This window comes from Aquarana catesbeiana, linkage group LG10, assembly GCF_042186555.1.
Source record: "Aquarana catesbeiana isolate 2022-GZ linkage group LG10, ASM4218655v1, whole genome shotgun sequence".
NCBI lineage: Eukaryota > Metazoa > Chordata > Amphibia > Anura > Ranidae > Aquarana > Aquarana catesbeiana.
In genome coordinates, this window is record NC_133333.1 from 217,933,720 (window position 1) to 218,222,077 (window position 288,358).

Below are 288,358 nucleotides of genomic sequence, written 5' to 3' on the forward strand. Positions count from 1 at the left end.
ATCTTTTGTTATCTCTATATAGTGTAATAAACACCTTCTCACGTCCAGGGAATGGAAAGACCTCTCCTTAGCACCGGACGGGTTAGGACAAAAAGTAGGGAGAACTATCTCTTGTGCCCTATGAAATGCTGTTGATACCTTTGGCAGAAAACCCGGGTCAGTTTTTAGCACTACCCGGTCTGGAAAAATATAACAAAAGGGTTCTCTTATGGAAAGAGCTTGTAACTCGCTTACTCTCCTAGCTGAAGTTACTGCTACTAACAGGACTAGTTTTAGCGACCATAGCCTGATTGATGCTTCCTCTGGAGGTTCAAAAGGCCCTTTGATTAGACCCTGCAGAACCACAGACAGGTCCCATCTAGGAAAAAACTTAAAAGGTATTGGCCTAGCTCTGGCCAATGCCCTGAAAAATCTAATAATGAGCGGCTCCTTAGATAATTGTCTCTCAAGGAAAACCGACAATGCAGCTACCTGCACCTTTAGAGTGCTAGCTGCCAACCCCATCTCCATTCCCTCATGGAGAAATTCTAATACTGGAACAATTTCTTGTGGCGAAAGCATCCTAGCCGTGCACCAGCTATTAAATTGCTTCCACGACTTGAAATAGATGGCCCTGGTAACCTCCTTACGACTATTCAGCAGGGTAGAGACCAGCTTATCTGAAAGGCCCTTATTTTTCAACATCTGGCCCTCAGTAACCACCCTGTCAACCTGAGATGCTGGGTATTTGGATGATGAAGGGGACCCTGCGTTAGGAGATCCTTCCGCAGTGGAAGCGCCCAATAAGGTTCCACCGCCATCCTCTGTATTGTTGCGAACCAAGCCCGTTTGGGCCAAAAAGGGGCCACCAAAATCATACTCGTGGTCTCTTTCTGTAGCTTTTTTAAGACCAAGGGAATCATCTGAAAGGGGGGAAAGGCGTAGCACAACTGGAAGTTCCACGGATGCGCTAATGCATCCAATCCCTTCGCCTGATCCTGCCTGTTTAGTGAGAAGGCCTCTACTTTTGTATTCTTTTGGGATGCAAAAAGATCTATTTGGGGTACTCCCCATCTTTCTGTTAGTTTTTGGAAAGTTCCTGTGTTCAGACTCCATTCTGCTTCTAGTATTCTTTCTCTGCTCAGAAAGTCTGCTAGAAGGTTCAAATCTCCCTTCAGATGTATTGCTGTTATGGACTTTAGGTTGTTTTCTGCCCAGGCTAGAATTTGGAGTGCCAAGGATAGCAGAGCCCTGCTCCTTGTTCCTCCCTGCCTTGATATATATGCCACCGCTGTGGCATTGTCCGATAAAACTTGAACATGATGGCCCCGGACTGTTTTCTCGAAGGCCCATAGACCTAGGAGAATAGCCCTTAGCTCTCTCCAATTGGAGGACCTTCTGGCTTCCCAGTCTGTTCAACTCCCCTGAGCCATCTGCTCGTCCAGGTGGGCGCCCCAACCCCAGGAACTTGCGTCTGTTGTTAGTCTTTTCTCCAAAGGAAAGCCCCAGAGTAGACCCTTGTCCAGGTTTGAGTGATTTCTCCACCACCAAAGCTTCCTCTGAACCTGCGGAGGCATTTTTATAAATTTTTTCAGGGACTCCCCATAGGACAAATTCATTAAAATTCTCTCCTGGATGGAATCTGTCGTATAGCCCAGGAATAGTATTGTCTGTGATGGAATCAAGTTTGATTTCTCCTTGTTTATTATCCATCCTAGACTTACCAAGTGTCTCATTGTCTTTTCCAGATCCCTCACTAATAGGTCCCTTGTTTTGGCAAAAATTAGTAGATCGTCCAAATAGGGTAGGACTGATACTCCCTCTACTTTGAGAGCCCTTGCACACTGGGGTGGTTTGCAGGCGCTATTGCGCTAATAATAGCGCCTGCAAACCGCCCCGAAAGTGCCGCTGCTTTCATTCCAGTGTGCAAGCCCCGAGGGCTTGCACACTGGAGCGATGCGCTGGCAGGACGGTAAAAAAAGTCCTGCTAGCAGCATCTTCGGAGCGGTGAAGGAGCGGTGTGTATACCGCTCCTTCCCATTGAAATCAATGGGACGGCGCGGCTATACCGCCGGCAAAGCGCCTCTGCAGAGGCGCTTTGCGGTGGTATTTAACCCTTTCTCGGCCGCTAGCGGGGGGTAAAACCGCCCCGCTAGCGGCCGCATACCGACGGGAAAACGCCGCTAATAATAGCAGCGTTTTACCGCCGACGCCGCCCCCCGCCCCAGTGTGCAAGGGCTCTGAGTGGGGCTAAGGCCTCTACCAGGATCTTTGTGAAAATCCTCGGAGAGGATGACAGCCCGAAAGGGAGAGCTCTGAACTGGAGATGAAGGGTTGATCCCCCCAACTTTATTGCAAACCTTAGGTGCTTCTGAGACGTTGATGCCACTGGCACATGTAAGTATGCATCTCTCAGGTCTATGGACGCCATAAAACAGCTTGGGGTCAGGAGACTCTTCACTGAGAATATTGTGTCCATTTTGAATTTTTTGTACCCGATAGTTTTGTTGAGAATCTTCAGGTTCAGGATGAGCCTGAATTTTCCCAAAGGCTTCTTCACCAGAAATATGTGCGAATAGCACCCCTGTTCTAATTCCCCGGGGGGCACGTTCGTGATCACCTTTTGTAGCATCAATTCTCTCAAGATAGCTGTCATTGCTACGGACTTTTCTGGGTCTCAGGGAGCCTGGGTTATGTAAAAACGCACAGGTGGAGGTTGAGAAAATTCCAGCCTGTAACCCTCCATAATGGTCTTGAGGATAAACTGGCTGTTCGTTATAGTCTTCCACTGTAAAAAGAATGTCTGTAGCCTTGCTCCCACATTTGGATGACAGTCACTGGGTTTTTGTGTTTGTGTTCGGGGGGCGAAATAGTACTCTTGACTTGCCCCTCCCTCTCTGAGATTTCCAAGGCCTTTTATAGCCTGCCTCTTTGGTATCTGGGGTTTTCCGAAAAGCACGAAAATTCTTGTTGCCTTGCGGAATCACCTTTTTCTTTATAGGGAAAGCCTTCTTCTTGTCAGCTGTTCTGTCAAGTATAGCTTCAAGCCCAGGGCCAAACACCAGATCACCCTCAAAGGGTAAATCACTCAATTTTGTTTTTGAGGCAGTATCCCCTGTCCATGTCTTGACCCATAAAGCCCTGCGAGCTGAGTTTATCAGAGCTGTGGATCTGGCTGACATTCTGATTGATTCCGCTGAGGCATCTGCTATATACCCTACCGCCTTTGATAACACCGGGAGCGTATCAAGCAGATCTTTACGAGGCGTCCCCGCCTCAATATGAGCTTTTAGCTGCTCCAGCCAGTGTTCCAGATTTCTGGCTACCACCGTTGAAGCCATGGCAGGTTTCAAATTTGCTAAAGATGAATCCCATGCCTTCCTTAATAGGGAGTCTGCCTTTTTATCCATGGTATCCTTAAGGATACCCATGTCCTCAAACGCCAGATCAGTATTCCTTGATACCTGGGAAAACGCTGCGTCAAGTCTTGGTTTTTTGTTCCAGATATGCGAGCTATCCTCGTCAAACGGAAATCTCCGCTTGAGGGATTTAGAAAAGAAAGGGGCTCTTTCTGGATCCTTCCACTCCCTTTTAATGGTTTCTGATAGAAACTTATGTACAGGAAAAACCCTGTGTTTTTCCTCCCCAAGGCCCTGAAACATCCTATCGTGTAAGGATAGCTGAGTTTTATCCTCTGTGATGTTAAGGGTAGTGTGTATTGTCTTTAGTAGATCATCCACCTCCTCAAGGGATAGTTTGTACCTAGAAGAAGCTTCATTCTATTCTTCCGCTTCCTCGTCAGAATTTAGTAAAGCGTTACATTCTTCCTCCTCTGAGTCACTGCCCCCTCTGGATGCTGAAACAGAGGATTGAGAACGCAGCACCATACTGCTATGCGCCGTTGGGCGCCTATCCAGGTAGGACCTGAAGGACTCAAAGGTGTCCGCCAGTTCCTTCCTGAAAGAGCTCAGCAATTCCCCTTGCTGAGTTGCAGGACTAGCAGGAGCTGTCTCCTCCTTAACTTTGTCTGCAATACATGATTGGCATAATATCTTGGTCCAGGAATCCCTCAGTAACCCTTTACATGACGGACATTTCCTTTTAACAATAGGGGAGACATGCTTGGTCTTTTCTTTAGCCTTCTGCAATATCCCAAGGGAAAAAAAAGAGACATTTGCTGAACCATATTCACCAAAAACAGTTTACATGCTGTATAAAAGGAACACAGAAACCCACAAGGGAAGTTAACTCTTTAACCCCTATGTCTTGTTCCACAGCCGGTGAATCACCCCACAGATCCACCTTCAACCAAATAGTCAATCACTTATCCTTCCGTTAGTACTCAGGAAAAATGATCTGCAGGCCCCCTATTTTTTTTTTTTAGGAAGGGAATGTATAATTATATATATATATATATATATATATATATATATATATATATATATATATATATATATATATATATATATATATATATATATATATATATATATATCTCAACTGCCCATAGAGTAATAACATAACAGCGACAAATGTCCCTGCTTACCTGGGCCTGGCTGATTGGTGTGGCTCCTGCCACCGCCGTCTGATCGTCCTCCATTGCTGACAGGACTACAGCGGCGTCTGTGTTCTTTTATTTAATATTCCCGGGCCGCTCACCGCTGTGAGGGCCGGAAATGACATCAGACACAGAGACCGCCCCTTCCTCCTGTGTTCCAGCGGCCGGAACTGGAAGCCGCGTCGCGCCGCTCGAGGCCCCACTCGGAATGATGCGCTTGCCATCTGAACCCGGAAGGCGTGCGGTACAGCAGAGTAGCCACCGTTCGCTACTCCACAGCCCTGCCGCCGGTCTGTAGGAGCGGGACCCACCGCAGCCTGGCTCTCGCCGAGCATGAAGAGGAGGGGGCGCCGGAGAATCCCCCACACGTCACGGAGGATGCTGGGCTGTCTTCTGAAGGGAAAAAAGCAAGTTCAACCGGTATGCCTCCTACTTTCACCACCTGGAGAAAGCGCAGCACACCCCTGGTTCCCTGCAGCACTTCCACCATGGCGGAGGAAACACTACAACTGAGGCCATGGTGGAAGTGTCCGGTCTTTAAAGAAACTGACTGCAGTGTTTCCTGGGAAAGTGGGTGGAGCTGCGCTCTCTCCAGGTGCTGTCCTGAAAGACGAAGGGAGAAAAAATGCTTTAGATGACAAAGATTTAACATATTATAACATTCATTATTACTGTAATCCATAAAGATCCAACAAATATTGTCTTGGTTTTAAATGAGCCAGCACATGAGGCTAAATGGGGCGCTCTCACACAAGAGCACAAAATATCTGCATCCTGACCTATGTTGAGAGGGAACTTACCATACAGGAATCCGAGGCACCTATAGCAAGCATATGTCTTCAATGTGAAACAAAAAGTCAGTGACCTGCAAATGCCATCCAGCAAACACTGCAATTGTGCTACATTCAAAAAGTTGCAGTAACACTTAAAGTGTAAATCAGATCCTGTTCCCTTAAAGCATGCATAATGGCACCGTGCTTGTGCTGTGTAATTTTTGCCGGTTTTATCACCCAAAAACCTGGCTGATCCTGCCTAGCTATACCCTCCCCCCCCGTAAACGGACCATGGTATATCATGGCTGCTGAGCCCTGACACTAGTCAGTTTACGTGCCTCTGTCATCCGCAGCCTGCTGTAAGCTCTCCGGTCTCTCCTCCTCTCCCTGCCTGTCAGCTAGTCTGTGCCACTATGCTCCCTGCCCCTTCCTGCTGCTATCATAACTGTACTACAAACAACCCATCCCCTCTGTTAGCCAACATCATCTATACCAGTGTATGTGCTGCAAAAAAAAAAAGTGCAGATAATACCTTATAGCAGAGGGTCAAGTGACTCCTGAGCTTTCTCCTCCCCAGCTGACATCAGCAGCAGTGCTCAGCCCCGCCCACTAAAGTTGTCAGCTGGGCAGAGGAGAGAGCCAAGGAGTCACTCTGATATAAGGTATAATCTGCATTTTTTTTTTGCCGCACAGACATTGGGATAGATAATGATAGCCAACAGGGGGATGGGCTGTTTGTAGTGCAGTGGTATAACAACCACTTTAATTTAAAAGCTGAACTCCCTTCAGTCTAGCACAGTTGTACAGGCTCATCCCAATTACTGGAATTGCTTACTCTGATCCCACCTAATTTCCTGGTTGGAGGACATCCAGCATTATGTAGCCCTTTCCTCCTCCCCCAGCCTGACTATCCCAGGCCCATCTCTCTCATTGATTGCATTTCATTGCTTTTTGAGTCATGTAGGCTCAGCATCATATGTTGGGCATTACTTAGATCAGTCTGCATGCAAACTGCCCAAGAACACCCAGACTGACACCACCCAACAAGGCATTTTAAAACTTTCCTAAAGCTGAGCCATCCTTGCCCTCCTCACCAGCACTGTGGTGACCTGGAGCTCCCCGACGTCTTCAGTTGGTCTGCTTCCGGGTCCAATCATCGTCCATTTTCATTGGCCGAGCTGAAATGTCAGACTTGTGCCTGCACCTCAATTTATCTTTGCTTTGCTGAAATTGTACATAGAGCTTTGCATGTATTCAGTATACAGGGTGGACAGGCGGGTGGGAAACACAGAAGAGACATAAGTTGTGTAGACATCAGAAAAGGCAAAATATAAAACAGACTGAACTTCAGATTCAACAGGCTTTTCAAAGCACCTCTTATGGTAGCACCATGGGGCTCTTTTCTCAAGAATCTGTGATGCCCGTTTTCTTCATGGAAAGGTTTTCATCGTATCAAATCAATTATATGTAAGCGTAATATTAGGTGTACATTAATTAATAAAATTGTCTGTGGGGTGAAAGTTACAGTCATTGCTGGATTGTGAAGTTATTCTCAGGGCTCTATAGGATGGATGGCCTTATATATAGTTTTAATATATACTAAATAAAATTATTACATAGAAAGAAGAGGCAACAATGTGGGTGCCAAGTTTAAGGGTGACGGCAGAGCACGAGAGGCCAGAGCAATTAGATATTAAAAGGCCAGAAGTGACACGATTCACTAAAATATTAAAAACAAGTTTATTATTTACATTGAAACAAACATTAAAAAACTGAATTCACAACTTAAAATAAAAAAAGGCACTCAATCTCTCAGAATTCAGTTCCATTGCATAAAATCCTGTTAAAAATGATCAGTACCAATCGGAACTTGCTTCGGTTCTGGAATGGAGTGTGAATGAATGGAGTGTCCACCAATGAGATAACAGCAGCAACAAAATTTCAGAGACAAAATTCTCCCCCCCCCCCCCCAAATCGATAAAAAAACATTCATCGCTGACAGCAGGGCACAAGATGCCACCGGTACATCCAACACGGTGAATCGATCAGACGTAGTGATAGTTGCTCTGGATTTCTCACTTCCCACTGCAGTTAGACTCATGGCACCATGGCTTTAAAATAGTCCATCCAGAATTACAGCGCGCTTGGAGTGTGAGACATTTATATGTATTTAAAATAAAAACAACCTTGCTAAAAACAATCCAAACCATAACTGTCTCTTCTTTTAAAAAAATAAGTTGATTGGTAAAAATGTTGCATTTTCAGTGTTACAATTTAGCATTCTGTGTAATCCAGTCCCTCATTGCGGTCACCTTGGTGTAGATGCCTGGTTTATTCCTCCGAGCACAGCCCTCTCCCCAGCTTACGATCCCAGCCAGATAAACCTTCCCGTTCGACTCCACGCTGGACAGTGGACCTCCAGAGTCACCCTGCAAAAAGCCAAACACCACCTTTTATTATACTTCCCCTAATATTGACATTGAGCGTAGATCGCTTTTCAGAGAAGTGGCAGTCCTTGCCGCATGTACAGTAATGTGCAAAAGTTTTAGGCATGTGTGAAAAAATGCTGTAAATAAAGAATGCTTTCAGAAATATAAGTGCTAAATGTTTTTTTTTATATCAATTAACAAAATGGAAAGTAAATTAACAGAAGAGAAATCCAAATCAAATCATTATTTGGTGTGACTACTCTTTGTACCCAGTGGGTGGTGGTTTTGTCTTTGGGGGGTGGGGCAAACAACCACCCCCCTGGCAAGTTTGGGGCTGCCTTTCTGCAAAACGGAGTTGGAGATTTGGTCAGGATCAATGGTTTCCTTAATGCTGAGACTTATCCATCATGCCATACCATCAGGGAGGCGTGCGATTGGCCCCAAAGTTATTCTGCAGCAGGGCAACAACCCCAAACATACAGCCAATGTCATTAGGAACTATCTTCAGTGTAAAGAAGAACAAGGAGTCCTGGACTGATGATTTGGCCCCCACAGAGTCCTGATCTCATCATCATGGAGTCTGTCTGGGATTACATGGAGACAGAAGGATTTGAGGCAGCTTACATCCACAGAAGTTCTGTGCTTAGTTCACCAAGATGTTTGTAAAAACCTACCTGCCGAGTACCTGTGTGCAAGTGTTCTTAGAAAAGTAGATGCGGTTTTGAAGGCAAAGGGTGGCCACACCAAATATTGGTTTGATTTGGAATTCTCTTGTTTATTTACTTTCCATTTTGTCAATTGATAAAAAATAAACTATTAAACACTTCTATTTCTGAAAGCATTATTCATGTACAGCATTTTTTTTTTTTTTTACACCTGCCTAAAACTTTTGCACAGTACTGTTTAAACAAGCTCTCAGGCTCGGTTCACACTAGGGGCGGCACGACTTGCAGGTCGCCTCACCGAGGCGACCTGCACACGACTGCCACGGCGACTTGCAAAACGACTTCTGTATAGAAGTCTATGCAAGTCGCCTCAAAAGAAGTACAGGAATCTTTTTCTAAGTCGGAGCGACTTGCGTCGCTCCTATTAGAACGGTTCCATTGTACAGAACGGGAGGCGACTTGGTCACCTGACAAGTCGCCCCTGTGTGTACCGGGGCTTAGTATGATAAGTCTGACAAATCACAGAATAGAAGAACCTTATAGCTATAAGAACACTAAGTGTTTTAATATTGGAAAAAAGTTTAACTCTCTTTTTATACGTGTGTGTGTATATATATATATATATATATATATATATATATATATATATATATATATATATATATATATATATATATATATATATATATATATATTTTTTTTTTTTAAGTGGTAGTAAATTTTTTTATTTTTATCTATACTAACGCTTTTATTTCTACTTATTAATTTTACTTACAGGTAAGCTTTATTATATCTACTAAACGTGCACCGTTTAGGAGATATTTTAGCGAGCAGCAGCCGGTGATGTCACTAGCGCATGCGCTCCAAAGGGACGGCATATACCCGTGCTGTTCCTTCAAAACTGTGCCATGGCCGAAAAACCTGGGCGCATGCGTGGGAGTGACATCGAGGCTCGGCCATTCAAGAGGTCGCAGTCTGCGAACCTGGAAGGAAGACCGGGTAAAGAAAGAAGCCTCTGCATCAGTGACAGCGCGCCGCTGGAGGGTTTCGTTTTAAAGGCAACTCTTTCATATTGTGCTAGTATGCGCTAGTGCTAGTATGCGGTGCATAAAAGCACATTATGATATTGCCTTGTGGGGGAAACTTTTTTTTTCAAATGAGTTTATGATTGATTTAATATAAAGCAAATTAAAGCAAAGCTTTGTTTGTCCAAGAAAATTATATATGTATTAATACCTAAAAATTATTTTTACACAGGATTTATATAGTGCAGCGCTTTATACAAAAAAGGGTACAGTACAGTTACAATAAACTCCAAGACAGGGAGGGTTGAAAGGACGCTGCTATAAAATTTTTTTGCTGAATGAACAGGCCCCATAGCTGAAATATGAACGTGGATCTAGCGCTTGACTAGTTAAACATGTTAAAGTGGTCCTAAAGGCTCAAGGGTTTTTAGAGTCCATTCACACTTAATAATTGTGCAATTTCCATTGTGTCTTTACCCTGCAACTTGATGCTTTGACCAATGTGATAAATTTTGTTTGTGCTCTTTAAACATGTGCAGAACGGAAAACTTTTTTTAGTTTAATTTGGTTTCTTTATTTTCTAATGACAAAGAAGAAAGAAGGAAGAAGGAATGCTGGCAATGAAAAATAAATGAGAAAAAAAATTACGTGGGGTCTCCCCCTCCGATGCATACCAAGGGCCTGGTATGGATTTTAAGGGGAACCCCATGCCAAAATTTAAATAAAAAAAAAAAAAAAAAAAAAAAAAAGAAGAACATTGGTATGGGGTCCCCCCAAAATCCATATCAGACCCTTAAGCGAGCACATCCCACCTCCTAAACCATATCAGACCACATGTCCTCAATGTGACATCATCGACCGAGGGAATTCTGGGTTGGTGGCGTCACCGGATGGCCCCGCCCCTTAGTTAGAGCTGGTACAAGGCGGATCTGGCAGACGCCTTTGTTGGAGCCAAAAGGTTGTGTTTTGTTTTTTTTTCCGGGTTGGTAGTGGTGTGATTGACTATGGATCTACACCAGGGATGTGTTTTTTTTTAAGAAATTGTCAAAAACACAATGCTTTTTAAATGAGATGGGGTACTATATACCCCATACTCATTCACATGGGCGGGTTGGCCGGGAACTGGGGGCTCTCTTTTTAAAAGGGGGCTTCCAGATTCAGATAAGTCCCCCGCCCGCAAATCACTACATCCGCTGGCCAGGGTTGTGGTGAAGAGGCCCTTGTCCCCCATCAACACTTGCTCGTCCCCTCCCCCCCCTTTCCTGACCTGCATGCTCGGATAAGGGTCTGGTATGGATTTTGGTAGAGAGACCCCACGCTATTTTTTGTTTAAATGTTGGCGTGGGGTTCCCCTAAAATCCATACTAGACCCAAAGGGCCTGGTATGCATTTGGGGGGGGGCCACGCTGTTTTTTTTTTTTTTCATTGCTGGCATGCTTTTCACAAGTCGCATCTATATCATGCAGGTGCGACTTTCATGGTGTGACTTGAGGGTTTACATTAAGGTCTACGGACCTAAAGTTGTATGAAAGTCGAACCAAAGTGGTGCAGGAACTACTTTGAAGTCGCACAGATATGAACGGTTATCGTAGGGACAGTCCAATGAAGGTAAAATACCCTTAGTGTGCAGCAGTCCCCATTACTTACCTGAGCCTGATCTTTCTCCAGCGCTGTGCATAGGAGCCTCAGCTCTACTGGGTCTCTCCCTCTTATTGGCTGAGAATCACAGCCAGTGAGCCAATGAGGGGAGGGGGCAGGGCCAAGCAGCAGCTCTGTATGTATGTGAATGGACACACAGAGCATTGGCTCAGGAGTGCATCAGCTTGGGTGCCCTCGTTGCTAACTGCTTGCTCTGGGGGCACTCGGCAAGAGGGAGGGGACAGGAGCACCAGGGGGCTGTACTGTGCAAAACCATTGCACAGAGCAGGTAAGTACATCAACATGTATGTTTTTTTTTTTTTGTTTGTTTTTTTTTAGTTATTGCTTTAATATCACTTAAGGGAATTGAAATGGGTTGACAGGTCAGGAACATTTTAAAACCTGACATCACCCCAAATCTCAATTTCATGCAAAAAACATGCCTAGTTCCTCTTTAGTATTGTTCCTGTATAAAACTGTCGATTGTACGGATACCCAACAGTGGCTGTAAGGTTAAACAAGAGCTCACCTGACACGCATCGATTCCACCACTGAGGTACCCAGCGCAGATCATACGAGGTGTTAGTTGGTCATCCAGCAGTTTATTACATTCTGTCTGATTGATGATTCGTATCTCAGCTTTCTGTAGTACAGTGGCTCCAGCACCTGTGCAGATAGAGAATGGGGTCAATCGTCTTTACTTATATTATTTCTTATCCCTGAAGACAAATACCAACAGAAAAAAAATATTTCAGTCCTCACAACTCCCATCTCCACTGCAACTCATTAAAACTCCATTCATATTTCTTACTGATGACGCTGAAAGAACCACTTAAAGTGGTATTAAACCCTAAAGAAATGTGTTATATTTCAGCTTAGCATTTCTTAGATGTGGCAACTGCATTGGTTTTCTTTTTTTCCCCCCTTTATTTCCACCTGGTGATCCGGCCAGCAAGTCTTATTTTTAACTTCAAGCTGTCCAGCAAATGTGGCAATTAAAAGGGTTGAGACAAACTATTTAAGGCTGTAAAACCTTCATCCAAAATGGAACAAAAAAAAAAAAAAAAAAAAAAAAACTCTTGCTGTTTAACTACTTGCTTACTGGGCACTTAAACCCCCCTCCTGCCCAGACCAATTTTCAGCTTTCAGTGCTCTCACACTTTGAATGACAATTACTCAGTCATGCAACACTGTACCCAAACAATTTTTTTGTCCTTTTTTTCATACAAATAGAGCTTTCATTTGGTGGTATTTGATCACCTCTGGGTTTTTTAATTTTTGCGCTATAAATGAAAAAAGACCGAAAATTTTGAAAAAAAATGCTTTTTTCTTCGTTTCTGTGATAAAATTTTGCAAATTAGCAATTTTTATTCATAAATGTTGGCCACAATTTATACTGCTACATATCTTTGGTAAAAATAACCCAAATTAGTGGATATTATGTGGTCTGTGTGAAATTTATAGAGTCTACAAGCTATGGTACAAATCATTAAAAAAATGATCACATCTGATCACACCTGATGTACTGAGGCCCATCTCCTTTCTTGAGACCATAACAAGCCAGGAAAGTACAAATGCCCCCCAAATGACCCCTTTTTGGAAAGTAGACATTCCAGGGTATTTAGTAAGAGGCATGGTGAGTTATTTGAAGTTGTCATTTTTTCCCACAATTCTTTGCAAATTAAGGTTTTTTTTTATTTTTTATATTTTTTTCAGAAAATTGTCATTGTAATAGCTTATTTCTCTCACATGGAATGTGCATACCACAAATGACACCACAAAATACATTCGGCTACTCCTCCTGAGTATTACAATACCACATGTGTGGGACTTTTTCACTAACTGGCCACATACAGAGGCCCAACATGCAGGGAGCATCATCAGGTGTTCAAGGAGCATAAATTACCCATCTAACTTGTTGACTACCTATTACATTTTGAAGGCCCTAGAGCACCAGGACAATGGAAACGCCCACAAAATGACCCCATTTTGGAAAGCTAACACCCCAACGTATAATCTATGAGGCATAATGAGTCTTTTGAACGGTTCATTTTTTTCCAGAAGTTTTTGGAAAATGTGGAAAAATATGAAAACGCATTTTTTTTTTTTACACAAAGTTGTCCGTTTATAAGATATTTCCAACACATAGCATTTACATAGCAAAAATAACACCCCGAAATACATTCTGCTACTCCTCCTGAGTAAAACGATACCACATGTGTGAGACTTTTACACAGCCTGACCACATACAGAGGCCTAACATTGAAGTAGCACCTTCAGGTGTTCTAGGAGCATAAATTACACATCTCGATTCTCACCTACCTATTATACTTTTGAAGGTCCTGGAGCACCAGGACAATGTAAACGCCCACAAAATGACCCCATTTTGGAAAGCTAACACCCCAACGTATAATCTATGAGGCATAATGAGTCTTTTGAACGGTTCATTTTTTTCCAGAAGTTTTTGGAAAATGTGGAAAAAAATGAAAACGCATTTTTTTTTTTTTACACAAAGTTGTCCGTTTATAAGATATTTCCAACACATAGCATTTACATAGCAAAAATAACACCCCGAAATACATTCTGCTACTCCTCCTGAGTAAAACGATACCACATGTGTGAGACTTTTACACAGCCTGACCACATACAGAGGCCTAACATTGAAGTAGCACCTTCAGGTGTTCTAGGAGCATAAATTACACATCTCATTTCTCACCCACCTATTACACTTTTGAAGGCCCTGGAGCACCAGGACAATGGAAACGCCCACAAAATGACCCCATTTTGGAAAGCTAACACCCCAACATATAATCTATGAGGCATAATGAATCTTTTGAATGGTTCATTTTTTTCCAGAAGTTTTTGGAATATGTGGAAAAAAAAATGAAAACCCATTTTTTTTTTTTTTTTTTTTACACAAAGTTGTCCGTTTATAGGATATTTCCAACACATAGCATTTACATAGCAAAAATGACACCCCAAAATACACTGTGGCACTCCTTCTGAGTATGGCAATACCACATGTGTGAGACCTTTACACAGCCTGGCCACATACAGAGATCCAACATGCAAGGAACACCATCAGGTGTTCCAGGGACACATAGCATGCATATACCAAGAATTACACCCCAAAATACATTATGCTGAGCAAAGAGAAACAAAAGATTACCTGTGGTTTTAGTAGTATAGTTGTCCCCAGGAGGATAGCACTGGTCCAGGCAGCAGGCAGGGACTTGGTCAGCAACAGCGAACACAATTTTTCAGGCAGCAGGCAGAAATACTGTCCATAGTCAGTACAGGCAGCAGGCAGGGATACTGTCCATAGGTCAGTGCAGTGCAGGGTCAGTGCAGGCAGAGATTGTCAGCAGTGCCAAAATATTGGTCTTGGTAGTAGGCAGAAACAAGATCCATGTGCTGTGGTCAGTGCGACAAACAGAGGCATGACAGCAGTAACTCCTACAGGCAGCAGGCAGAAGTAGGGCCTCGTTCAGGACAGAATGGGGACAGGGGTAGAGGCTTCTCCCACCCAAATCTCTTTGAAGCCTCCGAGTCTCCAGACCCTAATCTAGGAATGAGAAAACAAAGAAAATTGTTTTCTTCATCCAGAAAAACTATTCTGGAGCCCCTCACATATGTGAGACCCCTGTGTTGAATCCCACTAGTCCAGTTGCAGGGTACAAGATCAGTCCAAGAGGCAGGCAAGAGGCATGGTCAAACAGTCCAAGGTCAGTTCCAGATCAGGCAAAGGTATGTACAGAATCGTTAGGCAGAAGCATGGTCGAATAACAGTCCAGGGTCAGTTCCATATCAGGCAGAGGTATGTACAGAATCGTTAGGCAGAAGCATGGTCGAAAAAACAGTCCAGGGTCAGTTCCAGATGAGGCAGCGGTATGTACAAAATCGGCAGGCAGAAGCGTGGTCAAATAACAAGCCAGGGTCAGTTACAGAGCAGGCAGTGGCATAAGGGGTGTGAAGGCAGGAACTGAGGATTACGGTTACCATACTTCACTAATAATTTAGTGAAGTATGGTAACGGCGGAAGCATTCACCTATACAGAGGCCTGGTTCGGAAGGACATTCTGCACAATAATAAGATGTGTCTCTTCTGACTCCTGCTCTGGTACACACCTTACATCTTTTTTGGCGTCTTTGGCCTGTTGGTCTGGGATGGAGTTTATCTGGAAAGTGGCGCTCGGAGAGTCGACTAACATCATCTGATCGGATGTTTACTGGTGGGCCGTTCGGGGAATATAAGGGCAGTGTAAATTTCCTCCAGGTAGCCAAGGAAGCGTTGGGGGTTTTGGGTGGATTTGCAGTAAATGATATAGGAGTTGTATATGGCCAATTGAAAAAAATAAATCGCTACTTTTTTGTACCAGTGGTATGTCCTTCTTGAGGCAAGATATGGTTCCAACATTTGATCGTTAAAGTCGACTCCCCCCATAAACAAATTGTATTGATGGATGCATGTGGGTTTCTGGATGGGGCCATTCCTTCTGGGGATTTCCACATAGGTGTTGTTGTGGATGGAAGACAACATATACACATCCCTTCTGTCCCTCCACTTCACTGCCAGAATCTCTTTGTTACGCAGACATGCCGTTTCTCCTTTTCTCAACTTCTTATTAACAAGACTTTGAGGAAAGCCCTTCCGATTTTTTTTCACGGTGCCACATGCTGGCGTCTTCTTCCGATGAAGGTTGTGGAACAGGGGCACAGAAGTGTAGAAGTTATCTACATACAGGTGGTATCCTTTGTCGAGTAGGGGGTATATGAGGTCCCAAACAACTTTCCCGCTGGTTCCCAAGTAGTCCGGGCAATTAGGAGGCTGCAGCTGGGTGTCCTTCCCTTCGTACACCCTGAAGGAATATGTGTACCCTGTGGCTCGGTCACATAGTTTGTACACCTTCACCCCATAGCGGGCCCTTTTGCTGGGGATATATTGCTTAATTTTAAGCCTGCCGCTAAATTTCACAAGGGACTCATCTACACATATTTGTTGGTCCGGGGTGAACAGCTGGGGGAATACTTCGGAAAAATAATTTAATATTGGGCGAATTTTGTAAAGCCTGTCAAAATTTGGATCAGTTCGGGGAGGGCACTGGGTATTGTCGCTGAAATGTAGGAACCTCATTATCATCAGATACCTGGTTCTGGGCATTACCGCGGAGAAGAGCGGCATGTGGTGGAGGGGGTGGGTTGACCAATAGGAACGGAATTCGTTTTTTTGAGTGAGCCCCATATTCAATGTGAGGCCCAAAAAAACCTTGAACTCCTCCACTGTCAGGTCTCTCCACTCAAAGGGACGGGCATAATATGATGTGGGATTTTGCAAAATAAATTGCTGTGCATACAGGTTGGACTGGGCCACAATTGACGCCAACATGTCCTCCGTAAAAATTAAATTAAAAAAATTAATTGGGGTGAAATTCCCTGTATCCACCTGGACTCCTGGCTGGGCCGTGAAAGGGGGAACGCTAGCTTCTCCTGAATTGGGAGGAAGCCACAAGGGGTTCTGAAGTGCAAAGGGAAGGCTGGCATGGGACCTAACCCTTTGGGGCTGGGGTGACACCCCACTGGTACTTGGCCTTTCTTGCCGAGGCACTGCGGTGCTAGTGGATGGCACTGCAGTGCTAGTGGATGCCACTGCGATGCTGGCGGATGCCACTGCGATGCTGGTGGATGCCACTGCGATGCTGGCGGATGCCACTGCGGTGCTGGCGGATGCCACTGCGGTGCTGGCGGATGCCACTGCCTCCTCACTAGAACGCCTTCGTTTGGCGGGCCGAGTTTCTTCCTCCGAGTCTGTAAGTGTTTCACTACTGAGGACTGGCTCGTAATTTACGTCAGAATCCGAATTGGAGAGGGAATCTGAAAAAGAGAGCTCCGCGTTGCTCTCGTCGGCCGTAGAAAGAATTTGGTATGCCTCCTCGGCGGAAAAGCTTTTTTTGGACATGGCTGCTGGTGGTTTATGAGATTGCACAGCTGTGTGCTAAGCCTGCACTGATGAGGTGGCACTAATTGATGACACAGATGTGCACTGATGAGGCGGCACAGGTGGGCACTGATCGCACAGATAGGCACTGATAGGCACTGATGAGACGGCACAGATGGGCACTGATGGGCACTGATGAGGCGGCACAAATGGGCACTGAGGCAGCAGATGAGCACTGAGGAAGCAGCACAGATGTGCACAGATTTACACTAATGAGGCGGCACAGGTGGGCACAGATATGCACTGATGTGGCACAGGTGAGGTGGCACAGATGGGCACTGATGAAGCGGCACAGATGGGCACTGATGAAGCGGCACAGATGGGCACTGATAAGGCAGCACAGATGTGCACTGAAGCGACAGATGGGCACTGATTGGTACAGATGGGCACTGATGAGGTGGCACAGATGGGCACTGAGGAGATGGCACAGATGGGCACTGAGGAGATGGCACAGATGGGCACTGATGAGTTGGCACAGATGCGCACTGATGAGTTGGCACAGATGCGCACTGATGAGTTGGCACAGATGCGCACTGATTGCACAGATGCGCACTGCACAGACGGGCACTGATGGGCACAGACGGCACAAGTGGGCACTGATGTGCACAGGTGGGCACAGATGGCACTATATTGGTGTCACTGTGGGCACTGTTGGGCACACTTTGCTGTTTTACTACTCACAGAATCTCTCTCTCCTCACACGCTGTCTCTGTGTGAGGAGAGAGAGAGCCGGCAATGAGAGATGATCTCAATTGTTTACCTTTTAGATCATCTCTCATTGGAGGCGGCGATCGCGCTGTAAACGGCCGCTGTGATTGGCCGTTTACAGCGATCTGTGATTGGCTGTGTCCAAGGGACACGGCCAACACAGATTTTCCCCGAGGCGCGCTCACGAGAGCGCGCTGGGAATGAGGAAAGGGGAGGACGTCAATGGACGTCGTCCCGGTTTTTCAGATCCGCGCTGTTGCCGTCATTTGGCAATGGCCCGGATCTGAGCAGGTTAAAATGTGTTGCTGGAGCTTGGCTATAATTTGTTAGTTACATTTATCCAAATCTGCTAATGCAGTGGTCATCAACCCTGTCCTCAGGGCCCACTAACAGGCCAGGTTTGCAAGATAACTGAAATACATGACAGGTGATATGATTTGCTGCTCAGTGATTGCAGTATTCTAGTCTGCATTTCCCCAAGGTAATACATAAAACCTGGCCTGTTAGAGGGCCCTGAGGACAGTGTGCTAGTGCATCCAACACCACCCTTTCCTCAGATTGACAATGCTGCTGTCCAAAGAGCTCCTCCAATGGACCCAAAGACAGGAATTTAATTACTGGCCAGATTACCAGGAGAAAATATAGGGAAAAAGCTTTAAAAAGTAAAAACGTATACAACTACTACATTCAAGTACAGTTAAACCTCGGATTGCGAGTAACAGTTTACGAGTTTTTTTTTTTTTTTTTTTTTTTTTTTTAAAATACTGACTCGATTTGCGAGAGTTGTCTTGCAAGACGAGCAGGATTCAAGCCTCTGGGGTGTGCAGTACCGCATGTGGCCAGAGGTGCGGGGGCGCTGGTGAGGCTCAGAGACACTCCTTTCCCGAGCGTCTGAGTGTTTACGCCCCCACCCCCACACACACACACCTTTGGCCACATGCAGTACTGCATACACTAGCAATAACACTGGAACAAATTATCTGAGTTTCCATTGATTTCTATGGGGAAACTCGCTTTGATATACGAGTGCTTTGCATTACAAACATGCTTCTGGAACAAATTATGCTCGTAATCCAAGGTATACTACTGTATTGGTAAGCTGCAATATTTTTGAAGTTATTTTTGGGTTTAATACGGTTTCAAGGGTAATGAAGAATGTATAAAGTCAGATCAGAACTGTGTGAAAGTAATATTTCCAGAATTACCCCAGTATATAGAGAAGGTGGGATTAAGACTGGATCAATCAGAAGTCATATTGGGTGGCAGGACAATAGTATGAGGAACATTTTTTTGCCTTTTGATTCTCCCAAAAAGTGGAACATACTTGCCACACACTTCTTTATATTTTTCTCATTTACTTTATGCTTCTTATATATTTTCCTAATTCTTTTGACGGAGTCAGGGGAAAAAAGCCAGGAAGGGACACCCAGATCGCACCGAGGAGCTTTCCTGAGGCTTTAGACTAACAGCCTTGCCAGTCCTTCGCACATCCCACAATGCAGTACTGATGCCTCTCAAAACATCACTCAAGTATCTCCACACACACTGGGTGGTGGAATTGGGGCACACCTGAACCCCAACATGGAGGAGGGATAACTTGCACACACTTCTCAGAATCATGGGCTCCTGGCATAATAGAGACAATTTGTTACAAGTGGACGCTACGTGCCAACAACTTTCCACAATTGCCTAATAATACCATTTCATACAGTTCCTCCTACACTTTCTCTTTAGGACTATTTAGTACATTCTAACCTGACAAAGATGGAATTTCTCATACTTCTGATCAGAACATTTTATTATATACAACAAATACTCTCAATAACGACTGACCTCCTTCGGATAGAGCACCCCAGCCTGTCACCCATATAGATTTGCCCACTGGGAAAACATGCGTGCTCTCGGGGATACAAATTGGTTGTATGAAATCAGTGTAGGTGATGGGACTATCCAGTTCCAGCATGGCGATATCATTGTCATACGTGTAGTCACTGAACTGTTTGTGAGCCACAATCCGTTTTATCTTGCGTTTCACAACATCATTGCTGCTGGTCTTTGTGGACTGATCATGTAGACCCATATATGCTGTCCATACATTGGGGTCCGAATATCTGTAAAAAGAGATTTAATGTGAGGAATATGATCATGATGGACCACTATGTATATTGTAGGCTCCCTGGAAATTGTATTTTTTAAATATCTTAAATTTTAAAAGGAGAATATATTAGGCCACATTTACATAAAGACTCACAAGTATCACTACACTTAGAAATTAGATTTTTTTCAAACTGCATTTCATACCGTAGTGATGATGTGTCCTGAAAGCAGTGAGCAGCAGACAGCAAAATGGTTGGGGAGACCACAGAGGCTCCACACGCGTGTCCATCCTTAGTCGTCTGCAGGCTGACCTGCCACGGCCACTCGCCAATGTCAGCATTTACACCACCCACAATCCTAGTCTTCTTGCTGTAAGGGCGTTTCCCACACTCTTAAAAAGGGGAAAACAAAAAATAGTAATTAAATTACAGTAAAAATAGGTTTTAAATTAATGTAAACTGTCAAGATGCGCATCTGCCACTCTTGAGTTTCCTGAGTGAGGCCCAAACCAAGTTGTGCAAAAAAAAAAAAAAAAACCCCACAATACACACACAATGCCTCTAGTACGATGTTTCTCAAGTACCACCAACAGGTCATGTTTTCTGGCTTTCCATTAATTTGCTTAGGTGATTTGATCAGTTTCACTGCCTAAGTAAATACCTCAGCTGTTTTATCTGAGGGAAATCCTGAAAACATGACCAGTTGGGGGTATTTGAGGATTGGAGTTGAGAAACATTGCTCTAGTAGTATATTAAACATAACTAAGAAAGGCTACATTAGAAAAATCATTGCACTCACTTCAAAGCTGCTCTGGTTAAAAACATCAAAGATATAGCAAATCTTTGCTATTTATAGTGCATCTATACAAAGGATGCAATAGTAGTCATAATAGTCAACTAGAGACCATTTACAGGCACATTACTTTTCTACATGTGAGCGGAATCACCGATTTCATATTTATTGAAGTTTTGCTCATATAATGTGTTATTTTCAGAATTTGAGATTTTTAAACAGAGCAACTCTGAGAGCTACTTGCATGCTTAACTTCAAGGTGCTGTTACCTTTGGAAACTATGACAGGCCCACCCCATTTATTATTGAACTTTTGTGAATGCAATGGTTATATCAATTTACTCTTTTCCCCGTTGTTACACTGTTACCATATTTAAATGCCATTACAGCCCTTGGAAAAAAAACCTCTCTAAAATCGGTTTTTCCTCACTTTGATATTTCTAAACCAAACTTATTGCCAGAAGGCAATAATTTAAAAGCATGGCGACAAGGGTGGGACAAATCTATCAATACTTTCTCTGCTCTATATAGACAGCGGGACCCATAAATGTCATCTAGGGACAAAAGTTTACATCCTACAACTTAGAGCGCAGTGTGGATTTTTTTGTATGGAGAACAGTCTTATCTCTCACTAAACAATTTAGGTACCAGACTAAAAGATCTTCCTCCCTAGACCACTTTTCCTAAGTAACCTTAGGAAACCTAAGCGTTGCTGAGATTTTTCAATAAAAGTTTTCATTTGTTGACCAGGTTATGTTTAAAGAAGAAATCTGCCTCACACGTTCACCTTTAATAAAAAGTGGTTCTAGACCGGTAGTGTCACAGATGGCTGTGACACAACCGATCTGTGAAATGCTTTAGACCTTGGTACTTTAAATAGCCATACATGGGAATTAAATGCACCTAAAAGAGCTTTAAACCACAAAGATGAAGGAATTTTGTAATTTAGCTCTAGCGGCATTTGGCACAACCTTTTTAGCATGCTGTTTCTACAGGTCTTTTTGTGGATTTTAAACACACCGTTGAAAAGGATGCATGCCTCACCTGCACAGCAGGCATACAGTATGGTATTACCATGCAACATTAGGGGTATAATGTAGCCAGAACTACAGAAGGAAAAAGATCTGGATTACTTATTTCAGATGATTGCAAAATGAGTAAACAATGTAGCCTGGAAGTAGGAAAAGTGAATACAATTGTGGGGTGCATCATTAGAGAGATCCCCAGCAAGAGAAAAGAAGGTCCCAGTTCCCTTTTTATAGATCTTTATATAGAGGGATCCCCAGCAGGCGGGCCCGAATCCATTACATAGACGTTTAATCACTAAAGGGATCCCCAGAAGAAAGAGGTCCCGATTCCCCTATATAGATACAGACCTTATGAAGAATACTGGGAAGATATCACCTACAGAAAGACATTGATAATACAGAACGAGGGGTGAAGTAACTGAGAAATAAAAAATAAGGAGAGACCACAGGAACAGGATATGTACAGTCTGAAGGGAAGGGGAGGGGGAGACAGGGGAGGGGGAGACGGGGGGGGGGGGGGGGGGTGCGTGGACTGATTGAAACCTTTAAATACATGAGTATGAATAAGATTCAGGAAGGCCATATTTTTTGACCCAAAAAAAGTAGTTGATGCTTGCAACTTACTTGCAGCAAAAAGGTAGTGGGTCCATCTACAGTTAATAAATTTAAACATGCTTGGGACCAAGATAGACCCACTCAAAAAGGTATATATATATATATATTAAAAAGGGGCAGATTTAATGGACTATTTGGTCTTTTTCTGGCTTCATTCTTCTGTATTTCTACTAAGTCTAGGGGGACAGCAAGAGTGCAAAACCCTTAGTTTGATGCATGTCCATGAGACCCTCAGCATTTGGTGAATGCTCCAAGAAGCCTTGATAATGTCCTGGCTATTGGATTCTTCTGGAGCCAAACTACCCCCAATCCATAAACAAGACTGATGGTTCATCTCATATCATATACACCACCCTAAAATATCTGCCTTAAGCTGGCCATACACTGTTGGAAATACCTCTGGTTTAAGTAGGACCCGCTCGACAGAAGTCAATCCTCTGATCAACTTCCATAAAAGGGACAACCTGGAAAACTATCGACCGATGCATTCTGACAGCAGCAGGTCCCACTGTCATAGCAATGTCCCAGATCATTTGTGTGAAAGGCGGATCCCTTTTTTTCGTTTAGCCTGCTGGTTGAATTTTAAAAACTACCCATCTATGCCAGCTTTCGCTACATACAGCCTTCCTGTAAAATTTGGATTTATAGCTGGAACCAAAGAGACACAGGATTTCACCATGGTGTGGGGGTCATAAAAATAAGTGACCTAGTATAAAATTATATTTTTGTCAGTGGATGTTGGCATGACTCTCCTTAGAACATGACATGTACAAAGAAAATAAGTATTCTCTTACGGCATGAAGTCTCATCAGAGCCGTCAGTGCAGTCCGACACGCTATCACATTCTGGGTTCAGCTTGTTAATACATTGGCCGTCCTTACACTTATAGGTGTATGTTGTACAGCTGGTCGGCTGCGCTGGATATGGATGGAGATAAAATATGAACAAATTAGTTACAGTTAATGTAAATTACAGGAAAGAAAAGTCAAGGAAAAGAACTTGAAAACTCAACTCATGTCACATAAATTCCCCATATTCCTTACAGTGTATGCAAATGGAGAGGTGGGTGAGTTCTACTTTGCCACCACCCTTTTTTTGTGTAGCGCCACCTCCTCATTTCCATAGGATGGTTGCTAATTTTTTTTTCATTACGCAATGATGATAAAAAAAAAAAAAAAAAATGTAGTCAATTTTATGTTCCCACAAAAATATAAAAAATACTCAAAAAACCCAATTCTTACTTCTTACAAATTTCATAAAATAGCTCTCACCTAATCCACAATCTGACTCGTCTGAACCATCTCCGCAGTTGTCGGTGTTGTCGCACTTTTGTGCTTCTGGGATGCACTTTCCGTTTCTGCATTTCAAGTACTTGTCAGGACACTCTGAAAAACAGACATCACAATTCAGCTTTAGTAATAATGACTACAATAAGCAAGGTCCATAGGATGGCAGCCAGAAACATCACAAATACTCACTGCAGTCTTGCTCGTCTGAGCTATCGCCGCAGTCGTTCACGCCATCGCAGAGGAAGAAACGAGGTTTGCAGTACTGGCTGGATCTGCAGCGAAACTGCTTGTCAGTGCAGACTGATTCAAAGACAAAAACAAGTCAGTGCACAATAAAACAAAAAAACATACTGGCAATTTAACAAACAAAATCATGTAGATGGAAGTACCGGTAGATGCAAGGAAAATAGGTTTGTATTATTGTACAGGGTTTATATAGCACCAAAAGTTTGCACAGCGCTTTAAAATATAAAAGGGAGACAGAACAGTTACAATACAATTCAAGACAAGAGGGTTAGAAGGGTCCTGTTCTTGAGGGCGTTCAGTCTATAGGAAAGGGGCAAGTGATATAAAAAATATCTTGTGTGGGGATGAGTTAATGGAGAAAGTAAAAGTTCAGTAGCCAAGTAGAAGCGGGATGAGATTCCCTGAAGAGATGAGTTTTCAGGTAACGCTTCAAAAGTAGACAGTGTTGAAGATAGCTGGACAGATTGGAGTAGGAGGTTTCAGAGGATGGGAGAGGCTCTGGTGAAGTCCTGGAGATGCGTGTTGGAAAGAATGGATTGGGTGATATAGCTCAGGGCAGAGTTGTAAATTGCTATGGATGTTCTTGTTAGTATTCTGAATTTTATTTGTTCAACAATTAGAAGCCAGTGGAGGGATTAGCAAGAGGGGTGGCACTGAATTGGTAAACGTGTCTGGCAGCAGCGTTCATTACAGACTGAAGGGGTGATAGTCTGGAAAGAGATAAGCCAACAAGGAGGGAGTTGCAATCGCTGGGGCTAGAGATAACAATGCCCTGAATTAGTAGTGGTGAAGGTGATAATGGCAAGATTTGGACAATTCTTGCATGTGGGGTCAGCTTTCAGGAATAGACCTAACATCCTGGTATGAGGAAAAGGACTGATAGTTGTGCTATTGACCTCAATGGAACAGTCAGGGGAGGAAATGTCATGAGCTCAGTTTTGGTAAGACTAAGGAAATGGTGCGACATCCATATTGATAGGTCATGTTTGTAAATAAGTGATAGTGAAGACTGAAGGGGTGATCTGAGGAACAGAAAGATAGATTTATGCATTTTCAGCATAGGAATGGAAAATTGTATTTTAGCTGCGATATCACCCCACAGACACTTAGGGCAGAGTTTCCATATGTGAATAGCTCAGCTCTACTCACCACACGACGCCTCATCGCTGTTGTCCCCACAATCATTCCATCCATCGCACTGACGAGTCTTGTCTATACAGCGGCCGCTCTTACAGGTGAACTGATCAGGGCAAGCTGCAGCAATCACAAATCAATCATGGTTATAATCTGACTTCTGGAATACAATGCTAACATTAATACTGAAAGCTTTCTTCTTGGGAACAATGTGCTCACAATGTGGCCCAGACAATTGCAGACCTGAGCTTCTGTGTAAACTGGCTGCAATTTCATAAAGCACAGCATTTATACTAAAAGGAAGGAAGGAAGGAAGGCATGCATAGATCAGGCGGAGTGCTGAATGGCTTAAAGCTGTTGCATGGTACAGTTTTACCCTAAGACAATCCACCATGGAATGGGTGGGGTTTATTGACTTCTAGAAATTGGTGTTACTTATTTGCAGGGTAGAAGTATACAGCCAGATGTTTCAGCATAGAATAGTTGGCTGCTCAGAATGATTTTTGAATGATCAAATTAATGTTTTTTTTCACCCCTCTGAAGGTCCGGCGAATCGTACTGGAAGGTCAGAGCTTCTTGCAAGCCACTCACCGTGCCAGAGCCTGCGAACCTGGAAGAAAAGCTGGGGGAACATGTCAGCCGCCTCAGCGGTGACCGGGCGCTGCTGCAGGGGCTTCGTTCTAAGGTAAGCATTTCATAATGTGCATACTAGCACACTATGCTATGGTCTTGCAGGTTTTTTTTTTCAGCGGTTTACTACCGCTTTAAAGGATAAGTTTACTTTAAAAAAAAAAAAAAAAAAAAAAAAAATCTTTTTTTGCAGGTAAAAAAAATGCATTTATAATTTTTTGTTGCAAGAGCTTGTAAAGCACTGCACCAGCAATCAGCAGATCACTTATGCAATGCAGGTCTCCTGCAGACCTGTCAGTGTACCGGCTTGCTCGTACCACGTACGAGCAAGCCGATTGATTCTTCCTGTCAGAATGTATGAACTACCGCAGCTCACTGCGCTGTGGTAGTTCATCGAAAACTACAAGCCAACAGCTGCAAAGGATGACGGAAGTTGTAGTTCATTCATACACAGAGGTCTGTGTATGAATGACACGGCCGTGTGGACGAAGCCCTGCACAGCTATGCTGCTATCAAAAAGTGACAGCTAGCACAGGGAACTTCTCCCTTTACTGCTGCCACAGGGAGAAAGAGCAGCGGGCGGTGGCTGCCGCAGTGGGAAAATTTAACATGTTCCCAAAGGTGAGCTTATCCTTTAAATGACCAGCCGTCTCCCCAGAAGTCCTGATTTTGCACTCAAAATTACTACTTACAATACTAAAGGCTGCAAAGTCCACTAACTCCCCCATGCCACGTTCCTTAGACATCCAACTACAACTCTCCATCCCTTCCCCCAGGACACCCCGGACACATAACTGGCTTCACAAAATCTTAGCACTGCATATTGTAGTCCCCCATAATCCCCCCCCTTGCTTAGTCCCATGTCCCCCCTCCACCTTAGTCCTTATATGTGAAAACCTCGGTGTACTCACGGTTCTTCGGCTCATAGGACAGGTACTGCGCTGTGAATCCGGTGTCTGTGTTGGATGCGTCAGAGTGGAACTTAACCATGATTTTACTGCTGTTGCTTGAAACAACAAATGGTGACCGTTCTCCACAGTACCTGTGCAGGAGAGAGAAGGGTTGAGGTCAGGATGCAGGCCGTGATAGAACACATAATTGAGGGGCAAAGGGTCAGGTACAAGTCAGACTAATCAGGGTGCAGTTCAGCTGGCAGTACAATAATGCTGCATGACATTTTTGTCCTGGACTTCTGTTAACATGCAGCGGTAGCAAGAAAGTCACTTTAGCTCATGTTCTAACAGGGCAACAGTCTAACAGTCTATTGTAATGCAATCAGTCATTTGTAAAGTGGCAACTGTCTGTACCTCAGCAGTCTCTTAATGTGTCTGCTGTCTTGTAATACGAAAATGATAAAACTGGGTTCAGCAAATGTGTAACAATCCCAATTAGTGGAGACATTTATAATCTGCACAGTCATACCAATTTACTCTCCAGCTGCTGGAAACCAACAAATCTGAAAGGGCAGCTAGGTGCACTGACACTTAGGCCTCGTTCACACAGGTGTGCACTTAAGCATGCACCTGTGCGAGGGCTGTTTGCCCACATGGGGATGCACTGCTTCTAGTTTGACATCCATGTGGGTGCAGGTCCCTAAAATGCAGATAGTGCAGGTTTGGAGACCCACACTGATGTCAAATTAAGAGCAGTGCTAGATCTCGCTCTCTTGCGAGGACAAGATCACATTTACCTTTTGATATCTATGTTCCACCAATTGGTACATTTCTGTTTTGATGTTATGATCTTTGTACTTTTATGTACACACTATGTATACTCTAAAAAAAAATTCTCTTAATAAAAAATTTGTGGGGGGGGGGAGAATATTAGGAGCAGCGGTTGTGTGTGCAGCTGCTGTGTCCCATTGACATAAATTGGACTGCCTGCATGGGGATGCATGAACACCTGTTCATCCCTGTGGGGCAAACACGGCCTTTACATGGATGTATGTTTAATAACGCCAGTGTGAACAAGGCTTTATAGGCGAGCAGCCAGATCAGCTCTGCTACACACAGGCCTATGGAAGCCACATAGCCTCTCACCTCTGGTTATTGACCTCCACATAGTCTTTGGGGCAACTTGTGATGGACACACCAGGCTCATACAGGTAAAACAGCTCAAACCGAACTTTCACAAACTTGTTTTCTGGAACCTGCAAATAAAACATTTAAATGTTAAATCACATCCCAAATGACCTCTGACCAACAGAACACATAGACTTAGCTAGTGGCTTAATGGGATAATGACAGTATAATGCTGGCAGTGAACAGGGGGTATACAGGGGCCTAAAATTGGTTCTTATTGGCCTTTAAAACACACAAAATAATTATTAATTTTGAATTTAAAGCTGAAGTTTAATCTTCCTGTATGGAAAATTAAGACATGGGGGGTGCTCTGACATACTAGAGCAGTGGTTCCCAACTCCTGTCCTCAGGACCCACAAACAGGCCAGATTTGAAGAAATACCTTGAGGAGATGCAGACTAGAATGTCGCAATCACCGAGTGCCATAAGATATCACCTGTGATGTATTTCAAGTATCTTGCAAACCTGGCCTGTTAGTGGGTCCTGAGGACAGGAGTTGAGAACCACTGTGCTAGAGCTAATACACATAAGAAGCTCACAGTGTGCAATGAAATCAGAGTAAACAATATATCAATACAGGAGCGGAGCCTGTACAACTGGGTATGACTGAAGAGAAGTTTAACTTTAACTAGGCAAAAAATTAATGATTAGGGTGCATGTAACCCCAATCCCAGCTCACATTAGTAATGGCTTCTTTTAATCTCACTTCTCACCACAGACTGCAATGTCACTATAAACTCCTCTCACAATGCATTATGTCTACAGCTGAGATAAGCAGATGTGTACCTAGACAAAGGAGAGCAGAGCCATAGACACTAATGAGTAAAAAAAAAAAAAAAACAAACCACGACATCTGACCATCATGTGAATCCTCTATAAAAAAAAAAAAAAAAAGGTCCATTTATAATTTGTTAGATAATTTTGGCTGTTTTTCATGAGGAGTATTGATTTTGACGATTTTCTTATATACATTATCTCACAAAAGCGAGTACACCCCTCACATTTTTGTAAATATTTTATTATATCTTTTCATGTGACAACACTAAAGAAATGATACTTTGCTACAATGTAAAGTAGTGAGTTTACAACTTGTATAACAGTGTAAATTTGCTGTCACCTCAAAATAACTCAACACAGCCATTAACCACCTCAATACCGGGCACTTACATCCCCTTCCTGCCCAAGCCATTTTTCAGCGCTGTCACACTTTGAATGACAATTGCGCGGTCGTACAACACTGAACCCAGATGAAATTGTTTTTTCCCCACAAATAGAGCTTTCTTTTGGTGGTATTTGATCTCGGTTTTTATATTTTTTGGGCTATAAACAAAAGAAAAGGGACAAGTTTAAAAAAAAAAAAAAAAACAATATTTTTTACTTTTTGCTAGAATATCCAGCTTTTTTTTCTTTAAAACAAATGTTTTCCTCAGTTTAGGCCAATATGTATTCTTCTACATATTAAAAAAAAAAAAAAAAAAAAAAAAAAAAACACGCAATAAGCGTAGATTGATTGGTTTGCGCAAAAGTTATAGCGTCTACAAAATAGGGGATAGATTTATAGCATTTTTATTTTTATATTTTTTTACTAGTAATGGCGGCGATCTACGATTTTTATCGTGACTGCGATATTGCGGCGGACAGACACTTTTGACACATTTTTGGGACCACATTTATACAGCGATCCGTGCTATAAAAATGCATTGATTACTGTATAAATGTGACTTGCAGGGAAGGGGTTAACACTAGTTGGTGATCGAGGGGTTAACTGTGTTTGCTAGGGAGTGTTTCTAACTGTAGGGGGAGGGGACTCACAAGGGGAGGAGACCGATCAGTGTTCCTCTGTACTGGGAACACACCATCAGTCTCCTCTCCTCTGACAGGACGTGCATCTGTGCGTTTACACACACAGATCCACGTTCCTGCTGTGTCACCGGCAATCGCGGGTGCCCTGCGGACATCGCGGCCACCAGGCACGCGCACCGGGTGCCCAGTGAGGCGCCGAACACCAATCATGCGCGCCCCCTGGTGGGCCGGGAAAGCGAAGGCATCATATGACGCCCTCCCGCAACTAGAGCTGCGCCGCCTGGCCGTCAATTGACAGCCGGCAGTCGGCAAGCAGTTAATGTCTAAACTGGCAACAAAAGTGAGTACACCCCTAAGTGAAAATGTCCAAATTGGGCCCAATTAGCTAATTTTACCTCCCCGGTGCTATGTGACTCGTTAGGTGTTACAAGGTCTCAGGTGTGAATGGGGAAGCAGGTGTGTTAAATTTGGTGTTTTCGCTCTCACTTTCTCATACCTGTCACTGGACGTTCAACATGGCACCTCATGGCAAAGAACTCTGAGGATCTGAAAAGAATTGTTGCTCTACATAAAGATGGCCTAGGCTATAAGAAGATTGCCAAGACCCTGAAACTGAGCTGCAGCACGGTGGCCAAGACCATAAAGCCGTTTAACAGGACAGTTTCCACTCAGAACAGGCCTTGCCATGGTCATCCAAAGAAGTTGAGTGCACATGCTCAGCATCATATCCATAGGTTGTCTTTGGGAAACAGACGTATGAGTGCTGCCAGCATTGCTGCAGAGGTTGAAGGGGTGGGGGGTCAGCCTGTCAGTGCCCAGACCATACGCCGCACACTGCATCAAATTGGTCTCTATGGCTGTCGTCCCAGAAGGAAGCCTCTTCTAAAGATAGTGCACAAGAAGACCCGCAAACAGTTTGCTGAAGACAAGCAGACTAAGGACATAGATAACTGGAACCTTGTCCTGTGGTCTGATGAGACCAAGATAAACTTATTTGGTTCAGATGGTGTAAAGTGTGTGTGGGGCGGCAACCAGGTGAGGAGTACAAAGACAAGTGTGTCTTGCCTACACTCAAGCATGGTGGTGGGAGTGTCATGGTCTTGGGCTGCATGAGTGCTGCCGGCACTGGGGAGCTACAGTTCACTGAGGGAACCATGAATGCCAACATGTACTGTGACATACTGATCCCCTCCCTTCAAAGACTGGGCTGCAGGGCAGTATTCCAACATAATGACCCCAAACACCCCCCTCCAAGACAACCACTGCCTTTCTAAAGAAGCTGAAGGTAAAGATGATGGACTGGCCAAGCATGTCTCCAGACCTAAACCATATTGAGCATTTGTGAGGCATCCTCAAACTGAAGGTGGAGGAGCGCAAGGTCTCTAACATCCACCAGCTCCGTGATGTCGTCATCGATGAGTAAAAGAGGACTCCAGTGGCAACCTGTGAAGCTCTGGTGAACTCCATGCCCAAGAGGGTAAGGCAGTGCTGGAACATAATGGTGGCCACACAAAACATTGACACTTTGGGCCCAATTTGGACATTTTCACTTAGAATTGTACTCCATATTGTTGCCAGCGGTTTAGACATTAATGGCTGTGTGTTGAGATATTTTAAGTGGGCAACAAATTTACACCATTATACAAGCTGTACACTCACTACTTTACATTGTAGCAAAGTGTCATTTCTTCAGTGTTGTCACATGAAAAGAATAAAATATTTAGAAAAATGTGAGGGGTGTACTCACTTTTGTGAGATACTGTATAAAGCCACTGTGGACAATGTCTCTGCTTGCTGCCTTCCAAGGTGAAAAGGTGTGAAAAACTTATTTTAGGACAGATGTCACCAAATATAAAACATTTTTCCTTCAATAGCAGACATTTTCAGTGAGTTTTAATCTCTTCCTTTCTGCCCTTTCTTGCCAGACGCTACAGTTATTCACTGATAGCTGCACTTTTGATAATACACTGCAGTCTTCCAGTAGATCTTCCCAATAAGCATTAATGTTTTATGACTCTGGTCTCTGCATGTAGTGTATACTAGATGTATATGGGAGGTAGTCATATCTGCTGATTACACGGGCAGGATCTGCTTCCTGCCTGTAGTGTTGTGCAGTGATTTCGCTTTACGGTTCCCTTCTCAGGAAGTCTATGGAGTAGAACCAAAAGAAAAAAAAATGTGATCCAAATCTAGTTGGTCTTATTTCAATGGCGGCTAAAAAGAATACATGACAGAAATAAAGAAGCTGAATGAAGTCTGAAGGTGTGGGTTCTGTGGTCACCATTCTTCTCTTCACTTTGTTGACCATCGGACATCTAAATACTTCACTGGATGTTTGCTTGTTCCAGGTCAGCAACTCACAAAAGCATGAAGTCAAGACCTTCAAAGTCAGGGCCCTTTTCCTTTCTGTCCTGACCACTCTTTCTAAAGTGGGGTGCTAATTACATTCCCAGATATACTGGTTTCCAGAGGAAGCAATTACAGATCTGTGTGTGAAAGTGTGTTCAAAATAGGAACAGCAAGAACGTGTGAAAAATTACTTTAAAAAAAAAAAAAGGTCTTCATAAAAATAAGCGGTGTGCACTGACTGGAGAGACACATTTATCCTTACACAGTATTACTACATTGGTATACTCTGTGTGTATTAGCAGTGTGAATATTTTCCTGTTCACATCTATGTAGAAAGATGGCAGCTCACCTGGATGTCCCACACGCAATCTCTGTTGGGGGGGTAGTGCGCAGGATAGAACGGTGTGTTGAACACTCCACTGGCATCCCGAATCGTTCCTCCACAGACTGCAAGGAAATCAGATGCATAAAAGGCTTGCAGACAATTCAGATTATGTACATCTCCTGCAAACTTCAATTTGTAATTTAGTAGAACTGTCCTTTCCATTTCAACTTTCAGCTAGTCAGTATCTCCTGAAAATTATTTAAAAAAACAGTAACTTTCTTCTTTTCATTCACAGCAATCAGCTTGTAAGAGGAGGAGTTCTCATCCCTTTGATCCTTTAGTTATCTCAAGGTCTCTTTCCCAGGAACACGCACAGAGTTTAATTTCTAATTATAGACATCACCTTAGAATAGTTCCACCATTTTTGAATAGTTTGTGACAAAGCTTATTATTGCACTGCAGTTGGTATAGAAATAAGGCATACTAACTTAGCTCTATTTTTATGTGATATCACATGCAATATTGTTTGAGAGGCAACCTTAGCCTGCCTAAAGAGTAATTCGTCTTTTGAATCCAAAAGTGAAAATGTTACTTCTCAACACCCTCCCCACTGCTTCATTCCCTGCTGCAATTAATTGCTATTTAGCAATCTCTGCTTTTGACCAGCATGATCACGTGGCCATGATGACCAATGGGAATCACTTCATTCTTTCCAGGACAGATTCTCAGTGGTCCGCTTGTGCATGTGACTATGCTAAACACTTCTCACCATTGCTGGAATTATTCTCACAAACAGCTCCTGGGGCGGTGTATGAAGTGAGAAGTGTATGGAATGGTAAGCTGGCAGACATGGGAGCAGGGAGGGTGTTGAGAAGTAGCATTTTCCTTTTTGGATGCAAAAGTGCAATTATCCTTTAAGTTCTGTTCCAGTATGATGAATACTGGCAAGGAAGCCAGCTGTACTTCAATGAGATCAGCGACAATAAAGCTTTATTGTCCTGAACAACACACAAATCATCCACCCAGAGCCACCTCACTTTGACATGTTTCTCTCACCAAGGGTTTAATTGTAGAGGTTGTAGGACATAAAGCTCTTGCTGGGTGAAACGCGTTAACTCATAACATATAATGATCAAGCTTACGTGTTGTTTTCTGGATCTGGTAAAATTCTGCCTTGAATCCAGGATGTTTTTCTTTGTCGTCCGACACCAGTGTTACTAACATGACATTCTGCGAGGAGATGAAGGTGAGGTTGTAGGAGGGGGGATAACTGCCGCATAGCCTGCAACAAAAAGTTCAGTAAGCAGACCGAAAACTTTTCAAAATATTGACTAGCACAAAAAAAAAAAAAAAATTATATATATATATATATATATATATATATATATCTATATCTATATCTATATCTTGTAATCTACAAATATATGTAACAATTGTGAAAGAAAAACAAAAACACATTTGATCTATATGAATAACGAGTGTTACACTGGATACAGAGTATACATATTATTCTATGCTTTGTTCTCTTTATGACACAAAATTACATTTCTGGTTCAAAATATGGCAAGGTTATACATTTAAAGGCTTTTTTTTTTTTTTTTTTTTAAAGCATTGACTACGTCGGCACTGATACACATAGAAAGTGAATGGGCCCTTTGTTTATTGGGCTTGAGCTGCTAAGTGCCTTCATAAACGCACTGGAGACGACCAGAGCATGGAATCAGCCCCAAAACACATTGGCTGTTGTACCTGCTCTATGGAATAACACAGAGCAATCCTCATTTTTCTTGGTATACCCTTCTATTTTTCTTTGTATGGACAATTTCATTAATCTTTATACATTTTTCGCTACGCAATCCAACAGAAATACCTCTTATTTTGCCTAAGTGTGGAGTTTAAGATCATTCTTAATTTAACAATCCGTCACAGGGTTATTACCTTGCTTTTTCTTATTGTATTGCTTTAAATGGTTAATAAAAATGATTGAACAAGGAATAAAACCTCATTATGGACTCTAACCCTCAGTGGGGCGCCTCGATTCTCACACTGCCCACTTATCACCTAGACGCCGCATTGGGAAACAACAGTATGTTTTTTTTAATATTTTAAATTAGTACCCAAGTATATTTTATTTACTTAAGGTCCCAGCACCATCAGCCTAAAACTTCAGGTTACAAACAATTGACAAATGCCCCAATCTATAACTGGTAAGGGCGACAAATGTCAAAACAAAGAAAAATTCCCAGCTCAACTTACTAGCCAGCCTGCAACAAATCCAATTATCCTGTCTAACAGTTCACGTTAAAAACAGGGGTTTAGTTTGCAAGCATTTGCAAATACATGTGTAAGCTGCAGAGGCCACGTCACGGTACCCCAGTATTATCTGCAATCGTAACTCTATAAATTTTGAGAGCCTCCATATAATAATGGATAGAATGAGGACAGGTATGTCTGGAGGGAGCCCACCCTCGCCTTAAAAGGCACTGGGGTGCACTGAACACCCAGCAAATAGCACAATGGCAGCGAAGGTATCCAGGGCATCCCCTCACCAAATAACCAACAGTACAAACAAACGGCAACTGCCCCATTCTATAACTGGCCTTAAAGAGATTGTAAAGTCTCTATTTAAAAAGGAAAAAAAAAAAAATTTGGTTTTGCACAGAGCAGTCTGATTCCATCTCTTCTCAGGTCCCTCTTTGCTGCTCTTGGCCCCTCCCTCCTGTCGAGTGCCCCCTCAGCCAGCAGCTCTCTATGGGGGCACCCGAGCCGAGTCAGAGCTCTGTGTGTCCAGTCAGACACGGAGCCCTGCCCTGGCCCCACCCCCTCTCCCCTGACTGGCTAACTGACTTTGATTGACAGCTGTGGGAGCCAATAGAACTGCTGCTGTGTCTCAGCCAATCAGGAGGAGAGTCCCCAAGACACTCGTGGACATTGCTGGAGAGAGATGGGGCTCAGGTAAGTAATTGGGGGGTGCTGGGGAGGCTGCACAAAATGCATTAAGATAAAAAACACCTTCTGCCTTTACAACTCGTTTAAAAGCAAGGAGCACATGGAAGAGCGACAAATGTCAAACATCAAATTAAAATTCCCAGCTCAATCTACCAGTCAGCCTGCAACAAATCGAACTGTCCTGTCTAACAATTCATGTTAAAAACTGTTGGTTATTTGGTGAGGGGACGCACTGGACACCTTTGCTGCCATTATGCTATTTGCTGGGTGACCAGTGCGCCCCTGTGAATTTAAGGAGGGGTGGGTTCCTTCTAGGCATACCTGCTTCCTTCAATCCATCCATTACTATACATTTTCTCCAACTATGGAGGCTCTCAAAATTTATTGAGTTAAGACTGCAGATAATACTGGGGTGCGTTGTCGCAGCCTCTGCAGCATACACATGGATTAGCAAATGTGTGCAAGCGGTTTTTAACATGAATTTTAAGACAGGACAATTCAGTTTGTTGCAGGCTGGCAAGTTAAGCTGGGAATTTTTCTTTGTTGTTTGACTACTTCAGGTTAGTCAAAAAGCTTAATCAAAAGTTTAAAAAAAAAAAAAAAAAAAAAAAAAAAAACAGTACATGGCACAATACTTATACAATCAAAAAAAACAAAAAAAAAAAAAAAAAGTGTTCCTTGTGCTGCCATTTGTGGTTTTAGTTTAAATCCTTTGACTCATCCCCCACCTCTGCAGCCCTAATTTTCCAGTGCCGTTAATAAAAACGGAGGGACCCGTGACAGGCACTCATCAAGATTGTTGACTATGCCTGCACTTCCTGTCCCCCCTCCTCCATTCCTAGAAGTTTTACTATAGCTTCAATCAATGAAATGTGCTCTTTGAATGCAGGATGGGTGGATGAACTATAGGTCTGCCTCCTCCATTTATAGAATGCTTTTCATTCCATCTTGACTGCAAAGGTGGAAATACACTTTAAAGTGGCTGTAAATGCAGAAGGTTTTTTATCTTAATGCATTCGATGAAGCCGGTTCACACATCTCCACAGCGGCTCCGGTGTGAATTGCAGGAGTCTTCTGGTGTGTTTCAGGTCCGAATTGAACCCAAAATTCGTGCTGAAATAGGACCTGAAACGATGAATGGAGCCGCTACTTTCTCACGTGTGAACCCAGCCTTACTGTTTGAAAAAGAAATAAAGTGAAGATGATTCTAGAAGCGTGGAGAGTGTTTCCTGCACTCACTTTGTCATGATTCGTGGCTCCACAGCAGTCAGGGAATCATAAATGCTCACATAATCTCCTCCGGTCACTTTGCAGGTCTCCATCTTGAAGGTTTTGAAATGAAGGAGGATCATGTGACCGGCATCGGCCCGCAGCTCCCACTGGCAGCGGGAATTGGGTGGATATGAAGCATCTGGGAATCCAGGACTAGAGAATTTTGTCGCAGATCCAGTCGTGGCGTGCAGGAAAAACGTACATTTGTCTGTAGGAAACAAAAGAAAGTTTTTGCTTGGGAAAAAAAAAAAAAAGGGCAGAAGAAGATACAAAGTGACAGGTTTCTAGGAAAATATAAAAATGGTGTATTCACACTGCTATAATTTAAGAGGTTGCAATCAACTGAATACACAAATGTAACCTGTAAATAAATCTGGCTACATGCTCCTGCATATTTTACCTCAAGTGAATAGGAAGTATACACGAGGCCTGGCAAGTCATTGCTTTTTATTAACTTTACAGAAAACCATACTGTATTATTATATAAAAGTGTACTGAAAACAAGTGAACACTCCGGATTTCATCCCCCAGGGTGTTACATTCTGTCATATCAGGGTTAATAGGTCATTGCAGAACTGTTGAAAAAATGCAAAAAACTCTAGAACATTAATTCTTTGCAATGCAAGTTTTTCGCCTACAAAAACCATTTCATGGAAACCTCAAAAGACTTTCAGTTCACAATTGTTGGAAGTGTCCCCAGTAAAGCAAAATAAATATTACACTTACTGTTTCGGAAATTTCTGGCCATCAGAGGATCGGTAGCTGAGAAAGCAAGCAAAGAAAGGGTTAAAATATTATTATGTTGTGTGTTCACACTTCGTGGGATTTGCAGAGGCAAGAGGGAGACAGGAGAGATTATCTAAATGCAACATGATTTATAGGGGTAGAGGTTAGGATGAAGAACTATTGTAATACAATTAATGGCCAGTAGGGGGTGCAGGTTTACAGCTGAGAATTATGAGCGTGTGGGTAGCGGGTCTATATGGGAAGTCAGTGCTGTAAAGGCTGGCATAACGCGATACCAGGAATTACAGTACCATAGTATACATAAAATGCTATACTGACTGTTATAGATCAACATCCCCAGCAGCGGAGGCCGGTCCATAAGGGGCGCAGCCCCCTAATTTCCAGACGCATGGATTTATATGGGTTTTTTTTTCTTTTAAGCACAGGATTAGGGCTTGAAGCTCTAATTGGCTTCAAAAAGGTTGGGCTCACCCACTTGTGACATTAGCAAATGAACATTCGCTGTTGTCCTCCTGCTTCTCCTCCCAACCAATCAGGACAGGAAGTGTGTCCTAAGACCAGATTGGCCGGGGGGGAGAAGTGATCAGATTGGCCAGCAGGAGAGGCCGGGGAAGCCTCCCACGGCCTGAATTGGGTAATTGGGCAGATTTGTTTGCCGCCCCCCTCCCAAAAAAATAGCGCACCAGCTGCCACTGATCCCCAGCAATGCGGTAACAGTACTAAAATCATATCTCCTCTGTGTTTTGGGTGTACATCCAGGTATTTAATTTTATACAGTCTCTATCCTTCAGAATTTGTGTGACTGCGATGGGAGATTACAGCATAAACTCTTCTGGTGTAGGGACTGGTAATCAGCTCAGTATTCTCTGTACGGCACTGCAGAATATGTCAGAGCTATATACAGCAAATGAAAAATAATAAGAGTGCGATTCTGGGGGGACATTAGAATGTAAGCTGTTCTCAGTGTACACCACTGTGGAATATGTCAGCACTATATAAATATATAATAATAGTGCAACTGTGGTGGTAAATTGGAACGTAAACTGCTTTGGTGCAGAGACTTAAATGAATGGTTCAGCACTCTCTGTACAGCACTGTGGAATATGTCAGAGCTATAGAAATGTATCACAATATTAGTGTGTGAATGTGGTGGGATATTAAAGTGTAAGCTCCGCCAGTGCAGGTATGGAGTGACTGGTACGGTGGGCACTATGAAGAAGCTCTTTTGATGCTGGTAGCAGATGTCTGCTGAACAATGGCATTACTTACGGTAAGCTACAAAGGAATCCACATACAGGGATATTCTCTGACGAAGAGTGACAGTTTGCACTTTCAGCTCCGACATCGCCGCATCCAGATCAGCCTCCAGATATGCTGGCACAGAAAATTCAGACCAGTAGTAGCTGATGACACTGCCCTCACTGTATAAACAAGGGAATGCACAAGGTATTATTACTATGAATGGTATCACAATGCAGCAGATTACAAAATGGAGGTCTTTAAAGTAAAGTGAGAATTGTTCCTCCTCCACAGACCCAGAAACACAGCACCAGGAGCGCCCTCCATGGGTGCATGGAGGGAAAACATCCTCAGACGTGGAAACGAAGCCACGAGAGATCTGCAGTGCAATACATTAGAAGATGCTGCTTCCAATTTGTAGAGATCTCCAGGCTCGTCAGGCCTCTGTTTTTACAAGTTATAGTGGTGAGCCGGGAGGAGAGGGCCTGAGCCAGAGGTGGTGGAACCAAGTTCAAGCTGATAAAAAGCTCTGTGTAAGACCTTTCCCATGTTGAGAGTAAATTGAGTCGCAAAAATGGGGAAAATTCTGTGACATTTGTCTCCTCTGGTTCTAATTATTGATAGGTCTCTATTACTTTCATGGCTTCTCCAAATAGTTTCTCTTCCTGTAAACTGTAAAAACTGCCTGTAAAATCTACATATAAATGAACGAAGAAAGAAAAACAACAACAATTTACATTACCTAAACGCCGTCACATTGCATTGGACAAAGTGTGGACCAATCGCTCGATTGCTTTGGTACGTTTTCTGCAACTGTAGAGAGAACATGAGAATAACATCAGATCAGAAAAACACAAACTAGAGAAATTACCACCACTAGTGCCGATGTGCAGCTATATCTCATGTGAGGACATTGCCCTGCATCTGCTGCCATTGGCTGTAACTGACAGATCATTAGGCAATTACAAAACGTGCGCTACCCAACTCCTGGACATCACTGAAAGCCTGCCAGTGGCTGGGGACTTCAGCATGCTGTGCAAAAGAAGCCTGCCTGCCTGTATTCCTACAGTAATGCACTGCTTTCCAAAGAGTACAGAGTTTGTGGCTGATCTGAGATTGGAAGCGCCTGCATTTTGGGGCTGATCGGAGGTTTGAAGTGCATGCATTGGGTGCTAATCTGTGGTAAAACACAAAACTAGAGCAATTAACACCACTACTGCCAATGTGCAGATATCTCTCACGTGCTGACGTTTGCAACGGCATCTGAGGTCTGAAATGCATTCATTGGGGCTGAGCCGGGGGCCCGTGGTGCATGCACTGGGGCTGAGCCGGGGGCCCGTGGTGCATGCACTGGGGCTGAGCCGGGGGCCCGTGGTGCATGCACTGGGGCTAATCTGGGGGTCTGTAGAGCATGCATTGTAGGGGGACATGATTTGCGTGTGCTTTTCCACTCCTAGTTGTACATCTAATGACAAGTTAAACTTATTATTCAATAATAACTGAATTTAAATGGTCATTAGCTATACAAATGCAAACTTATACAATCTAAAGATAGCCATACACTTGTAGAATTTCAAATGAAAACATTTGGTTTCAAAACATTCATTTTATTTTCTAGAGGTTAGTCGGGTCAAATCAACAATTTTTGTTTATGAGAAAATTTTGACTGAGCAGGATGGATATTCGTCACCCAATTCATTCCAAATTCTACTAGTGTATGGCCAGCTAGGCACTACTGTTCACTGCCACACCCGCTGTCTATTGATTGTGAACCTGGGCTAAGTGCCATGTTCACAATGATGCGGGTTTGAAATAGATTTCAAACCGGCAATGCAGTCTGACTTTGGGGGCAATTTGACAGACTGCGGGTTCGTGCACAGACATCTATTCAAATTGCCCCCAAAGTCGCCAAAAGTAGTACAGGAACTACCCATGTCAAATTGCATGCCAAATCGTCCCAATGAGAATGTGGGCTTAAAGTAGAAAAGGTTGCCAACTTAGGCCATCCGCCCCCCCAATATCCCCTCATTGTTTTTGATACATAAGAGACCCCACGCCCTTGTGGCACTATTCCTTTCATTGAAACAAGGCATTACGCTGTACTGACACAAAAATTGCGCACCATTCTTCCCACTGACACCAACAGTGGGCCCTTTCCTTCCACTGACATCAACATTGGGGCACTATTCCTTCCACTGGCACCCATGATGGGGCACTATTCCTTCCACTGGCACCCATGATGGGGCACTATTCCTTCCACTGGCACCCATGATGGAGCCCTTTCCTTCCACTGACATCAACGTTGGGGCACTATTCTTCCACTGGCACCCATGATGGGGCACTATTCCTTCCACTGGCACCCATGATAGGGCACTATTCCTTCCACTGGCACCCATGATGGGGCACTAACTATTTCTTCCACTGGCACCAATGATGGGGTACCATTTCTTCCACTTGCAACAACAATGGGGCACCATTCCTCTGACACCAACTATGGGCACTATTCCTCCTCCACATTCACCATTTTTTGTTTACTTTCACTGACCACTAAGCACCAGGCATTTTCTGCTCCCACTGGCCACAGTCTGGCCCTCCTATAGTCTGAAGGACAATAAACTGGCCCTTTGTTTAGAAAGTTGTGAGACACCTGAACTAAAGGATTTTTTTAAAGATTGAGACATTGATGCAAAAAAAGGAATGCTTCTGGTTAGTCATAACCTCAACTAAGCTGAATGAAGACAACTAAATTGCCAGAAGAAAGTTCAGTACCATTTCAACTACTTTGGAGGAAAGATCAGCAAACTCTGGTGAGGATGGATTCTCATAGGCCTCAATGAACTCATAATTTGTCACCCTCAAGTAACCAGAATAGACCTTTAACACCGGGGCATTCCGATCTGCAAAACAGAACATACACAGTGCTGAGCACAGAGCATCAAAATATCACCAATTATTAAACAGAAGAGCCACCAAGACTTACATGCGAAGTGCCAGACCAGGAGCCCAACAGTGAGGGAGAGGAGGAAGGCGCCAACCACCAATCCCGCAATCAGCAGCTTTGTCTTTGGTGCCATCTTCTCCACCTTCTTGGTGTTGGTGGCGGGAAGAAATTCCACCATTTCCTCGAAGCCATTGAGACTCTAAAAAGGAGAAAAATGACACAATGAGCACATAAACATTACATGAGTAATACCTACAGTAATAAGAATATAAACGGCAGACAGCAAATTGCTTGCTGCTCCTACCTTATCCACACTTCACCCCGTGCATGCCATCAGCCTAAATACAGTAGGCGCAAAGTGCGGCACAGGCAGGCCTAACTCTGGTCTTAATGGCCCGTTCACACTACCTGCACTCAAACTCTCGCTGTCCATTTTAACGTGTCATGAGACAGCAGTGTGACGCCATGCTCGGCACATCAAACAATTTAAAAAAATTTTACTGGGAGTTTACAAATGTACACAGCAGCGGGGTATGATGTATTGTGGAAAAATGCAGCATGTCTGCTTTCTTCATCATTGTGGCCCATCATCGCAACATTGTATTGTGAACGGGGCACATAGAAAACAAATTCTCTGCACAGATCAATGCTGGTTTCTGTTAGAGAATATAGAAAATCATATACAGAGTAAACGATCCCCCTAAAAGGTAAAATTGTACCATCAATTTTTCTACCTCTTCCAGTGTCAATAACCAGAACTTTGAGTGCTTTCTATGTACCAAGTTCAGCAACCTCAACTCATTATATAATATCAACACTTATAATGCAAACCTTACACAACATCATGTACTACATTATATACCATCTGTATAGGAGGATAAAGCCAACATTATGTATTTTATCAGCATCTTCCTTATAAGTTATATGGCTTTCACTTTTGTTTGTCTTTTTATTTTTACTGAATTGATTACACGGCACTTGTATTCCACATTTCTTTACCATGTCCACTACATCCATCCTGGAGAGGTGGCACCTGTGCCACAAAATGTGTCAATGGTGTCCATTTTTCTAAGGCCCATTTCACACTGGATCACTTCAAAACTGCCAGTAAAAACGCTGAGCGGCACTTTTGAGGCATTTGCGTTTTTTTTTTGTTTTTTTTAAAGGACAGGTGAAAACTGCACCAAACACACCGTAGGGTGCTTTTGGAGGTGCTTTCTATTCATTTCAATGGGGAGGAGCGTTTTTGGTGCATTTTAACTCCAAAGATGCTGCAAGCAGCATGTTTCTTAAACTTTTCAGGCGCTTTTACTGCAAAATCACTTGAAAAACTCCTCAGTGTGAAAGGTGTCAGACCAGAAAATACCTACCCTCTGAAGATAGGCGATGCTTGAAAACTTTCTCATATGGGCACCTCTGCCAACTTCACGTTCTGTTCATTTTTGGGGCAAATAAACAGTCTACTAAAAATGTATGTAGTGCTACTCCCGAAGGAGCCGCTTGGTAATTCAGGTTTAGGTATTAGGTGTTTGGTCGAGGGAAGTATAACAACCACCAGTTTTTACAGCCCCTTGTGTGAAAAGGGGTCTTATTGATTCATCATTTTTGACCTGTCAGCCCCTTTGAAGTTTCTGGGATAGGACCTAAATTTCACTAAGACCCCTTTCACACTGAGGCAGTTTTCAGGTGTTTTAGCGCTACAAATAGCACCTGAAAACTGTCTCTCATGCCTCCCTGAGTGCTTTCAAGCTGGGGTGGTGCGCTTGCATGACAGGGAAAAAAAAAAAAAAAAAAAAAGTCCTGCAAGCAGCATCTTTGGGCGGTGCAGGAGGATTTTATTTTTATTCAGACTCCTGTGTCCTTAAATTGCAATGGGTTTCAGGCATTGAAAGGGCCCCCTTTCATCAAGGCTTGGCACAGTTGAATAAAGTGTGTACTAGAATGATGAAAAAAAAAAAAAAAAGGAAGAGGATCCTGAAGGGTAATAAAACAGTCTTACTGCAAGATGATCCGATACCTGAAACAGATACTTTCAGGTGTAGGTATATATTTATTTATATACACACTGTGATTCTGTACTTGTCAAATATGTTGCAGAAATCTCCCTCCTCTGAGTCTGGCTGCAACCATTTTAACTGTGGAAAGCTGAAGCTGCTGCCTGTTCACTTCCTGTATTTACACAGACACACACTTCCAGCTCTGCAGCTTTCACTGACCCTCTTATGACTCATACACACCCCGCCCCCCCCCCCAGTTAAAATGTTTTACTATCCAAAGTTAAAACAACAAAGGGCAGAGGATTTAACAGATGGAAAGTTGGAAAAAAAAAAAGAAAAAAAAAGGAAGATCGGTGCTTCTACTAGTTGTAAAAAATGGTATCGGCGCATCCCTAGTATAATGTAAAAAGATGGTGTTGCGTTAAGTAAACGATACCAAGCATGTCAATCTTTACAATTGTGTGCATACGCGAAACCGAAAAAAGTATGGTACCCAAATTTTTCCATAAGTGATGCTATAAAAGTCCCTACAGGTTCGTGGTGAACTGGGAATTATGGCCCTGGAATTAGTGCTCCGACTCTGATTTTTGTAACGAGACCTCACGTGTGGTGCAATTTAGATTTTCATACTTGTGCACAAGCTTCAGTACTCAGTAACATTTCGGTGTGTTCAGGGGCACTTTTACATTTTTTTTAAATGTATTATAAAATTTTAAACTCGTTTTTTTTTCATTTAACTTTATGGTCATCACAAGAGGGCTAACAAACCCCCTAGGTGATATCATGGGCAGGAGACAGGTCCTCTTTATGGAGACATCAAGATTCTATTAGACCCTCAATGTCTTCCCTGCAGCTAATCAAGCACAGATCATGCTCGATTAGCTGCTTTCCCAGCTACAGTAGATGGGGAATGATGGCTCTGCCCGCCCCCCCCCCCCCCAGTCTTGGTTCCGTCCTTCTTGTTGACCCGTAACCTGCATTTCTTTTCCCGACAATGCCCGTTACCACATTTCTCAGGGATCCCTTTACTAGTTTACTCCACACTTCATGGATAGAGGGAAAAGCTAGTCTCTGCAACAAATTGCCAGTTCTCAGTCTGGTTTACAACCTGCTTGTATAATTCTGTAACCCATTCATTGTGAACTATAAAATTTATGGCCAGTGAGAGATCACATGAACTGAGCCAGACACTTCTATTCCCAGGACACCTCCACCCATAACGATATCTACGGAGAGTGACAGAAATTACAGCTATTAAAGAGCAAAACCAACATCCAGCCTATCAGTTCACAAGGGGCAAGTGATAAGGTAAGTGACACGAGGCACAATCTCCACGTTAAACTGATATTTCAGTTATGGATAAACTTTGTTGGGCTAATTGAACTCCAGGCCTCAAGGAACTCTTAGGCCCCTTTCACACTGGGGCGGTTTGCAGGCGTTATTGCGCTAAAAATACCGCCTGCAAACCACCCCAAAACAGCCTCCGCTGTTTGTTCAGTGTGAAAGCCCGAGGGCTTTCACACTGAAGCGGTGCGCTGGCAGGAGAAGAAAAAAAATCTCCTGTCAGCCGCATCTTTGGAGCGGTGAAGGAGCGGTGTATTCACCGCTCCTAAACCGCTCCTGCCCATTGAAATCAATGGGACAGTGCGGCTATAGCCGCGCTATACGAGTGGTTTTAACCCTTTTTTTGGCCGCCAGCGGGGGGTTAAAACCGCACCGCTAGCGGCTGAATACCGCGGTAAAACAGCGCTAAAAATAGCACTGTTTTACCACCGACGCCCCCTACCGCCCCAGTGTGAAAGGGGCCTTAGGCTTCTGGTAGCAAGGTCTAAGGTCTACAATCTTGTCCCTGACATCCTTGGACAGCTCTTTGGTCTTGGCCATGGTGGAGAGATTGGAATCTGATCGATTGCTTCTGTGGACAGGTGTCTTTTACACAGGTAAAAAGCTGAGATTTGGATCCCTCCCTTTAAGAGAGTGCTCTTAATCTCAGCTCATTACCTGTAGAGAAGACACCCGAGAGCCAGAAATCTTGCTGATTGATAGGGGATCAAAAACCTCTTTCACCCATTAAAATGCAAATTTATATTTTTGAAATGCATTTTTCTGGATGTTTTTTTTACCATTAAAACTATAGACTGATCATTTCTTTATTGTACACCACGGGACACAGAGCAGCATAATAATGACAAATTGGGTTATACGCTACCTTTAGGTGACCAATATAACCCCTCCATATAAAAGGGAGTAACGCACCTAAGACCGCCGGTTAAGCCGCCTTTATGTCCGGGGACCTAAATTTGGTCCTGTCAGCTTTACAGTGTCAACCGTTAGAACCTATTGGACATATTCCATTTGTCCTATTAACCAGGAAATAGTTTTTTTTGGTGGCTATAACTTCGGCTAGAAGGGTGTCAGAATTGGCCACCCTTTCTTGCAAAGAACCTTTTTTGATTCTTCATCAGGACAGAGTGGTCATGCGCCCTCGTCCGGATTTTTTTTACCAAAGGTAGTTTCCAAATTTCATTTGAATCAGGACATCATTCTACCTTCCTTTTTTCCAAACCTTAAAACTTCACTCGCTTGATGTGGTGAGGGCGATCAAAGTTTATTTAAAGAGGTCAGCTTCTTGTCGGAAAACTGACTGCCTTTTTGTCCTGCCGGAAGGTCCTAAAAAAGAAGAAGAAGGACAGCCGGCAACAAGTTCAACTATATCCAGGTGGCTTCACCAGACTAATTATTCAGGTGTATGGATTAAGACACAAGGTTCCACCTTGGGATTTAAAAGCACACTCCACTAAAGGGGTCAGTGCATCATGGGCAGTATGCCAACAGGTGTCTATGGCTCAGGTTTGCAAAGCGGCCGCTTGGTTTTCAGTTCATACGTTTACCAGGTTTTACCAGGTGGATGTTAGATCCTAGAAAGACTGTTTTTGGCCACAGCGTGTTGCAGGCAGCTTTATAGTCTCTGGCCCTTAGGGCTTAGGGATATGGTGTTGTCCCCCGTCTCCCCCCCTCCCCCCTCAGGTGCATTGCTTTAGGACATCCCAATTAGTCATTATTATGCTGCTCTGTGTCCCGTGATGTACGATAAATAAAAATGGATTTTTAATACAGCTTACCTGTAAAATCCTTTTCTTGAAGTACATCATGGGACACAGAGGTCCCTCCCCTCTTTTCTGGGATCGTCATTGCTTGCTACAAAACTGAGGTATTTCCTGTATAGGAGGGGTTATATGGGAGGAACCGTCTTACTATTGGTTGCCAGTGTCCAATCACCTAAAAGGTAGCGTATAACCCAATTGGTCATTATTATGCTGCTCTGTGTCCCGTGATGTACTTCAAGAAAAGGATTTTACAGTTAAGCTGTATTAAAAATACATTTTTCTTTGTCAGTGGGCAAACAAAAAAAAAAAAAAAAAAATCAATCAGCAGGGAAGCAAATACTTTTAAATATTTTACTCTGTCATTTCTTCAGTGTTGTCACATGAAAACATACATTGCTACAATGTAAAGTAGTGAGAGTACAGCTTGTATAACAGTGTAAATTTGCTGTCCCCTCAAAATAACTCAACACACAGCCATTAAAGTCTAAACCGCTGGCAACAAAAGTGAGTACACCCCTAAGGGAAAATGTCCAAATTGGGCCCGATTAGCCATTTTCCCTCCCCGGTGTCATGTGACTCGTTAGTGTTACAAGGCCTCAGGTGTGATTGGGAAGCAGGTGTGCAACATGGCAAAGAACTCTGAGGATCTGAAAAAAAATAAAAAAAAAATTGTTGCTCTACATAAAGATGACCTAGGCTATACACATACATACACACTTAGGCACATTGGCCTAATTTCAGCCTTTTTATCACAGATCAGAGTTTGATAACTGAGGTTACGAGTCAGCTCAGGACAAGATCACATAGAAATGACTCAGGATAAAAAGGTGGAATTTTTCAGTTTCTTCTAGATGAGTTTCTTCCTGAGGAGTCCTTTGCTTCGGGGGATGAAAAATAAAAATAAAGAGAGAGACGAAAGCCAATGAGGTTTCAGGGGCAGATCATAGCACAGGAATGTCAGAGAATCAAAGAAAACTCTCCAACGTATGGCGGGCAGAGGAGGAAGAGAGAATGCATTCTCAATATGTACAGAAAGACATTGTGGGTGGGGAAAAAACAAAAAATGATGAGTGGTGTCAGCACAGCTATTTTTACAGGACATTCAGTAGCATTTCCACCTGAGCCTCATTGTTGTTACTATATATCTCTTTGGATGTCTAATCTGTTTATCATGTGTGGTTTCTTGATTATTGTAGCGTAATAAAAAATAAAAAGGGACAGATGCCTACATTGCCAGATTAGAATCTACTAAATCAGCAATAAAAAAAATAGCTCTCTGTGCTACAACCCCTCTATGTTTTGTTTATTTTGTTTATCAGGAACATACTTGGGTACTGATTGTGTCCTGCTAGAGTGAGTGTGTATATGTATATATTACTTTACATATAGTACTTTCCCATCAGTCCCTGTCCTCATGAAGCTTAAAAGCAGAGTTCCACCCGGTTCTGTGTTTATTAAAAGTCAGCAGCTACAAAAACTGTAGCTGCTGACTTTTCATAAAACATACACTCACCTGTCGCACGGTCCAGTGATGCGGCCGCCAAAGTCCCGGTTCTCTCCCCCCGCCTGCACGCGGCGCCGGCATTACTACTGCGGGCACCCGATTGACAGCTTGCGGCTCTTCCCCCCTACCACCCCCAAAAAAATGACATGCCAAATGTAGCATGTCAGGGGGTAAGAAGTACTTAAAGCGGAAGTTCCACTTTTGGGTGGAACTCAGCCTTAAGCACAGTACACACATACCAAAGATCGGCCGGTTCACCAGGTTCAGGGTGTACAGTTGTCTGTTCAACAGAAGCCGGTCTAAGGGTTCATGCACACAGGACGTTTCTACAGCTGCTGTTAGGGGCATGTGGTGTTTTTTTTTTTAACTGCCTCTAAACATCCCTCCATGTTAACCTATGTGTCCATGCACACCAACTTTCAGAGGAGTTTGGAGGCATAAGCGTTTCGGGGCAGTAGAAAAACGACAACCAGTGCGTCCAGGAGCAGAGGCTGTTGAGCTGAAAAAAGAGAAAAAAAAAAAAAAAAAAAATGGCACAAAACGCTGCTAACAAGCATCTAGCTGCATTTGGAGTTTTTACATTATAGGGAGTGTTTTTACTGAACAAATGCCGAAAAATGCAGAGAACGCATATAAAACACCAATGATACGCTATTCAAAAAAAAAAAAAACAGCGCGATTTTAACGCTGCTTTTTCCTGGCAGCAGCGCTGCCTTTTTTTAAATGTCCTGTGTGCATGAGGCCTTATGATTCTGATGGCAAACCAGCTTTCCATCAGTTATGAGTGGGCCTCTGCGCTACCCAAGTGAGGATAAAACAAATAATAATAATAATAATAATAATAATAATAATAATAATAATATCATCTATGCAGTGATGAAAAGCGATATGTTGGTGACTCGGTGTATACTCTTAAAATGATAATAACAATCTGCTGCATCCACCGGTTGTGTTCCCACAAACTGTAGGCAATGTAAAATGTGTAAGTTGGTGTCGCACAGATTATACCATGCGAATGTGTATCACAGATATTGTACTCACTATTATAAAAATAATTTTAAGTCAAAAACCTCCGATTGTATTTCAAAGAATAGGCATGGTGGTGCAGCTCTCTCATCTAGAAACTGTGTAGAGAAGGTGATTTGCCAGTCTCTTGCATCACTCCCGGTCCGGATAGCCCTACACATTACGTCACATGCAGCGACGTAACACGTAGGGCATTCCAGACTGGAAGTGATGCACGGGACTGGCAAGTCGCCCAATCTACACAGTACAGAGGGGTTTTTTTTCTTTTTTTTTTTTTTTTTTTTAATTGTGGGAGATGGAGTCTTAAAGGGACCAGTACCAAAAATTAATCGGCACACGCCTGGAATATCTGGAACGAATCCAAGATTGATGTACACCATCTTTATACTACAATCATAAGCCTTATGTATTGCCTTTTTAAAAAGGTGAGAGTTCTGGGAGCACAGAGGTGGCACGAGGAGGTGCAAGCACTCCAATCTGTTTTTCATTTACATGAAAGGAGCACTTTAGTGATTGTATTTGACACGTCACAGTTGGAAAATGAACGATTACCTACTATGACGTTTTTTATGCACTAGCTCAATTGACTGCACTGCATAGGTTTGTTTCTACATGTTTATTTCATGATTTTTATGTTATAATAGTGAGTACAATATCTGTGATACACACTCACACAACATAATCTGCACAACACCAGTTTTCCATTAGTGCTTTCAGCCAATGACTACAAGTGTATTCTCTCCAAGCAGGAGAAACTGCTACATCATCACCCATGTTGATGTGGGGATCCCAGTTTGAATTAAAAAAGTGTGTGTGTGTGTGTGTGTGTGTGTGTGTGTGTGTGTGTGTGTGTGTGTGTGTGTGTGTGTGTGTACCCAGCTTTGCGCTCGAAGGTCCCATCTCATATCCATACACCCATAACTAGGAGGAGGCAATTAATACAGTTTTTACTACAATGTTAACCACCTAGGGACCTCAACCATACACGGTACATCCAAATAAATCACTAGGCCTGAATGTCAGGGTGACGGAGGGGCCCTGGACCCAGACAGAAGTTCCTGTGTATATGATCTCAGTAAACAGTCCTTGAAGGTTATACAGATAAATAGATGTAATAATAATATTGTTACAAGCGCTTTAGACTAGTTTAAAGTGGTATTACACCCAAAAATAACTTTTTTTTTTGCCGTTTCTTGAGCCTTAGATGTGGCTGCATTCATTTATTCCCCCCCCCCCCCCTTTGTTTCACCTGGTGATCCTGCCAGTAACATTTGCTTGCCTAAAGCTGGCCACATGGTTTATTTATTTATTTTTCAGCCCGCTGAATGACCAGATTCCCCAATCTACACATTTGATATGGATACAGGAATCCTCCCCCCTATGGGGTCCTTGTATTCTGACAGCAAGAATCCCCCGTCCTAAGAACATACTGATCATCGCTGCAAAAGACTGACTGCAAGTGCTGATTGAATGGAAATTTTCTAGCAGGGCCAGTCATGAAAAGTTGATCAATAGCTCGACTTCTCATGAACAGGAATGGCCATAGATGGGTCCAAATTCAGCTGGTTCCTGCTGAACCAGCCAAATTTCGATCCGTGTATGGCCAGGTTTAGAGCGTCTCTACTCTGGAGAAGTAAAGTAGACATATTTGGGCAGCAGTATTGTCAGTCTGGGAAGAGAGTGGCATTATGCTGGGTACACATGGATAGAAATTCAACTGGTTCAGCAGGACTCAACCAAATTTCAAACTCGTGTAGCCCTCTCTTCCATATAAGCCGATTGTTAGACTGTCCTGCTGGGAAACCAAATTTCGATCAGCCTCTGCAGCACCGATCACTGTATTCTGATGGGGGTCCCTGCTGTCAGAAAACAATATCACAGAGGTGTAGAGGCCTGCATCCACATTGCTTGTCTAAATGCAGGTATCTGCAAGTTTTTTTAACCCTCTGGTGTGCCCAGCATTCTGGCACGTGCACACAAATCAGAAGATCTTACAAAAAAATACCGCTTTCAAATCGATCGTACGAAAACCTGACCGTTATTGCACAGCTTTCGAGAGCAAATTCACATGAAATAATCTAATGGGACAAACATGAAACTTTTTCTCATACGATAGGAGATCGTAAGATTTTTGTTTAAGCAGTACATTTGTCATTTGAAAATACAATAGGAACAAACTACAAAACACATTATATCACTTATTCTGACGTAGGAGAATTTTTGAATTTTTGTAATTTTCAATATGAGACTAGCATGCAAAAAGAAAAAAAAAAAAAAAAAAAAGGAAGAAGAAGAAGAAGAAGACGGACGATCATTCGTTTAAAAATCTCATCATGTGTACCAAGCTTTAGACAGCAGATATGGACTTGAAAGAAAAGGGATCCGCTGCTCCAGGTGTATGCAATACCTCTATTGGAACCAAGTAGGAGCTCTAACCCCCACCCCGCCTCCGTGGAAACAAGAGAAAAAGAAGAAATGGCTGCGCATCCAAAGGATCCAAAACAAAATGCCTTTTTTTTTTTTTTAAATGACCAGGATACACCATGGACATGTATGTGACTAAATACCTGGTGTCCTTGGTGTATCCTGGACAAAAAAAGAGTCATGTAGTTAGGATTTACATCTACTTTAAGGAGCCTCAGAAGTGGAAAAAGTTTATTTTTTTTTTAGCAATAACTGTTCCTATAGGGGGCGGGGGTGTTTCGTTTATCAGCTAAATATTTTCGAATGCATTAATGCTGAGGTTAGAGAGCGGGCCTGAGAAGTGGCCGCCCTGAAAGCCTTACAGGAAACAGCAGTTTGGCACACTTTAATCACGCTCAAGAATGCAGACAGGTCAGCCAACTATTACACTGAATAATATTAACCTGCAAGCTACTGATTCACAATAAGATATCGGTACCAAAAAATTGAGGCAGAACAATTTATAATCCCTCTTAGAAGAAAAAGGATTTACCTAGCTTGTCGCAGGAATGGATCCCAATATTAAAAGGGATGTGTGCCACGGGCCAGGATGCGGGGGGGGGGGGGGGCGGGCAGACATGCTACGGTGCAAGAAACTTCATAAGTGCCCTTTCACACTGATCAGTTTTTCAGTCCAAAGTAGAAGAAAAATGCATCCCTTTAAATCCTAAAAAACTCTTCACACTGGTCAGATGCGTTTCAGTTGCGTTTTTTGGCTGCTTTCATATGGTTCCTTTGCAAAAATGCAGAATCTTTTGCTTTTGAAAAAACAAATAAAAAATGATCAGTGTGAAAGGGCCCTGAGGCTGTTTCAGGCTTGTTGACCATCACTAGTGCAGAGCATGAAAACCATGGCTTCTATGGAAGAGGGACTAATGATATGGTACTAAACGGAACTAAAAATGCTCCACTGAACTGTGTGTGTCAATGTATGGTTATACTTTTGAGGCTGACAAGTTCACTTCTTTTATTCTCATTACCAGAGTAGTACATAGGAAGTACTTTATATGGAACGTCACACAGAGTACACAAGGACACGCCTGCCAGTCTGGACACTTTCACGTGATCTTTGCTTGCAGTGGCAGTTTCTATAGCAGGTCGTCCATTTCTGCCATGTTTGCGGGCTGCTGATTGCCAAGTTACACAAGGTGACAGATTGCACTGGAAGAACCGGTGTGACCAGATTACACAGCAGGAAACGAGGCCAAACAACTAGACCAAGAATGTGTCTACAGAGAGACTGCTGGGTGTCACTGGGGCCCTGAGATTTTATGAAGAGACAAAGAGACAAACAAACTCTGTATGTAATGCAATGCTGGTATTTAATGCCCCTTTAAGACCCTCCTACGGTTTTCGTGAAATTTGACTGAACACAAACACTATTTGATGTGATTTGGAAGGTGTGTGTGGGGGGAGGGGTTTGTGGGGCTGTGGTTAAGTTCCAGCTCCTATTGTTTGAGAAAAAAAGCCCTGGATAACTGTACTAGAGAAATACAACAGTGGATGTAAAATTGCCCTTTATTAAACCCAACGTTAAAATAACATATTGATAAAATTAACAGGTTCATGTTGAAATCCTTTTTTCTGGCAAAATAAAAATCTGAAAAACAGGACAAACCTCAAGCCCAAAGATATGCTGGAGGAAGCAGACAATTCTGTTTGATATTCAGAAATATTCAACAATTGACTTGCTGTCTGCAGCTGCTGGAGAACCACATGTGCCAGCATGCCCTGAGAGCAGCCAGTGCCCCGACACATGAAAGGTGGGGGCGACTACAAAAACATATTGAATACAAAGTAAAGCCTCATACAAACGCTTTGAGTTTCGGACAACAGAACGTCCAATTTTTGTGGCATGCTAGTCTCATGTCGAAAGTGAGGAGGTTACCAACAATACGAGAGATTTCATTTGACAGAATACGTCAGAAGCGACGTAACGTGCTGAATAGTTTTGTATGCATTCTTTCATTTCTGAGCATGCGTAGTCTTACTCTTAAGATTTCACATCCGAAAAAAAATTTTATAGTCTGCACATCCAGCTTTTGTGTGATGAAAAAGGTAAAAATTGGCTGTGGAAAGCACCGTACTAACGGTAAGATTTGCAGACGATCGGTCGTGGTAACACAATCAACGTCCAAAAATCAAAGCGTGTGTACGGGCCTTAAGAGAGCAATGTAAGAGCTTCCATAACATGAGAATCCAGATTCAGTGAGAGATGACTATAGAGCAGGGAGGGGCAGACCGCATGAAACCAGATACTAAATGCATTTCAAATGTCAGAAATACCTGCTGCTCACCGAACAGAAAGGGACCCTGTCATATCAGTAACTGAATAAAAGACAGAAACTCAACCTGTAAACAATGTCATATGCTCTATAATAAAACGTTCTGAGTCACAGGGAACCAACTCACTCCTAGCCATCTCTCTATTGGAGTAAATCCTTCCATAACCTTGTTAAGCTGGTCATACTCAGTAAAGCTTGCCATACATGGATCTAAATTCAGCCAGTACAGCAGGGATCAGCCAAATTTCAAAGCCAATCACAGTTGATCAACTTTGGTTGAATGAACAAGTTGGAAAACATTTCTTAATTGGTGGCTGCAGCTGCTGATCAGCATATTTTGAGAGCAGAGGGAGCCACCCGTCAGACTACAATGTCCCGGTCGGGGGTGGGGGGGGCTGAGTGAATTCCACCATCTATCTTGTTTGTGTGGATGGAGGTTTTTTTTTTTTTTTTTTTTTTTTTAAGTGAATGAGCTGTGTATAGCCAAGCTTTATATTTCATTGGGATGTCCTATGAAGATCTGTAAAATCAATTCTTCAAAGTCTAATTCCAATTAGGTGGTGGTCCCTGTTGGACATGCAGAAGTCTCTCTGCCATAGGCTGATAAAAATTCAGCCAGTTCAGCAGCCATTGGCCAAATTTTGACAAGTGTGAGGCCATCCCCATTTGACAGAATTTGACTTTTTTGATCGACAAGCTGGAAAACTTGTGTCGATCAGCAACTGCAAACAAACAGCTCCACCATCTCGTTTATGATGTGGATGGAAGAAATCAACTTTTTATTTTTAGTTTTTATTTCAGTCAGTTGGCTGAATGAATGAAAGCGAACCGTATGACCCTCACACTACCTCCACCTGTCCGAGGTCAGAACAGATTTATTCTGCTGCTGACTAGGCACTTTCTGTTATCAGGCCTATTTTGTATTATCTAAATGCTGCACCTGCCTTGGTTACAATGAATCGTACATGTGCTTGTACTACACAGTCTCTTCTGATTAAAAAAAAAAAAAAAAAAAAAAAAAAAAAAAAAAAAAATCAGAAAAATAAAAATTTGCCAGAGCATTCCATGATGTCATCATGCAGTCAGCTCGTATAGATTAAAGACCCTTATGAATTTCACCCAGGCCTACTACTTGAATGGATTCCCAGACATATTGAACAATATATTACATAATTAGAAGTATATGGACATGAGGTTTTAGTAGATATACTACATTTACACAAACACTAAAAATCTACTTACAAATCCAAGTTTGCATCCACAGCACATAAACCTATGTTTGTATTCTTCTATCATACATCATCATTTGGCCCCTTTCACACGAGGCGGACTCCGTTTCTACAGAGCCCGCCTCGGTCCGCCGGCTCAGCGAGAGATCAGTCCGTTGATCTCCGCTGAGCCGGCGGATGACAGGTCCCTCTCTGCTCACTGAGCGGGGAGGGGCTCGTCAGGCGCCACTATGGAGGACACAGCATGTCCGTTTTCGTCAGATCTCACCCGATCTGATAGCAACGGACCTGGACGTAGGGCCATCCGTCTGCTTTTAGCGGATTTTTTCCTGCATCATACTTACCTAGGTGGATGCAGCATCAATCTGATGCTGCATCTGTCCCCCGACACCCCGATCCTTTGCTGTTTCTAAACACTGGTTGAAAATATTGATTAGTCTACATTAAACACACTTGATGCGTGAGGCAATTTAATTTTTCACGCATTCAAAAAAAACTTTTTTTCTAGAAAATCACTTTAGAACCCTTAAAACTTATTATCAAAAAGCCAAGGAACCAGAAAATAAAAATAGTGGCTGTAGCAATTTTTTATGACATACAATATTTGTCAAGCCATTTATCAAAACACAAATCTTGTGGAAAAAAATACACTAAAATGAATTTCAGTGCACACAAGCACAATATAATGCCAAATTCTGTGGTAAAATATTAAAAGAGGAAGTTGCATTTAGTAAATAGATACCAAACAGGTCGTTTCCATACTCATACCAGTTACAATACTTTGTTTATTGTTATGAAGATGCCTCTGCAGCCATGTCAAAAAAGCGGGCTTACCTCCATGCTGTAATTCACAGCTTGGCTGTGTATAGCATGGCATAGTTCTTGAGTTCTGCAATTGTGGCGCTCGTGTGTTGAGCATCAGCTGAAAAGTCTGGGTAAAAGGACACTCTTGCCCCATTATATTGTATCTTGGTTCGTTCTCTGGCAAGGCTAAGCAGGTGGCCCGGAGGCAACGGCATTCTGTGGACACGTTCCTCTGCGAAGAGTGTGGTAAACGCTTCCTTACCTAAGAGTTCCTGCAACCAGGACTCAACAAAATCAGTGGGGTCTCTGTCCTCCATTCACTCCAACAGACCCACTATACGCCTGTTGTCGAGGTCGTCTGCCCTGGTATTGCTGGCTGTGGCCAGATGGGAAGCAGCTCAGGCATCTCTAATGAGGAATGGAAGCTGATGCGACTTTCAGTAGTAGTGGTCTACTCCCTGAACTTTTGGAGATCTCGTTGCAACAGGGACATTTCTCCCTTAAGCTGCCAAAGTGATCTTTGAAAGTATTAGCAGAAGCAATGCACTTGTTGACTGCCCAAAATATTTCCCCCAGTGTGTTGTTGACTATCAGGATGGGCATTAGTATCTGCTAGGACTTTGTCTCGTGAGATAGCAGGGGTCTCTGTGCTAGGCAACATGGCCGCTGCCTCGTGTCTAGCCCAGAGGCAGGGGAGGAAGCAGAGTACTCCTGTGTCTCCTGTGCCCCCAAGATCTTTTGCATGTAGTATAATTAGGGTTGAGACAACTAATCGATTATGAAAATAATAGATTACTATTTTCATAATCAATCGGCCAGTAACATAATGGGGTTAAAAAAAAAAAAAAAAAAAATTGAGCCTTTTATAGTACAAAAAGAGCAAATAATCGCTACTGTAAATGTTACTTTCACAGTTCTACAGAAAAAAAAAAAAAAAAAAAAATGAACCCCTTACAATAGAGATTACCTACTTTTTTTGTACTATAAAAGGCTAATTTTAGTTTTTTTTTTTTTAACCCGATTATGTTACTAAACGTCTTAGACCTGGTTCACACCTATGTGCTTTTTTGCAGAAACGCACTGCAGTTCATTTACATGGTTTCCTATGGGACACGTTCACATCTATGCTTGTTTTCAGCCGCTGCGTATTTGGAAAGGGACTTCAGGGACTTTTTTTTTTATGCAAAACTTTGCTTTTTTTTTGGTTCAATATACTTCAATGGAAAAGCTGCAGAAAAGAATGTAATGCGCTTTTGTAGCAATTTGTGTTTTTTTAATCTGCCCAACAACAAATTGGCCAAAAAAAAAAAAAAAAAAATGCAAATTGCAGCAAAATTACGTTATTACTGTTATTCTCAGAGTGGATTAGATATGTTGTTCCCTAACCATATTGTTATTTATATTTACCACTGCATAGAGATATTTAAGAATACATTGCCTTTTTTTTTTTTAAACTTTATATATTAACTAAATTATACACACCACTTTTTTTTTTTTTTTTTTACGCTTATCAACCGATTAATCGAAACAATAAATCGGCCAAATAATCAATTATGAAAATAATCGTTAGTTGCAGCCCTAAGTATAACATATCTCTGGCTGGCTCCTTCCCTTGTGGGTGGGATGCCTTGCCAAATTTAGTCACATACGCCATCTTGCAGCTCCAAGGCCACCACTTCCTCTCTTCCTTAATGGGTCATACTACAGGTGCAGTGTGCCAGAGAGGAGACCAGGAGGGTTTCCAAACTGTCCCCAAGGATTCTGGACCGGTGCAGTGCAGAAATGTGGCTAAAGGAAGGATCGGTGTAGGATCTTCAACGTGAACTCCAAGAGACATTTCATTTCAGGTACCTAACATTTTTCATAGACGACTCTTTAAAAGCCCTTACAGGTTATCAGTGTAGATTTGATCATGAATTATGGCCCTAGAATGAGTGCTCTCGCTCTAATGTTTATGGCAATAAATCACGTGTGGTGCAATTGCTGTTTACATATGTGTGTGGGACCTATGTGCGCATTTGCGTATATGCTTCTAAATAAAAATGGCCTTTTTTTTTTTCCTTTTATAATTTAACTTTATAGCTACCACGATGGTGGTTCTAACAAGCCCCCTAAATAATAGCTTTGGGGAGTGACAGGTACTCTTTATGAAGATTTCAGGAGACCATTAGACTCCCAATGTTTTGTACAATATGGTGCAGCGATTATACTCAGACTCCCAAGGTCTTCCCTGCCCTCCAAGCACAGATCATGACATAACTAGGGCTGGAACGATTATTTTCATAATCGATTACCGTATTTATCGGCGTATAACACGCACTTTTTTCCCCTTAAAATCAGGGGAAAGTCGCAGGTGCGTGTTATATGCCGATACCATGCGATCCCGAGCTGTCAAAATCGCAGAACGCGATTTGAAAATGGCGCCGCCGGCGCCGAAATACACAGAGCCGGTCCTCGGCTCTTTCCGGCGGCTCTCGTTCACTTTCGGCTCCACTCGTAGTCCCGAGCGGAGCTATCCGAACCTACTCGGCTAGGTTCGGATAGCTCCGCTTGGGACTACGAGTGGAGCCGAAAGTGAACGAGAGCCGCCGGAAAGAGCCGAGGACCGGCTCTGTGTATTTCGGCGCCGGCGGCGCCATTTTCAAATCGCGGTCGGCGATTTTGAAGACAGGGGATCGAAGGCTGCACTGGGGAAGGCTGCACTGGGGAAGGCTGCACTGGGGAAGGCTGCACTGGGGAAGGCTGCACTGGGGAAGGCTGCACTGGGGAAGGCTGCACTGGGGAAGGCTGCACTGGGGAAGGCTGCACTGGGGAAGGCTGCACTGACATGGCTGCACTGACATGGCTGCACTGACATGGCTGCACTGACATGGCTGCACTGACATGGCTGCAATGATGGGCATTTAAATGTAAGTTTTTTTCCCTTCAACTTCCCTCCTAAAAGTTTTTTTTCCTTAAAATTCCCTCCTAAATTGGGGTGCGTGTTATACGCCGGTGCGTGTTATACGCCGATAAATACGGTAGTTGGCCGATTATTGTTTCGATTAATGGTGTATAATTTTGTCAAATATGTAAAGTTTTTTTTTAAAAAAAAGGAAATTTATTCTTAATTCTCTCTATGCAGTGGTAAATATAAAATCACCGACTCTATGGTTAGGGAGAAAAATATCTAATCCACTCTGAGAACAGACAGAAGAGATATACTGTATATACTATTAAAGAGTGAATCTGGTAAATATCAGACTCAGAGATCACATTTTTGTATTAAAAAAAAAAAAAAAAAAAAAAAAAAAAAGAAATGTAATTTTAAGAATGTTTGTTTTCAATTTTCTAATTGTTAGTTGGGTCAAATTGACGTTCATTTTCAACCACAGTGACGGGAAAATTTGGAAATAATATAAAACTTCTTGGTCAAAGGAATTTTCAGACAGTGTATGTGATTTACGTTCAGAGATTACATTCGTTTTAAACAGAAATGTTAAAAGCAAGTGAAAATTTCAAACAACATTCAGCGAACGTATAAAGATTTTTCGTATGAATATTCTCGTCTGAAAATTGATCGGCCAGCATAAGGCTCGGTACGCACCTATGCAGTTTGCTTTTGATCTGTTACTGCAGTGCTTTTTGCTGTGCTTTTTGCACACGTGATTTTGCTGCAATTTGCGGTTTTGCATTTTTTTGGCCAATTTGTTGTTGGGCAGATAAAAAACACAAATTACTGCAAAAAACGCATTACATGCTTTTCTGCAGCCTCTCCATTGAAGTATATTGAACCAAAAAAAAGCACAGTTTTGCGTTAAAAAAAAAGTCCCTGACCCTTTCCAAACACGCAGTGGCTGAAAAAAAAAGCATAGATGTGAACGTGTCCCATAGGAAACCATGTAAATGAACTGTAGTGCGTTTCTGCAAAAAGCACAAAAAAAAAAAAAAAAAAAAACAGGTCTAAGGATGTTAAATAAAATAATGGGGTTAAAAAAAATAAATAAAATTAGCCCTTTATAGTACAAAAAAAAAAAAGCAGAGAATCACTACCGAAAGGGGTTCATTTTTTTTTTACTGTAGAACTGAAATATTTACAGTAGCGATTATTTGCTCTTTTTTTTACTATAAAGGGCTCATTTTAGTTTTTTTTAACCCCATTATGTTACAGGCCGATTAATTGATTAGTTGTTTCAGCCCTAGACATCACAGCTCTAAAACCAAAGTGACTAAATAATCATTGCCTGCTGCTTCATTAGTCACAAAAGAGATCAGGGAACGGAAGTTCTTCCATCTCTTCCATGTAAAGGAATCCTGGCCATTTACCGTGGTATGGGCTCCCTGGAACAATGAGAGAGCAGGTGATAACTGAGCAGGGCTGACAACCCTGCTTGAGATTTCAGTGAAGCAGACACACAGGGTTGTCAGGCCCATGCAATAAGTTAGAAGCCTCTGAATTTCTGGCTGGAAGAAATCAATAGTTTTCTGTTCTTTAAGCAGTTTTATAAAAAGGTATAAAATATGTGCAAATGAAGGCATTGCAGAGATGTATTGGGTGTATTTTTTTTGCTTTTGTTTTTTTTTTTGTCCTGAGATAATGTACACTTTAGGTTCCTTTTGGCTAGCTATATTATGTTCAAAATCAGTACTTCAGCCTGGCCTGCCTTGAACATATATATAGTATAGAGAATGATATGAGGAATGAGGAAGGAAATTATGCTGGCGGCAGAAGCTGCTCTTTATCTATAGTACAATCTACATAATAAAGATTGTGCATTTAGCAGCTCAAGGAATGCTGCGCCTGTAAAATACACTCTTGCATAATTCAGACAAACGTCATCCATCCAATAGGTACAACTGACTCTGCACAGAATATGTGAGATCATCAATTCTCCAGGCCAGCTTCAATCATCAGGAGTCAATGATACCCCCATGGCAGCTCCAGTTTTTTTTCTTCTCGCACCAGTGTGACATACACTAGGAAATAATCACAGATAAAAGAATCTATATACTAACCCTGAGTTAGATTACACTCTCAGGCACCAGCCCTGTAGAAAGTCTATAAAAAAACTGTACACAGAGTTTCACCGAGAATGAAAAATTCAACAAAGAATCTTCCAGTAGAAAAACATTTCAGTGGATAAGTCTCAAAGGAGGTCTGAACACACCCCACCCAAGTCGTGGGCAGCTTCGGATCCTTCCTGCGTCTCCTCCTCCTCAGCGGCCAATATGGTCGCTTCTCCTCTCGGCCAATCGGGTCTCGGGACCTGGTTCCCGATTGGCCGGGAGAAGAATCAGGAAGACAGTGGCAAATAATACACTATTGTCACACAAGTGACTGGGCTCGGAGCAAGGTGCTCTGCTTCCTGAGCCCACCCTTTTTGAAACCAATTAGAACTTCCGTCTCTAATGACGTGCTTCGAAAAAAAAAAAAAAATTGGAATCCATGCTTCCCGCATGTAGATTAGGGGCCAGACGCATAAATTGGGGGGGCGGCACCACTGCGATGGGCCGCCACTGTTTCTAACCTACCAGAAATGGTTTTCCTTCAGGAAGTCTATTCACTTTGAGATCGAAGGTTAAAAGCAAACGATATTTTGAAGTAAATTTGTACAAAAATTTTGCTTGTGGCCGGGTTTGGGGGAGGCGGCTGTATCCTCAAGCAGCACAGAGTAGGGAGGTTGAGTTCCTTGTCAACCAAATCAGAAATACTGGACTTATATTGTATTTATAGGAAACCAAGTTCATATTACCGGATGCAACTATACACACCAAGACTAGACAGGTAGATATCTCCAAGTAACAAGCAGGTAGAAATCAGCTTTTGATTTGAAGCAGCAGAATATAAATCCAAAAAAAGAACAAAATTTAATGTGCATCAGGTAAAAGTCCTTATGAAAACTGTAAATCAAACCTGTGGTTGTTCTACCACATAAATATATCAATATTACCCATTGATCCTGCCAGTTTCGGAGGTGAAAAATGACACTTTTTTGAATTTGCCAACGCTCACAGCAATTTCTCCAGTCTGCAGAGCTCCTGTAGGACTGAGACTACAAGGCTACAGAGCGGGACTGACGAGACACAGGAAGCGCACTACTACTTTTCAGGAGAAATTTCTAGACAATTTTTTACAGGGTACTGCTGAGGTAATAAATAACATTTCTAACGTTTCATTTAACCACTTAAGCCCCGGACCATTTGGCTGGCCAAAGACAAGAGCACTTTTTGCGATTCGGCACTGCATCGCTTCAACTGACAATTGCGCCGTCGTGCGATATGGCTCCCAAACAAAATTAACGTCCTTTTTTCCCCCCCACAAATAGAGCTTTCTTTTGGTGGTATTTGATGACCTCTGCAGTTTTTAATTTTTTGCGCTATAAACAAAAAAGGCGACAATTTTGAAAAAAAAAAAAAAAAAAATTTACTTTTTTGCTAGAATATCCCCAAAAAATATATAAAAAAAAACCTTTTTTTCCCCGATACGTATTCTTCTACATATTTTTGGGGAAAAAAAAAAAAAAAAAAAAAAAAAAAAAAAAATTGCAATAAGGGTTTATTGGTTGGTTTGTGCAAAAGTTATAGTGTCTGCAAAATAGGGGATAGTTTTATGGCATTTTTATTTATTTTTTTTACTAGTAATGGCGGCGATCAGCGATTTTTATAGTGAATGCGACATTATGGCGGACAGATCGGACACTTTTGGGGCCATTCACATTTATAGTGATCAGTGCGATTAAAAATGCATTTATTTCTGTGTAAATGTGACTGGCAGTGAAGGGGTTAACCAGTAGGGGGTGCTGCAGGGGTTAAGTGTGTCCTAGGGATGTGTTCTAACTGGGGGGGGGGGGCTACATGTGTCACGACACTGATCACCGCTCCCGATCACAGGGAGCTGTGATCAGTGTCCTGTCAGTAGGAAGAATGTGGAAATGCTTGTTTACATCAACATTTCCCCGTTCTTCCTCTCCATGAGACGATTGCGGGTATCCCCGCGGACGTAGAGTCTGCGGGACCCACGATCACACTCATGGAGCTCGCAGCAGGGTCACGTGCGACCACACGGCGGCAAATCTAAAGGGACGTATCTGTACGCCCATTTGCCTGTCCGTGCCATTCTGTCGACGTAAATGTTTGTGCGGCGTTCGGCAAGTGGTTAAAGTATAACTAAAAGGCATTTTTTTTTTTCAGTTTTGGATAGAGTAAAGAGGGATTAGAACTCCGGTCATTTTTTATTGCCCTCTGTGCCCCCGTTAGAAAGATTTACCCCATTTGTCCTGTTTACCATTATAATTGAAAGTAAAAGAAAATCTCATTTTTGGGCTGTCCCCAGCAAAGTAAGAGAGGGGATATCTTCCAATGGGGAAACTTAGTTCTGGTGACCTGGGGTTCCTTAAAGAATTTGCAGAGATTTCCTCTCACTTCCTGTTTGGCTATGGGACAGGAAGTGAAGGGAAATCTCTACAATGGGACACAGAAGGTGGGGAGAAAAAAAAAAAAACCCCTAACAGAAGTTATAACCCTTCCTTGCGCTATCCAAAATAAAAACAGGTTTGCCTATAGTTCTACTTTAATAGCAAATCTTGACTTTGAGTTCAGGTCCACTTTAATTATGCACCTTGATTAACACACAGAAGAGAACCAGGTGGCTATAGGACAGCAGGGGATAGTCAGACATGCAGGCACAATCCCAATACCCTCAGGCACCTCCATCTTCCAGCTGGACCCAAATAGGAACATTTCCTTTGTGACCATTCATATGTAACCTAAGGAGCAGGGAGGGGGATGGGCACGCAGCAGACACCTACAGCTATCACGAGGACCATAAAGCAAAGTTTTATTACCTGTTCTCTTGTCGATTATTCTAATGAGCCACAGACATTGTACTGTTGTCCGATCCAACCAGGGCTGTTCCTTCCCTCCACACATCACAGAGGAGAAGGAAGAATCATGTGGAGATGATAAATAGATCTCCAAAAGTAGATCTTTTCCAGCAACAGAACCAACTTCTAGTAAAACCTAAAATGGCCCAAAAATGTACATTTAAATAATTTATAATTGTACTGTCCATAATGGCAGTTTTGTACAGTATAGATTAAATGTCTAATATTGCGGGGGGAATCATCAGAGTGTAAGCTCTTCTGGTACAAAAACCGATGTGACTGGCTCAGTGTTCTCTGTACAACACTGCGGGAATATGTCAGAGCTATCTAAATGTATAAATAAATATAGTGTCTGACTGTGGTGGGACATTGGACTGTAAGCTCCCCTGGTGCAGAGACTAATGTGACTGTCTTGGTGTATTTGGTACTGCACTGCTGAATGCATCAGAGATATATAAATGTATAATAATAATAATAATGTGCGACTGTGAGTGTACATTAGAGTGTAAGCTCCTCTGGTGAAAACTCATGTGACTGTCTTTGTGTTCTCTGTACAACACTGCAGAGTATGTCAGAGCTACATTACTGTGCAAAAAGTTTAAGGTAGGTGTGCAAAAATGCTGTAAATGAAGAATGCATTCAATAATCAAGAAGTGTTAATAGTTTATTTTTATCAATTAACAAAATAGAAAGTAAAAAAGAAAAACCTAAAGAGAAATCCAAATCAAATTAATATTTGATGTGAATACTCTTTGGCTTCAGACCAGCATCCATTCTTTTCGGGTTGATTTGCACATAGTTTTTGAAGGAACTCTACAGGTAGGTTGTTCCAAACATCTTGGAGAACTAATCACAGATCTTCTGTGGATGTAGGCTGCCTCCGCTCTCCAGCCATTTGGCAAACATCAGTAGACATGTGCACTGCCGAAAAATCAGTTCGTTTTCGTTTCATTCGTTTTTTGGGGGGGTTTTGGCTTCTTTTTTTTGGGGTCACTAGTTAGGATTGCATTTCAAAAAATTTGAAAATCCAAAAAACTAACTAATAATAACTATTACAGGTATTGGAATTTCCTTTCAAATTTGGCTGTTAGTGAACGAATACAAATTTATCTGAAGTTACGAATTATCTGAAATAATGAATTCTGCATCTGAACAAATGGAACAAATAAATATTAAAAAGTTTTTATTTGTGTTATTATTTCCTTCTGTTCCATTTGTTTAGATACAGCATTCGTTATTTTGAATAATTCGTAACTTCAGATAGTGACGTAATGAACACGAATTTAACAGCCAAATTTGAAAGGAAATTATTTAATAGTTAGTAATACTTAAGGTATTATTAGTTAGTAATTATTTCAGATTTTCGAATATTCTGAAAAATTTGTTAAAAGGAGTTTTCATTCATTCGGATATTTCTGAATGAGCAAGTTTACCTGGGTCCCACTGGTTTCTGCCAGTTCTGTGATGATGGCATCGCTAGACATCTGCCAATGTCAAAGGGAAGTAAGCATGATGTGCCTTTCATCTGCTGCATTGTTTCCTTGGCTGACCACTGCGTCTATGGTCCTCAACGTTGCCCCTTATCTTTGCGCTTCTTCAAAATAGCTTGAACAGCACATCTTGAAACCCCAGACTGCTTTGAAATCTTAGCTGGGAGAGACCTTGCTCATGCAGTATAGACTACCTTGTGTTTTGTTGCTGTGTTCAGTCTTGCCCTGGTGTACTGTGAAACAGTCTTCCACAACCTCACCTAGTAGCGGAGTCTGACTGTTCCTCACCCAGTTTTAAGACTCCTACACAGCTGTTTGTTATTGACTTTTTTTTCGTAGGGGGGGGGGGGCACCCCTAATGGAGAGTCCGCCACGGTTTTCAACCTTCATATGAAATAAGTGTACAAGTGCAAGAACTGGTATCAGTTTGAAGCCAGAGGGTAGTCCCTCCAAAATTGATTTGATTTAGATTTTTCTTCTGTTCACTCACTTTGCATTTTGTAAATTGGATAAAAAATAAACAATTAAAATATACATTTGTGATAGCTTTCTTACTTTGCAGCATTTCTTCACACCTGCCTAACACTTTTGCAAAGTATTGTATATCAATGTATATTAAATAGTGTGTGACTGTGGGGGGAAATTGGAATGTAAGCTCCTCTGGTACAGAGACTGAAGAGACTGCCTCAGTGTTTTTTTACAGCACTGTGGAATGTGTTGGAGCTATATACAGTTGTGCTCATAAGTTACCCTGCCAGAATTTATAATTTCTTGGCCATTTTTCATAGAATATGAATAACACAAACTTTTCTTTCACTCATGGTTAGTGTTTGGCTGAAGCCATTTATTATCAAATCAACTGTGTTTACTCTTTTTAAATCACAAATGGCAACAGAAACTACCCAAATGACCCTGATCAAAAGTTTACATACCCTGGTGATTTTGGCCTGATAACGTACACACAGGTTGACACAAAGGGGTTTGGAATGGCTATTAAAAGGTAACCATCCTCACCTGTGATCTGTTTGCTTGTAATTAGTGTGTGTGTATAAAAGGTCAATGAGTTTCTGGACTCCTGACAGACCCTTGCATCTTTCATCCAGTGCTGCACTGACGTTTCTGGATTCTGAGTCATGGGGAAAGCAAAAGAATTGTCAAAGGATCTGCGGGAAAAGGTAATTGAACCGTATAAAAACAGGAAAGGGATATAAAAAGATATCCAAGGAATTGAGAATGCCAATCAGCAGTGTTCAAACTCTAATCAAGAAATGGAAAATTAAGGGTTCTGTTGAAACCAAACCAGGTCAGGTAGACCAACTAAAATTTCAGCCACAACTGCCAGGAAAATTGTTTGGGATGCAAAGAAAAACCCACAAATAACTTTAGGTGAAATACAGGACTCTGAAAACATGTGGTGTGGCCGTTTCAAGATGCACAATAAGGAGGCACTTGAAAAAAGATGGGCTGCATGGTCGAGTCGCCAGAAGAAAGCCATTACTACGCAAATGCCACAAAGAATCCCACTTATAATAATACGCCAAACCAGCCTCAAACTTTCTGGCACAAAGTCTTTAGGAGTGATGAGACCAAAATTTAGCTGTTTGGCCACAACCATAAACACTACATTTGGAGAGGAGTTGACAAGGCCTATGATGAAAAGGTACACCATTCCTACTGTGAAACACGGAGGTGGATCGCTGATGTTTTGGGGATGTGTGAGCTACAAAGGCACAGGAAATTTGGTCAAAATTGATGGCAAGATGAATGCAGTATGTTATCAAATAATACTGGAGGAACATTTGCATTCATCAGCCAGGAAGCTGCACATGGGACATACTTGGACATTCCAACATGACAATGATCCAAAACACAAGGCCAAGTCGACCTGTCATTGGCTACAGCAGAATAAAGTGAAGGTTCTGGAGTGGCCATCTCAGTCTCCTGACCTCAATATCATTGAGCCACTCTGGGGAGATCTCAAACGTGCAGTTCATGCAAGACAGCCCAAGAATTTACAGGAACTGGAGGCTTTTTGCCAAGAGGAATGGGCAGCTTTACCATCTGAGAAGATAAAGAGCCTCATTCACAAATACCACAAAAGACTTCAAGCTGTCATTGATGTTAAAGGGGGCAATACATGGTATTAAGAACTGGGGTATGTAAACTTTTGATCAGGGTCATTTGGGTAGTTTCTGTTGTTCTTATGATTTAAAAAGAGTAAACACAGTTGATTGATAATAAATGGCATCAGCCAAACACTAACCATGAGTGAAAGAAAAGTTTTTGTGTTAGTCATATTCTCTGAAAAACGGCCAAAAAAAAATCATAAAATTCTGCCAGGGTATGTAAACTTATAAGCACAAATGTAAGTGTATAGTAATAAAAAGTAAATAAGACATATTTCTGATACATGAACCTGCGTGCTGCACATTGCCTGACTGTCTTGTATGCATCGAAGACTTAAGAATAAACTCGTAATATGTTAGTCAGGAAAGCCCAGTCACCACGATGAGTGTTTCTCAGACTCCTCTGCAACATCGGAAGAATCTTATGATTAATGGTTACATCACTTCCCAATTATCTCCCTGACCTCATTAACTCTGACTGTGTTTAATGGAGTAATTAGGGACACGCGTTCTCCAGAGTCATCGGAGCAGAATGCCGGGGCGCCCAGCACCGAGCTCTGTCCTGTTCCCAATTGAATAAGGGAAGGCCTATACAGACATAGGAGCCCATATCATAGCACTACTACTGGAACCCACCCCCCGGGATGAAGAGCTAAACTCCAGTCAGACAGTGAATTGTAATCACTCTGCATAGGCATACGGGTGACACCACTTCCTGTAATGCAGCAAAAGATAAATGGTGTCACGACTATCCTCCTGCCTGTTAAAGGACAAAGAAGCAGCAGAATATTTATCATCCCTCTGCTCTATCCATGGGTAAGAGTGTTCCCGGTGTTAAGGGGGGGTGCACACTATGAGAAAATCTGAAGAAAAATTCCGTATGAGGCATGATCGTTCGGTTTTCGTATAGTGTGTACACAACTTTCAACATCCGATTCAAACTTTCCAAACAAAGAATTTCCAAGGGGACAAGTAGGATTCATTATTATTTTACAGGATTTATATAGTGCCAACAGGTTACGCAGCACTTTACAATATAGAAGGGAGATTCGTGTAACATAACCCAACAAACTCCAAAACTTTTCTTGTACGTGAACAGAAGGAACGATTTTCGTTTAATGTGTACCATCACATCAGAAACGAAAGACTGTGCATGATATTTATTTTGAACATGTAAAAAGAAAAAAAATAAAAAAAAAAAAAAAAAAAAAAAAAGGAAGAAAAACCATACAAAATAATAGAAGTAATCCTTCAGTCGTAGACAATCATAAAACAACGGTAGTTACAAGAGAAAACAAAAAAAAAAACAAAAACACACCCTATAAAACAAAGTTTGTTTATAGTTTCTGGTCATTTTCTTTTCGGATATGTAAACGAAAGAAAAGCACCTTTGTCATACGAGAATTTTCGTACATCATTTCCTTCCTCAGTTCCAACTTGCTGTGAAACATGTGAGGAGAGGGAGAAAATAAATAAATCACACGATCATTTGCCCGATTTTCTCATAGTGTGCACCAGTCTTTAGTCTGCATTCACACAGGAGTTTGGATGGGAATACATAGGCCTCTTTTGCACTTGTGCGACTTGTCCCGCGACTTGGGACTGCAAAGTCACATGACAAGTCATACCCCATGATTTCCAATAAGTACCGTTCATATCTGTGCGACTTCAAAAGTAGTCCCAGTACTACCTTGGACCAACTTTGATGCAAGTTCAGATCCACAGAGCTCAAGTTTTCACAGGCATTCACTGAAAGCGCCGCAAAATCGCGTCAATGTCGCAGTAAAATCGCATCCAGGTCGCGGCAGTGTGAAAAGGGTCTTAGCAGTGTTCATGAGCAGCTAAATGCAGACTCTGCAACAGTCTCTGCAATGACTGCAAACTGGCTGATTACCTGCGGCCAAATCTCAGCAGAAATGCTGCCCCTAGATGCACACAGACTGCCTCCAGGGTCTTTTTGCATGTATTTGCATGTATCTATTCAGATGAGCAGTTTGCATACAAACAGTAGTGGTGCCCGCCATTGATTTGTATGGAGTAAAAATTTGACAGCCGCAGCTGACACTTGCGGCTGTTTACACACAGTGTGTACAACAGAATTTACAACTGCTGGAAAAAGTCTACTATTTCTTCACACAAACTCTCACGTGAATATTGTCTAATACTAACAATATTGTGTAATGCAATAGAGACTAATTAGTTTACACAGATTACCCTCTCCCAGTATAAATGCCTGACAAGTGCCAGATGTAGGAAAAATATTCACGTGTGGAAAAACATTTCTTTACATATACACTATATTGTTAAAAGTATTGGGACACCTGCCTTACAAGCACATGAACTTTAATGGTGTCTTAGTCCGTAGAGTTCAATATTGAGTTGGCCCACCCTTTACAGCTATAACAGCTTCAACTCTTCTGGGAAGGCTGTCCACAAGGTTTAGGAGTGTGTCTATGGGAATGTTTGACCATTCTTCCAGAAGTGCATTTGTGAGGTCAGGCACTGATGTTGGATGAGAAGGCCTGGCTCACAGTCTCCGCTCCAATTTATCCCAAAGTTGTTCTATCGGGTTGAGGTCAGGACTCTGTGCAGGCCAGTCAAGTTCCTCCATCCCAAACCCGCTCATCCATGTCTTTATGGATCTTGCTTTGTGCTCTGGTCCAAATCATTTGGTGAAGGGGGGATTATGGTGTAGGGTTGTTTTTCAGGAGTGGCGCTTTGCCCCTTCGTTCCAGTGAAGGGAACTCCTAAAGGTGTCAACATATCAAGACATTTTGGACAACTTCATGCTCCCAACTTTGTGGGAACAGTTTGGGGATGGCTCATTCCTGTTCCAACATGGCTGCAAGGCAGTGCACAAAGCAAGGTCCATAAAGACATGGATGAGGGAGTTTGGGATGGAGGAACTTGAGTGGCCTGCACAGAATCCTGACCTCAACAACACATTTGAGCGGAGACTGTGAGCCAGGCCTTCTCATCCAACATCATTGCCTCACACCTCACAAATGCACTTCTGGAGCAATGGTCAATCATTCCCATAGACACACTCCTAAACCTTGTGGACAGCCTTCCCAGAAGGGTTGAAGCTGTAACTCGATATTGATAGTTCATGTGTGTGTAAAGTCGGGCGTCCCAATACTTTTGACAATATAGTGCAAAATATATATATATTATATATATATATATATATATATATACACACACATACACACACACACAACGAAGGCACGTCACGTAAGGCGGTGTTAGCACAGCCGAATGTGACTGAGGGGTTGCAATACATGCAATTGTGGCGCCGTGGTGTGACATTTATGGGGTTAAGCCAGGAGGCAACATATTGCCGTTAAACAACTCTGAAAATGATCCACCTTGGGTCACTTTTCAGAGGGATGGCAAGGGCTGCGCACACGTCAGCAGACAGAAGCCCCTGTTGGAATACTTCCCCTCTAAGGCTGTTCTTGTGACAAATGGAAATTTTAGGATTTCCCCCTCACTTTCAGTCCAGTGGCAATAGTCACCAGGGAAAAAAAAAAAAAAATATATATATCTGGGGTGAATCTCCACAGCAGGGACAGAGACCGCAAATAAAATCTTACAGGGGATCCAACCCCACTACACTCCATACAAAACTAGAACAACAAGTTTCGGCTTTAGATACACGAACAAGATGCAAGAACTCCACAAAGTCTTTAGTAGGAGTGCCCCCACTTTTATGGAATCAATAGATTGGAGTATCAGACGCGCACGCCTCATCGCCGACAACGTGTAAACACCAATCTGGCCTCTCCATCAAGATGAACAAACAATATAACAAACATTCTGAAGATCTGCTCAAAAGCTTTATAAACAGAAGATCAGGGAACGACTGAAGAGAACGTTCGCTGGCCAGAGAGAGGGGGTGAGTCACTGCTGAGTGCGCCAAAGTCTGTGGGCTCAAGATAGGGCCGTCCAACTGAGGGCCACAGGGCCAGAAAGAATCTTGCAATCTCTGACTGACCTCATCAAAATTCGGAGGAATATTTGTGCTTCATAATCATAGAACGAACGGCACTCTTCATACCCAAAATGCACGATCCAATTTAAAGGAGTTCTCCAGGAAAGATCGAATCATGTTCCTGCTTACTGCCAGAAGGGAGCCTTTCAGAAATGTATAGTCCTCTGCTCTTGAAGGCCGCCATTGAAGTGCTCTATACAAAAATGCCCATTGCCCGTCTCTCTCGATACCGATCTGGAACAAGCAAACAGATCTGATCTTTATACCTGTTCCAGAAATGACTGAAGCCATGGATTCAGCCTGCCAGCCAGGCAACCGGCATTAGGAGAAGTTCAGCAATATTTCCTATTGTAAAGCAATGGACATTCATCTCTGTACAGGTTTCCCTCTGCAGCACAGTGAGGGCTGTATGTGGTCTGAACCCTTATTGGAGATCAGCTGATTTAAAGCTGCTATAGATTGTAAGCTCTAAAATGAGCAGGGCTCTCTGATCCCCCCCCCCCTGTATTGGAATTGTACTGTCTGCGCTCATGTTGTAAAGCGCTGCGCAAACGGTCGGCGCTATATAAATCCTGTATAATAATAATAATATAAAAAGAAATGTATTCATGCAGATTTGTAAAGTTACTGACAGGTCCACTTTAAAGATGCTCATTGATGGGCCAATTTTTTTTTTTTTCCTTTAGTTCAGAAAAAAAAAAAAAAAAACAAACACTGAACTTATTTCCCCCATCCATACATTCGATGTGGATGAGAAATCCTCCCGGCTGTGTCTTTGTATTCTAATAGGAGGAGAGACTCCCTGCTGTCAGAATTCATCGATCAGTGCCACAGTCTATTGCCTGCTGTGCTGTTGGATCTGAAATTTCTTAGCTGTCTCGTTTTTTTTTTGAGAAATTCATCGATAGATCGACTCTTCTCATGAACACAAAACAGCCATACATGGATTGAAATTTGTCCAGTTCCTGCTGAACCAGCTGGATTTTGATCCATGTATGGCCATGTTTAATGTGGAAGCAAGGATGAGGAAGACAGTATAGTCGGTTTTTCTTTATTGGCTGGTAATAGCACTTCACCATTGGCCCCCTTGCACCCAGCTTTAAGTCTCTCTCCTCCTGCTGAACATTTCCTAACCTCCCACACCAAAACTTTTACAGACTTGTAGACTAGCAAAGACTTAGCAGTGAAACTGAAGTGCAGATAAATGAAGATTAAATACTTCATAGTCTGTCCCCAAAAACCAGAAGGTGGAGGTTGATTTATGGCCACCCATCCAGCAACATCTGAGGATAATTGTGAGCAGGCCGTAGCATCTGACGCCATGCCTAGCCACACCGGGGCCCACACTGCTTTACAAGACACCGACAGCCCCCCACCTCACCCCCGACTTCCACATTAGCAAAACAATTCCTTGGCAGACCACAAACTGCACAGATTGGATTGTGACATCACCTGACGTCTGTGCCAATAAAGTAACATGTGTAGGGAAGATCTGATCTGACAATTCCTATCTTGCCAATAAAACAGCCGAACACAGCAGCAAGTACCAAAACGCAAAGATCTGAGGGCCTTTAAAGCTGGACTCTGGGAGAAGCAAAAGATCCTTCCTTGCAATGGGGCTGCCCCCACACTTCAAGGGAAAAAAAAAAACCACCACACACACACACACCTACTGTATGTCTAGGGTACTGAAAATTACCAGTTACACTTACCGGTAACGGGTTTTCTAGGACTACTTCCAGGACGGCACACCTGAGTCCCACTTGACAGGAAACAGAATGAACAATAATGTTTAAAAAGCCCTCCCTTCCCTCTGTCCCTCAGTTATGACAAAGTATAAATCCACACCGTTGCCAGGAGGATACAATCTGTGAAACAAACACACAACCAACAATTAGGGCTAGGGAAGTAGGCCTGCCGTCCTGGAAGATTTCCTAGAAAACCCGTTACCGGTAAGTAACTGGTAATTTTCTCCAGTTTTCTTCCAGGACAGCACACCTGAGACGATGAACAAGAAGTTCAGACCTACTTTAGGGTGGGACCACCGCCTGTAGGACCTTCCTGCCAAACGCCAAGTCCCGAGAGGACAACAGCTCCACTCTGTAGTGCCTCAGGAAGGTAATTTTGGCTCATCCAAGTTGCTGCTCTGCAGATTTGATCAAACGAAGCGCCTGCCCTCTCTGCTCAGGAGGTCACCAGAGATCTAGTTGAGTGAGCTTTTAAATGAGTTGGGACAGGCTTGCCCGAATGCTCATAGGCTACAGTGATAGTCTGTTTAATCAACCTGGCTATTGTTGGCTTGGAGGCCTGAAGACCCTTCTTTTGGCCCGAAAAACTAAATTAGCAAATGGTTTGACCTTCTGAACTCACTCACTCTTTCTAAATAGACCAATAGACATCTTCTAACATCCAATAAATGATACTTTTCTTCCTTATTTTTAGGAAACTGACAAAAAGAGGGTAGAATAATCTCCTGTGAAAATCCGAGGTCACTTTTGGCAAATATCAAGGATCCTGTCTGAGGATTACCCTATCCTCCAGGAGCAACAAAAAGGGCTCTTTAATTGTCAGAGCCTGTAGGTCGCTGACTCTTCTGGCCGTCGTGATCGCCAGAAGGAAAGCCATCTTAAGGGAAAGAAAATGAACTGAAACTTGAGCCAATGGCTCATAAGGCCCCTTAGTTAGGGCATCTAATACTAAGGATAAGTCCCAAGGTGGAAACCTGTTGGTTTTCACCGGGGTAACTCTCTCCCTACCCTGACAAAAATCTTTTTATGAGGGGGTTAAGGGCCAGTTTACTATCCAGAAAGACTGACAAGGCTGCAACCTGAACTCTGAGGGTATTGACTGCTAAACCCTGGTCAGCCCCATCCTGGAGAAAATCCAGGACTGCTGGGATTATCTGAAGAGAGCCTTCTCTAGACTGAGCCCAGCGAGAGAAGACCCTCCAGACCTTAGCGTAGATCTGTCTAGTGACTGGCTTTCTGCTTGACAAAAGCGTATCAATTACTTTTTCAGAACAGCCCTTACGTCTTAGGATCTCCCTTTCAAACACCAGGCCGTCAGGGAAAGAAAGCCGGGATCTGGGTGTAAAACTGGTCCCTGGTGGAGGAGATAGCGACTGTAGGGGAGATGGAATGGAGGTGCCACCAACCATCTCTTCAGAGTGGGGAATCATGCCCGTCTCGGCTACCAGGGCGCAATTAGAATAAGGCACCCGTCTGACCGGTATAGCTTCTGTAGAACCCGGGGAATAAGCACCAGGGGAGGAAACGCATATGCTACCAGCTGTCTGAAATTGGAGGAAGCCAAAGTCTGCTCCCGGTCCCAAGGACCCTGGGCAAAAAGATCTAGATGAGCTCCCCAGCACCAGGCACTTGCGTCCGTAGTTACATTCAGCGGGTCCTGCTGGTTCCAGGTCTGACCTCCCGACAGGTTGGATGGGTTGAGCCACCAGTCCAGGGAGATTTTTACCTCCATCGAGAGGGATACCCTTATATCCAGGGATCCTCTTCTCCCATCCCAAGAGGAGAGAAGGAATCCCTGGAGTCCCTGAGAGTGGAACGGGCCCCACTGGACCGCAGGGATGCAAAATGACATCAGCCCCAGAATACTCATAAAATGGTCCTCAAGGAGGCCTCTACTCTGTTGAAGAGTGGACATGGCCCTCTGCACTTTTGTAATCTTTTCTTGGGGAAGGAAGATTCTCTGGGTCACCGAGTCTATCCAGTACCCTAGGAAAATCTTGGATTGTGCAGGATCCAGGGAGGACTTCTCCTGGCTGACCATCCAACCCAGGGTCTTTAGAGTTGACAGCACCCTGTCTCGGTCGGACTGGGCTGTAAATTAGCACGTCGTCCAGGTACGGGATCAAAGCTATCCCCTGTAGGTGTAGAAATGACACCACTTCGGCGAGGACCTTTGTAAAGATCCTCAGGCTGGCTGCTAAGCCGAAGGGGAGTGCCCTGAACTGCCAGTGTTGGACCCCCTGTTCTGTCTGAACCACAAAACGCAGATATTTCTGGTGTTTCGGGGCAATGGGTACATGCAAATGAGCATCCTTTAGGTCTAGCGTGAGCATGAAGACGCCTCCTTGGAGGGGTCTTCTGACCGTGTAAATGCTTTCCATTCTGATTTTTTTTTTGTAGAGTAAGTACTGGTTTAGTTTCTTTACATTTATAATTAGTCGAAACTTGCCCGAGGGCTTGGGTACCACAAATATGTGGGAATAAAACCCCCAGCCAATCTGACCCACAGGAACAGGGACAATAACTTCCTGTTCTGCCAGTACACCGACACTCTCCAGAAGGCCCTCTGCCTTCAGTGGGTCCCTGGGGATGAGTAAGGATAAAGTTCAGAGGGGGAACGGACAAAAAAAATCCAGTCTGTAACCCTCCTTTACCAGACTTAGAATGTAAGGGCTCTGTGTGATCCCTTCCACCAACCTTTATGTTGGCGTCATTTCAACTCTTTATTGGATGGTCCAGCCCCGGAAAAAAGGATACCCCCTTTTCCTTTGCCGAACCCCCACTTCTTTCTAGGCACCTTCTTTCCTTTAAAGCAGTCCTTTGACGGGGGGCCTCGAAAAAATTTATCCCTCTTGGGTTTCGTTGGTAATTTTTTGCCCTTATCAGACGAACGGGATAAGACCTGTTCTAGGCCGGACCCAAAAAGTAAAGAGCCCTCAAAGGATATCCTACAGAGATGTGATTTAGAAGTAAAATCCCAATCCCAGGTTTTAACCCAAAGGGCTCTTCTAGCGGAGTTTAAAGCTGCAGATTTAGCAATCGTTCTGTCTCTACCGCAGCGTCTGCTAGGTAAGCTACAGCTTTACCAATAACCTCCAAGGAATCTAACACCTCCTTGGATTTATTTACTCGTGCCACGTGGTCTAACAACTTGTTGACCCATGAATCAGCATTCCTGGCAACACAAGCGGCAGCCACTACTGGACCCATAGCTGCAGCGTTGGCATCCCAGGCTCTGCGCAATAAGGTTTCCGACCTTTTATTCATTTGATCCCAGATGTTTCCAGAATCTTCAAAAGGAGAGAGACGAACATTTGGAAACTTGTGCTAATGAAGCATCCAAAGCCTGGGACCCCTCAGTGTGGCTTGCCAGGGTCCCATCCTGAGAAGGGGAACTCTCCCTAGTGGAAGGGGTTTCTTGCCGCTTCTCCACCGAGGCTTTAAATGACTGGAGGGTCGCTATCATCTCAGCCTGTAGCGCCCGACATTCTTTCATAGCCTGCGCAGACTTCTTTCCTGCTAACCTATAAATGCATCTAGAAGCAAAAAGGGTTTAGCTTGGTCTGGCGGGAGCTTCTCATTACAGTTACCACAGTGTTTAGATTTAGCTGTGGCTTTTTTAGATCTACTGGCTGACCCCTGAACAGGGCAATCAGTTTCTGAAAAACAAAATAAATAGAGAACACCCTGTGTCAGTCTTTTGCCAGGGTCCTGCCCATGAGCTTTTACCCTCTATGGGAATCCTGTGAAGGGGAGAGGGAAATAGAACCACCCCAAATCCTCTCCCCCCCCCAACAGCCGAGTCACTCACCCCCTGTGGCGATCTCTGATGCTGCTACTTTCGGTCCATCCTCCATCTCCATTTCTCTAGCGGATCGCTCTGGAAAGGCTGGCAGCAAACACGGACCGTGGACCTCCGCTCCGTTACCGCTTTCTATCAGCCTGCTGCGCTGCCTAGCCCCCATTTTGCCAAAGCTTAGAGGCCGGCGGAAATGAGGTCATACGAGTGCACCCTCCATTTCAGGACATGCGTACTGAGCCGAACCATGCCGGCTCCCACAATGCCAAGCCTGGAGTCTCATGGCGCCACGCCAAGCAGACCCGAATGCTCCGCATGAGGGCACAAACCCCTCAAGGGAGATACTCCCGTGGCCCCTCCTAAGCCATCCGCCACTGTCAGGTAGGACAAAAGGGGAAATATCCCCCCTGGAAAGAGCTAAGCTCTGCCAAACCCTGCAGCCTCCACTGACTGCTTTCTCTGACTTCCCAGGGGGAGACCTTGGCCTAAGGATAAAAAATAAACTGTTTCGCTGCCATTCTGTAGGAAACACAAATCAATAACTGAAGGACAGAGGGAAGGGAGGGGCCTTTTAAACATTATTGTTGAATGCGTTTCCTGTCAGGTGGGACTCGTCACCTCAGGTGTGCCGTCCTGGAAGATGACTGGAGAAAAGCAGTTTTACCCGATCCTCCTCTCCCGCAGGCTCCTTCTGCACTGCTAGACCAGTCCATACAGCCTCTAATCCCCTATGCTCCGATGGGCACAGGTCCTCTGACATCAAGTACAGCCCATTGCCCTGCATCGGATGTGAAGATGCTGAGGGACAGTCCACTGGTGGAGCATAGGGGAGTAGAGAAGAATACCAGCTACTGGGGGATCAGAGAAGTAAAACTGTGTTTTCCAGTATCTGCATTGTAAATGAGCAATGAACTGTTTGAGTTTAGAAGCAGCCCCACTGCAAGGGAGGATTTGTGTTTTCCCTGGGGATAGGCTTTAAGCCTCGCACACACTAAGTTTTTTGGGTTGAAGTAAAAAAAAAAAAAAAACAAAAAAAAAAAAACAAAACTGACAGCTCTGGTTGGAGCCCCTGTAATAACAGTCCAAGGTTAGTACAGCTGTTGTGTTCTGTATTGGATGAGATCGCTGATCAGGAGTCGGTTGGCTGCTGTTTTTCCAGTCTATAATTTTAATGGTAGGTTTATTTTAACAGTGAGAGACAGAACAACAAAAATATCCATTAAAACGCATTTCAAAAAAGTTATAAATTGATTTGCATTTTAATGAGTGAAATAAGTATTTGATCCCTTATCAATCGGCAAGATTTCTGTCTCCCAGGTGTCTTCTATACAGGTAACATGCTGAGATTAGGAGTACTCTCTTAAAAGGGAGCACTCCTAATCTCAGCTTGTTACCTGTATAAAAGACACCTGTCCACAGAAGCAATTTCAATCTCTCCACCACGGCTAAGACCAAAGAGCTGTCCAAGGGTGTCAGTGACAAGATTGTAGACCTACACAAGGCTGGAATGGGCCTTGTGTAGGTCTGCAGCTCGGTGAGAGGATGACAACAGTTGGTGCGATTATTTGCAAAAGGAAGAAACACATAATAACTGTCAATCTCCCTTGGTCTGGGGCTCCATGCAAGATCTCACCTCGTGAAGTTTCAATGATCATGAGAACTGAGGAATCATCCTAGAACTACATGGGAGAATCTTGTCAACAATCTCAAGGCAGCTGGCACCATGGTCATCAAGAAAACAATTGGTAACACACTACGCCGTAAAAGACCGAAATCCTCTAGCGCCCGCAAGGTCCCCCTGTTTAGGAAACCACATGTACAGGCCTGTCTGCAGTTTGCTAATGAACATCTGAATGATTCAGAGGAGAACTGGGTGAAAGTGTTGTGGTCAGATGAGACCAAAATCAAGCTCTTTGGCATCAACTCAACTCACCGTGTTTGGAGGAGGAGGAATGCTGCCTATGACTCCAAGAACATCATCATCACCATCAAACATAGCAGTGGAAACTTTATGCTTTGGGGGTATTTTTCTGCTAAGGGGACAGAACAACTTCACCACATCAAAGGGACGATGTACCATCATATCTTGGGTGAGAACCTCCTTCCCTCAGCCTGGGAATTGAAAATGGGTCGTGGATGGGTATTCCAGCATGACAATGACCCAAAACACACACACACTCAGGGCAACAAAGGAGTGGCTCAAGAAGCAGCACAATAAGGTCCTGGAGTGGTCTAACCAGTCTCCAGACCTTAATCCCATAGAAAATATGTGAAGGATCAAGTTACCAGACATCAGCCTCGAAACCTTAAAGTGGAGTTCCACCCACTTTTAGAACTCTTCAGCATCTTTTTTTTTTTTTTTCTCAGCACCTACTGTATATCTGCTGTATTCATTTTTCACTTCCTCCTCCCTGGCCGTGGCCCATCGCATCATTTCCTGTTTGCAATGCCTTCTGGGAAGGGGCGGCAACTTCCTCTGGCACTGCCGTTGCTATGGAAACCTGACCTGAAACCTATTACACTGCTTGTGCTGCACTGAGCATGTGCGAGATCTGCAAGGATGAGATCCAGGAAGAAATACAGTCTGGCTTCAGATGCTGCTGTAAGTTTATAAAATAACAAACTACTTCTATAAACTAACAAAACAGACCTTAGTTTACAGACTAAATTTATTAGAATACATTAGGCTTGTGTATTATAGTGGTATTTTTATTTAAAAAGTATAATTTCGGCCGGAACACCACTTTAATGACTTGGAGAGGATCTGTAAAGAGGAGTGGGACAAAATCCCTCCTGAGATGTGTGCAAACCTGGGGGTCACCTACAAGAAACGTCTGACCTCTGATTGGCAACAAGGGTTTTGCGAAGTACTAAGTCATTTTTTGCCAAGGGATCAAATATTTATTTCACTCATTAAAATGCAAATCAATGTATACCTTTTTTGAAATGTGTTTTTCTGGATATTTTTGTTCCGTCTCTCACTGTTAAAATAAACCTACCAATAAAATTATAGACTGATCGTTTTCTTGTCAGTGGGAAAATCTACAAAATCAGCAGGGGATCAAATACTACACCTCCCCCTGTTCTGGATAAGAGGGAGTTGTACTCTGCTGTGCTGCTCAATACTTTCAACCTAGGACAAGAAGTGAGTTAATGGCAGGATTACCAGGTTAAAAATGAAATAAAAGTTTTTGTGAAAAAAGAGAACTAATGCGGACTGGTGAACTGAAATACTATTAAATTTTGTACTTGGGTTTAGATATACTTTAAAGCGTATATATATATATATATATATTTTTACCAATTATTATATGTGGTAGCTGCATTCGTTTTTTTTTTTTTTTTTTTTTTTAGGCTCTTTTTACCTGGTGATCTGGCCAGTAACACACACCTCGTGTATTAGAGTACCACCACTCTGGATGAAGGAGCACAGGGGACACCTGTATACAGTAGCATTGTCAGTCTTGGGGGGGGAGAGGGGGTGTTAGATGTTTTAGCAGATTTAGATAAACTAAAAATTGAAGCCAAATTCCAGTTCACATTGCAGTTACAGCAACAGCTTTTTTTTCTTTTGGGATTTAGGTTTTACATAAAAGCTGATCATTGTAATCACCCTGGTCAGTGGTAAATGCTGTGTTTCAACAAGCAAAACTGCTGCATTTGCAGGACAACTTGTTCCGTTAAATAAAAAAAAAAAAAAATTATATATATATATATATATATATATATATATATATATATTTTATTATGAGCTTCCAATTGGGTTTATTACAGATAATCGCATGAAGTGATAACCAATCTGCACACAAATATAGATCAATAGTGACCTGTCTATACATACAGGAGATAACAACCCCGGATATAGGAAACAGAACTCATTATCAGCTCTGTACATCATACAATCAGTCTGCATATATAACACTATAATATAATAACACACAGGACTGTATAATATAAACACAGATCTGAGATCATTGTTATTAAACACCAAGATACACACAGATACAATGTATATCACCGATCCTGAGATATGTACAATGTATACAGTGATGGACATTATTCCAGGTAAGGCACACAGAACACATACAGCAGATTTCACATCAACTCACCTATAGGGGGCAGACAGCCCTACACCCACACATACACCCCTATAGAAAGCAGACACCCCCCCTCACCCCCTATAAAAGGGCAGACACCACCCCCCCTCCCACCCCTATAGAGGGCAGACACCACTGCCCTTATAGAGGGCAGACACACACCCCCTCCCGCCCCTACAGAGGGGCAGACACCACCCCCCTCCCGCCCCTACAGAGGGGCAGACACCACCCCCCCTATAGAGGGCAGACACCACCCCCCTCCTGCCCCTATAGGGGACAGACACCACCACCCCACCCCTATAGAGGGCAGACCCCCCCTCCCACCCCTATAGAGGGCAGAACCCCCCCTATAGGGGACAGACACCACCCCCCCTATAGGGGACAGACACCACCCCCCCTATAGGGGACAGACACCACCCCCCCTATAGGGGACAGACACCACCCCCCCCTATAGAGGGCAGACACCACCACCCCTATAGGGGACAGACACCACCACCCCTATAGGGGACAGACACCACCACCCCTATAGGGGACAGACACCACCACCCCTATAGAGGACAGACACCACCACCCCTATAGAGGGCAGACACCACTCCCCCTATAGGGGACAGACACCACCACCCCTATAGAGGGCAGACACCACTCCCCCTATAGGGGACAGACACCACCACCCCTATAGAGGGCAGACACCACTCCCCCTATAGGGGACAGACACCACCACCCCTATAGAGGGCAGACACCACTCCCCCTATAGGGGACAGACACCACCCCCCTATAGGGGACAGACACCACCACCCCGCCCCTATAGAGGGCAGACACCACTCCCCCTATAGGGGACAGACACCACCCCCCTATAGGGGACAGACACCACCACCCCGCCCCTATAGAGGGCAGACACCACTCCCCCTATAGGGGACAGACACCACCACCCCTATAGGGGACAGACACCCCCCCCCAATAGGAGGGCAGACTACACCTCATCCTCCAGGTAGGTGGTTGTGTAGAACTTACCTGCGGTCGGTTGTTGTACTTTATATCGGAAGAATCGGAGCCCCTCATGGTGACTTCTAGGGGTGGAAGGAGCCCTGCTGTGGCCCTAACAATCCGGGGCCCCTGAGGTCCTTCCTCCGGGCTTAGGAAACTCCGAGGTACAAAGAGGGGCAACGGGATCCTCCTCTGTGTGTGTGGCCCCTCAGAGTCCTCCTGTCCAGCTGTATGTGGCCCCCTGAGAGTCCTCTACTCTGTGGCCCCGGAGAGTCCTCCTTAGAAGTTGTGTGTCCCTTCCTGTCCTCCCGCACTGTCAGGTAATCTCTCTCTCTAGGTGTGGTCACTTCACACGTGATCTCCGGGCTCCTCCCCCACCAGGTGAGCGCTAACCGAAACCCGGACACACCCCCCTGTGACGTCACCACTCTCTACTGATACCATAAAACTCCCCTGTCCCCATCCCTGTACACCGGACGTCATCCTCATCCCTGGATCACAGCCATCCCTCTACACCGGACATCCCCATCCCTGTACACCAGACATCCCCATCCCTGTACACCAGACATTCCCATCCCTCTACACCAGTCATTCTCATCCCTGGATCACAGCCATCCCTCTACACCGGACATCCCCATCCCTGGATCACAGCCATCCCTATCCCTCTACACCAGTCATCACTGTACACCAGTCATTCTCATCCCTGGATCCCTGTACACCAGTCATCTACATTGCTGGGTCCAAATCATCCCTTTACAAGTTATTCTCACCCCTTGGTTCAGATTTCCCTCTGAATGCTGTCATCCCCATCCTTTGTCTCTGCAGCTTCCATGGAATTATATTTTATACTTGGTGTTGGCAGAATTTCTTCTTCATGGATCCCGATGAGAACTTTTAAACGATGTATTCAATATTTATATCCTCCAACACAACTTGTGCAATCCACTCTGACCAATCAAATTGCAGCAGGGCTTTTCTAGCACAGGCTAGAGGATGAAAGGTAGCTTCTGATTGGCTGCCATGGGTAAGCAGCATGTAGGATTTCTACCTAATGCCCAACTGTCCCACCATGAACCCTGATTGGTTTATAATGCAATCTATATACCCCCCCCAATCCTACCTCTATAATATTTGGTTATGTTTGAGGCCTCATGCACAATGGATGTTTTTGGAGGTTTAAACAAAAAAAAGACTAATAAACGCTAAAAGACGCTATTGCAAAAACGTTGAATAACTCACTGTAAAGCTACTGGCATTTTTAGAACGTTATTTTACCCGGTTCCCAACCGGCTCACGTCTATATACGGGGGGCAGAATGGCTCCCCTGCACGAAACCCCGTACAGGTACGGGGTTCCTTTAAGAGCCGCCAGAGGGCCCACACCCGCTGCACGGCGGGAGGACCACCTGACGAGTGTGGCCAGCGGTCGCGATCGCCGCCGGCCACGCGTGACCGCATGCACGAGCGCCAGCACGGGGATTTGTGTGTGTAAACTATCTAGAAACAACGAAATGTCTCCTCTCCTACTCAGTCCTCTCCCTATACAGTTAGAACACACTGAGGGAACACACATTTAACCCCTTGATCGCCCCCTAGTGTTACCCCTTCCCTACCAGTGTAATTTACACAGTAATCAGTGCACTTTTATAGCACCGATTGCTTTATAAATGTCAATGGTCCCAAAAATGTGTCAAAAGTGGGAGTGCATGGGGCAGGGGACATTATACCCTGTTTCCCTGAAAATAAGCCCTACCCCGAAAATAAGACCTACAAGGACTTTAACTAGGGCTTATTTGGGGGGTAGGGTTTATATTGCAGCCATCACAGACAATCACGCTAGGTCTTATTTTCGGGGAAACAGGGTACTTTGAAGATGGGGAAGTGACCTACAAGTGGGGATGGGGAGGTAAATGGTAGTGAGGGAGTGCATTGGGCAGGGTGCATTATACTTTGGGGATGGGGAGGTAAATGGTAGTGAGGGAGTGCACGGGGCAGGGTGCATTATACTTTGGGGATGTACAGAACACATCATCCCCACCGTACAGCATCATGTTGTGGAGATTCGTTTCTTCAGCAGGGACAGGGGAGCTGGTCAGAGCTGATGGGAAGGTGGATGGAGCCAAATACAGGGCAATCTTAGACCCCTTTCACACTGAGGCGTTTTTCAGGCGCTACAACGTTAAAAGTAGCGCCTGCATAGCGCCTGAAAAAAGCCTCAGCTGCAAACCCAGTGTGAAAGCCCGAGTGCTTTCACACTGGGGCGCTGCGCTGGCAGGGCGTCACAAAAAGTCCTGCCAGCCGCTTCTTTGCAGCGGTGGAGGAGCAGTGAATACACCGCTTCTCCACCGCACCTGCCCATTGAAAACAATGGGGCAGCGCTGTTATATCCCCGGCAAAGCACCGCTACGGTGGTGTTTTGTGGGCAGATTCAACCCCATTTCGGCCGCTAGCGGGGGCTAAAACGACGGTAAACGGCGCTAAAAATAGCGCCGCTTTACCGCTGACGCCCGGGGCGGCTCAGTGTGAAAGGGGTCTTAGAAAAATACACGTTAGAGTCTGCAAAAAACTTGAGACTGGGGCGGAGGATCACCTTCCAGCAGGACAACGACCCTAAACATACAGCTAGATGATGTCAGGTGATTCTATAAAGTATTCATTTAGGGGGGGCGCCATACAAATGCACGCCACACTTTTCAGATATTTATTTGTAAAAAAATGTTGAAAACCATTTATCATTTTCATTCCACTTCACAATTATGTGCCACTTTGTGCAAAAAGGTATAAAAACACAAAGCGCTGTGATGCTAAATAACTATTAAATTCACATAAAAACAAGTGAGGCTGCTATCAAAAGAAGTGTTATCAGGATCACTTAAATAGAATAAATTATAGTGTATGAAGCGCTTCACAATGTGAAAAAAGGATGAATAAATAATTAATAAGCCACTCAAATAAATCCAGTAGTGAATAAAAATCCCTAAAAATACATCCGGCAATAAAAATGTGAGATAATAAAAATAAAAATAGTGACACCTTATGTGTAGAAAAAAACACATAAAATTAAGTATTAAGTAAGAAGTGTTCAAGGAGTTCAATCTATAGAATGTATGATCCGATTGACACAGAGACATAAAAAAGTCCCACTAGCAAAGTTCTAGAAAGTAGCACACATTTGTTGAATTGGGGTACTAATTAATAAATTAGCAACAATGTTTCTTATGCTTCTGTTCACATCAGATGTGATGATCACAAACAGACCTCCCAGATAAAGTAGATAAAAGAAAAACAGATCATTGTGCAATGATCTTGATACCAGGTACACAGGCAAAAAACTTGTATCTGATCCACTCACGTGCGCCCTATAGTGATAAGGCGTATGCAGGTTTCTCTATAGCAGTCAGCCGCTTCAGACAGGAGCAGAATCGCTGCAGTACACAGTTTGATACTGCCAGTCTGCTCAGAGCGTCCTTGGCTCCTCCCACGCGTTGCGTCACGGTCACGTGACTTTTTCAAGGATCGCTCTGAGCAGACTGGCAGTATCAAACTGTGTACTGCAGCGATTCTGCTCCTGTCTGAAGCGGCTGACTGCTATAGAGAAACCTGCATACGCCTTATCACTATAAGGCGCACGTGAGTGGATCAGATACAAGTTTTTTGCCTGTGTACCTGGTATCAAGATCATTGCACAATGATCTGTTTTTCTTTTATCTACTTTATTTGGGAGGTCTGTTTGTGATCATCACATCTGATGTGAACAGAAGCATAAGAAACATTGTTGCTAATTTATTAATTAGTACCCCAATGCAACAAATGTGTGCTACTTTCTAGAACTTTGCTAGTGGGACTTTTTTATGTCTCTGTGTCAATCGGATCATACATTCTATAGATTGAACTCCTTGAACACTTCTTACTTAATACTTATTTTTATGTGTTTTTTTCTACACATAAGGTGTCACTATTTTTATTTTTATTATCTCATATTTTTATTGCCGGATGTATTTTTAGGGATTTTTATTCACTACTGGATTTATTTGAGTGGCTTATTAATTATTTATTCATCCTTTTTTCACATTGTGAAGCGCTTCATACACTATAATTTATGTGCCACTTTGTGTTGGTCTATCACATAAAATCCCAATAAAATGCATTTACGTTTTTGGTTGTAACATGACAAAATGTGGAAAACTTCAAGGGGTATGAATACTTTTTTTTGAGGCACTGTTTATGCGAATTGGATGCGTTTTAAACCCCATCCAATTGGCATTACTTGCCGGCTGCATTCTCTATGGAGCCGGTTCTGTGCGTTTTTCATGATTTCAAGTATAAATTTGCACCTGATCTGGTGAACAAAATCGCACCGAACACTTTTTGAAAATCGCACTGAAACCGCAGCCGGACATGTGTGAACCAAGCATTAACCACTTGCTGCTCGCCCACCGTCATATGACGGCGGGACGGTGCAGCTGTTATCCTGGGCCGCCGTCATATGACGGTGCTGCCTTCTAGGTTTCCTAGGGGGCGCGCGCGCCCGCCGCGTCCCTCGGGTCCCGGTGCGCGTACCCGGCGGCTGCGATGTCCCCCGGGCACCCGCGATTGCCCGGTAACCGAGCAGGACCGTGGATCTGTGTATGTAAACACACAGATCCACGTCCTGTCAGATGGGAGGAGACCGATGGTGTGTTCCTAGTATATAGGAACACCGATCGGTCTCCTCCCCTTGTGAATTCCCTCCCCCCCACAGTTAGAATCACTCCTTAGGAACACATTTAACCCTACAGCGCCCCCTCCTGGTTAACCCCTTCATTGCCAGTCACATTTATACAGTAATCAGTGCATTTTTATAGCACGGATCCCTGTATAAATGTGAATGGTCCCAAAAATGTGTCAAAATTGTCCGATGTGTCCGCCGCAATATCGCAGTCACGATAAAAATCACAGATTGCCGCCATTACTAGTAAAAAAAAAAAAAAAATAATAAAAATGCTATAAATCTATCCCCTTATTTTGTAGACGCTATAACTTTTGCGCAAACCAATAAATATACGCTTATTGCGATATTTTTTACCAAAAATATGTAGAATACATATCGATCTAAACTGAGGAAAAAATTTGTTTAAAAAAAAAAAAAAAATTTGGATATTTATTATAGCAAAAAGTAAAAAATATTGTGTTTTTTTTCAAACTTGTCACTCTTGTTTTGTTTATAGCGCAAGAAATAAAAACCGCAGAGGTGATCAAATACCACCAAAAGAAAGCTCTATTAGTGGGGAAAAAATGATAAAAATTTCATTTGGGTACAGTTTTGTATGACCGCGCAATTGTTATTCAAAGTGTGACAGCGCCGAAAGCTGAAAATTGGCTTGGGCAGGAATGGGGTGAAAATGCCCTGTATGGAAGTGGTTAAGCATTAATAAAATCGCTGCTCCCTGCCAAATGGAATAAAAAAAAACTTTTAAGCGTACCCCAGGGCAGTGCCCACCCCCATGCCATTTGTTTGACAATCAGACCTATTGACCTATTAGCCTAGAAAATGACCATTACTGGTTTTTACCATTCAAAGCGATCTCTGGTACCTTTGACTCATTCCTGGTGAAAACCCCCTCCCTTCATTTCCTGTTGTGGTTGCAGGACAGGAAATAAAGAGAAATCTTCCCAGCAAGAAAAATACAAACTTCAAGAAATCTCAGAAAGACTCTGTAAAAAAAAAGTGTCACACATATAAAAAATGACATTTCCTGCTGTGATTGCTCCATCCTCAGAATGTCTCAATCAAAACCGGACGTGCCGCCTCCCCCGCTTCTCATTTTATGGTGGAAATTTACTGCAGCTTCTTTATAGAAGACAAATGTTTTCACTTTCCACATAGGACTGAAAGGAGGGTGGAGTGGTTATTAAAGGAAACCTATACAGCCGAAATATTGAGGCGACCAGTACTGCCCCCCTCCAAAATACGATCCTTCTCATGCCGATTCATTGGCTTCTGTACTGGGGTCACAGGCTGGAGCTGGCATGCAGATTGGTTTCCTGATTTGCATTCAGGACAATTGTTTTTCTTAGAAAGTGTTCAAAAGTCCATTTACATGCATCTCCGACACGCGTGTTGTGATGCACATGATAACGCTTAACTGTGGTGCACTGTGTAGAAAAAAAATGGCGTATATCCAATTTTTGGTTTATTCTGATGCGGTGGCAGTCTAGTAATTTCAACTTTACGTGGTTGTAAACCCTTCCATATACCCAGTAGAATGACTGGCCTCGGGTGATACACAGAGATGAAACAAATCCTCCTCCAAAGTTGTACCTATTTATCTGCAGTCTTCTCTTCTTGACATTCATTCAAAGTACAGAATTCATAAAGCTTGTCCGAGCTGTCAGAAAAAGGGGGCGGAGAGCTGAAGTTACCCACTGCAGAGCTCAGTGAGGAAAACTCCTTCACACAGAAACAGAGCTGAGGCTGTCAATCAGCTGGAGCTCCATCCCCTGTCACCATTTTGCTCTTGGTGTCAGGAAAACTTATAAGAAGGGATTCATGCAGAATGCAGAGAAACCAGGCAGCAGACAGAAATTACAGTTAGTGCTCTGGATTGAGACAAGTACACACTATAGAGGGATATGCTTTGTTCATATTTCATGTCTGAGGTTTACAACCACTTTATTGCAACACAAGTTAAAGCGGAGTTCCACCCATTTCAAAGTCAGCGGCTACAAAAAAGTGTAGCTGCTGACTTTTAAAAATCAGACACTTACTTGTCCCACGGTCCAGCGATGCGGGCGCACAAAGCCCCGCTCCTCTCCCTCTTTTCTCCGCGGCGCAAAAGGCAAGGTTCCATCTCTCACTGGCCAGTTTAAACCAAAAATTACTCCCACTTTTCCCCCCAAATTTCCTCTCTCCTCAGTAGAGAGTTCCCCTCCCACCCCCATATACCCATCCTCGACAGGATTAACATCCCAATCCTAGCACAAGCCACCCCTATCCCCCATCCAGTTTAAATCCTTTTCCATTAGTGCAGCACCCCCATTGCCATCAGTGCAGCACCCCCCCCCCCATTGCCATCAGTGCAACACCCCCATTGCCATCAGTGCAGCACCCCCATTGCCATGAATGTAGCACCCCCATTGCCATCAGTAGAGCACCCCCATTGCCATGAATGCAGCACTCCCATTGCCATGAATGCAGCACCCACCATTGCCAGCAATGCAGCACCCACCATTGCCAGGAATGCAGCACCCACCATTGCCATGAATGCAGCCCCACCATTGCCATGAATGTGCCACCCCCATTGCCATCAGTGCAGCACCCCTATTGCCATGAATGCAGCACCCCCATTTCCATGAATGCAGCACCCCCATTACCATCAGTGCAGCACCCCCATTGCCATCAGTGCAGCACCCCCATTGCCATTAGTGCACCACCCCCATTGCCATGAATGCAGAACCCCCATTGCCATGAATGCAGCATCCCCATAACCAGGAATGCAGCACCCACCATTGCCAGGACCGCAGCACCCACCATTGCCAGGAATGCAGCACCCCCATTGCCATGAATGCAGCACCCCCATTGCCATGAATGCAGCATCCCCATTACCAGGAATGCAGACTCACCATTGCCATCAGTGCAGCCTTGATGCCCATTCATTGGGTACAGGGAGGGGGGCGGGACGAGCGCCAAAAGATTACATACAGGAAAAACTCCTGTTTTCTCAGCAGCCTGTATAATTGAAAGTCCCGCCTCCTATGATGGACAGAACAGTCCTCCAATGGTCGCGCAGGAGATGAGACTGCCTATTACACAGGCTGCCGTGTAAACAGGAAATTCTCAAAACCAGAACGCAGGCTGCAATTGGCCCACGGGCCGGACTTTGGACATGCCTGCTATACATAATGCACGCCTGAATTCTGCATGCTGTATATAGTGCACCCCTGAACTCTGCACCCTGTACGCAGCACACTCCTGAACCCTGTGCGTAGCGCCTTCCTGAACTCTGTACATTGCACATTCCTGAGCCCTGCACTCTGTACATAATGCGCTCCTAAACACTGCACTCTGTACATAGCGCACTCCTGAACCCTACACTCTGTTCGCAGCGCACTCCAGAACGCTATACAGAGCACATTCCTAAACCCTGTACTCTGTACATAGCGCCCCCCTGAACCCTGCACTCTGTACGTAGCACACTCCTGAACCCTGTACATTGTACGTAGCATACTCCTGAATCCTGCACTCTGTACGTAGCATATGCCTGAACCCTGTATGTACTCTGTACGTAGCATACGCCTGAACCCTTTACTCTGTACATAGCGCACTCCTGAACTCTGCTTTCTGTACATAGTGCATTCCTGAACCCTGCACTCTGTACGTAGCACACTCCTGAACTCTGCACTCTGTACGTAGTGCACTCCTGAACCCTGCACTCTGTACATAGCACACTCCTAAACTCTACACTCTGTACATAATGCTCTCCTGAACTTTGCACTCTGTACATAGCGTACTCCTGAACTCTGTATGTAGCACACTCATGAACTCTGCACGTACTAGACTCCTGAACTCTATACAGAGTACATTCCTGTACGTATCGCACTCCTGAACTCTGCACTCTGTACATAGCACCCCCTGAACCCTGCACCCAGTACGTAGCGCACTCCCGAACCCTGCACATAGCGCACTCTTGAACCCTGCACTCTGTACTGAGCGCACTCCCGAACCCTGCACTCTGTACGTAGCGCACTCCCGAACCCTGCACTCTGTACGTAGCGCACTCCCGAACCCTGCACTCTGTAGGTAGCACACTCCTGAACCCTGCACTTTGTACGTAGCGCACTCCCAAACCCTGCACTCTGTAGGTAGCACACTCCCTAACCCTGCACTCTGTACGTAGCGCACTCCCGAACCCTGCACTCTGTACGTAGAGCAGTCCCGAACCCTGCACTCTGTACGTAGCGCACTCCCGAACCCTGCACTCTGTACATAGCGCACTCCCGAACCCTGCACTCTGTACGTAGCACACTCCTGAACCCTGCACTTTTTGAAGTTGTCACAGGAAGTGAAGGGATATCTAGCAATAGGGACACCTGTGTTAGGGACAACTGTCTAATAGGGGATTTCCTCTCACTTTCTGATGTGTCTCCAGGACAGGAAGTAAAGGGAAATCTCCCCAATGTGACACAGATAGCAAAAGTAAACCTGGCAAGGGTTTTATGTATTCACTACTCCATTTACGATAAAAGAAAAGAAGGGCTGTAAATATAGTTTGAGGCCAGAGGCAGCCAACTATCATTTTCAGAGGGAGGTCAGGGGTGTCAGCCTTTCTGCGGAACAGAAAAGAGGAAATCTGAGCATTCTTTGTGCTGCACAGATATGAAGGGCTCTCATGAAATGATATAGTGATTATGGTGGAGCAAGTACAGCCCCCCCCCAGAGTTTTGCACTTTGTTATTGGTGAAAGTTTTAAAGCTGACCTCCAGCCTTCCACTCAGTCTTGCACAGTTGTACAGTCTTCTCTCCTGTACTGAATTGGCTTACTCTGATTTCACTGCACACTGTGAGCATTGTGAGCTGAAGCAAATCAGACAGAGCCCACTTCCTCACCGAAGACCATCCAGCTTCATTTAGCCCTTTCCTCCCCAGCCTGACTGTCACTGGCCTGCCCCTTTCATTTAGTGAATACCAGTTCTTTTAATCATGGGGGATCAGTATCACAGGTGGGCGTTTACATGCAAATATAGCCTGCCTAGGGACGCCCACTCCTCCAGACTGACATCCACCCATCGAGGCTTTTTGATATTTACATAACTCCTCCCAAGAGCCGGCCCACTGCTTGCATCAGGGCGGAGGGCTCTTGAGAGGAGTACTGAGGAAGTGTACTGTTATGTTTTTAGGGAGCTATGTACAGCACCCTGCCCACCCCTTACACCAATCATAATCTGCCTGTACTGCATAGAGGAGCACAGAGAACTAGTGATGACATCAGATCATGGCTGGTGGGAGGGGCTGGCAGGATGCTGTACATAACTTCCTAACATCACAGCACCCTGACAGCCCCTCCCACCAGCCATGATCTGCCTGTGTTCCATCAAATTAGGCAACCCATCAGATTTGGTAACGAAAGTGATATTACCAACAAAATCTGCTTACTGTGCATGCACAATGCATTCCAGCATGGCCGCTATGCGTTCCAATAGGTTTCCTAATGTGACACAACACAAAGGCAGCAGCAGACATCTTGTTACACCCAGGCAACTCTTGAATATCACTTATTTTAGCAGTAAACTGAGTTTACATATAGTCAAATACAGTATATCAAAGCGACGGAATGAGGGTGTCCAAAAATGTCCTTGGGCCCTTATGACTATCAGTTTGGCGGTGAGCAGTGTGGGGTGTACCAAGATGGCCGTCGGCACTTTCTCACTGCAGCCTTGCCACTGGTTTTCAAATTTACCATGAAAATACTATCACAGATTTACAATACTCTATAAGACTATATAAGCTGACTTTACTACTAAAACAAGTGTGAAATTCCAGACTTGCCTGGGTGTAACAGGATCTGGGTGTAACAAGCTGGCCACTACCGCCTTCGTGTTCTGTCACAATAGGAAAACCTATTGGAACGCATAGCGGCCATGCTGGAACTCATTGCGCATTCGCAGTAAACTATTTTTTCTGGTAATGTCACTTCTGTTACCACATCTGACGGGTCGCCTAATCTGACGGAACACTTGCATTGCATAGAGAAGCACAGAGATCTAGTGCTAATATCACCGTGTTTAAAGGTATGTGGTAAAAACAGTAGCAGGAGGCAAATTATAAACAGATTAAACTTCAAGTGTAAATAAATTGTTAAAGTTTTGTGAACTTCACCCATGTTTACACTCCACACCGCTCTGAACTTTGTTCCTTCTCTATGCAGGAATGGCAGGAGGGTGACAACAGGCCAGGACGCTCATACGGGAATGCTCAATTCTGGAACATAATTTGGAAAGGCAAATGTAGCGGTATCCTCTTGAGGGCTGCTGAGTGTTGTAGTCCGCCCAGCCAGGCACACAGTTCTCATTCACCCTCAGACAGAAAACCTTTGTTTTTATTTTTATTGAGGGGAATAAACTTGGATGGGGCATTCATGAAATGCCCAAACTGATTTGTAGAACAATATATATATGGGACCGCCTATATACACCTCTGGTATATACAACTCCAATCTTCACCTCCAGCACATCACCTACTTGCACTTCCCAGACTAGCTAGCACTGATTTGTAGGCCTGACATTCAGGGGCGTAACTAGAAATAGCAGGGCCCCATAGCAAAATGTTGTATGGGCCCCCCATGCAAACAGCCCCCCCCCCCCCACAGCTGCCCTAGTGTCAATGCAACGTGACCTGTGCCCCATACAGCGTGACCTGTTCCCCATACAGCGTGACCTGTTCCCCATACAGCGTGACCTGTGCCACATACAGCGTGACCTGTGCCCAATGCAGCGTGACCTGTGCCCAATGCAACGTGACCTGTGCCCCATACAGCGTGACCTGTGCCCCATACAGCCTGACCTGTGCCCAATACAGCGTGACCTGTGCCCAATGCAGCGTGACCTGTGCCCAATACAGCGTGACCTGTGCCCAATACAGCGTGACCTGTGCCCAATACAGCGTGACCTGTGCCCCATACAGCGTGACCTGTGCCCCATACAGCGTGACCTGTGCCCCATACAGCCTGGTCTGCCTGTGCCCCATACAGCCCCACCTATGCAGAGGAAGAGGCAAGCCACCCGGATCAGCAGAGAGCGGGATTGCCCGCTGTAATAGCTTTCATTTGAATTTCCCGTCTTCCCGGGGCTCACCGTCACACCTCTTGGCCCGACGCCTTTGATGCTCCAGTGCCCCCTGTCCAGGACACCTCGGTGTGTCATGAGAAGGGTCCCGTCCACATCCGAGCCCCCAGGCCCAAGGTCACCCCCCTTACAGACTGGAGAGCTCCCTCAAAGGCCCTGACAGCCTAACATTCCATCTCCAGCTTCCACCCACACAACTCCTCCCCAGCTGGGCTGACCCTAGGTATTTAAGGAGGCCTGCCTCCTGCCAATCCAGATTGGGGATTGGTCAGAGTTCCTTAGAACACCCCAGACAGCTCCACTTCTCCTTTCCTCCTTCCCTTCCAGAAAACACTAGAACATTCTGGAAAGAAGTGGTCTTGGTGATGCTGCCTGTGAGTCACCCAGCTCTGCTCTGAGTCACTCCCAACCCAGATCAAAAACACACCCCGGCTTGGCTGCCAGCCACACCTGGAAATGTACCTACTCTCACAAAAAAAAGAAACATACACCATCCTTCTAGCCCACTAGAGGGCGCTACACTGAATAGGACATGCAGACAATTCTCTACTCTCCAGGTCTCAAATGGTTACAAACTGTTTTTTTTTTTTCCCTAAAATCTTTGGCATTATTGGCAGAAAGAGGAAGCAGGAGATCAGCAGCTCTGACATGTAAGTTTATGATGCACAATGCACAGAGCAAACTCAGGGCTTGTTTGCACTCATGGATGGGGGGGCATTAAAATCACATGGTTGAGCCATGCTTTAAGTGCCCCTCCTTAAGCTGCAAAGTCAGCAGACAGAGAAGTGCTCCATAATCTTATTGGGTGTTTAGTCTGGTGTTTTAGGGCACTTTTCACACTGATCTGTAGAAAAAAACCTGGTAAAAACACATATGCGTTTTTGTCGCATCTGCGGTGCGTGTGACTCAAAAACTGCATCAAAAATGCAGTGTGAGTGTGTTTTTGGCTGAGTCTTGAATGCATTTCAATGAGGTGGGGGTGTTTTTGGTGCGTTTTCTTTTACTGCACCAAAAATGCAGCAAGCAGGATTTTACTAAACGCAGCGGACCCGCAAGGGATCAGTGGGAAGAGTTTAATAGGTTTACATGGTCACACGTTTTTCATCCGCAAAAGTGGAGGAAGAACAGATCAGTGTGACAGCAGCCTAAAGCCCCAAACACACAGATTTACCAAAACCATATAATATGAGGTCAAACCTTAAGGCCCTTGTACTACATGGTTTTGATAAATCTGAAGACAAAAATCAGCAGAAAATCTAATAGTGTGTATGGGGTCTTACTCTTTATCTGGTTATTATGTGAAGAGATGCAATCAGCAAACTCCTCCCAGTGCCGGGGGGCGCACACAGAATTAAGGCGAGCCCTGCGCACAAGGTGCGTTAACCCACACCAGCCAATCCAATCATCTCTCTGTGTTCGGATAGCCAGCAGCAGCAGGACATGAAATGTGGTATTTCTGGTCGTACAACCCCGCTTCTATATATATATATATATATATTGTAGTTTTGTTTTTCACATTCTAAGTGTCAGAATGTAAACATGACATGTACATACGTGTTCACAATCAAATGTAAACAGAGCTGACAAAGCTCAAACCATCACCATCCACTCCAACATGATTCTCTGTTCAGTCTCTATAGGCCCAGTGGAATTGTTCCCCCGTCATTAGTTACATAGTAGGTGAGGTTGAAAAAAAGACACAAGTCCATCAAGTCCAACCTATGTGTGATTATATGTCAGTATTACATTGTATATCCCTGTATGTTGCGGTCATTCAGGTGCTTATCTAATAGTTTTTTGAAACTATCGATGCCCCCCGCTGAGACCACCGCCTGTGGAAGGGAATTCCACATCCTTGCCGCTCTTACAGTAAAGAACCCTCTACTTAGTTTAAGGTTAAACCTCTTTTCTTCTAATTTTAGTGAGTGGCTACGAGTCTTGTTAAACTCCCTTACGCAAAAAAGTTTTATCCCTATTGTGGGGTCACCAGTACGGTATTTATATATTGAAATCATATCCCCTCTCAAGCGTCTCTTCTCCAGAGAGAATAAGTTCAGTGCTCGCAACCTTTCCTCATAACTAGTATCAAAAAACAAAAAAATGTGTAGCGCTAATATGAAACAACCATATATTGCATGCTGTAAAGGGCAATTGACTCCTCAAATGCGGCAATCATAGATAAAAAAAGAACATGAAAATATTTGTTTGAAATTAAAGTTGGAAAAGTCCTAAAAGTCCTCAAGAAGTAAATCTTGCAAGGTAGTAGTGATCCTCAATACACATATGACTTCATATTGCACTTATCCAAACATGAAGAAAAAGATAGTTCAAAGGTGCATCCCCACCAACAATAAGAAGGCTTACCGGAACCTTTGGACCCAATAAACCTACGTTCAATCGGGTCAAACAGGCTTATGGTCATCAACAGCCAGCTGATGAGCTTCCGTGGATGGAGAAAAGAGGTCCAAGAATGGTGCATGGAATGGTAGGCCTCAGGGGTGATGTCCTCAATGTAGGTGGTTACAATAAACAAGGAAAAACAAAGAAAGGCCACATAGTGTAATCCCATATAGTGTAATCCCGTATAAAAAATCCTTGACTATTTTATTGTAAAGGAAATACACTCACATGTAGAAAGATAAAAAACAGCGCTGTATGGATAAAATGGCGGCAGTGGTGTCCTACCCGATGCGTTTCGTCTCCTTGGACATCGTCCAAACAAATATTTTCATGTTCTTTTTTATCTATGATTGCCGCATTTGAGCAGTCAATTGCCCTTTACAGCATGCAATATATGGTTGTTTCATATTAGCGCTACACATTTTTTTGTTTTTTGATTTCTATTCATATCCCATTTGTTGTGTTAGCTGCTTGCTATTTGGGTAGCGCAGAATTATTTGTATTTATTTTGTCTCATAACTAGTATCCTCCAGACCTTTTATTAGCTTTGTTGCCTTTCTTTGTATTCGCTCCATTTCCAGTACATCCTTCCTGAGGACTGGTGCCCAGAACTGGACAGCATACTCTAGGTGCGGCCGGACGAGAGTCTTGTAGAGAATTATCATTTTGTCTCTGGAGTTGATGCCCTTTTTAATGCATGCCAATATTCTGTTTGCTTTGTTAGCAGCAGCTTGGCATTGCATGCCATTGCTGAGCCTACTAGGACCCCCAGGTCCTTTTCCATCCTAGATTCCCCCAGAGGTTCTCCCCCCAGTGTATAGATTGCATTCATATTTTTGCCACCCAAATGCATTATTTTACATTTTTCTACATTAAACGTCATTTGCCATGTAGTTTGCCACCCCATTAATTTGTTCAGATCTTTTTGCAAGGTTTCCACATCCTGCGGAGAAGTTATCGCCCTGCTTAGCTTAGTATCATCTGCAAATACAGAGATTGAACTGTTTACCCCATCCTCCAGTTTATGAAGAAAATAAATAGGATTGGTCCCAGCACAGAACACTGGGGGACCCCACTACCCACCTCTGACCATTCCAAGTATTTCCCATTTATCACCACCCTCTGAACTTGTAGCCAGTTTTCAATCCATGTACTCACCCTATGGTCCATGCCAACGGAACTTATTTTGTACAGTAAACCTTTATGGGGAACTGTCAAATGCTTTTGCAAAATCCAGATACAACACGTCTACGGGCCTTCCTCTATTTAGATGGCAACTCACTTCCTCATACAAGGTTAATAGATTGGTTTGGCAAGAACGATTGTTCATGAATCCATGCTGATTACTGCTAATGATACAGTTGTCGTTACTAAAATCTTGTATATAGTCCCTTATCATCCCCTCCAAGAGCTTGCATACTATTGATGTTAGGCTAAGTGGTCTGTAATTCCCAGGAATGTATTTTGGGCCCTTTTTAAATATTGGTGCTACATTGGCTTTTCTCCAATCACCTGGTACCATTCCAGTCAGTAGACTGTCAGTAAAAATTAGGAACAATGGTCTGGTAAATTACTTGACTGAGTTCCCTAAGTACCCTCGGGTGCAAGCCATCTGGTCCAGGTGATTTATTAATGTTAAGTTTCCCAAGTCTAATTTTAATTCTGTCCGCTGTTAACCATGGAGGTGCTTCCTGTGATGTGTCATGAGGATAAACACTGCAGTTTTGGTTACTAAAGCCCTCCGATTGCCTCGTGAAGGCTGAGGAGAAGAATAAATTCAATACCTTCGCCATCTCCCCATCCTTTGTAACCAGATGTCCTTCCTCATTCTTTATGGGGCCAATATGGTCTGGCCTCCCTTTTTTTACTGTTTACATACTTAAAGAATTTCTTGGGATGTTTTTTGCTCCCCTCTGCTATGTGTCTTTCGTGTTCTATCTTAGCCACCCTAATTGCACCCTTACATTTCTTGTTGCAAGTCTGAATGCTGATGATGATCCCTCAACCTTGTATTTTTTTGAAGGCCTTCTCCTTTGCTTTTATATGCATTTTTACATTGGAGTTAAGCCATCCAGGACTTTTATTCCCTCTTTTAAATTTATTACCCAATGGATTGCATTGGGTAATGCCCTTATTTAATATGCAGATATATTAATAAAGCAAACCCATCTCTCCTCCGTGTTCTTTGTTCCTAAGATTTTATCCCAATACATGCCTTCTAACAAGGTTCGTAGTTTAGGGAAGTTGGCTCTTTCGAAATTCAATGTCTTTGTATTCCCCTTATGTTTTATGTTTGTGTGACTTATACTGAAGCCAATGGACCTGTAAACGCTGTTTCCTAAATTGCCCCTTATTTCCACATCCCTGATCAGGTCTGTATTGTTGGTAATCAGTAGATCCAGTAACGATTAGTATCAGTGGGAGGAATAGTGCCCCATCATTGATGTCAGTGGGAGGAATAGTGTCTCATCATTGGCATCAGTGGGAGGAATAGTGCCCCATCATTGGTATCAGTGGGAGGAATAGTGCCCCATCATTGGTATCAGTGGGAGGAATAGTGCTCCATCATTGGTATCAGTGGGAGGAATAGTGCCCCATCATTGGTAGGAATAGTGCTGAATCATTGTCAGTGGGAGGAATAGTACCCCATCATTAGTATCAGTGGGAGGAATAGTGTCCCATCATTGGTAACAGTGGGAGGAATAGTGTCCCATCATTGGTGTCAGTGGGAGGAATAGTGCCCCATATATAGGATGTATCTATGGTCAAAATATAAAATCGCAACTTCATCTCCTTTTTTGAATTCTGTGACCCATAGCCAGTGCCGGGACAAAGACATCCAGAGCCCAGGGCAAAGGTGGAAAACTGTGTCCCCACGCCCCTGTTCACGATGTGCAAACTTAGGGGATCCTACACCCAGAAATCACACAATTGTCCAAATCACTGCCGCCGCCACCAATTCTGTCAGCTTTGTAACAGAAGAAAGGTGCCCCCATCCCTATAGTAGACCATTGTGCCCAGGGCAGCCACCCTTCCCCCCACCCCTTGTCCTGGCTTTGCCGTAGTCACTATGCCCTGTGGGTAGGTACTGCTGTGTCCCACATTTCACAGAGCCTGCCTTCTGAACTACAGAGGTGCTAAGAGAAGGAGCTTCAGGAGGCGGAGTCAGTACAGGGATCATGTCTTGCAGACAGCAAGGTACCATGGGATATATAGGCCTTAGAAATTGGAAGTAAACAGCAGAGGAGAAGCTGCAAAGCATGCAGGGAACCCAGGAAGTTATGGAAAGAGATGGCCAGCAGACAGGCAGAACTCACAACATGAAAGGAGATTTTTGTTTTTAAAGTGTTACTAAACCCACAACAGTAAAACCAGACTGTATATGTAGTAAAGCATGCTTGTTATACTCATTGTGGAACCTAAGAGGTTAATCCTCTGCATTATGTAAAAAGGCTGTTTGATCCGGTCTCCTCTGATCCTCCCCTTCTTTAACTGTTCCCAATCCATCTGCAGATAGAACAGACCCTTGGAGTCACTCCGCACATGCTCAGTTTGCTGTGTATTTCTAGAGAGGTTTTGTTTTTTTTCTTGGGAGCGGGCATGTGATCAGCAATGCACAGACAGAGGATCAGGGATCATGCAGCTTCATAGGACAGTCGGAGAAGAATGAAAACTCCTCCTACAAGCTTTAACCAGACACTGATAGAAGTCACAAAACTGCTATATATTGCTGATGAGAAAGGGTATTTAGCAGTTTATATTTACGAAAACTGTTGCATTTCCATGTTCTGTGTACTGTGGGAGACCAGATATAGTGAAGGCAGGGTCCTGGGTTTAGTAAGACTTTAAGTAAGCTTATATTGGATTATCAAAAATAGCTTTGTTTGTATTGGTAATACAATGCGGATTTTTAATATTAAAGTGTACCATGAATCTTCTTTTAACTACATGCTGGGATGGCAACATTTGGGAGACAGGTACAGGACATTTATAAATGAAAACAGGAAAGCATTCACCGCTCATAAGCTCCCAGGATGTGCTGGCAGAATGGATCTCATCCACGAACCCCACAGACACAATAGTAGAGGATTGGAAGCACACCGATTGTTTCAGACATGTATACAGAAGTCCCCTGTTACTGCCCCTTCTGACACATTTCACCCAGGTCTATGGCGAAACGTATCAGTGAGGAGGGCCCAGGTGAAGCTTTTGTGTACATTGCCGACTTGCTACTATTATTGGGTACAGGACATTATTACCATCTAACAGGAAGTGTCTGAGCAAGGATCTTTATGGCAGGATTGCCAGAATTTATTTTAATACCCTATATATGATGGCATTATTTTATTAATATAACTGTGTACTGACAATTTATAGGTAAAGGTGATCCAGGAAGAGTCTGATTACCTCTCGGGGGATCAGGAAGGAATTTTTTCCATGCTGTAACAAATTGGATGATGCTTTGTTGGGGTTTTTCGCCTTCCTCTGGATGAACTGTGGGTGAAGAATTGTGTATATGGGATTGTATTTATTTATTTTTTTGGGGGGTGAACTAGATGGTCTTTTTTAACCAGACTATGTAACGATAGTAACTATGTAGCTATAGTACATCACCCAATCATTTGTTCCCAGTGGAAGGAATTCTGGGTCAGATTCTGCTGGGCCAATGCGCAGGTGCCAGATGCTAATTCACAATTGGCAGTAGCTTGAGGCCATGCAAAGCAGGAGATCCCAAGGAAATAAGGGTAGCTTAGGAGGCTCTACTCTCCATAACTACGTCCAATCAATTACACCCTACCATAACTAATCACATGATCCAGGCACACCTGCCACGCAGCACAGCTGGTCTGTTACAACTTGGTTAAAATCGCACTGCGCCTGTTAATTGGATAAAGAAGAAATTTCAGCTGCACAATAATGTCATCCCACCAGTGGCATCACTAGGGTTGGTGTCACGCGGTGCCGAAAAAATTGGTGTCACCCCCCCCCCATCCACCAACTACCTCAGTACAGACCCCACTCCATCAATATAGCTCCCCTCTCTCAGTACAGACTCCCCTCCCTCAGTACAGACCTCCTCCATCAGTACAGACCCCCTTTCCTCAGTATAGACCCCCTCCCTCAGTACAGACCCCCCCCCATCAGTACAGAAACCCTCCCTCAGTGCAGAGTCTGCAGACCCCCCTCCATCAGTATCAACCTCCCACCTCAGCGCAGACCGCCCCATCAGTACGTGCTGACCCCCATCAGCATAGAATCCCCCCTCAGTGCAGACTCCCCCATCAGTATAAAATCCCCCTTCAGTGCCAACCCCCATTAGTATAGACCCCCCATTAGTATAGAATCCCCCCTCAGTACAGAGCCCCCCCATTAGTATAGAATCCCCCTCAGTGCAGAGCCCCCCATTAGCATAGAATCCCCCCTCAGTGCAGAGCCCCCCATTAGCATAGAATCCCCCCTCAGTGCAGAGCCCCCCATTGGCATAGAATCCCCCCTCAGTGCAGAGCCCCCCACTGGTATAGAATCCCCCCTCAGTGCAGAGCCCCCCACTGGTATAGAATCCCCCCTCAGTGCAGAGCCCCCAATTAGCATAGAATCCCCCCTCCGTGCAGAGCCCCCAATTAGCATAGAATCCCCCCTCCGTGCAGAGCCCCCCACTGGTATAGAATCCACCTCATTGCAGAGACCCCCATTAGTATAGAATCCCCCTCAGTGCAGAGCCCCCCATTGGTATAGAATCCCCCTCAGTGCAGAGCCCCCCATTGGTATAGAATCCCCCCTCAGTGCAGAGCCCCCCATTGGTATAGAATCCACCTCATTGCAGAGACCCCCATTGGTATAGAATCCCCCTCAGTGCAGAGACCCCCATTGGTATAGAATCCCCCTCAGTGCAGAGACCCCCATTAGTATAGAATCCCCCTCAGTGCAGAGACCCCCATTAGTATAGAATCCCCCTCAGTGCAGAGCCCCTGCACGCCACTACATCCCACTACATGAGCCAGATTGGCTTCTAGTGCTGCCCCCCCCTCCCCCCCTTTATTCTCCCTTCAATGCACTGTACAGAGATTTAGAGGAGATAGTTATCAAGATACACTCAGATACCATGTCCTCACATCCAATGAAATTAACATTTGACACGTGTTATTTTAATACATAATTGTATGTGTTTATTTTTTTTTTTACTTTATTGAGCTTAAAGTGAAATGTTCCCCATCTGTGTTTGGAAGGTCAGTTTTATCCTCAGTGCCACTAATCTAAAAATCCAACAATGCACTAGTATGCAGTGATGTCTGTCTGTCTGTTCAACTTGTAGGTTAGTAGTGCCCCCTGCTGCCCACTAAGTGCTTGTACACTCACCCATTCATACAGATTCAGACTAAGGAGGATTTGATTTTCTTTCCTGCAACCATGGGCAGGAAAGAAAATGGCGCAATCCCTTCTACAGCACTATTGTGTTCTGCCAGGGGTGGAAGGGGCGCAGGGAGCTAGCAGCTATAACCACTGGCAGTAATCGCATGCCAAAAAACCAACAGGCTGGTTGTACTGAAATCAAGTGATGGAATGACTCCAGTACAACCAGCCTGCCCATACATGAATCGAATTTTGGGCGGTCCCTGCAAAACCAGACAAAAATTAGATATCTATGGCCGGCTTAAGTTTGCATTCACACTTTCGCATAACGGGAACAAGCGTTCCTGCTCACGATTTTACTTGTCATATAAGACCAGCTCGTTCACTGGAATGGGCTGCCCTATGTGAGTTTGTTGCCCGAAAAGAAGCTCCTGCTCCCATTCAGGCCACAAACTTCACTCAGTTTATAAAGGAGAGGTTTGCTGCAATTGCTACGTGATCCTGTTGTGCGACAATCGTGGCAGAATTACATCGCATTTGGGGTGCTATTATGGGAGGCTGGCCATCCAAACACACATCACGCAGCGATCGCCACAGGATTCCAAAATTTGTGTGAATGGAGCCTAAAACATACTCCATTACATCTTTTTTTTTTTTTTTTTTTTATATTTCTCCACACTCTTTAAAGCACTTATGACAGAAGAGACCATTAGGGTCTGTCATAAAATTCTGCCTGTCAGTGTTACTAAACCCACAACAGTAAATCAGTCTGTATATACAGCAGAGCATGCTTGCTATACTCACTGTGGAACTTAAGGGGTTAATCCTCTACATTGTGTAAAAAGACTGTTTTATCCTGTATGCACAGATGCTTCCCTCCCTGCACTGTCTATCTGGGGAAGGCCAGCTAACACAGGCAGGGTAGCCGAACTGCACATGCTCAGTTGTGTCTTTTATGCTGGAGAGAACATTTACTTGTTCTCGGAGCTAACCAGGTCACATGATATTGACATCACACATGTGGGCGTGTAAACAGGATGTAGTGGAAATCTCCTCCTACCTGAACTCTCAGCACTGGAGAAACTGTGCAGTTTATCATGTAACCGTGGTATGCAGATCATCCAAAAAGGTATATAGTGGCAGTATTTTAATGTAAAAAGATTTATAAGCTGTGGGCACTGGTGGGGGGAGGGGTAGGAGGTGTCAGATGAACTATTTGCATATTACTGGGTTTAGTAACACTAAAGTTTAATTCCTTTTTAAAAGCAGAACTAAACCCATCAAATTAATAGTTTCTTAAAACAGCTACATTCAGTGAGTGACCAGCAGCGCCCACTGACCACGACCCATTCAAGTGAATGGGAACACTGCAAAGCACTGCTTCTTCAAATCGTACCTCACCAAACTGCATAATAATGCATTTCCATGTGATTTGGTGGCCACAAACACGCTGGCATTAACAATTAATGGCACCAGCATGTATCTCACAAGGGCGCCTTTCCTGCACTGTGTTCCAGTGTGAACCAACACTTTAGGGAGAGAGAGATTTGAGAGAGGGAAGCATCACTACGGCACACGGACGGCAGGAAGAAAGGATCACTACGGCACATGGAAGACAGGAAGAATGGATCACTACGGCACATGAAAGACAGGAAGAATGGATCACTACGGCACATGAAAGACAGGAAGGCAGGATCACTACAGTGCATGGAAGGCAGGATCACTACAGTGCATGAAAGGCAGGATCACTACAGTGCATGAAAGGCAGGATCACTACAGTGCATGGAAGGCAGGATCACTACAGTGCATGGAAGGCAGGATCACTACAGTGCATGGAAGGCAGGATCACTACAGTGCATGGAAGGCAGGATCACTACAGTGCATGGAAGGCAGGATCACTACAGTGCATGGAAGGCAGGATCACTACAGTGCATGGAAGGCAGGATCACTACAGTGCATGGAAGGCAGGATCACTACAGTGCATGGAAGGCAGGATCACTACAGTGCATGGAAGGCAGGATCACTACAGTGCATGGAAGGCAGGATCACTACAGTGCATGGAAGGCAGGATCACTACAGTGCATGGAAGGCAGGATCACTACAGTGCATGGAAGGCAGGAAGGCAGGATCACTACAGTGCATGGAAGGCAGGAAGGCAGGATCACTACAGTGCATGGAAGGCAGGAAGGCAGGATCACTACAGTGCATGGAAGGCAGGAAGGCTGGATCACTACAGTGCATGGAAGGCAGGAAGGCTGGATCACTACAGTGCATGGAAGGCAGGAAGGCTGGATCACTACAGTGCATGGAAGGCAGGAAGGCTGGATCACTACAGTGCATGGAAGGCAGGAAGGCTGGATCACTACAGTGCATGGAAGGCAGGAAGGCAGGATCACTACAGTGCATGGAAGGCAGGATCACTACAGTGCATGGAAGGCAGGAAGGATGGATCACTACAGTGCATGGAAAGCAGGAAGGATGGATCACTACAGTGCATGGAAGGCAGGATCACTACAGTGCATGGGAAGGATGGAATAGATCAATACAGTACATGGGAAGAAGAGAGAGCGCAGAGAGTTCACTTACCCCAGGCTCACACAGGCAGGCATTGTGTATACTGGATGCCCGATGCCCGCCCATACAACCCCTTCACAGCACAGCATTGGCTGCATGCGGTGGGTTGAGGGTGGGCACACGGGAGGAGAACTAGCCTACCTCCTCCCTTCTCGTACAGGGAAAAGAGATGGCGGTGCGGGTGTGCGGGTGGGTGGGTGGGTGGTCAGTGAGCGGGCTGCAGCGTGGGGAACGGAGCACACCGGACAGAAGGATTAGTGGAGTCAAGTACTGGAACTTGTTCGGGTACTTTGCTCCACTGCTGGAAGCAGCTCAGATTTGCAGGACACCGGGATTTACTTGAAATTCCGGGAATGTCCCAGGGAATCCGGGAGGGTTGGGGTATACGAGTTATGCAAATATCAATATACCTTGATGGGTGGATGGGGACGTGCGCTTTTGTATACAGGCTATATTTGCATGCACACTACCCTAGGTGATGCCCACACACGATTCTAAGTCTTCATGATTAAAAGAACAAAATCCAAATGAATAAAAATGGAGAGCAAGGACAGTCAGGCTGGGGAGGAAAGACCTAGATCATGCTAGATGTCCTCCAGCCAGGACATGAGGTGGGCTCCGAAGTGAGAAACTTCACAATGTGCAGTGAAATCAGAGTAAACTAATTCAGTACAGGAGAGGAACCTGTATATCTGTAAAAGACTGAAGGGAAGGCTGGAGGTCATCTTTAACGACTTCATCCCTGGAAGAATTTAACCCCTTCATGACCAGAGCACTTTTTGCGATTCGGCACTGCGTCGCTTTAACTGACAATTGCGCAGTCAGGTCGGCTCGGTACCCAAACAAACTGACGTCCTTTTTTTCCCCCACAAATAGAGCTTTCTTTTGGTGGTATTTGATCACTTCTGTGGATTTTATTTTTTGCGCTATAAACAAAAAATAAAAAAAACGCACTATTTTTTACTATAATAAAATATCCCCCAAAATATATAAAAAAAAAACAATTTTTTCCCTCAGTTTAGGCCGATATGTATTCTACATATTTTTTGTAAAAAAAAAAAAAAATCGCAATAAGCGTATATTGATTGGTTTGTGCAAAAGTTATAGTGTCTACAAAATAGGGGATAGATTTATAGCATTTTTGTTATTTTTTTTTTTGTTACTAGTAATGGCGGCGATCTGCGATTATCATGACTGCGACATTATGGCGGCACATCGGACAATTTTGACACATTTTTGGAACCATTGGCATGAATACAGAGATCAGTGCGATTAAAAATGCATTACTGTAAAAAATGTCACTGGCAGTGAAGGGGTTAACTCTTTCCTGGGAGGTGATTCTAGCTGAAGGGGGAGGGACTAACTACAGGAAGTGACAGATCGTGTTTCCTAGCTAATAGAAACACGCAATCTGTCACTCCTGTCAGAACAGGGAAGTGTGTGTTTACACACACTCGTTCCTGTTCTGTGTCTCCTGGTCACGATCGCTCGTGGCCGGCGGTCATGAACATCGGCACCCCCGCTATGCAGCGGGCGCGCTAGCCGGGCTCAGAGAGATCACGTACAGTAACATGATTTCGCGCAGGGGAGCCAGCCTGCCGCAGTAAAACTGCGGCGGCTGGTCCGGAAGTGGTTAACCACTTCCCACCCGGCCGTCATTTTGCATTAGGCTTTCATTGTTCCGGGTGTCCATGATGTCCTCTCGGAACGCACCTCACCACGATCTTCCACCGAACACAGCCGATGACGGATCACTGTAGCGGCCCGATGCCGGTACCATGAGATCGCTTTGGCCAATCACAGCAGATCACATAACAATTATATACAATGGATGGTTTTCTTTTATGCCATCGTGTACAATTGTGTTGCTAGCTGCAATTGGCCACGGTGATCACGTGGTACAGACAGGGCAGATCACAGCTCATCTGTACCATGTTATTAGCAGTGGCTAATCACAACTATACTCACTGAATGAATCGGTTTCATTCAGTAAAAATGGTTGCTTATACTAATAAAATGCATAGGCGTAAGCATTTATGATAGATAGAGAGATATATAGATATATATAGATATATATATATCTATATATACATACATATATACACACACACACACACACACACACACACACATATACACGGTATCTCACAAAAGTGAGTACACCCCTCACATTTTTGTAAATATTTTATTCTATCTTTTCATGTGACAACACTGAAGATATGACACTTTTCTACAATGTAAAGTAGTATAACAGTGTAAATTTGCTGTCCCCTCAAAAAAAACACACAGCCATTAATGTCTAAACCACTGGCAACAAAAGTGAGTACACCCCTAAGTGAAAAATGTCCAAAATGGGCCCAAAGTGTCAATATTTTGTGTGGCCACCATTATTTTCCAGCACTGCCTTAACTTACTTGGGCATGGAGTTCACCAGAGCTTCACAGTCCTCTTCCACACTTCCATGATGACATCATGAAGCTGGTGGAAGTTAGAGACCTTGCGCTCCTCCACCTTCCATTTGAGGATGCCCAACAGATGCTCAATAGGGTTTAGGAGAGACATGCTTGGCCAGTTCAGCACCTTTAACCTTAGCTTCTTTAGCAAGGCAGTGATCATCTTGGAGGTGTGTTTGGGGTCGTTATGTTGGAATACTGCCCTGCAGCCCAGTCTCCGAAGAGAGGGGATCATGCTCTGTTTCAGTATGTCACAGTACATGTTGGCATTTATGGTTCCCTCAATGAACTGTAGCTCCCCAGTACCAACAGAGTACAGCATTCATGCAGCCCCAGACCATGACACTCCCACTACCATGCTTGACTGTAGGTAAGACACACTTGTCTTTGTACTCCTCACCTGGTTGCCACCACACACGCTTGACACCATCTGAACCAAATAAGTTTATCTTGGTCTCATCAGACCACAGGACATGGTTCCAGTAATCTATGTCCTTAGTCTGCTTGTCTTCAGCAAACGGTTTGCAGGCTTTCTTGTGCATCATCTTTAGAAGAGGCTTCCTTCTGGGATGACAGCCATGCAAACCAATTTGATGCAGTGTGCGGCGTATGGTCTGAGCACTGACAGGTTGACCCCCCACCCTTTCAACCTCTGCAACAATGCTGGCAGCATTCATATATCTAGTTCCCAAAGACAACCTCTGGATATGACGCTGAGCACATGTACTCAACTTCTTTGGTCGACCATGGCGAGGCCTGTTCTGAGTGGAACCTGTCCTGTTAAACCGCTGTATGGTCTTGGCCACCGTGCTTTATTGTATCTTTATGTAGAGCAACAATTCTTTTTTTCAGATCCTCAGACTTCTTTGCCATGAAGTGCAATGTTGAACTTTTTAAGACCAGTAAGAGCGAAATTTAACACCAGTTGCCAGCGGTTTAGACATTAATGGCCGTGTGTTGAGTTGAGGGGACAGCAAATTTACACTGTTATGCCCCGTACACACGGTCGGATTTTCCGACGGAAAATGTGTGATAGGACCTCGTTGGTCGGAAATTCCGACCGTGTGTAGGCTCCATCACACATTTTCCATCGGATTTTCCGACACACAAAGTTTGAGAGCAGGCTATAAAATTTTCCGACAACAAAACCCGTTGTCGGAATTTCCGATCGTGTGTACACAAATCCGACGCACAAAGTGCCACGCATGCTCAGAATAAATAAAGAGATGAAAGCTATTGGCTGCTGCCCCGTTTATAGTCCCGACGTACGTGTTTTACGTCACCGCGTTCAGAATGATTGGATTTTCCGACAACTTTGTGTGACCGTGTGTATGCAAGACAAGTTTGAGTCAACATCCGTCGGAAAAAATCCATGGATTTTGTTGTCGGAATGTCCGATCAATGTCCGACCGTGTGTACGGGGCATAATACAAGCTATACACTCACTACTTTACATTGTAGCAAAGTGTCATTTTTTTCAGTGTTGTCACAAGAAAAGATATTTTATTATATTTACAGAGGGGTGTAATATATATTTGTCACAAAAAAAACTAAATTTTGTCAAAAAAAAAAAAAAAAAAAAAAAAGAAAAAAGGAAGAGACCACAAATTACAGCTTCAAAAAAACAAAACAAAACAAAAAAAAAAAAAAACCTTGCCATGTCTCTTACTATACCTTGAACCATTTGTCCCCTTTACAGACAGTCATTTTAATGAAAAGAAATAAGAAACAGACGCTCTCTTTATGGAAGTTAGTGTTTATTGACGTGGTTTGTTTTCCAATTTGAACATTCCCACACAACACACAAAGGGATCTTGCAGGTTAAACTTGATTCTGTGCATAGTGCAGTAGAAATTATAAAGGACGAAAAAGAAAAAGAAAAAAAAAAAAAAAAATTTATGGAAATGAACTCAGAACAGAAGAATATAACAGACGCACGACCACAGGTTACCAGAACCTTAAAAATTTGCTGAGAATGAAATTTGAGATGATGGTGCAATTGCGAACATTAATTTTTACAAGCAGTAGAGACACGGGGAGTTTACACCCCAAACAGCTGCAGCTTCCCCTCCCCCCCCCCCTCCAGGTTACTGAGCGAGATTTCGCGCCTGGCTCTGCCACACAGTGTTTAGATATTTCTGGACCCAAAACCACAAATTTTAAAAGCTGGTCAGCGCCTTCCCGGCATGCATCACCCTCCAAAAATCTTGTTCTTGGCACCGATCGCAGATGACGCGGAGCGAACGAGCGAGTAAAGTGCAATAATACCTATTTGGCAAGGCAAGCCCGCGCAGAACCCCCCGATGGTGATAGGTTGACCCCCTTTCATGAAACAACAGCACACGTATCGGTATCAAGAACAAGAAAGGCGCTACATATTATACCAAAAGATACTGGCCGAGGAGCCAAAAACAAAAAAGAAATAAAAAACACATCAGTAGTACATTTTAGCTTTTCACGAGCGGAATTTAAAAGAAAAAACTGAAACGATATCCAGTCTATCGCGGCGAGGAGACGTCAGCTGACTGTGGGTGTGGCAGTGACCCCCCCACCCCCCTCGCTACAAACAGGAAGAATCACAAACTTACAAACTCTAACAAGTCTTAATGTTTCCGTCTGCAGCGTCGTTGGCTTAATTGCATCCATTTTTTTTTTTTACGATTTTTGTTTTTCTTAAATAATCTGACGGAATAGAAAGAAGCAGAATCCACAAACATTCTACAGATAGAAAGGAACTCCCCCCCCCCCCCCGCCCCCCCTTTCATATATATATATATTTATATATATTTATACTTTATGTAGGAGACACACACACATGTAATCTGAATGTTGAGCTGTTTTCTGATTAATAAAAAAAAAACAAAAAAAAGAAATCTCTACATCTTACAAGATCAGCAATAAAATATTCAGTGAAGATTCCAATATTAACTCTATTCTGTCACCCGTTTAAAAGAATGGCAAGAAAAAAAAAAAACAATTAAAATTTTCAGGAAGTGATCATTAAAGAGTCCGTGAGCGCCTGGGGAGGCAGGCAAGCTCTCGCTTCAACATAATTGGTCAGCAGTGAAACCCCTCATCTTTGGCCCCAATACCCACTCTAAGCCCACCCTATGGACCCAACTGCCCCTCCCCAATTATCCCCGGTCAGGTCATCCTCAGATCTGCATTTGCTCCAGATATTTGTATGTTGGGTTTTCATAGCCGTGGTTCTGCATCTTGTTCAGGTGGCGTTCTTCTGGGGTCAACATTGGATCCACCTAGGAAACAAAAATGGAGGAGATTTATGAGGACAAAGTTGAAGACAAGCCGAGTAGGCCTGAAGCAGGGGGGAAAAAACCTCTACACAAGCCAATAGAAGGTTTCAGTGTCATGGTGATGCAACAGTGGGGTAGGGGCTCAGACACAACTGCCTCCCACTAAACACCAATGATTTTAAAGCCGAAGTAGAGGCGGAAATTTTATGTAATTTTCAGAAAGGTTATTTCTTACTAGAGCTGTATGATTAATCATTTAAAAAAGAAAAAAAAAAAAAAAAAAAAAAAAAAAAAAAAAAAATCGCAATCTCGATTCAACCCCCCACACGATCTTAATCCAGCATTTCCACAAATCTATGTAAATGGTGCAGAGCCATTCTCTGCTCAGAGCTGTCAAAAAAAAAAAAAGCCAGCATATGTTTATCAACATTGGTCAGCGCTGAGATGACTATAAACATCGCATCGGTTAAGTTCTTTTAAGACATCAAAAGGGATGAACTTCGGTCTGAAAAGGAGGTCAGTTTAACCGCTTAAAAAACCCAGCCTTTTTCTGACAGTTGTTGCTTAAAATCAGTATTTTTTGCTAGAAAATTACTTAGAACCCCCAAACATAAATAATAATAATATTATATATATATATATATCTCTCTATCACACACATATATATGTGTTGTATATCCCGTTGTTGTAAAGCGCTGCGCAAACTGTTGGCGCTATATAAATCCTGAATAATAATAAAATTTATAAATATATATATATTTAGTAGTTTCAATATTTTATGTCACACTGTATTTGCACTGCGGTCTTTCAAACGCAATGTTTAGGTATAAAATGCACTTCTCGTTTTTCCCAGAATCGTGCAGCTGTATTTCTTAGCTTAAAGCAATATCATCTGGTTTTCCTATACAGTTATCCTCAGACTGATAAATCCCAAATGAAATCATTAGGCATAATGGCTCAGTCTCCTTGATTTTAGTTTTGTATATTCAGTGGCCACCATGCCCACCGTTTCCTGGCCTCCAGTCATGCTACCTCCTGTGTAGTCTTTACACAGTAACGTAACTGCATCGACACTTGCTGCCGTGGGAGGACCCCAGGGTCTCAGACTGACCTGCCAACTAATATGTCCGATTGACAGGCCATGAGATTGCTGGTTTAGTTTGCCCACCATGACCCAACCCTATCTAATAGACCAGGAGATTACTGGTTTCGTTTAACTATGTTATCACTGAATTTTACAAAGTAATTTATTCAAAGTAGCGCACGTAAAAAGTTTTTATCGATGTCAAATTATAACCCAGCACGGAAGACACTAGACTACCGCCCTATGAAGGGCACCGCTATGCCAACTGTACTACACAGAAATTAGTTGCCTAAGACAAGGACCATTTATGGCACCTTCCATTATTTTATTAGATGGCCTTCAGAGATTTTCAATTTCAAATGCCCCTCCGCAACTTCAATTTCTTGGTATGACGACATCTAAATTCTCAATAACGACCTAACACATCAAACAGCATATCTGGCCCTACATTAATCTTCGTTTTTTGTTTTTTTTTTTTATTTTTTTTTTTTATTTCAACAAGCAGGTTGAGGAAAAAAAAAAAAAAAAAAAGATTATTCCCCGATTCACACATTCAATGCAAGTAGTTGGAGCTCTAGGCTTCTTGCCACATGTTTGGCTATCATATTGCAGAATTTTTGTGTTTACAAATTAAGCAGATTCCTTCCCTGCCTTGCTGCTCAGATTGCACTGTCTGATGTTTAAATGAGAAAGTCTGAAAGAAAACTGGTTCTGCTGTGCTATGCCTTGTATCAGGCTACACTATTTAAAAAACAGAATTTTTTCCCGAAGTTCATCGAGGGACACAGGAATTCAGAACAGTCAGGTTATATTGCCACCTTCAGTTTGGGACACCGACAAAGCAATAATATGTAAACCAGCTCAGATTTAACCCTTCCTCCACCTAACATGCATCAGTTTTGTGATTATAGCAATACATGGGACCAACGAAAAACCACAGATGGGTGGGACCTGTTTCCCTCAAATGGACTCAAAGGAAATAGTTTTTGAAAATGATCCACTAAGGGACACAAATACTCAGAAACTGTCAGGCCTTCCAAAAGCAGTCAAAATGGGGGGGGGGGGGGGGGCAATAGCCACTAACAGATGCAGGAAGGACAAGTAAACATCCTGAACTCAGGATTGTCAGAGGGACCAAACATCAGAATCTAAATCAGATGAGGCGACATCCCCTGCAAGACAAGGAAAGAGGTCAGTGACACCAAGGAAAATCCACAGAGGGAAAACCTATTGCTCAAAGGCCAGGACAGTAGAGACCACTAAGGGAAATTACTTCACACAAAGGACACTGAACCCCCAAAAAAGCACCAACAACAGGTGGAACATCATAACTACCTGATAAAGAAAATAGACCAACAATGTGATGTGATCAGCAAAAAGTACCAAAGGCACAGCTTCCTAGTAGAACAGGTCCCCAGAGGGAATCTAGGATGAAAAATAAAAGACGACCAGCCAGTCAACAAGCAAAAGGCCCAAACTTTAGACTTTCAACCCTTGAAATTCAGGAAATTAATAGATTAAAATTAAGGCTGCCTGGCCAGGCAACCTATTTTTGCAATGCGATATTCAGGGAAATTAACACACTGCACATCGTATTATCTTAAAGGATATGCATAAGACAAACAGAAGGCACACCAGCATCAGGATGGTGAGCACGCCTTCAATCCTTTCCGCCATACTCTCCACTGCAGGCTGTTTGCAGTCAGCAAGAAAGTCTTTGCAGCTACAAGGGCTCAGGCTAATCCTCCAGAAACAATGGTAGGAGACTGTGATGCCCCAAAAAGCAAACTCTTCATAGACTGTTGGAAATCCAAATCTGAATTAGAGATAGTAACAGTAGACCCACACCAAGTCTGATACAAAGGCTCCAATAGGGTCAAAGCTACCCACCTTGATGGAGCTGATAACGACTCAGACGATAATGCAAATTGCAGATGTTGGTTCCTTCTGGGGATATAAAATAAATGCCCCCAGAACCGCTAGGGGAGTATAGGCTAAGGTAACCAATGGCAACGGAAATGTCCTCTGTGTGTCTTTGGGAAGACGTGGCATTCGTGTAATGGTAATGCAAATAAGTCCAACGTATGGCAAGGCCTCAGATACACACCCAGGTAGCAGGCGCTGATAAGGATTTTAGGAGGCCAGAGGTGACCAGGTCACTGTAGGTGGCAGTGAATAAGACTATAAAAACACACAATGAAGAAGCAATGGGATGGTGCTTCCTCTAGGCCAGTGGTTCCCAACTCCTGTACTCAGGACCCACTAACAGGCCAGGTTTGCAAGATAACTGAAATACATCACAGGTGATGATCATTTGCTGCTCAGTGATTGCAGTATTCTACTCTGCATCTTCCTATGGTAATACTTAAAATCTGGCCCGTTAGTGGGTCCTGAGGACAGGAGTTGAGAACCACTGCTCTAGGCTGAATGGAGGGAAACAGCAGGGAGCGGGCATGCGCAGCACTCCACTACGTGAAAGTCAGCACTTTGGAAACTTATTGCAGTAAAAACAGCAGGGCTGTGAGTCCAACAGGGCAAACAGTGAGGTAGGTCCAGCCCTACTCATCGAGTCTTCAGCATCAGGGTCACACCTGGGGCTCCACAGTCAACTAATACAGTAAACTCAAGTCTGAAAAGTGTCACAGTGCAGAATCTGATGTCACAGATTAGCCCTGCATGTCCAGTTCAGTGGGGTCCAGATATGGCCTCCAATGCGAGTAATGAAGAAACAATGACTTAGATGGCTGCTATACAGAGACAGGTCAAGCAGCAGTGTAGCAAAGTCATCAAGGAAAAAAATTCCACAAAGAAAGCAAAGCTAGCAAAAAAATAGCTATTGCTTTAGCAGAACAAATAAAAAGGTGTCCATCCTCCTAGAAAACTAGCAAAAACTGAGGCATGCTATAAAGGAGGGGTTGTACGGGGGGCTGGCTAACAATTTTTTTGGTTTGCCAGTGTCCCAACCTCCTAAAGGTAGCAATTTAACCCAATTGTTTCTGAATCCCTGCGACCTTCATAGTACATTTTCCTGGGACACAGCTTTTACTCACCCCTAATCAGGTTTTATGTAATCAGTAAATCTAGCCCCATCACATGATTACAAGACCCCACACACTTGAATCACATGACAGATCAGTCTGTGGTCACATGATCTCACCTCCACAATACCATGGCTGATAGTGCCATATTGTCTCTTCCTCAGCAGGACCAGGCTGATGACGATGATGGTAGCAATGGCCACAGCGATGACCAGGAGGCCAATCAAAGTGCTGCCGCTGAAGCTGAATTCGGAACGCAGACTTTCAGTCTCCTGCAGGGCAAAGAAAACATAAATTTAGATCACAACAGGAAAAGTTTTCAACAAGACAGGCTGGTTTACACCCTAGTGTAGTAACTAACTGCAGGGCATGATTTCAGAATTGCCTCACATAATCTCTTCTGTAGAACAAGTTTGTGTATGATGATGCTTGATCAGAAATATCTGAAAATCACACCTGTCCACCTGTCCTCTCAGCTACATTGGTCTTTTGTAGCCAGCAAGAACTGTTCAGTGCAGCTCCTCTGCGGTCAGAGTATAGTTATGTCATATTCCTTGCAGAACTGCATCCGATTTGTGGGTGGGGGAGCAGCAAAAACTGTTCTTAAACTGGCCAAACATTTCGTTTTTTTTTTCAGCCCTCTGACTAAATGAAAAAGAAAATAAATGATTTCTCCATTTAGATAAATAAGGTGGATAATGGAATCCCCCTAACCCCCATCCCATGAGATACTGTATTTGGACAGTGGCACCTGCAGCTGGGATCGAGAAATATTTTCCAGCATGGCACTTGACTTTTGTTGAGTGAGGACTGCTAGCTAACACACACACACACACACACACACACACACACACACGGTCCTTGCTGAGCCGGATACATTTCGATCAGTGTATGGCTAGCTGTAGGCCAACATATGCAGCAGAAGAGACCTCACAATTTATGGTCAGTTATCTGCTGGTAGAGAAAAGCATTCTGGTTGTGATTCTTTAAATGCTGAGTGATCAGATCCCAGGAACACAACTGACATGGCCGGGTGGATAAAACGGCACTGCTGCCAGGACACAATAGCTTCTCTAACACACACACACACACACACACACGATGAAAAATACTAATACAGCCCTTTGCACAAGTAAGAGTTTGACATATTGCCTAGTGTAATAACCTGAAATTCAGTGGATATAATAATAATATTTACTTTTTGACTTGCACAATGAGGCCCCTTTCACACTGTATTTTTTGCTAGAAAATTACTCAGAAGCCAAAAAAAAAAAAAAATATATATATATATATATATACACATTTGTAAAAATAACAGCAAACCTGCCAAGAGATGGCCGCACACCAAAACTCATGGACCGGGCAAGGAGGGCATTAATCAGAGAGGCAGCACAGAGACCTAAGGTAAACACTGGAGTATCTGTACATAGGACGACAATACTCCATAGAGTTGGGCTTTATGGCAGTGTGGCCAGAAGAAAGCCATTACTTTCAGCAAAAAACAAAATGACACATTTTGAGTTTGCGAAAAGACATGTGGGAGACTCCCAAAATGTATGGAGGAAGGTGCTCTGGTCTGATGAGACTAAAATTGAACTTTTTGGCCATCGAAGAAAATGCTATGTCTGGCGTAAACCCAACACATCACATCACATCGCCCAAAGAACACCATCCCCACAGTGAAACATGGTGGTGGCAGCATCATGCTGTGGGGATGTTTTTCAGCAGTCGGGACTGGAAAACTGATCAGAGTTGAGGGAAAGATGGATGGTGCTAAATACAGGGATATTCTTGAGCAAAACCTGTACCACTCTGTGTGCGATTTGAGGCTAGGACGGAGGTTCACCTTCCAGCAGGACAATGACCCCAAACACACTGCTAAAGCAACACTTGAGTGGTTTAAGGGGAAACATGTAAATGTGTTGGAATTGCCTAGTCAAAGCCCAGACCTCAATCCAATTGAAAATCTGTGGTCAGACTTAAAGATTGCTGTTCACAAGCACAAACCATCCAACTTGAAGGAGCTGGAGCAGTTTTGCAAGGAGGAATGGGCAAAAATCCCAGTGGTAAGATGTGGCAAGCTCATAGAGACTTATCCAAAGCGACTTGGAGCTGTGAAAGCCGCAAAAGGTGGCTCTACAAAGTATTGACTTTAGGGGAGTGAATAGTTATGTACATTGACTTTCTGTTATTTGTCCTATTTGTTGTTTGCTTAACAATAATAGAAAAAAAAAATCTTCAAAGTTGTGGGCATGTTCTGTAAAATAAATGATGCAAATCCTCAAACAATCCATGTTAATTCCAGGTTGTGAGGCAACAAAACACGAAAAATGCCTAGGGGGGTGAATACTTTTGCAAGGCACTGTAAAAAGATATCCAAGGAATTGAGAATGCCAATCAGCAGTGTTCAAACTCTAATCAAGTGGAAAATGAGGGGTTCTGCTGAAACCAAACCACGGTCAGGTAGACCAACTAAAATTTCAGCCACAACTGCCAGGAAAATTGTTTGGGATGCAAAAGAAAAACCCACAAATAACTTCAGGTGAAAACATGTGGTGTGGCTGTTTCAAGATGCACAATAAGGAGGCACTTGAAGAAAGATGGGCTGCATGGTCGAATCGCGATAAGAAAGCCATTACTACGCAAATGCCACAAAGTATTATAATACACCAAACAGCACAGAGACAAGCCTCAAACCTTCTGGCACAAAGTCATTTGGAGTGATGAGACCAAAACTTTGCTTTTTGGCCACAGCCATAAACCCTACATTAGGAGAGGAGTCAACAAGGCCTATGATGAAAGGTACACCATTCTTACTGTGAAACACGGAAGTGGATCGTTGATGTTTTGGCGATGTGTGAGCTACATAGGCACAAGAAATTTGGTCAAAATTGATGACAAGATAAATGCAGTATGTTATCAAAAAATACTGGAGGAACATTTGCATTTATCAGCCAGGAAGCTGCGCATGGAACGTACTTGGACATTGCAACATGACAAATGAACCAAAACACAAGGCCAAGTCGACCTGTCATTGGCTACAGCAGAATAAAGTGAAGGCTCTGGAGTGGTCATCTCAGTCTCTTGACCTCAATATCATTGATCCACTCTGGGGAGATCTCAAAACATGCAGTTCATGCAAGACAGCCCTAGAATTTACAGGAACTGGAGACTTTTTGCCAAGAAGAATGGGCAGCTTTACCATCTGAGAAGATAAAGAGCCTCATCCTAAAATACCACAAAAGACTTCAAGCTGTCACTGATGTTAAAGGGAGCAATACACGGTATTAAGAACTGGGGTGTGCAAACTTTTGATCAGGGTCATTTGTGTAGTTTGTTGCCATTATGATTTAAAAAGAGTAAACACAGTTGATTGATAATAAATGGCTTCAGCCAAACACCAACCATGAGTGAAAGAAATATTTTTGTGTTATCATTCATATTCTCTGAAAAATGGCCAAGAAATCATAAATTCTGCCAGGGTACGTAAACTTATGAGCACAACTGTGTATTATATATGGAGACCCTAGAGAAAAAAATGGCACCACTATTGTACTTTAAAATCTCCATAGGTGATGCATTAAATTTTTTTACAGGTTACCAGTTTAATGTTACAGAGGAGGTCTAGCACTAGAATTATTGCTCTCATGGCCTCATACATGTGTTGTGCGAACACCGTTTACATATGCGGGCACAACCTACATATGCGTTCGCTTCTGTGTGTCAGCACATAGGGACAGGGGTGCTTTATATTTTTATGTAAACATCCCTTGTGATAGAAATATGGCATGACTGGTCCTTCTTATTCAGAAATCTGGGAGTATAAGACTTCTGATATCGCCTCTACCCTGGAAAGCATGAGATATAAAAAACAAAAAAAAAAACATAGCTCTCCAAGAAAAAAATGGCAGCGTTTACATCTGCCTGACCTGGAAGTGACGTTCCCCAACTGCTGCCTGTAAAAGCAATCCAGCTGCTAATCAGACACTAAGATGGCCTTTACATTAGAGGGAATCGCGGACTGAAAAGAAAGATATCTGGATGATGCCTGTAAGCTGCAGGCATCATTCAGATATCTCCAATTCAAGTCCAGGATGTCCTATGGCTGGGAAGTGTTAAAAAAAAAAAAAACAGAGGAATTCTGGGAGTGTACACGTCCAGTATCTCCTCAGTGTGCAAAATCCCTTAGTGAGTGCAATAGCTGAACTCTTCAGGTCCTGTGCCTGCACCCATCCAGTGCTCCACTCCCCATGTATGTTACATGTAGGGCAAACCTAGGCACAGAGAAAAGGGACACACTTGAGGCCCCTATCTCAATACAAAGCTGCTCCCAACACCCAGCGGCATTCTGGTATACAAATGTGGTTTCCCAGTGAATCATCTGCCTGAAAAAAGGAAGAAAAGCGATCATTTTTACATACTGGCTCATCCGCCAAACCGCTGACTCTCTCTGCGTTGAAGATCATTTCCTTAACGTCCAGGGTCTCATCAATCACCTGTAACAAAAACACAGACACATAAATAGAGAAAAGATGGAGAGGTGCAGAACAGACGGGAAACAGAACACCCTGAACTTGAGTTTGATGTGCTGTTGGTGCTATACAGAAATAAATATGAGTTCCCTCACTGGTAAAAGAACACACTCAGGTTGATTTACTAAAGGCAAAAATACTGTGCACTGGAAGTGCATTTGCTCTAGATCTGAGGGGAAGCTCTGCTGATTTCTATCATCCAATCACGTGCAAGCAAAATTGCAGTTTATTTTCCTTGCATGCGATTGGGTATTTTTTGCAAAGTGAAGCTTTACCGCATTTACTAAGGTCTGGAGTAAGTACACTTGCAGTGCACAGTATATTTGTCTTTAGTAAACCAACCCCATTGTATGACCCCTACTATGCATTATATCAGCCATTTAGGCTGAAGGGGTCCGACCAGAGGCTTTCAACTTCCCGCCAATGGAATTACTGAACAGAAATCCACAGAAAAACATCTGCCCCAATATCTGATGCACTGCAAAGGGTTTAAGAAATACATCTGTAAGTCTACTATTCTCTTTACCGTTATCCCACTGGCTCACTTTTAATCCTAATGGAGAGAACTAGCCCATCTATTCACTTATCCAGCACAGTGATCTGATGGTGGTTCTAATAAAGCCTAGGCAAAAATTGAGGCTAGCCACCCGGTAACTCCTATAGAATGTTCTTTATTGGCTATATCACGTAAAACAAGATCAGTGCTAACGCGTTTCCTCAATGATATGAGAAAGGTTGCAATAGCCGAAACACGTTAACACTGATCTGGTTTTACATGATGTAGCTAAGAACATTTATAAGAGTTACCAGGTGGCTGGCTTCAAGACCTGCCTTGGATTTCTACCAGGTGGAGTTGGACACCTCAGCCTGAATACCGGATCTCAGAAAACATTTCTAATGTTTTTGCAGTTTGGGTACTTTTTGTGTATTCTTATAAGCCTTAATACACAGAAGGCTAAAAACGTATACAGGAGTCATAGTCCATCAGGGATGAAACTCACCACTTTCTTGTCGGCTTTGCTCTTGCTGTTGAGAATTTCCTCTTCGGCTCCGATCAGAGGCTTATCAGCCATTCCGGATCCTGGGTGGACAGAAGAGCTGTCAAAACTCTGGCGTATTCAGAAATGGACAGAATACACAAATTTTACCTGGAGGAGCAGCCATGTGTGAGATGGAGCATCTCAGCAGTAATGCAGCAACTTGGCCTCTAAACACCCAATTCAACTCTATCCTGTTACTGTTCAATATGCAGAGGCCTAATACCTTCCCATCCACTGTGGTTCCATCTGCTAATCCCTACATCACTACTGTGTCCTGTAGAAGAACTAAAGCCAACAGAGAAGAGGCCAGTCATCTGACACACACATTTGGTGTCCTGCATTTAGTAATAGAATGACAGCATGGAGTAATAAAGGCCAAAGACAGATCCTAAATGTAGTTGCCCCTTACAAATACTAAAGAAATACAAAAAAACAAAACAAAAACTTGCCATATAAAACCTTCCTTACGGGCTTCCTTCTGTCTTGTCATTTTACCTTCCTAGGTACCTATGTTTTTCTAGGAAAAGACAGCAGAGTGGGCCATGTAGAAGGTGGCACCAGACATCCCCATTCTATGAACTCTGCAGTGGGGTGTGCCATCATACTGCTATAGGAGGTGCCTATTCTACTCTATAAAACTGCACCAAAAATAGTTCACCTAAACTAGAGGTGCATCGAATGGAAATTTTTGTGCCGAAACTAAAATTATTCAGGATGTACGTGGCCGAAACCGAAAATTACAGTTAAAATAAAAAAAGAAAAAGATTTTTTATATATAAAATTATATTATATATATTTTTAATATAAATATTGTTTTATATTCAATTTTTTTATATCATGAAGTTAACAATATTTTTTTTTTCTTTGTCGCCCATTAGCAGCACCTTTAGCACAAGAAAAGCTCAGGAAAAAGGCAACCCTTTAAAAATTCTATGCATGTCTTCACACTGGTCTGCTGTGCTTCCATTGTGGTGTTAAAAATCTTGCTTGCTGCATTTTTGTCAGAAAAAAAACAAAAACAAAAAAAACATGCACCTCCCTGCTGAAATGCATTGAAAACCCATCAATAAAACGCACACGTGTTACGTTTTTGATACGGTTTTTGAGTCACATGACCTATAAGAAAAAACACACCATAAGCACAGTAAAATCTTGGCAAAATTGCGTGCGTTTTCGGCGCCATTATCGGCACCTTTTTCTATAACAAAAATTTCAAAAAACTAAATTTTCCCCAGATATATTTCGACCACCGAAATTTGGTGCATCTCTATAAATTATCTTTTTAGTATAACAATCCTAATACAATAGTTAACATGTTAATGCACAAAAGAAAGGAACAGCATATATATATATATATATTTTTTTTTATTATTTAAAGAGGACTACACTATGCTGGTACTCTCTGCTCCTTCACTTTGTGTTTTTTGTACAGAAGAGCTCCTCTCTTTATGGCTAAGCTGCAAGACTGGGTGCCCTGGAATCTTATTGGATGAACTTCTGTCATTTCCATGGCAGATCAGGAGAATTTGACTTTGTGACATTGCAACTGGCATGAGAACTTGCGCAATATATTGTTGCTATTTATCCTAAGCTCTGTGCGCAGACCAGACCCAGCTGATCTTTCTTTGTAGAGTTTCTGATTACAATATATTATTAGTTATGGCATAGTTTCTTATATGATGCTAAATATCTGAACCCCAACTTAAACCTCAAACCCAACACAAGATGTAGCTGGTATTGTGGGTACACAGGATATGACATGAGATGCTACAGAGGTGCACACAACCCCTGCGGCATGGATGCTGCATTACGTACTCTCACTTCATCACATGGCTGCAGCTCAGGAATAATTAAAGCACACCCTTGGTCTACCCACTCCTAAATCATACAGAGATGGTTAGAGATTGGATGATAACAGGAGAAATGGGAGCAGGAATAACACCCCTTCACCAGATGGAAGTCAGCAACTCACCGAAGAGAACCATGAACCAGAATTAAGTGATCACCATGAGCATTGATTAGATTGAAAGAGGTCAGTCTTGGCAGAAGGTGACAATTCAGAATTTGGTGGATTCAGTGTTCCTGGATCTGAACATCTTAAATTAAGGGTGGACTCCGCCTGTGTTCCAGAGTCTAAACATCATTTATGAGGTTCCCCTCTTCCTGCTGGATTTCCCATTTTACTTTATAACAAAAGAAAGCAGCAAGAGGAGGGAAGACACCCCAAGGCGAGTGAGACCACCACAGGGTTGAGCGTTAGAATTTTGGCTGGCGTACCCAAAAGCAGGCGCCTCAGTTCACCAAGCTCCACCTATAAATGAAATATCACTTTCCATTAGGCCGACCCTTTAATTGTGTGGAAGAAGATTGGAATTGCTGTCTTCAGCAGACGGTAAAAGGGTAACTTATGGAAACCAAACTGAGGTGACAGATGGGATGGGGGACAGTGCGAGAGAACAACCAACCTTTTCTGACTGGCAGGTAGGAGTCCTGTGACGCTTCTAGACAGAGGGGGGGGGGGTGAGGAAATGGGGAATAAGGAAAAAAAAAAAAAAAAAGATAGAAAAGCAGAAAAAAGATTAAAAATAACTAAAAGGTTTGTGGAAGCATTAGGATTCACGCGTGAGCTCAGTCAAGTGCCCGCCCCCTGCGACACGCCGCTGTGGTCAAAGCTTTCCAGTGGCTCTGGCAGGAAGGAGGGTTCATGCAGCACAATGTGTGTAAGTGTAGGGGCAGCGATGGCGGCAGCACGGCATTGTGGGAGTGAGTCCTTTCCATCACATACAGAGCACACTGACAGAGCGATGGAGGGGGAAGGTCACATGGGCTACACAAAGTGCAATGTGGTCCAGAGGTCTACATACATCTAGCTGTGAATAAAAATGGGTAAGGGATACAGATGCGTACACACAGAATACACACACTTTATATACATGTTCTAGGACAAGATGTAAGAATGCCGACATCACTTCTACACTGTACATTTAGGATGGCATCACCAAATCAGCAGCAGTGAGAAATCACGATTGTGTTCCCTATGCATGTTTGACTTCATGGAGTCAAGCACTCAAGGCACTTTAAATATCACATTGTAATACGAATCAACATGGAGAAACATGATGCAGTGAAATGCCTGGTGTCAATCTTTTGAACGCAAACTCCCTTAAAAGCTGAACTCTAGTAATTGGACAAAACCTACCCTTGAAGTGGTAGCATCCCGCCACTGCAAGGGTTAACTGTTAGTCTAGTCCAGGGATATGCAATTGGCGGACCTCCAGCTGTTCCAAAAGTCCCATCATGCCTCTGACTCTGGGTGTCATGCTTGTGGCTGTCAGAGTCTTGCTATGCCTCATGGGACTTGTAATTCTGCAACAGCTGGAGGTCCGTTAATTGCATATCCCTGGTCTAGTCTAAGGGTGCAGGGATAAGATGGATTACAGTATTCCTGGCTCCAGCAGGCTTCCTCTATCCATGCGACCGCTCCAGTGCTGCCACATCTCTAAGGCGCTTTCAACTGGTGTCACATGCTCACGGGTTCTCCACGTAAAATACAGAGGTAATAGTCCTGCACTGTACATGAAGATGCTGGGGGAGCTTCAGATAAAAGAGAACAGTGCAGAAGTCTGCTGGACGGAGGCATAGGGTAAGTAATCCACCTTAAACCAGGACCACTAGACTAAATGAGCAGTTTTTGGCTAATTTCCAGAGTTTAGCTATATAAAAGTGACAAAAACAAAACTTCTCAAGCAAAATTGCTATAACTCAGGGTTTGCAAATCATCTCCAACTACTGACATATTGAAGTTATACAGATCCTTTGGCCAGGACCAGTCTGCATTTAATGGCAACATCCACCTTAAAATGTATATCCAGACTCTACTCAGCCGTCCTCAACAACAGTATGTGAATATGACCTCTGGTACTGCCTGACTGGCCTGCAGCAGGTTTCAGCCTCCTGTGCATTTCGCACGGTTCTGCAATCTGGTATGTATAAGTGTGTTCTGTGCGCATTTCCTGCACCGTGTTCAAAACACACTGCACGTGCGATCTGCAGCGGTTGTCCGTGTTAACTTGACACCCCAAATGTAGGTTGCAAACGTAGTGTCTTTGTCTGCACCAGATCGCATGCACAATACTACCATGCAATCTGATTGCTGTGCATTTTTAATGTAGTGCATGCACTACTTTTGGTGCAATTTCAACCCATTCAAATGAATGGGCTGAAATCACACTGCACTTGGATCACATGTGAATCGCATAGGAACTCGCAATGCATTCCTGTGCAATTCATGGTGTGACCCAGAATTTTGCGTAAAGACCACCTACTTAACTGGAGCACATAAGTAACCTGAGGAAAACCCCTCTATACTAACAATCATTTACTCCTATAGTGGTTGTGATCGATGATTCAGCTCAACGCGTTTCCCGGATTTGAAACAGTCCGCTTCTTCAGGAGCTAAAGGGTCAATTTGCGCTAAAGTAACCAAAATCAACTTGTTAGAAATCATACACTTACATGGAGGAGATCATATACCTATACTTCTTGATAAAGGAGGCCATTTATAGCATTGCCACCTTGCGGGTTGACGTTCTGGTCTCCTTCCCCATCGGTTGATCACCACAGAGTGACGCCGGCTGGTCCGGGCACATGCACGGTCTGGAGCACATGCCGGAGGTTACGCCGGACGTTTTGTGAGCTACCATCTGGCATTGGGGAGGTTGGATGTTCCCCGTCCACTTGTCACCCCCTGCAGTGACCACCTGGGAGGGGAGGACTTATGTACTACATGCCCCAATTTATAACAGTAAATATGAGTGAAATCTATGGAAGGTTTTAATCATTTGCTTGAATAAACAGTATCACACTAGGGCGGTTGTGCGCTCTTTTCCTTTCTTTGCATAGATCCCATTCCACCACCCAGTGGATTAACAAGAGAGCTTCAGCGCCCTTAGTGACAGAAGATGTGTTTCTGTTCTTTTAAGATTAGATTACCAGCTGGACTTGGAAGTTTTTTCTGACCAGCGCATGGACTGATAAAGGGTTTGTTTTTATAACCTATATATTTATTTGCATACATTCGCTGAATATTGTCAGGATGAATTTCTCACCTTAAAAAAAAAAAAAATCAGAGAAACCCAGGAGTGTCAGTAGCCCATGGAAGCACAGGGGGTACATTTTTGGCAAATTGAATTTTTAGCTCCTGAAGAAGCGGACTGTCTCAATTCTGGGAAATGCGTTGAGCTGAACCATCAACCACAACCACTAGAGGAGTAAATGATTGTTAGAATAAAGAGGTTTTCCCCAGGTTAAGTATATGTGCTCCAGTTAAGAGGATGATATTTATATTAAGTTTGGGGTATTAATATCCATACTGCTCTTGTTATTTTATCTCAGAGGTTTTTTGTTGTATGTCTTTTATCTCTCTGTATAAATAAAGCTATATTGTTTTTATAGAAACAGAGCGCTAGTTTTGTGGTGCCTCAAAAGTCCTGCCTCTTAAAACTTTTGCTCATACAGATCTATTAATAGTAAGGATGTGGCACAGTATGCGAGCCGATTCATTTAGGCTCGGTTCACACCTTTTTGGTGCTTTTTGCAAAAACCACAGTCCATTTATCATCTATGCTTTTTTCAGCTGCTGGGTTTTTGGAAAGGATCAAGGACTTTTTTTTTTCAAAAAACACAAATTAGTGCTTTTTGTGTTACAGACTTCAAATGGAGGAGCTGCAGAAAAGCACGTAGGTGTGTTTTTACCGCGATTTTGCGTTTTTATTAATCTGCCCAACAACAAATTGGCCAAAAATAAAAACCGCAACTCGAAACAAAGCGCACAGCAAAATAGACCAATTACAAACTGCATAAATGTGAACTGAACCTCAATGGCTATCAATTTGTACTTCTGAATAAAAAAGACTGAATTCAATTATACATAAAATCTGTTTATTATAATTTACCATAAAATAATGGAAATTCTTTACTGTATTATTGGATTTTGATATGATTCGATTCATGGTTTTGTTTTTTATGAATATTGTAAGTTTTTTTTATATTTATATACAAGTTGATATCCGCTGAACATTGTCTAGTTTTTTGAAATTTCTTACACTAATAAGGGAACAATTGAAACAATATATGATTTCATATGTTTTTATGTCAATTTTGTAGGACTGAGGGGGAGAGCTTTAAACCCACAAAATGGGTTGGCTGTTATAGTTTTTTTTTTTTTGCAAACAAATATCAAGTTTTAAAATCTTTTGTTTGGCACTCTGAGACTCTATAGTCATTTGCGCAGCCTTACCAGAGTCACTGTGCCTTATCACAATCTGATTGATTTATTGATAATTTGAATCCAGCACCTCACTTCCACTTGTCCCACTTTCATTAACAAAAAAAGCCAGGAAGGCGGAAGGTGGTCTGGATATTGCTGTAATCAGAATTTGTATAATTCTCATCAGTATGGTAATAAATAAAAGGCTGGCATGTCAGGGCTCTTCAGTAATATATATATATATATATATATTTTCATTACACTTAATTATGGAGGGTACAATAAGGTCATCTGCATCCTCTCCAGCTCCAGTGAAGCTACAGCATGCCCCAACTTGAAGTACACTGCAAACTGTAAAATACCTTCAGATTCGGTGATTGCTGGGAATGTTTTGACCTGGAAAGGCCGATATGGTTTTCCCTCTCTCACAGGAGTTTCCTCGCTTTCTTCAGAGCTCACCCGTACGTCACCCTGCGACTCGGAGAAAGAGGACGTGAATTGGTCCATGTCTGCCTTCTGCTCTTGCAGGAGTTCATCTATACGGGAAGAGAATAGGAGGTATGACATGCCTCACCCCTCAAACACTGACGCAGAAGTCCCACAACACTGAGCACAATTACCAATCTCGTCCTGGATCTGTTCAGCCACATATGGCACTTTGTAGAGGAGGGACAGACTCTGGTTCATCCGTTCTTCGATAACATGGAGATGGGTCATCACCTGCAACGCAGCACACCAATAAGTCACCATGTGAGGATTATCAGGTCTTAGTCTTTGTAAAAAGGCAAGTGAAGAGCCATACATACAGAATTTGTGGAAAATAATGACATCCGTACATAGGCCCCAGATACCCACATACGTTCCCAATTGTGCCTGAAGTGGCCCCTTCTATGAGTTGGCAAGCCCCAAGAGCCCTCTGCCAGAGCTTACAAACCTATGGGACTTCCGATGGACAGCTTGGCATAGTCTGTGTGTATTGTGTGGCACATCTTACAGGCTGATATGTGCTGCCAGTGCCATGCTATGAAACACTGATGTGATCAGATGTCACCTGCTACTATTTTTTTTTATAACTGTTTAATTTAAAGAAAATGTTTCAAATTTAATAAAGAGAAAAAAAAATAAAAATCCAGAGCAATATACCACATGTATTAGAAATCAATGCAGTATACGGCTGCATAGGTGACAATTACGAGCAGTTGAACATTACTTCCAACTTAATGAAGATAACAAATGGGGTGACCCACTCCAAGACCACAGCAAGAAGCCAAGAGCAGGTCATCCCATATTAAAGCACGCGGTACCAAGACAAAATTCAAGAAAAAAAACAAAAACAAAAAAAGGAGCATTATATCCCATAAAGCATGAAATTACTACAACACGGGAACATGGTATATGAGAGCTAAATATTATAAAAACAATTAAAAATAGACAAAAAAAAAAAAAAAGGATAGACCACAAAGCCCCAGAAAGGAAGAAGGAAAGAAAGAGTCCACACGGTGTGCAAAAGCTCAAGGTGATTAAGGGGCTTGAAATGTTACATAAACGTCCCAGGCATCCCAAACTGCATTAAAAATTTAAAGTATAACTAAAGGCAAAACTTTTTTTTTTTTAAGTTTTGGATAGAGTGAAGAGAGATTAGTACACCTGTCAGTTTTTATTGCTGTCTGTGTCCCCGTTAGGGAGATTCACCCTCTCCATTTGTCCTATTTACCATTATCATTGAAAAGTAAAAGAAAATCACAAATTTTGGGTTGTCCCCAGAAAAGTAATAGGAGGGGAAATTTTCCTATGGGGACACTAGTTCTGGTGAGCTGGGGGTTCCCAAGGAATTCCCTTAATTTACAGGGATTTCTTCTCACTTCTTGTTTGGCTACGAGACAGGAAGTGAAAGGAAATCTCCCCAATGGGACACAGATGGCAAAATAAATCTGACAGAGGTTATAACCCTCCCCTAATCTATCCAAAAAGAAAAAAAAAAAAAAAGTTTTGCCTATAGGTCTACTTTAACTAGGATATTGCGCAATCTAGCTGTAGAATATTCCATGGATGCAATTTCTCTAACCTGTTGTAGAAGGGCAGAAAAAGTAGAGGGGGGTGGGAAATGTCTGTTTCCATCGAGCAGCGATTAAGCATCTAGCCGCTGTATGTGTGTCATCAATTTTCTTAATGATTTTCCTAGCTCCCACCCAAAAAGGCCCAAAATTTATGTCAGCAGATACCGGATACTAATTTAATGTAGGGTTGTCCCGATACCGATACTAGTATCGGAACCAATACCAAAAAAACATACAGACACCATCCACCCCCTCCCTCCTAAAAAAAAATAGTAAACAAAAAAAATCCCCAAAAAAACACTGTCACGTGACATTAAAAAAAAAAAAGTATCAGTAATCGGTATCAGTGAGTACCTGAAAAAAAAGTATCGGTACTTGTACTCGGTCTTAAAAAAGTGGACAACCCTAATTTATTGTGAGGTCTTTTTTTTTTTTTTTTTTAAAGACACAAATTTCCAAAATGATTAAGGCTGGGTTCACACATTGCAAATTGGATGCAGGATCTCCGTATCCAATTTGCAATAGCAGGAGATTTTGACCGGCTCTCTATGGAGCCGGTTCACATATTCTCTGCAGCAGGCCTGGTGCGTTTTGCAGTCTGTGCGTCTTTTGTGTTCCGTTTTAGGTTCCAATTCAGCCCGGGCTGAAATCGGACCCGATAATGGTGAACCAGAACGCACCGGACCCCTGCTGTGAGCCGAATGTGGCTCATATGTGAACTGAGCCTCAGTGAAAGGGTACAGAAGACATGCAAAGGGTTACACCACTTCTCCACTCAGATACTGTTTCACGGGTATAGAAGGTTCGATTACATGAGAACTGCACTGATCTGTGTATGCGCTTTTCATTTTAAATAGCCCCTCTAATGATTCTGAAGCTAGTCAGGATGCTGAATGATTAGATTGTATAGGTCCCATGAGGACTGAATTTGTTTTTTACATTTGCTCTTGAAGAGTCATTGTGGGTTATAACGAGCCATAACATCTACAGAGACGAGGATACTTAGACGAGCATTTTCAACCAGGGTGTCTTCAGATTTTTTTCAGGGGTGCCTTGGTAAAATGCCTAAAAATTGCCTGAATTTTGTATAATTGTATGCAAGCCAGCGGGTGGATGAAGCCTGCCTTTTAGTTAAAGTGGCATTCCACCCATATTTGGCATGTCATTTTTTGTTTTTTTTTTTTATTTTGCGGGGGGCTGTGGAGCAGGTACCTAGTTTTGACAGGTACCTGCTCCCATTCTCCTCTCCCCCTTCCTGCAATATTTTGGGACGCGTCTCAGAAGACTGCCCGGCAATTGAGGGGGTGCAACGCAACCCACCGCAACCCACGCATGCACAGTGCGCACCTGGCTGTAAAGCTGCAAGCTGTCACAGCCGGGTGCCCACACTTGCAGAGAGAGAGAGAGAGAGAGAGAGAGAGAGAGAGAGAGAGAGAGAGAGAGAGAGAGAGAGAGAGAGAGAGAGAGAGAGAGAGAGAGAGAGAGAGAGAGAGAGAGAGAGAGAGAGAGAGAGAGAGAGAGAGAGAGAGAGAGAGAGAGAGAGAGAGAGAGAGAGAGAGATTGAGATTCCGGCGGCCGCGTTGCTGGATCATTGTGGGACAGGTGAGTATGTGTTTATTAAGAGTCAGCAGCTACACTTTTATAGCTGCCGACTTTTAATAAAAAACACAAAAAACTGTCTGGAACTCGAATTTAAACAAAGCCACAGGTTTTCAATATGCACCATTACAACCTGGCAGCTGCTGGAGTCCCAACAACCAATGATGTCATCGGTTAATAAGGCAGTCATAATGTGCTAGTATTCATTGCATACTACCACATTATAAGAAACTTATGCAATGTCACCGCTGAAATCTACCCAGTCTTCCTTCTGGGTTCACGGCCTCTGGCTACATGAGTGGTTGGGGGTGCGATGACGACACTCCCACGCATGCGTGCTGGAGCCGCCGTTTCTGGTACCAGCTCTGAAGGTCCAGCACTGTAAGCTGGACCTTCAGAGCGCATGCGCCAATGAGGTTTTCGGCTGCAAGCACTCTACATATCTCCTAAACAGTGCAAGTTTAGGAGATATTCACAATACCTACAGGTAAGCCTTCTTATAAGCTTACCTATAGGTACACGTGGTAGTAGAGAGTTTAATACCGCTTTAAAATACTAATCTGTACCAATGTGCAAAGGTTTGTTTTGCTTTGGATGAATAAATCGACTAACATTAGGTGTCCTGCATGTGTGGATGTTGCTGTGTATGTTTCATTTTTTACATTTTAGAATGGGGTGCCTCGGGTTTGTTCATTTTAAAAGGGTGCCTTGACTGAAAAAAAAAGGGAGTTGAGAAACACTGGCTTATGCCGCGTACACACGAGTGGACTTTCCGTCAGAAAAGGTCCGATGGAACGATTCTGTCGGACATTCCGATCATGTGTGGGCTTCATCGGACCTCTTCTTTCGAAAAATCTGACAGACCTAGAAATAGAACATGTTTCAAATCTTTCCGACGGACTCAGTTCCTATCGGGAAAACCGCTCGTCTGTATGTTAGTTCGACGGACCAAAAACGACGCAAGGGCAGCCATTTGGCTACTGACTATTGAACTTCCTTTTTCTAGTTCCGCTGTACGTCATCACGTTCTAAACGAACGGACTTTGGTGCGATCATGTATAGGCAAGTCCGTTTCAGCGGAACTCCGTTGGAAAGACCCTCAGACTTCGGTCCGACGGAAAAACCGGTCGTGTGTGTATGTGGCATTAGAAGATAAAAACCAAAGGCAAAAGCCCCTCTAAGTGCAGTAAGACCAACAAATTTAATAAACACAAATAAGAGCCACTCACATTTCCATTGTTAAAAACAAGCTCATCATGAATGTGAAGTTCTGGGGCTCCAATTTGGAAAGAAGCCAGGAAAAGAACATTGGGGGTTCCGCTGTTGATGCACCCAGAACAAGGAACTTCCTCTCTTACTTGTCCTGGGTGCATCAACAGTGGAACCCCCAACGTTCCTTCTCTGGCTTCTGTCCAGCTTGGCGCCCCAGACCTTCACATTCATGATGAGCTTGTTTATAACAATGGAATTGTGCGTGGCACTTATTTGGGTTTAATAAATGTATTGGTCTTACTGCACTTAAAGCGGCTTTTTCCTTTCTTTGTATCTTCTATGTACCATAGAGTCTGTTTCAGCACTGGGATCAGCTTGCCCTAGTGACGGACCTCTTCTGGAACTCTTTTGGACTTTTTACTATTAATATTATCATTACTGCAGTTGATTGTCTAACAGAGGCCTTCGCGCCTACCATGCCTCTTTTTTTCTTAGAGATGAGGATACTGATGTTACCCCAGGAAGATGAAGGAAATCTGCATGGGACCTTCCTAGGTGTATAGCAGGACTGCAATGGATAAACGTCATAATGTACGTCTTAGCAGCCATTTTATGCTCAAGACGAATGGAGTTTGCTTTGGAGTCATGACAATTGCACCACTAGGGGGAGCTAGCAGCATGCAACACCTGCAGCACTGGGAGCCATGGTACGCAATACAAAGAGCAAAGACAAACATAGGCGGAGGAATTCTCACCTGACATGTTTACATTTTATAGGAAAATATACAGACGGCCAGCCTTGTAATATGAAGCTGTGATAGGCCAGGAAGGCCTTTACCAGGGCAAAGAGCAAGCATTACATTGTTCTAAAGAACTGATTGCTCATAAACAGGAGGGCTGCTGGGACAATCGATCCCTCCCCAGCACTGCCATGAACATGAATGCTCTGCTCACCTCATCATAGCCTCGTGCAATACACAGGGACTCTGGAGTTCAGACTACAGCTGAAACAACTAATTAATTAATCAACAACTAATTGATTATGAAATTAATCGATTACTATTTTCATAATCGATTAATCGGGTTCAGTAACATAATTGGGTTAAAAAAAAAAAAAAGGAACCCCTTACAGTAGTTATTTGCTCTTTTTGTACTATAAAAAGGCCTAATTTTAGTTTTTTTTTTACCCCGGTTATGTTACTAACCGTCTTAGACCTGGTTCACACCTATGTATTTTTTGGTGCTTTTTGCAGAAACCCACTACAGTTTATTTAACCTGGTTTCCTATGGGACACGTTCACATCTATGCTTTTTTCAGCCTCTGGGTATTTGGAAAGGGTCAGGGACTTTTTTCAACACAAAACGGTGCTTTTTTGGTTCAATAGACATCAATGGAGAAGCTGAAGAAAAGCAAGTAATGCGTTTCTGCAGAAATCTGTGTTTTTTAAATTTGCCCAACAAAACTGGTCAAAAAAACAAAAAAAAAAAGCAAATCGCAGCAAAATCACATGCGCAAAAATCAAAATGCACAGAAGAAACAAAGCAAAAGCAAACTGCATAGGTGTGTAGCGAGCCTTATGCTGGCCACACCGATCAATTTTCAGACGAGAATATTCATACGAAAAATCTTTGTACATTCGCTGAATGAAAGAATGTTGTTTGAAAATGTCACTTGCTTTTAACATTCTGTTTTAGAGAAAATTGAGTACTGTCCGTGATACTTTTTTTTATTTGCACTAACATACAATTTTTCAGGACAAGCTTTCGGGGTATGTCCCCTTCTTCAAGGTCCAAGCAGTACTCAACGGCTACAATCAAATCAAACATTCGGTTTTAAAATGAATGTAATTTCTGAATGAAAACCACATACACCTTCTGAAAATTCCTTTGACCGAGAAGTTTTCTATTTCTAAATTTTCCCGTCACTGTGGTTGAAAACGAACGTCGATTTGACTCCACTAACGATTAGAAAATTGAACGAACGTTCTTAAAATTACATTTTATTTTTTTTAAGGAAGACATTGTTTTTGTATGGCCAGCATATACTATATTACAGTTCTGTTTGAAAATCTGCAAAACAGTCTAACTTTTTTTTTTCTTTAAATAAAAAAAAATGATCCGAGATATTTACCAGATTCAACCTCTAAGGCCTCATGTACACTGCTGCTGGAAAACGGACGTTTAGGAGCAGTCTGCTATTTTTTTCAACTGCTCCTGAACTCTCCTCTATATTATCTTATCAGTACATGTACACAGGTTTGTTTATAGTTGTTTCTAGGCAGTTATGTTTAGAGGCTTTTTTTGGAACCCGAAAAAAATGCATTCAGAAGCTGTGTTTAGAGGCATTTCAAACGCCAAACTTAGCTAAACGCGGCAACTCGCGTTTGGCAGCATTTCATTTACAGGCGTTTTTCATTTTTGGCTATTTTGAAAAAAAAAAAAAATAAAATGAATAAAAAAAATTTTTTTCCAACCGCAAACGCAGCTAAACGCAACTAAACACAGCATGTAAATGCGGCTAAACACCCGTTTTTAGCCGCCAGTTTCTAGCTGTCAAGTTAAATCTTTCAGGAGAGGTTGAACAACCCGTGTACATGAAGCCTAATAGTATATATCTCCTCTAATTGTATATACAGTACATCTCCTCTAATACTATATACAGTACATCTCCTCTAATACTATATACAGTACATCTCCTCTAATACTATATACAGTACATCTCCTCTAATAGTATATACAGTATATCCTTCCTAATACTATATACAGTATATCTCCTCTAATAGTATATACAGTATATCTCCTTTAATAGTATATACAGTATATCTCTTCTGTCTGTTATTCTCAGAGTGGATTAGATATTTTGCTCCCTAACTCCCCATATTGTTGGTTATTTATATTTATCACTACATAGAGATACTTAAGAAAAAAATGCCTTTTTTTTTTTTCAACTTTACATATTAACTAAATTATACACCACACTTTAAGGTTATTAACTGATTAATCGAAACAATCGTCCAACTAGAGTTGCATGATTCTGGGCAAAATGAGAATCACGATTTTTTTTGCTTAGAATAAAAAGATCACGAGTCTCGTGACGTAAAATCTTTCACATTATACAAATAAAAAAAAATGGGCTAACTTTACTGGTTAGATTTTTTTTTTTAATTCATTAAAGTAATTTTTTCCAAAAAAATTGCATTTGAAAGACCGCTGCGCAAATACAGTGTGACATAAAATATTGCAACAACCACCATTTTATTCTCTAGGGTGTCTACTAAAAAAATATATATGTTTGGGGGTTCTAAGTAATTTTCTAGCAAAAATAAATGATTTAAACTTTAAACCGTCAAATGGGTGTCACTGTACCCATATGACAATTTTATCATTTTCTTCACACAAACAGCGCTTTCTTTTGGTGGTATTTATTCACTGCTGGGTTGTTTATTTTTTATTTTTTTGTAAAAAAGAAAAAAAAGGCCAAATATTTTGAAAAAAAAAAAAAAAAAAAAGTTTTAGTTTTTGGTCAGTAAATTTTATAAATAAGTAATTTTTCTCCTTCACTGATGTGCGCTGATGAGGCGGCACTTATGGGCACTGATTAGGTGGCACTAATATGCCCCACTCGTAAGCACTGATAACCTGCACTGATGGGCACCACTGTAATTAGGGCACTAATGATCAGTGCCCTGATTACCTGCCCTGGTCTCCCTTGTGAGGAGATGACCCTGATCCGCTCTCCTCGCCTCACACTCTGTCAGTGTGAGGAGAGCCGAATAACGGCACTTCTGCATTTACATGTGACCGGCTGTATATATGCATTAATGGAATCCCAGTCTTAGTCCGTAGGGTTCAATATTGAGCTTCAACTCTTCTGGGAAGGCTGTCCACAAGGTTTAGGAGTGTGTCTATGGGAATGTTTGACCATTCTTCCAAAAGGGCATTTGTGAGGTCAGGCACTGATGTTGGATGAGAAGGCTTGGCTCGCATTCTCCACTCTAACTTATCCCAAAGGTGTTCTATCAGGTTGAGGTCAGGACTCTGTGCAGGTCAGTCAAGTTCCTCCACCCCAAACTCGCTCATCCATGTCTTTATGGACCTTGCTTTGTGCACTGGACCAATTCATTTGGTGGAGGGGGGATTATGGTGTGGGGTTGTTCTTGGCCCCTTAGTTCCAGTGAAGGGAACTCTTAATGGGGCGTACACACGGTCGGACTTTTCAGCTACAAAAGTCCGACAGCCTGTCCGACAGACTTTCGACGGACTTTCGACGGACTTGCGGCGGACTTTCTAACGAACAGACTTGCCTACACACGATCACACAAAAGTCAGTCGAATTCTTACGTGATGACGTACACCGGACTAAAATAAGGAAGTTGATAGCCAGTAGCCAATAGCTGCCCTAGCGTGGGTTTTTGTCCGTCAGACTAGCATACAGACGAGCGGATTTTTCGACCGGACTCGAGTCCGTCGGAAAGATTTGAAGCATGTTTCAAATCTAAAGTCCGTCGGATTTGAGGCTGAAAAAGTCAGTTGAAAGTCCGGAGAAGCCCACACACGATCGGATTACCAGCCAGCTTTAGTCCGTCAGCGTCCGTTGGACTTTTGTAGACGAAAAGTCCGACCGTGTGTACGCGGCATTAAGGCGTCAGCATACCAAGACATTTTGGACCATTTCATGCTTCTAACTTTGTGGGAACAGTTTGGGAATGGACCCTTCCTGTGCCAACATGACTGTGCAAGAGCACAAACAAGGCCTGGACCTCAACTCAATAGAACACCTTTGGGATGAATTAAAGCGGAGACTGCGAGCCAGGCCTTCTCATCCAACATCAGTGCCTGACCTCAAAAATGCACTTCTGATAAAAAGGTCAAACATTCCCATAGACACACTCCTAAACCTTGTGGACAGCCTTCCCAGAAGAGTTGATGCTGTTATAGCTGCAAAAAATAGACCAACTTAATATTGAACTTTAAGGACTAACAGTCTGGGATGCCATTAAAGTTCATGTGCGTGCGAAGACAGGCATCCCAAAATAGTGTACTTAACTATTTGTGGCCTTACTCCAGTCCGGCCACATGATCCCAGGCAGCTGCTGCAGGGGAGAAAAAGAGTGCTTCACAAAGGCTGGGAATTGCCTGGGAGTGATAACGTCACCCTTAGGCTCCCACGGCCCATCTGTTGTTGGCGCTCCCTCCTCTCCCCTGCAGTGGATACTGATGATCCCCAGTGGATCCCCTGCACCGGATCACATGACCGGAGCAGGCTGAAAATGTGGAAGTACATCTTTCTTACACAAGTTAGTCAGCATGGGTGTTAAGAGGTGGGGAGAGCATTTTTAAGTCTATTCAGGTTTAGCCTGGAGTTCTACTTTAAAAAATTAAAGGGGTTGTAAACCCTCATGGGTTTTTCACCTTAATGCATTCTATGCATTAAGGTGAAAAACCTCCTGTGGTGCTGCACCCCCAACCCCCCCCCCCCCCCGCCCCTGTTTTACTTACCTGACCACGATCCTTCGCCGGCCGGGAACAAGCACACAAGCTCTAGCTGGTGTCTCATGTCCTGATTGGATAGATTGATAGCAGCGCAGCCATTGGCTCCTGCTGCTGTCAATCAAATCCAATGACGCAGCGCCGAGTCCTGCATTCTGGAAATGGACACAGATGCAGGACTCGGGAGCTCGCCCGCACGGGTAACATGGACACTCGATGCGAGGAGGAGCCTGAAGCTTTACAATCCCTTTAACTTTTCTAAAAAAAACAACTCTAATCTTCACCCCAAATTTTAAAGTAATCACCCTAATCCCTGACCTAAACAATGACATAACAACCAAACCTTACAAATGCACTCACCCCCTGGTTCTGTATACTCACATCATTGTGTACTGAAAGCTATTCACCCCAGAACAAAAATGGCAACATAATCCCCATTCTACAGTGTTTCTATCTTATTATTTATTTATAGTTGTATTTTCTGGTACTATATATTTATTGAAATATATAAAAAAAGGATCATTTATGGTTGTATTTTGTACAGTTAGATACACATACAGCCTATTCTGCCCCAATCTAAAGAGTCTGCTGGAAAAATCGCAGTTAAGAAGCCTCAATTAAATTGGTTTGGCATTTTCTTACAAACAAACCAAACTAGGTTTGTTTTTTTCTTTAAGCATTAAGAGGTTATATGCTAGAGACTAGTGATTTGACATTGAAATTCTCCGTGTGAGAAACACCATCGATGGTGTCATTGCATGACATATTACACCCTCCTTACACAAACACACAGGGCGGTTTGCAGTACCCCGGGGCTCCTAACACTATTGTATGATAAATACTCACAGATCAGTTGAGCCCGACTAACTACAGAGCCATGCGCAACAGAACTAACCAAACAGAGATTGCCTTTCTCTGGATGGTGCAGCCCTCATAGTAGCATTACACAATGCCTGGGGCCCCGGAACCTCGGCTGCTGTGTACATTGCAGTTATGTCTTTACAGCTTCTCAAATCTGTTCACCTAATAACGAGCCCCTATAAGATGTATTCCTAGCAGAACTGTTGCCACAAACCCCATTACACCACATGCACAGCTTCTGCCGCGCTCCTACCTGGGACTTCATCTGCGCGGCCTTCTCTGGATCCACAGTCAGAACGTGCTCATAATGGCGGATGGTGTGCAGCTTGTCCTTGTTCTCTGCACGAACGTATTTCTTCAAAGCCTGCAGGATACGATGAGGCTGCAAGAGATCCAGACTGATTAACACCACCTGAATAGGGAATCCAGGACATAGAAGCATATTCTGTTCAAAAAGTAATAACTTTACTAATAAACACACATATAAAAAAAATATATAAATAAAACTAACAACTGCAGTGCCACATGATATGTTCAAGACGTATAATCACTTCTTCAAACTTGTTTTATATCACATGGCTGAACAGGGGCGGTGGCTACAGTGCCTTCATTTACCACAGTAGGGGAAGGCTCAGCTTGGACGACAACACCAGTGCCTCTATTCATCACACTAGGAGGAGGTGTAATCTTGGATCACAACACAGAGAACCAGTACATGGAGCATAGGGAAGATAGGCTACAGTGCTCTTCTTTAGCCCCCCCCCCAAGGGAATGCCCATAAATTGGGCTTCATTCTGGGGTGGAGCCGACAGCCAGCACGACAGACATAAAGATGTGCTTTTATTGCATTGTGCGGCCATGGATCAACAATAAATTTGACGTTGTGGTGATACTCCTTTACCTAGAATCTTCATTTCTTTAGAAATGATATAGGTGTGTGCGCGTGTATGAAGCTTAATGTAAATACTTTACTAAATATGTTGCTTTGTAGACTTTGTCATTTTATATATTTGCACACATGGTGGTAGCCATGTTGGTTTACCACTTGCCTACTGGGCTGCTTTTTTCACTGTTTGCAAACATGGTAAAATCTGCTAGAAATTACTGTAAATCCCTCTAACAGTATAATATTTTCTGAAAGCAGACCACGGAGGAGATTAAAATGGTGGTACTTACAATTTTTTGTTTCACGATATTTGCGCAGTTATTTATCAAACGCGTATTTTCAAGAAAAAATACACCAAAATGAATTTTAGTGTTAACAAACACAACATATAGCCATTTTTTTTTTTTTTAAATATCAAAAGATGGGTTTGCGTTCAGTAAATAGATACCAAACTTGTCAAGTCTTAAAATTGCATAACCTTTTGGAATCGCAAAGAACTATTAAAACCCCAAATTCTACATAGGCAGACCTTTAAAGATCATCAGTTTAGAGTTAACCCTAAAATATGGCCCTAAAACTATTGCGCTCACTCAGACGTTCGCAACAATACCAGCCGTGGGGCGCAACTGATGTTTACGTATATATACACACGTTTGCCCAACACTGCACTTTATATGAGTGTGTGCAAGGGTGACAGACAGGGGTGCTTTAATTTTTTTTTTTTTTTTATATGACTTTATCACCTTCATTTTTCTTTAAACTTTATTGCCATCACAAGGGGGCCAACAATTTCCCTATGCGATAGCATGGGCAGGTGACAGGTACTGTTTATGGAGACACTGGGGGTCTAATTAACCCTTAATGTCTCCCCTGCACTCCAGCCATTCAAGCACAGATTGAGTTTGAATAGCTGCATCCTCAGCTACACTAGTTGAGGGATGGCAGCTGTGACCCTGGAAGTAATGTAATACATATCACTTCCAGGGTCATTAGTCACAGGAGGGATAGGGGAACTTGGAGAGGAACCCCTTTAAGAGCCACCTGATCACTTTTATTGGAAATCCCTTTGCTGGCTCTTAAAGCTGCTACCAAGCTCACAGCTGCAGCAGCTGTGTGCTTGTTTTAATCACTTATCTACCATGCCATTTTTAAACTCACCTTGGTAGACAAGTGGTTATATATATGCATGATGTGCTTCCTAACTAAAAGGAGTTGTCACCAAGTCCTGTATGGATAAAATGTAGTGTCTCCAATAGTACTTCACAGTGTCTGTATTATGCTTTCTCTTTGTTGCAAATCTGCTCAGACTTATTGAAGTAAACCCCTTAATTTGGGCAATTTATCCCCGAATTACTATGTAAAACATTATTTAAAAAAAATAAAAAAAAGTCACTCACACGTGGAGGCTCAGCCTGCAGGGCTGACAGGTAGTTCTCCAGGGCAATGCGGCGTCTATCATTCAGCATGGCCTCCACACGCTCTAAGTGGGTCTCCACAAGCTGCTGCTTCTCATGTGCTGCCTCCTTCTCTAGGGCCTTCACTGTGGCCTGGTAATGCTAGAAAGACAAGTGAATTACCGACAGGGACAATGTACGGTACATCTTACTAATGTCGTTAGGATTCAGGATGCCAGATCCTCCATCCCAGCACAGGGTTAAAATTCCATTAGCTCTCAGGTGAATGTCATTAGCTGCTGCTGCTTTTACTGCCTGACATTCCTTATTATAGCAGATACTCATTAACCGTGACTCCAATAATTACAAAGTCACCCACAGCAACACATACAATTACACCTCACTGGCTTTAAAAAGGTGGCAGAAGGACATGATGGAAGGAAAGGATAATAATGAAACTCTCAACACAAAACCAACACTTCAGATTATGAACCCAGTACAAGTGGATCATGTCTAATCCTAAAAGGTACAAGCAGCTGCAAAATTAAGAGGAAACGAATAAGGAGACAGAAAAGGTTATGCAGAAAGGCAATAAAATGCAATTGAAACGGGGCAGATTCAAATTGCTTTATTTTTTATCCTTGGTGGTCTGGGGTCGATGCCAAGAAGGTGAAAGGACAAGGATGACTTTCAGATCATGCACAAATCTGAAGACTCTAAAGACCAGTTTCTTGCTTGGCTTGCATCAGCCCAGAATGCAGAGCAGCCATAGATTATACAGCAATGCAGGCAAGATCATCTAGCATTTGGGTAGGAAACAGAATCTAGACATCTCAAATGTAAAGAAAACAAGAAATATACTGTTTGCAATTTACAGGTAAAGAAGTGATGTAATGATACAAGATCTGGGATTAAAAGTACCATTTCAGTCTTTGCAGATGACACCAAGCTATGCAGTGGAATAACATCGCTACAGGATGTCTCCAATTTACAAGCCGACCTCAATGCACGGTTTAATTGGGCAACTATGTGGCAAATTAGGTTAATGTTGATAACATGTAAAGTTATGCACTTGGGGGCTAAGGATATGCATGCATCATACATGCTAGGGGGGAGTACAACTGGGGTAATCAATGGTGGAGAAGGATCTTGGTGGAGAAGTTTTGGTAGATCAAAAGCTCAATAATAACATGCAATGCCAAGCTGCGGTTTCCAAAGCGAGCAAAGTCCTTTCTTGTATTACGAGAGGTATGGACTCCAGAGAGAGAGATATAAATTTTGCCCCTGTACAAATCATTAGTAAGACCTCATCTGGAATATGAAGTTCAGTTTTTGGCACCAGTTCTCAAAAAGGATATCGGGGAACTGGAGAAAGTGCAGAGAAGGGCAACCAAACTGATAAGAGGCATGGAGGAGCTCAGCTATGAGGAAAGATTAGAGGAAATGAATGTATTCTCTCTTGAGAAGAGAATATCAAGGGGGGATATTTTCAACATGTATAAATACATAAATGGGCCATATAGTGAACTTTGTGTTGAGTTATTCACTTTAAAGGTCACCACAGAGCACAAGGGGGCACCCTTTATGACTGGCGAAAGAGATTTAATCTGCAAATACAGAAAGGCTTCTTCACAGTAAGAATGTGAAAACGTGGAATAGACTCCCTCAAGAGCTGGTTCTGTCCAGCCCAGTAGATTGCTTTAAAAAATGCATAGATTCTTTCCTTAATGTACATAATATAACTAGATACTAATATTTATAGGTAAAGTTGATCCAGGGATTATCCAAATGCCTCTCGGGGGAAAAGGAAGGTTTTTTTTCCCCATGCTGGAGCAAATTGGATGATGCTTTGCTGGGGTTTTTTGCCTTCCTCTGGATCAACTGTGCGTATAGGATTGTGTATATAGGATTATAACTAGATGGCGTGTCTTTTTTCAACCAGACTATGTAAGACGTCTCATCAGAAACATTTTAAATTTCCTTACTGTCCCCAGGGAACAAAGTGCATTGATCGGGTTGTCCTATTCTGACAGGTGTGCTGGATGCAGAACTAGTGTGGTTGACTGTGCGCCCCCATCTCCTCACTGCTGTCTGACCACACTGCTCAGTAGGACATGAATACCTAATTACTTGTGATTGACAGCGGTGGTCTTTGGCTCCAGGCGCTTGCCCAAGTTCAGTACCTTCACTAATCATGCAGGAGGGGTGTGTCAGTGAGATTGTGAAAACACAAACAGTACTGAGCTCAGGCATGCTCACAACAGAGAGTGGGGGAAGGTACAGAGTGCTGCCCCAGCTCCATAAATTGGGCTTCCTGCAGGGGAGGGACTCAAAAACAATTTTATCCGATATAAAGGTGTCATTTTCTGCAGAACTGTTCTCGGATTCCACAGAATTTAACATCTTTAGGTCTGCTAGGAAGTATTTAAGCATGAATCAATAGCCCAGCAGGTAAGATTGTATCCCTTATGAGACTTCTTTAACCTGCAGTGGGCGCCGATGAAACTCAGGTTAAACATTTTAAAACCAAGCTAAAAAATTACCAGCACTGGGGACTGTCATGACACACCTCTTTTTTTCTTTCCTCCATTTTCCTCACATTATTTTCTGGGCGTTCTTTCAAATCAGGAACAAAGCTTTGGTAGAAGGGTTACTTAGACAATTATTCCCCTCTAGAAGAGCTTCTTATTTATTCTCTCATGCACATTCATGAAAATGATTAGGGAGTTCAATATCTGGCAAGTCTATTTTCAGAAAAGTCCTGGTCAGTAGGGTTGACCTCCCTATAGTACTAAGGGAAGTAGCTAACTTCAAAGTAAAACAATTATTTCCCATTAAAAAATATGCTGCAGCACTAGAAGTTAAAGTGCACAATGAGCTGTCCAAAGCTGGTTTACAAGTCTGTAGCTTGTAAATTAGCACTTGGCCACATCCAGTAGTCCAGATGGGTAGAATTGGACAGGGCTGATACCCTTTTTTCCCCTTCTTTTTTAAATTATATAGTGGTATGCAACGGGCTGATACCCCTTGACACAGTGGAGTGCACAGAGCAGCACAGGATTTGTCAAGATCCACAGGTAATTTTTTGCACCGAAACAGATGTAACACACTTACAATGGTATGTATAACATATCAAAATAGGAGCAAAATTAGAAAAATGAATGGTTTGGGTTTACATCAACCTTAAGCAAGTCTAGATTACGATGCAGTGTCCTGAAGATCCCTGGAAATTGAGTTACCAGGTATACATCATTTACTGATTAAAGCGGACCTTCAGTAATTTTTTTTTTTAACTTTTCATCTATTAAACCTTCTGCCCTCGTTGGTAGTAAAACATTTTTTTTCCCTGCCAGTAAATACCTTATACAACCCACTTCCTGTTTCTTGTCTGGTCATTAGCCTAGGCTTATGACATGATGCACAACTCTCACTCTCATGAGAGTTTGCCAGGAAGGGAGGGGCGAGTCATAAGAGGGCCAATGAAAGCTTCAGAGCTGGAGGTGTGCGCGTGTAATTCCAGGAAGTGAACAGGCAGCAGCTTCAGCTGCCCACAGTTAAAATGGTTGCAGGCAGACTCACTGGAAGGAGATTTCTGCAGCATATTTGGTAAATACAGAATCACAGTATATATAAAATAATATGCTAAGTAGTTGGAGGGAAGCTTCAAAATGGCAAAGAAGTTTTTTTATTACAAATTATGTGAGCAGACTGCATTCCCTCTTTAAAAAGTATACATGCTGGCCTCCTAAACTGGAATAGATAGCCACTTACCTGCATCAGGGTTTGTTTCTCAGCTTTTGGCATGTTCTTGGCTTGGTGTTCAGCTTCTTCCCACTCTTTCTTGGCCTAATCGGAGAAGGTGGAGAATTAAAACACAGCTACACCGATATGGCTTGACAGCCTCCCCTGCTCACCGGCCTGGACTTACCCTGTCCATCCTGTTGCGGTGTCGCACCTCAAGCTGCTCTTTGGCTTTCTGGAAGCGAGCATGCTCATTGTCATCAGCTGGGGTCTCTAGATAGATGTCCACATCATCAGGTGGAGCAGAGGTGGAAGGGACTGGAAAAAGAAAGACTCATTAGTTAGGAATGTTCTATGAACCGTCTACGAATCCCCGACCTGGACAGTGGATTAGGATATTAGAGGCAGCAAAGCGGCAGAAGGTTAAGAAATAAGCACAACTTCCATTCATTCACAACATTCACACAGCAAGATCTGAAGTGTGGAGGATGTGCTTCGTTGGGATAACAAGAAGGCATCTTGTAGATCAGGGGGCTCCATTCTTTACCATCCACAAGGCACACTGGACAACTCCAACGCTGCAGAATTTTTTTTATCCGGCGCAGGAAGGCCTTGTTTCTCAAACACTACAATATGTTTTATTGGAAAAAAAAAGACGTTACAAACATGTTATACTTACCTGCTCTGTTCCAATGGATTGGCACAGAGCAGCCCGGATCCCCCTCTTCTGTAAACCTGGCTCCTCCCTCGTGTTCAGTGCCCCCACAGCAAGCAGCTTGCTATGGGGCACCCGAGCTGGGTCACAGCTCCCGGTGTCCATTCACACACAGCACTGCCCCCGCCCCCTCTCCCTCTCTCTACTGATTGGCTAGCTGACTTCGATTAACAGCCGCCAATGGCCTGCTGCATCTCAAAACAGGAGGAAGAATCCCAGACGACTGAGACACTCGTGGACAGAGAGGGGGCTCAGGTAAGTGTTAGGGCGGCTGCTACACACAGAAGGCTTTTTTCTTAATGCATAGAATGCATTAAGATAAAAAAAGCTTCTGCCTTTACAACCACTTTATAGCATTTGCACAAAAGCGACTGAGCCCATTAAGGGTAACCGCCAACATATTTCCTCCGCCCAAGAAGAGTGTACAGTCTCCTATTAACATGAATGGCTGTGTGCTGCTGTACTCATGTATATATCGCAAACAGTACAGTATACAGGTGTATGGGGAAAAAAAAAAAAAAAAAAAAAAAACACGTCCTATTTTTTTTTTGCCTACGGCCAGTTACACATCGACAGCAGTGCAAAGTGCATCATTTCAATCAGAAGCTGTATAGGCCGTGTCTGAGTGCAGGAAATACACCAACAATTGCACTGAATATGCCCAGTTACCCATGAGCAAAAGCCCTTGGATGTATATCAACATTGTTACATGGCGAGCCAAAACAACAAACCTGCAATTTTATGTTTATTTCTGTCCTTAGAGGTGGCAAAAAAATAAAAAAATAAAAATTTCTATGCTCAGTTTTAGGGTTCTTCACAATTCCAGAGTACGATCAAAGAGCAAACACTGCCCCATGTGAAACATGTAAATGCCCTTTCTGAATCACAGGGTGCCAGTTCAGTTCATGACCTGAGCGTGGCAGAGAATATCGAAGTAAGGTTGACCGCACTCCAAAAAAAGGTCAGAACAAATTAGCTTTATTGTATAAAAATCCACAAAAAAGGACATCACAGACCCATGATACAAAGAGACAGCAGCAGACTAAGCTAACCTAACCAAACCGATGCCCAAAACTGCGCCCATCCCAAAAATATAACAATTAAAAATATATATAAATTTATTTCAGATTACTGTTTGGTGACACATTAAACTGATGTGTAGTAATCCCCAGCAGCTAATAAATGATCAGATTTAATCAATTTGGGTTACAAAGAAATGATGGCCAATACGCGATTGGTTACCTCCTACACCCCCCTCCCTGTGTTCTCTCCTGTAAGGCAAGATTAGGGAGTGGGAAAAGCATGACAACTGAAGATTGTGGTGTGTGCTGCCTGATACACGTTCCCAGGAGAGGACAGCTTGGACATGGTGTCCTATCACATAACATTACTCCATGGCACACAATGATTCTCGTGTATCAGGAACATCAGTTGCAGCAAAGCCAGGCAGAGAGCCAGGTGAGGGGTCACCGCATTAGACGCGGGAGGAACCGGCTTCTCACCAACTTCAATGCCAATGTAATCCAGAGGACTGGGAACTTTTGTTTCTTTTCATCAAAAGGTAACAAAGGCATTGTGTAATGAACACACACCGAGTTACAGTAAAACCTTGGTTTGAGAGCGTTTTGCAAGACAAGCAAATTTTTTAAATAAAATTTTGACTTGATATACAAGCGATGTCTTGATATACAAGTAGTGTCATGTCACAACTGAGTATAAAAGAGAAGAGAGGTGTCTAAGTGTAGCAATACATAATACATTTAATGAAGGTACAACATTTAGCAACTCACATGGTTTATTATTAAAAGAGGCACATCTAAGTATGCAGGCATCCGGGGTAAAGCTGTCCATATAGACCGGCCTCCTCACTGCCATCAATGTCGTCCCTTCCACGCTGCGCTCCACGAGCGGTTCAAGCCTCACTTTCAGATCGCTCTACTGCAGGGTAGTCTTCCTGGTCATGATTGCAGACTGACAGCGGTGAGAGCCGGTGGTGCGGGGGATGGTCTATGTGAACAGCTTTACCCCGGATGCCTGCATACTTAGATGTGCCTCTTAATCATCAACCATGTGAGTTGCTAAAAGTTGTACCTTCATTAAATGTAACCATATTGCTACACTTAGAGGCGCCTCTCTTCTCTTTTATACTCTGTAGCTCCTGCTGGATTTTGCTTCTAATCCCCTTGTGGAAGCTTCCATTTGTGGTTGGACCTTTGATGGTTACACAACCTGGTCACATTGCTATAATCTTTTTATATTAACTATAAACTGAAGGACCTATAAATAAATGGTTGTGGAACAAATTATTTGAGTTTCCATTATTTCTTATGGGGAAATTCGCTTTGCTATAGCAAAATGCAATAGGTGAAATATAACCCTTCTACGGTTTTATCTATGTCTATTTCTACATCCTGTACAAAAAGGGGGGTTAAATAGGAGATTTATATTCTGCCTTACAAAGGGTTGTTCGTGCTCAGACGCAGACCAATAGTTTTACTTTATGGCAAAGGGACTTTGAGTCTCTGGATGATGAGGAATGGACTCCGGTACTGGCGGTGTTGCTCAGGGTTTCTCTCTCGAACCCCCAGCATCTGGCTCAGGTATTCATTGTTCAGAGATCCCACTAATTCCCGCAGAAACTTTATTCTTGGGAAAAGACCACATCGCCAACATGTTCCAGATGTAATACAGCCAAAGGGTCTCTAATAGGTTATGGTGATGACCCAAACTTCACCACTACTGGGAAAAAGGCGTTTATAACTTAAAATTCCCCATGTTCAACGAGGGTCACATAAATTCCAAATTTGCCACTTCGGGGGTGATCCCAGAAGATTTACTTTCAGAGGAAATGATCACTATGTGGACAAAATCCTTATACTTAGCGTGAAAATTCATATTACAAAAGTGGATTACGCCTACATCCGACACAAACAGTGGTGGTGCTGTTCTTAATTTCACATTATGAAGGGAAAAATTAACCTACAAACATAGGGGAATGTCTGAATAAATTTCAGAAAATATGGTCCTGGTGGGTGGACTCTAATAATCCACTTGTTGACACTCCTCTTCGGGATGAAGAGAAAAAGAAAGCATTAATAATGGCTTCCCGGTGGCAACTGGTATAGGCGGTTGACCGTGAAATGGACTAAGGTGGAGGAAGGGTAAGGTCACGAGGGAGAGGTCAAGTATTTAAAGTGCAAAACGTCACACTCTGCATGTGGTGAAAAAATACTAACTCTGACAATTGGTTTCCATAAGGGTACTTCATGACCAAGAAGTCAGTACATATACACAAATGCCTTATGGTAAACATTGGTATTGGTCATTGATGCTTTTTAGTCTGTGAAATGCTATGACGGATTTGGTACCGTTTTATATGTTAATTTTATTTTATTGTTTTGTTATCAGAAACCTTTGTGATATGATTTTGTTGTAGCGTATTTATCTTTGTATTGTCAAAAAAATTAATAAAAATTACTTAATTAAAAAAAAAAATGCAATGTAATTCTGCTACCTGGAAGTTTTACTGTACACAGATCGTGTACAGAAAGTCCCCAGAAATGTAATTCCTTGCTAGTGTGATCGGCTTACTACATTTTACCAGAAGTCTGTGCTAAGATACACGTCAGGTTTTTGGGCATCCCCAGCAAAAAAAATTAATTTTGGTGAGATACTCCCAAAGGGAAATCATGTCTAAAAAGGTATGCAGACCCTGCATTTTCCCTCATTAAAACCCTGCAAGTGCAGCAGCCAATTGATAATTATAAAATCACTCCCATTCACATCCATTTTGCACATGGAAACAAAGAGCTATTTCTTGAAAATGACATTACTTCTTGATCTGCTAGCCAATACAAAATGCAGCAAATATAAATTCTGATTGAAGTCTGAAAATCTTCCTTGCCTTGTTAGCTTGTTTACCAGGTTCCTGCCTTTCCAACTGTGTCTCACGTCTTGTACCTGCCTGCACATTAGTCTCTTCCAGAAAAGCAAAAGAAGAGCACCAATCCAGATCCTTGCAGTGGATCTAGAAAAAGCCATTTATTCCAATACGAGATTTGCTGGTGTTGCCACCAATTTGCCAGATCAAATCTACACATCTTGTGGAAATGCAAACACATTAATACCTTCTAGGAATAGACTGAACAATCCCAGCTGCAGATCAGAGGAAAGCAAGTTCAGGATTCTATGAAGATTAAGCCACCCACAGAAAGCAAATAGGTAGGAGAAACAGACACAATAAGGGGCAGCAACAAGGACACTGCATACATGTTGGAGTCTTTAACCCTTTTATTCCATGTACAAGGAGCACCAGCACTGTGTTAAAGGGCCACAATAGCCAAAAAAAGCATGTTAAGCACACCTGAAAAATAAAAAGGAGCAGTAGCTGGCTGCTGAGAACGGACCAAGATTCAGGTTGGGTGCCAACGGGACACAGGATGGACCTAACCTGAATATTGCTCTGTCCTCAGGACAGCTCACCCCTCCGTGCACAGAGCACACAGTCCTCTTTTATGGAGCAATTAGATGGATGTTAAGATGGATGACTCTGGGGGGTGAAAAAGGTTAAAAAGAAAGGCTGGCGTCACCATAATCAACCTGGTGAACCGGCTTCGAAGGATAGGAGGCCAGGGGCCCCCCCATGACTTACTCATGACTTTGCAAACTGCCATGCAATATTCCTTCGTCTCAAAATTGTTCCTGTTGCCACCGCAGCCGCCATATATAAACTTGACACACCTTTGCTGTTCAGGGTTGAAGTACCAGCGAGGAAACATGGCGCGGCAGGGCCCAGTTGTGGCTTCTTGAGAGCAGACAGCTGTGAGGAGACGGGTCACAAACAGTGCAAGGTGAACGTCAGGGGGTCAGGAGGCGTATTAAACCTCCAACCTCCAAATTAATGATCAGACAGAACTGCATTTACCAAAACTGATAAGAAACCTTGACGTGGACCAACCCTCAAAAGGTTGCTTTGGAACACTGGCCCAATCTGGTTCCAGCTTTCTTTACACCAGTCTTTATTAATCAGCACCTACCATAGGGAATGTTGATGAACAACTGTGGAACAAAAGCACCTTTCCTTAATCTTGTTTTAACAGATCAGCATACAGTTTGATTCATTCTTTTATGTCAAAACTACCTCTATCCATTCTTTAAAGTGGAACTTCATCCTATAGTTAAAGCTCCTCCCTTCCTGTAAAAGAATAGGGCAGCGTTTTTGGTTTGTTTTATTACCTGTTTATATAAAGAGCATGACCTTACCCTCCATGCATGTCTTTTGCCTAGGCCAGGGGTGGGCAACCTCGACCCGCCAGCTGTGGTGAAACTAGTCCCATGAGACATTGCAAGACCCCGACAATCACAGCATGACTCCTAGAGGCAGAGGCATGATGGGATTTGTAGTTTCACCACAGCTGGAGTGCCGAGGTTGCCTACACCTGGCCTAGGCGAACGACGTGCACAATGATTGATGGGCCTCTCGGGATATGCACATCCCATATCCAGGAAGGCCTGTAAATTTTCATTGAGTAAAAAGGAGGAGGGCGGGCCTAGTGGCGTGTCATCACGAGGCCCTGACAGATTATCCAGAAAGAGCCTTCAGATCTCTCAATGAAAAAGCAAAAAAGTAAGATGGCAGCAGGGACCGAGCGGTGTCTGTTGACACAAGGCTGTCAAGCAGGACAATGCTGGATCTGGGGGCTGGGTGAGTATTCAAAATGTGCAGACATCACCTGGAGGTAGGCAGGGGAATAGAAAAAAAAAACTGAAAGGGGAGTAGGATGAAGGTCCTCTTGAAAGAAGGTGAAAATTCTTACATACTTTTTTACCTGTATGCTCAGCCGTTAAGATGGCAAATCCTTTTAAAAAAGTGGGCGTGAACTTAAACTGAAGTTTTGCTGTCTCATAGGGAGCGTCCAGAAATGCTAATTGGGCCTACACAGTAACCTGAAAAATGTGTGGAATTTTTCCTAAAAAAAAGCAGTACACTTCCTGTGCTGAGCACTGTTCTATAGCCTCTTAGCTGTATATCTGTAGTGCGAGATCATCTGAGGTACTGCTGTCACTGGCTGCTGGTCTCAGATTTAAAGTGCGATTTGGTGATCTCTCTACTGTGGTGCCCACAGAGGAATCTGTACCCAAGGACCTGCATTCTCTTTGATTACCGGCTCTTTTGTTCCGACTGCCCTTTTAAAGCCTTTCATAAAGTCCCAAAACGTTGGGAAGACAACATAGCGATATCCACAAAGTTTTCCAGGACAATAACGAGAGCCAACTTGGTCAGCCACCAGTCTGCACCTTACCTTTCACATCGGTAATGATCTCTTTATCAGACATTCTCCGCCCATTGATGACCTCTGTGGGTGTCTCATCGTTATATTCATCCTCATCCTTGTAATTGTCATAATAATAATCACGATCTTCTACAGCATCATCTTCATTCTCCACCTCTTCCTCTTCGTCCTCCACTGCGACTGTGAAATCTTCCACATCAGCTTCAGTGGGGAATTCACTAGGAAAAAGGGAACAAAATGTAAAATAGAGGAATGCTGCAGTATGAGGCACAAAACATGGGAAAAGTCATATTGTCATCCACGACTCTAGAAAACAGCATAGCTCACATACATTTAAAAAAGGAAACCCAAATTACAAGACACTCCTATTAAAATAAAACTAACCTCTTGTATGCTTCATAGTCATCCTCATCTTCCTCTTCCTCCTCATCATCCTCCTCCTCTTCTTTAGACAGAGGCTCTGCCAGTTTCTTGGCATGGGGACAGCAGACATACTCTGTGCCGCGGAACTGGCCGGCGCCACATGGAAGCAACATCCCGTAACTATGGAGGATCATGACCTCAGTCACACAGGCCTGGGGGGAGCCAAGGTTAGTGTGTCAAACCATTATGTAACAGCTATCCAATTTAAAATATGTAATCCCTGGACTGGCTATGCATTAAAGCAAAAGTCACTGAATATATTTCTAAACACTGGCATGACTACCTAAATCACCACAAGTATCAAAGTCCCAAACACCAGCATTGTGCGTGCGTGCGTGCAAGCCCCACCCCCCCCTTTGTGCCACAGGTCTCCGCCAGATCCGAAAGACAAAGGCAGAGACCTTTGGCATATCTGTGCACATGTGAGACATTCAACTATGGCAGGTCGTAAATAATGGAGACTGATGTTCCTCTTTTGTTTGAAAGTCAACGATGGTATATAAAAGACCAAAAGAGTAAATCATATATTACACCTGCAATACTTCTGAATTCCAATTTACAGTTTCATTTGCAAATCTGAACAGTCCAGAACACCTTTACCATCTACCACTTATAGCTTTGGGAGAGATCAGATTTGATTTTCTAAGGATCCTCCTTACCCCTAGACACTCCTGTACTTTGCTGATAACAGGAAGATCAGTATTCTATTCTACTCAGTTGGTTACCTTTCGAGCCACGCTCTGCCAGTACTGTTCCTTCTCGCACAGGTCCCCCTGCTCCTTGTGGAAGAACTTGCACTTCTCAGGAACCAGAAGTACATCGCTTACAAAGTCACCCACTGCAAATAAAAAGCAAAAAGTCAACAACATGGGATTTAGATCACACTATATAAAGTCCAAATAGAACCTGCACTCCCCATAGTGCTTGACCATTAAATAATCAGGGAGTGCTCAAAATGATTGTCAAAGCCGGCCATAGGCAGTTCAAATCTCGGCCGGTTCAGCAGGACAGAACCATGTATGGGCAGGCTGAATGTACCCAAAGTTGATCAATCAACTATGGTACAACCAACCTGCTGGATTTTACATGTGATTATTGCAAGCAGCTGGTATTGCCACTAGCAATCGCTGTCTTCTCCCAGTGGGACAGTTTCTCTGCGTCCCCCTGCTGGGTGGGATTCCCCTGTTAACACTGTCTGTGGTTGCAGGAAAAATATTCACTCCGTCTATGAGCTTAGGAGGGTGCCAGCTAAACAAGATACAAAGTCACCAGAACCCCAAAAAAACAAATTTCACATATTTATTGTGAAGACAGCTTCACAAAGTCATAGTAAGATGACATTTCGGGATCCCCTCCTCAAGGCAATAAGTCACCCTAAGGAAGAGTCCTGAATAGTGGTTTCTTATGTCTTTGTGATGCATTCTACATTAATATATTATTTATAAACACACAAATATATACAGTATATATAAATAAAACAAATTGATTCGGAGTGCTGGTGCCTGCATCTTCTGATGGAGATCACACTGGTGTGATAAGTTGTTTGTTGCTGGAAAGATCGTAATTGCACAATATATTTATCACACAGAAGCCTTTGTTCAGCTTGAGGAGCCAGCAGAATGGTCCTCGATATCTATTATATTTTTTTTTTTCCCCCTCACTGGATCTTCCCTGCCCACACAGAACAATTGTCATAGCAGAAAAATAAAAAATGCTCGGGAGGTCTAAAAAAAAAAAAAAAAAAAAAAAAATATATCAAATTCTATTTAATATAAATTACATGGCAATTTATATTCGTTTTATATACAGTACAATTCTATTTATATAATAATTTATTCTATTTATTTTTATTGTTTGTGATTATATTCCTGGATATATCCTCTGGTTAGTTGGTGAGATCCAGTGGTGAATTTTTAATATAAAAATACAATAAAATACATTTTTCTACTCTTCTCAGATTGCTCTATGACAGTTTTTAATGTCCCAACGTTTTGATTTTTTGAGTACTAGGGAGTTTGATCTAATTTACAATATATATTAATTTTTCTACCCACCTTACAAGGAGGATACAAATGTATTGTTTTTTTTTGCGTTTCAAAAATCCTCAGATATTGAATTGAATTAAAAAATTCCACACAATAAGAATAGCAGGGGGTAGCAGGGTGACACACCTATGTCATTTCTGTTAAGACGCAGCTTTCTTGAAGAGAGTGTATAAATCTTTGCTCAATACAGTGAAGACGGCCACATGCATAGAAATTAATTCTAAATTAACGGCTTCCTCTGTTTGCAGTCATAGTCAGAAAACCGTGACTGTTCGCACGCAATAAATCAATAATGGACATGACTCCTGCTAACCAACAGCTCTGACCTTGGCGCACCGATCATTCGTGCGTAAAAACCGACTGCATAAATCCTTATGCGGCTGCTATATGGCCATGTGATTTATTTAACAAAGTCTTGGAATTTCACAAGGCCACGGAGCTGGCCCAACACAAGGCTTGAAGGGCGATGGCTTAGCACAAAGGACTGCAATGCATGGGACCAGAAGGATGGTGCCAACTACCTGCCGGCAGAAACTGGTCATCTTATTTCTGGGTTAAATTTTTCATTATAGGATGGGAGATTAAACTTCAATCTCCTTAGCCCCAGTTTTTTCAAATCGCTCTAAAAAGGAAGGGCCCATTCACACCAGGTGCACTCAATCGTCATTTCCAGTGCATTTCCAATGCAAAGACAAGGAAATCGGCCAAAAAAAAAAAAAGGAGGTTACAATGCAATGGGTCATTAACAGACCACACAGCAGACAACTGTGGCTGCTTTCTAATGCAACTGCTAGTCCTAAGGATGGAAATACGCCATGCCAAGAGGTACTGCCGGGTGAATTCACAGGTCACGTCTGGATTGTGTAGAGAGCTGGGTTTGAGGATCTGTGCAGAGTTTTGTAGGGATGATAGGGGAGCAGATACGCACCTAAACACTTGTAGGGAACTACGATGTGGCTGTGGCCTTTGCAATTCTTCTTTCCCTTCTTGCACCAGTTATCAATGCTGACTGGCTGGCTGGCTTCCACCACGTTGGTGATCTTAAATTCGGGGTACACCTGCATGGGAAAGAAAAGCAGGCAGTAAATAACTATGGCTACAAAACACAATAGCCTACTAGTCTAAACGCGACACAAACAGGACCCACGTCTGACATTAGGGATGCACCAATATATCAGCCGAAAATTGGGCGTTTTCCTTTTTGCCGATAGAAAAAAAAAAAAAAAAAAAAGTACCAATAATGGCCCCCAAAAAACATGTGCGATTTTGCCTCAATGTTGTCACTTTTATGGTGCGTTTTCATTGGTCATAGGACTCAAAAAACACATCAAAATGGCAACACAGGTGCGTTTTTGACATGTTTGCAAACGAATTTCAATTGGGAAATGCGTTTTTTTTTTTTTTTATCCGACCAAAAATGCGGCAAGCAGGACCAGTGTGAAGACATACAAGGGATTTATAGGGATGCATTCTTCTTGAGATCTTCTTGTGCTTTAACGCAAAAGAGCTTCAAAAAACAGCTCAGTGTGAAAGCAGCCTATCGGTCGAAAATAAATTCAGTCATTTAAATTCATCATATGACTGAAAAAGTTGAATACTATACAAATTATATATATATATATATATATATATATATATATATATATATATATATATATATATATATATATATATATATATATATATATATATATACATACATACATACACACACTTTTTTTTTTTTTTTTTAACTGCATTTTGGTTTCAGTTTTCGGCCAAGTGCATCCTGAATTTTAGGTTTGCACCATGAAATGACATTCCTGAGAATTGAGGACACAGAACCCAAGAGAGATGAAATGGGAGATAACAGACAAGAATCACAAGAAGGAAAGAGAATATTTCACTTGTTTCTTGCTTGCAGCAGTATTAAGTGTTATAGAGAAAATTGAAAGCAAATCCTTATTTGTAATCTTCTTGTAAAAGTTCCTTACCGGGAGATCATGCCAATAACAGCACTTCTCGCAATTAGCAGCGGTGTTGTCAGTCAGCTCCCTCATGTACTTGTTTGCTTGCCCATCAGGCCTGGGCACATCTAATGCCGACCTGATTAACAACCTAATGGCCAACTAAAGGTTCATGTAGGGAAGGCTGACAATACCGCTGCTAACTGCAAGGCAATGGCTTTGTATTGTCAGTCTGCAACAAGAAATTCTGTTATTGGCAGAATCTCCAGGCAAGAAACATTGCAACACATTCCCAAAAAATAAATTTTAATAAAAGCCAATTCCAGGCTTTAGTCCATGTTTCGCTTAAAAAATCTCTCGGTACCCCCATCTGAATTTCGGTGTGCCCATTTTGGTAGAAACTTGTATTGGCTTAAAGTCAGCTTAGCTGTGTGTTGCTCCACTCGCACAGCCATGTCATCCATTCACAGGGATTGACCTCACTGAATTACTACATGTCCCATCTGCCACTGGGGTAGAAAGATTGTGCACAGTCGTGCCAGCAATCCCTTCACCCGCCCAGGTCAGAACCTCTGCAAGGACCCAAGGACGGGGATCAACACTGATAAAGCTTGTGAAATGCCCCCATGATGCACTAATCATGGGTGCAATGCTCTGTAGGCTTTAATACAAAAACCTAGTAAATGCACATTGATCATAAGATCAATGGTGCCGTATTGATTACTTCTTTGCAAAATATGGACTTGGTCTTTAAGAAAACCGTATACAGCGAGACAGGATGTCAAATATACTGAAAAAATGTGGGGGTTTACAAATATATATTTATCGTGCATGCTGTATTGTCGAGAAAGTATGTGGAAAAATCTGGCATTTTACCATCCTTTATCACCAGCTGTGCAGCAGAAATCTTCATGGACTTAAGAGCTTCGAATGTTGCTCTACAACCAAACAGTCCATACTTTTCACACAGAATTTATAATATTTTAACATTGAATTTGGAGGCAGCATAATGCTTCAACTAGTGAAATGCTGGATGTCCAAGCACTCATTCTTGGAAGCGATTTTCTTTTAAGTTTGTAATGGAAATTTGTAAATTCTGTATATAATTGTATTCTATTTTGCATGTATTGCACTCTGCCCTCACTGTGCACACGGCACCAATAATGTTTTCATGACATGTTTACATTCTTTTGAGTCCTGATTAGAATTAGCCTGCCTATGTTACGCCCCTTGTTACCATTAAAGTACAATTGTAATATTAATGTGATACCTAAATCATGTGTGTAAAAACCTTCAATTGCGTCATAATAAACAGAACAGTTATTTGGAAAGATGCCCAGTGTATCTTTTGTGTCTATTCCCTATTGCAGTAGTTATTAATTTGGAACCACTAATCAATATGAGGATAGGAGTTGCCTTTCATCAAAATGTCCGGGTCAAGTTTAAGGCCCCTGTCACACCATTGCGACTTGATAGTCGCGCGATTTTGCGGCCGATATTTTGACACAATTTCAGGGAATGTCTGTGTAAACCTGAGGTCTATGGACCTCTACTCGCGTCAAAGTCAGACCAAAGTAGTACAGGGGCTACTTTGAATCAAAGTCGCACAGATATGAATGGTACTCTTTGGAAATCATGGGGTATGACTTGTCATGCGACTTTGCAGTCCCAAGTCGCAGGACAAGTCGCACAAGTGTGAAAGGGGCCCAAGTGTACTTTTAAAACCCAAGTTTATTCGATGAAAAAAAACTAAACAAACAGCACAAGGGACTATACGCACAAATGAGAGGAGTCCCTTGGGCTGCTGGCTACAGTTCTAGTTGAACTCCTCAATCCACTGATCTCCGGAACTGGGTGGAAAGCCCCCAGTTCTGGAGATCAGATGTATTTGATTATATGTAATTGATTTGCTGGTGTTCAGCTTTTAAAAACATATTTTCTCTTTTTCTTCATGTAGGGTGGACATAAAAGTCCCTGCCTACTAAAGTGATTTTTCAGGCATCGGGCTTTCAGGGTGTTTTGGTGCCTATACACGCTTGTGCGGTAAACCCCATCTGGAATCCCATGGATAACATTGCACAGCTCACATGATGCCGGGGATGCCTTCTTTTGGCAGCTTTGTGTTTCTGCTGCCTGGCACGCCACCTGATAACTATATGCTGTACAGGGTGGATATCAGGGTTCTCCATCTAACAAGGCACTCACCTCTTGGCAGTACTCCAGAATCTCATCCTCTTTTTGGAAACAGCTTTTGGTCCCGGAGGGATCTGGTTCCCATTTACTGGTTTGAACATTGACGTGCATGTTTAATTTCCCGCAGAACATGGCCACCTGAGGCTCAGTCATGGCGAACCCTGATGCAGCATTGGCGGCGAGAGCCTGGTAAGAGAAAAAAAAAAAAAAAAAACAGGCAAGGTTAGTAAGAGGTTTACAAACATTACTTGCCTACATAGAAAATTCCCCCCTCTGCAAATTAGTACACACCCCTTAAACCCAAGCACAAAAAGGGATCATACAGGCTTATGAAAAAAAAGCTGCTATGGAGGGCACAAGCAACCCCCTTACATTTGGCAGAAAAGATGCTTAAAGCTTAACTCCAGCATAAGCCATATGGACTAAATACAAGAGACGTGTATTCTTCCTTGAATCTTGGTGTGCTGTGTGTATTTCTTCAAGTTCTGTGCAGGAACCCTAAATTACAGACCAATCACTGCTGCTCTCCCTTCTTGTGCAGGGTGACAGGTCTTGTCTCCGCCCCCTCCTGTCGTTTTCTCCTGACAGCCTGTAGTGAGTGGAGCCTGTTGAGTCCCTCCCACAGCTCTGCTCTCTGCACCGGCTATGTACAGCACAGTGATGCCATGTCACAGCTACTATACCAAGACATTGGGTATGCAAAGATATTTGAGGCCCACAAGCTGAAAACCTTTGTGACTATTGTAGAAATATATATATTAAAATGAAAGTTTTTGTGCCATCAGTTTTAAAACTCTGAATTAAAAAAAGGTTCATTGACTTGATCTACAAGATCCAGACAGCACATTCCTGCACCTGGAATCACAGGTGGTTGTGGACAGTGCAGTCGGGAAGCCTGTACAAAGCAATGAGAGTGAAGGGCACCACAGCGGTTTACATGTATCCACACATTCAGCAGTTACCCTCGGCTAGGGTGAGAGGACCGGTACGTGGCGCAGACAGATGTTGAAATTTACTAAAACTGGTGCAGCTGTGCATAGTAACTAGAGCTGCATGATTAATCGTTAAAAAATTGCGATCTCGATCCAACTCCCCCCTGCTCACGATCTTAATCTGGCATTTCCACCATTCAGTGCACAGACATTCTCTGCTCACAGCTGGAAGCTGTCACCCCGATAGGGGTTAAAAAGGGGCTGGTTTCAATGGGCAAGGCGTTTTAAGAGCAGTGTATCCACCACTCCTAAACCGCCCCAAAGATGCTGCTTGGAGGGCTTTTTTTGAATGATTATGAAATGTCCCGCAAGCGCGCCGCTCCAGTGTGAAAGCACTCGGGCCTTCACATTGGAAAGGCGCTTTACAGGCACCATTTATAGCCCTAAAAAACCTGTAAAGCACCTCAGTGTGAAAGTAGCCTAATGCTGGCCATACACTATATGAAAAATCAGCCGAACCCATTTAAAAAAAAAAAAAAAAAAACGAACATTTGGCCGTGAGAGCAAACGATAGTGCCAACATGTAATGACCGATAAATCGTTCAATGGACATAAATGAAACCATTTTTTGTTCCTTTCTTTTTTTTACATATACCCAGTGCAAACAGTTCAGACGGGAAACACATTAACCTTTCAATTTATCGTTCGTTCGGCAGAAAATTTCTAAACTTGTCCGTTTTTTCAGCTCAAAAACATCCCAACAATTATCGATTTTGTGTCCATTAACTGGCCGAAAAACTAACTGTCTAAATTACCGGATTTCGGACGATTTTTTGTATAGTATATGGCCAGCATTAGATCAAAGAGATAAATTTTGGTCTACAAACGAGGTCAGTTTAACCACTTAAAGACTAAGCCTTTTTCTGACATTTGTTGCTTACGAGTTAAAATTGGTATTTTATGCTTTATGCTGTCATGTGACTTGAGAGTTCAAAGTCGCATGACAAGTTGCGCCCCATTAACAGCACTCGGTGCAACTCAAGTCACTCCCAATTTAAAAAAAAAAAAAAAGTTTCCTGCACTACTTTGGGTGTGACTTTAACACGAATTGCATTGACTTCTGTTAAAAGAAGTTGTATGCAAGCCTTGATGAAGTCATGCATGGATGTCGGCTTCAAAGTCACGTGACTTTGAAGCCGCTGCAGTGTGAACAAGGGCTAAAACCTGGAAGCTGATTGGTTACGATGCACAGCTGCACCAGATTCTGTTGTGCTCCAGTTTTAGTAAAGCTCCTCCATTATGCCCAGGGCTGGTCCATTTGCGGTTAGGACAGGTGAATGAGGCCCTGTACAACACATTTAGGACTGGTTCACACCACAAAAATGCACTCCAGTTCCGTTCTGGATGCATTTCTGCATGTGCGTTTTTTATGTGTTCCGTTGCACTTCCAGATGCATTCTAGGTGCTTTTTTCCTGTTTTTTTTCACTATACTAGGGTCCAGTGCATTTGATGCGTTTCAGTGCAATAAAAATGCAGCATGTTCTACTTTTCTTTTCTGGAACTAAAAAGCCCTGGAACTGACCGCACTGGTGTCAACTACGCCATTGGAAACCATATAATCTACTTTCCATGAGTGTTTGATGCAAAACAAAAAAAATGCACTGTGAACTGGCCCTATAGGATTTATTTATAAAGCTTTTCACCCCAGAATCAAACAACTTTTACAAAGGATTCACACATTATTCCAGCTGAATCAAAATGAGAAAAATTAGTATATTCAGTGGAGGTTGTCTGAATTGTGTGTGGAAACATTTCTAAATAAACCCAATAAAGTGGATGTAAGCCTAAATCAGGGATCTGCAATTAGCGGAACCTCCAGCTGTTGCAAAACTACAAGTCCCATCATGCCTCTGGGTGTCATGCTTGCAGCTGTCAGAGTCTTGCTATGCCTCATGGGACTCCGTTAATTGCATATCCCTGGCCTAAAAATGATAAAATCTCATTATGTTAACATTTTAAAAAAGGTACATTTTTGATCCCTTTAAATCTGCAGCTCGTATTAAAATAACCCCTGGTGGATCCTGCCATTATGATTCTTGTTCAGGCACTACTTGTTACAGGGTGACAACTGTCTCCCAAGTGTGTTCCTGTGTTGTCACCCTGTCGCACGGGCTTCAGATGGAGACAAGTGGCCATTATAGAAAAGAAGAAAACAAAAAAAGACTAAAACCAAACAAAAAGCAAACACAAAAAACACAAAAACCAAACAAAAAGCAAACACAAAAAATACAAAAAACAAACAAAAAACACAAACAAAAAACACAAACAAAAAACACAAACAAAAAACACAAACAAAAAACACAAACAAAAAACAAAACACACCATTAAAACACAGGCACAATCCATTTGTCACCATCCCCATCCTGGGAGGAAGGTCACAAAGCACTCAGCTTTTTTTAAAGCTCTTGAAATTTCGAGAAAAAAAGAAAAAGCAATTTTCAGAGCAAGACTGAACAGGACACCACGGCTGTCCAAACTTCAGGAAGGTCACCCCTTCCTTCCTGTTATGGGGGTACTAGGTCAGGGATATGAAGGTATGCAAATCTCACCGAAAGGGGCAATACAAGCTGAAAGATCCAAATAAGTATAAAAAAGGTGGAGAAACTGGGCAGTTAACATTCATTATCAGGCTGTTATTTTTTAACTTTACAAATTAGAAGTTCTATCCCTACAAACACGTATTTCAGTTGCGGCTTTTAAGCTGAAAAACGAGGGGCAAGATTGGGATTTGCGGTTTTAATTCACTCCGAGTAGAAATCTTTCCCTCATGACCTACATAGCGGCGGTGCCAGTGTATGTTGGCATTCAGAGCACATGCTTTGTAAGCCGGGTCACATGTGAGGTTCAACGCCATCCACATCATAACATACTTAATCCCCGGCTCACACGGTCCGAGTGTTCTCCGCTGAGCCCGGGGAGAGTTCTCATGGAAATACCCAAAAAAAACACACAACATTCTTCATAACATTTGTCAGCAGGCCTCCAGTTCTTATAACTTTATGGGACCTCAACAGGCTACACATTGTACAATTCAGATTGTATTAGAGGAAAGGTGTCATACTCCATTCTGAATGGGAGGTGGTCAATAAACCATCCTAAATCACAAGGATGGGATTCATCTACAGCAGATCCCATTCTATAAAGTGTGAATACTGTGCTTGTATATAAAAAATAAATAAATAAAAATAGAAGAAGGGCAAACGGGCATGATTTTTCATACAGAAAAGACCTGCTTTGTCTCTTCTGCATTAAAGTTGCTTACCTGCCTGTCTACCCTGTACAGTGAGTTTTGCATTTTGCCAAAGCCAACTGCACTCCAGTGCATGCACAGGAATTACGCCACCCTCGCCCAGCGGGCAGCTCCAGGAAGCTTCATCTCTGGATCCAAGGAGAGTACAGTTTTGCTTTAATCAAGACACATAGAAGTTTATGGGGCTGTAATGATCAGCCTGGATACAATCACTAGAGTCGTCAGATCCAGGAAAGTATGTACCGGTGGGGAGGGTGGGTTAGGTTACAATCTAGGAAAAACTTTTTTTTTTTTTACATTTTGGATAGAGTAAGGCAGTGTTTCTCAAACTTAGTCTTGTGGTGCACCAAAAAAAGATCTAAAAATTTTCACGGCACACTTAAAAAAATTTTTGTTGTGAAGAATCGCTAAACAATGAACAAGCTTTATTTATAAGGCTGAATTCACACAACAGCGTTTTGAATCGCGGGCAGATTTGCCGCAGATCCCCCCCACGATTTGACAGCGCCGAGGTGTGAATGACAAAACGCCAGACTCACATTCAAGATGCCATTCATTTTGAATGACACCTCAAATCGCGGTGAGGGTCTGCCGCGCAATAAAAAGTGCTGCAATCGCGGTGGGACGCAAGTCACCCAAAAATAGTTTAGGAGCTACTTTTGGGCAACATGCATTCCGCAACGCGGATTGCCGCACGATTTTGCGACAGACCCTCACCGTGATTTGAGGGGTCATTCAAATGAATGGCATCTCGAATGTGGTTCCCGCGTTTTGTCATTCACACCTCGGCGCTGCCAAATTGCGGGCAGATATGCGGCAAATTTGCCTGCAATTAAAAACGCTGTAGCGTGAATGCAGCCTAAGCATCAAAGTTGGAATGGAACGAACGGTGTCTAATTTTATAATACATAATTAGAGTTCTCCTGAGATCTCGCATAAGTCTTGCGTTACAAAAGGAACCAACGAATGACAGACTGATAGAGATTGCGTTTTTATATGTTACTTTTGCGAGATTGATTTACCATTTAATTTTTCGATATGTTCAAGGTTACAAAACACTAGCAATTTTTAATATTTTTAAAAACTCCCACGACACACCTGCAAATCCCATGCGGCGCACATTTCGAGATCACCATCAATAAGAGATCGTTATAACCCTTGTTATATTTCCTTTTTTTTGCCACTTGTGTCCCAATTGGGGAGATTTCCCTTCACCTCCTTTCCCATAGCCAAACCGGAAGTGAGAGGAAATCCCTGCAAAGTAAGGGAATTCCTTGGGGACCCCCAAGTCACCAGAACTAATGTCCCCATTGGAAGACTTCTCCATTACTTTTCTGGGTACAACCCAAAATTTGGGAGATTTTCTTTTACTTTCAATGATAAAATGGTATACAGGACAAATAGAGAGAGAGGGTGAATTTCCCTAATGGGGGCACAAACATCAATAAAAACTGACAGAGGGTCTAATCCCTCCCAAAAAATCTGTGCACTTCTCCTTTAACACTTCATTTTATTACGTAGAGCAGCACGTTGCAAGGGGTAGGCAACCTCGGCACTCCAGGTGTGGTGAAGCTACAAATCCCATCATGCCTCTGCGAGTAAGGCCTGTGATTGTCAGGGTCTTGCAATGTCTCATGGGACTTGTAGTTTCACCACAGCTGGAGGGTCAATGGTTGCCTACCCCTGCAGGAAGCCCTGGTTCACACTGGTACGTCTGACATGCGATTTGGCATGACAAATTGGTGGCAATTGCCAGCAATGGCACCATCCCAATGGGTGCGACGCTGCATTTGCGGCGCCGCACTGATTTCAAAAAGTAGTTTCTGTACTACTTTTTGTGATTTCAGGCTGCGATTTACATTGACATCTGTGCAGAAACCTGCACAGAGGTCTATGAAATTGTAGCCAAAATCAGGACTGACATGTGGGAGTGAAATTGTGCGAGTTCTGAACTCGCACAGCTTCATTCCCGCATCTCAGTGTGAACCTGGGCTAAAGCATGCTCGTTATACTCACTGTGGGACCTAAGGGGTTAATCCTTCACATTGTGTAAAAAGGCTTTTTGATCCTGTCTTCTATGATCCTCCTCTTCTTTCACCGTCCCCTAACCATCTCCTAATAGAACAGAGCCTTGGAGACAAGCTGCACATGCTCAGTTTGGTGTGTATTGCTAGAGAGGTTTTTTTTCTTTTTGGGAGAGTGCATGTGATCAGCACAGGGCCAATCAGCACTGTCCAAACAGAGGGTCAGGGGTCCTGCCGCCTCATAGGACAAATAAAAAGGGAAAATAAAAAAAACTCCTCCAACAAGCTTTAACCAGACACTGATAGAAGTCACAAGACTGCTATATACTGCTGATAAGAGGTATTTAGCAGTTTATATTTATCAAAATAATTGCATTTCCATGTTCTGTGTACTGTGGGAGACCAGATATAGTGAATGCAGGGTCCTGGGTTTAGTGACACCTTAAGAAATAATGGTACCGCAATCGCGTCTTGCTGCAATTCTGGAATCACAGGCATGATTCCAATACGCACAGGTGTGAAAGGGGCCAGACACTTTTTTTTAAACCAAAGTGTCAACCTTAGGAGAATTGATAGTGTTGGGGGAGCTTTTTGAGTGATCATCACGATGATGAGTCCTTTTGGGATCTTATCATTGTTGCTGTTGTAAGATGCCCCAGTACTTGGTGATCCACACAGTGATCGGGGACACCGAAGAACCACGGAGACTCTCAGTCCATAAAAGCTCTCTTTGTAGTCTCTCAGACTTCAGCAAATGCTGCACAATTAATCCGGCAGCTTGTGGGCGCCAAACATTCCAGAGGAAAGGCAGACCAAGAACCGTAGTGCTCCGGGATGGATCATCAGACTGGCACAGGCTCACCATCACTACACACTGTATGATGGATTACATTCAGGCCACTGGCAGAGGAAGCCAAAGCAACCAAACACGTCCCGATATTCACAATCATTCCAGGCCTTACCGGCCACAATCTGGCACCACTGAAGTGTGCATTACAGGCCTGCACTGGTCTCATTGACTTTGCGTCCTGAGCGGAGCCCGAAACCCACAGCAGATACATAGGAACCTGCCAAGCAAAATTAAAAATCACACCAGTCATCAACGGACGCTCCCAGGGAAAGCCGCCAGTCTTTACTGCGCTAAAAATAAAGTCGTGGTGCCATGCAAGAGCACCGAATGAAGGACAACGAGAGCTAAAAAAGGGGAAAAAAAAAAAAAACCTGCCAGGTTGCCATTACACAATCAGAAAGACATTATAAGACCTCCTTTAGCGCTAATGCGGCCGCGGCCCCCAGTGTAAAGTGCCGCTCACGTTAGTAGCGCTTTAGTGCTGTTTACACGGTGCTTTTCGGCCGCTAGCGGGGGGCTTTTAGCCCCAAAGAAGGGGTTAAAAAGAGCCAGTGTTGCGGCACTTCCGAAGCACTTTTCAGGCGATTTGGAAGTGCTGCCTATTCATTTCAATGGGCAGGGTGTTTTGGGAGCGCGAAATACAGCGCCCCCAACCTGCCCCAAAGATGCTGCTTGCAGGACTGGCGAGGCTGCAATGATGGGAAAGGTGAGGCTGCAGATGGGCACTGAACAGGCAGCATTGTTGGTCAATTTATAGGCTGCAGATGGGCACTGAACAGGCAGCATTATTGGGCAATTTAATAGCTGCAGATGGGCACTGAGCAGGGTGCATTGATGGGCAATTTAATGGCTGCAGATGGGCACTGAGCAGGGTGCATTGATGGGCAATTTAATGGCTGCAGATGGGCACTGAGCAGGGTGCATTGATGAGTTGTGACCCTAATTTTGCTTCAAAGTTCTTTATTTAAAATGTACGTTTTTTTCCTTAAACATCCCTCCTAAAATTGCGGTGCGTGTTATACGCCGATAAATACGGTAAATAAAAAATAAATGGCAACAGGCGCATTCATAGCAGAAGAAAAGAAATCATTTGTACCCAAGGACACACCGCTCAATCCTGCTAATCCACGGATGGCGCTTCATTAAATCATATTTCACTGAGCTTCATATAAAGCAGAGAAATAGCGAAGGAAGAAGACAGCCAATTAGAGGCAATGAGCCAGCTCACTGCACATAGCTGTATACAGCCGGCCGGGTCTGACATATGGTAAGGTAAATAAAGGAGGAGCGCATCCTTCTCCAAACCAGCATAGTCCACATCAACAGTTCTGTTTAGCATATCCTCTATGGTGGATCAAATGGCGAAATCTGAGGTTACCGCTAGAACAAGGAGAGCTGATAGGAACCAAGAAGTGATTGGAAAAGACTGCAATAATGCCAAAAGAGAGAAAAGAAATGGAGATCATATTGTTTGAGAAGGTAGATCAAACAAGCATATTCAAAAAAACGTGACCTGTACCCCCACACATCAGTCAGAGACTACCCTTGCTGACCGGAGAGTTCTAGCTCCATCCCAGTAGGGGGCGTCAGACCCCTGAAAAGAGACCACTGCTTCCACACAGGAAGGATGCGTTTCTCTGCAGTATGCCAACAGGGGGCAGGCTTTTCTACTCAGGCTGTGGCTGCACTCTTTTTGGACACGCATGAAATATATTTAGCAATAACAGAAAAAAAAAAAAAAAAAAAAAAAAAAAGAAGGGGGAGGGATAAAATATCCTTACATTTTTAAATGTAACCATCCATATTCCCATCGCACACTTTTCGGGAATAGGCTCTAAAATTAAATAAAAAATAAGTGCTGTAGCAACCACCAGCTGGAGACGGGAAAATGCATAATACAGTGTAGGTATTTGCCAGCACACCACGGATCTTCAAGGCGAGTCCAAACTATTTTTTATTGAAGCACGACCACATTATAAACAAGAGAGTGCAACGTTTCCAGAGCCGCAGGATCCCTTCGTCAGGTATGTGATAAATAAATACAATTGTGCAAGATATTAAAATAAACATCTACCAATCAGGAACAAAGGAGGGAAAGTCACCACCCACCACCAAACAAGGTCCCACCAAAATAAACTAGTAAACATGGACCAATATCATGTAACATATTCAAGCAATATGTGATTATAATAGCAATCACACAGTATCTCACAAAAGTGAGTACACCCCTCACATTTTTGTAAATATTTTATTATATCTTTTCATGTGACAACACTGAAGAAATGACACTTTGCTACAATAAAAAGTAGTGAGTGTACAGCTTGTATAACAGTGTAAATTTGCTGTCCCCTCAAAATAACTCAACACACAGCCATTAATGTCTAAACTGCTGGCAACGAATGTGAGTACACCCCTAAGTGAAAATGTCCAATTTGGGCCCAATTAGCCATTTTCCCTCCCCGGTGTCATGTGACTCATTAGTGTTACAAGGTCTCAGGTGTGAATGGGGAGCAGGTGTGTTAAATTTGGTGTTATCACTCTCACTCTCTCATACCGGTCACTGGAAGTTCAACATGCCACCTCATGGCAAAGAACTCTCGGAGGATCTGAAAAAAAGAAATGTTGCTCTACATAAAGATGGCCTAGGTTATAAGAAGATTGCCAAGACCCTGAAACTGAGCTGCAGCACGGTGGCCAAGACCATATAGCGGTATAACAGGACACTGAAGATCCGTGGTGCGCTGGCAAATATCCACACTGTATTATATTTTTAAATCGTTACAACTTCCTCTAACAAATAGGAAAATAGGAAAATAAAGAAATTCCCTACAAATATATAGGATGAGATCATGTATATGAATATACAGTGATGGCAAGAAAATTGGTCATGGAATTTTTCAATGTGTGATTTTAATTGAATCTAAATAAAAAAACCTTTAATAATATTTTATAGTTAATTCGTTATATTTGAAAGGAATATATTTAGCAGATTTAAACCAAAAAAGTTCCACTGGGCTTTAAAGGAAACTTTTAATCTTGTAGCTGCCATTGCCGGTATCTCCTTATGAAAATGCTAGTTGCCTGGATGTCTGAACGGGACTTTTGCCAAGTTACTCAGAAAGGATTAAAGGCAGACAGAACCAAGAAATGGCAGGTGGTCAACTATGGTTTGTATTGCTTAAAAAAATAAGTTCAACATTTTTAAAAAACAATAAATGCACATCTTTTTGCAGGCAAAAAAATCTCTGCATTTTATTCATTTTTTTTTTTTTTTTTTTTTTTTACTAGGAGCCTGGAAAGCATTGCACTTGCAATCAGCAGATCACGGGTGCAGTGCAGGACTCCTGCAGACTGTTCGTGAATGTGTCTGCTCGTACCTCATACGGGCAGGCAGTTACACAATGACAGGAAGAATCAATGAACTATCAGAGAGCTCAATAGCGCCACAGTAGTTCATTAACAGCTACAAACGCTGTCTGTACAGGTAGTTTCCCATTCACAGAACTGAATGAACGACGCAGCCATGTAGGTGGAGACACGCTTTTTTTTTTTTTTTGGAAATAAATAGTGACAGCAAGCGGGGGGGTGGGGTTCGTGTGGAATATGTAACATGTTCCCAAAGGTGAACTTATGTAGCTCGTCAGGCCTAACATCAAATGTAACAGGAACTGACAAATAATTAGGGATGGCAAGCAGGGGATCCTCTCAAACTGCGCCCCCCCCCCCCCCCCCCCCCCCAAGGTACAAACTGACAGATATACTGACAAGTCTCCAGGAGTCCTGCATGGCATTTGTGATCTGTTGATCGCAGGTACAATGAATTCCAGGCTCCGAGTAAAAGAAAAAAAAAAAAAGAAAAATAACAAATGCACTTTTTTTACCTGCCAAAAGATGTGCATTTATTGTTATTTTTTTTTAAAAAAGGTGAACTTATCTTTAATGGACTGCTCCACTGACAGCAGACAAAAGGTAATGAAGGAAAGTCTTTCAAGTCAGGTAAGAAGGTCTCTGGGTGTCCGTACGGCATTTGATGAAGTCCTAGTTCAGGAAAAAAACGGTGAGATCATCCTGACGAGTTCAGACTTTAACAGTCATCTCAGATTCTCAGCTCAATTTAACATCCAGAAAGCCTCAGAACATAAATGAATGAATTTTGATGCCATATAAATTTCTCTGTATAATTTCCAGACGGAACATCTGAAGGCCCATCACAAACTAAACCAGCAATGAAAATTCATTAGCACCTGCGCCATTCTGATGATGGAGGGAATGTTTCAGGATAGAGGTCGCAGTGTACTGTGACAATGCAGAGCTGTCACTGAGAGCGCAGGTAATCGGGGACCTCTGAAAACAGAAACGTCAAGTCGTGTTAGCATCACCAGGGCTGCAGATCTGGGTTCCTGCCTAAGAAGCCAAATAATATTCACTGGCCAAAAGCAGAAGGCATGTCCGATATCAGCAAGCTGTCCACTTCAGATGCCGCGAGAGGGATCCCCGGACCGTTTTATCTAGGCCCTCGATTGAGCTTTCCAGCCCATGTGGCAACATTTTAGGTCTACAGTTTTGTCATTAACAGGGACTAGATGATTTAAACCAGGGGGTCTCAAACTGGCAGCCCTCCAGCTGTTGCAAAATTACAAGTCCCATCATGCCTCTGCCTGTGGGAGACATGCTTGTAACAGTCCGCCTTGCAATGCCTCATGGGACTTGTAGTTTTGCAACAGATGGAGGGCCGTGAGTTTGAGACCCCCGATTTAAACACTTAAAGTGCTGAAAAACGTACACATACAGCAAACCGCATCGTGCCATCACCGCCGAAGGTTTGCATGCAACAGCATGAATGCCGCTACTTACCAGATTAACACTAGCCAGCTTTAAACAACCTCCAATCCAATGGCCAATGGGCAACATGGCTAGTAAAAAGCTGAATTGTGTAAAGGGCAATGTGTATAGCTTTATACTGAAGCGGCTGTAAAATCAGAAGGTTCTTTATCTTTATGCATTCTATGTATGAAGATAAAAAGCCTTCTGTGTGCAGCAGCCGCCCTCATACTTAGCGAGCCTCCTCTCTGTCCACAAGTGTCTCAGCCTTTCGAGACTCTCCCTCCTGATTGGCTGAGACACAGCAGCGGCGCCATTGACTAACTGATTTTGACAGCAGCGGGAGCCAATCAAGAGAGAGGGGGCGAGGCAGGGCCGTGCTGCAGCTCTCTGTCTGATTGGGCACAGGGAGCTGTGACTCGGCTCAGGTGCCCCCATAGCAAGCTGCTTGCTGTGGGGGCACTGAACAGGAGGGAGAGGCCAGAAGCACAGAAGAGGGACCCAAGAAGAGGAGGATCTGGGTTGCTCTGTGCAAATCCACTCCACAGGGCAGGTAAGTATAACATGTTTCTTATTTTTATTAAAAAAAATAAAAAATAAAATACAAGACTTTACAATCACTCTAACATCTCTGTATATTTTAAAATGGGGGGGTTGCTCACCCCCCACCTTTCCAGCCACAACCAACCGCCAAAGCAAAATAACAAAAAAAAATATAAGTACCACTCAATGCACATCAATTTATAATGTGTACAAGGGTGGGGCAGTACACCAGACAATAGAAGCCTTTCTCCAGCACTTAATCCAATTACACAGAACAAAAAAGGAAAAGGGCTCATTAAACAGTATACACATAAAAAAAAAAAAAAAAACATGTGAAGTTACAATGCCGCATCCACGCAACCAAGTGTGGTCTCTAAAGCCTAGTACACACGGGCCGAATGTCGGGTGGCATCGGTCGGTTCAAAATTAGCCGGCCAACATTCGGCCAAAAGGTCTCCTGACTGGCTCCCGTTCAGCACGCTCAGCCAATGAGTGTCAGAACACAATACAATAGTAAGGGAGATCGCTGTACTTACGTTGGATAGTTAGTACAGTTAATAGTTAGTACAGCGGCCCTCCTGAGCCATGTTTTTTTTGTGTTCAGCTTTGCTGGGTTGAATCAATCTAAAGGGGTATCCTGCGCTAAAAGTGTAAAATAAGTGTGGTGTTAACTGAGGAGCAGCGACAAACCATGTGATATAGACATAGTAAACAAAAATAAAAAAAATCACACTTACCAAATAAAAAGCATTATGTACACAGTAAAGATGTGGGTTGCTGGCTTGAATGAATAAATAAAAAAAAAAAACACTACTGGTGCGTACTAAACTTAAAAAGGAACTGCAGTCTGCTCACATAATTTGTAATAAAAACATCTTTGCCATTCTGAAGCTTCCCTCCAACCACTTTGCATATTATTTTATATATACTGTGATTCTGTACTTGCCAAATATGCTGCAGAAATCTCCCTCCATTGAGTCTGGCTGCAGCCATTTTAACTGTGGGCAGCTGCAGCTGCTGCCTGGTCACTTCCTGGATTTACGCAGACACACACAGAGGCACACCTCCAGCTCTGCAGCTCTGATTGGTCCTCTTATGACTCACCCCCCTTTTCTTCCTGGCAAATTCTCACCAGAGCGAGAGACAGTGTACATGATGTTATAAGCCTAGGCATTTTTCCAGGCAAGAAACAGGAAGTGGGCTGTATAAGGTATTTACTAGCAGGAAAAAAAAAAATGTACTATCCAAAGTTAAAAAAAACAAGGGCAGAAGATTTAATAGATGCAAAGATGAAAAAAATGATTGAAGTTCCGCTTTAACTCTAAATTGAGAACTGAAAAAAAAAAAAAAAAAAAAAAAAAAAAAAGAAAAAAAAGAAAGAGAAAGAACGAAAAAGAAAGAGTCGGCACTTCATCTTTATAAATTCATGAGCTATGGCAGGATCTTATCTGACACATTGTGCACTGCGATTCTTCCCAACAACCTCTACATCACTGATTGGTGGGAGGATCCACAGCATCCAACAAGGGACACGCTATGCAACATAGCCGAAGTGCCGGAGAGAGATGGTAGCCATAGCTCTACAACAGAGACAAGATTTCACATACCAGCAGCTGGAAAGTTGAGTAGTCTACATATAGTCTTTTACAGGGTGCCGCTGGCCTGATTACTTTCAGCTAGTAGGCCTCCTTTACAAGGGCCAGATAAGGGTTTCTGTCCCCTGATCTCTTGCTGAGCAGAGCGGGTGGATTTACACCCAACTGCCCTCCGATCTGATCAGAGGGGAACAGATCCCCGTCCATTTGATTTTGCTGCATGGGATCTGAGGTAGGTGGGAATAAATGGACACTCCATAGAGGAGAATGGAGCGTCAAAGAAACGGACATGCGGACCCAATTGGACCACTTGTGTGAAAAGGGGACTTAAAGTGGTTGTAAAGCACTGACATAAAAAACATGAACAAAGCATAGTCTATATAATGTGTATTTGTCTCAATCCAGAGCACTAAGTGTTATTTCTGTCTGCTGCCTCGTTCCTCTGCTATCCATCAATCACTTCTGACAAATTTTCCTGAAACCAGGAGAAAAGGTGGCAGAGGAGGGAACTCCAGCACACAGCCTGCAATTGACAGCCTCAGCTATGTTCCCGTGTGTTGTGTAAAGGGGGCGTGTCTCTTCCCTCCAATCAGCTGTCAGTGCCCTCCTCCTGCTTTCTAAAAGCTCAGACAAGATGTACAAAATTCTGCACTTTACAGTGGTAGTAAACTCATTTTTTGAACTTGTACCTACAGATAAGCATTATCTCTTAAACGTGTGCTGTTTAGGAGATATTCACACTGGATGCTGCCAGTGCCCGTCACATGCACTCTGAAGGGACAGCATCCCGTGCCAGACCTTCGGAGCTCTACGCTGGAGCGGAGGGCTCCCACGTGCATGTGTGGGAGCAACGTCATCCCAGCCACTCATACAGCTGGAACCCGCAAACCTGGGGGTGGGGCCGTGGGGGGGTTTGGACGATGGAAGACCGAGAGGGGGGGGGGGGCGGCAGACAATGGAAGACCGAGAGGGGGGCGCGGCAGACAATGGAAGACCGAGAGGGGGGGGCGGCAGACAATGGAAGACCGAGAGGGGGGGGGGCGGCAGACAATGGAAGACCGAGAGGGGGGGGGGGGGCGGCAGACAATGGAAGACCGAGAGGGGGGGGGGGGCGGCAGACAATGGAAGACCGAGAGGGGGGGGGGGCGGCAGACAATGGAAGACCGAGAGGGGGGGGGGCGGCAGACAATGGAAGACCGAGAGGGGGGGGGGGGGCGGCAGACAATGGAAGACCGAGAGGGGGGGGGGCGGCAGACAATGGAAGACCGAGAGGGGGGGGGGGCGGCAGACAATGGAAGACCGAGAGGGGGGGGGCGGCAGACAATGGAAGACCGAGAGGGGGGGGCGGCAGACAATGGAAGACCGAGAGGGGGGGGGGGCGGCAGACAATGGAAGACCGAGAGGGGGGGGGCGGCAGACAATGGAAGACCGAGAGGGGGGGGCGGCAGACAATGGAAGACCGAGAGGGGGGGCGGCAGACAATGGAAGACAGAGAGGGGGGGGCGGCAGACAATGGAAGACCCGGGGGGGGGCAGACAATGGAAGACTGAGGGGGGGCGGACAATGGAATACCGGGGGGGGGCGGACAATGGAAGACCTGGGGGGGGCGCAAAATGACAACGATGGAAGATGGGGGGGGGGTTTGGGGACGGATGATGGAAGAAGGGGGGCAGTGGACGGAGGAGATGGAAGACGGGGGGGATGGGCACGATGGAAGGTCTGTCAGCAGTGATAGCGCACCGCTGGAGGGCTTCGTTCTAAAAGGTAAGTATTTCATAATGTATATATAATATATATAGTATATATAGTATATTTGTGCCATTACCTTGCAAGGTTTTTTGGTGTTTTTTTTTTGTTTTTTTAATGCCGCTGTTTATTACTACTTTAAACAGATGTAGAGAAGACTGCAAAACAAAAAACAGGTACAACTTACAGGAGGATTTTTTTCATCCCTGTGCATCACCTGAGTCCAGTCACTTCACTGGGTGTAAGGCCCCTTTCGCACTTGTGCGACCTGAAAGTCACATGATTTTGACGCCACTTGAACCAATGCCTGTGTAATCTTGAGGTCTATGGACTTCAAGTTGCATCAAAGTCAAACCAAAGTAGTGCAGGGACTACTTTGAAGTCTCAAATATGAACAGTACTCATGCGATTTTGCAGCCCCCCAACCGCAGGACAAGTTGCACAAGTGTGAAAGGGGCCTAAGGGTTTACAACTACAGGGTTGCTCCAAGGGCCATTAAAGTGGATGTAAACCCGAATTTTTTGTTGAGATAGAGATATATATATATATATATATATCTAGATCTATATATCTATATATCTATATATCTATCTATATATATCTATATAGATAGAGATATATATATATATATATATATATATATATATATATATATATATATATATATATATATATATATATATATATATATATATATATATATATATATATATATATATATATATATATCTATCAAGCATACTGTAGAGTATAAGATTTCCTATCATTTGAGCCCAGTCTTGCCACACAGAGTTAATCCAGCCCTGAGCAATCCTCTTTTATTGTTCAGTGAGATAAATCTTGACAAACTGAGAAAAACTTTGTCAAATCCTCCCCCTTGCTGTGAGTGACAGGTGATTTACATATCTTGTACACTAACCTAAGACACTTGCATTATTTTTTAATTCCCTCCCCCACTCCTTTCTACAGCAGCTCTGCAAAGATTGGCTGTTCCACACCTCAGCATGATTTGGCATGCTGAAGTCATGTGGTTACATTCCTGTCTTTTCACTGGATGTTAGAGATCATAGCAGAAGTTCAGTGTTAGAAATACACAGGAGAAAATGCATATTGACAAGGGGAGTGTAGAGGTGGGCGGGGAGTCTACTGACATCACGACTCCACCCACCGAGATCCAGACAACAGACCCGCCCACAGAATCTGCAGTTTTTCGGGTCTCATAACAGACAGAGGGGAGACATTTGACAGGTAAAGATACATGCAGGAGGCATGTATATCCTTATAGATAACACCTATGGCAGTAGTTTAGAAAGGATGACATTGGGTTTACATCCACTTTAAGTTACTATTGTTCTGTAAGGTGATATTAATAGATATTTTAGTACAGTGGATATATCTTTTGACATATCTAGTGCTGAAACTCTGTGCCAATTTTCAAAAGGTAAAAAAGAAATGTACAATCACAGCTCCCTTTATTGCGCCCATGCACCAGGCAGGCTCAGCACAGCGGTAGTTAAAATTAAGCTGGATAAGATAAAATCCAGCTGAAAATTGCAGTTTAATGTTCTTCGGAATCCTTGTAATTACCAGAGCTTAGAAGGAGATTACGTTGATTTTCTTTAGACCCATAAAACACAAAATGTAACAAATTAAAACAAAACCCATTAAAACGCTCCCAACATGACAAACTATTGTGAAGGTCCCGGGTGAGGCTCAGTGTAGGGGACATGTAGTACTGAAATTCCTCCTCTCTGGGTCAGTTGGGTGTTACCTTTGCGCAGTTACCACTGGCAGAAATGCGATTTATCGGTACCAGCTCCAGTTTATTGCCCCCGCGTTCTGCATCGCTAAGTGCCTCTCACCCAGTAATGAGAAGTAATAAAGCGTTGACAGGTGTAGGACACTCAGAGGGAGGGGCCGCTGTAGCTTGGCGCAGCCTCTAATTGATTTGCTAAGGTTGGCATAAACGCCACGCAGATCTATTTCATGGCCTATTTCATTAGGAAAATGAGCGTTCAAATTTCCTTAGCCAGGATTCTGCTGTGCCGGCTGCTAAAAAATTCCCCCATGGGGTGAGCAGAGCGGATCCTATCCCATCCAAGCTTGCGTCATACTGAAATACAATAAGGAGATGCAACAAACGTTTACAGCAAGTCCCTCCCATACCTGGAAACGTTCACAATGAGAGAAAACAAGACCACTGCTGAAGCAGCTATAGACAAAGCAAAACGTGTGCTGCCATTTAAAGGGCAACTACAAAAGAAACAAAAATTTCAATTACAGGTGGGTGGTGGCCAGCAGATTCTCCTGCAGGCTTCTTATATTGGAGGAAATCCGCTGCGAGATTCCAGTAGGTGTTCCCAGCTACATGGAGAGAGGAGCACTAGAAATATTATAGGATACCAGGGAAGAAAAAAAAAAAAAACCCTAGTTAGACTTACCGGTAACGGTATTTCTACGAGTCTTTCAGGACAGCACCTGGAGAGAGCGCAGCTCCACCCACTTTCCCAGGAAACACTGCAGTCAGTTTCTTTAAAGACCGGACACTTCCACCATGGCCTCAGTTGTTCATAGAGTACCTCCAGCCATGCTGAAATTAGATAAGCAGAACACAGCAATAACACATCTTACAACCTCAAAACTTAGGGCGGGTCATCGGCGCTGTCCTGAAAGACTCGTAGAAATACCGTTACCGGTAAGTCTAACTAGGGTTTTCTCCCTTCGTCTTTCAGGACAGCACCTGGAGATGATAAAAGAGTACTTACTCTAGGGTGGGACCACCGCCTGCAGGACCTTCCTGCCAAACGACTGTTCCGCTGCTGATAGCAAGTCCAACCTGTAGTGGCGGGTGAAGGTGGAGAAACTTGTCCACGTGGCCGCTTTACAGATCCGACCCGGGGAAGCCCCTGCCCTCTCCGCCCAGGACGTTGCTACTGCCCTTGTTGAATGGGCTACTACCCCCTTAGGGGGCTCTGCTCCTGAAGCTTTATAAGCTTCGCTGATGGCCATTCTGAGCCATCTACCTATGGTGCTTTTGGATGCTCTATACCCCTTCCGTGGACCAGAGAAGAGAACAAAGAGCGAATCTGATCTTCTAAAATCTTTCGTTATCTCTATATAATGTAATAAACACCTTCTCACGTCCAGGGAATGGAAAGACCTCTCCTTAGCACTGGACGGGTTAGGACAAAAGGTAGGGAGAATTATCTCTTGTTCCCTATGAAATGCTGATGCCACCTTTGGCAAGAAACCCGGGTCAGTTTTTAGCACTACCCGGTCTGGAAAAATATAACAAAAGGGTTCTCTTATGGAAAGAGCTTGTAACTCGCTTACTCTCCTAGCTGAAGTTACTGCTACTAACAGGACTATTTTTAACGACCATAGCCTGATTGACGCTTCCTCTGGAGGTTCAAACGGCCCTTTGATTAGACCCCGCAGAACCACAGACAGGTCCCATCTAGGAAAAAACTTAAAAGGTATTGGCCTAGCTCTGGCCAATGCCTTGAAAAACCTAATAATAAGCGGCTCCCTTGATAACTGCCTCTCAAGAAAAACCGATAATGCAGCTACCTGCACTTTTAGGGTGCTAGCTGCCAACCCCATCTCCATTCCCTCATGGAGAAACTCTAGCACTGAAGCGATTTCCTGTGGCGAAAGTATCCTAATCGCACACCAGCTATTAAATCGTTTCCACGTTTTGAAGTAGATGGCCCTGGTAACCTCTTTACGACTGTTCAGCAGGGTAGAGACCAGTTTATCTGAAAGGCCCTTATTTTTTAACATCTGCTCCTCAGTAACCAACCTGTCAACCTGAGATGCTGGGTATTTGGGTGATGAAGGGGGCCCTGCGTTAGGAGGTCCTTCCGAAGCGGAAGCTCCCAATAAGGTTCCACCGCCATCCCCTGTATTGTTGCGAACCAAGCCCGTTTGGGCCAGAAAGGAGCCACCAGAATCATCGTCGTGTTCTCTTTCTGTAGCTTTCTTAAGACCAAGGGGATCATCTGAAAGGGGGGAAAGGCGTAGCACAACTGGAATTTCCATGGCTGCGCTAATGCATCCAATCCCTCTGCCTGATCCTGCCTGTTCAGTGAGAAGAAGGCCTCTACTTTTGCATTCTTTTGGGATGCGAAAAGATCTATTTGGGGCATTCCCCATCTTTCTGTTAGTTGTTGAAAAGTCTCTACATTTAGACTCCATTCTGCTTCCAGTACTCTTTCTCTGCTCAGAAAGTCTGCCATAAGGTTTAAATCTCCCTTCAGATGTATCGCTGTTATGGAGTTTAGCCTGTCTTCTGCCCAGGCTAGAATCTGGAGTGCCAAGGATAGCAGAGCCCTGCTCCTTGTTCCTCCCTGCCTTGATATATAGGCCACCGCTGTGGCATTGTCCGATAGGACCTGAACATGATGGCCCCGGACTGTTCTTTCGAAGGCCCATAGACCCAAGAGAATAGCCCTCAGCTCTCTCCAATTGGAGGACTTTCTGGCTTCCCAGTCTGTCCAACTCCCCTGAGCCATCTGCTCGTCCAGGTGGGCGCCCCAACCCCAGGAACTTGCGTCTGTTGTTAATCTTTTCTGCAAAGGAAAACTCCAGAGCAGACCCCTGTTCAGGTTTGAGTGATTTCTCCACCACCAAAGCTTCCTCTGAACCCGCGCAGGTATCCTTATTAATTTTTCTAGGGACTCTCCATAGGACCAACTCGTTAAAATTGTCTGCTGGAGCTCCCTTCCATGTAGACGTGCCCACTGCACCGCTGGAATAGTCGCAGTGAGTAGCCCTAAGACCGACATAGCTGCTCTTATGGAGATTGGCATATTTGTCTGCGTCTTCTTCACTGCCTCCTGAAGCTTCTCCCTCTTCCCTTCGGGGAGAAAAATTTTCTCCTGGATGGAATCTATCGTGTAACCCAAGAATAGTATGGTCTGAGATGGAATCAAGTTTGATTTCTCCTCGTTGATTATCCATCCTAGACCTACCAGGTGTCTCATTGTCTTTTCCAGATCTCTCACTAACAGGTCCCTTGTTTTGGCAAAAATTAGTAGATCGTCCAGATAGGGCAGGACTGATACCCCCTCTACTCTGAGTGGGGCCAAGGCCTCCGCCAGGACTTTTGTAAAAATCCTCGGAGAAGATGACAGCCCGAAAGGGAGAGCTCTGAACTGGAGATGAAGGGTAGATTCCCCCAGTTTTATCGCAAACCTTAGGTGTTTCTGAGATGTTGACGCTACTGGTACATGCAAGTATGCATCTCTCAGGTCTATGGAAGCCATAAAACATCCCGGGGTCAGGAGATTCTTTACTGAGAATATTGTGTCCATCCTGAACTTCTTGTACCTGATAGCCTTGTTTAGAATCTTCAGGTTCAGGATGAGCCTGAATTTTCCCGACGGTTTCTTCACAAGAAATATGTGTGAATAGCACCCCTGTTCTAATTCCCCAGGGGGTACGTTCACTATCACTTTTTGTAGCATCAAGTCCTTCAGGATAGCTGTCATTGCTAGTGACTTTTCTGAGTCTCGGGGAGCCTGGGTTATGTAAAAACGCACAGGAGGAGGTTGAGAAAATTCCAGCCTGTAACCCTCCAAGATGGTCCTGAGGATAAACTGGCTGCTTGTTATAGTCTTCCACTGTAAAAAGAAGGTCTGTAACCTTGCTCCCACAGTTGGCTGACCGTCACTGGGTTTTTGGGCTTGTGGTTGGGGGGCGAAAAAGTACTCCTGACTTACCCCTCCCTCTTTGAGACTTCCAAGGCCTTTTGTAGCCTGCCTCTTTGGTATCTGGGGTCTTTCGAAAAGCACGAAAATTTCTGTTGCCTTGCGGAAGTACCTTCTTCTTTATAGGGAAAGCCTTCTTTTTGTCAGCTGTTCTGTCAAGAATAGCTTCCAGCCCAGGGCCAAACACTAGATCACCTTCAAAGGGTAAACCGCATAATTTTGTCTTTGAAGCAGTATCCCCTGTCCATGTCTTGACCCATAACGCCCTGCGAGCTGAGTTTATCAGAGCTGTGGATCTGGCTGACATCCTGATTGACTCCGCTGAGGCATCTGCTATATACCCTACCGCCCTTGATAACACCGGTAGCGTATCTAGCAGATCCTTACGAGGCGTCCCTGCCTCAATGTGGATCTTCAGCTGCTCCAGCCAGTGTTCCAGATTTCTGGCTACCACAGTTGAGGCCATGGCAGGCTTCAAATTTGCTAAAGAAGAATCCCATGCCTTCCTTAATAGGGAGTCTGCCTTTTTGTCCATGGTATCTTTAAGGATACCCATGTCCTCAAAGGCCAGGTCAGTATTCCTAGATACCTGGGAAAAGGCTGCGTCTAGTCTTGGCTTTTTATTCCAAATATGCGAGCTATCCTCATCAAACGGAAACCTTCGCTTGAGGGATTTAGAAAAGAAGGGGGCTCTCTCTGGATCCTTCCACTCCCTTTTAATGGTCTCTGATAGGAATTTATGTACAGGAAAAACCCTGTGTTTTTCCTCCCCGAGGCCTTGGAACATCTTACCTAAGGGATAGCTGAGCCTTATCCTCTGTGATGTTAAGGGTAGTATGAATTGTTCTTAGTAAATCATCTACCTCCTCAAGGGATAACTTGTACCTAGAAGAAGGAGAAGAAGCTTCATTTACTTCTTCTGCTTCCTCCTCCGAATTTAGTAAAATGTTACTTTCCTCCTCCTCTGAGTCGCTGCCCCCTCTGGATGCTGAAACAGAGGATTGAGAATGTGGCACCACACTGCTATGCGCCGTTGGACGCCTATCTAGGTAGGACCTGAAGGACTCAAAGGTGTCTGCCAGTTCCTTCCTGAAAGAGCTTAGCAATTCGCTTTGTTGAGCTGCAGGACTAGCAGGAGCTGTCTCCTCCTTAACTATGTCCGTAATGCAAGATTTGCATAATACTTTGGGCCAGGAATCCCTCAGTAACCCCTTACAAGAGGGACACTTCCTTTTAACAATAGGGGAGACATGCTTGGTCTTCTCCTTAGCCTTCTGCAATATCCCAAGGGAAAAAAGACAATAGCTGAACCATATTTCACAAACAACAGTTTACATGCTGTATAAGGAACACAGAAAAAAACACCACCAAGGAAGTTAACCCTTTAACACCTATGATCTGTTCCACAGCCGGTGAATCACCCCACAGATCCACCTTAAAACATAATTAATCACTTATCCCTCCTTTAGTACTCAGGACCAAGTGATCTGCAGGCTCCCCACTTTTTTTTTTTTTTTTTTTTTAGGGAAGGGATAATAACTAAACATTATAAATGCCCATAGAGTAAAAGACAGAGACCAGTATCCCTGCTTACCTGAGCCTGGCTGATTGTTGTGGCTCCTGCTCCTGCCACCGCCGTCTGATCGTCCTCCATTATTGACAGGACACACAGCGGCGTTTGTGCTCTTTTATTTGATTTTCCCGGGCCGCTCACCGCTGTGAGGGCCGGAAATGAAATCAGCCATGGAGACCGCCCCCCCCTCCTGCGTTCCAGCGGCCGGAACCGGAAGCCGCGTCGCGCCGCTCGAGGCCCCGCCCCCGGTCGGAAATGACACGCTTGCCATCCGAACCCGGAAGGCGTGCGGCCCGTGGAATAGACGCCGCTCTACTCCACAGCCCTGCCACCGGTCTGTAGGAGCGGGACCCTCGCAGCCTGGCTCTCGCCGAGCATGAAGAGGAGGAGGCACCGGAGAATCCCCCACACGTCAGGGAGGATGCTGGGCTGTCTTTGGAAAAGAAGAAAAACGATCCGGTATGCCCTAACCTTCACCACCTGGAGAAAGCGCAGCACACCCCTGGTTCCCTGCAGCGCTTCCACCATGGCGGAGGAAACACTACAACTGAGGCCATGGTGGAAGTGTCCGGTCTTTAAAGAAACTGACTGCAGTGTTTCCTGGGAAAGTGGGTGGAGCTGCGCTCTCTCCAGGTGCTGTCCTGAAAGACGAAGGGAGAAAACCACACACAACACACACAACGACCCTGCTGCCTAGGGATATAATTTGAATCCGCTTTCAGAATGAAAATGAATAACGTGAAGACCCTATAGCAGTGATGGCGAACCTTGGCACCCCAGATGTTTTGGAACTACATTTCCCATGATACTTATCTACACTGCAGAGTGCATGAGGATCATGGGAAATGTAGTTCCAAAACATCTGGGGTGCCAAGGTTCGCCATCACTCCCTCCTCACACCCCAGCCGACTGTACTTGCCACCTTGAGTGATGAACTGTCAGTGCTCACACAGCCAATGGAGAGGTACGGGATTCAATGCTCTCTTTCTGCAGGGCTTCCAGGACAGATCAGAGCAATGCTCTGTGCCAGCGCTGACCAATCAGAAGCAGGAAATGATAGTGTTATAGATTGGTATTTTGGTTGAAAGATAATTCAGCCAGGGTCCATTCTGAATAGACAAATGCCAGTCTTCCCACTTTCACACAGGCCAGATCCGAATGGATCCCCTGCTGAGCGAAGCGGCCAGATGACAGGTCCATGTGGTGTCAGGTTTGTGTCTACTCTGCGACCAGATGCTTTATGGGCAACCAGATGTAAACAGACCGCCATTTACACCTAACAGCCAGATGGAGGGGAAAATAAATAAATAAAATCAATCTCCTTCCATTTTTCTGCCTGATCATACCCAGAGGTAGCTGGGTGTAAAATGGACACAAGTTCCTTTACATCTGACTGCCCATAGAGGAGAATGGAGGGTCCAGCTGAAAACCAGACAGCCAGACCTGATCACACCTCTTGTGTGAAAGGGGCCTTAAGCAGGTTTTAAAGCTCATCTTCAAGCATTTTAAGGGCCCTTCTTATTCACTACATTTTTTATTTAAAACCCAAAATTCTTGAGTCTTCTGATACCACTTACCTTCTCCGGCATCAGCAGTGCGTGGCACTTACTCCTCAACTGAGTGATGACACGCGAGTACTATTTGGTGTGGTGGTGATGTGGACCCAGGCTGTGTGATGGCACACCTCTAAAAAGGTTTCTTCTCTACACCCTAGGGCAGGGATATGCAATTAGCAGACCTCCAACTGTTGCAAAACTACAAGTCCCATCGTGCTCTGCCTCTGGGTGTCATGCTTGTGGCTGTCAGTGTCTTGCTATGCCTCATGGTAGTTGCAGTTCTGCAACAGCTGGGAGGTCTGCTAATTGCTTATCCTTGAAGTGGTTTGGATGATGGGGCAAACCTTGGTTCATTTCTGAAGCTGTGGTAAGCTACAAGGTCTACCAGCCCTATTGGAGACTTGATGCATCATACACAAAAACACTAAATCCTACTGGGATAGCAGGATAGTCAGGCAACTAGTATTTTCCAAAGAAAGTCAACATTGGTTGAATTAATCTTGGACGTTTTCCAGGTCTTGTAAGCATTTACAGAGTGTAAAAATATGCTCCAACTTTTAATCTCTCGAAACGATGGAGTTAGGCCTGCAGTACACAGAGGAGCCTTGAAGTGTGCAATGAAAGCCTCTGTTTTTAACGTTAATTGCTAGACCAGGTCAATTTAGTTTGTTTGCAGGCTAGCTGGGAAGTGTGCTGGGAAATATGTGTTTGCTTGTGACAGAGTGTGAGAAGGGCATCTGCTCTGGTGCCTTTAAAATAATTCACAGCTTGTAGCTGGATATGGGAAACTAAATCATCCACACATTAAAATATTAATGCTGCGTGGAGAAAGCCATGCTTGGAGGAAGGGCCAGGCCACCGAGACTGATGAGCTTTCTAACAAATTTCATGTTGAACTGAACAAATATTTGAGTTGCGCTCGCTGGTTTACACAAGTTGTGCAGCGCCAGTTTACTTGTGAAGGAGAAGCACAACCATGTGCAGTGAGGTCAGTATTAGAGAACAAGGAATAAAAATAAAACAAAACCTCATGGTCCTTCTTGAACTGGCGGTGCACCATATTCCACTCTACAGCCAGACGCCGTATTTAAACCACAATCTTTCTTTAAGCTGTATCCTACACGACAGTGGCCAAACCACAGAGACAGGAAACTTAAAAGGAAATTAAAAAAAGGAAGAAGGACAGGGCGGACACAGAGATTGGATTATGCAGGGATAGGCAACCCAAGGTTTGAATGCACACAAGATTGGGACAAGCCCTTTGGAGGAATGGGAAATCCTTCACTGGACCCCTACTCCCTAGAAACACTGAGCTGCTGTCAAAGTGTAATTGACTCCAGACTGTCAACTACATAGCCTGGCCTGCCCTACTATGCCCACAGCCCATCCATGACATTTCAGAGGGGTCCCCTTAAAGTAACTGATATCCATGTGAAGGCCTTTCTGCCAGTACCAGTGTAGATTTGCCTGTAGCTGTAGACATGGTAAGTGAAGAAGCCCATGCCTACTCTTACTCAAGTGTAAATGCCAGCAGCAGCAGGTATAAATGTGCAAGAAATGGGGCCAATCTGAGCTGTAAAGGAGGAGTAGGACTCGGGGCCCATCTGAGCTGTAAAGGAGGAGGACGACTCGGGGCCCATCTGAGCTGTAAAGGAGGAGGACGACTCGGGGCCCATCTGAGCTGTAAAGGAGGAGGACGACTCGGGGCCCATCTGAGCTGTAAAGGAGGAGGACGACTCGGGGCCCATCTGAGCTGTAAAGGAGGAGGACGACTCGGGGCCCATCTGAGCTGTAAAGGAGGAGGACGACTCGGGGCCCATCTGAGCTGTAAAGGAGGAGGACGACTCGGGGCCCATCTGAGCTGTAAAGGAGGAGGACGACTCGGGGCCCATCTGAGCTGTAAAGGAGGAGCAGGACTCGGGGCCCATCTGAGCTGTAAAGGAGGAGCAGGACTCGGGGCCCATCTGAGCTGTAAAGGAGCAGGACTCGGGGCCCATCTGAGCTGTAAAGGAGCAGGACTCGGGGCCCATCTGAGCTGTAAAGGAGCAGGACTCGGGGCCCATCTGAGCTGTAAAGGAGCAGGACTCGGGGCCCATCTGAGCTGTAAAGGAGCAGGACTCGGGGCCCATCTGAGCAGTAAAGGAGCAGGACTCGGGGCCCATCTGAGCTGTAAAGGAGCAGGACTCGGGGCCCATCTGAGCAGTAAAGGAGCAGGACTCGGGGCCCATCTGAGCTGTAAAGGAGCAGGACTCGGGGCCCATCTGAGCTGTAAAGGAGCAGGACTCGGGGCCCATCTGAGCTGTAAAAGGGCATAAATGGGAGCTGATCTGAGCGATGAAGAAGTAGGAATTGGGGCTGATCTGAGGTCTATGGAACACTATTGTTCACTGGCATGGTAACGGTCTACATTTGCCTACCCCTGGTCTAATGCTTGTAAACAGACACAGGTTATAATGTATAAATGTCCACAGAGAACTGAAACAAGTCAAGTATGAAGGACATATGTAGGGGTTATTTCTTGACATCTTCGCTGGTCCCTAGTGTCATGTCATCCATCTGTAAGCCACCAGTTAGCAACATGCATACAAAGGGGTGAATTGGTTCTTACAGAGTTAAATACCTTCTTAATGTGTAACAGAAGTGATCTAGGATTACACCATAACCAGTTAGGCGAGGTCTCTAAGCCAAGCAATGGCACAGATCTTCAGTAGCCTTCCTACTATATTAACAAGTATATCCTAGATCTTGAATAGGTCCTGTCTGCCGTCTTGTAGGACAGAAACGCAATGATGTATTGTAACAAAGATTAGCCGGGCTGACCCTCAGATTCCCCCATGTTTGCACTGGACCTGCAAACACAGTGGGGGACAGCACCTGGGAGGTTGAGTCGCAACACAGCCACTGCACAGCCGAGCATCTCATAATGCATTCAGGGCACACAGTGCTCATCTCCAGCAAGGGCAACCCAATGACTTTCAACTACAGAGAGCTCTGAGCCGCCGAGAGGAGAGAGATTTACCGGTAGATTTGTTCTCTATCGTTTGAAGGGAAGGATCCCAACTCTGACAAGGCGAGGGCAGGGAGATCATGATCAATCCGCGAGACCTCCAAACATATGGGGGGGGAGAAAGGGAAAAAAAAAAAAAAAAGAAGGATACCTGGAGATGTTAAAAGACTCCGAAGGTAGGCGGACCCTGTACATACTGAGAACCCAGAGCCAGGAATGCTATACAGGTGCCACAGACCCATTTCCAGCTATGGTGCCCCAAGTACCCAGCAGTGAGAGACACTCACATCCACAGACTCTTATCCCGGACTTCATTTCTATAGAAGGGCAAGGAAACTCCACATTCTTGAGGAAGAGGAGCCAATGGTGAAAATAACTTCACTGTATATTACATGTCACAGACTGAGAGGACCACGAGAAAATGTGGACTTTTATATCCTCTACCTCAACTCAAGCCCCCTATCTCCATTATATTAAAACACAGATAACATTCTTGGCCCGCAATAACGTCTAAATTGAACAGGTGAGAAAAAGCGTTTAGCAGGCCATAGATGATGCAATTTTCTTTCCTGCAACCATGGGAAAAAAAAAAAAAAAAAAGGAGAGAGAAAAAGAGAAATAGAGAAATAGAGAAAAGAGAAAATCGCTTGATCCCCCCCCCCCCCCAATCTACAACAATTTTACCACGTTTAGGCTCCATTCACACACAGGCAATTAGAATCATGGCCAGAATCGCCACGATTCAGCCTGCAATTCCAGAATTGCGCCATAACGTGAGGCACATTTGCAATGCCATTATTTCTTAATGGTACCCTAAAAGCCAAGTGATTTTGTTTCTGGTGTTATAAAAAAATGATGGCATTGCAAAAACGCTTCTCGCGTTTTGCGGCAATTCTGCCTGCAATTAAAATCGCCTATGTGTGAACGGAGCCTTACAGTGCATTTTTCCTTGGTCATGCGACTCAAAAATACATTTTAAAAAAATAAACATAAAAAAATAAAAAAGCAATACAAGTGGATTTCTTGCCTTGTTTTCAAAAGTATTTCAATGGGGGAACTGTGTTTTTGGTCAATTTTTCTCTTTGTTTTTTAATGGACCAAATATGCACCAAAAAGACAGACATAGAATTTAAAAGCGATGCATTTTTCTTGAGCTTTCTTTAACACAAAAGCGCTTCAAATACTGTGTGAAAGCAGCCTATCGGCTGAAAAAGGTGTCGGTAATTGCTGCAAATAAAGTCATATTCATTGCAATTCATGACATTAATTAAAAAAAAAAAATTATATACACTAACACACACTTTTTATTACAAAAACAAACAATAGTAATCTCTCTGCTAAAAAATCCAATAGGCTGGTTGAACGACCAGCCAGCCTGCCCATAGATGGATCAAATCTCAGCCAGTCCCTGCTGAACTAGGCGAGATTTGATTTATCTATGGCCAGCTTTGGCATGCAGAAAATCGGGGAAAGGGGAGCAAAGTGAAGGGGGCAAGGAAGAGGGTAGTAAGGAGAGATAGAGGGAGAGGGTAAAGAGAATCGCAATAGTGGGAATGACGAGAGGGGTGGAGAAACAAGAGCAAGAAAGGAGGGGACCAGTGGGGAGAGAGAGGAGAGAAAAATACTGTCTGTCCAGTATGGATATACAGAAACGGTACCTTTATATTTTAAATCTACAACTCCCATAATGCCACATAACCAGAAAAAAAGAAAAAAAAAAAAATGAGGCCAACCGCTGCAGCAGAATAAATGTTACATTATCAGGAATAGATTTTGCCGGCAGCTCTATCCATCATGGTGACAGCGTGGTGTGAGAGGGAGCCTTCGGCTGCCTCCGACATGCATTAGGATGCTGTGCGTCCTTAATGCTGCATTGTAGGTCAGTGATCACGAGGGGCGGGTTTAAGGACTCTGTTTTTGCCATTTTGGGGTTGAATGACAACAGCGAAGTCCCAGACTGCCAGAGGGGATCATGCACACATCGTCATCCTGCATCTAGAGGGCTTATAGACCATCCTTAAAAAGAGAAAAGATGTGTGGAAATCTAAAATCAAACTTTGGCTGTAGCATCAATACGATACTGCATCTGTCTCCTGTCAGCTCTGCACTGAGCGATCAAAGACTGATGATCCCTTAGTTCTCAGCTGCGCTCTGTCAGTCACCACTCTGTGCTCTGCCCCTCCAGCGCTCACAGGAGAACAGGGCTGTGGAGGGGATGGGAGCAGCTGGCTCAGGCTCTCAGCGACATGCCAGCTGCCAGTCAGGTATATGGGCGGATCATGACATTGTCAGGACCCCTGCAGAGCCTGGATCTGCTTTGTGATGTCAGCGAACTTTAGCCCGCTGTTGGCTGAATCTAGGTCAAAGAAGTGCAGAACTTAGTGCACTCCTGTGACCCACAGGTGAGTATTGGCCAAAAGAGCTTTGGCCATACTTCTCCTTTAAGGGGAACAACCTTTGATTTTTTTTTTTTTAGGATTTGGAGTTTTTAGGGTTTGGAGATCCCTGCTTTAGAAGGAATCAGCAATAGCAGCTGCCAAATTTCTACCCTGTCAGGTTCCCTTTAAACTGTTCAGTAACTCTAATAATACCATCTGTTCAGATCTTGCATCCAGCACTCCACCCAGAATGGACACCTGGATTATGAAATCCCAATGCATGGAGCGACAGGTGTGCCTCGGGGTAGAGTGATGCACAGACACCGATCTGGATCAACATCAGAGGCCAGGAGACAAACCAAACAATACATTGTGAGTACATTATATATAGCTGGTCATTATGGAGAGCTGCAGTGCTAGCTGGCCCCCTTTCCCAATCTAAATCTAGTCCACCACACATTGGCTTTCCTGTGCAGCTACCATGAACAAGCCATACATGTAATTATATAAAATAGCGATATAAGAAACAGAACTTGACATGGAATTATCCTCTTGCAATCCCTCCGTACAGCAGAGCTCAGATTGGAAGAGAGAGGGACAGGACTATGAGCCAACCAGGTGTGCTGCATGCAATGTGCTGACCAGGAACATGCTATAGGAGGAGAGGTGAGCAGAAGGATGACCTCAACAGTCTGCTGCAACTTATCTACTGCGCTTTCTTTGCCGGTGTGTCATGCATTGGATGCCCTGTACTCCCTTTAAAAAGGTCCAACTGCTGGGTCCCCCACCTATGTAGTTACATGGTGGTACTCGGCAACAAAAGAGGTAGAATGTGGCATAACAAGGCTGAGTACAAGAAACGGAGAGATTCCTGCAATAACCAGAGCTGGAGATCATCTATCCACCATACGACATGGAGAGGTCTCCCACCCTCCCGGCCATACTTTTGCCTTCTCACAGTGCAACTCCACCTACCGCACCCATACTGCCAGACTCTTCTCTGCCCCTCCAGTGCTCACCGGAGAGCCGGGCATTGAAAGGAGGTGGGAGCGGCTGGCTCAGGCTCTTAGCACCATGCTGCAAGGCTGAGCAAGCTGCTGCTCAGGCATCTGGGCAGATCTCGGCATGATAGTCGGGAGGTCTGCAGAGCCTGGACCGGCTCTATGACGTCAGCCAACAGTGGGCTCATCACAGGAGGGCAGAACCAAGTTCACTCTTGTGACCCACAGGGGAAGCAAGGCCAAGAGCTTTGGCCAGACATCTTTAATAAGCATATGGATGAGGGGGAGAAAAGAAGAACTACTGAAAGCAAAATGTAAGCAGGATTATACTTTAATGGCAATGAATTAGTGTGATACTATAAAGAGCATTATGACATCACTGGGGTGTGTCAGTCAGCACAGAGATATGGGGAATAATAAAAAAAAATAATATATACACACACACACACACACTCATCTCCATGCTCGAGAACTGAGCAATCACATGACTGCTGATCACTTAATTTTCAGTCTTCCCACTCTGTCCCTCCAGCGCTCACTGGAGTGCCAGTCTGAAGAGGAGGAGGGGGGCAGATGGCTTCAGCTGTCAGTTACGTGCTGAGAGCCAGATCCAGCTGTCAGTCAACCTGGTGGATCCCAGCAACATAGTCCGATCTTTCCAGAGCCTGGAGTGGCTCTGCGACATCAGCTGACAGCGGGCTATAGCTGGGCCTCTGGGTCACAGGAGAGCAATAGTGCATGGCACAGGACCCAAAAGCTTTGGCAATACTTCTTTAACCCTTGTGTGATTCATGGAGGTCTATACTAGCATCCATAATAAAAGAAGTACAGTCAAAGCTCGCTCGCCTGTACTTCCCTTGTAGATCACAGGTTTGCAGTTGGTTCTGCACTCCTGATTACCATTTTCAGCAGACAGCGAGCTGAAGCCTGCTGATGGCTGACGTCACAGAGCCGGTACAAACTTGGGAAAGATCGAGACCATATGGTCAGGATCTGCCTACATGCCTGGATCGGCACCCGCATCAGCCCTTCAGCGAGTCACTGAGAGCCTGAGCCAGCCACTCCCTCCACAAACCAGCACTCCAGTGAGCACTGGAGGGGCAAAGCAGACAGTGGTGACCGACAGTCACCAGCTCTCTGCTCAGGGAGCTCTGACAACCGAGCGATCGGCGGTGTTTGATCGCTCGGTTCTCAGCCTTCGAGCTGGTGGGGGACAGATGCAGCATCCACCGAGGCAAGTATAATTCTAAAATAACAAAAAAAAAAAAAAATTAAAAAACCGACATACTTCTCTTTTAAGTTATCCCTGTATACAGAATATATGTCAGAGACAAATCAGTGCAAACAGAACATCCACCGCAGTGTGCAGTCAACATAATATCAGGCCAGAGACCCGCATGGCATCTGCAGTTTTTTTTCCCTGCAGCTCGGAGCAATCAGATGTGACGATATCCGAATGGCTTCTTTTTTAAATAGACATCTACAGATTCCGTTTCCCCAAAACACACCCCTGAGAGCACTCCGAGAGGGGATAGTGCGGCGCGGAGCTCTCTCCGCAGCAAGGTCGGTGGACTGGAACCCAGCAATGTGATCTGCTGCCTCATTAAACCTTTTATTTTAATTACTGTGCCAGGCGCAGAGGCTGCAGAAAGCATGGCGAGAGGGGCGATCATAGCGACAGCGGCATTGCCACCCTCCTGCAATGTCATCTCCGCTGTCCACCATCTTTATTAAGCTGCGGCTTCACACTGATTACAGAAGTGGATTATGACCTCATTTCTGCCCGTGATTGATTGGGATGAATAATTGTGCATCCAGCACTGTGTCAGAGCCAATAATGCAGCTCCAATATCTATAGAGCCCACCGGGGGGAGGGGGGGGGGGGATCCACCGAGGAATGACGTTATTGATTACCCAGTTCGCCTTTTAGAATGATTGCCTTCATACAGGCGTTGTTCAAGTGTCCCAGCTGCTCCCAATGTAGCAGGATGTAGGGCAGAAATCACAAATAGCATTGCATTAAGATTATACTCAACACCCGGCATACACCCTTCCTATAAATAACAATACAATAGCAGCAAGCTTCCAGGTACCGCACTGGTGTGCAAAGACCAGAGCTCAGCAACAGAATTCTAGAATACGGCCATCCCTTCAGGTCTTGCACAGCGGTACAGACCCCTCTCCTGTACTGAAATTGCTTACTCTGATTACACTTCACACTGTGAGCCTCTCACATTGTGCACTAGAAGCTGCACCAAGACAGGGCCCACCTCACTTTCCGGCTTGAGTACAGCCAGCATCATTTAGCTCATGAGTGCTCAACCTGCGGCCCTCCAGCTGTGGCCGCACTACAAGTACCATCATGCCTCTGCCTTTGGGAGTCATGCTTGTAATTGTCAGCAGTTTGCAAAGCTCTTTCCTCCCTAGCCTGACTGCCCATAGCCAGCCCCTCATTCATTGGTTTGCAGTTCTTTCAATCACAAAGACTCAGCATCAAATGTGAACATTACCCAAGGTGGTCTGCATGCAAATACAGCCTACCCAGGAACGCCCAACTCCTGCAGACGGACACCCACCCATCAAGGCATTTTGATCTTTCCATAACTCCTCCCAAGATCCATCCCTCTGCTTGCATCAGGCCTGAATGCTCCAGAGAGCAGTAGGAAGGGTGCTGTGATGTTTTTAGGGAGCCATGTACAGCACCCTTCCCGCCCCTTACACCAATCATAATCTGACTGTACTGCATAGAGGAGCACAGAGAACTAGTGACGACATCACTGATACTGAAGTAAAGCGTGTAATGGGGGAGGAGGATGATTGGGGGGGGGGGGAATGAGGATGAGGGGGAGGATGAGGGAGTCATTTACCGCTGTAAATATGCCCACATGTGACTATAATCCCATGGGCTGCTTAGATGTGATAGGAAGAAAATGCTCAGCATAGAAAAAATAAATAAATAAATCACTGAAAACTGAGCATGTGCAGAGCTGCCACCACAGCTCTGCAAAATCCCTAGCTAAATTGGGGACATGGACAGAAGGTGGAGATAGAGAGCAGAAGGATCAACCAGGATTTTTGCATTATACGAATCCCATAGTGACTAAGAGTATGAACAGCATGTAATACACCTTTTAGTGATCGTTTATGATTTGGATTTAGTGAAAAATGTTAAAAATTAAAAAAAAAAAAAAAAAACACAAACACACACACACACACACACACACACACACCAAAAAACAATTCCCCTTTTGTGTGCTGCTTCACCCACGCCTAACCCCCTGTTTAACAGCTTCAATACTGGGCACTTTTACCCCCTTCCTGCCCAGGCCAATTTTAACCGCAGTCACGCTTTGAATGGTAATTGCTCGATCATGCAACGCTGTATCCAAATGAAATTGTTATCATTTTTTTCCCAACACAAAGCTTTCTTTTGGTTGTATTTAATCACCACTGTTTGTTTTTCACCTTCACTGATATGTGCTGAGGCTGCACTGATAGTTGGCACTTATGGGCAATGATGGGTGGCACCGATTTGCATCACTGCTGGGCACAGACTGGCATCACTGTGGGGCACTGTTGGGGCTGCACTGATAATCAGGTGTCCCCTGCGAGTAGATGGCGATGGTCGGCTCTCCTCTGAAGCGAGGAGAGCCGATAAAAGGCATGTCCTCGTTTACACGTGAACAGCTGTGATTGGACCTAGCCGATCACATAGGTAAAGACCGGTGTCGTCGGCTCTTTACCAAGATCGGTGTCGTGCCGTGTCCCAGTACCCGCAGGTGTAGTGAGACTGGGGCAACGTCATAGGACGGCGTCCCAGAACAACGGAGCATCCCGTCCGCCGTCCTTTGTCTATACGGTGGGTGGGAGGTAGTTTATAACCTGAGGCCGATGTCAATCCAGTGCAGGACTCTCCATCGCTCTGTCTAGCAGAACTCATTGGCTCCTGACAATCACAGCCAGTGAGCAGGGGCAGGGCTGAGCTGCACTGTGTGTTTTTATGGGCACAGAGCGTGGCTCAAGGGCGAGCCAGCATGAGTGCCCCCATAGCAAGCGGCTTGCTATGGGAGCACTCAGCAGGTGGAGAGGAGCCAGGAACATCTGGACCCAAATTAGAGGAGGATCGGGGCAGCTCTATGTAGAACATGGCTATCCACAACATGGGAGCCAACGTGAGGTATGTCAGCAGAATGGGCAGAACTGTCAGACTTCAGGTGACCAGGACTTAGAGACGCTCTCCTTAAATAAGCCTGACCAATTATTTAAAGACTAAATGCTTGGATTCTTGCATCAACCAAGGTGTGACCGATTCTCCTGAAAAAGAACAATCTAGTGCACTTTCAGACTGAAGTCTACCCGAGACGATTTCTGATGGGTCTCTCATGCTCACGTTTGCTGTTTCATATTTCCTGATAGTACGCCATACAGTGCTAGATTCTGCCAATGGTGGCTTGCCGTAGGACATTATTACACACACCGATTAATGGATGCTGAGAATTAATGACACTTACAGAATGGATGACATCTCCTTGTGGGCTCAGCTATCAGACTGTCAGTGAGGGGAACAGTGAAATACAATCACTGAGCAGAGAGAGCCGCATGTATGTAACAATGACGTGCAGCAACCTTTGTATCCAGAATATGTACAAAGTAAATAATGGGGATTTCAGCATGAATCCACCGATTACATTCACACGTACAGGAAACTTTAAAGCTGTACTACAGGATAAGCAAATACTGTCTAAACACAAGAGTCATTTATTTTCTACCTCAAATCTTGGTGTGCTTTGTGCATTTCTTCCCGATCTATGCAGTAATCCAGTGTGAGATTTTTCCCTATGTGCAGAGTCTTCCTGTAATAAAGACCGCTCACTTCCGCCCTCTCTCCTTGTGCAGGGTGACTGGTCTCGTCTCCGCCCCCTTCCTGTAGATTTCTGCAGGCAGCTTGTAGTTGCAGGGGTGCTCAACCTGTGGCCCTCCAGCTGTTGCAGAACTCGTGCCTCTGCCAGTCATGCTTCTACCTGACAGCCTTGCATGGGACTTGTAGTTCTGCAACAGCTGGAGGGCCACAGGTTGAGATCCCATGCTGGGTGGGTGGGTGGAGCTGCTGGGCCCCTCCCAGAGCTCTTCTCACTGTACAGCACAACAATGATGTTACTACTTCTTTTACAAGGTCATATCTGGGCTTGGAAAGGAATTGGATGCGCTCAAAGTGGATTTATATCCTTTGTGGCCAACAGGGTGGATAAAATAAATAAATGATCGGTTTTTTTTGTTTAATGAATCCAAGCTCTGCAAGCTGAGATAACATGCACTGCATTGATGCATTCACACAATTTCACAGTAACCATGAGATGAACCAAAAGTTCAAGAACATTCCTTTATCCCAGGGATATGCAATTAGCGGACTTCCAGCTGTTGAAGAACTACAAGTCCCATGAGGTATAGCAAGAATCTGACAGCCGCAAGCATGACACCCAGAGGCAGAGGCATGATGGGACTTGTAGTTTTGCAACAGCTGGAGGTCCACTAATTGCATATCCCTGCTTTATCCCATTGTTTTACAAATCTACGTACACTACAAACTGTATGATTGAATGAATCAGTTCTGATATAGCCGTTTTACTAACCTAACAGCTTATTATTCTAAAATAGGAAACCTTCCTATTGTTTGCAAATATTAAAGATTCTAACTACCAGCAAGAATAAATCCTTACATTTAAAGAGCACCTGTCATTTCAGATCCATCATGGCAGCACCTGTTAGCGGGCATCCACTCACCTGCTGCCGCCACGTCCCTCACCTTGTTGTGTCACTGCCACATCACCAGCCGTCCCATTAAAGTGAATGGGACTGTCAGGGAGTCATCAGTGGTTCTGAGGAGGAGCCGCTTCAGGACAGAGATGACATTTGCCCTTTAAAAATTATGATTTAAAATGGAGTTGATTTAAAATCAAGCCTTTATACTAGTGATTTAAATCAAATCCACCCTGGTGGCTATTGAAGAATTTCAAAATGTTGTGTCCGGAGTTGAGCTATAAAAAAAATGCTAGAGATTCTCTGTAGCATTGTATGAATCAGAAATACAAAATCACAGAAAAAAAAAAAAAAGTGTTTGGGGATCTGGCATGATTGGAAAACTTCATAGACAGAACAGAAGACAGACATTCTTTCATAAAGAAGACATCACAGATACAGACACAAAACATCAGACAGACACAGCAGGATGTGACAGGTGTCAGCCATCGTGCCGATAGGCCGTCTGCCCCTGCCGAAAGCAATAGATCTGGACGTCTGCACCATATGGCTTCACCGACACTGACCGGGATGATTACACTTCATACCTTGGCAATATAGTATATATCGCTGCAGATATATGACTGCTGGCAAAGCAAATGACGGCTTTATTACACGTTCCGTGTCGTGACCGCGCCGCAGGTGGATGAACGGAACTACATTTAGAGTTATGACTACAGACAATGTAATACAGGCAATCCTGAACAAGGCTGCTGGAGTCCATCTATACCCAAATATCCGTGTGACCCAATACTGCCAGAGTTCAGATGAACACAGACGAGTGCGGGTCAGATAATCAAAAAAGAAAGTCAGCTTGGAATGTAATAAATTTTAGCCTCAAATTTTTGTTTCTGAACTGCGGGCAGCACAGGGAAGTGTGAGCTGTGTTCAGTCTCCTCACCATCCGCACAGCTCATGGATAGTTCCCATGCAGAACTGGAATCACAAACCAGCACAGTATCCGGTCCCCACTTCCGCCGCAGATTTTTGTGTCAGCGCCCGGGCTCCCTCCTTCCCCGGCCCAGTAGGAGAGAGGAGCCTCACGCATGCGCAGTAGGGTTCCCAGTGTGAAGCCGTAATGCTACACTGCCAGATAGAGAAAGATTATTTTTTTTTTTTTTTTAGGGGAGATGACAGATGGGGAGATCTATCTATATATATTTTTCGACACACCAAGGGGGTTATTTACAAAAGGCGAATCCACTTTGCACTGGAAGTGCAGTCGCTGTAAATATGAGGGGTAGATCTGAAATGGGGGGGGGGCAGTGCTACTGATTTTATCATCCAATCATGTGCTAAAATGCCGTTTTATTTTCCTCCCATGTCCCCCTCGGATCTACAGCGGCTGCACTTGAAAGTGCACTTGTACTGCAAAGTGGATTTGCCTTTAGTAAATAACCCCCCAAATGTTTATTTTTTTCTGCTCAAACACTCCTCTACTGAAGAAACACGTGATGCCTTATTTTAGCCTCTAAATCAGGCGTAGGCAACCTGGGGCCCTCCAGCTGTTACAAGAACTACAAGTCCCATCATTCCTCTGGGAGGATTTGAAACTTCCAGCCTTGCAATGCCTCATGGGAAATGAAGTTCCACAACAGCTGGAGGACCCCAGGTTGCCTACTCCTGCTCTAAATGCTCCTCTTCTAATAGGTCTATAAATGCCTACGCTAACAGAGGGGCGTTTAGAGGCAAAAAAAAAAAGTCAAAGGCCTGTAAAAGCAAATAGGGCAGATTTGCTAAAACTGGAGAGTGCAAAATCTGGTGCAGCTCTGCATAGAAACCAATCAGCTTCCATTTATTTTTTTTGTCAAAGCTTAATTGAACAAGCTGAAGTTAGAAGCTGATTGGCTACAATGCACAGCTGCACCAGATTTTGCACTCTCCAGTTTTAGTAAATCAATCCTCATATTTTTTTGGCCCCTTTCAGAAGAAACAGAATCAGTCAAGCGGATCCGCCTGCTCAACAGGGGGGGGGGTTCTTTCCACTGATCCCTTCTGAGCAGGCGGAGGACAGATCCACGTCAGCTCCACTATGCAGAGCGGACACGGACACAGACTGCTGTTTTCCATGGGGCGGTCAGATGGAAACAGACTACCTGTCCGTTTTCATCTGACTGTCAACTGATTTGGAGAGGCATGGCTGACTTATCCCCATCCTGTGTTTTTAGTGGACCGGATTCGATGCCGGCAGGTGTCAGTGGACATGTGTCCGCTGCTCCAATGGGTGGTCCGATCGAATCTGCCTTTAAAAACGGACCAGATCGGTCTGCTGGTGTAAAAGGGGTCTTAAAAGGATTGTAAAAGAAAGTTTAACAAAAAACACAGAAGTCTTGTCCCATTCTTGGGGAGTGAGGGGGTCACCTCCGTCCAGCCGCACACTCACCGACCTTCCTAAAAAATGACCCAAAGCTGCAGCCCAATAAGAAGAAGAACTTTCGCTGCAGACGGACTTCCTGTCTCATGGCAACCAACAATGGAACTGTGCGAAAGGTCCAATTCCATTGTCTATCCTGGCCGATACGGACCGAGGGCGAGACTTGTAAAACTCGCGTTGGCAGAGACTCTGTAAATTTTACATTCTATAGAAGGACAAATTACTAAAACAAAAAGTCTGCAGAGAAAAGGTCTGAGCGCGTTTTATAGATACCCCTTCCCCAATCACAATGCAGACTCAAACAGAATTGTAAATTTGTGTATCCCATTGTACAAAGACGTCACAGTGCTTCTCTTTGTAGGTCAATCCTTTAAGGCAGGGGTCTCCAAACTTCCTAAGCAAAAGGCCAATTGACTGTCCTTCAGGCTGTAGGGGGGCCAAACGCTCCGACATTAATGCCTCGTCATTGGTTTTAATGGGAGAATTAGTGCCCCATTGATGGTGTCAGTAGAGGGAATGGTGCCCCATTAATGTCAGTTGGTGAAATGGTGCCCCAAGGGCCAGATAAAGGCAAGTAGCCACATCCAGCCCCCTGGCCGTAGTTTGGAGACCACTGGTCTAAGGTGACTCCCTACGTCACCTTCACACAAGGTACCCTGGAAATTTAAGTTACTACATCTTTTAGCATACAGGTTCTCATGCTATCACACACTGTTCATAAATTCACCTCCTATGAGAAGGGGGTGCTCACTAAGACTGGAGTAGACAGAATCTGGAGCAGCTGGGCATGGCAACCAATAAGCTCTAGATATTGTTTTTCAAACTAAAATCAGAAGCCGATTGGTTACTACACATAACCGCTTCAGTTTCAGCAAATTGGGGGCCATCAACAATGAATGGGAGGCATGGGACGCAAACCCCCCCCCCCCTCCCCAGAGCAGGAGCAATGCAGCAATGAGCGACCCCCAAGTGCGAAGAAGTCCTTATATCCACTAATGTGGAATTCCCCCTTCAGATGCTCTATAGTTTGGCTCATGCACAGTTTTAAATTATTATTTCTAGGACACTATTTTTTTTTGTGCAAAAGCAAAAAAAATAAAATTTTATTATTATTAAATAATAAATGTGTGGTCACTATACTCTAAACTTTCACCCACAATCCTCCCTGCCCCGAGTAATGAGTGTCTCTCAGGAGAGCGCCCTCCCGTGGACACACAGAGCCTGCAGCACCCGTGGTGAATTCCGCTACGTTTTCAGCTTGAAGTAGCCTTCTTAATTATGTGCGGCCGGTCTTTGGGAAAACTTAATTAGCTCAGTAATTAGGCTTCAATAAAAATGGTTGGTGCACGCCGGGAGTTTCAAATCTGCTGTAATCTGCATTAGTCAGCTGCTGGGAAGTAATTGTCCTTTCAGGTTCTCAGAGAGATGGTGACTCCACAGTGCGAGGAGAAACAAACGGACGCAAGGCGCCGGATCTACGCTTTCGTGTCAACTCTGATACGCAATACACACAAAAAAAAAAAAAAGCATTTATTTACACAGAATGAAACGGGTTCATTTTATGGAGGAAAAATACAGGAGAACTGGTCATGATGGGGTTTAAAATGGAATCCCAAGCTATGACTATCTACTGATAAGGCCACATTCACACAGCTGGGTTGGTGTGGCCGTCGGATTCCTGCAAACAATCTGTAGATTCTTGCTGCTGGAATGACCGGGTTATGCGATCAGCAGCAGGTCTTAAATAGAAAACTTTAGATTTTTACTCCAAAATTTTATCAAAAAAAAAAAAAAAGTGGATTTTTTTTTTTTAAATCATTGATTTATATCCACCCTTGGGATACAGGTATACAACTTTACTATGAAGAACAAGGTTATCCGCAGATCATGGCACATCAAACAGCTGCCAGAGCTCAGAAGACCTCGCTGATCAAATCTTTGCACAAGCCCAATTATGACAGGTTCTCTTTCATTGTTTGGACATTTAAAAAGGGGAGCTGCAGTCTAAAAAAGAAGTTCCTAAAAACAAACTATAGTCAAATATTACATTCCTCCTTCCCTTGAAATGGGACAGCCTCTATCATATATGCATTTGGCACATAACACTCTCGGAATCTACACATCTGTGTCCTCCACCAGCATCCTGACAGCACAGCTACACTGAAATCCTGCACTGCATCATGGGAAGCGAGCTTTTCTGCAGGTGCAGCCCCATTCCGCCATAGCACGCTGCAGAGGACGGGGGATTAGTCACACACAGGTGCCAAAATTCTGACTTCCTTATTCGTTTCCACCAATCTGAATATTAGTGACAGCCAGGGTGGCTACAAAAAACAAAAAAGATTTTTTTTATTTTATCAAGTTTATTTTAATAAAATGCTTTTGGAGTAAAAATCTATCTAAAAGATAGTTTTCTATTTAAGATCCATTAATAATTGATAATTAATAATTGATCCATTAATCAATTAATAATTCAGCATGAATGTAGCAGGAGGCTGTATATTCTGCAAAATTTACATTTTTGGTAAACTCATTAAAAGAATCAAAGCTCTGCAAGCTGAGATAACATGCACTGCATTGATGCATTCACACAACGGGGGGGATTTACTAAAACTAGTGCACTCAAGATCTGGTGCAGTTGTGCATGGTAGCCAGCTTCTAACTTTAGCTTGTTCAATAAAGCTTTGGCAATAAAACCTGGAAGCTGATTGGTTTATATGCACAGCTGCACCAGATTTTGCACCCTCCAGCTTTAGTGAATAAGCCGCAGTGTCACAGTAACCATGAGATAAAACAAAGTTCAGGAATATTCCTTTATCCCATTGTTTTGCAAATCTATGTACACTACAAACTGCAAATATTAAAGATTCTAACTACCAGCAAGAAAAAGTCCTTACATTTAAAGAGCACCTGTCATTTCAGATCCATCATGGCAGCGCCCGTTAGTGGGCATTCGCTCACCTTCTGCCGCCATGTACCTTGTTGTGTCACTGCCACATCACCAGCCTTCCCATTAAAGTGAATGGGACGGTCGGTGAGTCAGCAGTGTGTCAAAAGGAGGAGCCGATGCGGGACAAAGTTGACAGTTGCTCTTTAAAAATTATGAATTAAAATCGAGTTGATTAAAATCAAATCCACCCTGGTGATGGCTGTAGAAACTTACCAGCGCCCTGGAAAATATCTGCACACACCAAATCAAATCCCTGACAAGTCACTAGCGCCCTCCTCCTAAACATTACAGGGCTTCCCCAACCTCCGGGAAAGGGGCACTCAACATCAGCAAACCTATCAAAGCATTTCTTTGGAATTTCTATCCTTCTGACGTCTCTTCACAGATAAGAGCGCTAAACTGTAAAACCGCTTTTCCTGCGCCGTTTATAAAAACAAACTCGGAGCCGATCAGCGGGACATGGGCTCCCGAGGCCGGTGATCCTAATGGCCTCGATCGCTGTGAAATTTAAATTGCCTCGTGATCCCCCGCTGCTACTTCTGGTTCTTATGAACGCTGATGAAAAGCGGCGAGGCCAAGAGTTCCTCCCCCCGTGGTGGATGCTTACATGGGATCTCCGCTGGGAAAGATACGCACATCACCGCCGCTAGAACTTTACCAGCTTAACCCTTCCTAGGCTTCCCTTCCAGCTGGCGGCCTGTCAGAGCGGCGAGGAAAAAGCGTATTTTAGGCATTAAGCGAACGCTACGGGGACGGCATTTATAATTAAATTTTAATTGTTTTTCATAAAAAAAAAAAAAAAAGAAAGAAAGAAGGTGGGTCAGGCTGCAAATGTCATCTTCCTTAAATTTTATGCCTTGTGGATGATAAAATAGCCAATAAAAGGATGTAGCAAGCAGGCAGTAAACATGCAGATTTAAATACGAAGCAGCCACTGTTACCATGGCGACTCAGGATGGGAGTCTGGGGCTGCAGATGGGAGACCCTAGGGACAAGACAACCCCCAGGAGTGGGACACAAATCCTTAACGAGGGCCCAGCGTGTCTGGAAACTGCTAGACTGGACCCAGACCCTTCATCTGCTGGTCTGCAACACACAACCTCGCTCATCCATGTCTTCATGGACCTTGCTTTGTGCACTGGACCTAATCATTTGGTGGAGGGGGGATTATGGTGTGGGGTTGTTTTCCAGGGGTTGGGCTTGGCCCCCTTAGTTCCAGTGAAGAGAACCAAGGCGTCAGCATACTAAGACATTTTGGACAATTTTATGCTCCCAACTTTGTGGGAACAGTTTGGGGATGGCCCCTTCCTGTTCCATCATGACTGCCCACCAGTGCACAAAGCAAGGTCCAAAAAGATATGGATGAGCGAGTTTGGGGTGGAGGAACTTGACAGGCCTGCACAGATTCCTGACCTCAACACCTTTGGGATGAATTAGAGCTGAGACTGAGCCAGGCCTTCTCATCCAAAATCAGTGCCTGACTTCACAAATGCTCTTCTGGAAGAATGGTCAAACATTCCCATAGACACACTCCTAAACCTTGTGGACAGCCTTCCCAGAAGAGTTGAAGCTGTTATAGCTGTAAAGGGTGGGCCAACTCAATATTGAACCCTACGGACTAAGACTGGGATGTCATTAAAGTTCATGTGCGTGTAAAAGGCAGATGTCCCAATACTTTTGGTAATATAGTGTATCTCACACACACTTTTATAAAGCAGTATTTTCCTGATTTGCACTATTTTTTATGAATAACATTTGACCTGAGGAGAAAAATGATTAACATTTAACTTTGCCCCCATTCAACAAAACCTACATGCAGTTTTACAGGACTTTTTTTTTTTTTTTTTTTTTTTTTTTTTAAATACAACTCTTAAAAGTGGATTCCAAAAAAGAAATGTCTCTTTTTAAACAACAAACATGTTATACTTACCTGCTCTGTATCATGGTTTTGCACAGAGCAGCCTTCTCGGGTCCGTCGCCAGCGCACCTGGCTCATTCCCGCCCCGCCCCCCCCCCCGGGTGCCCCCAATAGCAAGCATCTTGCTATGGGGGCACTCAAGCAGGCTTCCACCCGAGTCGCACTCTGTGTGTTCATACACAGACAGAGCGAGGCCCACCCGCCCTCTCCTTATTTGCACACTGGCTGTACATTAAAAGTAAAAAAACATTGAGCCTTTAGAATCACTTTAAAAGTGGATTAAAAGGGCAGAAGTTTTTTTTTTTTTTTTTATTTGAATGCATTCTATGCATTAAGATAAAAAGCCTTCTGTGTGCAGCATCTCCCTAATACTTATCCGAGCCCCATTTCTATCCAGCAATGTCCACGAGTGCCTTGGCTGTTCTGGGATTCTCCCTCCCAATTGGCTGAAACACAGGAGCGGCGCTGCTGTCAAACTCACTTAGCCAATCAGGGGAGAGATGGGGCGGGGCTGAACCTGGGCTTCATGTCTGAATGGACAGGGAGCTGCAGCTTTGGCTCGGGTGCCCCCATAGCAAGCTGCTTACTGTGGGGGGCACTCAACAGGAGGGAGGGGGGCCAGGAGCTCCGAAGAGGGACCCGAGAAGAGGAGGATCTGAGCTGCTCTGTGCAAAACCACTACAACAGAGGAGGCAAGTGGAACATGTTTGTTATTTTAATAGAATATAAATAGAGACTTTACAATCACTTTAGGGCCAGTTGACACCACAATTTATGTGCGGGAAAGCAATGTTCTCTGTGTGTTTACTGCACCATGCTGGAATGCACTGCCCTTGCAATCTGCTGTGGGTGCCAAAAAAAAAAATATATATATATATTATATAATATATATTAAAAAGAGAAGGGGAGAAAACAAAAAAAAAAATCTTGAAGTTCTAATAAGAAAAAAAAAAAAAAAAAAAAACACCCACACACAAGACAATTGCCCCTTCTAACGCTATTCCTCCTTCTAACATATCTGAATATTTTGGGGTTTCTTTTAGGAGAGAGTACCTTTTTCTGACTTCCATAATGCATGCCCAGGTGAGAATGACGATCCTGCCCATGTACAGTAGGGAGCGAGGTGTGTAAAGGGAGGCATCACAGCTGACTGCCACAGCCAAGATGGCGGCACTGGGGATCCCAAAACCAGTGGAGACAGCCCTGGGACTTGTGTGCGTTTCTTAAACATCAGCAGCCATCCTATTTTTTAAAACTGGAGTTCCCCTTTAAATAGCACCCCAATGCACCAGCCAACACATGTGCACTACACCGCACAACAACGCACATTGTAGTGCAAGATGTTTAAATATAAAGTGACCCAACTTTCTTCTGGTTTGTCACGAGTAGGGCAGCCCATTGAAATGAAAAACGCACAAACACGCGTGTGCACCGCCGCACCTACCTGTACAGGTGCGAAGAAAGCCTTCGGGTTTCCATCTACTTTATGTGTATGGAGAGGTTCCATAATGGTCAGAATAGACATTACTAATATGACTTGCAGCATTATCGCCCTCTGCAGAGTTCAGTGTCGGCATGCTTGTACTTGTAGTCCCCCTACAGATAGGGGTGTTACCACCACCACCTACACTGGCTGTATAATTATATGATAAAAGGATTGTTGGGCTACGAGAACTGCTTTCCTGAATAGAAACTCAGCAACATCTGGGCAATTAGGATTTTTGGCAGCGGCGGCAGAGACGGATGGTGTGAGATGCAGACGGAGACAATGATTAATTCAAAGTCCAGGAAAAAGCTGCGCAAACGGAAGAGCAGGTTGAAAAATGTGGCCCAGAAAGGAGCCGGGAACCATGGCAACCAGCTATGCAAGCAATGCAGATACTCCCTGAATGCCTGCAGTGAGAACCCAGCGCCTAGCACAACGCCGGCCGGGCCCCGGGGGGGGGGCTTCCCATAACGGGCGATGTCCCACAACGCAACGCGGGATCCTTGACAACGTTGAGGGTGTCTTCTGCGCTGCAATATTGGACTGCCTGAGATCAGTACAAACACTAGATTATCATACATGGCAGATTGTGGAGCCTCCCAGATACAAATTCTGTCAGGCTGATGATGCCTACTGGTATATACACTAATAGGACAGGTCCTCTTTAACCAATTGCTGACCATCCGCTGTCATTATACTGCGGCAGGTCGGCTCGTTCCTGCAAATCACCGTAGGTGTACGTTGGCTCTTTTAGGAGCTATGGCGCGCGCCCGCTGCATGGCAGGGGAGCCGATACGTGTGGCCATCGACCGCGATTTCTGCCAGCCACCAGCGATCGCTCCACAGAGAGTCAGAACGGGGATGTGTCGATGTAAACAAACAGATCCTCGTTCTGACGGGGGAGTAGAGAGCGACTGTCTGTTTCTAGTGATCAGGAACAGCCATCTCTCTCCTCCTCCTGTCATTCCCCCCCCCCCCCCCCCAGTTAGAAAATTACGTCTTTTTATAGAGGGACCCAGCCCCCTCCGCCTCCCCTGGCACTGGAAGGAAGTTCACCTCTCCCCCCTGCAATCTTCTGGGACACATCACAGGTCCCAGAAGATTGCCTGGCCATTCACAGCGCGTGCCCGGCTGTGAAGTCCTTCTTCAACCCCCCCCCCCCCCCACCACCACCACCAAAGTCTGTTTCCTTCAGTAAAATAATTCCTGGTGATCCTGCCATGATGAACCTTGCTCAGGCACTTCCTGTTTTAGGATAACACTCTGTCCATGTCCAATATCTGGTGCAGCCAATCAGCTTGTTCAATTAAAAAGGAGAAGTCCAGCCTGAGCTTGTTTGGCTTCTCCTATGGATCACGGGAGAGAGAGAGAGAGAGAGAGAAGAGAGAAGAGAGAAGAGGAGAGAAGAGAGAAGAGGAGAGAAGAGAGAAGAGGAGAGAAGAGAGAAGAGGAGAGAAGAGAGAAGAGGAGAGAAGAGAGAAGAGGAGAGAAGAGAGAAGAGGAGAGAAGAGAGAAGAGGAGAGAAGAGAGAAGAGGAGAGAAGAGAGAAGAGGAGAGAAGAGAGAAGAGGAAAGAGAAGAGGAAAGAGAAGAGGAAAGAGAAGAGAGAAGAGGAAAGAGAAGAGGAAAGAGAAGAGGAAAGAGAAGAGGAAAGAGAAGAGAGAAGAGGAAAGAGAAGAGGAAAGAGAAGAGAGAAGAGGAAAGAGAAGAGAGAAGAGGAAAGAGAAGAGAGAAGAGGAAAGAGAAGAGAGAAGAGAGAAGAGAGAAGAGAAGAGAGAAGAGAGAAGAGAAGAGAGAAGAGAGAAGAGAAGAGAGAAGAGAGAAGAGAAGAGAGAAGAGAGAAGAGGAGAGAAGAGAGAAGAGAGAAAGCTCTCTCATCAAGAGAGAGAGCTCTCTCATCACAGAAATCAGTCCAGGCACCATGTCATCCCGAGGGAGATGAGCAGAGAGCTGTAACCAACAGTCAGCAGTTCTCTGCTCAGAGCTGTGAAAAACGAGCGATCGGCGGTGTTTGATCGCTCAGTTCTCAGTGCAGAGGCGCCAGGGGACAGATGCAGCATCGGACCCATGCTGCATCCACCGAGGCAAGTTATAAATCTTAAAAAAAAAAAAAAAAAATGAATTGCAGTAAAAACCTTGGATTACAAGCATAATTCGTTCCTGAAAAATGCTTGGAATCCAAAGCACTCTTATATCAGCAAAAATTTCCCCATAAGAAATAATGGAAACTCAAATGATTTGCAAGTTCCTCAGTTTATAGTCCATATAAAAATAAAAAGGATTATAGCAATGTGATAGGTTGTGTAACCATAAAATGTCCATCCACAAATGGAAGCCTCCACAAGTGGATTAGATGCAAACTGCAACTGGAGATACAGGAGTATAAAAGAGAAGAGAGGAGCCTCTAAGTGTAGCAATATGGTTACATTTAATGAAGGTACAACATTTAGCAACTCACATGGTTGATGATTAAAAGAGGCACATCTAAGTATTAGGGCTGAAACAACTAATCGATTAATCGACAACTAATCGATTACTATTTTCATAATCGATTAATCGGCCAGTAACATAATGGGATTAAAAAAGCTCAAATTAGCCCTATATAGTACAAAAAGAGCAAATAATCTCTACTGTAAATATTACTTTCACTGTTGCACAGTAAAAAAAACTATTTTTTTTTTTTTTTTTTTAACTCCATTACGTTACTAAATGTCTTAGGCCTGGTTCCCACCCATGTGTTTTTTGGTGCTTTTTGCAGAAATGCACTACAGTTCATTTAACGTTCACATCTATGCTTTTTTCAGCTGCTGTGTATTTGGAAAGGGTCAAGGACCTTTTTCAACCAAAACGGTGCTTTTTTGGTTCAATATACTTCAATGGAGAAGCTGCAGAAAAGCATGTAATATTACAGTTCTGTTTGAAAATCTGCAAAACAGTCTAGAATTTTTTTTTCTTTAAATAAAAAAAATTTGATCTGAGTCCAGATTCAACCTCTAATAGTATATAGAGTATATCTCTTCTGTCTGTTATTCCCAGAGATTAATGATTTTACTCCCTAACTATATAGTTGGTTATTTATATTTACCCCTGCGTATTAAGATATTTAGGAATAAATTGCCTTTTTTTAAACTTTAAACTAAATTATACACCACACTTTCTTTTAAGGTTATTAACCGATTAATCGAAACAATAAATCGAACAACTAATCGATTATGAAAATAATCGTTAGTTGCAGCCCTACTAAGTATGCAGGCATCCGGGGTAAAGCTGTCCACATAGACCATCCTCCGCACCGCAGGCTCTTAGGCCCCTTTCACACGATCGGACCGTTCAGGTCCGCCTGTCAGTTTTGATGGTGGACCTGAACGGGCGCTCCATGTTAGCCTATGGAGCGTCGGATGTCAGCGGAGACATGTCCGCTGACATCCGACCCCGTCCGATCCGCTAAAAGCAGACGGATGGCTCTACGTCCAGATCCGTCGCTGGCGGATCGGATCGGGTGAGATCTGACAAAAACGGACACGCTGTCCGTTTTCGTCCGATCCCTCCATAGGCGGCAGCGGCGCCTGACAAGCTCCTCCCCGCTCAGTGAGCAGAGAGGGATCTGTCATCTGCCGGCTCAGCGGAGATCAACGGACAGATCTCCCGCTGAGCCGGCGGACCGAGGCGGGCTCCGTAGAAACGGAGTCCGCCTCATGTGAAAGGGGCCTTACCGATGTCAGTCTGCAATCATGACTGGGAAGACTACCCTGCAGTAGAGCGATCTGAAAGCGAGGCTTGAACTGCTCGTGGAGCTCAGTGTGGAAGGGATGACGTTGATGGTGGTGCGGAGGATGGTCTATGTGGACAGCTTTACCCCGGATGCCTGCATACTTAGATGTGCCTCTTAATCATCAACCATGTGAGTTGCTAAATGTTGTACCTTCATTATATATGTGACCATATTGCTACACTTAGAGGCGCCTCTCTTCTCTTTTATACTCTGTTGTGACATGATGCTACTTGTATATCAAGTCAAAATTTAACATTTTGCTTGTCTTGCAAAATGCTCTTAAAACCAAGTTACTCTCAGTCCAAGGTTTTACTGTAATTCATTTACGTCTCTTTTAAGCTTTGGACAATAAAGGCCTGATTCACACCTATGCATTTTTAGTGCTTTTTGCAGATTTGTATGACAGAACATGTTCCGTAGGAAACCATGTTAAATGGACTGTAGTGCAAATCTGCAAATTGCTAAAAAAAGCACAAAAACACATTGGGTGTGAATCAGGCCTAAAACCCGATTGGTTACCATGCAGAGCTGCACAAAATTTTGCACTCTCCAATTTTAGTAAATCTCCCCAATGTGTACAGAGAAAACGAAATGTCTGCCAGCTCGGGTTTACATGGACTTACAGACAATGTTCCATTCACTATACATATCCCATCTCTGCAGTCGTCTTCACATAACTATGCAATGTTTTGCACCTTACTGCTGACAGTGCAGGTCTAGAGGTCAGCTGATTTATTAGAAACCATGCACTCCCAGTGCGGCCGATCTTAGCAGACCTCATGGCCCATTTCCAAATCTCTGAATTTATGACAAAGCCAATAATACATAGGATCCAAGTCAAAATGTAAAGTCACTCCAAAAGATAAACGTTAAAAATGAAGAATACAGGAGAAGAACTGCCATTGGTGCATTCATCAGAATGAGAAGACGGTCCAGTCATCAGTACACGATTCTTACTAGACTCCCCCTACAGGTGGAATAAGACATAGCCCTAGTTCACACTGCCGCAACTTCTCATGCGACTTGAGAGTTCAAAGTTGCAAGACAAGTCGCGCCCCATGAACGGCAATGGAACCGTTGTAAATCGATGGGGCTCAAGTCGCTCCGACTTGGTAAAAGGTTCCTGCACTACCTTTGGTGCAACTTCAACACGACTTCGAATTCCACCCTTGTGAAGGTCAGGAGAGCAGGCAATAGGAAGATGAAAGGGCCAGGACTATAAGGACTATGACTGATCAATGCTGGGAAGGGGGACTAACACCCAGACTCTGACCGTCCTGGGGTCTCTGGCATAGAAGGGGGACGCTGGGAATTGTAGTCCCTCGGGTGGCTGGGGAATCAAAGGCTGGCAGGCTGTGATGTACGGTAATGAACGGGACTTTTATCTTTCGGAATAAAGGCGGCGTGTTCTGTGCAGACCGGGCTGGAATTTAGGTCATCTGCTGGGGGATTACAAAAGCTCTGACAATGCTGCACAGAAAAAGACGGAACAATCGCTCACACCGACACGCTGGGGGAGGAGTCTCACATTGCACATGCAGATTGTGGCCTAAAATCGATTTATTTTTTTTTCAGCAAATAAACAAACGCACAGAATGAGGTTTAACAATGGTGAACAGATCAAGACCATTGGGCACAGCACAGCAACCTGGAACAAGAAATCTGCCTCGCAGCGGTGGAGGTGCGTCGTCTTATTGTAGTTCATACATTGCTTTGTTAGAGCTGAACTCCAGGTAAAAGGGCATACAACCCACATGATGGCAGGGCGGCTCCCAGCCGCATATCACCTCCCAGCCACCTGTTAACTTCCCTCTGAAAAGAGATCCACTGTGGTTCATTTTTCAGAGGAGCTGCAGGGGTTTCCACCTATGTAAATAAGCCCTGAAAGTCCCCAATGGTGGGCCATGCTAACAGTTAAAGGGGTTGTAAACGCCTTGTGCGTTTTCACCTTAATGCATCCTATGCATTAAGGTAAAACAACTTCTGACACTGACCAGCCCCCCCGTTTTACTCACCTAAGCCCGTTCGTGCCCTCGGTGGAGACGCACTGTACCTCTCTGCCTGGGGTTCTCAGCTCTTGATTGGATAGATTGATAGTAGTGCAGCCACTGATTGGTTCCCGCTGCTGTCAATCAAATCCAATGACGGGGGGCGCCCAACCCCCCCACCCACCCCCCGAGTCAGGCATTCTGTGTCTATGGACGCAAATGCTGGACTCAGGAGCGCTGTCGGGGGACCCAGAAGAGGAGGTTTGGGGCCACACTGTGCAAACTGCACAGTAGAGGCAAGTATAAGTTTGTTATTTAAAAAATAGAACACACACACACACACACACACACACGAGGGTTTACAACCGCCGGCCTTAAGCCATATTGTTGCAGTGTGTTAAAAAGTGTGAAGGCAATTTTTTTTTTTTTTTTTGGTTAGAGTGGAGAGGGATTAGAACCCCTGTCAGTTTTTACTGTTGTCTGCGCCCCCGTTAGGGAGATTCACCCTCTCCATTTGTCCCGTTCACCATTTTTGAGCCCAGGTTCACACTGCTGTGGGATTGAAATGGTACGAGTTCAGATGAACGCTCACAATTTCATTCCCGCATGTCAGTACCGACAATTTCAGAGACATTTGTGCGGTTTCCTGCAAAGATATCTATTAAAATCGCACCAGAAATAGCCAAAAGTAGTACAGAAACTACTTTAGGGAATCGGTACGGTGCAGCAAAGTCGGAGTCGCACCAATCTGGACGGTTCCATTGTGGGCAACAGCCATCGATTTGACATCAATGTGAACCAGGGCTGAGTGAAAGTAAAAAGAAAATCCCAAATTTTGGGTTGTCCCCAGAAAAATAATAGAGGGAAAATCTTCCAATGGGGACACTAGTTCTGGTGACCTGGAGTCCCCAAGAGATTTCCTTAATTTGCAGGGATTTCCTCTCACTTCCTGTTTGGCTATGGGACAGGAAGTGAAAGGAAATCTCTGCAATGGGACAAGGATGGCAGGAAAAAAAAAAAAAAAAAAAAAAAAAAGGGGGGGGGGGGGTTTGCCCATAGTTCTACTTTCATGTGCATCGCACACGTTTATTGCAGACACGGTTTCTCCTAACAGGAGAGAATCAACATTAAGGTTCCATTCACACCAATGCGTTGTTGCATGCTTTTTGCAGAGACGAGGACATTTTTAGCATGAGCTCCTATGAAATACCTTTACATCATTGCATTTTTGTGCCTCTGCATTTTTGGAAAGGGTCGGGGACTTTTTTTTAAAAACTCAAGACGGTGTTTTTTTTTGTTCAAGAGTTCAATGGAGAAGCTGCAGAAAAGCATGTAGTGCGTTTTTTTCTGCAAAGCCGCACAACAAATTTTCCCCCCAAAATAAATAAATAAAAAATATAAAGAACGCAAACTGCAAATCCTGGCAAAAAATATTTGCGGAAAGCACAGCAAAAGGCACCGCATAAACACTCAAAAGCAACATGCATAGATGTGAATGGAGCCTAAAAAAGCATCTAAGCTGCATTTTTTCAAAATGTATTCAAGCACGTTTGGCGTTTACTTATTTCTAAGGATGCGCTGATACCAGAGTATGAGTATCGGTACTTTTTCCTCACGTACATATACATATCTATATATACACATGCAAATTGCATGCGTTTTGAACATCATCCAATTTGCATGACATGAGACCCAAACTGACTTTCTTTTGATCCGGTTTGCATATGTGGGGCTGGCTGCAGTGCGATTTACAGCGTCATGTGCAATTTCAGTGTCCTGCATATTAAAAATTCACACCAGAACCGCTGATCGAAAATGCATTTTTTATTTTTTTTTTTTTAATAAAAACGCACTGAAACTGACCCGCACACATATGTGAACCCAGACTGGAAGGTATCGGTTTTAGAATCGGAGCATTTGCACACGTATAAGCGCATGGACTCATAGGCTATTATAGAGGCGCATTCCGGGGCTTAGGCAAAATACAAAAAAACGCCAAAAGCCCCAAAAACATCAGTTTAGGAGTAGCAGTATGATGCCCAAGGCAACCTTTTTATTGTGAACGCCAATGCACCACAATAGACCACCATTTTTTTCCCCCCCTTTTTAAAAAGGCAGCTTACCATGATGCAAGATGGTTGACCCCTGTGTGTCTGGGTGTACTGCGGTGCGTTGCGGTACACTTGCTAAGTGCATTAGGATGACATTTGAAATGAATGGAACCGCTCTCTCTTTCATGCATTGCAACAATGCACTTATCCGCAACAGAACGGGGTCAATCAGTCCTAAAGCAGACGCAGAACACAGCGCCATAAACGCAGGAGGGGCCGCTGGAAGTTGCACGTGAGCTGCAGACAGAAGGGTGACAAGCGATCCCCTTCCATGGTTCTGACATCTTTATTAGGACATTCCTGTGCTGCAGCCGGCTATTGAAGATGAAGTTCCCAGCAGACACCTCTGACCTCTCCATTTCTATACAGCCAATCAGATAATGAATGTGAAAACCACTAACAAGTCCCCAAAGGAGCTTTATCCATTGACCTGAGGCTGAATAGGGTGGGGGTAGAATCATTAGAATAACAATATCTCCCCCCCCCCACCCACCCCCGACAATGCATTGTGCACAAACGACTGGAAACGCATGGATCCTCTCACTGGATCTCTCAGCTAAACCAAAAACAAAGTGTTTCCTGTGCATGCGTTCAGAAAATACTTTAGGCACAGGATCTCACAAAAGTGAGTACACCCCTCACATTTTTGTAAATACAGTGGAACCTCGGATTGCGAGTAACGAGCGTTTCGCAATACAAGCACCGCATTTATTAAAATCGTAACTCGGTGTGTGAGTGTTGTCTGGCAAAAGGAGCACGATTCAGGCCAAAGCAGTGTGCAGTACCGCTTTTGGCCTGAAGTGGGGGGTGCCGGAGCTAAGCGTCGCCGTTTGGCGCCGTTCGGAAATGCACGGAAAGGCCAGAGGACAGCATGGCTGACCTTGGCAAATCTCGGGTAGGAAGTCTTTCCAAGATCAGCTGAAGTGTCCTTGGGCCTTTTTCGGACGTTTCCAAGGCTTTCCCTCAATGATCTGTAGCTCCCCAGTGCCGGCAGCACTCATGCAGCCCCAGACCATGACACTCCCACCACCATGCTTGACTGTAGGCAAGACACGCTTGTCTTTGTACTCCTCACCTGGTTGCTGCCACACACGCTTGACACCATCTGAACCAAATAAGTTTATCTCGGTCTCATCAGACCACAGGATATGGTCCCAGTAGTCCATGTCCTTAGTCTGCTTGTCTTCAGCAAACTGTTCGCTGGCTTTCTTGTGCATCATCTTTAGAACACTAAATACCTTTCTCCCCTTTTATAAGCTCTGATTGGCCCTCTTATGACTCACAATACCCCCACACCTCACAAGAGTGAGAGAGCTGTGCATGTCATAAGCCTAGGCTAATGACCAGACAAACAGGAAGTGGGCTGTATAAAGCATTTCCTGGCAGAAAAAAAAAAAAAAAAAAAAAAAAAAAAAGTTTCACTATCCAAAGTTAAAACAAGGGCAGAAGATTTATTATATTTAGGCTGGGTTCACACTAGTGCGATGCTAGACATAGCATGTGATTTGCCTGTGCGATGCGATTTCAGCCATACCAACATTCGCACCAAATTGGTGAAGGCCCTTTTTTTGGTCCACACTGGTATCAGATTGCATGGGTGCTCACACCTATGCGATCCGATTCCTGCACCATCTCACAATTGGCATTGCGATCTGATCTGGGGGGGGGGGGGGGGTGTTAACTTTACATTGACACCCGCATCGGTTCGCAGATCTCAGTGTGAACAGCAGTGCGATTCAGGTGCGATGCAGGAACCCGGACTGGATTCACAAGGTTCTCAAATTGCACTAGTGTGAACCGGGCCGGAAAGTAAAAAAAAAAATAAATAAATAAATTAAAAAATTACTGAAGGTCCACTTTAAATGTAGGCGTTCTAGCACAGAGAATCAATCAAGATTTATTATAACACACATTCCTAACATGTTTCAGGTGTTGGGAGCTGGAAGAGTAGAAAAAAAAAAAAAAAAGGGGGGGGGGGAGCATCAAGTGTAATAGTGACCCCCTCTCCCACAATTGTCTGCTGCACAGCAGCTGCATCCAGTCAGATGCAGCCGCTGTCCAGGTATTTTGACAGCTAGCAGGGCCAGAATTTACCAGCCGCAGTGGGAGATTGATCTCTTCTGTATTCTGAACAGAAAACAACCTGTTTGCAATAGTTTGAGAGCCTTAGCTTCTCAAGCGAAGTTCTCTAGAACATATACATTAAAAATACATGTTTATTGAGCGGCCCCTGCGTCTCACTCTATTCTCACCCCTTTCCCTATTGCAGAAGAGAATAGAATATCAGCAGGCTGCCTTGCTAGGAAATCAGAGAGATACCAACAAGAGGAACAACTGAACTTGGTAAGATCCATGTATCTCATCACACAGCTTTCTGGAGGTTTAAATCGGCTTATGTTCATTAGTGAGGGACGCAGGTGTGCGCCGCCAATTACACCAAATCTCCAAGGTGACTTCTTGCTCCTTATGATAACAGCCGTCTCCAGGTGAGAGAATGTGCCTGACTTGTGCAGAAAACACCAACTGCCTAATGTTGGATAAAATTGCCAACCAACCAGATCGCGCAGAGGAGGAAGGCCGACCAACCACCCGGATCGCGCAGAGGAGGAAGGCCGACCAACCACCCGGATCGCGCAGAGGAGGAAGGCCGACCAACCACCCGGAGCGCGCAGAGGAGGAAGGCCGACCAACCACCCGGAGCGCGCAGAGGAGGAAGGCCGACCAACCACCCGGAGCGCGCAGAGGAGAAAAACCGCCAACCACACAAATCCCATATAGAGAAAAAAAAGACACCAATCACACTGATCCGGAGTTGAAAAACAAAAAAAAAAAAAAAAAAAAAAAAAAAAAAAAAAAAGAGCCAACAGATCCCGCAGAGGGGAAAAAAACTGCCTGCTCTGTTAGATCCTGCAGAAGAAAACTGTTTTGTTACAATCGCTGTTAGAAGAACAAAGACCCAATAAACAGCAGGTATATGCCTTTTGGAATGTAATTTTAAGATTACGATGTAAACTGCACAGCACAAGCTTTTTTTTACCTTATTGCATTCAAACAAGCACCCCCTCCTCCTCCTCCTCCTCTTTCAATCCAGCGCTGTGCCCATCTGCAGCAGTGTTGGTCTCTCCCCCTCCCTGCAGGACACAGAGGCAGCAGTGGGAGTCATTGGAAGATTGCTATTTGTTGGATTAGACTGAGGGACACCAAATAAAACCAGAATCCCCTTTGAGCAGTACTTCAGTACAGTCAAAGAAAAAACATTTTCTTGGCTTTTTAATCGTGATGGCCGTTCAAGTGCAGCAGTGCCAGGGGACCGGCTATATGACAGGTCTCTTAATAGCGGCTCAGAGTGAATTTAGCCCAGAGCTCTGGCTGGACAGGATGGAGAATTGTCAGCTCCATTTCCTTTGAATAGAATCGCTGAGCTTGCTCTCTCTCCAGATCTGCTAAGCAAACAGAGGCCAGAAATGAGGTCCTGACATGCGGAAAAGAGCAGCCATAAATGATCCAAAAATAAAAACCCCACCGCAGAGGCCAATGATTTACCAGATCTCAGCAAACTCTCCCTAGTACTGATAACTAGCGAATGGCTCCAGGGAGGACAACAACCCCCAGCAAGTACACCGGTCATGAGGGGCACAGGGGCTGCCTCCTCTAGAAAATGCCAATTGCCCAGCTGTGGCAGAGTCTCTGCCTTCAATCTGCAGGGCAGCAATCTAGAAATATCCATTAGAAGGTGAACATTCTCCTGAAAGTATCAGTCAGATATATTTTATGTTCCTAAATCCGGGACCCAGCAGTCACTAGATCTGGTCTCCCACAGTGCATGGAAATTGTTTTAGTACATATGAAACTGCTATAGCAGTTATGTGACTTTTATCAGGGTCTGGTTAAAGCTTGTAGATAGTGATTTCATTCTCCCCTGATTGTCCTATGAGGCTGCAGGCACCCTGACCCTCTGTCTGGACAGTGCTGATTACATGCACCTGCCCAAGAAAAAACAAAAAACACCTCTAGCAATACACACCAAACTGAGCATGTGCAGAGTAACCCCAAAGCTCTGTTCTATCAGCAGATGATTTGGGGACAGTGGAAGAAGGGGAGGATCAGAAAAGACAGGATCAAACAGCCTTTTTACACCATGCAAAGGATTATCCCCTAAGGTTCTACAGTGAGTATAACGGGCATGCTTTACTGCATATACAGGCCGATTTTACTGTTGTGGGTTTAGTAACACCAAGTGCAGCATCCATTCCTGCATGATAGACAAACAAATGGCAAACTGGGGGCTCAAAATGTTAATTCCAGTTACAGGTGGAGTCTGCTGGGTTGAGACAAACTGGCCTCCAATATCTTTTGCTGCCCCAAGTGGGGACACCATCACCCCCATCTCTGTAGGTCGTTCCCTCTTCTACATATTAAAAAAATAGATGAGAGGCTCTGCAGGGAGAGCGGGAACCCCTGGCGGAGGCAGAGGCACAGACAAGGAAAGATCTCTCCATCATGGTTCCCCAGAGAGAGAAGAGACGCAGTTAGCTTGATTAGATGTTCAGCATTCAAACACTAAAAATCGGTTTTGGGTCAAATTGCACTTTAAATCATTCTCCGGCTAGGCCAACTTACACCCCCCCTCCCCCCCTTGTCCTAAGGAGGAGCCATTACTGTCCGCCCGCATAAACTGGATGAGAGACTTCATCAATTAGACTAATTCATTAGGCAGAGCCGGCCTTCTGCGGGTGCACAAGGAGAGAGACAAGGAGAAGAGACAAGGAGAAAACTGGCCAACGCTGGACGACAGGCCGAGTCTTATCGGGTCAACTGAAAACACATCAATCCAATTACACCCAATGACAATTCATATTGAACATGACAATTCTATTACACAGGATCTACATAGCAAAAGTTCATGCCGTGTCTTACAATATTAAGGGAGAATGCACAGATAAGCTGACCATACCCCAAGATTTCCCGGTTGGGTGAAGGAGAGAAATCAATTCCCCCATCCATGCTAAAAAGTGTGGACAGACGGATCTTTCCTGCTGGCTATTCTATTCTGACAGCCGGCACCTGCAGTATCAGAACACCCAAACAGTAGCTGCATCTGACTGGGTGCACACACTGGCTGAATTCCCAGCTGGCACCTTTCGTTTTCAGAATGAAGGATGTCGGGTGGCAGGACTTTTTTTTTTTTTTTTATTATTATTATTTTTTTTTTTTTTTTAAGACAGATAGCGCTTTTGTTGGGATTTAATCACCACTGGGTTTTTATTAATGATGAATGAAAAAAGATCAGAATTTTGTTTCTTTTTTCCCTTCAAAAAAAAAAAAAAAAACACACATTTCTCATTTTCAGTTATAAAATTTTGTCAATACTACCTGTATTGTACTTTTTTGATATATGACAAAGCTTTTTGTACCAAATAAAAATAAATAGTTTGTAAACAAAAAAATAAAATGTTGCCAATAAGTTTTTTTTCCTTCTTCACTGATGGGCACTGAAGAGGCTGCACTGATGATCAGTGCCCCGATTAGCAGGGTAAGGAATGTGTGCCCTGTGAGCCTTGCAGGTTATCGGCGCGCCTTTCCTCACACAGAGACAGCGTATGAGCAAAGGACTGCCATTAACCGGCAAGTCTGTTTACATGTGAACAGCTAGGATTGGCCCACAGCTGATCACATGGTAAAGGACCACTGTGATTGGCCCTCTACCGTGATGTGTAATCAGCTGTGCACAAAAGGGACACAGAGCGCACCTGATGAACACCCCAGGTGGTGCGGGAGGGCCCAGTTCTGGGAGGTGGTCCATGGACGCCCTCCCAGAACTGGAGAGCCGCCCTGTAGCGGTCAAAAAAGGTAATAGCTGATGGGATAAGAGGATGGAGAAAGTAAAAGTCCGGAAGTTAGGTGGACGTGGGATAGGCTTCCCCGAAGAGATGAGTTTTTAGGGACCATCTAAAATGTGAACAGAGTAGGAGCAGGTTGGACAGATTGGGGTTTGGAGTTCCAGAGGATCTTGATAAGTCCTGGAGGCGAACATGGGAAGGGAGGAGGGAGCTAGAGAACATGAGGTCTTGGGAGGAGTAGAGAAGATAGTTTGGGTATTATTCTGAGACAAGGTTGGTGATGTAGCTCAGAGCAGAGTTGTGGATGGTCTTGTAGGTTGTTGGTGTTCTAAGTTTTATTTTTTGGGCACTTGGCAGTGGAGGGGTGGTGGACACCAAGAGGCTGGCAAGATGGACGAGTCAGGCAGCAGGGTTCATGATAGACTGAAGAAGGGGAGAGAGCCTGCTTAAAAGATAGGCCAATGGGGGAGGCAAGAGATAACAAGGGAGAGAATTAGTAGTTTGTTGGGGTCATTGGTTAAAAAAGGAGGAGTAGTATTTTGGAAAGTTTAACCGATGTAACGAATGAAACCGATACATAAAAAGCAGAACTGACAAGTTTTCCACAGAACAAAGAACCTCGATCACTACAGATACCATGTGTGGGTTTCCACTTCCTGATCAGCCAAGAAAAATATCAGATAATGAAAGTGATTGTGAAGACCACCAAGGTGCACCAATAATGGGTCCAACCCTCACCTGAGTGTCGCATTGAATACAATTCATCATAAATGCACAAAGTGCATCAAAATACAAAAGTAAATGCCCTCCATCTGTAGCAGCTCAGATAAAGGCCGACGAGGCCTAATTTCCTCCTTTACCAACCTGACCAGTTTTGTTTGATTTAGGTGGAACTCGGAAATAACGAAGCTGTCCATACATGGAGTGAATGTCATTCAGTTAGTGATGAACCGGCCAAAATTCATGCCTCCCTCTACTGGAAAATCAAAAGGAGCCAGGAGGAAAATGGTCAAACATTGCCTGCCTTCAATCAGATACCACCATTGTTGGGTACTTGGACAGCGGGCAGGTCAGCTGTCAAAATACAACCGCGGCTGTGGGAGATTCATCCATCTGTGCAGCGTAGCATGGATGGAGGAACTGGTTCCATCTTTCTGTTCATCCTACAGATGAAATCAATGTATGGCCAGACTAATGCGGAAACTAAATTCTCCAAATCAACATTACGTTATATTTAATCTTTACGCAGCTGTCATTAGTAAATTGATAGGAAGGCATTCCCCACCCCCACCCCCTCAGTTGCTTCCTGGCCTAGGCCAATATAAGGTCATAATCTCAGGAGTCTTCATTTTTCTTTTCACCTGGGAGGAGGGGTTTTCTCAGCTAAGCACACCCTCTTGTCTGCACCAAGGGCAGACAGATTCCAGGAAGTTCATGCTACATACATTTTCTGCCCTTACTCAAGATGGCCACAGCTAGAAATGCTAGAGGGAAGGTTTTCTTCAAAGTGATTTCTTAACAAAATAAAGCTTAGAGACATGGATGGGTGAACGAGTTTGCTTTGGATATTAAATAATTAAAACTGCCGTTTCAGTTTGTGGTGCTCAGATAGTTCAGTTCCACTTTAAGGATTAAGCTCAATCATCGAGAAGAAAACACATCTAATCAGTGCAAACCAGTTGTTTCCACCCAGATCTCAGCCAGGTAAAGGGGTGGAGCAAAGTGTAAACGGCGATCAAAGTCCACATTCCAGCGGAGAGACGGCCAACACACCACTGCGTCAATAATCCATTAAGCAGGAAGAGCGGATCGCCAAAAACACAACAGGAAGGAGACATTTCCACTCATTCCATCAGTATGAGGACATCGCACTTCCAAGAGTGACCTCACATAGAGGCAGCTTCAACCAATGCTGGTCACACGGCCACTATAGTCTTCTAATTTGAAAGCAGGTCACCCATGACCATTTCTTTACTCCTCATCATCCTCCCACAATGATCGCCCATCTCTCAAAACACAAAAAAAAAAAAAAAAAAAATTTACAAATAAAATGAAACCATCACAATTTAAAATACACATACACTATATTACCTAAAGTATTGGGATGCCTGCCTTTATACAAACACACAAACTTTACCGACATCCCAGTCTTAGTCTGTAGGGTTCAATATTGGGTTGGCCCACCCTTTGCAGCTATAACCGCTTCAATTCTTCTGGGAAGGCCGTCCACAAGGTTTAGGAGTGTGTCTATGGGAGTGTTTGACCATTCTTCCAGAAGAGCATTTGTGAGGTCAGGCACTGATGTGGACGAGAAGGCCTGGCTTTCAGTCTGCACTCTAATTCATCCCAAAGGTGTTCAATTAGGTTGAGGTCAGGACTCTGTGCAGGCCAGTCAAGTTCCTCCACCCCAAACTTGCTCATACATGTTTTTATGGACCTTGATTGGTGCACTAGACCTAATCATGTGGTGGGGGGGGCGCGATTATATTGTGGGCTTGTTTACCAGGGGTTGGGCTTGGTCCCTTAGTTCCAGTGAAGGGAACTCTTAAGGCGTCAGCATACCAAGACATTTTGGACAATTTCATGCTCCAACATGACTGCGCACCAGTGGAAAAAGCAAGGTCCATAAAGACATGGATGAGCGAGTTTGAGGTGGAGGAACTATAATGGCCTGCAGAGTCCTGTCCTCAACCTGATAGAACATCTTTGGGATGAAATATGCTGACCTCACAAATGCGCTTCTGAAAGAATGGTCAAACATTCCCATAGACACACTCCTAAACCTTGTGGACAGCCTTCCCAGAAGAGTTGAAGCTGTTATAGCTGCAAAGGGTGGACCAACTCAATATTGAACCCTACGGAATAAGACTGGGATGCCATTAAAGTTCATGTGCGTGTACTCTTATACTTTTGGTAATATAGTGTATTTCATTTCAACTGGGGCTCACCTAAAACATTCCATCTGACCTGGTAAGAAACGTCCACTGATTCTAATCATTCGCACCATCCTATGGGAGCTAAATACCTTAATTCAAATGTAAATCGGCTGGATGAATGAGAACGGATAATCTTACACTTTGTGAAGAGTGAATGCCTGGGAGAGACCTCCAAGACAATGAGGTGGCCGCCTGTAAATCACCATCAATGGCTATTAAGGCTTCCAGCAGACCTGGTCACACAGGGTCACAGGGGTGCTGCAAAGGAAGTGACCCACCCCAGGGAGGATAATAGGATTTGCCCGCCTCGGGACAGAGCGTATTGTGTAAGGTGAGTGTAAACATGGCAGCAGCCAGATAAGGCAAGGTGGTGTCAGATCGGTTTGGGGGAGTTTGCATACAGAATCAGAGCTGGGGGATGGGGGGCATAAACATTAGAGGGGTGTTAAAGGTTTCCATCTTTCAAGAGCAGTCAACAGCAATAGAAAGGAGTTGCCGATTCCTGAAGCCAAGTGCCAGTCAAAACAGGAGAGAAATGAAAAACCCATAGAAGAACAAAACCAGGGTCTATTTTTTGCAATACTCATTTTTAATTGAGAGATTTCCTCTGTAGTACTTTTTTGTCCACTAGATGTCCTTTCTGATGGTCAGAATCATTCAACCCATGTCCTCTGAGCCCAGGTTGACCGTTGATTACAGTTCTAATTTCAGCACAGCAGCCAGTACCTGAGTAATGGTATCCACAGACAGACGTCTTGCTAGGAATGGTGGGTGGGGTGCCCACTGTCAAGCAGCAGTGGCTAAGGCTGGCCATACAAGGTGCGATTCCCCCATCAACAGAGATCGTGATGATGCAGGAATCCCTCCTGCCATGCCATTGTCACTGGAAGCCGTTCCCGCTGGTAGAAGACAGCGATTATGGCTAGCGGCTATACCAGCCAACAGCGATAATCGCAAGTATAATCTGTCGGGCTGGTTGTACCCAAGTTCATTGATCGATCAACTTGTTAAATTCAGCCTGCCTATACACTGTTCAAATCTCCAGCCAAGATTCAAACCATCCATGGCCAGCATAAGTGGTTAGCACTTTGCCTAGCAGCACTGGGGTCGTTTGTTCGAATCCCAACTATGGCACTACCTGCCTGGAGTTTGCATGTTCTCCATGTGCCTGCGTGGGTTTCCTCCGGGTACTCCGGTTTCCTCCCACACTCCAAAGACATGCTGGTAGGTTTATTGGCTCCTGTCTAGATTGGCCCTAGCATGCGAGTTAGGGACGTCGAGATTGTAAGCTCCTTGAGGACAGGGACTGATGTGAATGTACAATAGATATGTAAAGCACTGCGTAACTTGATGGCGCTATACAAGTACTTGTAATAAAATGAAAATAAAAAAAAAAAAATTATGATGTTCTCAATGGAGGAGATTCATGATTTCCACATTAATCCTGATAAGCAGCATCAGTGGGAGAGAAAGTGAAGCAATCAAAAAAACCCCCAATAAATGTTACAATTGTCAGTAGAACAAGAATGGAGGGAGAAATCTTAATCTTCCAATGGGGACACCAGTTCCAATTATCCGAGGAGGAAATTCCCTCAATTTGGAGAGATTTCTGGTTAGGTCTTGGAGGACCAGAAATGGGACATCCCTCACCATTACCCAAAAAAATGGTAAGGGTTTAAACAAATTTCTTACTCAATCCAAAGCTGAAAAAGGTGGTATTTTTAGATTTTTTTTTGGATCAGGGTTCATCTCTTTTCCATTGAGAAGCCCCATCATTTATCAGCAAGCAGGAACATCTCTGCATGTTCTAATTAAAGTGAAGCCCCCACAGTTGGATCTTTAATCACCCTGCTGGGTCATCATTGTCACCTAAAGGGACCATGCCAGACCCAGTGAAGGGTTAAGGCAGGGACCGTCCCATTGCCTGCCACAAAGTTTCCGCTTTGTAGCAAAGTCAAAACACAGAAGATGCGGTTTCCTTTTTAGGAAATTCCCAAATGAGGAGGTAAAATCTATTTGTATACGCCACGCTCTCCCCGTCACCGTCGTACGCAAAAGTGGAGTCTGCCGATAGGGCAGTCCAATGAAAGACCTATCAATAACAAATCACTTGCAGAGCCACCGGTCACACGATCTGTAATAAAACACATTCACTGCCATATACCACTGCAAAAAAACTGAATTTTTGTTAGTGATGCAACAGATTTATTTTCTGCGTATGAGACAGAAAGAACAATGGCGGTCAAACAAAAAAGTGAGACAGAAGCAATAAGCAGATCGGTGGAAATGCGCAGCAGACTTGGCAAAGGACGAGCTCACAGGGCTTGACAAAACCCAGGCGCCAGGTCACAACAGCGACTGGAAATGGTGTCCTGGTGCCTGGGCTACATTCTTCCCATGTAGCCCTCCTGCAGGTGTGCACACTAAGGTCGGGCTGGATGATAATTTGCGGCCCGCTGGCGCGAGATGCACGCCCCTTTGTGCGAAACTGCACTCTCCTCTGGCGGGCGGTGATGTGATGAGCGCAGCTTGCTCTCACTGCCCGCCTACCTCTGACATCTTCCCAGTTTGACAGCTGGGGTTGAGGTTGCGGGCCTAAAATCGGTCGGCCTTTCCTGTGCCGCCTATCAGCGCCAGCCTCAGTGCCGCCTACTGGTACCACCCCATCAATGCAGCCTATCAGCGCACATCGGTGCAGCCTCACAAGCACACATCAGTAAAAAGAAGAAAATCAAAAGAAAAAAAACAACAAAACAAAAACAAAAAACAAATATTACTTACTTATTTGCAGTCTTATAACAAACAAAAAAAAAAAAAAAAAAAAAAAGTTTAGCTTGGGACCACCCATGAGCAATTCTTATTGTTCAACACCCCAGACATGCAGTTCTGGGCACCAGATTTAGGAAACTGGCACCTTTTTTTTTTTTAGCTGCCTCCTACATTCTAATCAAAATTTGTCAAGCCCTACGGTACACCATCTCACAACAAGCTGGACTCACCCTTTAATCTGACTTACTTCCCACAATGCAGTGGGCTCATCTCATTTGCATACTCTGCCACTGGCAATGGAAATGCACCAACCACTGGAAGCGTTAAACAACGTCCAAAGCAATTGTCTCTAGAAGTGATGTTCAACATATGGTGCGCTTTTCCAGTTGACATTAAGAGGGGATCATTTCAGAGCTTCTCAATGCGACACCCTCTCAAAGCCATGGAAGGCAGAATCCATTAGCGGCATTGCGGGAGAGACGGAGCAGCCAGGGGATGATGAGAGGATATTATGCACCATTACTGACAATGGTTCCCCTCCATTTACCAGTCGGAGAGGATGAGCTTTATCCAACGTGACCAACGGTAAAGGCTTTTACCGGAGATCTGATATGCGGATGTCGCAATCCCACCACAAGATAGAGGAAAGCGCGCTCCATCAGTGAAGGAACACAGCCTGAGGCCCAGACCTCACTAGACAGGGATAGCACAAGAAGATTAAAGAACTCGACATGCACGATATAACACTGCCCGCCGCTGCCACTGCCGCCTCCTCGGCAATCACAACGCAACAATAAAATTTTGCTCAGTATAAAAATTTCTAAGCCCGACAACCTGAAATCCTTGCTGGGGCCAGGCGAAGGAAACCGCTCTATTCCTTAAAGGATAAGTGCACATAAAACAAAGTGCACCCTTACCCCTGACCCAACCTAATCCACCCTCCTCCTCCACAGACACATACCTCCAACTGATAAATGTGACCATTTAGAGCCCCAATTGCCCCTCCCTTTCTTCGGACCCACAGATGGTGTTTGAAACAGAGGCAGAACTACAGAGTTGGCTGCCGTTTGGCCAGACAACTGATGTATCTCTAGGCTCCCAGTTTGTTCTACCCAAAAGGAAGTTTTTCCAAGTCACACAGTTTTTTGTTGTGTTTATTTCATCTACCCATACCCCTCCCTACGGGAGATCTGGCACATTTGGGCGATTGGTTGGTTGATTGCATGGGACCATTGGACCTTACTCCATCTTTTGGCCATAACCTGGCTACAACACTCAATCATTGAGTAGATGAAATTCCAAGTTTTTTTCCTGAAGAAGCCACACGGCGAAACATGTAAAAATATAAAACGTGGATACAGTAATTTAACATCACTAAACGTGTCCCTATTACACACACAAAAATGTATTGTATGCACTGTTTTTATGATATTTTCATTTAATATAAAACAAAATTACATTTTAACTGTGGTTTATGCATTTATACTGAAGTGCACCTGTAAAGTCCCATGCCTCCCAAACCTTGTTCTTTGTATACATAGAAGGGATGTCGGGGGCCATACACACTAAAACTGATTGATTCTGGTATCAGGGTGATGCATGCAAAAAAAATAAATAAATAAATAAATAAGTCGGTCAGTTTTGTAACCGATGCTTCTAAAAAAAGGAATATCGCCGATGATAACAGGCCACGCCGATCAATCAGTCGATCCCAATACAGAACACCGCCAAGTAGCCATATTGCATTGTACAGCAAATTACAGGGGTACATATTGAAAAAGAACAGAGCTACATATTGAAAAGGAAAAGTTATTTTTAAATAACATGAAAGTGGAGCTACCCTTTAAAGTAGCATTGGATAACACGCAGAACAACATTTATCACTTGCTGCCAGCAAGGGGAGCCACTGAAGCTGTTGCACTTGATTTTCTACTGTGTTCTGCACTGGTTTACTGCTATGCTGTGAAAAGTTGGTGCACATTGATCTGCTATTCAATTGCGTTCCGCATGCCATTCGCCAATCATGGAAGCACTTTTTGCTATCTTTAAAAGTACCAGGATTTTATGCAAGCAATTAAAGTTTATGCAGTAATAATTACCCTGTAATAATTTAAAAAGTGACCAGAAATAATTTCAGATAGAAAGATCCCAGCAAATGGACGATTCCATGTGCTAAAAGCAGCCAATCGATTTACTATGAACAGGAGACCACAGAGAGGAGTGAGGCACTCTCGCACCTCCAGGATGGGACAAGCTCCTATTCAATCAGTAGGCTGGATATTTGTTCAGCCTCAGAATGGCTTCCAGCGCCGACTTGTTGGAAAAATAAATACATTGAAGAGCTTGTGTCAGTCTTTTTGATGTACATAGGGAGGATCAGACAGCTCAGCTCAGCCACCACCAATGTAAATAGAGCGTAGGTACCCAGCAAGCTGAAACCTGCAATCAGAAAGGGAGGAGAGGAGCTGAGAATTCAGGAGAGTGCAATCCAGGAGCTGCAAATAATGGCCAGCGTTCGGGGCAGTTTCTTGTGTACCTAGGTTGGTAGAGAGAATAAATCCCATACATTTGTAGCTCCTGGGGACCCCTGGAGACTAGATCACAAACATCATTGTAGCTCCAGGGGACCATCGATGAGCTTCTAGGTCTTCACACCCATTTTAATGAAAAGTATGAAATAAATGAGGACACCCCATGCAAAACTCATCAGGAAGAGATCCAAAAACTGACTTGCTGCCAGGGCAAGATCGATCGCTCTTCAGAAAGTATTTGGCAGGCGGTGAGGAGGAGGAGTAGTGCGCCTCGGAAGCAAGCCTGCTCGAATGACCTCTTAACAAGAGGCTTGCTATTGGGGGCACTCGGGTGGGGAGCCAAGACCACCAGCAAAGGGATCAAAAGAAGGAGGAGGATTGAGGCTGCTCTGTGCAAAACCATTACACAGAGCAGATAAGTAGGACGTGTAAATTTGTTCTTGTTATTCTTTGGAAGTGGAAACTTTAGAAGAAAAAAAAAAAAAAAGATATTATAATATATATATATATATATATATATATATATATATATATATATATATATATATATATATATATATATATATATATATATATATATATATATATATATATATATATATATATTTTTTTTTTTTTTTTTTTTTTTTATGTAGAACAGGTTGTTGTTAATGCCAAAGAAGCACACTATATCTCTTGTGCAATAAATTTTCTTAGCTGCCTACATGCAACTCAATGTGCGATTTTGGCATTCGTGAAGGAACTCCCACACATGTCATCATCTTGGCAAGGACCAAAGATCAGAACCTGTTAGTAGAAGAGCCGCTTATGAGGAAGCTCTAGAACATGGCAGCACTAGAGTGGAGGTGAATGTAGTTTCACTTCCGCCTCGGTTCACACCAGAGGCGGCACGACTTGCAGGTCGCCTCCCCGAGGCGACCTGCACACGACTGCCCTGGCGACTTGCAAAACGACTTCTGTATAGAAGTCTATGCAAGTCGCCCCCGAAGTCGTACAGGAACCTTTTTCTAAGTCGGAGCGACTTGCGTCGCTCCCCTTAGAACGGTTCCATAGCACAGAACGGGAGGCGACTTGTCAGGCGACTAGGTCGCCTGACAAGTCGTCCCTGTGTGAACCGAGCCTAAAGCTGGCCACACAGTGGTAGAATTCAATTGTTTTTTAACAAATGAAAAATTTAAAAAATAGTTTTTTAAGAAAAAATAAATTAAAAAAAAAAAAAAAAAAAAAAAAAGGAGGAGGATGTACAGAGAATAGAATTCTGTTCATTCAAGAAATAACAGCATCCTTGGTTTTAATTTGAGGAATGCCATTCATTCCAAAATCAGATGTTAAAGCAAAATAAAAACTGTATAACAACGTTGAATGACATTACTCGAGCCTCAGAAGGCCTTATCAAATGTACTGAAGACATTCATTCTTTGTATAAATGTTTATGCAAAAGTCTGACCAGCTTTATTCCAGTCCCACAAATACCTGTTGATCCTTCCGGTGAAATCCAAACTTCTTTGATGGGGTGGCAACAATGCTGCACTGCTCCCGAAATCAGAGCAGAGTTGTCACTCATGTAGACTGTGCCTGCTTGCAGTACAATGGGAGGAGTTGAGGTTTCAGGTGGCGTGACATAGTCAATGCAGATTCATAGGTCTACAGCCCTGGCCACACCTAGTCCCACCCACTGCTTTGTGGATGGACAGCACTGCCACTGCTGCGGAATCCCTCCCACTGTGAGCTGCAGTGCCTGGGAGGGGGGGAGCGTGTGAGACAAAAATTAAGGAGGATTTGGCTGTTCGGTAACCAGATTTGGGATTTGTTTAGACTGTCATACAGGAACCTTCACTTGTACTTTAATTATATTCCTCCACAGCTTCTTATGCATCTTTCCTGTGCCTGCAGATGTTTGTGTGAAATAAGTATACTCCGCAAGTAATTAAATATTTATCCTGCGCTCTCTCATTTTTGCAAGCTTATGTTAAAAAAAAAAAAAAAAAAAAGAAATCTGATCGTGGAATAGGCAGCAGCGGGTTTGCTCATGAAACCCTCCACCCTAGTTACAAGTCGTCTTCCCAGGAACAATGGGGGGAACGTGGGAAGCAAACCATAATCGGAAATGGACAAATCAGAAATTTTACAGCACACTGGACAATCTTCACCCCGGCCTGTGAAGGGGGGGGCAAAAGTCCTCAGTCAGGTGGGATCAAATTGTGTTGGAGGTGGGAAGTACATCTGCAGAGGGAAATACTTCCATTTCTGATAAATCAGACAAATGCTTCATCCCACCGATCTGACCCAGGATCGCAGGGCCTGCACCTCTTCTCCACCCGAGGACCCCCTCTTATTTATCTGTGCGCCACAAATCACTGAGCCCCAAACACCGCCACCCCTAAGTGGCCACAGATTTTCTAATGACTGCGTGGAGTGAGCTGAGTATGCCAGCAATGTAGAGGTCATCTCTCCATAAGGAAAAAGGGAAAAAACAAACAGATGAAATACAAACCGAAGATTCCAACACCCCCCCCCCCCCCATCCACACACCTTTCCAACCGTCAGATTCCAACTCACCCACCTAACTGCCAGAACCCCCCCCCCCATTTCTTTCCGGCTGCCAGAACCCCCCCCCCCCACATTTCTTTTCTAGCTGCCAGAATCCACCCCCCATCATACATTTTGGATTGGCACAATCCCCCCCCCCCCCCATCATACATTTCAGATTGGCACAATTCCCCCCCCCCCCCATTCCTTTTCAGACTGCCAATATCCCCCTATACATTTCCAACTGCCAGAATAATTCCCCCCCCCCCCCTTTTCTGACTGCCAGAAGCCCTCCCCCCCAGTACCTTGCCGACTGCCTGAATCTCCCCCAATACCTTTACACAACCCCTATTCGACTATCAAGAGACCCCTCTCTCTGCACACATGTGCCACAGTATAAAGACTCCCACCCCCCAGAACACACACTTTTCCAACCCATCTCTCAGACTCGGACCTTAGGAAAAGCACCAGCCAACGTTGAGTGTTTGGATGAGAAGACAAACCCCCGAGAAGAGAGCCCCCCCAGATCCACATCTGGGAGATACAGGGCCTGTACCCTGGGCAAACACCTCTCAACGGATCTGAAAAATGCCCCCCCCCACATAATGGAGAAGAGAACCTGTATGGTGACACACAACCAACTATCCATCGGTCAGAGAACTCCGACAACTTGTATCCAGCACAGACACCCCCCCATGTGAAGTATTGTGGTGCCAACATTTGTCTATATTATTGAGATTGATAATAACACACCAACTAGTGTCAGAAGGTCCTGTGTGTTCGGGGTGTTCAGGGTGATCTCAGCACTAACGCCTGACCAACGTGATCAGCCTGAGAGCCGAATACAGACAGACGGGTGAGAAGTGCCATTTATTGCTGCGCAAGCCTTGGCACCGATGTGCCCATTACAGAAAATAAACCCTCACACAGTGCCCATTGTGAGAAGCCACAAAGCTCAGTGCAGAGGAAGAGAAGAGGTTCCTGCCTGAGATCCCCCAGGTGAGCCGCCGCTTACAACCACCGCAGCCGGCAGTGCATGGGTTACCACCGAGCGCTAATCCACGGGGGAAGCTGAATGGAGATGGAACAGATTGTCTCGGCTTCTCATATACCTTAATCTCCGTTATACCGCTGAGCAGAGCCTAAGGAGGGGTTATCGCACATATATACACATACAACGCAGGACATCATATCCACAACCTGCCCTGTGATAAATGGCCCCCGGCGCTAGGGTTGGTTTAACCCTTGCAGCACCTGTATACCAGGGCACTGATTGTAGACTGGAAGGCATCCATATAATTACACAGTGTGAAGGGGGGTTGGGGGGGTGAGGTAAGCCTTGCTCCAAGCACCAGGGTGGGGAACATCAACATAGCCAGAGGATATCCTGAGACTGGAGGGTGGAGATTAACCCTTCATGTGACAATCATTTGCATAGGAAATAGGAGCAACAGAGGGGAAAAGGAGCCCTGAATGGCCAGAGGAGATCCACCGACCCTCCACCTGGGGCATCTACCTGGGAGGGGGGACAGAAATGCTTTCACCAGCAGGGGGCAGGAGAGGGCCTCTACAATACACCATATATAACAATGGGAAGGTGAAGCTTCTTCTTCATATCAGGGCTGGACAAACCACCCCGGAGAATAAAGAATACAGCCGATACATTGTATCCACCTACTGAAGACCTAGGACAGACCTAGGACAATGGTGTGTGGTGCCTCCTCCTCAGAGCCGTCTTTGGGCTCCTGAAGACATTCCTAGGTGTATGGTGATATATGGAAGAAGAAGTGAGCCTTCTCTGCTACCTACGCTATACACAGAGCTCATCGTCACAGCCAACGCCATTATCCACTTATTACACAAAGCAGAATCATCAGCCAGAGAGGACGGAGCGCCAATCACACAGGAGAGAACTTTATACCATCCACAGAATGGATTATATATATTACACCTATAGAGATCACATACAATAATAATAAATAACGGGAGCACACCGACCTCACACTGCCCGGTATTATCTATGGACCCTCCATATAAATATATGACCCCCCCCCCAATAGAACACTATATACTGGTACACACAATGACAGCGCCATCCCATAATACCATTATGTTAGAGGTGAGTATTAGATCATATACAAAGTACAAGATGATATACATATATACATCACACATTATATGGAAGATCTCTCTGCAATATTCTAAGCACCTCATCATCGGATCTCTCACCGGTCACACACCATCCAATCTCCGGGTCTGAGACCCCCCCACCCCCCTATATGCCGGGACTTTCCTGATACAGATCTGTGACCCCAATAACAATGTCCAGGGAACACAGAGATCGGACCGGAGGGGACATGATGGAAGTTGTAGTTCCTCTGCAGAGATGGACAGACGATGGATGGATCACCTATGTACAAATCTTTAGATCACCCGAGTGATCTCCTCTGGAAATAGATGTATATAGAGATACATTGCATAGGACACCATGCCCCCCCCCAGGAAGGTATATACAGGACACCATGCCCCCCCCCCCCCCCAGGAAGGTGTATACAGGACACCATGCCCCCCCCCCCCCAGGAAGGTATATACAGGACACCATGCCCCCCCCCCCAGGAAGGTATATACAGGACACCATGCCCCCCCCCCCCCCAGGAAGGTATATACAGGACACCATGCCCCCCCCCCCCCAGGAAGGTATATACAGGACACCATGCCCCCCCCCCCCCAGGAAGGTATATACAGGACACCATGCCCCCCCTCCCCCAGGAAGGTATATACAGGACACCATGCCCCCCCTCCCCCAGGAAGGTATATACAGGACACCATGCCCCCCCTCCCCCAGGAAGGTATATACAGGACACCATGCCCCCCCTCCCCCAGGAAGGTATATACAGGACACCATGCCCCCCCCCCCCAGGAAGGTATATACAGGACACCATGCCCCCCCCAAGGAAGGTATATACACAGGACACCATGCCCCCCCCCCCCCCCAGGAAGGTATATACAGGACACCATGCCCCCCCCAAGGAAGGTATATACAGGTTCACCCCCACCTTCCTAGGAGGGTATATACATTATATATACACAGGATACGCATCAACTGGAGTATACATTATATACCGAGTACAGTAATATAACCTATGTGATCTCTCTCTCCCTATATAATCCTGTGCATCCCCCCCAAATACACCTCTATAGGAATATACAGGGAGGGAGGAGGGGTATACACCATACATGTATATATATACACCGCACACAGAGGCCGGCCTCTCCTTCCCATACAGGTGGGTATATTCCCACCACCATGACAGCTCCTCCGGCGGTGTCCCCGGGGACGGACAATATACAAGTCACATATACCGGACTCACCTCGATGTACCGGGCCAGGCTGGGTACGATGAGGGCGATGAAGAGGGTACACAGGGCAGGGCAGGCCGCCATCTTTCCGATCCGTTCTCCTCGGCTGCCAGATCCACACTGAGAACTTCCCGCACCGGGATCTCCTGCCTCACCGCGTCCCGCCCCGGACACGCCCAAATCCGCACCGGACACGCCCCAAATCCGCCCGGACACGCCCCAAATCCGCCCAAAACACGCCCCTTCGGCTGCGGCTCTAGCTCCAGGCACGGAGGACACGCCCACCCCGAGTCACTGCAGAAGCAGCTGCGGCCGCTGTGCGGAGGGATCGGAGGTCATCCCTGTCCCCGGCCTCTGTCACTGCAAAGCCGATATATTTACTGTACACCGATATACACCGATACACACTGCACACCTATATATACTGTACACCGATATACACCGATACACACTGCACACCTATATATACTGTACACCGATATACACCGATACACACTGCACACCTATATATACTGTACACCGATATACACCGATACACACTGCACACCTATATATACTGCACACCGATATACACCGATACACACTGCACACCGATATATACTGTACACCGATATACACCGATACACACTGCACACCTATATATACTGCACACCGATATATACTGTACACCGATATACACCGATACACACTGCACACCGATATATACTGTACACCGATATACACCGATACACACTGCACACCTATATATACTGCACACCGATATACACCGATACACACTGCACACCTATATATACTGCACACCGATATACACCGATATACACACTGCACACCAATATATACTGTACACCGATACACACTGCACACCGATATATACTGTACACCGATATATACTGCACACCGATATACACCGATAGACACTGCACACCTATATATACTGCACACCGATATACACACTGCACACCAATATATACTGTACACCGATATACACACTGCACACCAATATATACTGCACACCGATATATACTGTACACGATATATACTGTACACTGATATACACCAATATACACCGATACACACTGCACACAGATATATACTGTACACCGATATATACTGTAAACTGATATACACCAATATACACCGATACACACTGCACACCTATATATACTGTACACCTATATATACTGTACACCTATATATACTGTACACTGATATACTGCACACTGATATACACCGATACACACTGCACACTGATATACTGTACACCGATATATATACTGCACACTGATATATACTGTACACTGATATACTGCACACTGATATACACCGATACACACTGCACACAGATATATACTGTACACCGATATACTGTACACCGATATATATACTGCACACCAATATATACTGCACACCGATATATACTGTACACAATATATACTGTACACCGATATATATACTGCACATCGATATATACTGTACACCGATATACTGCACACCGATATATACTGTACACCGATATATATACTGCACATCGATATATACTGTACACCGATATACTGCACACCGATATATACTGTACACCGATATATATACTGCACATCGATATATACTGTACACCGATATATACTGTACACCGATATATATACTGCACATCGATATATACTGTACACCGATATACTGCACACCGATATATACTGTACACTGATATATATACTGCACATCGATATATACTGTACACCAATATATATACTGTACACCGATATACTGCACACCGATATGTACTGCACACGGATATATACTGTACACCAATATATATACTGTACACCGATATACTGCACATAAATATACTGCACACCGATATACTGTACACCAATATACACTGCACATCGATATACTGTACACCTATATGCACCGATATACTGTACACCTACATACATCGATATACTGTACACCAATATATATATATATATATATATATATATATATATATACTTACACCTATATACACTGATATATACTGTACACCGATATACTGTACACCGATATACTGTACACCTATATACACCAATATATACTGCACGCATAGGTGGGCACAGCCTTTTGCTGCTCAAACACGCATGCTTGTATATGTGTATGTGTGTATATATATACAGTATATATATAACCCTGTCCACAAGGTTTAGGAGTGTGTCTATTGCCGCTTACACATGACCGGACTTTAAGGCATACTTGGTTTGGTTTTTTTCCTAAAAGTCCGCTGGACCTAGAAATGAAACATGTTTCAAATCTTTCCGTCGTAAGTCCGCTGGACTCAGTTCCTGATAGAAAGCCTGCTCGTCTGTATGCTGGGGCAGGGTACTGCATCTCGCGCTCGCTGCAATAGGAAAAAACTATTTTCCTATTGCAGCGAGCGCAGGGCATACCAGGTCCTTAGGTCTGGTATGGATTTTAAGGGGAACCCCCTACGCCGAAAAATCGGCGTGGGGGTCCCCCCAAAATCCATACCAGACCCTTATCCGAGCACGCAGCCCAGCCGGTCAGGAAAGGGGGTGGGGACGAGCGAGCACCCCCCCCAGAACCGTACCAGGCCGCATGCCCTCAACATGGGGGGGGTGGGTCCTGCGGCCCCCCACCCCAAAGCACCTTGTCCCCATGTTGATGCGTGTGAAGGCAGGCGTATCAATACTTTTGGTAATATAGTGTATCTCACACACACTTTTATAAATAAATGTAAAAAACATTTTAAAATGTATTAAGACATGGACGTGTCAGTAAGGCAGGGGATGGTGTGTAGTCTTTTATTCTTATTATATTATTGTTTTCTTCGGTGGTGGCTGGTACTCAATTTTTATTTTTTTTTTTCGGGGGGGGGGGGGGGGGGGCGGAAAACAAACCTCCCAGCTGGTCGACCATCCTGCATTATTTACCCCATCCAGGTCGCGGTGGCCTCCCCACTGCTTCTTCTCTTTGGCAGCTTCCCAAGCAGCTTCGGTAGCTTCCCTACGGCTTCTGCTACCGGACAATTCGGTCGCTTCTCCTCCCCGTTAATTGGGTCTTAAGACCCGCTTCCTGATTGGCTGGAAGGAGAAGCAGGAAGACAATAGCGAATATTAATTGTCTCTGCCTCCCCTGACTGCACATTCCTGGTATAAAGCATGCAGACATGATTAGGGCAGCAGGTGTTCCCCATGCATAGCTCCCAACTGTCCCTGATTTGAGGGACTGTCCCTGATTTGGAGCAATGTCCCTCTGTCCCTCATTCCTCCTCATTTGTCCCTCATTTTGGTCTGATCTATATAGTTGTATATAAAATGCACTTTTTATCTTTCAAAAAGAGTTTCCCAGTGCTAAACCTTTCATCCAAATTCTAAATCGCTGCATTTGTTAATTTTAAAAGCCAATATGAAGGAATAGTAGTGGTAAAAAAGCACTTGTGGATTTTATTAACCTTTTTTTTTTGGTTATGTCCCATTTAAGGGGCGTGGCAGGGGGAGTGTCCTATGCCTACATATGTTTGCTAGTAGGTGTCCCTCATTCCCATCTCGAAATGTTGGGAGGTATGCCCATGTACCTTTTTTTTTTCTTTTACATAAATGTGTACTGTCACTTTAATTGAAAACAACCTCTGACTCTGGGAATTTGTGAAAATGTCAATCCTATATTCATCTCCACATTGTATTCCTATTACTTGTAGCCTCTTCTATTCATCTGAACTTACTTTGTGAAGACCCCACACATTTACGTCCCGGAATTCTGTGACCCCCCTATTCACATGTCCTATGGGTAGGCATTGCTGTGTCACACATTTTACAGATCCTGTCTCATGAACTACAGAGGTGATGAGAGGAGGAGCTTCAAGAGGCGGAGTCAGGAATCACTGCTTGCAGGCAGCAAGGTACCATGGGATATGTAGTCCTTAGAAATAGAGGAGAAGCAGCAAAGCATGCAGGAAGTTGTGGAAAGAGGTGACCAGCAGACAGGCAGAACCCTCAACATGAAAGGCATAGCTCCCAACTGTCCCTGATTTCGAGGGACTGTCCCTGATTTGGAGCAATGTCCCTCTGTCCCTCTTTCCTCCTCATTTGTCCCTCATTTTTGTCTGATCTACATAGTTGTATATAAAATGCACTATTTATCTTTCAAAAAGTGTTTCCCAGAGCTAAACCTTTCATCCAATTTATAAAATGCTGCATTTGTATATACCAAAAGCCAATATAAAGGAATAGTAGTGGTAAAAAGCACTTGTGGTTTAACCAATCATTTTTATTTTTATACAATTCTCCTTTAAGGGGGGTGTGGTAGGGGTGTGTCCTATGCCTAAATACTTTTTCTAATAGGTGTCCCTCATTCCCATTTCAGAAAGTTGGGAGGTATGTGAAATGAGATGTAAGCTCATATTGGATTGTTAACTATTGTTTGTATTGTTATTACAATGCTGATATTATTATTATTCTTATTATACAGGATTTATATAGCGTCTGGACCGTTTGTCTTCTTTCATCCGATCTGATCCACCAGGAAAATAGGAGCTCCATCGGTCTGGTTTTGGAGGAGAGGATCAGATCGGATAGCAGCGGGTGTCAGCAGACATGTCAGTGCTGACATCTGCCACTCCATAGGGGAGACTGCAAGGTCCAATCAGGTCCGCCTGCAAAACTGACAGGCGGAATTGATCGGACAGCCCATGTAAAAGGGGCCTTCCTTTGAGGTCATTTAATGATCGCTGGTGATGTCACCCAGGGATCCCCTAATTTCCAGTCAGATTATGTTTAAAATTTAAAGTGACAGTACACGTTTATTTTTTTTTTTAAAGTGGCGTTCAAATAAAAGTAACATTAAAAGATCACCTTTTACCTTTAAAATAATAAACATGTCATAATTACCTGTTCTGTGCAATGGTTTTGAACAGAGCAGCCCTGATCCTCTTCTTCTGGTGCTCCTGGCTTCTTCTCTTTGGGAAGACAGGGCAGGCTTGGCCCCGCCCCCTGCTCCTTAGTCACAGAATTTGATTGACAGCAGCGGAATCCAATTGACTTACAGTAGAATTTGGAAGCCCTCTTCATAATAAGTGGGGAACAAGATATTTGCCCCATCCCGGGTCTAGGGTGGTGTTGGAGAGAATGCCCCCCTCCCAACCAGGTTTCTAACACCAGGGCCAGCCAGCCATGACCAAGTCCCTGAATCCCAGCATTGGTTTCTCTCCCCACCACACCCTGTGATAGGGACAGTTGATATAATGGGGCACTCTGATGGGGACAGTTGATATAAGGGGCACTCTGATGGGGACATTTGATGAAGGGGGCCCTCTGATGGGGACATTTGATGAAGGGGCACACTGATGGGGACATTTGATGTAAGGGGCACTCTGATGGGACAGTTAATTTAAAGGGCACTTTGATGGGAACAAATGATATAAGGAGGCACTCTGATGGGGACATTTCATGTAAGGGGGCACTCTGATGGGGACATTTGGTGTAAGGGGGCACTCTGATGGGGAAATTTGATGTAAGGGGGCACTCTGATGGGGACAGTTGGTGTAAGGGGGCACTCTGATGGGGACATTTGATGAAGAGGGCACTCTGATGGGGACATTTGATAAAGAGGGCACTCTGATGGGGACATTTGATGAAGGGGCACTCTAATGGAGACAATTGATGCAGGGGGCACTCTGATGGGGATATTTGATGAAGGGGCACTCTGATGGGCACATTTGATGTAAGGGGGCACTCTGATGAGGACAGTTGGTGTAAGGGGGCACTCTGATGGGGACATTTGATGAAGGGGCACTCTGATGGGGACAATTGGTGCACGGGACACTCTGATAAGGGGCATTTGATGAAGGAGCATTCTGATGGGGACATTTGATGAAGGGGGCATGCTGATGGGGACAATTGATGAAGGGGGCACTCTGATAGGGACATTTGATGAAGGGGCACTCTGATGGGACAGTTAATTTAAAGGGCACTCTGATGGGAACAAATGATATAAGGAGGCAGTCTGATGGGGACATAGATGTAAGAGGCAGTCTGATGGGGAAGTTGGTGTAAGGGGGCACTCTGATGTGGACATTTGGTGTAAGGAGGCACTCTGATGGGGACATTTGATGAAGGGGTCACTCTGATGGGATATTTGATGAAGGGGTCACTCTGATGGGATATTTGATGAAGGGGTCACTCTGATGGGGACATTTGATGTAAGGGTGCAGTCTGATGGGGGCAGGTCGTGTAAGGGGGCACTCTGATGGGAACAGTTGGTGTAAGGGGGCACTCTGATGGGGACATTTGGTGTAAGGGGGCACTATTATGGGGACATTTGATGTAAGGGGGCACTCTGATGGGGACAGTTAGTGTAAGGGGGCACTCTGATGGGGACAATTGATATAAGGTGCCACTCTTATGGGGAAAGTTGATGTAAACAGAAGCAGTGCCGAACCCCCCCCTCCCCCCCCCCATAAAAAGAAAAGAAAAAAAAGGTTCTGTCTATAGATACACTTTAAGTAATCTGGATTTTGAGGCTGATTCCACCTTTCTCTGGCCGGACTCAGATTGGATGCCATTAGTTAATGCACTTTACTCGTGTCACATTTTAATAAATAAGGCCAATAGGAAGTAAATATTTGTGTTCTGTATATTAGATCTTATATAGAGAGAGAACATCAAGGATGACATTATATTCAGATCTGTATAGAAAGTGTCACTTGTGACTTACAAATGTGGAAGTGATGACAAATGTCCTTCATGTAAATGTTACAATAATATCTCAGATCAGGAACTCCTTAAATATCTCTACAAACCCGATTTCTACAGATCTTAGTGCGGCTCATGCACCACCTCAATGCTGACTTTCTGTCGGTTGTGACAAATCTGCGCCCATAGGGAATTTCACTACTTTCACTTCCTCTTGTCTGAAAAAAAACAAAACTCTAAAATAGAATTATAACACATGGACTTTCCCCAGACTCTGCAGTCATATGACCAGGCAGAAGAGGTGTCACTGCGCACAGAGTGGCTTAGTGGTTAGCAAGTCTGCCTTGCAGCACTGGGGTCCTGAGCTCACATCCAAACCATTAAACACTACCTATATGGAATTAGATTGCTCTCCTTTTGCTTAGGTGGGTTTCCTCATATACTACAAAGACATGCTGGTAGGTGAATTGGAGCCTGTCTAAATTGACCCTAATATTTGTATGTGAGATAGGGACCTAAGATTGTAAGACTGATGTGAATGTACAATATTTAAATTGTCAGTGCTGTATAAATGCCTGTATTCAATAAAAACACACAGTGATATAGGCCATGTAATTTTCCTAATAGCTCATGTTTCTAGAAGAGAAGATGAATGGAGGAGATACACTCCAATCAAAGCTGAAATTAATTCAGGTTTTTACCCTGGAATTGCCATAGGGCTCCCATGCAACCAGTTCCATTTTGTTGTGATGCAGGAACCCCAGCTTGTGAAACAGCAGGAATTCCTGGACACACCCACATCCTGGACACACCCACATCCTGGACACACCCACATCCTGGAAACACCCACAGGAGCTCAGCTGTAAGAAGGTCGGCAGCGGAGCTTGCAGTCTCGACAATGATGGTGAGAGGAGGTTGTAATTCATGGAGGCTTTTCCTGGGTATTTTCTTACACACTGTATTATAGTACGAAACCTTTTCTGATCCGCACATTTCTTTCTCAGTAATAACTCGACTCACCTGGTTCTGATCCTTCTTCGGGGAGGGGCACCGAAAAAAACCTGTGATTGGCACTTCACAATATATGAGCGTCAATCCTGGTGACCTCATTTCTTACAGTGTATCTAAACCTTCAGATTAAAAGGAAATATATTTCAGCTTTTCACTTTTAGTAAGTTTTTATTGGGTTTTACAATATTACAAAAACAAATAAAGTGTAAAGGTCAGGTTTTATGTGACTGATTATAAACCTTGTGGGGTTTTGGGGGTATTTACCAAACAAGATGACGTCAAGGTTGAAATCATATATTGTGTGTGGGTTGCTGAAGACTAGATGGGGAGAATGCAATATGCCATTATATAGGTCTTGTTGTAATGGATCCAGTCTTGTAGAAGAACAGAAGAGTGAAAACAATAGGTAAGAGTGTGTGTGTGTCTGTGGGGGGGGGGGGGGAGTAGAAAGGAACGGGGCGGGGGGATGGGTAGGGGCAAGAAGAGAAGGAGGGGTAAAGGGTATTGAAGGTACTCATAGCTGATCAGGGATATCCAGTGCAGGGTGTCACATATCAAAGTTGTGGACGTTTGTCGAAGGTAGGTGGAAGAAATTTGCATAACCCAAGGGGTCCAAATTTTGTCAAAGCTTGCCTTTCTATCCAATAGCGAGGCCATCATTTTTTGTAAGATTAGGACAGACTTTCAAAAACCTTTTGACTCTAGAGGAACCTCTAAAATAGTTTTCAGGTCTTGGGAAACCCGTACTAAAATTAATTCTTGGGTGGTTAGTGGCAAAAATGTCACTAACATTGGTGGTCAGTAGGAATAACGCCCCTTTCCAGTGGTGGTCAGGATGCCACCCTTACAGAGAGCCAAAAAGATAATTGGTGCCATGCTGCTGGCTTTGCCAAATGGTGTTGTCACCTTTTCGCTGCCAGATCTGTATGGCGCACGGACCTGACAGCGGGGGGGATTCACACACAATCCGGTGGCTGCAGCCATCGGGATTGTGTGTAAAACTGACAGGTAGACTCCTGACCTCATTGCCTCCACACACCCCCAGTACCGGCGCCACCCCTCACCCCCTGCATGTCCTTCGCCATCTATTCTGGGCTCCGCTTGCCCATCTGTGGGCCAGAGACTGGCAAGTGGAGGGGAGGGAGAAGAGCGGACACGTGTCCACTCTCCTCCCCTTCTTGTTGTGACCCGGAAAGTGACATCTATGACATCACTTTCAGGGCAGCCTCTTAGTGTCCCCGGCTAGCATAGCTGGGAAGGGATGTATTGCAGTGCGATCTGCATTGCAATACATTCAGTGGAGCCCAAAGGAGACATGCAGGGTCTTTTAGATCCTGCATGTCTCCTTAAAGAGAACCTGACACCTAAAAATCATCACATAGGGGACTTTTTGTCCCCTATGTGATGAAAAAAAAAAAAAAGTCAAAGTGTAAGTTCATCTTTAAAGAAAATCTGTAAGGTGAACTTACACTGGACCCCCTTCCCATTGCACCTGGTCCCGCTAACCTGGAGTCGGGGGATCTATTAGATTGTAAGCTCTTCTGAGCTGGGTCCTCTTAATCCTCTTGTATTTTATTGTATTATAACTGTATTGTTTCCCTTTTATATTATAAAGTGCTGCATAAACTGTTGGCGCTATATAAATCCTGTATAATAATTATAATAATAATCCCCGCACTGACAGATCGTATTGCCGCTGTACCGGTCTGGGATTTTAAATCCCCGCGGCTTTCTCTCCTCTTAGCCTGTGGTGACAGGACCGGCTAGGCGGGTTCTCGGGTTCTGATTGGCCGGTGCCATCCATGTGACAACGCCAACCAATTAGAATGCGCCTAAATGAACCTCCTTACAAGCTACGTTTTGGAGATTAAGCTGCAGGGAATTTCTAAGCCCCGGACCGGTGAGGCGGCAACCCGATGATTCCTAGCAGGTGATCCAGGACTGGGGGGGGGTGGGGGGGTGAGGAGGAGGTCCTGTGTAAGTTCACCTTACAGATTTTTCTGTAAAGGTGAACTTACCCTTTAAGCAAAAAAATAAATAAAGCAACACTCAAGCACATAAAATCCTCCCCCCCCCCCGAAAAAAAATTGAGGCCCACCCCCACATGTACAAATGTAAACACAGATGTCAGGGGGTGGCCTATGTGTGAAACTATCAATTGTGTTACAAATCGCCGTGCACGCCAGAGTGTGAGCGTATTTACTCAGTGCAACCTCAAATTTTATATTTTACCAAAAATGTGGGCAATTTATTGCATTTGTTTGCCCTAAATTTCACTTTAGTGTTTTTTTTACTTAAATTTTGCGTTTTCTAGAGCTTTGCAGTAATATCAAGTGACATAAAAAATTGGTAGTGAAAGGGTTAAATGGGAGACCGTTCAGCCACAGCTCAGGGAACCCCTAGCAATCTCTGGAGGAACCCTAGTTAAGAATGGTTGGAAAAGGGTCTCCTTGACTTTGTGGAAATTTAGGGTCGGGAACTTCCAGGATTTAGCAATGACCCGTTTGGTCGCGGTGAAAATAAGAGTTTAAAATGATTCATTAATGGTGTAAGGCTCTTTATTAGGTAATGCTTTCCGTGAAATATATCTCACCTGCTACCATATTCTCTATCCACGTGTCACTCTTCTTCTATGTTCTGCTTCAATGACGGTATGAACGTTTATCAAAACTTTCCTTCTTCAACCTTACCCAAAAGGTATGGGGTGGTAACATTGTCACACTATATGCATAGCTCCCAACTGTCCCTAATTTGGAGCAATGTCCCTCTGTCCCTCATTCCTTTTCATTTGTCCCTCATTTTGGTCTGATCTATATAGTTGTATATAATATGCACTTTTTATCTTTCAAAAAGTGTTTCCCAGTGCTAAACCTTTCATCCAAATTCTAAATTGCTGCATTTGTCATTTTAAAAGCCAATATAAAGGAATAGTAGTGGTAAAAAAAGTCCTTATGGATTTAAATAACCTTTTTTTTGGTTAATTCTCCTTTAAGGGGGGATGTGCCACGGGGGCGTGTCCCATGCCTACATACGTTTGCAAGTAGGTGTCCCTCATTCCCATCTCAAAATGTTGGGAGGTATGCTTTATGTGCTGCGGCCTTAACCACTTGACGACCGCCTCACGCCGATGTACGTCGGCAAGGTGGCACGGACAGGCAAAATCACGTACAGGGTACGTGATTTGCCTTCCGCGGGTGGGGGGACCGATCGGTCCCCCCCCCGGTGCCCGAGGCGGTCGCCATTTCTTCCCGGGCGATCAAAGGTCAGGGGGAGGCCATCCATTGTTGGCCACCCCCTCCCGATCGCTCCCGGCGAATGAAAATGCTTCCTTCCCTCTGTAATGTAAACAGAGAGAAAGGAAGTGATGTCATCTCTCCTTGAGCCGGTCTTTTCGTCGCCGCGCCGAGGAGAGAAGACATCAAGTAAGTCTGCACAACACTACACTAACAGTAGAACACGCCAGGCACACTTGTCACCCCCCATCACCCCCCGATCACCCCCTGATCACCCCCCTGTACCCCCTGTCACTCTGACACCAATAGCATTTTTTTTTTTTTTTGCATTGGTGTCAGTTTGTGTCAGTTAAAAGTTTTAGGGCAGTTAGGTTAGCCCCCTTTAGGTCTAGGGTACCCCCCTTAGGTCCAGGGTACCCCCCTAACCCCCCCTAATAAAAGTTAACCCCTTGATTACCCCCCGTCACCAGTGTCGCTAAGCGATCGTTTTTCTGATCGCTGTATTAGTGACACAGGTGACGCTAGTTTAGGGAGGTAAGTATATAGGTTCGCTGTCAGTGTTTTATAGCGACAGGGACCCCCATATACTACCTGCTAAAGGTTTTAACCCCCTGATTGCCCCCTAGTTAACCCTTTCACCAGCGATCACCGTATAAGTGTTACGGGTGACGCTGGTTAGATAGTTTGTTTTTTGTAGTTTATTACAGTTTATTACAGTTTATTATAGTTTTAGGGCACCCGCCGTTTATTACCCTATAAAGGTTTAACCCCCTAATTGCCCGGCGGTGATAGATTTATAGTTTTTAGGATCTGATAAGGTCTGCGTCGCCCCAGGCAGCGTCAGGTTAGCGCCAGTACAGCTAAAACCCACGCACGCAGCATACACCTCCCTTAGTGCTATAGTATCTGAACGGATCGATATCTGATCCGATCAGATCTATACTCCCCAGCAGTTTAGGGTTCCCTGAAACGCAGTGTTAGCGGGATCAGCCCAGATACCTGCTAGCACCTGCGTTTTGCTCCTCGGCCCAGCCCTGCCCAGCCCACCCAAGTGCAGTATCGATCGATTACTGACACTTACAAAACACTAAGCACACATAACTGCAGCGGTTGCAGAGTCAGGCCTGATCCCTGCGATCGCTAACAGTTTTTTGGTAGCGTTTTGATACAGTCGCCAACAGTCAGGAGCTTTTTTGCCTGTGAGTCTCACTAGTGTACCCCTAAATTTAGAGGCCAAAATGGCAAATCCAAGGTACACTAGTGAAGAGGCCTACAGGATTCTGAGCATGACAGATAGTGAAGAGGAAGTCACTCATCTGTCAAGTTCAGGCTCAGAATACGAACCTGTAGAGGACAGCGGCTCCATGACAGATAGCTCTGACGACAGAGTTGTGGTCCCTGCTAGGGTCAGGCGTACCAGACCCCGAACTTATGCTGTCCTTGAAGTGCAAGAACCGCAGGGCTCTCGTATGGAGCAGAGCAGTACTAGCGCCGCTACTCCTTCTGGTGAACTGGCAAGCACCAGCGGCCTAGTACACCCTGGTCGTACATCCAGCACTGCAGTATCACGTGGTGACGTGGCGAGTCCCATAAGTGCAGTTCAAGCTGGCGAGGTGGCAAGCAGTAGTAGTGTCCCGCTGCCACCAAGAAGACAAAGACAGGCCCGTCGTGCCCATAGTGCCCTTCCTGCTGCATTGGCCAATCCGAATTGGGAACCTTCCACTTCTGCAGCACCCGTACTTCCCCCTTTCACTGGCCAACCCGGAATTCAGGTGGAAACAGTTGACTTTATGCCACTGGATTTTTATTCACTGTTTTTCACCGAAGATCTCTATAGATCTATTGTGGACCAAAGCAATTTGTACGCTGGTCAACACATCGCCACTATGCCCCAGTCCACCCTTGCCAGAGATTGGAGACCAATTACGGTCTCCGAATTTAAGACCTTTCTGGGCCTTTCCCTCCTCATGGGGTTGAATAAAAAGAGTAAGTTGCGGTCATATTGGTCCACTGACCCAATTTACCATTCATCCTTGTTCTCTGCTTCCATGGCCAGGGCACGATACGAGCAGATTTTGCGGTTCATGCACTTCAACGACAATGAACTCTGTCGTCCTCGTGGAGACCCTGGATACGATCGGCTCTACAAAATTCGGCCCCTCGTAAACCACTTCAACCAACGTTTTGCAGACTTGTTTACCCCCCATCAAGTTGTCTGCGTTGATGAGTCCCTGATTAAGTTTTCTGGCCGCTTGTCATTCAAACAGTACCTTCCCAGCAAGCGTGCCAGATACGGGGTCAAGATGTATAAGCTCTGTGACAGGGCCACAGGCTATACATATAGATTTATGGTTTACGAGGGAAGAGATAGTCACGTAGAGCCGACAAACTGCCCTGACTACATAGGAAGCGCTGGCAAGATAGTGTGGGACTTGGTGTCACCCTTATTCGGAAAGGGGTACCACTTGTACGTGGACAATTATTATACGAGCGTGCCACTTTTTAGTCACTTGTTTGATCAGCAGATTGGAGCATGTGGCACCGTGCGACCTAATCGCCGGGGCTTTCCCCAGCGGCTTGTAGATTCCCGTCTTAGGCTGGGGGAGAGAGCCTGCTTGAAGTATAATAATTTGCTCGCTATGAAGTGGAGGGATAAGAAGAATGTTTTCGTTCTCACCTCCCTTCATGCAGACACGACGACCCAAATTTCTACGGCGACTGGTGTTGTGGAGAAACCCCTCTGTGTCCACGAATACAACCTTAATATGGGAGGGGTGGACCTCAACGACCAGTTGTTGGCGCCGTACTTAGTTGCCCGTAAGGCCAGCCGCTGGTACAAAAAAGTGTCTGTATACTTATTTCAATTGGCTTTGCTGAATGCTCATGTGCTATACAGAGCTTCAGGACGGACTGGATCCTTCCTTAAATTCCAGGAAGAGATCGTCAGAGCCCTTCTGTTTCCAGACGGTGCTCTACCTCACCTTCCCCAACCAAATGCAGTAAGCCGGCTGCATGAGCGGCATTTTATTTATGCCATCCCGAGTACCCCTACCCAACGAGCCCCCCAAAAAAGATGTCGTGTCTGCAGCAAGCGCGGATTTAGGCGTGACACCCGGACTTATTGTCCCTCCTGTCCTGGCAATCCTGGTCTTTGCATGGTGAATGCTTTGAACGCTACCATACATTAGTTGAGTATTAGCGTAGGGTTCAGCACTGCACAGACTAGGCACACTAACACAGGGTCTCCCAAGATGCCATTGCATTTTGAGAGACCCAAACCTGGAACAAAAGTTACAAAAGTTAAAAGTTACTAAAAAAAAGTGTAAAAAAATAAAATTAAAAAAAATTAAAAAAAATAAAAACACAAAAAAAAATATAAAATAAAAAAACCAAAAATAGTTGTTGTTTTATTGTTCTCTCTCTCTCTATTCTCTCTCTATTGTTCTTCTCTTTTTTACTCTATTCTATTCTGCAATGTTTTATTGTTATTATGTTTTACCATGTTTCCTTTTCAGATTTTTCATACTTTACCGTTTACTGTGTTTTGTTGGTAACCATTTTATTGTTTTCAGGTACGCCATTCAGTTGCAGCGCGGATTTATTTATCTTGACAGCAACAGCGTTTGCTCCCACGATATATAAAGCCGTGACTCCAACGCTGTCGGAGGTGATTTCACCACCACAGTTACATACTTCAGCATATATGCCGAAGCATGGGGGCAGAAGTGGGTGGAGGAGCGATTTGCTCCTGCCTTTTGCGGGAGGATGCCCCCATGCTTCGGCATATATATATTTTAGGCACAGGTTGCGTTAAATGTTTTATTTTTTACTATTTTTTTTTTTTGTATTTGCTTTGCAGGTATGGTAAGTCTTACTGTTATACTGTAATGTTGCTTTGTTTTATTGTTAACCATCATTTGCTTAGCAGGTACGCCATTCAGTTGCAGCGCGGATTTATTTATCTTGACAGCAACAGCGTTTGCTCCCACGATATATAAAGCCGTGACTCCAACGCTGTCGGAGGTGATTTCACCACCACAGTTACATACTTCAGCATATATGCCGAAGCGTGGGGGCAGAAGTGGGTGGAGGAGCGATTTGCTCCTGCCTTTTGCGGGAGGATGCCCCCATGCTTCGGCATATATATATTTTAGGCACAGGTTGCGTTAAATGTTTTATTTTTTACTATTTTTTTTTTTGTATTTGCTTTGCAGGTATGGTAAGTCTTACTGTTATACTGTAATGTTGCTTTGTTTTATTGTTGACCATCATTTGCTTAGCAGGTACGCCATTCAGTTGCAGCGCGGATTTATTTATCTTGACAGCAACAGCGTTTGCTCCCACGATATATAAAGCCGTGACTCCAACGCTGTCGGAGGTGATTTCACCACCACAGTTACATACTTCAGCATATATGCCGAAGCGTGGGGGCAGTAGTGGGTGGAGGAGCGATTTGCTCCTGCCTTTTGCGGGAGGATGCCCCCATGCTTCGGCATATATAAATGGTGCATGTATGCCCATCATTAGAAGTGGGTGGATGAAGGGAGGTATTCTAATGGTGGGCATACCCACCGATCAATATCTTTTTTTCGTTCAGCCCACAGGCTGCATGAAAAAAAAGTTTACAATATATGCCTAACAAGGACCAGCAACGTACTGGTATGTTGCTGGACTTTGAGTGGTTATACCAGAATGATGCCTGCAGGTTTAGGTATCATCTTGGTATCATTCTTTTCAGCCAGCGGTCGGCTTTCATGTAAAAGCAATCCTAGCGGCTAATTAGCCTCTAGACTGCTTTTGCAAGCAGTGGGAGGGAATGCCCCCCCCTCCCCCACCGTCTTCCGTGTTTTTCTCTGGCTTTCCTGTCCCAACAGGGAACCTGAGAATGCAGCCGGTGATTCAGCCAGCTGGCCACAGAGCTGATCGGAGACCAGAATGGCTCCAAACATCTCTATGGCCTAAGAAACCGGAAGCTACGAGCATTTCATGACTTAGATTTCGCCGAATGTAAACAGCGCCATTGGGAAATTGGGAAAGCATTTTATCACACCGATCTTGGTGTGGTCAGATGCTTTGAGGGCAGAGGAGAGATCTAGGGTCTAATAGAGCCCAATTTTTTAAAAAAAGAGTACCTGTCACTACCTATTGCTATCATAGGGGATATTTACATTCCCTGAGATAACAATAAAATTAATTAAAAAAAAATAAAAATGAAAGGAACAGTTTAAAAATAAGATAAAAAAGCAAAAAAATAATAAAGAAAAAAAAAAAAAAAAAAAAAAGCACCCCTGTCCCCCCCTGCTCTCGCGCAAAGGCGAACGCAAGCGTCGGTCTGGCGTCAAATGTAAACAGCAATTGCACCATGCATGTGAGGTATCACCGCGAAGGACAGAACGAGGGCAGTAATTTTAGCAGTAGACCTCCTCTGTAAATCTAAAGTGGTAACCTGTAAAGGCTTTTAAAGGCTTTTAAAAATGTATTTATTTTGTCGCCGCTGTGCGTTTGTGCGCAATTTTAAAGCATGTCATGTTTGGTATCCATGTACTCGGCCTAAGATCATCTTTTTTATTTCATCAAACATTTGGGCAATATAGTGTGTTTTAGTGCATTAAAATTTTAAAAAGTGTGTTTTTTCCCCCAAAAATGCGTTTGAAAAATCGCTGCGCAAATACTGTGTGAAAAAAAAATATGAAACACCCACCATTTTAATCTGTAGGGCATTTGCTTTAAAAAAATATATAATGTTTGGGGGTTCAAAGTAATTTTCTTGCAAAAAAAAATTATTTTTTTATGTAAACAATAAGTGTCAGAAAGGGCTTTGTCTTCAAGTGGTTAGAAGAGTGGGTGATGTGTGACATAAGCTTCTAGATGTTGTGCATAAAATGCCAGGACAGTTCAAAACCCCCCCAAATGACCCCATTTTGGAAAGTAGACACCCCAAGCTATTTGCTGAGAGGCATGTCGAGTCCATGGAATATTTTATATTGTGACACAAGTTGCGGGAAAGAGACAAATCTTTTTTTTTTTTTTTTTTTTTTTGCACAAAGATGTCACTAAATGATATATTGCTCAAACATGCCATGGGAATATGTGAAATTATACCCCAAAATACATTCTGTTGCTTCTCCTGAGTATGGGGATACCACATGTGTGGGACTTTTTGGGAGCCTAGCCGCGCACGGGACCCCGAAAAACAAGCCCCGCCTTCAGGCTTTCTAAGGGCGTAAATTTTTGATTTCACTCTTCACTGCCTAGCACAGTTTCGGAGGCCACGGAATGCCCAGATGGCACAACCCCCCCCCAAATGACCCCATTTTGGAAAATAGACACCCCAAGCTATTTGCTGAGAGGTATAGTGAGTATTTTGCAGACCTCACTTTTTGTCACAAACTTTCGAAAATTGAAAAAAGAAAAAAAAAATACATTTTTCTTGTCTTTCTTCATTTTCAAAAACAAATGAGAGCTGCAAAATACTCACCATGCCTCTCAGCAAATAGCTTGGGGTGTCTACTTTCCAAAATGGGGTCATTTGGGGGGGGGTTTTGCCATCTTGGCATTTTATGGCCTTCAAAACTGTGATAGGCAGTGAGGAGTGGAATCACAACTTAACGCCCTTAGAAATCCTGAAGCCGGTGCTTGGTTTTCGGGGCCCCGTATGCGGCTAGGCTCCCAAAAAGTCCCACACATGTGGTATCCCCATACTCAGGAGAAGCAGCAGAATATATTTTGGGGTGTAATTCCACATATGCCCATGGCATGTTTGAGCAATATATCATTTAGTGACAACTTTGTGCAAAAAAAAAAAAAAAAAAAAAAAAAATTGTCACTTTCTCGCAACTTGTGTCAAAAAATAAAATATTCCATGGACTCAACATGCCTCTCAGCAAATAGTTTGGGGTGTCTACTTTCCAAAATGGGGTCATTTGGGGGGGTTTTGTGCCATCTTGGCATTTTATGGCCTTCAAAACTGTGATAGGTAGTGAGGAGTCAAATCACAACATTATGCCCTTGGAAATCCTGAAGGCGGTGCTTGGTTTTCGGGGCCCCGTATGCGGCTAGGCTCCCAAAAAGTCCCACACATGTGGTATCCCCATACTCAGGAGAAGCAGCTAAATGTATTTTGGGGTGCAATTCCACATATGCCCATGGCCTGTGTGAGAAATATATCATTTAGTGACAACTTTGTGCAAAAAAAAAAAAAAATTGTCACTTTCCCGCAACTTGTGTCAAAAAAGAAAGTATTCCATGGACTCAACATGCCTCTCAGCAAATAGCTTGGAGTGTCTACTTTCCAAAATGGGGTCATTTGGGGGGGTTTTGTGCCATCTGGGCATTTTATGGCCTTCAAAACTGTGATAGGTAGTGAGGAATGAAATCAAAAATTTATGCCCTTAGAAATCCTGAAGGCGGTGATTGGTTTTCGGGGCCCCGTACGCGGCTAGGCTCCCAAAAAGTCCTAAACATGTGGTATCCCCATACTCAGGAGAAGCAGCAGAATGTATTTTGGGGTGTAATTCCACATATGCCCATGGCATGTTTGAGCAATATATCATTTAGTGACAACTTTGTGCAAAAAAAAAAAAAAAAAAAAAAAAAGTGTTACTTTCCCGCAACTTGTGTCAAAATATAAAATATTCCATGGACTCAACATGCCTCTCAGCAAATAGTTTGGGGTGTCTACTTTCCAAAATGGGGTCATTTGGGGGGGTTTTGTGCCATCTTGGCATTTTATGCCCTTCAAAACTGTGATAGGTAGTGAGGAGTCAAATCACAACATTATGCCCTTAGAAATCCTGAAGGCGGTGCTTGGTTTTCGGGGCCCCGTATGCGGCTAGGCTCCCAAAAAGTCCCACACATGTGGTATCCCCATACTCAGGAGAAGCAGCTAAATGTATTTTGGGGTGCAATTCCACATATGCCCATGGCCTGTGTGAGAAATATATCATTTAGTGACAACTTTGTGCAAAAAAAAAAAAAATCGTCACTTTCCCGCAACTTGTGTCAAAAAAGAAAGTATTCCATGGACTCAACATGCCTCTCAGCAAATAGCTTGGAGTGTCTACTTTCCAAAATGGGGTCATTTGGGGGGGTTTTGTGCCATCTGGGCATTTTATGGCCTTCAAAACTGTGATAGGTAGTGAGGAATGAAATCAAAAATTTATGCCCTTAGAAATCCTGAAGGCGGTGATTGGTTTTCGGGGCCCCGTACGTGGCTAGGCTCCCAAAAAGTCCCACACATGTGGTATCCCCATACTCAGGAGAAGCAGCTGAATGTATTTTGGGGTGCAATTCCACATAGGCCCATGGCCTGTGTGAGCAATATATCATTTAGTGACAACTTTTTGTAAATATTTTTTTTTTTTTTTTTTTTTTGTCATTATTCAATCACTTGGGACAAAAAAAATAAATATTCAATGGGTTCTACATGCCTCTCAGCAATTTCCTTGGGGTGTCTACTTTCCAAAATGGGGTCATTTGGGGGGGTTTTGTACTTCCCTGCCATTTTAGCACCTCATGAAATGACATAGGCAGTCATAAACTAAAAGCTGTGTAAATTCCAGAAAATGTACCCTAGTTTGTAGACGCTATAACTTTTGCGCAAACCAATAAATATACGCTTATTAACTTTTTTTTTACCAAAGACATGTGGCCGAATAAATTTTGGCCTAAATGTATGACTAAAATTGAGTTTATTGGATTTTTTTTATAACAAAAAGTAGAAAATATCATTTTTTTTCAAAATTTTCGGTCTTTTTCCGTTTATAGCGCAAAAAATAAAAACGGCAGAGGTGATCAAATACCATCAAAAGAAAGCTCTATTTGTGGGAAGAAAAGGACGCAAATTTCGTTTGGGTACAGCATTGCATGACCGCGCAATTAGCAGTTAAAGCGACGCAGTGCCAAATTGGAAAAAGACCTCTGGTCCTTAGGCAGCATAATGGTCCGGGGCTCAAGTGGTTAAATTACATAAATTACGCCAACATGTCCAGCATCAGCTCCACTCTGGGACAACTTTGGACAGTCTGTGCACCGTCAACCACAGCCTGAATGACAGCTCCGTCATTCCAATGTTCACCTCCAGACCCGTCATAGACCGCGAGTGTGAACTGGCAATCGCTGTGTCCTCAGCATCCTGCCCCACCCTACATCCGTTTCGTCATGTGACGGCTCCTTGAAGACTCTTCAAATGTGAGTGGATTGGAAATAGTTTTTAAACAAGCCTGTTAGATGTTTTTTACACTATGGGAGCCTCCTTTCCTCTTTTTTGTTTTTTTTCCCATAATATGCTGCAATTGGTGAGAGGAAAAACTATGATCGTTTGAGGAGAGTGTGTTCCTCCAGCTGATATATCATCCTATCTACTTATAGATCTGGTGAGTCCAGGGGCGGATCCAGAGTCTAGTCTCGGGAGGGGCACTGCCAGAAAATATTTTTTTTTGGGGTACATCTATCGGGGAAATGGCTGGTGTTGGCACTTCAATCATCATGGCACCATGGTTGTTATGGTGTCAGGATGATTGAAGCGCATTATTACTATTATTACATTGTTATAAAAAATGAAATAGTTTAACTCACCATAATGCAGAATCAGTGGGAGCCCCGAGTGTGTCACTTGCCACGTCACCTGTCACCAGATGCAGATTGTCACTTGCCACGTTGCCTGCCACATGTTGCGGATTGTCACTTGCCACGTCGCTTGTCACCAGATGCAGATTGTCACTTGCCACGTCGCCTGCCACATGTTGCGGATTGTCACTTGCCACGTCGCTTGTCACCAGATGCAGATTGTCACTTGCCACGTCGCCTGCCACATGTTGCGGATTGTCACTTGCCAGGTCGCCTGTCACCAGATGAAGATTGTCACTTGCCACCTGCTAAGGTGGTCTCTTGTGTCCCAGAGACAGGCAGCATAGAGATGATGTAATCTCTCTGCTGCCGCAGCTGCCTGCATGGTGAGGGGGGAACTGCAGGGATGCAGGGCGGGCGCCGGGTGGTGAGAGATGATGTGATCTCTCTGCTCCCCCGCCCGCGGGCTCCCTGATTGGCCAGCAGCCAACAAACACATCGAGCGGCGCCAGCACATCTCACCAACTGAGCCGCCGGGCCAGCCCGCTGTCTCCCTCCTGCGGAGCCGCCCGGCGGCTCTCTCACTTACGGAGCAGCTCCCCGGCTCTGTCACCTATGGAGCCGCCCAGCGGCTCTCTCACTTACGGAGCCGCTCGCCGGCTCTGTCACCTATGGAGCCGCCCGGCGGCTCTCTCAGTTACGGAGCCGCCCGCCGGCTCTCTGACTCACCCGCATTTCTCAGAGGGGGCAATTGCCCCGTTGCCCCCCCCCCTGGATCCGCCCCTGGGTGAGTCCAATTGAGGGAGAGCAGTGAAGAATTCACATATTGGTGAAGCATTTGTAGCATTTTTACAATGAAAGACATTTTATATATTTTTTTCACAGTTTTTTTGCACTTTTTCAATATCAACCATTTTTGTTTTATATTATTGTGATTTTGATCTTTTTGAAAAAAAAAATGTCAGCACTTTTGAGAATATTGCACTTAAGTTTGTATTATGCACTAGCACTTTACAAACAGTCTTATATTGAATTAGTTTAACACAAGTGGTTTTACATATATATATATATATATATATATAGAGAGAGAGTTTGAAGTATTCACAATTTTAGATTGAAGGGTTTTCCGAATTTATTGTGCGGACTAGCGCTATCCTTATCACTACGCAATGGGGGTTATTTACTAAAGGCAAATCCACTCTGCACTGCAAGTGCACTTGGAAGTGCAGTCACTGTAGATCCGAGGGGGACATGCAAGGAAAATAAAAAACAGCATTTTAGCTTGCACATGATTGGAGGATAAAATCAGCAGAGTTTCCCCTAATTTCAGATCTTCCCCTTAGATTTAAAGTGATTACACTTTCAAGTGCACTTTCAGTGCAAAGTGGATTTGCCTTTTGTAAATAACCCCCATTGCTTACTAATTGTTTTTTCACAATTATTGGAGCAGCATAGATTTGTCTATTATAGCACAAATCTGTGGCGCTGTTATTATTTATCACTTTATTGTATTCTGACAGCTGGGAGACATCTCAAATACAATAGCGCAGCAGGTGGGATTCCCCCCATCAACACACTGTTCAACCTGTGGTTGAAGGAAAGAAAATTGCATAATTTATGGTCACCATTAGACTTTAGTGATGCTGACAGTTTGACCAGATCTTACACCCATCCTCTGGTGATATAGCTGTGAGCCATATTCCTGATAAGAGAAGCCTGACAGAAAAATTTCTTTGCATGGCTCTGTCCCTTCCTACTATTACGAAGGACCAACTGTTAGGAAGAGCGCCCCCTAGGGCTAAAGAAGGGAGTGGCGCCCTTTTCCCAAGGGTCGCAAATGATCAGCCCGCTGTCTCCCCTGTCAACTCAGATGAGCTCAGTGGCTGCAACAGGTGAAGGAGAAAGAATAAACTGCACATGTGCGCCCCTGGGGTATAGGATGGCTCTTCCTCTTATAGCGCTAGGGGGAGCTTGTCCTAACGCCTGCTCTGTCACAGTAGTAAGACATGATAAAACCATGTAAAGCAGTTGCAAATTTTCCAGCAGGCTTGTTATTGACAATATGGCCTAGAGGTATGATACCAGAGGATCTGATCAGCATAGGGTGCTGGTATAGAGTACTGTAAAACTGCATAGTGTTTTATTTTTAATAAAGGCAGATGACGTCACACGTGACCCTGCCCCATGCCAATATAAGTAGTGGCACACCGCGCACCCAGCATTAGAGTGGCAGAGAGCGTTGAGTCAACATCGGAAGAAGAACAGAGGGAGAAGACAGCGGAGAAGACCCAGCAAAAGAACTGGAGAAGAGCGGAGAAACCGGAGAGGGGAGAAGAACCAACAGAGGCAGAAGACGTCAGTGGAGGAGGCAGAAGAGCCGGAGAGGGGAGAAGAGATCGGAAGAGACGACGGAGTTTGTTAATAAATTACTTTAAAAACATGTGTTATGTGTTTTATTTTTGACACTTTTTTTAGGTGAATAGGTGAATATGTGGGCCCCCCTGCCCCAAAGCAACCCCCCCCATGTTGAGAGCATGCGGCCTGGTACAGTTGGGGGGGGGGGGGCACTTGCTCGTCCCCACCCCTTTCCTGACCTGCCGGGCTGTGTGCTCAGATAAAGGTCTGGTATGAATTTTGGGGGGAACCCCAACGCCATTTTTTCAGCGTGGGGGTTCCCCTGAAAATCCTTACCAGACGGAAGGGCGTGGTATGCTATTGGAGGGGGAACCCATGCCGTTTTTTTTTTTTAATTGTGCGTGGAGTTCCACCTAAAGATTTATACCAGACACAGTGCCTGGTATTGTCGGGGATCAAAGTCGGATCCCTGTTCATTGAAGTCGGAATCAAAGTCGCAGGGCAAAGTCGGATCCAAAGTGGTACGACTGTCGTGTCATACCAGTGTGAACCCGGCCTTAAGGCATAGTGCTATATTCATAGGACCGGGATGCTCCCCAGCAACCCTCAGAGAGAGAGTTTATGTACCGTGTCAGATGGCTACAAAATGCACAAAAGTTTTAAGGCAGGTAGTGTACACAGGAGTGGCCAGGACTAGTGACTATCAGGATGCCAAGCGTGCAGTGCTCAGGACTGGCTAGTATAAATATTTTATTGCAAGTTATGGAGTTATCACTCTGTTCAGGGTAGGGTTAGTGGAACAGGAAGGACTAATTTGTGTAGATGTGATGGATTTTTACACTGGCTGGTCAGAGACTGAGAAATAACAGAGGGACTAGACTGGGTCAGTACAATGGGTTTTTGTGCTCACTGGTCAAAGAGTGAGAGTTAGCAGAGGGACTGGACTGGATAATGTGATGAATTTGTATAGTGGCAGATCAGGGACTGAAAGACAGCAGAAGGGCTAGGCTGTGTAAGTGTAATAAATTTGAATTCTGGCAGGTCACAGAGTGAAAGATGACAGAGGGACTGGACAGAGTTAGGCTCGGTTTGCTCCACTGTGATGAGATTTTTAGTGCAATAAGTGCGACTTTGATACGACTCTCAATGTGTTTTTCATAGGGGGCAAATTGAATTGATGTGAAGGGCAGCACTGAAAATAATGTGATTTCCCTTCTGTATGACTCAAGTTGCATCAGATATCACACCAGTGTGATCCAGCACTAAGTGTGATGGATTTGTATGCTGGCTGGTCACAGAGTGAGGGATTACAGCTGGAGGGCTGAGCTGTGTGACACATACATGGACATACATTTATGTAGTGTAGAAAGTTTCTGGTCATTTTATATGTATATAGATGTGTACATACATATAGCTAAGATTTAAAACCTATGCACAAGCATCAGAGATACATGACTGTCTTCTCTGAGCTGGGATCTCAGTCCTAATAGTACATAATACTCCTGGATGATGCCTAAACAAAGATGGCTCTGTATTTCTAGAGAGAAAGTAAGATGAAAGAAATACCAGGAGGAGTGATGTGATCCATACATCGACACCTTACTTATCAGGCATGCACTTAACATAAAAAGATGTTCTGTGATGTTAGGACATTGATCAGATAACATTAGAATGCTCACACTCACTAGTTAATCTTGACACCTCTGAAAAGACTATAGATTTCCTTTAATAATTGATCAAAGTGACTTGTGATGTCAGATGGTCACTGATGGAAGTGCAGAGGTGTGAGGGGAGAATCCAGATTCATTACTGTTCACTTTTGTTAATTCTTTTCCTTCTTTCGAAACAATTCTGCTAAAAATACGTCTTTGTTATTCTTTCATCAAACTGGAGCCTTCTGGAGAAAATCCGCATTCAATGTATCTGGATACTGAATTATGAGACCAAGTCTGCTATCTATCCATCAAGAACAATTCCACTGGTAATAAATCCACTTCCACCTTCATCACTTTGGTATATAGTACTTCATATCCGGCACTTTATTCTTTTCAGAGAGTAAGATGAAGACTTGATAGAGTAGAACGACCATATTTACAGCCTATTGTCTATATAAAGCACAGGTAACCATTTCTTACTGGATTGCAGTGACGCCATGAAAACATCTGCAGCATTAAATGGAATCATTATAATGCATTCTAGGCTTATTTTTCTTTTTAAGTTTAAGACATTCTAAATTTTTTTCTACTGATATCCAGAATCAGACAGCAATACTAGGAACGAAGGAGCCCTGCAGGCCTGGAGTCCTGGGCACATTTCCATCACTACCAGCATAGCAGTGGCGGCTGGTGCTCAAAATTGTTTGGGGGGGGCGCAAAGAAACTGAAAAAAAAAACCATCAAACGCAGGCACTGTACCCATAAATTGACGCTACTGTGCCATCAAACGCAGGTACTGTACCATTCGATTGCTGCCAGTGTGCCCATCAATTGCTGCCACTGTGCCTATCAATTGCCCCTACTGTGCCCCATCAATTGCTGCCACTGTGCCCATCAATTGCCGCTACTGTGCCCCAACAATTGCTGCCAGTGTGCCCATCAATTGCTGCCAGTGTGCCCATCAATTGCTGCCAGTGTGCCCCATCAATTGCTGCTAGTGTGCCCATCAATTGCTGCCAGTGTGCCCCATCAATTGCTACCAGTGTGCCCATCAATTGCCGCTACTGTGCCCCATCAATTGCTGCCACTGTGCCCATTAATTGCCGCTACTGTGCCCCATCAATTGCTGCCAGTGTGCCCATCAATTGCTGCCAGTGTGCCCCATCAATTGCTGCCAGTGTGCCCATCAATTGCTGCCAGTGTGCTCCATCAATTGCTGCCAGTGTGCCCATCAATTGCCGATACTGTGCCCCATCAATTGCTGCCAGTGTGCCCATCAATTGCTGCCAGTGTGCCCCAGCAATTGCTGCCAGTGTGCCCATCAATTGCCGCTACTGTGCCCCATCATATGCTGCCAGTGTGCATCGCCCGGGAGTCAGGACTTACCTGTTTCGCAGCGGGTCACGGTGGTGTCCTCCATGTCCACACTCCTCGATGTCTCCGGTCCTCTCTATCAGACGTCCAATCACAGCGACTGTTGTTTCAGCCAATCAGGTAACAGGTAACCAGACCCGAGCACCTGATTGGCTGAGAGGCGGGTCAGTGTTCCTAACACAACACAACACAACACAGCATTGCGCCCGCTGTTTACCATTTTGGAAGCCTATTAGAGACTACGGCTCTAATCAGGATGCCTATTAGAGCCCACGGCTCTAATCAGGCACCTCCAAACAAAACCCCGGCGCTGTAATTCAGGTGCCCGGCGCCCAACAAGGGGCCGGACAGCTGAATAGGGGGCGGCAGCGGCGACCATAGATAGATTCATGCAATGCATGAATCTATCTATGGTAAGAGAGAGGTGACAGGAGAGAGGGGGCGGCGCTCCTGCGCCCCTTCATGGACGCACTGCCACTGCTGCATAGGATGTTCTTCCCATGTCTGTGTGGGATTCCTCCATATGTCACATTCTGGATGGTTAGCATTATGGTGTATAGCAGTAACTGTGATTGGACATTAGAGTGTAAATTTTTGTTTATTAAAAAAATCATACAAACATACAGCTTATTAATAAAAAAGATATTTACACAAAAATAAACAACAACTAAACAAAAACAACTGTGCTTACTACAGCTGATTTCTGCCAAAATAACATAGAAAGAAACATATTTTAATGACAACAAAAAAGAGACTACAAACCCTGAACCTCAACTTAAACACAATCCAGGCTAAGAAACATTTTGAGTTTTAATCGCCATCATGATGCGATTCCAAAACCCACCCCATTAACCCCTCCCCCCACATCATTCATCCCGACTTCCACATCATTCACCTTGCATTCTGCACCAGCCATTCTCATTCCCTTCCCCTTCCCAGCTCCCCCTCCACCATCATTCAATCCATCTCCCACTCCACCCCTCGGTGTCTGCCAACCTCCAGCCGCACTTCTGCCATGCTGAGGAGGAGGGGTTGGCACCACCATACACGCTGGTCCAGCGCTCTCCAATGCCTTCACTACACTAGGAGAAACAATAGGTGCAGACACAGACTTGACAACCACACTTTCTGACACTGACTGGGGAACCACAGACTGGGGGGACACTGACACTAGACATGTGCAATTCATTTACTTCCGAATTTGTTTTTTAACAAATTTGTTCCGAAATTGCTGAATTTTTGAATTTCCGAACAAATCAAAAAAACGGATGAAAAGAAAACGAAAAAAATTTTTGTCAGTGCACATGTCTAACTGACACCACAGAGGGCCTCACAGACACAGATTCTGACAGGACAGAGACACTAGGATCCCCTGGTACAACCTCCGCTAACCCAGACTCTTCTCTATCCAGATGGAAAAATTCCTCCACCAACTCTGGCTTATTGTGCAAAGCCTCAGGGCACCGGCTATAAGGGTGACCGACCTTATCACATAGGTTACATTTAATGTTGTCCTTTGCCAGATGCCCCAGTTCCTGACAAAAAGAGCACTTCTGTTCTGGAGGAGGAGAAATGTCCCTTGACTCCATATTTATGGCACACCTTAGGTTGACCAGGGTAGAAGACAGTAATCCTATCTCTACCAATAAAGGCAGAGGAGGGCAAATGCTGGACCACATTCCCACACACACTCAACCTCATTGACACTGACCACCCACCCGTCCAGATTCCTCTATCATCCACAATCTTTTTTAGGGGACACAACGTTTCACCAAACTTCCTCAACCAGACCCATAAATCCTCAGGGGGGTATACAATCATTCCTTTTCAGGATAGTCACATTTTTTATCAAAGGCTGTCGTGAGACAACTTTGGGGACAAGCCCCTTCCAGTCTGGCTGGCCCCCATATACATGCTCAAACCGCTCCCAAAACAGATCCAGGGATTCTGGATGCACAAATGACAAATCATATTCAAAGAAACCAGTCGGAATGATAAGAGCATAAATATCCTCCGCCTTAAATCCCATGGCTGGGATCTTATCCACAACCACCCTCCTGATAGGTGGAATACCTCCTCCTTCCCACCTGAGCTGTACCACGTTCCTGTGTTTAATGGAAGAAGGTGCGTTAGGTGAAAGTCACACAACTGGCTCCCTTCCAGCAGCATGACTTTGTCCTGATACAGCCTTAGCATAATTCCTAACTGGGACAGATGACACATTACTGGCTGTATAGAAACCTCTGAAAGAAATCTGGTTTGGTAAATTACCCACCACTTGATCCTCCCTCCTCCCATCCCCTCACCATAGTCCCAGAAGTACCACAGATACCAGCAGTCCCGTCATCAAGTAATGTCTTCTGTTTAGAAAGAACACCAGCTGTTTCAGCATTCATACAGCTCTCCTGCTCTGCAGTTTTAATGTTCATGCGACATTCCTGCTCTGCACTGTTAGTGTCCATGTGGGACTCCTCGCAGCCAGCTAATCCTGCATTCCCTGCTGATTGCAAGGATCTGTTGGCAGGTGCAATCTCAGGAAAGTCCTCCACACACTGAGAGAGATTTTCAGCAAGCACTCCTTTATCTTGATCTTCATCTGATTAGTCGGTACCGCTCAAGGGAGATTCCATTTCTGTAATGGCCTGCAGCAATCTGCCATTTTCCTCAACCTCCTCCTGAGATGACCCAAGCTGCTGGGGAGGGAGGGGGGCAGATACTGACTCAAACATGACAGATCCTGAGACAGGGGTAATACTGGGGCCACCACGTGAAGCCACTTCCTTACCCCCCATCCATACTATCGCCGTTGCTCTGGTATCCACCCTCTGGCTGGTACTGGCACAGGCACTTTCCTTCATCTGTTGGAATCTCTTCTCATTCTCACCCTTTTCTCTGAACACACCGCTGCTCACCTTTAGAGAGGCGACAAACTTCTCCTGCTTTTTCAATGCCTCCTCTAGAGACTTCAGCTTGGAGACTTCCCTCTTACTGTTTGCAGACTTATGCCCCATACACACGGTCGGACTTTGTTCGGACATTTCGACAACAAAATCTTAGGATTTTTTCCGATGGATGTTGGCTTAAACTTGTCTTGCATACACACGGTCACACAAAGTTGTCGGAAAATCCGATCGTTTTAAACGCGGTGACGTAAAACACGTACGTCGGGACTATAAACGGGGCAGTGGCCAATAGCTTTCATCTCTTTATTTATTCTGAGCATGCGTGGCACTTTGTCCGTCGGATTTGTGTACACACAATCGGAATTTCCGACAACGGATTTTGTTGTCGGAAAATTTTATATCCTGCTCTCAAACTTTGTGTGTTAGAAAATCCGATGGAAAATGTATGATGGAGCCTACACACGGAATTTCCGACAACAAGGTCCTATCACACATTTTCCGTCGGAAAATCTGACCGTGTGTACGGGGCATAACTGTGCAGGGATTTATTTTTCCTGAGATCTTCTTTCATGACAGCCTGATTCTGTTCCTCCTTAGCAATGCAGAGAAGTCTGTTCACCACTTTATCCTGGAAAACTGGTAAGGACTCCTCTTGCATAGGGACAGGCCCAGGATCCATTGCAGCTTGAGCACATGGAGTAGGCCTCAGTGCCTCTGGAGAACCTCCACCTTCGTCTCCCCCCACCCACGGCATGGTGGTTGGGGGAGAAGCCTGCAGGACAGGCACAGGCTTGATGTTTCCTCCAACTCAGAGCAAAGCAGAGTGAGCCAACAGCACCTTGCAAAACAGCACCACCTGGTGGAGAAGCTACTGTGGTTCAGAGACTGATGTGACTGGCTCAATGTTCTCTGTACAGCACTGCCGAATTTGTCACCGTTATATAAATGTATTATAATGATACCAGTGTGTTACTATGGTAGCAACATTAGAGTGCAAGCTTTGCTGGCACAGAGACTGATGTGAATGGCCCAGTGCTCCCCATACAACACTATGGAATATGTCAGCGCTACATATAGTACATGTATAATAATATAGTGTGTGACTGTAGTGTGGACTTTTATTATTATTATACAGGATTTATATAGCACCAACAGTTTATGCAGCACTTTACAATATAAAAGGGAGACAATACAGTTATAATACAATAAGATACAGGAGGATTAAGAGGGCCCTGCTCAGAAGAGCTTACAATCTAATAGGGTGGGGCAGGTGGTACAAAAGGTTGTAACTGTGGGGAATGAGCTGATGGAAGTGGTAAAAGATTAGTTAGAGACGTTATAGGCTTTCCTGAAGAGATGAGTTTTCAGGGATCGCCTGAAGGTAGCAAGAGTAGGGAATAGCCGGACAGGTGGAGGTAGCGAGTTCCAGAGGATGGGAGAGGCTCTGGAGAAATCCTGGAGACGAGCATGAGAGGAGGAGATGAGAGAGCTTGGGAGTAGGGGGTCTTGAGAAGAGCGGAGAGGACGATTTGGGTGATATTTAGACTTTAGAATGTAAGCTCCTTTTGTACAGAAACTCATGTGACTGGCTCAGTGTTCTCTGTACAATGCTGCGGAATATGTCAGAGCTACAGTATACAATTGTGTAATATTAATAGTGTGTGATTGTGATGGGCCAGTAGAGTGTAAGCTCCTCTGGTGCAGGGACTGATGGGACTGGCTCAATGGGGTTGATTTAGTAATGGCAAATAGACTGTGCACTTTGCAAAGTTGCAGTTGCTCCAGAGCTTAGTAAATAAGGTAAATCTTCACTTTGCAAAGAATATCCAATCACGTGCAAGGGAAATAAAAAATACAAAAATGCATTTTTGCTTGCACATGATTGAATGGTGAAAGTTCTCCCACATTTACGAAGCTCTGCAGCAACTGCACTTGCAAAAGTGCACAGTCTGTTTGCCCTTAGTAAATCAGCCCCAGTGTTTCTTGTACAGCACCGCAGAATGTGTCAGAGCTATACAGTATCTCACAAAAGTGAGTACACCCCTCACATTTTTGTAAAAGAATGATTATATCTTTTCATGTGACAACACTGAAAAAATGACACTTTGCTACAATGTAAAGTAGTGAGTGTACAGCTTGTATAACAGTGTACATTTGACACCATCTGAACCAAATAAATGTATCTTGGTCTCATCAGACCACAGGACATGGTTCCAGTAATCCATGTCCTTAGTCTGCTTGTCTTCAGCAAACTGTTTGAGGGCTTTCTTGTGCATCATCTTTAGAAGAGGCTTCCTTCTGGGATGACAGCCATGCAGTCCAGTTTAATGCAGTGTGTGGCGTATGGTCCAAGCACTGACAGGCTGACCCCCCCACCCCTTCAACCTCTGCAGCAATACTTCTATTTCCCAAAGACAACCTCTGGATATGATGCTGAGCACGTGCACTTAACTTCTTTGGTCAACCATGGCGAGGCCTTTTCTGAGTGGAACCTGTCCTGTTAAACCGCTGTATGGTCTTGGCCACTGTGCTGCAGCTCAGTTTCAGGGTCTTAGCAATCTTCTCATAGCCTAGGCCATCTTTATGTAGAGCAACAATTCTTTTTTTCAGGTCCTCAGAGAGTTCTTTGCCATGAGGGGCCATGTTGAACTTCCAGCGACCAGTATGAGAGAGTGAGAGCGATAACACCAAATTTAACACACCTGCTCCCCATTCACACCTGAGACTTTGTAACACTAATGAGTCACATGACACCGGGGAGGGAAAATGGCTAATTGGGCCCAATTTGGACATTTTCACTTAGGGGTGTACTCACTTTTGTTGCCAGCAGTTTACACATTAATGGCTGTGTGTTGAGTTATTTTGAGGGGACAGCAAATTTACACTGTTATACAAGATGTACACTCACTACTTTACATTGTAGCAAAGTGTCATTTCTTCAGTGTTGTCACATGAAAAGATATAATAAAATATTTACAAAAATGTGAGGGGTGTACTCACTTATGTGAAATACTGTATATATATATTATTATAATAATATGTGTGACAGTAGTGTGGACAGTAGTGAGTAAGCTCCTCTGGTGCAGAGATTGATGTTAATACTGGCTCACTGCTCTCAGTACAGCACTGTGGACTATGTCAGAGCTATATAAATGTGTAATAATAATAGTCTGTGACTGTGGTAGGACATTAGAGTGTAAGCTCCTCTGGTGCAGAGACTGTTGTGACTGGCTCTGTGTTTTCTGTACAGCACTATGGAATATGTCAGAGCTATATGAATGAATAATAATAGTGTGTAACTGTGGTAGGGACGTTAGAGTGTGAGCTCCTCTGGTGCAGAGACTGATGTGACTGGATTAGTGTTTTCTGTACAGCACTATGGAATATGTCAGAGCTATATGAATGAGTAGTTAATTAGTTTATGAAGGTATTGGGGACTTTAAAGTGTAAGCTCCTCTGGTGCAGAGATTGCTGTCAGTGTTTTCTGATGTGGATGGTCTACGCACTTTGGAAGTTGTTGTGGAATTTGTTGGTGTTACATAAATGAAGACAAGAGAAAAGTGCTTGAGGCTCTGAAGACTGTTTGGTGAATTTGTCCATCTCCCAGGATTCTCAGCGGCATTGTCTGCGGTCCTGGAACAGCTCATTACTTTCCTCCCCTGGATTGGACCTGCCTGAGTTTCTGCTGCTTGTTATTACCTGTAGCTGCATATGGCGGCTCCCCGCTCCATCCAGCCATCTCCAGCCTGTGTAATGTAGCACAATGATTTCCTATTTTCTGCAGCAGTGAACACGACACGAAGAGAGATCTCGCTGGCGGCACTGCAGACAAACAAACTGATTACCAAATACCGCATCCTCAGAGCACCCAGCTACAACTCCTCCAATTGACAGCATTACATTAAAGTGGATGGAAACCCAACCACTAAAATCTCATAGAATCTTTTTTCATGTTGCTGTTATTTCGAAAGTCATTTTTAATCTTTTATTTTAATACTGCATCTTTCACTAAAATCATTAAAAAAATCCCTGGTGATCCTGCTCTGAAATTCCTTTTTCAGGCACTTCCTCTTATAGGGTGACAACACTCTGTCCCTGTCTCCCAGTTGTGCTCCCATGTTGTCACCCTGTCACGTGGTCTTCCAATGGAGACAACAAGTAGCCGTTTCAACACACATTACACAGGTCACAGATGTTGTCAACATCAGGAAATCCCCTAAATTGATTGTGATGGTTTTTATTTACCTTAATGCATTCTCTGCATTAAAGTGTTACTAAACCCAGGACCCTGCTTTCAAAATATATCTGGGATCCAAAAGTACACAGAACATGGAAATGGACGGACAGGCTGCCACTTTGGTGTATCCTCCTAAACTTCCTATCTGGCAGCCCTTGCTTCCCTTTAGAGTCAATTGGTCCTGTACACAATCCTACGGCCCCCATTTGGGCCCACCCAGGCCAAACCCTTTCCAGTACAGCGCAATGTCCGTTTTCCTATTCCTGGTTGCATCTCTATAACAGAGATATATCCAGCTTGGTCTCTCAACACATATCCCCTGAGGAAGCCCCAACGGGCGAAACATGTAGGGATTATAAGTGCTGAGTGACCCCTTATTTTCTTTGTTGTTATATATCACTGTTAGTTATATATTATTCACAGCCAGCATAATTTTTTAAACCTTGTCTATGTTCAATAAAATGTCATTTATATTTTTTTATTGCTGTGATGTCTGTTTAAAATTACTTACCTGGCGCCTACAAAATCCCATCAAATTTTCTCTCTGTTTGCACTTGTTATTGAGGGATGGTGGCGCCCTCCTTCTGACATTGTCACCTCTCCATACCTATCAGCAATGGAAATGCAATCATTTTAGTAAATATAAACTGCTAAATACCTTTTCTCATCAGCAGTTTATACAGCGGGTAAAATAAGTATTGAACACGTCACCGTTTTTCTAGGTAAAAAAATTTCTAAAGGTGCCTATTGACATGAAATTTTTACCACATGTCGGTAACAACCCATGCAATCCATACATACAAAGAAACCAAAACAAATAAATTCAGAAGTTAAGTTATGTGTAATAAAATGGAATGACACAGGGAAAAAGTATTGAACACATGAAGAAAGGGAGGTGCAAAAAGGCATGGAAAGCCAAGACAACAGCTGAAACCTATCAGCTGTCAGGGCTGGGCTCAGCCCTTCCTTCTCTTAGCTGACCGCTCTGCTGTTGGCTAATTGCCAGCTCCTATCTCTCCTGTCTCAGCTGTTGATGATATCTTGCTCGTCAGTCCTGCCTACTTAAGCCGTCCAGTCCAGAGGAGCTCTGTCTTCGCCTTTGACAACATCACAGAAACTATCTCCTGCGATCCTGTTCAAGACTTGCTTTGCTGACATCCCTTCTGGCTCCAGATCCTGCTTGCTGTTCCACTACATTGATCCTTGATTTCTGGCTTGGCTGACTATCTGTTCCGGTTACTGAACTTTGGCTATGTTTTGACTACGTTTGTTCTTCTTACCTTTATTAGTAGCCGCCCTGGTGGTTTTCCCGAGTGTGGCTCGAGGTTGAATTTCAGCACCACATTAGCGGTAACCCCCAAGCCATGCCCGGGATTACATCTTAGGATCCTGGTGCAGTATACTTATCTTAGCCCCAGGATCCTGCGATGTTCCCCTGCTGTGTCCGTGGGCTCTGTTCCCCGCCCCGATGTCCTGTGTGCCGGGCTCTGTTCCCTGCGAGCGGTGCGACGCACGGGGGGCGGAGCCCGGCAGCAAATTCAAAAAAGTTAAAATTCATAACACATACAGTACTGTAATCTTACAGATTACAGTATTGTATGAAATCATTTCACCTCCCTTTTGTCCCCAGTGCTTTGTCCAATGCCCTGCATGCAGTTTTATATGATATATACTGTTCTTTCTGCCTGGAAAGATTGTCCATAGCAACCAAAAAGTGTCCCTTTACATCAAAAGTGGCTTTAGACCAGCTAGAAAACAGCAATAGTAAATTAGAACACTTGCAGAATTGAGCGATAGTGAATCGTGGAGAAATTTATTTTATTATTATTATATTATTATTTTTTATAATTATTTATATTTATTTATTATATTATCATTTATGATTTTGTTTTTCAAACTTCATCATACCCAGGATATCTACTAGACTCTTGTTTGGACAGATTTAAGTGTGTTATTGTTAAGAATTACAGACCTACAATATAAAACGCCAAATTTCTATGCAAAATAATTGTATCGCTTTGAGACGCAAAAATCTGAAATGATCATACCGCCAGGGAGGTTAAACAAGTGTTATTTAACTGTACTTCTGTCTTGGCCGGATTTCATGGTTTCTGAAATCAGCATCTAGAAAGTAATCCTGCCCCTTGTCAATACAAATTAATATCAGCTGGTTCAGTCTCATCTGATGGCCTATAAAAAGGTGTCTCATTACCAAGATGTCACACAAGAAACATCTCATGTTGGGTAAAAGCAAAGAGCTCTCTCAAGACCTTCACAACCTTATTGTTACAAAACATACTGATGGCATTGGTTGTAGAAGGATTTCTAAAGTTCTAAATGTTCCAGTGAGCACTGTTGGGGCCATAATCTGGAATTGGAAAGAACATAATTTCACCATAAACTGGCCATGACCAGGTGCTCCTTGCAACAATTCTGACAAAGGAGAGAAAAGAAATATCAGAGTTGTCCAAGAGCCAAGGACCACTTGTGGAGAGCTTCAGAAAAACCTGGAATTAGCAGGTACAACTGTTTTTAAACAATAAGTAATGCACTCAACCGCCATGGCCTGTATGCACACTCACTACGCAAGACTCCATTGCTAAAGAAAAAGCATGTTGAAGCTCATTTAAAGTTTGCTGCACAACATTTAGACAAGCCTGTGAAATACTGAGAGAATATAGTCTGGTCAGATGAGACCAAAATTGAACTATTTGGATGCCATAATACACACCATGTTTGGAGGTCAAATAGCACTGAACCTCACCCCCAAAAACACCCCATACCAACAGTGAAGTTTGGAGGTGGGAACATCATGGTGCGGGGCTGTTTTTCAGCATACGGTACTGGCAAGCTTCATATCGTTGAAGGAAGGATGAATAGAAAAATGTACAAAGACATTCTTGATAAAAATCTGCTGCCACCTACCAGGATGATGAAGATGAAAAGAGGTTGGACATTTCAGCAAGACAATGATCCCAAACACAAAGCCAAGAAAACGCTCAATTGGTTTCAAAGAAAGAAAATAAAGCTACTAGAATGGCCCAACCAATCATCTGTCGTGAATCCAATAGAAAATCTAAGGAAAGAACTAAAGATCAGAGTTCATAGAAGAGACCCACAGAACCTTCAAGATTTGAAGACTGTGTGGAAGAATGGGTCAAAAATCACACCTGAGCAATGCATGCCACTAGTTTCTCCATACAGGAGGCATCTTGTCATTACCAACAAAGGATTTTGTACATTTCAGTTAGCGTGGTCAATACATTTTCCCTGTGTCATTCCATTTTTTTTACACATAACTTCATTTCTGAACGTATTTGTTTTGGTGTCTTTGTATGTATGAATTACATGGGTTGTTACCGACATGTGGGGAAATTTTCATATCAATAGCACCTTTAGAAATAAATTTACCTAGAAAAATGGTGACATGTTCAATACTTAGTTTACCTGCTGTAGCAATCTTGTGACCTCTATCAGTGTCTGGCCAATCACTGGTTAAAGCTTGTAGGAGGAGTTTTCATTCTCCCCTGATGGTCCTATGAGGCTGCAGGACTCCTGACCCTCTGTCTGGACGGTGTTGATTGGTCCTGTGCTGATCACATGCATTCTCCCAAGAAAAAAATTTGGTCACTGTGGAAGGAGGGGAGGTTTAGAGAAGACAGGATCAAACAGCATTTTTACACAACGCAGAGAATTAACCCCTTGGGTATAACAGTGAGTATAACAAGCATGCTTCACTGCATATACAGACTGATTTTACTGTTGTGGGTTTAGTAACACTAAAAAAACCTTCTGTGCACAGGATCCCCCCAGCCCCCCTAAATCCTTACCTGAGTCCAATCTTGATCAAGCACTGTGCCCAAGGGCAGCAGCTCTCTCCCTCCTCACTGGACATGGAGGCAGCTGCAGGCATCATCCCAATACTGTTTCTTAGAGCGGGTGATCAGCTTTCCAGGGATAACAACCGATGCGGCTAAAAGCCGCTCGGATGTTATCCCGGAGGAGCGGGAGGGGACATCCCTGCCCCCGCCGCCTCCCGCCACTTTAAATGGGCCTCCCGTCCCACCGGGAGACCCGATCCGCGATCCGGCACTTCTAGCATCTAGCCACAGACTGGACAAAGCCATAAATGGCTTTGTTCCAGTCTCCTGAATGTAAACACGGAAGCGACGCCACAACGTCACTTCTGGTTTACTCGGCTGCCAATGGCGCCAGATTTTAAAAAATATTCAGTATTCAGAAATCACCGTTTTCAGCGATCTGAATACTTTGAAGTGCAAAGGAGGGATCGGGGGTCTTTTAGACCCCCAATCCCTCCATAAAGAGGACCTGTCACCACCTATTACTGTCACAAGGGATGTTTACATTCCTTGTGACACCAATAAAAGTGATCACATTTTTTTTTTTTAAACACAATTAAATAATATAAACATAAATAAGAAAAAAGAAATGTTTTAAAGCGCCCCCAACCCCGCGAGCTCGCGCAGCAAAAAAAAGCATACGGAAGTCACGCCCGCATATGTAAACGGTGTTCAAATCACACATGTGAGGTATTGCTGCGATCGTCAGAGTGAGAGAAATAATTCTAGCACTAGACCTCTGTAACTCTAACCTGGCAACCGTAAAAAAAAATGTAAGCGTCGCCTATGGAGATTTTCAGGTACCGTAGTTTGTCGCCATTCCACGAGCCTGTGAAATTATAAAGCGTGACATGTTTGTTATCTATTTGCTCAGCGTAACATCGTCTTTCACATTATAGAAAAAAATTGGGCTAACTTTATTGTTTCATTTTTAAAAAAAAATGAAAGTGTCCCTTTTCCCAAAAAGTTGCGTTCAAAGCACTGCTGCACAAATACCGTGTGACATAAAATATTGCAACAATCGCCATTTTATTCTCTAGATTCTCTGCTAAAATATATATATATATATATATATATATATATATATATATATATATATATATATATATATATAATGTTTGGGGGTTCTAAGTAATTTTCTAGCAAAAAATACTGATTTTAACTTGTAAACACCAAATGTCAGAAATGGGCTTAGGCATGAAAGGGTTAAGGGCTGGTAAGATGCAGTGTATTACAATTATATTATTGGGTTTAGATATGCTTTATCAGTGGGCCCCATGCACAATTTCACTTAGACAAATGCTGCCTGAAAGCAGGCACCTACTGCCACGCTCCCTTCTTAACTAACCCATGTGCTCCTGGAATTCTTTATTCTGTAATAAATGTTTATTTGTGAAGCAAAGGTTATAGGCATATAGTAAAAAAACAAAAAAAACTCTATGCTTAAATAAAAAATAAGTAAAATACACCCAAAATCAATAGTTTACCTATAAAAGAGGTGATATAAACAGAGTACAGCTGAAATACACAACAGCTATTAAAGTGGAATTAAAGAATATGTAAACCCAAAATGTCATATTATTGATATGTGCCTGCTGTACCATGTACTTATATGAGAAAGTATCCTGTTCTCTTTGTATTGCTTCCTTTGTGTGAAATCCCTGGTGCTCCTGCCAGTCTCTCTGCTTTCCTATTAAAAACTGACCACACTGGGAGAGTTCTGAGAACTCAGCCTACTCTTCTCCAATGACCAGACTTGTCCTGACATGCACCCCTACCCCCCCATAGCAATTCACTGGGAAGATCAGTGTGCTGCTGTTGCTCCTCCCCCAGCTCCTATGCAGCTGAGAACAGAGGGATTGTGATCACTTATAAAAAAGGGGAAAACGTTTTTAAAGTGGAGTTCCACAAATATTTTTCCTTTCATTTCTATTTTAAACTGAATGGGTTGTCTTACAAGGTGATCGTTTACGATCACGATAAACTCTGTTGCATAGAGTTTTTTCCATAATGTGCAAGTACTATTTGCATATCATGGCAGACTTACTTGCCAAAGCAGCCCACTTTAGCATGCCTTGGCTACAAAGTTTTTTTTCCGATACATTGCTGACACATATCTCCCAACGTTTTGAGATGGGGATAAGGGACACCAATTAGCAAACGTATGTAGACATAGGACACGCCCCCTTAAAGGAGAATTATACAAAAAAAAAAGATTGGTTAAACCCACAAGTGCTTTTTTTTACCATTATCATTCCTTTATACTGGCCTTTGAAGTTTACAAATGCAGCAATTTAGAATTTGGACGAAAGGTTTAGCACTGGGAAACACTTTTTGAAAGCTAAAGAGTACATTTTATATACAACTATATGGATCAGACCAAAATGAGGGACAAATGAGGAGGACTTTGTTCCAAATCAGGGACAGTCCCTCGAAATCAGGGACAGTTGGGAGCTATGCTGACATCTTCTTCCAGGTTTAGCGTCTTTAGTCATCTTGATTGGCCAGCCCGGGGTGGAGTAACTCAGGAGTTAAAGTGTTTGTTAACCCAACACTTCATATTCCAGATATGTGACTGCTGTACCATGTACTTGTATGAGAAAGTATTCTGTTCTTTTTTTATTGCTTCCTTTGTGTGAAATCCCTGGTGCTCCTGACAGTCCCTCTGCTTTCCTATTAACAACTGACCACACTAAGCAGGAGAGAACACCATGGTCAGTTCTCTAGGTATGTTGGGAACTCAGTGTGCTCTCCTCCAATGATCAGACTTGTCCTGACACGCCCCCGCTACACAGCCATTCACTGGGAAGCTCAGTGTAATGCTGCTTTTCCTCCCCCAGCTCTTATGCAGCTGAGAACAGAGGGAATATGATCACTTATACAAAAGTGAAAATGTTTTGCCTTTCATTTCTATTTTAAATTGAATGGGTTGTTTTACAAGGTGATCGTTTACAGTCACTTTACTTCATCCCAATACCTGGAAGATCCTGGCACTGTGGACTAAGCTGAGCATTGTGCATACGCCTGCTGCATTGCTAGCAAACAGGTAAGACTTTATTTTTCAGAGAAAGAGTGGAGTTTTTATACAATAATATTTCCTAGGACACCTATTTGGTTGGCTGCACAAAGGCAAACCTGCAATTCTAGTAAATTCTGTAGCCCTGAGCCAATTATCCCACACTCCAGAGAATGCTAAGAATGCGTCACCGCCAGGTGTGTGCTCAGAACACGGAGGAACAAAGCAAGTCATACCCAGTACAGACTGACCCCCCGGGTGTGGAGAATGATGTACGACAACTGAGCAGACACAGGAGTGGGGGGTGCCCAGAGCGACCAATCACGTTTCATCTGCAATTCTGTCAACTGCATCAGAAGGAATTTGATTGGCTACAGGGAGGGGGACACTTTCAATTTTCCTTGCTCTGGTTTTCACAATTCAGCTTAAAGGAAAACTTCAATCAGGGGAAACATTGACAGCAAACTAGTGTAGAGCTGGTGTATCTGCACCAAACATTAAACTGATTATAAAGCTTCGCATTTTTTTTTAAATAACAAACATATCATACTTACCTCCACTGTGCAGCTTGTTTTGCACAGAGTGGCCCCGAACCTGCTCTTCTGGGGACCCCGGCGGCTCGCGCAGCTCCTCCCCGCATCAGATAACCACCTAAGAGAAGCGCTCTCCCGGGGGTTACCTTGCGGGCGTGCTCCCATGTCCAGCATTTGCGTCCATAGACACGAATGCCGGACTCGACCCCGCCCACCGGCGCCCACATCATTGGATTTGATTGACAGCAGTGGGTGCCAATGGCTGCGCTGCTATCAGTCTATCCAATCGAGAGCCGAGAACTCTGGGCAGAGGAAGAGCGCGTCTCTGTCGGGTGAAATTCCAGGGCTCAGGTAAGTAAAACGGGGGGGTGGGAGGGGGTGGGGACTGGTCACTGCCAGATGTTTTTTCACCTTAATGCATAGGATGCATTATGGTGAAAAAACACAAGGGTTTACAACCCCTTTAACCAATTCAGCCCCAGAAGATTTGGCTGCTCAATGACCAGAGCACTTTTTGCGATACAGCACTGCGTCGCTTGAACTGACAATTGCGCGGTCGCGCGACGTTGTACCCAAGCAAAATTGACGTCCTCTTTTCCCACAAATAGAGCTTTCTTGGGTGGTTGGGGCTGCACCGCTGCAGCCTTCTATGATATGCAAAGCTTTTTTTCAGCAGGAACTAGGGGGAACTCAGTTCTACCACCTCTGGCTCAGGTCTTCTGCTCCCTGCTCATCACTATCACTTGGTAACACTGAAGTCCAGCTTCTGCGTTTACAAGTGATAGCTCATCTCCCAGTAGCTCCCACAGGTCAGATCTCCTGCGCAGATCCCACTAAGTGCCGGACAGGGACAACGGAGATATAGAACAGGTGCCCAGGGTTCAGTGCAGTCATGGGCAGGAGAGGGTGCCTGGTAGGCCACACCCTCTGTGGTCTCCATTTTTTCCCTGGTGACCAGTTGTTGATGCTCCTACTGCATAATCTCCCATGCAAGTGACTGTAGTATAGTATAGTATGCTGGGAGGTACTACAGCCGGATAGGTGTTTCAGCTTAATATTGCAACAAAGGTAAAACATATGACAGATAGTGGAGCTTTTAAGGAGGGGGGAGAAAATGAGGGCAGTGCAGGGAGGGGGTTGTATGCAGAGGGAAGAGCTACTATTTGATGCCATTTGGAAGGTATGTGAGTGTGGCGGGCATAGTTGAGTTCCTGCACCTATTCTCTGAGAAAAAAAGCCCTGATGATATGATTCTGTGTTGTGTAACCTCCATCCTATGCTCCAATATGTGGGGGCGGTGCTAGAATCACAGCACATACTGACTGCATTTCTATGGGCTTAGGAGCACAGCTATTTAGAAGATGGAGAAGTGAAATTTTTGTGCCATGGAGTAAGTCCAGATGGCAAAATGTTTCACTGGTGTTTACATTTTATTATCGCCGAGGTGTGATGTATAGGGATATATGAAAGAAGATTGTCAGTGTTGCTAATTCAAACATTGCTGGAAAAAAAAGTAATCCATCCATCTTGTACTATATCAGTCAGCCGTCTTCTTGCAGTGCGTGGTACGCGGCGTTTGTGGCTTTGCACTGGCACTGTTTCCAGAAACAACTCTCTGTTTTCTGGAAAGCTTCAGACAATTTGTGAAGTTCGCTCTGTTTTTTCTGGTAGCAGCTCACACCCAAAATTCTTATCATCTGTAACAATTCCTGTCTGTCTCCCGGGACTGCACCCTTATCATCAGTCACACAATACCAGACAAGATCTGTTATGTACTGGGAGCACTGAACTGGGGGCCTGGCTGGAGTCTCCGTCCTTCCTCCCGGGCCATGGAGATGGGACCTTCGGGACCACTTAGCTTGAGCCTGCCTTTAGGATTGTGACACTATTTTACAGTTCAAACAACCTGAACTTCCCCAGGGTGTCCGATACATCAGGTTTTTGGAGGAAATATCATAACTTCATGAGCAGGACTGCGGCAGTCTGGGTTAAACATTACCCTGCACTCTACATTCCTTCCATTTTAGTTTATACAGTGAACTCGACAACCCTCTTAAAATTTCAAAAGGTGAGCAGACATTCAACGCAAACCCAGAACAAAACAACCTAACAAAATCACAATAACAAAACGCCAATTTAACCACTTAAAGACCAGCCTCGTTTTGGAATTTAGGTGTTTACATGTTTAAAACAGGTTTTTTTGCTAGAAAATTACTTAGAACCCCTAAACATTATATATTGTTTTTTTTCTAACACCCTAGAGAATAAAATGACAGTCATTGCAATTGGACTGTACCAACTAATTCTAGCTACAATTATTTACTATGGAGATACACTTCAGTGAATCTGGCTATCTACAGTATGTATCAATATGAGCCAATCATGTTGTTCTATTATGGAAGTGTGAGCCAATGGTTGCCCCCATATGTTTAAAATTGCATTATTAATTTATTCCACATATCAGTTGGATTTTACTCACCTACCCAGCTTACAATGAACTATCATAGAGACTTGTTTCTTATGTAATTGCTTTTTACAGTATGTACAAAATGAACTAACCATGTCATTAACTGTATTTTTGCTATACCTTATGTATAATTTAAGACCTGTCTCGATATGAATAAGGATTTTTTAATATTATGAACCATGTCATTATTATTTTTACTTTTTGTTACAATTTATATATCAATAAATAAATTATATAATGCCAATTGAGGTTATGTGATGCTTCCATGCAACGTGTTTTGGTTCTGTTGTATTTTGGGTACTTGCCATATTCATGGTTATTAAGTTGTTATCTCCTGGAGTGCATGTTTCATATAAAGTCCCGTTTTTCCGTTTTCTTCTTTTGTTCAAATTATCGGGGATGGAGACGCTTGGCTCTACCCACCTAGCGTCTCATGCAAAGTCCTACTCGGTTGCTCTGTTTTTAAATAGGTTTACATGTTTTAAACAGGTTTTTTTGCTAGAAAAACCCCTAAACATTATATATATTGTTTTTTTTCTAACACCCTAGAGAATAAAATGGCAGTCATTGCAATACTTTTTTCACACCGTATTTGCGCAGCAGTCATACAAGGGCACCTTTTTTGGAAAAAAAATCAAATTTTTGAATAAAAAAATAAGACAACAGTAAAGTTAGCCCAATTTTTTTTATATTGTGAAAGATAATGTTACACCAAGTAAATTGATACCCAACATGTCACGCTTCAAAATTGCGTCCGCTCGTGGAATGGCGTCAAACTTTTACCCTCAAAAATCCATATAGGTGACGTTTAACAAATTCTACAGGTTGCATGTTTTGCGTAAAACAGAGGAGGTCTAGGGCTAGAATTATTGCTCTCGCTCTAACGATCGCGGCGATACCTCACACGTGTGGTTTGACCACCGTTTTCATATGCGGACGCTACTCACGTATGCGTTCGCTTCTGCGCGCAAGCTCAATGGGACGGGGCGTTTAAAAAAAAAATTTTTTTTCTTATATATTTTGCTTGATTTTATTTATTTTTACACTGTTTTTTGAAAAAAAAATTGGGTCACTTTTATTCCTATTGCAAGGAATGTAAACATCCCTTGTAATAGAAAAAAAGCATGACAGGTCCTCTTAAATATGAGATCTGGGGTCAAAAAGTCTTCAGATCTCATATTTGGACTTAAATGCAATAAAAAAAAAAAAAATGTAATTTGAAAAAATGACATTGAAAAAATGTGGCTTTAAGACGTATGGGTGGAAGTGACGTTTTGACGTCGCTTCCGCCTTGCAGTGTCATGGAGACAGGTGGGGGCCATCTTCCCCTCACTCGTCTCCATGCACAGCTAGGGAATGGACGCAATCTCCTCCACCGCTGCCAACGGCTCCGGTAAGCGGCGGAGGGCACCGGATCGCGGCAGGAGGGGGGCCCCTCTCCCGCCACCAATAAAAGTGATCTTGTGGCGAATTCCGCCGCATAGACCACTTTTATCTTGTAGCCGACCGCCGGACGAAAACGGGGATACCGGGGTTATGGCAGATAGCTGCTGCAATAACAACGATATCCACCCCCAAAAAAGGGACGTATATGTACATTGGCGGTCGGCAAGTGGTTAAAAACAACAGCAACTTGGCAACACAACACCACAAAAACAAAATAGCACAACTATAGGGAAACAGCCTTACGACAACTTAACAAATCAACAACATAACAAGCATAACAATACCAAAAACAACACCACAAAATATGGAGAGAAAAAACAAAAACTCAATAACACAACAAAACAACAAAATAACACAACAAAACAACACCATAACCAAATGCAAACCTCCCAACTGTCCCTGATTTGGAGGGACTGTCCCTGATTTGGAGCAATGTCCCTCTGTCCCTCATTCCTCCTCATTTGTCCCTCATTTTTATCTGATCTGTATAGATGTTTATAAAATGCACTTTGTATCTATCAAAAAGTGTTTCCCAGCACTAAACCTTTCATCTGTTTTCTAAATTGCTGCATTTGTAAATTCCAAAAGCCAATATGAAGGAATAGTAGTGGTAAAAAAGCACTTGTGGGTTTAACCAATCTTGTTTTTTCGTACAATTCTCCATTAAGGGGGCGTGGCAGGGGGTGTGTCCTATGCCTGCATACTTTTGCTGATTGGTGTCCCTCATTCCCATCTCAAAATGTTGAAAGGTATGCAAATACAACAACTCAATAAAACAACGAAACAACACCATAACACAAGGCAACAACTCAACACCACAACAACAAAACAACAAAACAACACAAAGTAACAACACCATGAGAAATCAATGAGACTGTAAAAAATAATAAATAAAAGCAACAGAAAAACACAACACAAGGCAATACAATACAGTAATAACAACACAACATGGCAACCACACAACAGCATCCCAACAAAAATGGCAATAACAAAACAGAAGATTAAAACAATACAACACAAACAACAACAAAAATCCCACATAACATAAAAAAATAACAAAACAATCATATATAAAAACTGAATAACATATCAATACAGCACAATGCAACAAAAACTAAAACTAAATTTGAAAAAACACACAGCAGTTTAATACCAAAAATCATAATAGCTAAATAACACAATACCTACAACAAGAAGTGACAAAAAACAACAACATAATATCACAAAAAACAAAACAACAAAACCCACAATAACAAAGCAACCCATCAGTAGAATAACACAACAACAATACCTTAACCACTTGACCTCCTAAAGGTTTTAAGCTGGGTTAACACTATTGCGAATTGAATGCGGTTTTTCCATATCCAATTCGCATAGCAGGAGATTGTGATTGTGAAGTGCTCTCCATGGAGGCGGTTCACACATCTCCGCAGAAGCTCTTTGGTCCGTTTCAGGTCTGAATTCAGCCCAAAATTTGGGCTGAAATCAGACCTGAAACAGTGAATGAAGACACACTGGACTCCTGCTGTGAGCTGGAGCGTGCTGCCGTGTGAACCCAGCCTTACTCCTTTCATGACCAAAGCATTTTTTTGCTATTCAGCACTGCACTGCTTTAATTGGCAATAGCATGGTCATGCAACACTGTACCCAAATGAAATTTATATAATTTTTATTCACACAAATATACCCCAAACTTTTTTGGTGGTATTTGATCATCACTGGGTTTTTCATTTTTTATTATATAAACGATTAAAAAAAAACAATTTTGAAAAAAAAAACCCCAATAGTTACTTAACTAACTTTCTGTTATAAAACATATTTTTAAAAATGTATAAAAAAAAATCGAATTTCTTCATAAATTTAGGCAAAAAGGTATTCTGCTACATGTCTTTGATAAATAAAATCCCAATAAGGCTGGGTTCACACTGGTGTGAAAATCCTGTGCAGGTTCCCGCATCGCACCCGAATTGCAGACAGTTCACACAAACATCTGCAAACCACTGCGGGTGTCAGTGTATGCTAACTTTGTAATGGTACAGGAATCGGATTGCCTAGGTGTAAACACCCATGCGATCCGATTCCAGTACTGACCAAAAAAACGGTCCTGTACCATATTTGGTCCTAATGCGACGGAAATTCAGCCATACAAACTGTATGGCTGAATTTGCATCGCACAGACATCGCATGTGATCTGCACAACAATGCGGTGCGTATCACATGCGATGTCTGTGTTTGCACCAGTGTGAACCCAGCCTTAAGTCTCGTACACACGATCGGATTGTTTGCCAACAAAACCGTGGACTTTTTTCCTAAGAGCGTTAGCCCAAACTTGTTTTGCATACACACGGCACACAATTGTTTGCCAACAATTACGAACGTAGTGACGTGCTACGTGGTTTTTCAGCTCTTTAGCGCCACCCTTTGAGCTCCTCCTGCTAATTTCGTGTTAGTAGAAGTTTGGTGAGTGTTGATTTGTGCTTTTCAGTTCGTTTCTGAACGGCCGTTCATCAACCAGACATGTTGCAGAATCGGAGGAGATAACGTGTTATTTATTATTGGCTTTGGAATTATTGCTTTGACATTATTTTTTTGGTTGAATAATGAATTGATTTGGTATATTTTCTATATTTTTGGATGCATAGAATACACTTTTTGGTTAAGTTCTATTGGCAGATAGCATGTCTAATTTTATTTGTTTTCTTTTTTTAATGCACAGTAAAAAAAATTGTGGAGAATAATACTTGGTTTTGTGTTTTACTTCAAATGACAGTTTGGGAGTAGGCAGTTACATTTTAAAAAATACGATCTAAAATTGACACAGGACACCAACATAGTTGTATCTTTGATCTTAAAAACTACGGGATAATGGTGTTGTGGTAACGTGCCCAAATAAAAAAAAAAAAAGCTTAATAATATTATACTTGATATCACTAGAAAAAAAGCCTTTGAACATTTGTTTGCAATAACTCCATCAGTATCACCAGCAAAGCAGCTTCATTATTATCCCATTAAAGAAGAAGAGAATTGTGCGCTGCATTACGAGATTTCATAATTTGCCACGTCACGAATGTTAATTCTCCATTACGAACGCTAATTTACAAGACCGACCGCTGCTGGCTCATCCTTCCTTCCGAGCATGCGTGTTTGTACTTTGGACTTTTGTCCGACAGATTTGTGTACACACGCTTGAAAATCCGACAACAGACATTTGTCCGTGGAAAATTTGAAAACCTGCCATCCAACATTTGTCTGCAGAAAATCCGACAACAATTGTTCGATGGAGCGTACACACGGTCGGATTTTTCGCCAACAGCCTGTCATCACACATTTCCCGTTGAATGTCCGATCGTGTGTGTACAAGGCTTAAGTGTTTATTAATTGGTTTGAGTGAAAGTTATAGCATCTACAAACTATGGTATATATACTGGAATTTACTCAGCTATAGACGCTATACTGTAATGGCAGTGATCAGCAACTTATAGTGTGTCTAAGATAGGGTGGTGGGAAATCTGGCGCTAACAGACTTTATCTGGGAGGGTCACTTACTAACATGGCTATTGACACTAATACAGTGATCAGTGATAATACTATACACTGCCACTGTACTAATGACACTGGCTGGGAAGGGGTTACCATTTAGGAGCAATTAAGGGGTTAACTGTGTGCCTAACACATGTATTGTGTGTAATGTGTGCTGCTTTTATTTACTAATCTGGCTGTTTTTTCTCTCTGCACACAGAGATCATAATGTTGGTACAGTATGTATATAAGTACTTGTGTATATATGATACAGGGACACCCACTCACATCATCGCACTGCAAGTATCCTATTATATGTACAGACCAGTACCACAAGGGAATATGTATATCAGGCATAGAATCTCATACAGAATATTGGAATCACTCACTAAAGCCCTTACAAGATAAGGGCACAGTTCTCCCTCCGATGTTCTTGGTCTGGGTTTGGCCATCTTTCATTATAAGTGCAGTAAGATTTGTCTGTATCCAATACCGCTCTTCATGGAGGGGCAATAATGAGGTTGGGCAGCATAATCTGTAATGTACATCATGGCCCCATATATCTGACATGTCATGATTAGGTCACTCTTACGACATGTCAGTGGTGGATGTGAGCGATCACACATAGTCTACTTCCTGTGGACCTCAGGAAAAGTCCTTGTGATTGGTGACATCACAGTGGAGTGTCATCAGAGTTATTTTCTTTCATTTCAAAACACATAGGGCCCTTCCCTCCTCTTCACATGTATGTGACAGCTATGCCAGCTCATACGTGAATCACCGTGTATCTGTCTGGTCATGTGATACACCTACACAGCCACAGGACAAAGTTCTTCTGCAGAGTGTGGAGTCACACGTACGTCAGCCTGGGCTCCCTCTTTCGTTACCTCCAGGAGAACCGAGAATACTGTTTGTAAATACAGCAGTGTAATGCAAATGCTGCACAGAGGGCTGGGGGCCCCAAACACATGGAGCCCATTTTAAGACTGAATAGTCCAAAACACACAGAGCCTATTATAAGGTTTAGGGGCCCAAAACAAACAGAGCCTGTTATAGGGCTGAAGGGCCCAAAACACATCTAGACTATTATAGGGATAAGGGAACCAAAAACATATAGAGACTTTTATAGGGCTGATGGGCCCTAAACATATGGAGCCTATTATAAGACTGAGGGGCCCAAAACCCACAGAGCCTATTATAAGGCTGAGGGGCCCTAAAGACACAGAGTCTATTATAAAGCTGAGGGCCCTAAACACCCAGAGCCTATTATAAAGCTGAGGGCCCTAAACACATGGAGCACCTTTTATAAGGCTGAGGGGCCAAAAACACACAGAGCCTATTATAAGGCTCAGGGGCCCTAAAATCACAATTATAAAGTTTAGGGGCCCCAAACACACTGAGCCTATAATAGGGTTGAGGAGCCCAAAACAAACAGAGTCTGTTATAGGGCTGAAGGGCCCAAAATACATGTTGACTATTACAGGGATTAGGGGACCAAAAACATATAGAGACTTTTATAGGGCTGAGTGGCCCTAAACATATGGAGCCTATTATAAGGCTGAGGGGCCCTAAACACACGGAGTCTATTATAAAGCTGAGGGGCCCTAAACACACGGAGCGCCTATTATAAAGCTGAGGGGCTAAAAACACACGGAGCCTATTATAAGGCTGAGGGGCCCAAAACACATGGAGGCTCAGCCTATCATAAGGCGGAAGGGCCCTAACAACACAAAGCCTATTATAAGGGTTAGGGGTCCTAAACACACTAAGCCTATTTTAAGGCTGGGGGGCCCTAAGCACACGGAGTCTATTATAAAGCTGAGGGACCCTAAACACATGGAGCGTCTATTATAAGGATGAGGGGCTCAAAACACACGGAGCCTATTATAAGGCTGAGGGACCAAAAACACATGGCCTATTATAAGGTTTAGGGGCCCTAAACATACTAAGCCTATTATAGGGCTGAAGGGCCCAAAACAAAAAGAGCCTGTTATAGGGCCGAAGGGCCCAAAACACATGTAGACTATTATAGGGATGAGGAGCCCAAAAACATAGAGAGACTTTAATAAGACTGAGGGGCCCTTCACATATGGAGCCTATTATAAGACTGAGGGGCCCAAAACACACGGAGCCTATTATAAGGCTGAGGGGCCCAAAACACACAGAGCCTATTATAAGGCTGAGGGGCCCAAAACACACGGAGCCTATTATAAGGCTGAGGGGCCCAAAACACACAGAGCCTATTATAAGGTTTAGGGGCCCCAAAAATGCTGAGCATATTATAGGGTGGAAGAGCCTAAAACAAACAGAGCCTATTTTAGGGCTGAAGGGCCCAAAACACACAGAGCCTATTATAAGGCTGAGGGGTCCAAAACACATGGAGCCTATTATAAGGCTCAGGGGCCCTAAAAATACAAAGCTTATTATAAAGTTTAGGGGCCCCAAACACACTAAGCCTATTATAGGGTTGAGTAGCCCAAAATAAACAGAGTCTGTTATAGGGCTGAAGGGCCCAAAACACATGTAGACTATTATAGGATGAGGGGTCAAAAAACATACAGAGACTTTTATAGGGATAAGGGTCCCAAAAGACAAGGAGCCCATCAGAGGGCTGAGGGACCAAGAACACAGGAAGACTGTTATATGGTCAAGGGGGCCAGAACACATGGAGCCTATTATAGGACTAAGGGTCCAGAACACACAGAGCCTGTGATAAGGATGAGGGGCCAGGAACATGGAGCCTAATATAGGGCTGAGGGGCCCAGGTCACAGGGAGCCTAATATAGGGCTTAGGTTTCCAAAACACATAGAGTCCATTATCAGGCCAACGGGCCAACAACACAGAGAGTCTATTATAGAGCCAATGGTCCAAGAACACATGGAGATTTTTTTAGGGCTGAGAGCCAGACCACACAGAGCCTGTGATAAGGCTGAGGGGCCCAGAACATGGAGCCTAATATAGGGCTGAGGTAACCAAAACACATGGAGTCCATTATCAGGCCAACGGGCCAATAACACAGAGAGTCTACTATAGAGCCAATGGGACAAGAACACATGGAGCTTTTTTTAGGGCTGAGAGCCCAGACCACACAGAACCTGTGATAAGGCTGAGGGGCCCAGAACATGGAGCCTATTATAGGGCTGAGGTTCCCAAAACACACAGAGTTCATTATAGGGCTGACGGGCCAACGACGCAGAGAGTCTATTATATGAGCAAGGGGACCAAAACGCATGGAGCTTATTATAGGGCTGAGGGGCCCAGAACATGGGGCCTATTATATGGCTGAGGGGCCGAGATCACATGGAGCCTAATATAGGGCTGAGGGGCCCAGGTCACAGGGAGCCTAATATAGGGCTTAGGTTTCCAAAACACATGGAGTCCATTATCAGGCAAACGCGCCGATAACACAGAGAGTTTACTATAGAGCCAATGGGACAAGAACACATGGATCTTTTTTTAGGGCTGAGAGCCCAGACCACACAGAGCCTGTGATAAGGCTGAGGGGCCCAGAACCTGGAGCCTAATATAGGGCTGAGGTTCACAAAACACACAGAGTTCATTATAGGGCTGACAGGCCAACAAAATGGAGAGAGTATATTATATGGCCAAGGGGACCAAAACGCATGGAGCCTATTACAGGGCTGAGGGGCCCAGAACATGGGGCCTATTATATGGCCGAGGGGCCGAGATCACAGGGAGCCAAATATAGGGCTAAGGTTCCCCAAAACACAGAGAGCATAGTTTAGGGCTCAGGAGCCCAGAATATATGGAGTATATTATAGCTCTGAGGAGCCTGGAGCACTTGGAGCTTATTACAAGGTTGAGGGGCCAAGAACACATGGGGCCTCTTATAACGCTGGTTGAGCCTAGAACACAGAGAACCTATTATAAGGCGGAGGGGCCCAAAATACCAAAGTTTCCGAAAAAAAAAGTTTTGGCATTAGATACTCTCTAAAACAAGAATGATTCTCCTGTTCTTACAGCTGGAAAAACTGTAATCAGAATCCTAAAAATCTTCCGGTCCTTCCTAGACGTCTAACCTGCAGCTTCTGGAGTACTCGCTGGTAGGACACGGTTGGATAGGAAATATTTCGCTGCTTTCCTGCAGATGGAGGGAGCTGCTCAATAGCTTATTTCCCTCACCGCCTACATTTGATACACAAAAGGTTGAGGAGGCCAAAAACCCCCAGAACCTATAGAAAAGGTTTGCATCATTGTACTGTATATAGATATCAAACAAAGATATAAAACATCATTTAAAAAAAGTATAAACTAAAAAAAGTGATGGTTTCCCTTTAACACACATTGCTACTCAATGCAGCAATCTTCCGCTGGGAGTCCTGGACAGGAAGAAGCCGTAAGAACAAAGCGCCTCTCCCTGCAATTTTATCCTTCTGCTGATACATTTCAGGTTTTATCAGCACATTTTATATCTGATCTAGACTTCTGATATCTTGCCCTGGGTTTATTGTTCTGTAAAAGGTAATAGAGATATATAATACACTGCTGGGACATGCCAGTAGCCGAATACAGGAAACCATACAGGTCATGGACTTGGCATTATAATTATTGTGCATAGAGCTGCAAACTATTTCCCTGTCCTCACTTATCCTGACATGATCACAATGAGACCTTAAGATAGTTGTATAAAGGAGCTTTGTGTCATGTAAAGGTGCATTCATTGGGATGAGTTCAGGGCATTGCTGCTTTAATGCTGGGTGTGATTCATCCTGGCAGAATGAGGACATCTTGTGGTGAAAACTAGTTACTGCCTGGGGCAACTTGGGAGAGAAGGTGAGTATTGCAGCCATAGCTGACTTTTATGTTTACCTAAGGCTGGGGGACCTTTTATTACTAATATTAAAATAATAATATTATAAAAGTAGTTCAAGGTTTTAGGCACAGTAAGGGTTAATGGAATGGATTAGTGCAAGGGTGGCCATACACGCTAAAATCTGACCGTAAATCCCCGTATAATCTCATTTAAACTTACCAAAACTGTGTATTATGAGGACAAACCTATACAATCCAATCAGTTTCTATCTAATTGCACGGGCCCTTACATTACATAGTTTTTGGTAGATCTAAAGAAGATTGTACAATCAGTTTGTATTGTGCATGGTCAGCTTAAAGGGGTGCTTAGTCCTGGATCCTACAGCAGTGAGATCCTGCTGTCATAAATACCAGCTCTTTTTCTATCCACCTGCCAGTTTTTGTTGTTCCCACCCAACTTCAAGTATTAACCTCCGCTTGTTACATTCTCCATAATGTAAAATACATATAAATATTGGCCACAGTAGCTGTACTGAGCTGGAAACTCGAAGTGGGGTTGGTAGAATAGAAGCCCCTCATAATGGGCACAGCAGGTGGGCAGACCTAGGAGCTCAGTGCAGGGATGGTGGGAACCCCTTATAAAGGACAGAGCAGGTGGGCAGACCTAGGAGCTCAGTGCAGGGATGGTGGGAACCCCTTACAAAGGACACAGAAGGTGGGCAGACCGAGGAGCTCAGTGCAGGGATGGTGGGAACCCCTTATAAAGGACAGAGCAGGTGGGCAGACCTAGGAGCTCAGTGCAGGGATGGTGGAAACCCCTTATAAAGGACAGAGCAGGTGGGCAGACCTAGGAGCTCAGTGCAGGGATGGTGGGAACCCCTTACAAAGGACACAGAGGGTGGGCAGACCGAGGAGCTCAGTGCAGGGATGGTGGGAACCCTTACAAAGGACACAGAAGGTGGGCAGACCGAGGAGCTCAGTGCAGGGATGGTGGGAACCCCTTATAAAGGACAGAGCAGGTGGGCAGACCTAGGAGCTCTGTGCAGGGATGGTGGAAACCCCTTATAAAGGACACAGCAGGAACACAAGGGATTTCACATACAGTGCCTTGAAATTTTCCACATTTTGTCATGTTACAACCAAAAACGTAAATGTATGTTATTGGGATTTTATGTGATAGACCAACACAAAGAGGCACATAATTGTGAAGTGGAAGGAAAATGATAAATGGTTTTCAACATTTTTTACTAATAAATATGTGAAAAGTGCGGTGTGCATTTGTATTCAGCCCCCCTGAGTCAATACTTTGTAGAACCACCTTTTACTGCAATTACAGCTGCAAGTCTTTTTGGGGATGTCTCTACCAGCTTTGCACATCTAGAGAGTGACATTTTTGCCCATTCTTCTTTGCAAAATAGCTCAACTCTGCCAGATTGGATGGAGAACGTCTGTGAACAGCAATTTTCAAGTCTTACCACAGATTCTCAACTGGATTTAGGTCTGGACATTGACTTGGCCATTCTAACACATGAATATGCTTTGATCTAAACCATTCCATTGTAGCTCTGGCTGTATGTTTAGCGTCGTTATCCTGGTGGAATTTGAACCTCCGCCCCAGTCTCAAGTCTTTTGCAGACTAACAGGTTTTCTTCTAGGATTGCCCTGTATTTGGCTCCATCCATCAACTCTGACCAGCTTCCCTGTGCCTGCTGAAGAAAAGAATCCCCACAACATGATGCTGCCACCACCATGTTTCACGGTGGGGATGGTGTGTTCAGGGTGATGTGCAGTGTTTCTGCCACACATTGAACTTTTTGACCTAAAAGCAAAATGTTATTTTGGTCCCATCTGACCAGAGCACCTTCTTCCACATGTTTCTCCCTGTGTGTAGAAATGCGTGCATTCCTGTGCATGTTACTGCACGTGCACAGTAAGGCACCGCACACTACTTGGGATGGTGCAATGCGGTCATTCTGAATGGCACCCCAAAGCGCTTTGCTGACAGCGGGCCTGATTTATGGACTGCTGAGGTACATGCCAGCCCTTCATTTTGAATGAGAAAATGTACATGCTTTAGCACATCGCACCTCAGCGGTAAGGCTTGAACCCAGCCTAAGGCTCCATTCACACCTATGCATGTTCCTTGTGAACGTTCCTGCAGTGCTTTTTGCTGCGTTTTTTATGCTTGTTTTATTTTTATTTGGCCAATTTGTTGTTGGAAAAAAAAATTTGTTGTTGGGCACATTAAATAATGCAAAATACGTCAAAAATGCATAAAAAACGCACTACATGCTTTTCTGCAGCGTCTCCATTGAAGCCTATTGACCCAAAAAAAGCAAAATAAAAAGCAGCGCTTTGCATTTGGAAAAGTCCCTGACCCTTTTCAAAAATGCAGAGGCACAAAAATGTATTGATGTGAACATGTTCCATAGGAAACCATGTTAAAAAACATGTCCTGCGTTTCTGCAAAAAGCATTAAAAAACGCATTGGTGTAAACCGAGCCTTAGGAGTACACTATGGGGTTGATTTACTTAAGGCAAAAAGACTGTGCACTTTGCAAATTGCAGTTGCTCCAGAGCTTAGTAAATGAGGTAACGCTTCACTTTGCAAAGGGTACCCAATCACATGCAAAGAAAATATGGGTGGCACAGTGGTGTAGTGGGTAGCACTCTCGCCTAGCAGTAAAAAGGGGTCGCTGGTTTGAATCCCAACCATGACACTACCTGCCTGGAGTTTGCATGTTCTCCCTGTGCCTGCGTGGGTTTCCTCCGGGTACTCCGGTTTCCTCCCACACTCCAAAGACATGCTGGTAGATTAATTGGCTTCTGTCTAAATTGGCCCCAGTATATGAATGTGAGTTAGGGACCTTAGATTGTAAGCTCCTTGAGGGCAGGGACTGATGTGAATGTATAATGTATATGTAAAGCGCTGCGTAAATTGACAGCGCTATATAAGTACCTTAAATAATAATAATAATAAAAAAACAGCATTCTTGCACATGATTGGATAAGGGAAGTCATCAAAGCTTCTGCTCATTTACTAAGCTCTGGAGCAACTTCCTTTGCAGAGTGCACAGTCTATTTGCCTTTAGTAAATCAACCCTTATGTCTGCCTTTAATGCTTCTGATTACCAGGACCAGAATACATCTGGTATTATATTAAATAACAGTATTTAATAAATATTATTATTGATATTTATAATATAATATTATATTATAATATATACTATTATTTAATATAAATATAATCTAATTATATTATGATATAGTATATTATAATATAATGTTATATTATAATATATAATATTACTATATTATAAATCACGAATTGGTGTTTGTTGGAAGGAGTTAAATTAGCCTGAAATGTGTGAACACTTGGGTATCATCCCGTTATAGGACGATGGGTAGTTTGGGACTTTAATTATACCCCAATGTTCACATCTACCACGCAAAAAGAATTAATCTTATATCGTACAGTTTGTCTTAAAAAAAGTTTGATTTTTTATTTCATACAGTATAAAAACACATATTGTTGTCTATAAAATACATTACAAAAATTAAAAAATTCAATTTTCTGAGAAGGTCAACGCGTTTCACGGATCATCCTTTTCATCAGGACCAACAGAATTGAATATATTGAGACAAGTAAATCACAAGTAGTTAAAAACAAATCTAGAACAAAAGAGAAAAGAAACATAAACAACAGCAAACAATATAACTTAGTCATATAGTGTTGGTACAGATCAGGTTATCACATTTATCTGAGTATAATCATACAGAATTCTTCATGAAAAATGAATTAATGAAATAAAGCGTGGTGCTGCGCTAATCCAGCAACAGAAAATCAAAATGAAAATAAAAATAAAGTGACGGTGCTAATAATATACACACTACAGGATAAATAACAACTAATATCAATAGCAAAAGGGTAAGTAAAAAGCATGTGACCAATCATGTGAAGGACAATTTCAAGTGTATAAAAGTGCAACGTGCAAGCACAATAAGTGAAAATAGCATCGATGGATAAACTTAATCTGGATATATACCTGGTGAATGCAAAAAGTGCAAATTGCTGCAAAAAGCCTATCTTAGATAAAGTGCAAAATGTACAATGTGGACAGTATAATACTGTGCGTGACATGCACACAGCAAACATACAATAAAAACAAAGTGACTTGTGCAAAAATCAATCCTCGTGACTGCTAATCCATAATGTCCAAATATAATAGTCAGTGAACATATGAAGGTCCTCCTTCACAGGGTGAAACAGCTGAAACAGATCTACAGTGGTGTTTCCTCTTCATGCAACAAACCAAACACTTATAAGTAATGGCCCCTTACCTTCAGGTAATGGGGTAACAGCGTAAGACCAGTGTTGGAAGTAAGAGCCCTTTATCCTAGTGCAGTAACTCAATCCTTTCAGGTAATGGGGTAACAGCGTAAGACCAGTTTTGGAAGTAACAGCCCTTTATCCTAGTGCAGGAACTCAATCCTTTCAGGTAATGGGGTAACAGCGTAAGACCAGTGTTTGGAGTAACAACCTTTTATCCTGTGCTCGACATCCTAGTGCAGGAGCTCAATCCCTCAAGGGGTACAGGGGGGTACAAAAATTGAAAAAAGGAAGGTCCCAGATAGTGTAGTATTGTAGGCTAAAAACTTGGTTTTATTAACACAATAATAATCAGACTTCCCCTGATGAAGTCACGTGGTGTGTGACGTCACGCGTAGGGACGGGACAGGCACTCTATGCTGACTGTAGATTACGAGCTCGCCGCTCGTCAGAGATAAGGCACTTTTTCATTGATGTAATGTGAATACTTTTATTGTGT

At 43.8% G+C, this 288,358-nt stretch overlaps 2 protein-coding genes across 8 annotated transcripts; both read right to left on the reverse strand.

Annotated features, from left to right (window-relative positions):
* Positions 1-7,031: 7,031 nt before the first annotated feature.
* On the reverse strand, positions 7,032-82,177 carry ST14 (ST14 transmembrane serine protease matriptase). Its single transcript, XM_073603314.1, has 19 exons — positions 81,849-82,177; positions 41,346-41,505; positions 41,135-41,262; positions 39,108-39,178; positions 38,396-38,547; positions 37,106-37,141; positions 36,347-36,587; positions 33,301-33,440; positions 32,183-32,280; positions 27,640-27,749; positions 26,512-26,642; positions 24,986-25,090; positions 23,780-23,890; positions 23,573-23,686; positions 23,096-23,218; positions 20,072-20,258; positions 19,604-19,881; positions 11,597-11,733; positions 7,032-7,739 (listed from the first exon to the last, which is right to left on the reverse strand). Exons 1-19 carry the CDS (start codon positions 81,894-81,896, stop codon positions 7,578-7,580), a joined length of 2,532 nt encoding a protein of 843 aa, XP_073459415.1. The 5' UTR covers positions 81,897-82,177; the 3' UTR covers positions 7,032-7,577.
* A 26,981-nt stretch (positions 82,178-109,158) lies between these two features.
* APLP2 (amyloid beta precursor like protein 2) lies at positions 109,159-231,066 on the reverse strand. Of its 7 annotated transcripts, none has more exons than XM_073603317.1 (18): positions 230,909-231,066; positions 157,502-157,675; positions 154,279-154,408; positions 152,031-152,143; positions 151,267-151,457; positions 150,892-151,100; positions 149,241-149,408; positions 144,062-144,192; positions 143,905-143,979; positions 140,137-140,295; positions 138,107-138,235; positions 127,255-127,354; positions 126,997-127,170; positions 122,832-122,867; positions 120,328-120,407; positions 119,216-119,290; positions 114,914-115,066; positions 109,159-110,675 (listed from the first exon to the last, which is right to left on the reverse strand). In XM_073603317.1, the coding sequence occupies exons 1-18, from the start codon at positions 230,978-230,980 to the stop codon at positions 110,574-110,576; spliced, it is 2,271 nt and encodes a 756-aa protein (XP_073459418.1). In that variant the 5' UTR covers positions 230,981-231,066; the 3' UTR covers positions 109,159-110,573. The 7 variants fall into 7 exon arrangements, with proteins under 7 accessions (XP_073459418.1, XP_073459417.1, XP_073459422.1 ...); XM_073603316.1 differs by having other exon boundaries at positions 138,107-138,265; XM_073603321.1 differs by lacking the exon at positions 149,241-149,408.
* Between the last annotated feature and the right edge of the window lie 57,292 nt (positions 231,067-288,358).

Excerpts from the sequence above, each read along its gene's own strand:
- ST14 (XM_073603314.1), bottom strand. The coding sequence starts at position 81,896 with ATGAGGGGCTCCGATTCTTCCGATATAAAGTACAACAACCGACCGCAG. Across the intron at positions 39,179-41,134 it reads CCTCCAAAGTAGTTGAAATG|TTGCAGAAAACGTACCAAAG; the intron begins GTACTGAACTTT and ends TTCTCTCTACAG. Across the intron at positions 11,734-19,603 it reads GGGTGCTCTATCCGAAGGAG|GTGCTGGAGCCACTGTACTA; the intron begins GTCAGTCGTTAT and ends CTATCTGCACAG.
- APLP2 (XM_073603316.1), bottom strand. The coding sequence starts at position 230,980 with ATGGCGGCCTGCCCTGCCCTGTGTACCCTCTTCATCGCCCTCATCGTA. Across the intron at positions 151,458-152,030 it reads GGCAGAGCGTGGCTCGAAAG|GCCTGTGTGACTGAGGTCAT; the intron begins GTAACCAACTGA and ends GGCTCCCCCCAG. Across the intron at positions 110,676-114,913 it reads TCAGCCATGGTATTGTGGAG|GTGGATCCAATGTTGACCCC; the intron begins GTGAGATCATGT and ends TTTGTTTCCTAG.